This window comes from Pelobates fuscus, chromosome 6 (genome assembly GCF_036172605.1).
Source record: "Pelobates fuscus isolate aPelFus1 chromosome 6, aPelFus1.pri, whole genome shotgun sequence".
NCBI classification, from domain to species: Eukaryota; Metazoa; Chordata; class Amphibia; order Anura; family Pelobatidae; genus Pelobates; species Pelobates fuscus.
Window position 1 is genome coordinate 283,922,713 of NC_086322.1, and position 288,358 is coordinate 284,211,070.

A 288,358-nucleotide genomic window follows, 5' to 3' on the forward strand; every position below is an offset into this window, starting at 1 on the left:
CTTCATCTGGAAGGAGCTATAACACTACGGGAAAGGGAATCCTTGGCGGCAATATTACGGTGGTCCGTCAACTGAAAGTAAATTTAGACCAACGCAGATCCAATCCTCTGATACTGTGCAGAGTTCCACAGGGACTGGGTGGGAGTTCCTGATCCACTGAAATGATGGCTTTTTCTGTCGGTACATGGAACTCCCTCAAGTGCTTGGTATTGGTAGATGCCTCACCACAATCTCGATCACTCCTCCAAATCATCTGACAAGTGACTCTGGGACTGAGAGCACCCTCAACAATGTTTTACCGGACTGCAGCATCCTCTGCGATCTTCAGTTCCAGATGGTTTTTGAGTTGCTCCTGGTCACCATGCCTCTGAGTTTCCTGCCAGTCTGTGATGAATCCTGGGCTGCTGGGCTTGGAGGCACGGGCTGGAGAGGTAGATGTGGTGACTATAGTCTTTTTTTTAGAGGAGGTGATGGCTGGGAGACATGTATCAGTCCTGGGTGAGCGGGTGGCCTTACACAACCATTCCCAACAGGGGGTCATTGTGAAAAACAAAACAATACACAATCTGAGCGCCTTGGTGTCTGGGACATAGCTGGCTCAGGACAAGATAATTGTATTACCAGACAGCAGGGCCCCTATCATTAATAACACCAAAACCAAATGTCCCCCCACAGTTCCCCCAAACTTTATTTATCCCCAGATAGCATTGTTAAAGGAGTGCAAACAATGTAAAAGGTGCTCAGATATGAGTTGACCAGCTCGAGTGATCATGGGATCAGAGTTTCAGGTCTCAAGTCCTTGATGTCACCAGATGCCTCATTACCTTCCAAATAGCGCCCTGTTTGGTGCTCCTGGGGCCGAGAGCTACTTCTATGAATCTTGACTTATTTATGGTACTCCCACGATCCGAGTCACGGTTCTAGGTATCTACTGCTTGGGCATGTGGTACCTGAGAGAGCCTTTTGCGAATCTCCGAGAGTCTTGGGGTGGGTGCTTTGGCTCTCAAGCTGGGAAGTACACATGGAACGGGTTGGTACCATGAAAAATAGCTCTTTTGGTGCACACATGGAGATGCATAGACATACTCAATCAAACACGGATACAGACACACACTGACATGCATGGAGCTACACAGATACAAACACACATACAGATTCAGAGCCACCCTCCTGTTTCCTAACTTTTGGGTGCAAGAGGGTGGTTTCTGCTGGCTCTAGCTCTCCCAATCCATGCCCCCCCCTCCGTCTTCTACATCATGTGCGGTTGTGTTAGCTAGAAAGAAGTGACTGGCTCAAACTTCCTCTCAGGCTGCCGATGTTAGGTGGGCCTGGTCGCACTGTTACAGGGCTTTAGCACACAACCGGGACCCTGAAGACACATGCCCGTTGGGTGATCCTAAGTAATTGGGTCACTTGATGGGCCCCCTCAGTGTGCAGGCCCTGGTGCAGCCACCAGTAACTCTGCCACTGGTTGCGCTTGTTTTTTACTCATCCCTAGCTTTCCTGTGCCTCATTCTGATGTCATTTATGGATCCCTTATATTTGTCTCCTTTTATACTGCCAGTCTATGTGGGGCTTTTTGATGATGTATACACACTTATGACATCACAGCCCTTGGTAACCAATTTTAACCCAGTACAAGGTATATATACTTTCTTGTCCTTGTTTCCTTGCCCTGTCGTCGTTTTTGATCACCTGAGAGTGTTTTTCTATGTTATTGACTTTCTGGTATCTGACCCTGGTTCCTTTGACATTTCCTGTATTCTGTTATCCTGACCTTGACTTGTATTCTCGCTATCCTGATTCTCTGATAACCTTTGACCTTAGTTTGGCTACGTTTATTCCTAGTTTGCTTGCAGACATATTCTCTCTCTGTCACCAGTGCCATCCCAACCTCTCTCAAGGACCGGTGTGAAATTCTGACCTGTTCACACCTGGGTTTGCCAGATTGGGAGTAGGTCAGTCCTGGCAGTGGTAGTATTTAACAGAAGCACTGTGTGCACCATTTTGACATGTTTTTTATCCATTTATTTATTTTTTACACTTTGACCAACGCATTTAACAGAAGATCCTCCTTCAATACTGCCCTCTGGAACGCACGCTCTGTTTGCAACATAACTAAATCCACTGCTGTCCATGACTTCTTTATCTCTCGTTCAATAGATTTACTAGCCTTAACAGAAACCTGGCTCTCCCCCTCTGACACTGCCACCCCTGCATCTTTGTCCTTCGGTGGTCTCCAACTTACCCACAACCCAAGAAACTCTGAATGTAAAGGTGGTGGTGTTGGGTTTCTCCTCTCCCCTCACTGCTCTTTCAAACCTCTTCCCACCCCCCCTTCCCTCTCTTTACCGTCATTTGAAATACACTCAATTCGCCTTTTCAATCCCTTCTCCGCTAACATTGCTGTTATTTACCGTCCCCCTGGTTCCCCTCTTCTCTTCCTTGACCACTTTGCTGCCTGGCTACCCTATTTCCTCTCTTCTAACATTCCATCCCTAATTCTTGGGGACTTCAATATTCCTATAAACCCACCTTTGACCTCTGCAGCCACTAAACTACTTTCAATGACTTCCTCCCTCGGGCTATCGCAGTGGGCAAATTCTCCCACCCATGTAGCTGGCAATACCCTTGACCTAATCTTCACTTATGCATGTACAGTAACTAATATCTGCAACACTCCATATCCACTCTCTGATCACCACCTCTTATCATTTGCTCTTGCGTACCCCCTCACCCAACAACCACAGCCTAACCCCCCTCAACTCAGGAGGGACCTTAATTCTCTGCATCTCCGACAGTTGTCAGCTGACATTGATTCACAACTGCTGTCCATCCCTTCCCTCTCCTGTCCTTCACTGGCCATCTCCATATATAACTCTACTCTTACATCTGCCTTGAACACTGCAGCGCCACTCCAAACAAGCACCTCAAGGAGGACCCGCCCCCAACCATGGCATACTAAATCAACGCGCTACCTGCAAAGATGCTCCCGTTGTGCTGAACGCTCCTGGAGGAAGTCTCGTACCCAATCAGACTTTCTCCATTATAGATTCATATTGTGTTCATACAGTGCAGCCCTTGCCCTTGCCAAACAGTCCTATTTTTCCTCTCTCATTAGTTCATGCTCCCGCAACCCCAGGCGTCTCTTTGACACCTTTAATTCTCTTCTTCGCCCTGCTGTGGCCACCCCCAAAACTAACCTTACTTCTGATAACTTTGCATGTTACTTCACTGACAAGATTGAACAGCTAAGGAAATAATTCTCCCCTCTTTGCCTTTCTGTTTCTCAATCACACATAGATCACGCCTTTCCTACCCTTCAGACATTCTCCCCAGCTACTGACCAAGAGGTGGCTGTTCTTTTTTGCTCCTCTCGCCCCACCACTTGCCCGCTCGATCCTGTCCCATCTCACCTTATCAGATCTCTCTCCACTTGTCTCGTGCCTTCTCTAACACACATCTTCAACTGCTAAGTTGTTATGGTACTTTTTCAGTAAACCAAAATGTTTAAGTGTCTATCTGTTCCTGTCCAAATTAAAGAGAATTGAATTGCGTATATACGCTGAAGTAATTCAGTCTGACACACGGAGTTCAGGTTAAAATAACTTCGAGGAAATTTATTGGCAAGTGCAGAATCAGCGGGCGCGCAGGCCCTTTTAAGAGACATTTTCGTCATCATTGATTATCAAGATATCAGTGAATAAACATCATTAATTGGATTAATTGTTAAGTGTCTGGGTTAGTGTCCACCTATCAATATAATTAATTGGATCAAAGGCTAAGTGGTTAGTTCCGTGTCCACCCACCAAGAGGTGGTACTTTTCCGGACACGGGTGGGGGACAAGGGGTCTTGAGCGTCATTTTACTCGGTCGGTGATGTCAAATCTCGTGGTTAGGTGCAAGGTCTCTTATGAATAGAACATTTCATTACTACTGTGTTCTCATGGCCTTTAAATTATATTATGTTGCGAGTTAGGGGAAATTCAACAGTTCCTGGGTTAGTCATATCCTTATGGAGAATACTGTCCTTGTCTATTGTATTAGATGTGCTGAGAAATACTGTCATGTAATGTAATTTTAAAATGAATAAGTCAGGTTAGGAGGACAAAATGGAGGATTGTCACAGTATAAGGTTAAAATGGAGTTAGTGCAATAATTGAATACAAGTACAATAAGGTTTTTTAATAATTCTACATCAGTCCCCCCTATGAAATGTTAGATTCTAAGAGATAAAACTTTATTAAGTTAGTACCAGGAAGACGTGTTAACCCAAAGGCACAGAAACCCTGTGGCCGCTAGCTAGGTGTTAATGCAAAGTGCAAGGCTGTCCCTAGTTCTGACCCTGATAGGCTAACTCATCCGTCAGTATGGCTCTCGAACACTTCACACCCATGGGTATCCCATGGCAGCTAATCCACCACTTCTCCAACACGGGGTCTTTACCATTCACTGACAGATGCTGTCCCTAAGTTAGTCCCTTCCTAGAATTCCTGCACTTTATCATCAAAAGGGATGGATTGCAGCGGCAAACAGGGTGAGTTGAGATCCTGGAAATCTTGGTCATAAACATCAAGTAGTGTGAAAGTGGGTGCCGCTTGGTCAACAGTCTTCGTGAGAGCTTTCCTTAGGCAGGGGAAGACACAACAAAAGAGAAGAGCAAAGATAAAAAAAGAAATTAGTATTGCCATACCAATATACATTAAAGCCTTTTTCCAACCTGTCATCCAACTAAACCATCTGTCCCAGGGATCTTTTATCCCAGAATTCCTTTTTAATTCTTCTGAGAGGTCATTTAATTTTGCTATGGCTAATGTAACTTTACCATTAGGACCTGTGTTTTCTGGGATGTAGGTACAACATGTCATGGTGTCGGGCAAAATTTTACATACCCCTCCTTTTTCGGCTAGGATCATATCCAGGGCTATTCTATTTTGGAAGGCCATTTGGGATGTTGCCTGCAATTGTTCGGCTAATCCCTGGAGGGCATCTCTGGTGTAATTAACAAAACGCTGTTGATTGTAATAAATGTAGTTTATCCAATTTAAGTTCTTGTTTGCAGTAACTATGGTAAAAATTGATTCAAATCCTGCAGCAACTTCATCTCTTGCTTTAAATTCATTGGGTACCCCCCTAGGCACCCCAATGGCATCAATGTAAATGTGAGGGTCAAAACTTCCTTTTACTGGGGCTTCACGCTTGGCCTTAGTGTGGCTGGACTCATGGGTGTTGGTGTGTGTGTCAGAAATAATGTGTATAGGCATAATGACCTTAGCCAATGTACACTCCCCCCACCACTCTGTGTCCATTCTGGATCTTAACTGTAAATCCCCACACAACCAGTAAATATCTCCCAGTGACCTAGTGTGCTGCTGCAGCAAACGTACAGGAACAGTTCTATATGTACTACAATAACCTGCGCGAAAGTTACCCACAAATTTACCAATCCCATCATGTTTGGCATAGCAAGTGTAATTACCTTTATATACAGTAACACCATGAGGAGGTCTTACATTTTTGGCTATAAGAGGATACTCCGTTGTCCATGCTTGACATTGAGACCTGTTGAAATTATATTGGTAGGCAAAAAGACTTAAAATGCATTTTTCATCATCTACTGGCAGGGTTAAGGGTACAGTGCCCAGATGAGGCCGGGCACCACCACACACATAGCATGCGGTTCGGTTATGTTTGTTGGCATTATATTTCATCCATTCTAACCATAGGTTAACATCATTAAAACCTGTTTCAGCGGCCATAGTATCTTCAAAGGTGGGGTTAGCAATGGCCATCATGTCCTTAAAGGACTGGATGTGTGGTTTTAATGGGTTTGTGACCATATGAGTAGCTCCTCGCCACTCAGGGGAATTGCACATATCTTTAAGGTAGAAATGCCCTAATTTAGTATAGGAACCCTTTTTCCAGTACATTCCCAATACATACTGGTCTGCATCTGTTGGGCTTGGATGCTCAACATTAAGAATTAATTTCATTGGTGTGCCTCCTCCAGGCTTTCTCAGAGTCATTCTTTGAAGGAGGGACCTACCATGATCATCTACTTTAGATAAGGCACTTTTTGGCTTGTAGCCCCAGGAAGGCCCGGCATTCCATCCCGCCGCCCCCCAATGGCCACAATCATGTCCCCATTGTTTGTCAACTACACAAACATATGGATCTTTTGCATGAGGGATATCTCTATAGATATTCTGGATCTGTGTTGTAGTGAATGGGCATTCTACGATGTCACAATAATCAAAGGTATAGGTAGCCACACGGGTACATGATGAATTATACCAGAAGGTGTACCCACTAGCATCTTTAGTGATGGCTACTTGCTGGGCCTTAATTAAACTAATTAAGGAGACAATGTACCAGAGGTACATGGTTGTGCGGTATCTGCTTCCTCTGGGGCAGGAGACTTCTTGCAGTGGGAAGCGTGGATCCAATGTGGCCTGCCGGCCAATTTGACGGAAGTTGCGGTGATCAGGAGAACTTGGAATGGCCCGTCAAATCTTGGTTCCAGGGAGCTTTTCCGCACGAACTTCTTAACCAGAACCCAATCTCCGGGAAGCAGGTTATGGGTACCTGTGTTCAAATCAGGATCTGGAATTGAAGAGAAAACTTGGGCATGTATTTTGTTCAAGGCACTTGCAAGTTCAGTTACATAGTCTACTAAAACATCTGATTGAAGCTGTAACTGCTGTGGATAATAACAACCTAGCCTGGGTGCTGTCCCAAATAGAATTTCATATGGGGATAATGAGTGTTTCCCTCTAGGTGTGTGCCTAACGCTGAACAAAGCTATTGACAGACTTTCTGGCCAGGGCATTTTTGTTTCTTGTGACATTTTTAACATTCTGGCTTTTAGAGTGCCATTCATGCGCTCTACTTTACCACTACTTTGTGGGTGGTAAGGGGTGTGGAAGGCTAGGGTCACTCCCAGAGCAGTCCAAATTTCTTTAGTCACTGTTGCTGTAAAGGCTGGGCCTTGATCACTTTCAATGACTTCTGGAAGTCCAAATCTACATACAATGTCTGTAAGTAGGCGTCTTGCGGTTGTTTTTGCAGTGATATTGGCTACAGGGTAGGCTTCTGGCCAGCCTGAGAACATATCCACCATTACTAGTGCATATTCATGAGACCCACTCTTGGGCATTTGGATATGATCAATTTGAATTCTCTGGAATGGGTACATGGGTTTTGCTAGGTGCTTTGCAGGCACCTTGATTGGTCTTCCTGGATTACATTTTGCACAAATGACACAGGCCCTGCAGAAGCTGTTGATCAGGGTTGTGATTCCAGGTGCTTCATAATATTTTTGAATGAGGGCGGCCATTAGGTCTTTTGACAGATGTGCAGGCCCATGGGCCCATTGGACAACTGCTGGGTACAAGCTTCTTGGAAGGCAAAATTTAGAATTGTTGTAGTAAATTCCGTCCTTTAGGACAGCTCCTTTCTTCTTCCATTTCTGGATTTCTTCAGGGGTAATTGTAGCTTGTTGTTCTCGTAGAATTCTTAGGTCAGTAGGAAGAGTTTGTAAGGTAAAGATAGGAACTTCTTCTTCTTGACCGGACACTTCTTCGTCCACTTCCTGCAAATCTCTGGCTGCTTGCTTAGCAGCCTGATCAGCCAAATGGTTGCCCTTTGCTTCATCTGAATCCAATTTCCCATGTGCCTTTACTTTCAAAACGGCCACTTCTTCAGGGAGTAGGAGGGCATCCATTAGTTCCTTGATTGCAGAGCTGTGTTTGACTGGTGTACCGGCAGTGGTAAGAAATCCTCTTGTCTTCCAAATGAGGCCGAAGTCATGTGCCACACCCAGAGCATATCTTGAATCTGTATAGATGTTGGCACGCTTTCCCTTGGAAATCTTGCATGCTGACGTCAGGGCTTGCAATTCAGCTTCTTGCGCAGACATTGCTGGCGGTAGAGGTGATGACTTGAGAACTTCCCCTGTTGTGGTTACGGCATATCCTGTATGGTATTTTCCTTCTTCATCAGCATATCTTGAACCGTCCACAAACAGAGTAAAATCCGGATCCGGTAATGGATTCTCATGCACAGTTGGTAAGTGTACTGTTTCCATTTTCATCTGTTCGAAACAGTCATGAGGAGTTTCTGGGTCATAGTCATTTGTTATAACTAGGTCTTTAAATTCTTTTTCTAGGAAGTGACGTGGCCATGCTTCCAGAAGGTCAGTTGTTGGGTATTTGACAATACCATTTTCCTGTAGCTGTTCTTCATCCATGGTGGCCCATAACTTTGCCATGGGCCCAAGATCATTCCATGACTTTGTCTTCAATTTGGTAACAGGAATATGTGGGATAGCAGTATCCCAATGGCGGTAAAGGTAGTTAAGTTGTTGAGGTAATTGGACCAAGACCATGCTATTGCCTTCAGAGTCACAATAGAAATCTTGAGCAGTGAGCTTAACATCAGTCCAATGGTAGAGCTCATCTTCATAGCAAGGCTCGGGAGTAATGTCTGGTTTGTACCACATGGTACAGAAGGCGTAATCTGGGCCTTCACAGAGAGGCTTTTCATCTTCATAAAATGTCAAATGTGGATGCATGACTTTCTTGATACATCCACAAAGCAGGTAAATGTAGGTTTCATCTGTGATAAATCCATAATAGATACCCCCCTCAGGGAGTGGAAGAAGAGTGGATGGGTTAAGAACTTGACATCTTTGGATGGAAATGTTGTCAGGTAGAAGAAGATGGCACTGCAGGCGTAGGTGTCTGGCTGGAGACACGTGCTTGAGCTGGACTTGGTTGATGATGGCAGAAATGTCATGAGGGGCCAAAACAACCAGGGGGTGGCCAAGGACCAGGTCTGAGGTTCTTTCTATGAGCTCTCTTGCAGCAAAAACAGCCCTGAGACAGGAAGGGGTCCCTCTGGCCACAATGTCCAGTTGACATGAGAAATATCCAATAGGCCTCTGGCGGCCTCTTAAGTCATTAGTTTGGGTGAGAACTCCTGTTGCGTGGCCTTGTCTTTCAGAGACAAATAATTTGAAAGGTTTGGAGTAATCAGGTAGGCCCAAGGCAGGAGCAGAAGCAATGGCACGCTTAAGAGATTTGAAATTTTCCAGAGCTTCGTTGGTCAGGCCGAATGGATCTGACTTGAGTGCATCGTAGAGAGGTTGCATAAGCAGAGAGGCCTCTGGGATCCATGCTCTGCAGTAGGAAATGAGGCCTAAGAAGGCATGAAGAGATTTTGAAGTCCTTGGGGGTTGAATGTCCAGAATTGTTCTGATTCGGTCCCGAGTGAGATGTCTGGTACCTTGAGATAGGCAATGTCCAAGGAAAATCACAGAAGGTTGACAGAATTGCAGCTTGAGAAGTGAAGCTTTGCATCCTTGTTCTGCCAAATAGCGAAGGAGACTAATTGAACACTTTTCAGTAGTGGGTATATCATCTCCACAGAGCAACAAATCATCCACATACTGGAGTAAAACAACTTCTGGATGTTCAGCTTGCCATGGGTCAAGAATAGTACACATGGCTTTGGCAAATTGACTTGGAGAATTTTGTGCCCCTTGGGGCATGACAGTCCATGTATATTGTTGCATTTCATGGGTGAAAGCGAACAGGTATTGACAGGATGGATCTAGAGGAACACTGAAAAAGGCATTAGCTAGATCAATGACTGTGAAGTATTTTGCAGAAGGTGGGACGCCAGAGAGCAGGGTATGGGGGTTTGGTACAAGAGGAGTGTCCAGGACAGTGGCTTCATTGACTGCACGGAGATCCTGAACCATCCTGTACTTTACTGGCTCACCTTTTAGAGTCTTTTTCTTCACAGGAAATAATGGAGTATTACATTCTGATTTACACTCCACTAAAGCACCCTTTTCCAGGAGCGCTTTGATGTGAATAGAAATGGCTGCAGCCTGTGCTGGTTTTAGAGGATATTGTGGTTTCCTTGGTAACTTAGCTCCTGGGATAAGCTTAACCACCACAGGTGGGACATTTAGATGACCTATATCCTCTGGGCCTGAGGACCATAACTTAGCAGGCACCTGAGTTTTTAACTCATCTGGGAAATTGGACCTAGGTTCTGCTGCTTGCTCATTGGATATATCTAATTGCAGCATCAAAGGTATGGAGCACAGGGCTGAAGTGTCAGAAACAGATAGAGGTGTAGACATTTCTACCTGTCCATCTGGAGTGAAGGTTATAGACGCCTGTAGGCGTGAAAGGACATCAGCGCCTAACAGGTTAATTGGGCATGTGGAGGAAACTACAAAACGAGCAAGTAAGCTTGTGCCAACCCGCAGAGGGGTTGTTAGAGGACTGTGTCTCGGTTGGCCATCCACTCCAACACAGGAGACATCAATACTTGACAAGAAAGATGGGTCTGGCAGGTCTTGTTCTCTGAGAACACTTCGGGCTGCGCCTGTGTCAATAAGAAATGTGGTAGGTTGGCCTTCAATGGGTAAAGTTACTGTGGCAAGTGGCCCCCCTCCCTTATCCCCTGTAAACACTGCCATGACAGGGGTTAATGACACAGGTTTGCCAATTTCCTAGTCATCATCTGGTTCCTCAACAATTGGAACCGTTTTCATGGTCTTAGGGGCCGGGGCAGGCTTGGGAAACTTTTTGGGCTCCCCTGTAGGAAACTTTTTGGGCTCCCCCGGTTCCCTTTTGGGTTCTGGACAGTCACTTCTGTAGTGTCCCTTAGCCCCACAATTAAAACATGATACGTCCTCTAACTTGACACCCTTGGTGCCAGGGGTGATGGGGGTGGCACGGGCCACCATGAGAGGAGCTGAATTGGGTCTTCTGGGGGTTTGGGCAGATTCCAAACCTCTAGCAACTAGGAGTAACGTATCTAGGGGAACAACCTTGTATTCAGGGCGTGCAGCAATGATTCCCTTGCGTATGGAATCTTTAACACCTTGGACAAACGCACCTGATAGCATTTGTGAATGAATTTTGTCAGTGAGATCAAATCCCAAATCTGTAAACATTTGATATAATCTTGCATGAAACCTTTCCACTGATTCTCCTTTTTCTTGCATAACATCAGTAAGGCCAGCAGCTTGATCTGCAAGTTTATCCTTAGCCCAATCTCTCAATTGATTGCAAAAGGTTACTCCGGAGGGATAATCAACATCACTTGTAAGCAGATCTGTACTGAGGTGGCGGGCCATGCTGGGCCAATATGCATCCCCTGCTTTAATAGCACAAATGCTCAGTAGGTCACGCCAGGCGGCGGAATAAGTCTTTTGTATCTGAACTATCCCTCGGTAAAAAGGCATAGGCTGTTTCTCTGGGTCAGGGAGAGATTTCATTAAAGCACTAGCTTGTGTGGGGTTAAAAGCGACATATTTAGGAGGGGCCTGTTCTCCCCGACCCTGATGGCCGAAGGGATCTTCAATAGAACGGTGGGCTCTCGCAGCCTCCATTGAAACCTGGGACAGCCTGTCATCCTCTCCCTCATCTAGCTCTATTATCTGGGACCTTCTGCGTGAGGGGATCACCTGAGGAGACAGGGCCGGGGGATAGGAGGGAGCTCCGGAGGCGGGAGTTGCCATTGGGTCATAATCTTGGGACCGGTAATCACCGGGAAGCACCGGCATCAGGGGTGCTGAATGGCTGGGGGCCGCCATATTGGAGGCGGGGAAGGAAGTTGCATTGGGGTTAAGGGAAGACGTGGCGGCCATGTTGGATGTGGGCACATCCGGGGCAGACTGAACCGGACTGGGCATGACCGGAACTTGGGGAGTGGCTTGGGGAAAGGGGTATGGCCAGTGAGGATAGGGGTATGGGAAGGGGTATGGCCAGGCCATTTGGGTGGGAGTTGGGGCGGAACCTGGAGTGGGCAGTGAGGTTGGGGAGGGATTAGCAGAGGGGGTGGGAACCTGGGCTGTGGTCGGGGCGGGCGAGGGAGAGGGTGGAGAAGAGTCAGTAGAGGCGGGTGAAGAAGGAGGAGCCGGAGTGGGATCAGCAAGATTGACAGTGGCAGGAGAGGAGGGGTTAGTGAACTGGGCAGATGCAGATGGGAGGGTAGGATTATCTACGGAGACAAAGTGTGAGGAAGGAATGGCAGATAAGATGTTAGCATTAGACTCAGAAGGTGGCTTGGGGATGGATGAGGATGATGGGAATGTTAGGGAGGGAGAAGGGGAAAAGTAGGATCCATCAGAATTTAGGACCGGGCAAACGGGAGAGGTGACGGGATGGGGATTGGGAGGATTGGGAGTGGGATACATAGTCAGCTGGCAATCTCCCATTGCTGACTGGACCTTTGGGATAGACATCCCCCGGGCGCCATTTTGGGGCGCTGGCTGAGGAAGAGCCCCAGCAACACAATTATTATGGTACACAAACAATTTCACACCCTTGTGAATTATTTCTTCCTCAACCCAACCTTCTTGCTGAATAGCCTTTGCTACTCTGTACCATGCTTCAGCTGTTTTTAATAAATTATAATTTGCAAGCTTGCCTTTCTTTTCCATCAACAATCTACGCCAACTTTCTGGTTGTAATCTACCACATGTCGGCACAGCAATTTTACAAACTTTTGCAATCTTTTCAACACCTTTAACCATCTCCTCACCCTCTCTGTCATCAACTAAATCACATGCTAACCAGCCCTTACTGGGCTTACCTAAATCCTGCCCCATAATCCCTTCTCCCCTACACCAGCGTCCCAGATATAGGGAAAGATAAGGAAAATTGAACCAGAACGTCTACAATGCTCGACTGCCACCTGAGAATCGTGGGTCTTTCTCAAGTGCGTCTTCCCAAAACGTAGACTAGTCACTGAATCCGCCTACCCGGGGTGGTAGACACGGATTGGAGCGAGGTGAGAAGTGTGTGACCAATCACTTCTCTATTAAGAGGAATGGGAGTGGATAGTACAATAGTACAGGAAGTGTAGAAAAGGTAAAGAGTAAGGGAAGAAAAATCCTTAGAGACAGATACAGGAGTTTAAATGACTCCACATTAAACAAACAAGACAACAATACAATTGAAATACAGTGCATGCATCACAGTTCAAATGAAATCAACAGTAATCCCTTTCCTTCTACATGTGCTTACTCCAAAGTCACCTTTCTCAACCTCGTAGTGTCCCCGCTCGGAGAATGACTTCCTCAAGTCTCACTACCAGCGGCCAAGGATAACAGCTAACACCGGTCCGAAATCCTTTCTAGCCTCCCTCGTTACAGCAGTCCACTTAAAGTGGCCACGCCACCCTCACTCCCGTAGTGCCCTTATAAAACCCACTCTATAAGTCTCACTACCACGTGATGCGGAAAACAAGCAATGCCTGCCTGAATCCCCCCAGGAAACTGAGTCCCCTGCCACAAGGCTAAGTCTCCTATCACAGTTAAAATAATCAGTGGACCTTTCAACTCAACTAGAGCCGAAGGGTCCGGGTCAGGACGTCCCCAACTCAACTAGAGCTGGATGGTCCGGGTCAGGACGTCCCCAACTCAACTAGAGCTGGATGGTCCGAAAGCGCACAGTGAAGCTAGCTAGGCTATCAAAGTGACACAAAATTGGATCACAGGAAACTATGATTCTACACAGATCCCACAATTCCACAAACTCCTTTTTCCTTACAGCCACAGCCACGAGGCTCCTAAAAGAAGTAAACAGGCAAAGAAGACCCCCAGGAACACATCCACAGGTCAACCCCCCTTTTTCCCTACAGCCACAAACACGTGGCTCCTAAAAGGAGTAAAACAGGCAACAGGACCCCAGGCAAATCCCCCGGGTCCACCCCCCCTTTATCCCAAAAAGGGGAAACAAATAAACATTCAGCCCGGGCAACCAAACTAGACACACCCAGGCAACAGATAGACTAAATGCAGGTAACAAATGGGTAATAAGACTCCGGGCAAGATATTACCTGTCTTTGATGTCCTCCCGGGAAGCAGTCACAGACACGTGGACGGGTCAATCAAAGGGGCCGGAACGTACCGGTGGCTCTGCAGAAGTCTCTACCGTGTAACTGGAGGTGATCAGTCTCCCTTTCCTTCCCCCTGGATTCCTCCGTCCACCCTTGTCTTCCTTAGGACGGCTCACCGGCCAGACATAGCCCGGAGTCCCTGTTCGGGCGCCAAAGTTGTTATGGTACTTTTTCAGTAAACCAAAATGTTTAAGTGTCTATCTGTTCCTGTCCAAATTAAAGAGAATTGAATTGCGTATATACGCTGAAGTAATTCAGTCTGACACACGGAGTTCAGGTTAAAATAACTTCGAGGAAATTTATTGGCAAGTGCAGAATCAGCGGGCGCGCAGGCCCTTTTAAGAGACATTTTCGTCATCATTGATTATCAAGATATCAGTGAATAAACATCATTAATTGGATTAATTGTTAAGTGTCTGGGTTAGTGTCCACCTATCAATATAATTAATTGGATCAAAGGCTAAGTGGTTAGTTCCGTGTCCACCCACCAAGAGGTGGTACTTTTCCGGACACGGGTGGGGGACAAGGGGTCTTGAGCGTCATTTTACTCGGTCGGTGATGTCAAATCTCGTGGTTAGGTGCAAGGTCTCTTATGAATAGAACATTTCATTACTACTGTGTTCTCATGGCCTTTAAATTATATTATGTTGCGAGTTAGGGGAAATTCAACAGTTCCTGGGTTAGTCATATCCTTATGGAGAATACTGTCCTTGTCTATTGTATTAGATGTGCTGAGAAATACTGTCATGTAATGTAATTTTAAAATGAATAAGTCAGGTTAGGAGGACAAAATGGAGGATTGTCACAGTATAAGGTTAAAATGGAGTTAGTGCAATAATTGAATACAAGTACAATAAGGTTTTTTAATAATTCTACATCACACTCTCTTCTGGCATCGTCCCTGCTGACCTTAAACATGCCACTGTAGTACCTATACTAAAAAAACCATCCCTCGACTCATCCACCCTCTCTAACTACCGTCCCATATCCCTGCTCCCTTTTTCCTCAAAGCTTCTGGAAAGGCTTGTCTTTACCCGTGTGTCTCATTTCCTCAATTCCAACTCTCTCCTTGACCCCCTTCAGTCTGGCTTCCGCCCTCTCCACTCTACAGAGACTGCCCTTATCAAAGTCACTAACGACCTAATCGCAGCTAAATACAAAGGCCACTACTCCATACTAATTCTTCTTGACCTCTCAGCGGCCTTTGACACCGTTGATCATGCTCTCCTTCTTCAAACTCTTCAATCGCTTGGTCTCTGTGACTCTGTCCTCTCGTGGTTTTCCTCTTATCTCTCCCAACGCTCATTCAGTGTCTCCTTTTCTAATGATACCTCCTCCCCTCGCCCTGTCTCGGTTGGAGTCCCCCAAGGCTCCGTCCTTGGTCCCCTTCTATTTTCTCTTTATACTGCCTCTCTTGGCAAACTTATTACCTCTTTTGGATTCCACTACCACCTGTACGCTGATGACACCCAGCTATATCTCTCCTCCCCGGACCTCTCCCCTGCCGTCCTGCAACGTGTCACTGCTTGCCTTTCTTCCATCTCTGACTGGATGTCCTCCCGCTTTCTGGAACTCAATCTCTCAAAAACTGAGCTCCTTGTCTTTCCTCCTCCTAATACTGATCCTCCTCTTTCACTCTCCCTTCAAGTTTGTGGTACCAACATCAGTCCATCCTTGCAAGCACGCTGTCTTGGCATCATACTTGACTCTGGTCTCACCTTTGAGCCTCACATCCAGCATGTTGCCAAATCCTGTAGATTCCATCTTAAAAACATAGCCCACATCCGCCCCTTTCTTGCACCAGATACTACCAAGGAGCTTGTCCATGCTCTAGTAATTTCCCGCATGGATTACTGTAACCCTCTCCTGATTGGTCTTCCCAAAAGCCGTACTGCACCCCTACAGTCCGTAATGAACACTGTTGCTAGACTGATTTTCCTCTCTAGTCGTTTCTCTCACACCTCACCCCTCTGCCAGTCCTTACATTGGCTTCCTGTATGCTATAGGAGTCAATTCAAGGTACTAACTCACACCTATAAAGCACTGAACAACTCTAGCCCCTCTTATATCTCCTCACAGATCCATAGATATGTCCCTTCTCGGTCTCTCCTCTCTGCCCGTGACCACCTCCTGTCCGTTGTCCGCACTCGTACGGCCAACTCGCGCTTGCAGGACTTCTCGCGGGCGGCTCCCTTCCTATGGAATAGCCTGCCTACCGCCATCAGACTCTCCCCTAGTCTTGCATCTTTTAAGAAGTGCCTTAAAACCCATCTCTTTAGGAAAGCGTATGGCCTCCAAGACTAACCCTTACCTCACATACCTGTCTCTTGCCCTCTCCTAAAGGGCAGTCCACCTTATTTGATTGCAAATTCCTGTCCTAATGTGTTTTACACCCCACCTCCTATAGAATGTAAGCTCGATCGAGCAGGGTCCTGTTCAACCTATTGTTTCCTGTAAGTTTATTTGTAATTGTCCTATTTATAGTTAAATCCCCTCTCATAATATTGTAAAGCGCCACGGAATCTGTTGGCGCTATATAAATTGCAATAATAATAATAATAATATCTTATTATTATTATTATTATTATTGTTATTTAAATAGCGCCATCCAATTCCGCAGCACTTTACAGTGGGTGGACGAACAGACATGTAGTTGTAACCAGACAAGTTGGACACACAGGAACAGAGGGGTTGTGAGGGCCCTGCTCAATGAGCTTACATGCTAGAGGCAGTGGGGTAAAATGACACAAAAAGTTAAGGATAGTATTAGACTAATGACAGTTGTAGAAGAGGAATCAGTCAGGAGCTATTAACAGTTTAATTGATACGCTTTTATGAAGAAGTGTTTTTTTAACAATTTTTTGAAGGAGTGGAGACTGGGTGAGCATCTAACGGAGGAGGGAAGCGAGTTCCACATGAACTCTTATAATCTTTTCCTTTTCTTCTAATACATGGTATAACCCCTGTACAGAAAGTTTACATGACATAAAACACAAAGAATCAGCAATGCAAAATGTCATAGTAGCACATATAATAATCTACTATTTTCATCCCACTCCCCTATGTTTTTGATATTTTCTCGTTTCGTAATTGATGCTTATAGAATTTGTAGCCTGCAAGATTCCTTTGATTTGAAATTAATTTAGTCTTATACTACATGCAAGTGTCCCTATGGAAAAAAACCAAACACATTGTTGCTACCAAGATATAAAAAAGAAATATACTGTATTATATCCCAAAAGAACCAAAGAGCAATGCTAAAACACCCAAAAGTGTACCTCACATACACCAATATAATATAACAAAGGGGGAAATCTGTACTACACCAACAAGTGACAGTACAGATTAAAGGGGTAGCAGAGCAAATATCATACAAATACAACCTGTGTATAGAATAACACAAAAATCTCCAGGATATCTAGAATGTATAAAAAAAAATCACACAATGGTGAAGTATGTACAAAAGTGTGTGGTTCAAACCCGGAGGTAGAGAACTTACAAGATCATACTGGAGATCTGCGCCTGTCTCTCTTCCAAAGGGTATATATACAGAACGGCGTCTCCTTCAGGATGGGTATGCAATGTGGTATAGCAGCATATATAAAGACATCCAATCCTCAAAGGAAAAGAGATATATAGAGCAGTATTGTAGCAAGAAGAGAATTTATTAATACAAAATGCACTTACATCAATGAAAGGTAAAAACAGCTTGTCTCCACTAACAAGTGGTACCCAGGAGAAACGGAATCCCTCTGTGGTAAAATGAACAATAAGAACAAAAGAAAAGCCAAAAACATAAAAAGTCTCTAGCTGGTATCCAACGCGTTTCGTCTTCTAGACTTCTTCAGGAATATGCTATAACGTTCACATAGTCCTTTCTATATAGGGCTCCAAGATCTTTAATTTTGCCGCGAAAGGGAGATCATACTTCCGGGTTTTCGTCTTTACCGGTTGTTGATTGGCCGGACGTGATGACGTGTCCGGCCGTCTGTGTAAAGGAGGGCTGTTTCCGCGTTCCACTATGAAACGCTTGCCGTCCTATCACTTGAAACTAAAAACGCTTCCGCGTTCCATCGTGGAAGCGTTTTTAGTTTCAAGTGATAGGACGGCAAGCGTTTCATAGACGAAACCGGCAAAGACGAAAACCCGGAAGTATGATCTCCCTTTCGCGGCAAAATTAAAGATCTTGGAGCCCTATATAGAAAGGACTATGTGAACGTTATAGCATATCCCTGAAGAAGTCTAGAAGACGAAACGCGTTGGATACCAGCTAGAGACTTTTTATGTTTTTGGCTTTTCTTTTGTTCTTATTGTTCATTTTACCACAGAGGGATTCCGTTTCTCCTGGGTACCACTTGTTAGTGGAGACAAGCTGTTTTTACCTTTCATTGATGTAAGTGCATTTTGTACTAATAAATTCTCTTTTTGCTTCAATACTGCTCTATATATCTCTTTTCCTTTGAGGATTGGATGTCTTTATATATGCTGCTATACCACATCGCATACCCATCCTGAAGGAGACGCTGTTCTGTATATATACCCTTTGGAAGGGAGACAGGCGCAGACAGGGCCGGACTGGGACAAAAATTCAGCCCGGGCAATTAAAGGCAGAGCAGCCCACTATTGGGGGCGGGGCCAGAAAGGGGGCATGTCATGTCACCACCATTGACACGCACACCCCCTTCCCCCCCCCACCAAATGAGTATGTTAATGTGACTGCTCCAGAGCATCCAGTGCTCCTGGCTAAAATAAATGCCAGGATTTTTTTTGGGGGGGAAGGGTGGGGGTTGAGTTTGTGCTGCGTTTGCTGGCGATTTGTCTCTGGTGTCCTCAATAGTGGGATACCAGAGATCAAAACAGGAACCGGACTGTTAAAGAGTGTTGTGCATGTGTGGGGATGTTCCTTGTGTTGTTGTAAATGTTTGGACGTTGCATGTGTGTAGAGCAATTGTGTGTGTGAAGAGGTCTGTTTGTGGCGTACTACATGTGGCTAGTGGCTGTAGTGTGTGTGTCTCTGGGTTGTAAAGTATGTGTGTTTGTGTGTGTGTATTTATATAGGGCCTGTGGAGTGTGTGCATGTAAGGAGCTGTACTGTGTGTTTGTGAGTGTATCTAGGGTCTCTAGTGTGTGTATGCATATGGGAGCTGTAGAGCACATGTGTATAGGGGGGATAATGTATGCATAGGTGGTGTAGTGTGTACAAGGGGTGCAGAATATGTATTTATAGGGGATATAAATTAGTGTGGGTGCATGCAGGGGGTGTGATGTGTGTGTTTATAGGGGTATAACGTATGAGAGTGCAGGGAGTGTAGTGTAGGTTTATGGGGTATAGAGTGTGTTTAGTGTGTGTATGTGAGTGTCAGGGGAATAGTGTATATATAAGGGGTATAGAGTGTGTGTAGTGTGTTTGTGTGTAAGTGCAGGAGGTGCAGTGTGGATATAGGGGTATAGAGTGTATATTGTGTGTTAATGCAGGGGCTGTAGTGTGTATGTAGGGGTATAGAGTGTATGCAGTGTGTTAATGCAGGGGGTGTAGTGTGTTTGTGTGTTAGTGCAGGGGGTGCTGTGTGTGTAGTGTGTTAGTGCAGGGGAGCAGTATGTTTGTGTGTTAGTGTGTTAGTGCAGTGCGTGTTAGTGCAGTGCGTGTTAGTGCAGTGCGTGTTAGTGCAGTGCGTGTTAGTGCAGTGTGTGTTTGTGTGTTACTGCATTGTGTGTTAGTGCAGTGTGTGTTAGTGCAGGGGAGCAGTATGTTTGTGAGTTAGTGCAGTGTGTTTTAGTGCAGTGTGTGTTTGTGTGTTACTGCAGTGTGTGTTTGTGTGTTACTGCAGTGCGTGTTAGTGCAGTGTGTGTTACTGCAGTGTGTATTAGTGCAGTGTGTGTTTGTGTGTTACTGCAGTGTGTGTTAGTGCAGTGTGTGTTAGTGCAGGGGAGCAGAATGTGTGTGTGTGTTAGTGGTGCAGTGAGTGTTACTGCAGTGTGTGTTTGTGTTTTACTGCAGTGTGTGTATTAGTGCAGTGTGTGTTTGTGTGTTACTGCAGTGAGCGTTAGTGCAGTGTGTGTTAGTGCAGTGTGTGTTAATGCAGGGGAGCAGAATGTGTGTGTGTTAGTGGTGCAGTGAGTGTTTGTGTGTTAATGCAGGGGAGCAGAATGTGTGTGTGTTAGTGGTGCAGTGAGTGTTAGTGCAGTGTGTGTTTGTGTGTTAGTGCAGTGTGTGTTTGTGTGTTAATGCAGGGGAGCAGAGTGTGTGTGTGTTAGTGGTGCAGTGAGTGTTAGTGCAGGGGTGCAGTGTGTGTGTAGTGTGTTTGTATGTGTGTAATGTGTTTGTGTGTGTATATGGCCTTAAATTATTATTATTATTAAAAAGTAAAAAAAAAAAAAAAAATCAATTTATTCCCCCTTTTAACTTTTATGTGGGGGAGGGAACATTCACATACCTGGTGGTCCAGTGAGGGGGGGGGGGGGGCTACGCCACACACACATCCCTGGCGGTCCAGCGGCAGGTAATTCAGTCTGTACCCCGCAGGGTACAGACCATCTCTCTCTCTCTCCCTCTCGCGAGCGCCGTTTTTTCAGAGCGTTGCCGCGGGTTACCATGGCAACGCTCTGATAATCTCGGAGCTCGCGAGAAGAAGAGAACGGAAGCTGCTCGCGTGCGCGGAGGGAGACCGGCTCCCTTCCCGATCTCCCCATCGGCCCATGATGGGATAGAACTCCATCTTGGGGCCGGTGCTGCTGCGCATGGGCCGGCAGGGGAGATCTCTTGATCTTTCCTGCCGGCCTCGGCCCATGGCCATCGCGGCCCACCGGGCATTTGCCCGGTTTGCCCGATGGCCAGTCCGGGCCTGGGCGCAGATCTCCAGTATGATCTTGTAAGTTCTCTACCTCCGGGTTTGAACCACACACTTTTGTACATACTTCACCATTGTGTGATTTTTTTTTATACATTCTAGATATCCTGGAGATTTTTGTGTTATTCTATACACAGGTTGTATTTTTATGATATTTGCTCTGCTACCCCTTTAATCTGTACTGTCACTTGTTGGTGTAGTACAGATTTTCCCCTTTGTTACATTGTTGCTACAATTTTATCAATCCAAATTTTAAGCAAACTCCAGTTTTTATCTAGAAAACAAATTTTAGAGGGACACTATTGTCACCAAAACAGCTTTAGCATAATGAAGCAGTTTTGGTGAAGAGATCATGCCCCCTCAGTCGCACTGCTCAATACTCTGCCATTTAGGTGTTAAATCACGTTGTTTATGCAGCTATAGTCACACCTCTCCTGCATGTGATTTACACAGCCTTCCTAAACACTTCCTGTAAAGTTAGATCTAATGTTTAAACTTTCCCTATTTCACAGTCTGTTTAATTTAGAACTTATGATCTCCTAGATCTTCCAGGAGTCTCCTGTATGTGAAAGTTAAAATTTCAAAACAGAATACAAACACATCTAAAGTGAGTAAACATCTGATTGAAAATGAAACTTTTTTTTTTCATGCAGGCTGTGTCAGTCACCGCCAGTGGAGAAGTGACTATAGTGTCCCTCCAGTGCTTGGTTTTGTCTAGAAGACACATTTTATGGTGGGAATAAACAAATACCCTGACCATCAAAGAAACTTCATTTTTGCATATACCTGTTCCCTGAGAATCCTACGGCCACTGGCTAAATTAAAAAACTTTTCACTTGTCAGAACATCACTTATCAGTTGCTTGGAGGCTGCCGGACCGCAAATGGGTTGTCATAGAAACAGTTTATACCATTATGTTTGTTAGAATCTCACAATGCAGAGCATTAAGGCTTAATAAATAAGAGAGCTTTTTAATCTTCTGTTATTTTTTCAGATTTTTAATGGATTTTCAGTATATACAGGTTATCCAGGCAAGAGAATTGTAAGTGGCAAATGCCCTACTTTTTGATTTGACATAGCTTTTTGCAGTATGTTTGGCCTTGTATTTTTTTTTTTTCATTTTCTCTTCATAAAAGTTTCTTGGAGTTTAATAAATCCAATGAATTTATTCTTGTACTATGCCTAATAAAATAATATCCTGTTTTCCTGCAAAGTAAAGACTAGCTTCTAATGCTTTGTGGCCCTATTTGTACACCCCTTATCTCCTGCTGACTGGATTTAGAAGTCTTGACTTGTGAACATTAACCCCTTAGTAACCGCGGACGTACAGGAAACGTCAGACAAAAAAAACAGTTGTTAACAGCCGCTGACGTACCCTGTACGTCCGCAGCAAATATGAGCGCTGGAAGTAATCATAATCACTTCCAGACGCTCTAAGGGTATTGCAACAATGCCTTGATGTCGAGGCATCCTGCAATACCCCCTTGACTGCCGGGCCGCCGGGTGATCGCTCCCCTGGAGCGATCACTTCCGGGTTGCTCCATGTGGCTCCTGGGAGTGAGACAGAGCATCGGAAGCCATCAGGGGTCGAGGCACTCAGTAAAATTAATAATATTTTTAAAAAAAATGAAAATATATAACTAATAATCCCTCCCAGGACCTTTGACGTACCTAGTACGTCTGAGGTATTCCTAAATTACTTACCCGATCGCCGCCGTTCCCCTGGCAGCGATCCGTCTTCCTCTCCGTCTGGGGGGACTGTCTGACAGCCCAGACAGTCCCCCCTCGGCTAAATAGGACCCTATGGGCTATGTGATCGCTCTGAAAGAGCGATCACATGGTCGCAATAGGTGTCCATAGTGTTGCCTACAGGGGGACTGCCTGAACTGACAAGCAGTCCCCCTGCTGGTAAAAAAAAGTTTTTTAAAAGTTTTAAAATAAAAAAACAAAGTTAATAAATTAAATAAATAAATATATAAATGTGTATATACACTGCGTGCAGAATTATTAGGCAAATGAGTATTTTGACCACATCATCCTCTTTATGCATGTTGTCTTACTCCAAGCTGTATAGGCTCGAAAGCCTACTACCAATTAAGCATATTAGGTGATGTGCATCTCTGTAATGAGAAGGGGTGTGGTCTAGTGACATCAACACCCTATATCAGGTGTGCATAATTATTAGGCAACTTCCTTTCCTTTGGCAAAATGGGTCAAAAGAAGGACTTGACAGGCTCAGAAAAGTCAAAAATAGTGAGATATCTTGCAGAGGGATGCAGCACTCTTAAAATTGCAAAGCTTCTGAAGCGTGATCATCGAACAATCAAGCGTTTCATTCAAAATAGTCAACAGGGTCGCAAGAAGCGTGTGGAGAAACCAAGGTGCAAAATAACTGCCCATGAACTGAGAAAAGTCAAGCGTGCAGCTGCCAAGATGCCACTTGCCACCAGTTTGGCCATATTTCAGAGCTGCAACATCACTGGAGTGCCCGAAAGCACAAGGTGTGCAATACTCAGAGACATGGCCAAGGTAAGAAAGGCTGAAAGACGACCACCACTGAACAAGACACACAAGCTGAAACGTCAAGACTGGGCCAAGAAATATCTCAAGACTGATTTTTCTAAGGTTTTATGGACTGATGAAATGAGAGTGAGTCTTGATGGGCCAGATGGATGGGCCAGATGGATGGATTGGTAAAGGGCAGAGAGCTCCAGTCCGACTCAGACGCCAGCAAGGTGGAGGTGGAGTACTGGTTTGGGCTGGTATCATCAAAGATGAGCTTGTGGGGCCTTTTCGGGTTGAGGATGGAGTCAAGCTCAACTCCCAGTTTCTGGAAGACACCTTCTTCAAGCAGTGGTACAGGAAGAAGTCTGCATCCTTCAAGAAAAACATGATTTTCATGCAGGACAATGCTCCATCACACGCGTCCAAGTACTCCACAGCGTGGCTGGCAAGAAAGGGTATAAAAGAAGAAAATCTAATGACATGGCCTCCTTGTTCACCTGATCTGAACCCCATTGAGAACCTGTGGTCCATCATCAAATGTGAGATTTACAAGGAGGGAAAACAGTACAGCTCTCTGAACAGTGTCTGGGAGGCTGTGGTTGCTGCTGCACGCAATGTTGATGGTGAACAGATCAAAACACTGACAGAATCCATGGATGGCAGGCTTTTGAGTGCCCTTGCAAAGAAAGGTGGCTATATTGGTCACTGATTTGTTTTTGTTATGTTTTTGAATGTCAGAAATGTATATTTGTGAATGTTGAGATGTTATATTGGTTTCACTGGTAAAAATAAATAATTGAAATGGGTATATATTTGTTTTTTGTTAAGTTGCCTAATAATTATGCACAGTAATAGTCACCTGCACACACAGATATCCCCCTAAAATAGCTATAACTAAAAACAAACTAAAAACTACTTCCAAAAATATTCAGCTTTGATATTAATGATTTTTTTGGGTTCATTGAGAACATGGTTGTTGTTCAATAATAAAATTAATCCTCAAAAATACAACTTGCCTAATAATTCTGCACTCCCTGTATAAGATATACAGATATACATATATTATATCTATTTATAATATGGATATATATATATATATATATATATATAAAGTCATACGAAGTGTATTTTGTATTAATATATACATATAATGCAGAGTGTTTTGTGTGAATGCAGTGTGTGTGTGTATATGATGCAGAGTGTGTGTGTATTTGTGTAGTGTGTGTAAACTGGTTGGGAGGAGGGCATTTTTATTATTTTAATATTTTTATAATTTGATTTTAATATTTTTTATTATTTTGTTATTTTAATATTTAATTGTTTATTTTTATTTTTTTGTTCCCCCTCCCTGCTTAATACCTGGCCAGGGAGGGCGGCTATGTTATTCCCTGGTGGTCCAGTGGCATGTACTGAGCAGTGGGGGGGGGGGGCGGCAGCAAGCTGTTACTTACCTTTGCAGCAGCTCCGTCTCCCCAGTGTAAATCTTGCGGTCTGCGTGCCGCGCAGAGCGTTGCCACGGTAACACGTGGCAATGCTCTGACGGCCGCGGGTCTAGCGAGATTTACACTGGGAGATGAACGGAGCTGCTGCAAATTGGAGTAACAGCTTGCTGCCGGCCCCCAACGGACCGCCGGGCTTGTTATGAGCCCGGCGGTCCTGGTCTGTATTATGGCAATGTAAGTTGTCATAATACAGACACTGACTCGAGTATAAGCCGAGGGGGGCTTTTTCAGCACAAAAAATGTGCTGAAAAACTCGGCTTATACTCGAGTATATATGGTATATATCTATGTGTATATGTATATATATATATGTATATGTAAATAAAAATAATACGAAATATACACATGTCAATATACATAATTAGATAAATAAATATACACGTAGACTTCAAATATATAAATATGTCTATATTTAAATTCTACGTGCATATTTATGTAATATTTTTACATAATTAAGTAATTTTATTGATTGCAATTTGGGGAACTTGCCTGACAACCCAGGCCAAAAGTCCAGAGAATTTAATTTGCTAGCACTGTATTTAACCCTGTAACTTTCCAAGACACCCTAAAACCTGTACATGGGGGGGTACTGTTTTACTTGCTAGACTTCGCTGAACACAAATATTAGTGTTTCAAAACACTAAGGGACACTGGGTGCGTCAGTGGCCCACCCTTTTACCCCGTCCATTGACTGCTTGCTTCACTGGACACTGCTGTTGGGGTGGAGGAATGGATTTACTTGAAAGATGAAAGCATAAATTAGAGAGAGAGATTAGCATAAAGTTTATGTTTTCTCATAGCTGCATCCCATGAGTTTCCCTTCAGCAACACGTCCGGCAGATACATGACGATTGGGAGGTATGACAGGTTTTATATTATTTTTCAAAGTTACAGGGTCAAATATAAGACTTGATTTTCTGTTTTTTCACATTGAAATTTGCCAGATTGGTTATCTTGCCTTTGAGATGGTATGGTAGCCCAGGAATGAGAATTAAGCCCATGATGGCATACCATTTGCAAAAGAGGACAACCCAAGGTATTGCAAATGGGGTATGTTCAGTCTTTTTATCGGTTTGTACTGAACTTACTGAACTGTAAGTTATCGGTTTGTACTGTATACAAAGGACTCCCAAGATACTTTTCAGTAACACATTTATGGGGAGTTGCAACCCCTGGCAAAGTAACATGACGACTTTTAAAATAATAAAGCATAAATCAAAAGAAGAACTGTGAACTAATAATGCATATGGAACTAGCAATACATATGGATTAGTACCTAAACCTGTGCGGTGGGGTGATTTCTTTGTACCCTCATATCAGGTGTGCCGATCTTGTGCCTACCTGTCTACATACAGAAAATGGATCCATGGACCCCACGTGTTGACGCATAGTCCATAAGTCCGTGTCAAAGAATAATGGGTTTCTTCCATAAAACTGATGTATTCGACTTTGTGAATCCATTCCCTAACTTTAGGGGCTCTTGGTTGTTTCCAGAGCGTTGGGATAAGCGTGTCAGCAAGTGTGTGATCAACGATTTCGTAAGTTTGGAGATTGGTTTTGGGCAATGGAAGAAAAGCACCATTTCAAGTGAGGTAGGCAGTTTGATATTTGTTGCCAAATTAATCACTTTGAGCATTTTAGACCAGTATTCACTGATGATCATGCAAAGTCCACCAGATATGACCCGGTGTACCTTTGGGGAACTTGAATCTCCAACAAGATTCTGATGCATTATGGAAAATGTTATGTATTTTAGATGGCATGAGGTGCCACCTGGACAGTATTTTGAAGTTACCTTCTTGAGTGTGTTTACTAACACAGGTCTTGTGAAGGTTGATGCATATGTGGTTCCAGTCTGTATGCGTCATTTGAAGGTTGAGTTCAGATTCTCAAGAGCTCATGTATTTGGGTAGGGAGGGAGAGTTTTCGTTCATTAATAGTTTACACATGGCGGATAAATGTTTAGTTTTTTTATGTTGCTGGAAGCACAGTGATTTTCAAATGTGGTAAGTTGTCTATTTCCTTTGAGTAAGTCGGGAGTGGAAGAAAGAAAATGTGCAAGCTGGTAATGTCGTAATCGTTGTAATGCCGACTGAGGTACTCCAGCCTCCTTAGTATTTGCTAGATTAATACTTTGGGTTTGTAACACTGTGCACAGTGTTAAGTAGTGTGTGAATTGGTATGATGCAAATTAAGATTGGTGGGTGCCTGGTGGAAAGTGTGGATTATGTGTGATTGGGTACAGAGGGGACGGGTGTGGGGCTATACTCGGTGAGTGTCTAATTTTCGTCCAAATCTTAAGTGTTGGTATGTGTTTTTTGCATTTTTAACACAAACAAATGTAAATGCTAACTTTGGCAAGTGTTTGTGACTAAGTGGCTACTAAAAAAGACCGGGCATACCCCATATTGAATACCCTGGGTTATCTACTTTAAAAAAAATATGTGCGGTGTGATTCAGAGATTTATGACCGATAACAGTGTTAAAATATGCAATGTCAATCTGCAGTTGCTAAGGCCAGTAAAGTTTTGTATGTATAAATAGGGGCATACATTCTCGGGATGAAAACAAAATTTTGCCTCTTTATAAATCGCTGGTAAGACCACACATTGAATATGCTGTGCAATTTTGGGCACCTGTTCTAAAGAAGGATATCATGGGCACTAGAAAAAGTGCAGAGACAAGCTGCAACATTGGTAAATCTCTTTTGTTTGGAAAAACGGCACCTCAGAGGGGATATGATAACATTACACAAATATATTTGGGGCCAGTACAAACCATTATCTGGAAATCTATTCATAAACAGGGCTATACATAGAACACAAGGTCACACATTTAGGCTGGAAGAAAGGAGATTTCATCAAAGGCAAAGGAAAGGGTTTTTTTTACAGTAAAAACTATAAGGATATGGAATTCTCTGCCTGAAGATGTGGTTTTATCAGAGTCCATACAGATGTTTAAACTGCAATTGGACAAATACTTGCAAAAACATAACATACAAGGATATAATTTCTAATTAGTGGGGTAATAGCTACTTGATCCAAGAAGACATCTGACTGCTATTTTGGGAGTAATTTTTTCCTAGTTTGTTGCAAAATTGGAAGCGCTTCGGACTAGGTATTTTTGCCTTCTTTTCGATAAACAGCAAAAACATATGTGAGGAAGGCTGAACTTGATGGACACAAGTCTCTTTTAAGCTATGTAACTATGTAATGTCACTATTGATAAATTTTAGAAATATATATTTTGAAACAGCAATGTCCTGCTTGTACTTATAGCCCTATAACTTTCCAAAAAAAGCTAAGAACATGTTAACTAGACGTTCGTTAACTAGAATTTGTTTCGTTGCAAATGTCAATTTGGACAAATTTCGGGCAATTCGGATACTTCTGAATGTCCGAATAGCTGAATTGCCGAAGTTCCGAAGTTGCCAAAGTTCCGAAGTGTCAAAGTCCCGAATTTCGGAATGCCGAAGCGAAACGAATAATTTCCCCATGCACATCCCTAATGTTAACATTGGGTATTTCTAAACTCAGGACAAAATTTTGAAACTATTTAGCACAGGTGTTTTTTGGCAGTTGTAGATGCGTAACAGATTTTGGGGGTCAAAGTAAGAAAAGGTGTGTTTTTTTAAAACATTTTCATCTCATTTTATAATTAGTTTTATAGTAAATTATATGATATGAGTAAAATAACGGTATCTTTAGAAAGACCATTTAATGGCGAGAGAAACTGTATATAATATGTGTGGGTACAGTAAATGAGTGAGAGGAAAATTACAGCTAAACACAAACACCGCAGAAATGTAAAAACAGCCCTGGTCCTTAATGGTAAGAAAATTGAAAATCGATCTGGTCACTAAGGGGTTAAAAAGCATAATAAAGTAGATTACATGAAGTATTGTGTTTGTCTTTATAATGTTTTTGTTCTCTTGTGTTATTTTTCTGGTGTTTATGCAATACTCCCCTGTATGCAAAAATCTGAGTAAATCTAACAGAATAAAAAATAGTAAATATATTTGTCTTTGCATGAATAATCACTTTTGTTTTTACTCTTTTGTTGCCATTTTGAGGAGTGGGTTGTCATTTTATATTTATATGCCCTTTTAACTCATTAACCCTGTTAGGGCGTGCTATGCTGTCGTGCAGGAGGCGGGCTTAAATGACGTTAAATGTCCTAACGATTTAGCCCTCTCTCCAGTCCGCCTCTCTTGTCTCCTTCTCGCCAATGATGGCGATCTGCAGCACGTGATCATGGTGACAGTCTGTCACTGTAATCACAGCAGCAATGTTTCAGCCAATGATTTGTAACACTGGCTGAGACATTCTCGGCCCTTCTCTTCGCCTCAAAATATTTTTTTTTTAATCCTTTTAGACAGTGCTGATCATAGCCTTAACCTTGTGAGCAGTCTGATTAGGGTGATTAGTACCTTGGTACTATTAATATTGAAAAAAATATTTTTATGGTAAAACTTTTTTTTTACTCTTTTTGCCAGCTGCAGCAGTTTTCTTTTCTTTTTTTTTTTTTTTAACACCTTCCTGTCACATTACAGCAGAAAAAAAAAAAAAACATGCCTAAAATATTTTAGGCACTAATTTGGTACAGTAAAAATTTGCTAAGTAAAAATATTGAGGCTTTATTACACTAGCGCACACCAGGATTATGAACTGTCCTGTGAAAATGGAATTTGTAACCACTAAATGAGGCCTACATTTGTGATCAAGAATACACTGGGTTGTCTACTTTTGAAAATTGCATGTCATAATGGTGGAAATGTTATTACACAGGCGGCCATGCCCTCTCAAAGGTGGCATAGGCGCAGAAAATCATTCTGTCAAATTTCCATGTGTGAAGACTGAAATGGGCAAGCCTTATATTTGACCCTGTTACTTTCCAAAACCCCATAAAACCTGTTTACAGGGTGTACTCAGGGCCGGCCTTAGGGGTGTGCGAGCTGTGCGGCTGCACAGGCCGCCATGGAGCAGGGGGCGCCCTGCGGCCGCACAGCTCACACATGGCCGGCTGGATAAAAAAAAAAACGTGGGGGGGTGGGGGGGGCTTACCGTGCGGCGGGGGCGGAGCTAAAATGCCGTCTAACTGCTGCAGGGGAACTACTGCCTGTCTGTCTCCACAAGGAACAGAGGTAAATATGTGATTGTCTGCTTGTGTGTGTTTGTGTGTTTGTCTGCCTGTGTGTGTGGCTGTCTGCCTGTGTGTGTGACTGTGTGTGTGTGTGTGTGTGTGACTGTCTGCCTGTGTGTGTGTGACTGTCTGCCTGTGTGTGTGTGACTGTCTGCCTGTGTGTGTGACTGTCTGCCTGTCTGTGTGTGGCTGTCTGCCTGTCTGTGTGTGGCTGTCTGCCTGTCTGTGTGTGGCTGTCTGCCAGTGTGTGTTTGACTGTCTGTGTGTGTTTGACTGTGTGTGTGTGTGTGTGTGACTGCCTGTGTGTGTGTGGCTGTTTGCCTCTGTGTTGTTGGCTGTCTGCCTGTGTGGTGTTGGCTGTCTGCCTGTGTGTTTGTGTGTGGCTGTCTGTGTGTGACTGCCTGCTTGTGTGTGTGGCTGTCTGCCTGTGTGTTTGTGTGTGTGTGCGTGTGGCTGTCTGCCTGTGTGTGTGTGTGTCTGCCTATGTGTGACTGTCTGGGCAGACTAGATGGGCCGAATGGTTCTTTTCTGCCGTCACATTCTATGTCTGTGTGTGTGTGGCTGTCTGTTTGTGACTGCCTGCGTGTGTTTGTGTGTGTGTGTATGGCTGTCTGCCTGTGTGTGTGTGTGTGTGTGTGTGTATGGCTGTCTGCCTGTGTGTGTGACAGGGTGTGTGGGAAAGGGTAAGGGGGGAGGGGGAGGGGAGGAGTGGGAGAGGGGGGGACGGGAAGGGGGGTAGCTGTGAAGATTTTTCGCACAGGGCGCCCTAAGGCCGGCCCTGGGTGTACTGTTGTACTCGTGAGATATAACTGAATACAAATATGGAGGGTGTAGTGATGATCATCAGTGCTAGTGAAGTTTTTGTGTTTAAAATGCAAAAAAAACCTAATATGAACACTAACTTTGGCCAGGGTTTATGTGATTACTAGAAATAACTGAGCATAACCCATTTTGAATTCCCTGGGGTGTCTACATTTGCAATGGTACACCATGATGGGGGTAATTTTTCTTCCTGGGCTGCCATAAGGTCTCAAAGGTTTTGAAACTTGTACATAGGGGGTACCATTGTGACATTGCCAAACACAGATATGGAGTGTTTTAGAGTAGGTAAACGTATAGTGATATAAATCGGTGAAAGTGCAGTTTTTGTGTTTAAAATGCAAATAACAAATATGAACATTAAATTTGTCCAAAGTTTACTACTAAGTGGCTACTAAAAATGCATACCCTGTAACTTTCCAAAACCCAATAAAACAAGGGGCATCGTTGGACTCGTGGGACAACACAACATACAAATGTATGTGTTTTACTGCAGTAACGGCTAACAGAATTATGATATCCACAGTTAAAATGGCATGCAGAACTTGGAAAACAACATTTCTTATGTTCTTACATTTTTATTTAATTTTATTCATTTTAAATTACCGTATGTTTCATAAATAAATATTTGATGTGAAATGAAAACACCTGTTTCTCCTGAACAAAAAACAACAACAAAAAAAACTTAATTATGTAAAGTATGAAAGAAGTAAATTATGGTTGAACAAACATATAGATCAAATTCTAGGTTTTGTTCTGGTCCAGAACTTGTACAATTGCATCTGTCCTTAAAGGACCACTATGGGCACCCAGACCACTTCAGCTCAATGAAGTGGTCTGGGTGCCAGGTCTATCTAGGATTAACCCTGCCTGCTGTAAACATAGCAGTTTCAGAGAATCTGCTATGTTTACACTAGGGTTAATCCAGCCTCTAGTGGCTGTCTCACTGACAGCCGCTAGAGGCGGTTCTGCGATTCTTACTGTGAAAATCACAGTGAGAAGACGCTGGACGTCTCTATAGGAAAACTTTGAGAAATGCTTTCCTATGAACTGTTTGAATGCGCGCGTGGCTCTTGCCGCACATGCGCTTTTGGCGCTGACGTCGGAAGAGGGAGGAGAGTTCCCCAGCGCAGAGGGAGCCCGGCGCTGGAGAATGGTAAGTGTTTAACCCCTTCAGCCCCCTTCAGCCCAGCAGGAGTTAAACCCTGAGGGTGGGGAGGGGGGGGGGGGGGGGGAGAGACACACCTAAATTTCCTGGAACCTTAGTGGTCCTTTAAGGGGTTAACTTGTACAATTGGCACTGCCTCAATTATCCGCCTTTGGTTCCTATTTGGTAAACACTGTATTATTTACAATCTTCCAACTTTTGGTTGTTTATTATCTAAACATTCAACTGAGGGGAACTAACAGTAGCATTGCGAAACCAAGGTCAGGTAGTGGAGCATAGAAAAAAAACAAAAAACACTGCTTAATTTTTCAAGGATGACAAATTGGCCTAAATGTTTCAATCCCCTTGTTAGTTCACTGCAGTTTACTGTTTAATGAAGAAACTCCTACATCTTTTGCGAGATACAGTTAGTTAGAGTATGTATCATTAATCAACCCTGTGCATAATGGTAAATCAGGTTTTTCAACAGAAAACTATTGTTTCAAATTCTGTTTCAAATTCTGTTTGATAAACATTCCTAGATTGAAAGATAATCTTTTAACAAGCCGAGACAGGTTTTAACTCCTTAAGGACACATGACATGATGCCATGATTCCCTTTTATTCCAGAAGTTTGGTCCTTAAGGGGTTAAACTGGACAAAGAGTTTACTTTTAGTTCGAATTGTATATTGTTGAATTTTTTCACAGGGCTTTTCAGTTCAAATGCATTCTGGATGAGCAAAATATGGTTTATAGAAACATAGAATGTGACGGCAGATAAGAACCATTCGGCCCATCTAGTCTGCCCAATTTTCTGAATACTTTCATTAGTCCCTGGCCTTATCTTATAGTTAGGATAGCCTTATGCCTATCCCATGCATGCTTAACCCCTTAAGGACACATGACATGTGTGACATGGCATGATTCCCTTTTATTCCAGAAGTTTGGTCCTTAAGGGGTTAAACTCCTTTACCATGTTAACCTCTACCACTTCAGCTGGAAGGCTATTCCATGCATCCACTACCCTCTCAGTAAAGTAATACTTCCTGATATTATTTTTAAACCTTTGTCCCTCTAATTTAAGACTATGTCCTCTTGTTGTGGTAGTTTTTCTTATTTTAAATATAGTCTCCTCCTTTACTGTGTTGATTCCCTTTATGTATTTAAATGTTTCTATCATATCCCCCCGTCTCGTCTTTCCTCCAAGCTATACATGTTAAATTTGCTGCTTACCAGTTATTGTGCTGCAAGGAGCACTGGAAATTTTGGAGCAAATAGGTGTAAAGGATATTTTTCTTTTTTTTTTTTTTAGCGTTTTCAAGCAGGTACTCTAATTTTATACAGTTATTGTCTATATCTATATTTTATAAATCTTTTCTGAAACTCCCACCCTTTCCCCTGCACGCACTGCCATTTTGAGTTGTCTTGGGTCAAAATCAGTCATTTATCGGACCCAAGTTCCCCTTTACCCCTTCAACTGATCAAAACCAAAGACAGGCAGATTTCACAGCAGTTGATGCATACCCACCTCTGCCCAGGCCATGGTATTTTGCGGCCTTACAGCTCTACTAACAAATGCTGGTGATCAGTAGTCTCATCATTCAGATTTAATTTCAGCTAAATTAAAAACCATTTTATATGTGACAAAATTGCCTTCAATGTGCCTACTTCTCCACTAGGTGGCAGCTCAGATCTCATGATGAATTTTTATGTTGATTCTAGAATTACATGGCATCTGAGATGTGTTCTGATTGCTTTAGTTGACAATGCAGATTGGTGTGCACACCACAGTTGAGTTTAGGAATCTATGTACAGGGCCACCATCAGAAATGCTGATGCCCGCTACAAATGTATAGTACTGCCCATCCCTACATGTCCACGATTTTCACTAACTAGGCCTGTGACATTTCCCTATTACTCCATCTTGTCCTTTTACAGCTAATCTTGCAACTTTGTCTTTTATTTCAAAGTATACAGACAATAGAAAACAGGTTTTTGGTGAAAATTTTGTTCGAGTGTGCTCACAGCCCCCGTCATCAGCTATATAAGATAAATTCCAAGGTACACATAATATATATGCCAAAGCGAATATCTGCTATGTATCTATTGTTTTATAAGCAAAAAATCATTATTATTATCGCCATTTATATTTTGTAAATATTGTACAGTGGGACCTCGGTTTACAAACGCCTCAGTTAACAGAATTTTCGGTTTACAAATGAAAATCCATTGAAAATAATGCCTCGGTTTACACATTTGTTTCGCAATACAAAGCAAGTTTCCCCAGGATGCATTGCACCTGGGAGGTTTATAGCACCGCCCCCTGCATGCTGGGGCCTGTGGGTAGCACGTGGCGTCGAGTGTGGAGGTGTTGGAGCGGCTTTTGCATCGAGTTTTGGAGCCAATCTGGAAATTGTTTGCAGTTGTTTGGGGATTTTTTTGTGCATTTCTTAAGCTGTGGAAAGGTAGGGAGCTGAGCTTCGTCGTTTTTTGCATGCCTTTTATTCTGTGTTCTGCATTGTGGGTTGGTTTCCATGCCAGCTCATTTTAACTTTTTTCTGACCTCCGGAACGGATTAATTGGTTTTCAATGCATTCCTAAGGGAAACCACCTTTCGTTTTACAAATGTTTCGCAATAAGAAACGTCCCAGAGCAGAGGCGGCTCTAGACTTTATGAGGCCTTAGGCGAAATGCAAACATGAGGCCCCACTAACAAAAAAGTGTCACATATACACATTGATGCACTGTCTACCTGTGTATGTGCCTGAGAGTGTGTCTGACAGAGAGTATCCTTGTGTGTGCGAATGTATGTCTCTGTGAGCATGTTTGCGTTTTTGTCTGAGACCCTATGTGTATGGGGTAGCTGCTTGAAGTGTGTTGTGTGTATGGGGGGGGTGATGGTGAGAGGCGGGTGATGGTGAGAGGCGGGTGATGGTGAAAGGGGGGTGATGGTGAAAGGGGGGTGTGAAGGTGAGAGGGAGCGGGGGGTGTGAAGGTGAGAGGGAGCGGGGGGTGTGAAGGTGAGAGGGAGCGGGGGGTGTGAAGGTGAGAGGGAGCGGGGGGGTGTGAAGGTGAGAGAGAGCGGGGGGGTGAAGGTGAGAGGGAGCGGGGGGGTGATGGTGAGGGTGGTGGGGGGGAGTGATGCTGAGGGTGGTGGGGGGTGGTGGTGATGATGAGGGTGGTGGGGCTGAGGGTGGTGGGGGGTGAAGCTGAGGGTGGTGGGGGTGAGGCTGAGGGTGGTGGGGGTGAAGCTGAGGGTGGTGGGGGTGAAGCTGACGGTGGTGGGGGGTGATGGTGGTGGGGGGTGATGGTGGTGGGGGATGATGGTGGTGGGGGGTGAGGCTGAGAGTGGTGGGGGTGATGGTGAGGGTGGGGAGGGGTGATGGTGGTGGGGGGTGAGGCTGAGGGTGGTGGGGGGTGATGGTGAGAGTGGTGGGGGGTGATGGTGAGGAGGGGTGGTGGGCGGTGAGGCTGAGGGTGGTGGGGGTGAGGCTGAGGGTGGTGGGGGTGATGGTGAGGGTGGGGAGGGGGAGGGGTGATGGTGGTGGGGGTGAGGCTGAGGGTGGTGGGGGGTGATGGTGAGTGTGGGGAGGGGTGATGGTGGTGGGGGGTGAGGCTGAGGGTGGTGGGGGTGATGGTGAGGGTGGGGAGGGGTGATGGTGGGGGGGGTGAGGCTGAGGGTGGTGGGGGGTTATGGTGGTGGGGGTGAGGCTGAGGGTGGTGGGAGGTGAAGCTGAGGGTGGTGGGGGGTGAAGCTGAGGGTGGTGGGGGTGATGGTGGGGGTGGTGATGGTGAGGTTGGGGAGGGGTGATGGTGGTAGGGGGTGAGGCTGAGGGTGGTGGGGGGTTATGGTGGTGGGGGTGAGTCTGAGGGTGGTGGGAGGTGAAGCTGAGGGTGGTGGGAACTGAAGCTGAGGGTGGTGGGGGTGAGGCTGAGGATGGTGGGGGGTGAAGCTGAGGGTGGTGGGGGGTGAAGCTGAGGGTGGTGGGGGGTGATGGTGGTGGGGGTGATGGTGAGGGTGGGGAGGGGTGATGGTGGGGGGGTGAGGCTGAGGGTGGTGGGGGGTGATGGTGGTGGGGGGTGAGGCTGAGGGTCGTGGGGGTGATGGTGAGGGTGGGGAGGGGTGATGGTGGTGGGGGTGAGGCTGAGGGTGGTGGGGGGGTGATGGTGAGAGTGGTGGGGGGTGAGGGTGGGGAGGGGTGATGGTGGGGGGGTGAGGCTGAGGGTGGTGGGGGGTGATGGTGAGGGTGGGGAGGGGTGGGGGGTGAGGCTGAGGGTGGTGGGGGTTGAGGCTGAGGGTGGTGGGGGTGAGGCTGAGGGTGGTGATGGTGGTGGGGGGTGAGGGTGAGGGTGGGGAGGGGTGATGGTGGTGGGGGGTGAGGCTGAGGGTAGTGGGGGGTGATGGTGGTGGGGGGTGAGGGTGGGGAGGGGTGATGGTGGTGGGGGGTGAGGCTGAGGGTAGTGGGGGGTGATGGTGGTGGGGGTTGAGGCTGAGGGTGGTGGGGGTGAGGCTGAGGGTGGTGATGGTGGTGGGGGGTGAGGGTGGTGGGGATGGGGAGGGAGAGCCTACCTTTCCCTGGTGGTCCAGTGGGTTCCCTGGTGGTCCGGTGGCCACTGCTTCCGGTCTGCAGCTCCGCATAGCTGCAGACCATGTAATCTCGCGAGATTTCAGAGCGTTGCCGTGGTAACCCGCGGCAACGCTCTGATTGGCCAAATCTCGCGAGTCACATGGTCTGCAGCTCTGCACACTGCGGAGCTGCAGACCAGTGTCTGCGATGGTGGCCGGCCTGGCAGCCAGGAGGGGCCTCGCACCCGGCGGCATACCGGGCAAGCCGCCGGGCCCCCTCCTGGTGTCAGGTCCTCGGTCACTGACCGAGGACCTGACACACTCTGCCCACAGGCGGTTTAGGCGGCCGCGAGGCCCCAGCCAGCGCGAGGCCTTAGGCGGCCGCCTAAACCGCCTAATTAGAGAGCCGCCTCTGTCCCAGAGAACGCATTAAATTCGTAAACCGAGGTCCCACTGTATATAAATTATCCCACCCATGCCGGTACTTTATTTTGTCTAGTGTGTTTAATTTTATTAGGTCAATCACTATAATATCCTACATATGTGTTCTGTACAGTGGGGTAGTCCAGCAAAGTAACACAAGCCATTTAGGACCTTGCTGTTTTATATTTATGTCTGTAGACAGTGCTGTTTTAGCAAATGTTCTAAGTCTTATTGTATCCTTATCGGTGCCTCTTCTTGGAAGCTTGTTTTTTTTTTTCTTCTACTGTGTGTTGGCCTCCCCACACTGTCTGTGTTAGCTTTCTTGCAACATGCTGGACATAATCACATTTTTCTTTATAACATTTTATTTTAGGTCCTGAAGTAAGCTAGCCTCATCTTCTTCTTGTGAATATGCTTCCTGAATCTCAGCTCCACCATCCGTATCAGATTATTGTCTTTTCTATATAAAGCAACCTACCTCTCCCTGCATCAATTCCTCTTTACCCCTTTATATAATAAATTCCTTTAGATATAAGCTCACACTCTCTATATGAACTTGCTGATCATGGTTTAAATTTATTACCCCTTCCCTTTAGAGTTACTAGCTAAGTGTCCAGTAAAGGGGACATATTAGGCTGCCTGGCAGGGTACCAATCAGGGTTGCCAATATGATGAGGACTGGTATCTATTAAATAGTTACATACATAGCCGAAAAAGAGACATGCGTCCATCAAGTTCAGACTTTCTCGCATTTCTTTTTGCTGTTGATCCAAAAGAAGGCAAAAACCCCAGTTGAAGCCCTTCCAATTTTGCAAAAAAATAGGGAAAAACCCTTCTTGATCCCAGAATAGAAGTCAGAACTCTCGTTGGATCAATAAGCTATTACCCAACAAATAAAAAATGATATCTCTGAATATTATGTTTTTGCAATTTAAACATTTGATAAAACCACCTCTTCAGGCAGAGAATTCCACATCCGTATTGTTCTTATTGTAATAAGCCCATCTCCCATCCATATTTACATGACCCAACTTGAGAAGTGAAATTAAGAAGTGAATCTTGAACCCACTGTAAAGAGATTTATATCAGATACATATCTCATTATACAGATATTATTTAACACCTTCTGTATACCAAGAAGTCTATTTAAGAACCACAATTATATTTATTTTGTTATCAAAATGGTACAAAGTTAAATTTGATCTCAGATTTTTTTTTACTTAATATACAAAGTATTTAAAAAAAATAATATATCTCATATGTAAGCAGGGCATGGTGAATTTATAAATCAGTGTATTTTAATCATCTTCTTACTGTGCACTGAACTCCCACTGTAAGAGTTAAGCATAAAAAGTAAAATTGTACCCCAATCCATTTATTACCTCTACAATGTGAACCTATCAAAGCTCATATGTGTATCCTGCCTGATCGCAAATGAATTACGGTAGTTGTTTCCTGTCCAGTCACAGATGAAATGGCCTAGTTGACATACGGAGGAAGGTTCATAAAAATGTCACTAGTAGAAAAATAGGTCAGAGTTCTAGAAGTGCACCAGCCACAGGTTTCCGTGGCAATTGCTCCACTTTGAGAACATTGACCTACCTTTCTACTAGTGAAATGTTTACGTACTCCCACTCCCTCATTTTGGTGGCAATTAGTTGGAGAAGTTTGAGATTCTAACTTCGTTTTAGTGAGGGAAAAATACTGAGAACTCAATCAATTTTAATTTGGCTATTCACATGATAACTTGATACACTGATAGCAATATAGTGGTATTGAATGAGCAAGCATGGTGTATAATTGAAGGAAAGCAGGTTAGGGCCACGTAGTATAGATCAGTGTTCTCCAGCCCAGTTCTTATGGACCACCAACAGTCCAGGTTTTAGCAGTATCTCCATAGGAATAAAACTGGGATATACATAAATCCTGGATTCTTGGTGGTCCACGAGGACTGGGTTGGAGAACACTGGCATAGATGGTTTTGAGACATTTGTGGGACACAGTTTGCATCAAATGTCAGTGGATATTTATAGGGTTATTTACTAAAAAGTGAAATCGAAGTGGATTTCTAATTTAAGGCCAGAGAAGATGAACTGGAATAGAGGACTTAGAGAATGTTTCTATTTAGGCTATTTTGACCAACATTTCACTTTTAATTCACTTTGAATTCTTATTTTAGTGAATAACTCTCACAAACCCGAGTATGGTGAATTTTTCACTGGAGGTAAAGTGTAGCAGTGTAGAATTTGTTAGGTAACTAAATGTATTTAAAGTGCAACCTTTTGTAGACCACTCAATCATCCATTTGGACTAGTGTGAGTTTATACAGAGCCCTACAGGCTCATATAAGGAAATTATATAAAGACGAGATTTGAGTGCTCTAGAAGGCTTGCACATTACATCTACTTAGTGGACAAAGTAAAACAGTAGAGTCATGATCCATTTCATAGATGATAGAATATAAATCAATACACCCTTACAGTACTTAGCAGAATATAGACATGTGGCATAAATGATTCTACAAACTAGCTTTCTCTTGGGTATTGTTTATATCTGTGGGGGATTTTGAGGGCCCAGTGGCATTCAAACATTGAATATCTCAGGACCACATATTACTTTAGTCAGTGTGAAGACACTTATGGACTCACAAGAAAGATGTTAAAGAGACCCGACTGATCCAGACACTCTCCAACTACTGTAGACAGGTCCATGATAACTTGTGACTCTTCTGAGTCTTTGAGTTCTTGAGCTGGTGGCGGCATCACTATTTTTTTTTCTTTTCTCCAATCCAAATCTCTTATATCACAATTATTTACACAATCCTACTAATACTGTAACCAAGAAAAGAGATACTTATAGCCATATTTGAATGAGCAAAGAACAATGTGGATTTTGCAGTCACACGGCTAATAATACAAATAAATATGCTGAGTATAATGATCTTTTGTTTTTTTTGCAGGATTAATCATGTGCGTTTCAATAAGATGTGCTTCTTTCATTAAAATGTCAGGCTCTTATTCATTTGATATTACGCTTTTGACGATGACATTTTTATACCACAACTAGATATATGCACATTTACGTTTTTTTGTTTTTTTTAAAGCCCTTTAAAAATATCCAGGAGATGTTTGGCAGATATCCAAATAATACATGGGAGACCGTCAATACAAGTTGATGGTGCACCCTGCAGTTGCATTGAATCAAGCATTTCAGGCCGTAGCCTGGGACCTCTGGCACATGGTGGATGTCAGTCTCCTGTCCGTCTCATTATTATTTAAAGGGTAGTCTGGCAGAAGAAGCAATGTTGTGACGTATTTCACGAGCACACAGCAGAATGGGCATCTAAGAATTCCTTTCGCATAGACGCCCTTTGGTATTGTAGGCAAAGCATTAGTCATTTTATACACATCAGATCTTCTATTCTTAACTTCCATCTCTCCCACCCCTCGAGCCAGATGCATAGTGTGAAATGTCAAAAGGTCCAGCGGGATAGTTGATTTGCTGGTTTTACACACACACACACACACACAGGCTCTCACACATTTACATCTGTGGTGTTTACTGGCTGTCCATTCTGTCTTTTTCCACTTCGTCGACCTACATCGGTCCTTCGATACGGCTTTTTCTGTAAGTCTAACATAAAGAAAAAAAAATGTTAAATTGGATAAATGCAAATATAATATGAAATAAAAAAAATAATAAAAAATACAAAAAAACAACAACACCTAAAAGAAAAGATCATTTTTATATTTGTTATACCTTGAATGCAAAGTGGATCTGTCATCTGAAAGAGTTTCTACCGAAATGAGTCTTCATAAAAAAACAATAAAGCCAATATATATAGTTTAACCACTCACATAGCTTGTGAGCACAACATAGAGGCTTAAAGTGAGTTTAAAATTTTTTTTAATTTCTACTCTATACCAACTAATAAGACTATAATCATTTATTTTATTAACAGTCTACCATATACACTGTTTGTGCTGTTAATTGTTTTACAAGTGAATACAAAATATTGCATCCATTCCATATTGTATGCTACCACTATTCCAGTGCTTAGGGCATTGGTTCACACACCAAAGCAGGCATGGACTGGCCATTGGGCATCGACAAACTATGGAATGTCAGGCTGGAGAACCATTTAATGATGCCATATCACGTCCTGTCTAGTACCACATCTTATATTGCTCCAAGCAGGTTGCTTGACTTCTACTTTTGAAGTTCTCGCAGATGTAGTAAATGAAAACCATGGAAGATAATCCCACAAAACTAAACCCAAGGCAAGGAGAGGAGAACATGTCATTATTATTGGTTGCAAACAAGTCCATACACTGAGTATAATAGTCACCCACCTGTTATTATATCATCTATTGCCCAGTTCTCTTCATATAATCGTGGCTCTTTCTTCTGCAACTTCTTGTTTAATTCAGCCATCAAATTGACCGATGGCATGGGGGATTTCAGGGCTGGTGACTGAAGATATAAATTAAAGCATTGATTACCTTCCCTCCTTAAGTGGTTCACAACCAATCAAGCCCAATATCAAAATAACCTGGCTAGCATTGTTAACACACCTGTGGCAGTTTTCCAGGGCTATCTGTCTTTTCTTCGGTTTCTGAGGTCTCCTCTTTCTTCCAGAGCTCAAGGTCTTTCTCCGCTTTCTGGGTACCATGGAGACAGAATGATTACATACCACATATTGCATGTCTTAATCTCTAACATCAATACAGGGTGTGTATGTTCTCTGATCATTAATACTGTGTGTAACCATGTGTCTAACTATCATTGTGCATGTTCACACTATGAGTGTGTATGTGGTTCCAGCAGGGGATTGTGGGATAAGTAGTTTATCTGTTCCATACATTACATAGGGTGATTGGAACGGCTCAATAAACTGATAGCAGCCATATTGTGCAAGCTAACAGTTTATAGACAAGACTTTATTTTACTATCAGGAAAGCTGCATAGACCTCTCGTGTACTCCTTGGCTCGGAACTCTCATAGTAGAGGAGAGAGAACCCTCTTTACTGTGTATCTGGATTACAAAGTCACACAGACAACAAAGATGGACTTGACAATGGATTGCTGAAACTCAGTGTTCCAAGCTGCCTGGATTATAGTCCTAGTGGTGGTCTCATAGCTGCAGTGATTATTACAAATCATTGCTATTATAACCCACTCTCAGATGTGATAGAAGTCCTAGGGTGCTCTAGGCACTATGCAGTTTCCTATAATGCAAATTGTTAATGGTGCGTAGACTAAACATTTAGTATCCCTATTCTGATTTATTTGAAAATTATAGACCTAATTACAAAGTTAAGAAGTGTTTGGCTTTTAACTGATATGTGTATGTTTGTATCAGGGACAAGTTCTCAAGTCAGATCCTTCCATTGGTAAGTACACAATACATTTCAATCATATGTTTCCTTTACTCAGACTCAACACGGCACTCAGGGCACAAGCTCTTAAATGCATGCTGGGTACTACGGTAACGAGCAGACATTCACTATACTACCATAACTTATTCCGACAGATTCTACACGCCAAGCTTAGACATAGAGACATAGAATGTGACGGCAGATAAGAACCATTAGGCCCATCTAGTCTGCCAATTTTCTAAATACTTTCAGTAGTCCCTGACCTTATCTTAAAGTTAGGATAGCCTTATGCCTATCCCACGCATGCTTGCACTCCATTACTGTGTTAACCTCTACCACTTCAGCTGGAAGGCTATTCCATGCACCCACCAACCCTAGACAGACTTGGCTCATCAGAACCTATAGTATATGTGATATACCAGAACAATTATTACGTCATACAAGGTATTTGTAGGTGACCATAGTGTAAGCAACATTATGATCGTAGAGGATTTTTCAGCAGCGACATGTCAGTACAAACTCATAGGTACCCATTGCCTTCCAGTCTCATCCATTATCTGGTTTAGGCCTCCCCCTTAGCGGTATCTCAGACTACTGCAGAACAACGAGCATACATTGTTCATACAGGTACGTTGCTCCGGTTCCTTAAACACTGTTTTAGTATAAAGATTTAATTCCTTTGAGGCAAGTTGGATGGCCACCTAGGTATTTCTCCCAGGCAGGGGCGGACTGACAGTGTCCTGGGCCCCCGGGCAAAATTAGGACCTGGGCCCCCTGCAGATATAGATATATATAGAGAGAGATATTTAATACAATATTAAACAAAAATCTGCACACGAGTAAAGCCATAAGAATTGCTTTTCCCACAGAAATCACAAATCTGCAGTGATGTTACTACCGCAAAGGATTCTGGGTGGGCAAAAGCAAGACTTATGGCTTGACTGGTGTGCAGATTTTTGTTTAATATTGTATTAAATATCTCTCTCTCTCTCTCTCTCTCTCTATATATATATATATATAGTGCCTGGAAGCCCCTATAGTCTCCCTTTAAGTAGATAAAAATATACCACAGTCAAAACTGGGGGTGGGGGGGTGGGGGGGGGGCTGTAGTGGGTGCAGGGGACATGGGGGTGGCAGTGGGGTAAAGGCTGAAGTGGGTACTGGGGGCATATGAACATAGGTTAGAAGGGCTGCTGGGGTTAGAGGGGCTGTAGTGGGTAGGGGGATATAGGGGCTACTGGAGGAAGAGGAATATAGGAGCGGTAGTAGGTAGAGGGGTTGTAGTGGGTAGGGGGATATAGGGGCTGCTGGGGCAGAGGGGCTGTAGTGTGTGTAGGGGGAAGTAGGTGCTGCTGGGGGTAGAGGAATATAGGGGCTGTAATGGGTATAAGGTAGAGTGGCTGTAGTGAGTAGGGGGGTACAGGATCTGCTGGGGGTAGAGGGGCTGTAGTGGGTGGGGACTATAGGTGCTTCTGGGGGGTAAAGGGATATGGGGCTGTAGTGGGTAGAGGGGTTGTAGTGGGTAGGGGGGCTGTAGTGGGTAGGGGGATATATGTGCTGCTGGGGGTAGAGGGATAGAGGAGATGTAGTGGGTAGGGGGATATAGTGGCTGTACTGGGTGGAAGGTATAGGGGGTCCTGCTGGGGGTAGAGGGGCTGTAGTGGGTAGGGGGATATAGTGGCTACTGTGGTATAGGAATATAGAGGCTGTAGTGGGTAGAGGGGCTGCTGTGGATAGGGGTATATAGGGGCTACTGTGGTATAGGAATAGAGGGGCTGTAGTGGGTAGGGAATATATGGACTGCTGGGGGTAAAGGGATATAGAGGCTGTAGTGGGTAGAGGGGCTGTAGTGGGTAAAGGGAACTAGGGGCTGTAGAGGATAGAAGGTATAGGGGCTTGCTGTTGGTAGAGGGGCTGTAGTGGGTAGGGGGATATAGGGGCTGCTGGGTGTAGAGGGGCTGTAGTTGGTAGAGGGATATAGGGGCTGCTGGGGGTAGAGGGGCTGTAGTAGGCTGCTGGGGGTAGAGGGGCTGTAGTGGGTAGAGGGGCGGTAGGGGGATATAGGGGCAGCTGGGGATATAGGGGCTGCTGGGGGTAGAGGGGCTGTAGTGGGTGGGTAGGGGGATATAGGGGCTGCTGGGGGTAGATGGGCTGTAGTGGGTGGGTATGGGGAAATAGGGGCTGCTGGGGGTAGAGGGGCTGTAGTGGGTAGGGGGATATAGGGGCTGCTGGGGGTGGAGGGGCTGTAGTGGGTAGGGGAATATAGGGGCTGCTGGGGGTAGAGGGGCTGTAGTGGGTAGGGGAATATAGGGGCTGCTGGGGGTAGAGGGATATAGGGTATGTAGAAGGTAGAGCTGAGCCTTACCTTTAGCCAAAGAAGTGCTGCCTCTAACACAGATCAGGCAGCTCCGCACAGCTCCCTGAACTTTTGACACATGATGTCATTTCCTTTCTAACGAGCTGCACGGAGCTGCCTGATCTGTTGCAGACAGCGCTCCTGCTCTGCTCACCAGTCAGGCACAGTGAGAGACAGCATAGTGGGTCTTTAGGAGGGCCCTTTAGCTGTCTCTCACTGTGCCCGGCCGAACAAGGGGGAAATGTGCCGTGCGGGCCCTGACTGACTGGGGAGATTGTTTAACTCCCCAGCCAGCTGTTCCTTTCCTGCTTAGCGGGCGGGCCCCCAAGAGCCTTGGGCCCTCGGTCCATGACCGATTTGCCCGAGTGCTCAGTCCGCCCCTGCTCCCAGGCACCTCATGCCTTAGAGATAGAGGTCCTGCGAGGCCAACACCCATCCTCCACGAAAGAGGTAATAACTCCCACGGGCCAAATCATAGCTAGATGCCTCGCATGTTGCATAGCAAGGGAATCACTTGTCACACCCCCTCCATATATCAAAGACTCATCCCTTGTAAGCCCACATTCAGCAGATCACCCCCTCGCGCCAACCATAGATATAGCCGACCCAGCCACTTGGCAACTAGTAGGGACTCACCTGTCACCAGTCTAATGAATTGTTTCGCTACTTCGGCACTAGTTAAAGCAACTGTATACATCCTCAAGAGGAACTCAGGATTCCTACATGTATTTCAGTACGTTCCTAGTTCAAGAAGAAGGAGATGACATTGCCATCTCAAGTACCCCAACTCGGACTGCCAACCCTACAACAAGGAGATTCCGGCAGGCCATATTCTAGTAGATCGTGGACCATCCCACAAATTACGCAAGGCAACATAACCTTTACACCTACTACCCGCAAAACAGAATTATGCAGGCTAATGCAAACCAATACTAACAAATCAGACACGGGGGCAAGCACAAGTGGCACGAACAATGCCAACCGGTATACCAGGATCATCTCTATAGTAACATCCATGAGGCAGATGACGATAGACTACAGAGACTGGAAGCCCGTAGCGGTCCAGTCATGACACCAGAAACCACTCGCACTGATATTCCGGGTTGGGAATGGCCCAGTAATTCCAACATGCCAATCTTCTTAGGCCCTCAAATCATTACCCCTACCATGTGGTGCCGGCAAACCAAAAAAGGACATCCTGGAGGGCAAGGACATTAATCACGTATCGCTTATTGCCTCCCAGGATGTCACAGTACACCGCCCATACACCTAGGGCGACATCCCAGTGGTTATTGCAGGCCAGAGACACAAGACTGGAAAGATTATTCATCTGTATGGTTTTGGCCTTCCTGGTCTTGTGTCAGTACAGACACTACTGTATGCCACATCTCTCAGCCTATATTCCGGGCAAATTGCGTCAAGTACGTCTACCCTCAGGTCAGTTGACTCAGCAAGTATATAGTATATTTAGTCATGGCATTGCGGCACCTCTATCATGTTCCCCATGTAGCCCCTACAACGATCATATGTTACGCTGGGGGTTGCTGTTGATGTCAGTGTGGCCATATTTCAATTATGGCTACGCTGTCATGGCCAGTAATTTTCAACTGATCTACAACTTACAATAAACCACCAACCCCACCCCATTAAATTCCACTCAGACTTACGTTACCTCCCAGTACCACTGGAACTACATTGGGCCTCTCTCAACTTCTTAGGCATAGTCCTCACACAAAGCCATCTATGGGCCTTTTGGCAACATTATTCAGGTAACCTTAGGGGACAAATACGTCTTATTTGCAACCCCTCATTTGGGCACCAAGTTCACATATCAGCTGGAGAGGAATGTATGCATAAAGTGCAGCTACCTCACAGCTTCTACCTGTAAATCAGCACGTCTTATAGGAGTATACTTCTGCTATATCTGGCACTGTCCACATACAGCCACACAGTAGCTCTCCTCACGACCCTATCTACACGGCCTACTTCTGGCCAAAAGCACAGAAGGTAATAATTCCCTCATTACAAACGTTCTCCTTACCTATCATTGTACTATGTCAGTCTAGCATATTGTCCATTTGCGACGTATGCTACATGCCACATCCATTATGATTCATCCTGAGTTATCATGTGGGTCAAGTAAGTTTCCTGGGGTCATCCTTAGTAGCCAGCCACCATTGGACTTACATAGTCAATTCCAGACTGGACTATTCCCACATCACCGCTGCGTATTAGACCAGTTCATACACATCATTTTATACTATCCTTCCCGCTTCCCTGGCTATTGGACTGCATGGGCAACCTTGGTACAAGTTGCCACATTAGCTATGCTGTACGGCCTTACCCAGCATCTAGGCTTTTAAGTAATTCCAGCTTACAAGGGCAACCATGACCGTAGCATACCATGGCCAAATTTATTCACAACCACGCTCTTCAGACGTTGCAAACGACCCATCAAAGGGCTATCCACTATAGCATACTGGCAGCCCCTCATTTGGGCTAGTACATACGGCATAGGAGTTACAATATTGACATAAGTTTGCAATTTGTCACAACCTACCACAGCAGGCCTCTACACGTGGCCCTCACTAGGCCATGTTACGTACGACCCACTCTCATGTTACGTACGACCCACTATGAGCAATCCACTACGATGCAATTCTCACCCACAGGGGGGCAATTACATACGACCATGGTCACGTTAGACCATGCAAATCCTCCCTATATGGCCTTTCTCGGCATTTACAACTACAGTCACAGACACTTACGTAATCTCCAATATTAGTTCCCGCTGGTTAAGTAGAAATGTCCCACATACTTCAAACATATTTCAGGTTCTTCTAGCGGAAGGATACCCAGCGGGAACTCACCAGGCACAATATACTTAGGTGTCTCTTCCCTATACATATATATATATATATATATATATATATATATATATATATATATATATATATATATATATATATAATCTTTAACTAGGGTCATCTACATATGTAATCACCACGATGCAGCAGCTTACACAGGGCTTGCTGCAAGCTCAGGGGACAGTTGACTATGGGGTAGGTGGCCAGAGAAGTAAGCAGATCGAAGGTTCCTTTAAGAACTCTGCACGACTATCCATCATAGCCGCAGCAGCAACATGGGGTCAATTATGGACAAGCAGACCAGTTCAAGGTCTCTGACAATTTGTCAATTGGCCACGTCATAAACAAGGCCGGTTTTGTATCCCTTATGAATTCATCAGACGACTAACGTAGGGGAAGCCTGTCACCAATTTTACCTGGTATGTTACCACGTACCAGTCATTTACAATACAGCTGCTGACCAGTTATCTAGCGTTCAGGAGGCCCCTAACAACTACCTTACCGATAGCCACGATTGCCCCACCAGCTCCACGCATACCTACGGAATAGAACAGTTGCTGAGTCACAGCAGGAATTCACACAGTTGGCCCTCAAAGAATACGCACACTGCTATGACAGAGCTTACTGCATATATCGAAGTTCATGTCCGATCACCACCTTACAAAATGGTTCAAGAGTACACTGTGGCTTTTCGACACTTTTTGCCACATCAATAAATGTCACACAACACTATTAAGTTATATCTCCCGGGCACTCAACACCACAGGTTCTCAGTTACAAACACCATTCTCAAAGCTGCCATGTACTTTGCTTTTATGGTTCCCGCGACCAGAGAATTTACCATCACAGGGCAACATGATTCCAAGCTTTGCCTACGATATTCTAACCTGTACAAATACAGGGTCACTACGTATTGACTTACCATCAACTAAGACCAGCCAGAGGGGTCACGAGGTACTTATTCAGTACTATCCCACCAACAACGCATACCTCAGCCGACACAGGAATTAAGGAATGCATTTGTGAAATGTCATCGTAGTAAGCTAACTCCATGTCTTGTGTTTTCGTAATAACATCTTTGATTACACTATATGGGTATTACTTTTGCCCACTTATTTACAGGCCTACCACACACGTCGGTTTCAGCACACCTCTACCGGCTTTTTATTATTATTGTGATAAGTATACTCACTAGCTATTTCATACTATACTGGAATGGCCCCGACTACAAATTGGAAGGCAGGGCCTGAAGTTGTGTGAGGGGCTATGACCCTTTAAAAGGGACTCCCCCTCCTACCTAACTTACCTGCTGGTCCAGTCGTACTTTTGGCCCACCCTCCTCTCCCTCTATTCAATACTATTTAAGGTAGGCCCACTTATTTACAGGCCTACCACACACGTCGGTTTCGGCACACCTCTACCGTTTTTTTTATTATTATTGTGATAAGTATACTCACTAGCTATTTCATACTATACTGGAATGGCCCTGACTACAAATGAGTAAATGCTCAGCCAGTCACATTTACCTTGTAACCTCTCACAAAACGCACAAAATAGGGGAAGAAGTTGGATGGAGGGGTGTTTTTGCAATTCTCTCCAAAATATTCCACAACAGTAGCATAGGCCTCCTGAAAGAGAGAATGTTAGTATAATTTCAGAATACATTAAAACAAAATATCAACTATAGGTGGATTTAACCCTGCAATATAAACACTTCAGTTTCTTAAAAACTCTTTTCATTGCCGGGTAAAGAGCACATGGTCACTGCACTGACCAACAGACCTGCTGGTTCCATTATTTAAAGAAAGCATACTGGGAAATTTGGTCACAAAATAGCCGAACTGGAAGATTTCTCTATGCTATACTTCCAGTTCGGCAACCGTAGCCTAAAATTTGAAAGTCCCTGTAAATTCTGTAAATTCTCATTTTAATGAATAACCTTGAGTGTTTCTGTTTCTCCTCCAATCCAATGTGAGCCGCGGCTATTCTTGGCCTTAAATGGGTTCTGACCTCAATTGCTAAATCATATATAAAACAGTGCACAATATAGGTGATATTCAGGTTTGTATTGTTGGGTAATTCCCAGAGATGTGGTGGTTCCTCTTGAAGGCCAATGTGATTTGGCTAGAAGAAATTACATTATCTGATTTATTTCCAATGAAACAAATCGGACCCATGACAATTTTCCTTATCTACCCAAACCCCATCCCTCACCTGTGCAGTCTTGGCATCTCCTGTAAGCTTTGACATGACATCCATGTTGGTTTTTATGAAGTTCTTAAGAGCCGGGCTGTCATCTTGCTTTGTAAATTCCTTTTGGACTTGTTCCATCCCAGCCTGGAGGGACCGCACTTCCACCATTATGGATTCCAGAGGCACTGAGATAGTGGGGAAAAACAACATCTCTACAATCAGTGAAGCACTACTAGAGATGCAGTAACTATTGACCAACTTGGGACACTGCCTAGGTAAATTAAATATGGGGTGTACTATATTGAGCCCCAACAAGATTGTATAGAGGTTACAACTACAAATATTACTTTTTTCGACCTCTTATGGCGTACGTATCCAAGTGCCAACTCTGGGCACTTGTACAAGATACTACTTGGCTAACATATGACAGGGGCTTCTAATTACTGTCTTACCACTATGGTTAGTGCTATTTGTAGTTGGTTGTATGATTTTAATGTATGTGGAAATAGTGACTCTTGCTGCAGATCTTCATTTTGTTGTATAATTATTATTAGGAATTTTCATGTAAATTACACAATGTGGTGAAAAGGAACAGAATAAAGTCACGATAAAGAAAAAAATCACCCAGAATAAATATCCAGAAGAATAAAGAAATTGATAGCTATCCAATATTTTCAATAAAATAAAAATCAATGATTATCAATGATATAACTAATTTGGAGTTCTTGCTCCATAATATGTGTAAAAATAGGAATACAATTCGTTATAAAAGCATTCCACCCATCCCAAAGAGCAAGAAGACCTTTGTGACGGTAGCCACCATCACCAGGAGTCACAACCTTATTTGGTCTTGGATTGAGAATTTATCCAGGGAGACCAGAGGGCCTGTAATTCAAGTAGGTATGAGTCGAATTGGTGGTAATGTGTTCCATTATGATGAAAAGCCATAGTTTATTTTGACTATCTGGAATAGTTGGACCACCAGTGTTTAGCAATACCGATGCAAGTAGGACCAACTCTCTAATAACTCTCTCTCAAAAGACCAGCCCAGGGGTCTGGAGCAATTGTGACTTTTAGAATGTCAACAATGATTTGGAAAGTCCAAGTCTAAATTGGTCTTATGGCTTTGTAAATTGGAACGTCCACGATATCCGCATCTGTATTTTCCTTTCACCACAATTTCTAGTGCATAGGGGAGTAGACAAAAGGGTAAATGTGGCGTGTTGTTCGGTATAAGTACAATCCGGAAAGAACCTTGTAATAATTCTCTCTGATATTATAGCAAGTGGTAATGTGAAAGTTACAGATCTATCTCCATTTTAAATTTAATACAAGTTACATTAGTTGAATTTTATCTCATGAAGTGTGGTTTTTTTTTCCTGATTACTTATACCCCAAAAAATGGTTAATCTTACCTAATGCAGCCTTTTCCAAAAAATTAAGGTCACAATGGAAGTTAGACAAATGAGAATACTTCTCGAGGATCACACGCACCAGATAATGTAACAACGTCTGCTTTCGGTCTGTAGATTTGGTCTCCAGGAGCTGCAAATAGAGATAAAAGTATAGACCTCCGATGGTATGCAGCAAGGCATTATCAGTATTAACCATGTACGTCTTTCCAAAACTGCCGATAAACTTAAAGTAATACTCCAAGCACCATAACTACTAAATAGTTGTGTAGTGGCTATGGTGCCATGAGTGCCCTCGTCCCCCCATGTTAGTAGTCAAACCATTGTTACTAAAGTTTTCACTTCGTATCTGGGGTCCACCATGCAATGGTCCCTACCTCTCTTCCGGTACTTATAGCTGAAAGACCCTACTAGGAGCTTCTGTTAGTTCTACCGACCCGAGATAAGTCCTGCAAAGCACGGTCAGCACATTGGTGGAGAGCATTACCTGTACAGCTGGGATTAGCTTAGGCAGAGAGGCAGGGATTGGAACCTGCATTATACAGGAAAGAAATAGATCTGCTAGCAAACGGTTTGACTAGATACAATGGGAATGGACACTCCTGGCACCATAATCACTACAATACAATGTAGTGATTATGGTGCTTGAGTGTTTCTTTAATTAATTAATTTAGTTTATTTTATTAAAGGGACCACACCACAGTCCAAATTCCCAAAATAAATAAATAAATATCACTATATAGTAGATATACCCTCAATGAGAACATATTTCACTGCGGGTGTATCTTAAAATCAGTTTGCAAAAGCTGCAGATCTGCAGCCTTTGCCAATCCTTTCCTTCTTTCCAAGCCCTCCCCTTCTAACTTCGCCCAGACTTTCTGTGGCTGTCCAATCACTGACTATCCAATCCAGCTCAATGAAAGTCTTTGTAAGTCAGGTGCTCTGGACTATTGCTGCCTCTTGAGTTTAGCTCCACTGAGCTAAACAGACCAGGAAGTAACAAGACTGGTTGTCTGATTGAAAGCCAGGGGGGTGTAACAAGGTTAATTTATAAAAGTGTAAATTTCTATTGAAATCTGCATTTCGATGCATTTCGATTTAGATGTTTGGAGTATTTCTTCAACATGACTCCCAACCGCCCCGATTTCAGTGCTACAGTCCTGATTTTAAGATCCTGTCCCTCCGTCCCGACTATTGGGGACACCAGGGAAGTGTTCCTAAATGCACCCGCGCTACGTTCAGACCACTGGTATCCTGCAGGGAGCACTTGAACAGGACTCCCTCCATGGTCTGCCCTCTGGCAGGCATTGGCTTGCAAGTATTCACACTAGGCTGACCTGCCAGTACTTTGGGTAGGCCCGTCCGCTTTCTGGGCTTATCCACCTCTTTATGCGGAGCCATCGCATCACTGTCCCACCCTCTTTATTTCCCTCTGAAAAGAAATCTCGATTCTTTGAACGCCGGAGTTGAGAGGTATGCTTTAAAAACATTCTTCTTGGGTACCATATTCATGGAGGATCTTGATTTGGATTTAAAATGTTGTTACGTAAGTAAATCTAGTAATGTATCTTCTTGTGTCCTCTTTAGCTAGTTTAGACATATTTTTATATAGGCTTGGCTAAAAGTAAGCCGTAAAGCTTTTCTCTTATTTATTAGATCACAGAAATTAAAGTTTACCCCTAAAGAGGAACTGTTACTCCTTGTTTTTTTCCCTGGGGTGGGATGTGCTGTATAGACAATATAAAACATACTTTTATCTCCATTGCACATCAATGTTACTGCCACCTCCATCTTATCATGATGCTCTACACATGCATCTTCTCCCATAATTTTGTGCGCATGGCTTTTTAAGAGGCATTTTGAATTTGCATTGGATGCCAAGATGTGCCTGCACAGCAATATACTCAAAACAAATGCAATCTTTCAGATACGGATTTTTCCCATGACGCTTCACCGTCTTCCTGTCACGTTAAATGGAACTAGGAGCCAGGAGCTAGATTTTTGCCATACTTACCACATCCAGAGACTGCAGCCGGAATCCATAGGCCGCCCCTCTCTTACTGCTATTCATGTAATTCCCAAATGCCAGAACCAGCTGTAGACAAAGTAGGAGAGTTAAAAAGAGGCAATGTTTAGGGAGTAAGATGTAGATCAGGGATAGGCAACCTTCGGCACTCCAGATGTTGTGGACTATATCCCCCATAATGCTCTTACACCCATATTGCTGGCAAAGCATCATGGGAAGCGTAGTCCAAAACATCTGGAGTGCCAAAGGTTGCCTATGCCTGATGTAGATTAACCCCTTAAGGACACATGACATGTGTGACATGTCATGATTCCCTTATTCCAGAAGTTTGGTCCTTAAGGGGTTAAAGGGACACTGTAGGCCAGAGGTGTCAAACTTATTTGGAGGGTCAAATGCATAAACTGTATATAAACATGTCATGAATGTAAATGTATTACTTTCTTGCAACACTAAAAAGGTGTATTTGTATGTACTGCATTTTAATGCAGGGATATATTTGAATGCAGGACTGTGTTTGCATGTTGCAATGCAGGGATGTGTTTGTGTGCATTGTTGGTGTATGAATGCAGGGATGGACACTCTGCCACACACACAGATACACCCACTGTAGGTAGTGGTACTATAATTTTACAACATGACAGGAGGCTTCATATTTTGCATAACTTTCTTTACTTATGCCTCCAGCAGCACAAGTCAATCATAAAACTTAAACCAATCAAAACAAGTTACACATTCCATGTAAAGCCCTGACAGTCATAGCTCCTCCTCTTTCTTTGCTGCTTCAGCCAGGCACAGGTCAGAGTATTTTGTTCTGAGCATATTTTATTCCATTTGTTGTATTTTACTTTGATTTAATTTGCTGAGTTACTATATATACCCGTTTGCCCTCCTGCTCCCTCTCCTGTCCTACCCCCTTTATTCCTGTCCTATTTGATGCTTGTTTATCCTGCTTTCTACTACCCGGAGCCTACTCTACCTCACTGAGAGCCTGAGCATTAGCTATGCTTGCCTTTCAATCACTCCCATTCACTCGTGCACTGTGGCTTTTTGCCCTTTCTGCTCCTTCGAGTGGTTCTGGGGATAGCCTGGGGGGTACTGCGGGCCGGGTGAGCCGCACACTAAAGACCTTCAATCTATGATAAATACTGCTGTTGCAACATCAGTGGAAAAAGATATCCCCAAGAGGCTGGGTCAGGGTCTTCCAAAGATGGTGGGCCATGGTGTCCAACCTGCCAATGAACTTATGGGCTACAAGACCCCTAAAGACTACACATCCGTATCCGAACGACCCTGGAAGGGTACCAAAACGAGCCCTCAAAAAACTGAAGGCAAGCCCCTATAATGGATCCCCGATATATCCAAAAGATTTTTTTAAATGGCCTACCACCCTTTTATAAGGAGAACTCCCGCAAGTCCGTGGACAAAGGATAGGACGCCCGCAAATCTGCGGACAAAGGGGGGGACACTATTTCCCGACACCCACGGTGCTCATATGTTTGACCCCCACATGATCAGAATAACGAAGACATCTTCAAAATGGGGGCTGCCTAACCATATGACACAATTCATACACTTCTGGTTCTGAAGCCTAGGGAAAAGTGGACGTGTTCGACTCTGAGACGAACGACGTCACCCACTTCTCCATGATAACGTAGCACAACACTACTAAATTCGGCATCACAGGGGTGACCGCTAAGTCGGGACCCCAAGAAGAGGAGTGAAAAAAGGGTTAATAGCCCTAGATAACTACTCGACTTGCTCGACCTACTGATTATGATACTATATTATGCAGACTTGGCACTCTCACAGAGCACTCCAATGGAGGCCAATAACACGAGAACTGGCACAATGAGCTATACACATCCTGGGCACTCCATACATGGCTTAGGGGCCGAACACAGCAAGGCGACCCTTTGCAAACTGGACACCAAATTCCTACAGTTGGGGAAAAGGAATTGGGTTCATGGCTAATGGTCTCCTGTTCAGGGAGCAGTTCCTAATGTTACCGGAGACACATGTAGATTTGTTAATATCATGAAGGCATATGTCATAGAATTCCTTTATATTCCCGTACAGAACAACCCAGTGTGACACACACACACACACAGCGGGCTAAAACTTCATCAGGAATCTTTTCAACCCTTGGGGGTCACAGGTTCAATTTCTCATAAACACCTCCCCTGTGGGTATCGGAGGACCACAAAACTTCATAGATGAGGAGTTTTACACCTTCAACTGAAGCACTGGGCAGTTCACTCCAGACGACACTGGTTACCTCAACTATATCTTGTCAAAGTAGTCGGGAGACTATCAACCTGTCATCATCCTCAGCCTACCCAATGGAATTGTGGTGTATCTTCACTGCAAGATGGATGGTATCCATCTTCTGCGAGATCTCCTTCGCACCAACAGGGGTTCACTCATTTGAATTTGAGGGACACATACCTGTCCATGCTAATCACATCTGGGAGTCATCCATTCTGTTGGTTTCATTGACGGGACCGACTGTATCAACTCATGTGTCTACCATTATGGGTTCAGCCCATGGTACTTCAAGAAACCCCTGAAGCCAGTCATGGCACACCTTTAAATTTTAATAATGACAGGAGGCGAGTATTTCCCCTCCCTTGGTTTCCCTCCTTTTTGATGGCTATTTGACTTCAGTCTGGTTTATTAGTTTTTTTCTTATTAGTTTTATCCAGTTAGTGATGACGTAATTCTAGATACGCTGATTTGCCTTGTGGTAGTACAGGATTGTTGAGTTGCCTAATACGGGCTATGGATATGTAGTACATCTCGTATACAATGTGCTATATGATATGTTGAATTATAATATGCTAATATTGAATTACAAATTGTTTGTCTCTGTTATGTGGACATCCGTTTATTACCACTGTCTTTCACTTGTTTCTGTTATTTTCAGTGTGACCTTTATCTACGGTTTCGAGATTGGATAGACTGGAAGTGTCCGTTCTTCAATTCTACCTACTGTTATCAAGTTTCTTCAAAGTTATTGTTATATTTCCTGACTTTATACTAGACTGTCAATTCACATCAAATAAAGAGGGGGAGCTATGCCTGTCAGGGCTTTATATGGAATGCGTTACTTGTTTCTGATTGGTTTAAGTTTTATGATTGACTTGTGCTGCTGGAGGCATAAGTAAAGAAAGATTATGCAAAATACTCGCCTCCTGTAATTATTAAAATTAAGATTATAGGTACACTACGTTAGCATAATCTACAATTATTACAATTCCGAAAGTACTTCCACTTTGAATTCTATTGTTTTTCATATCAGGACATAATAACAATCATCTGTTCCTTAGCAGGTCTGACAATTAGCTAAATAAAACCACAGATAAACAGCAACACATGACATATTACACATTGTCATGATATATTTAACAAAAATAAAGTAAAAACATAAAATAAAGCCTCACGTCTCCCCCCATGCACTGTGTACTCCTCGTGTCTCCCCTAAGACACTTCTCACCTCTAGGACTCCTTTCAGCTTCTCCGAAGATTTGATTGACATGGAGGCAGCAATCAATGCATTAAGTTGCTGAAATGTGACGAAAAAAATATCAAATATTGTACACATCGATCTTTGTTCATTTTGCCACGTTCCAGTATTTAAACAGAATAAAAATAATTACTGCCAGCAGCTCCTAATTACATTTCTCACACTCCATGTAGAACTTTTACATTTGCAGTAAACTTATTTTTCTGTACTCCAAAGCAGATACATTAATATTTTAATGTACAGAAGAGTCATTCATGTATCTTGATTGCCCTTAAGTGAATACTGCATTGTTAACGTTAACAAAATAAAGTGTAAACATTTGCACAATCCATTACCTCTTCTACAACATAAACACATGTAAACAGAGGCCCCAAACTAACCTTATTTAGTTCATTATAAGTAACTCGAATTCTAACATATTGTAATTTTTAAAAAATTATTATGAGTATTATATGAAGTATTTAAACATTTTACAGCCTGGTCATCATCACAAATGTCATGGAATTATATTATGAGCTTCTTTGGTAGCATGTGATAAAATGAGGCACCCAAGAACCTCATGAAGATTTTAATTTAGGGTGTTATATTATTTAACTCAACATGAGTAAGCTTAACAAAACTTGATCTAAAAAAATACAACTTTATAGTTTGTAAAGGAACTATAACTAAGTGGTAAAGGAACCCTAGAACATAGGGGCTATTTATCAAAGTATTCTGAAACGTGACGGCAAATGATGTTTCTATTGTGATGGTGTTTATTAAAGTGATCTAAAAAGTGATGACTTTCTTAAATCCATTTCGAATGTCAGACAAATTTAAATTGGTGGAAAAAACGAGAAATTAAATATAACAACTTTCTGTTGGAAAACGTGGTGGAATGAGTGATATCATCAAACTGTATATTGGGTGGAAAATGGTTAGGGTGCAATAGAAACAACAGATGGAAAAACCTTAAAGATTGAATAAGTTGTCCCAAATATTTGCCCGTAATTAGTTTTAGTGACACTAGGTAAATATCCCTGGATATTCCATAGTCATCCATATCAACTCTTACATTGTAGTCCAGGGGTTCCCAAACAGATCTTTATGCAAACCAACGAGTATTGGTTTTACATATATCTCCAGAGTGTGTGAACAAGGAATGGGTTCAAAACCCCTGCTTTAGAGGCAACAATGCTAATGACAACCTAGTTGACCCCCTTTCCACAGCTGTTTTCTACATGTACATCTTTAATATAGAATTTTTTTTTTACCGGTGTCAGACGAGCTGTAGTATCGGGAAAGCTGGAAATGAAAGTCATGGTGTTAACCCTCTCAGACAGCCTAGGAATGGAACAGAGGTGGACCATGAATCTGTCTTCTGAACCGAGGTCATCCAAGGGTTTCTGATCTTTCAAATATCGTGAAATCTGCTGTCGCTCATAGTCTGATGGCAGAAATCGAGCCAGAAGCTCCAGAAAATCCAAGTTGATGGCCTGCATATCATAGCTGGGGAAAGATGCAACACCATTAATTACTTGGGGTACTGATGGTAGATGTTCAGGTGGAGATGAACACAGAGCATTCCATCTGGATGATGTGTCAAACCATAAAATTTAACTATTAAAAAGGCACTCCAGCCACAGGTTAGGTGCAATTTGTCAGGTTATGTTACAATTAATTGTTCTCTTTTTTCATTTTTTCTGTTGTTGTAAATAATTGTTTGCTTTATTCCACCCTACATATTTCCATTTTAGCTGCAAAAAGATTGTTGTATACGATGTCATGATTTAAGTTTCTGGGTATTCTAATTCAGATAGAAAATGAAACTGCAAAGCCCTGAACCACCTGCTGTGCCCTTTTATGCATGGCTTATGGAATAAGCTCACCACTGTTATAGAAATTTAAAGGGACACCATAGGCACTACAACTATTTAATCTTATTGGATCGGTCGTAGTACCTGGAGTTCCTGTCACGGCACTCCTTAGTTAATATGCCCTCGTGCAGTACTCACACTCACCACTGTTTCTGTTTGGCACTGTTTCTCATTTATTTTCGTTAAGCACTACACCTGGCCCTTGTTTAGCACCTATATATTCTGGTTTCTCCCCTCACTCCCGGTCAGATCATTATCCTTCATCCTTTATCCTGTACCTGCTGTTTCCTGGTTCCCGTGATTCTGACTCCTTGCTCCTGTGTCTTGTATCCTGTGTATCCTGATCCTGTGATCCTGTTCCGATGTCCTTTTCTTTAATACATATTTTCTTGATTGCTCCATTCATCATGTCCTTGCATTATTTCTCTGCTAAGTTGGTTCCCACATTTAAAGGGACAGTGCTGTCAAGGGCAGCACCCCTTCATGTCCTTACAGTTCCCTGGCTCTGTCCATCCATTCAATGTTAAACCATTTGCGAGGTGTGTAACACTAACCATACCAAGTCATACCGGCCATGGGTGCCGTGATAGGCTGGCACTCTCAATCTAGCACAGCTACCTATTGCTGCTCAAGATAATACTTCCGCATTAACCAAGGCAACGCAGAGGGGAGAGGCTGTTAGAGAATTACTTAGCATTAAAACATTAAAAAAAGGTAAATACTGAAAGGACATCACCGGGGGATTCCCTATATAATGGCCCTTTCAATGAGATGAAGTAGTTACAGTGCCTACAGCTTCTCTTTAAGTGAGCATTTTGATTGGCCTAGTCACTGCTTGGCAAGAGCTTATTATGAATAAACATTTATATAATCAATCAGCAAAGTACGGCAGAGGATTATGGGAGTTGCAGAGAATGACATCAGCTAGTTAGCAATGGCCATCAATGCCCCTCTTTCCATGTGCTCTCATGGGATCCCATGACATACTCACTTCTTGATGGCTGTGGTAATAGCTTCGGGAGCGAGGCCTCCCTTCTTCAAGGTTATTGCAAGATTCTTGGCACGATTTGGGTCAATCAGCGTCACCTTGCTTGGCTTTTTCTGAGCCGCTTTTATTCTCTGGGAAAAATTAGTTTCACTGGGACCTTGGGCCTTGGTCTTAAATTGCTCTTCAAAGTCACTCATGTCAAGTTCCTTCAAGAGTAAAAGATTACAGGTCAAATAAAATGCACTGTTTGACACATATTGTGTTATAAAACAGATGGAAACTGTCCACCTTAAATTACCTGGAGCACTTTCTCATCATCCAGCTGTGTAAAAACTGTCCCATTGATTTGTGTTGGTTTCAGTGGCATCCAGTTAAGGACTTGCATCCGTAGCTTAGTCTGGACTGGTCTCTTTATACTCATGCCTATCAAGTGGACAATATTAATGGAAGATAATATGGTATTTATATTTATGTTTATGGTATGATTACCAGTTCAGGTGACATCATTTAATGTTTGAAAAAAATAATAATATTAAAATAAAAATATTAAAAAGACAAACAGCTTATGCATAAATCAGACAGGTAAGATTTTACATAAAATTAGTGCATGTGTTTATTTTTGAGTTATTTGCAAGAGGATGACTTTTTTTTAATGTAAAAGGCAATATCAAGACAATAAAAAATGCTTATCTTACCTGTTCCTAAAGAGGCTGGTGGTTGACCTGTTAATGGAGGTGGAGGGGCAGATCCAAAGACAGGAGGTGGTGGAGGAGGGGGAGGTCCTCCGGAACCTAAAGGAGGAGGTGGTGGTGGTGGAGGAGGTCCACCAGAACCTGAAGAAGGAGGAGGTGGTGGTGGGGGTGGTGGAGGTCCTGTAGAGATTGAAGGAGGAGGTGGAGGTGTGGGAGGTCCAGTAACTGTTCCAGGAAGGGGTGGAGGAGGAGGAGGAGAGTCAATCTCTCTCCCAATTTCTGGAACTGCAGGGATGTTGGTGTCATCTAACCCTGGCAGTGGAGGGGGTACAGGAATATTTGTAATCACTGATACCTCAGACCCAGGATCAGGTGAGCAAGCAGGGATAGTGTTAATCTCAGACTCTGGTAAAGGAGGAGGAGAAGGAATACTTATGGGCTCTGATAATGATGAAGACATGGCTAAAGTAATTATGGATTCAGAGGCTGAAGATGAAAAAGAAGGATGGCATACAGAGTCTTTAGTAGTATCTAGACTTTCCAGTGTTGCACCTGTAGACAGAAGACACTGTGTTAATTTTATCTTGACACCAAGATCTGAAACACATCATTTAATTTCTATAGTAAATTGTAACAAGTAACTCTGCTGTGCTCACCTGAGATCGAGACAGATGAGGATACTGTGCTGATCCTGAAAGTATGTGATGAATCTGATGCATTGATGCGGGCTGATGGTGACCTCGGTGAGACATTAACTGTTGGAGAGTCTTCTGTACAGGTATCTCCAGCAGGTTCCACCCACAGTACTCCCCTATCACCTGTCTCTCTCCTATGCACAACATGTTGAATGACCGGCAAAGAATTGGATGTCTTCTGCTCCTGGTAGCACAGGTATAATATCAAAAATGGAGATTAATATATGTAACCTGAAAAATGCTGGTTAAATCTGGTGAATTTGTAATATTGTAATTGTGATAATTTTTAAAATGTTGTTTTAATCCTACAGTTTGTCTCACGTGCAGACTTGACTTCATGAATTAACCACTGGAAGGCAATCGTTTATCTGGAACAATAAGGTTCCCATAGGGATAGGTTTTCCTATAAATGGGATTTTCCTAACGGGGGGTGGGGGGGTGGGGGGGTGGTTCCTTACTGCTCTACAGAGGATGCAACAGGGAGCATGGTATATTTTAAACCAATGGATTTGATATTACTTTAGTAGACATACTTTCAAGTTATTATCTACACATCTGGCATCCCAAATGCTATCTCTCTTACTGTACCTATAGGGATTGTATGGAGGTTTACTGGAACTGGACTTTAACCCCTTAAGGACCAAACTTCTGGAATAAAAGGGAATCATGACATGTCACACACGTCATGTGTCCTTAAGGGGTTAAGGGTCCTGGAGCATCTAAGCTCCCCATTCTTTCATACAGTCCTCATACAGCCTTCAGCTAGAAGTGGATTGCATTTATAAACAAAAAAACTGAGAGAACTTACTCTTGCAGAAGACAACTCCTTGCGAGTTTGGTCAAGCTGTTTTTCTAGCTCAGCCACCGTCCTCATATATTCATTCTCTGTACTCTGAAGCTTCTCTGTGAGCTGGAAGAGGGAAGGAAATAAAATGAAACCACCGAGCACTGCACCCAGTCTGTTGTGCAGTGTAGAATATAATCACCCAATCTTACTTGGACATACCAAGTACCAATGAATTCTCTGCTATTGAAAATCTGCTAGAAGAAAATATTAATTATCGTAATACGCTTGTAACAAACTGTGTCTAAAAAGACTGTTAATCACTGTCAAAAACTGCCATTCCATCTTTCTCCACTCCTCTCTGTGCTCCCTAATCTGAAAAAGACTGCACTATGATGCTGGCTGCATGGAACTGTCTCCAATAAGGGTTTCCTGGACCTCTAGCGGGAGTACTCTAAAGTCCAAGGTATCCTCCGATACCTCCCTGACCTCTCCTTCAAATGTTATATTTGGAGGTCAGGGGACCAGCGGTATCCACTAAAATATTGACCGGACTTTGTCTCACTCCCAATCAGAGGAACAGTTTCAGAATGTTTCAGGATGTCACCCAGTCAGGTGCTTGATGTGTATAACAATTCCAGGCAATCCCCAGAGGACTCCAAGTCAAACTGGAAAGCACAGTAAACGACTGAGGCCCCAATGCCCCTCCCTACATTGGGAGCAGGCCCTATTTACTGGGCAGATGGCTGGCTTTCAAGCCTCTCCAAATATCTGTGGCATAGGAGCTTCTGTCACATGAACCTAATGCAATACAAATCACTTCAGGTGGTTATTATCTGATTTTGATGTGCTGTTTACCCTTTAATGTGATTAAAAACAGTTAGTCTCCATAACCTACAACATCAACACCTGTCTTGTGATTTTTCATAATTTATTTTCATGAATTTATATTCTTGGATTAATGAAAAAAACAAACAAACAAAAAACATAATTACACAATGTGGCACACTAATGATTAAAGCATTTAATTTGGCTGGTATTATCAAGACCTGAGTTTAAATGAAGATTAAGTATGGAGTGAAATGTATTAATTAAGAAAGTGGAACATGATTATACACTTACTATAAGCTTGGCCAGGTTGCATTGTTGGGCACACCTCTCAGCTACGGGAATTGCTTCAGCTGCCCCACTCCCTTTTACTTACCAATCTCAGTTTTTTAAGCCAGCCCACTAATGACAGAAACAGGGCTTCATTGAGTAACAGCAAGCCATAGAAACCCAACCCATGAATCACATTGATCAGACTCCATCTCTTCTTTTTCTGTCAGGATGTAGCAAGGCGAAGAGATCTTCAAACTGCAAACGTGTGACTCTTTCAGCCACACCCAATGCACTTTTGCAGCATTCCTAGGGATAGGACACTGATTGATTAGATCAGTGTCCCTCCTTGAGTGAGTATGGAAATCATGAGAAATAAGCAGGTAATTATGGGAAAAAAAACATATTTTCCTCCTTTTTCCCCCCTGCAGAGTAAGGCGACTGCCTCATTCAAAACTAAAGCTTTAGAATGAGACAGTTCTCTAAAAGTGATGCATTCCTCTTTAATCTGCACTGTATGAAGAGTTTCATTTTTTTGTGTGGTACATACGTGAGCCAAATGCCCCTGCAGGTCTTCAACATGGTCCAGCATCTCATGCTTGGTATCTGAGTCCTCCAAGAGGTTATTCACATCGAAGATATTATCCAGATAGGCCTGTATCTGTACCTGCAGACGTTCACTTTCTGTACTTTTTAGGGTCTAAACACCAGGGAGAACATGAAATACAAATATAAATATGAGTTCTTGATACAAAACCTGTCATGCAAAACTTATTCCTCTACAATATGTCATATATAATTTCACTGCAATTATAGTAAAGTAATAAACACAGTAGTGTTGCTCTTTAGCCCTGGATCGCTACAGTTGATGGAGTTTTTTTTATTTTACAAATTAATCAGCCAAATATTATAAAAATAAAGATCAGTGGTATAGTGCTCATCAGCCTACTTGGGAAGAGAGGTTGTTCCCCCAAACTGACTGTGTTAGGGAACCAAATCCAACTGAGCACATCTCTACCAGGTAGCATGTTCATGGGATGTGACATATCTACCGAGTGTACCTGGTCTAAGCTCCGCATCGGCCACGTCTTGAAGAGTAGTGACGCCGGCCACTGCACAAGGTCTCATCCATAATTCTCCCACAAATGTGCGTGTGACGTCATGCTGAGATCACACATGCACGTCCCATCGTCACTTGACCATTAATACCCAATCGGAATAGTTATTAAGGTATTTAACCCCTTAAGGACACATGACGTGTGTGACACGTCATGATTCCCTTTTATTCCAGAAGTTTGGTCCTTAAGGGGTTAAACTCATTGCGATTTAATTTCAGTGCCCTGTTGTGGTTTCCAGCTTAGTTATCTAAGAGTGCGTTATTTTTTATTGATTCTTGTGTATTTGACCGTTGCTTGTTCTTTGACTATTCTGACTTCTGTATCACTTGAACTTTGGCTTGTCAATCGTTTATGTACCTTCTGTTTCCCTGACCTTGGCTTGCCCTGTACCTTTCTATATTAACGCTAAATCCGGTCATTCTAATGTCTGGCAATACATTTTAGGGTTTCTGATTTATTTTAGATTTGTTAACTTAAGTTCTGTGTATTGGGTATTAGACTATCTGGACAAACTCTCTGTTAGTGTAGGTATCATTGAGTTTTCCTTTGGACTATAGGCCCAGGTGTTTCTAGAACCAAGCAACGTCCCTGATAATATACCAACCTCCAGATACTCATCCAGCCCTAGGAGGGAGAACTCATATTGAAGGAAGACTCGAAAATTCATGTTTTTCACAGAATGAACCACTATATTGATGAACTGCATGCAGGCCACCTATAGGAAAATATAGAAACAATGGACTTACATACCTGAAGTTATTAAAAATGCATAGACATATGTTTAAACCCAATAAAAAAGTTAATAATACACATTAGGAATACATACACATTAGGAGTACATACACATGTGCAGTTGAAGAGATCTTCCTACTGCACATGTGTGACTCTGTCAGGCATGCCCAATGCACTTTTTCAGCATTCCTAGGGATAGGACACTGATTGGTTAGATAGGACACTGACTGGTTTATCCTTTTTTCTGGCATCACATTCTCTTTCATGCCCCACATGCATGTATGTATATATTCACATAGACTCACATACTGCCGTTCTTACCATAAAGTCAATGTTTGAATCTTCTGTTCGGAAATATTCCATGAGCTTCTCAAATCGCGATTTTTCACCACAGACCTGCACAGATCACAATCATTAGAAGGCAATAGACTGTTAATTTGGTCTAGTTTTTATGAAATATGGGATAATTAGCTAACATGTACACATAGGAAAAAACTGATGTGTTGATTTTCAACGGTATAAAAAAATTGTAGTTAGCGTGTATCAATTTAATGTACGGTATGTGTTTATCATTTACAGAAATTTGGGGGGATAAAATGTATTATTATTCCATACTTTAACTTTTCATGCGAATCTTGAAATAATAATATAGAAACATACAAGAGGTGTGACAACTATATAGAGCATATCTGATTGTAAGTGTCATGCCATGCTTTGCTACGAGAGCATTTATAATCAGTTTAGGTGTAAATACAGCATGTTCAATGCAGCTGAGCAGAGAGGTCTAATGTTGAGTCTCTGTTTATTTCAAAACCACTTTCGGTTTGACAAATAATGCAGGATGGCACCAACTAACTCTTTGCACCATAACCACTGCTCCGTGCTGTGCATAGAGTGTCGCTTTAAGGTTAAGGGAGTTATAGTTAGGATAGATTCTTTGGAAAGTGACCACTATTATTCACAGCCAGACTGTACCTTGCTCTATATGATGTCAGTAGTTTTGGTTGATGCAAAACTCTGTAATGGGTACAGTGAGACACAAAGGTACAACTCATACCACTATGCAGGCTTACTCAACGAGAACTTGCCCGAGTGGCACAAGCCTGCATTACGTTTATAGTGATAAAACAACATTATAGGATTATAATATTAAACAATTCTAATTACGGTAATCATTTTTCAAGGCAAAAAGAATATTATTCTGGGTGCAAAGTGCTAAATGTTGAGAGACATTCTGTTTGTTTCCATGGTGATTGCTATTTATTTGGCCCTTTGTCCCAAAATAGCACCTGTTTTGCCTTAATAGAAGCCAACCAATGCCATGTTCAATTATAAAATAGGGGGTAACTATGCCATTGTCCATCCCCTCAAATAATAGCATGATCTCCCTCCCCTGGTGGCTATGCATCCTTAACCCCCTTCGTGTAACACCCATGTCCTGGCCATCCTCTGCTCCACCTCTGTTCTTCTTTGATTTGCCCTGCTTGGGACGCATCCCCAAGCAGGGCAAATCTTGTCAGTTGCCGGCGTCCGAACAGAGCGATGTCACGTCAATCCATGCCTATATCAGCTCCGGCTAGGAAGTTTCCATAGCAACCACAGCACATGCACTATGGTTACTATCAGAGGAGAGTACAGGGACATTTTATAGGAGATCCTTTCTGCTCTGCCTGGTCAGTCTATGCCTCAGCACCTAGACTTAGTTTTTTCTCCTAATCTGTACATTTACTAACAACACTGTTAGCACCATAGATACAATCTTATGCTCAGTCTGATGAGCATAAATTGTTTGGGGCATGACAATTGACCTTTAAGCAGTTTTTCACTGTCCCTGCAAGACTGTAATTTATAGCAAGTAGGGGGGCTGCCAAGTATCCTTGTGTTACTATTTTCTGGTCACTGACCATCATTGGAATTCCAGTCATATTTTGAGTCGCCAAAGAACCAATCAGCAGTCATATGATTTCAATTGAGACAGTCAGTTGTGTTTTTGTCTCCCCTCTCTCTCAGCGTCGCCTCTCTACATAATGCTGAGCTTATAGCGGTGAAATCCGTGAGAAGCAAATACCAGCATTTACTTACGTGTTTGAACTTGTTTGGGTGTGTTTTATTGTAGCTGCTTGCATGCTACTATATTTAAACGTTATGTTAGATGATTCCAATACATGAAGAGTGTGGTAGGAAGCATGTGGCTTTGGAGGAAACTGCACTATTTAAGTACAGTCACAAGAAATTGACTGTACCCAAAAACAGAAAATATGTTTTTTTTCCTCATAAAACATTCTAGGCAGTTAGCTATAGTGACTTTAAAGTGGCACTGTCATGCCGCACTTACCTTTAATCAATTCCTCTTCTCTCCCTCTCTCAGGATCTGTTCTTCATTTCTTCCTATCTGCTCTAGTTTTCTTTAAAACATAAGACAAAGTAGGGACTACTTTTTCTTATGGAGGTTCCCTACGCTTGACCAGCCTTGACCAGCGGAGAAACAGAGTGTGCTCCGTTTCCTGTGGTCAAAGCAATTTTCCCACAATTCCCACCTTTCCTCCATGATCTCACGATGCTTCCTGTCAGTTTTCCCGAACTTCCTGTCACTGGCAAAACTACCGAATTTCGTCCTAACAGAATGAGAACAGTTTGTTCATTCATGTTAGGACGCATTTTGGGACTTTGTTTTGCTCGGAATTTCATTTGGATGAATGAAACTCCGATCCTATTCCTATTCGTGCCACGGTATTAGGGAGCTATCTACCAAAAGGCTGAAAGACCTAAATTGGTCTTTCAGCCAAATTTACTAATACTAATTAAAGATTACTTAGTATTAGTAAATTCTGCCCCTACTCACTATATAGCGAGTAGGGGCAGCCTGTGGCTGCTCACTGTTAAAAAAAACAAAAAACAAACCATAGTATACCCTCTCCCGAGCCGCCACCTGTGCCGCGCGAGTGGGGGCTCTCAAACTGAATAGGGTATCTATTGCTCCCCCGGCCCCTTTGGGGTGGGGCCCTCAGTGAAAATGGGGGGGTAGATCTAGTGTCCTCGTCTGGCCCCAACCACTCAGCGGCAGGTGGGGGCCCTAAATAACAATAAGGGGAGACGTATTGTCCTCCCCACAGCCCTTAAATTACGGGGCCATTAAATTACAATAGAGGGGGGACCTATTGTCCTCCCCCCCGGCCCCCACCACTGAGCGGCAGGTGGGGGCCTTAAATAACAATAAGGGGGGACATATTGTCCTCCCCACAGCCCCCACCCATGGGCAACCGGTAGGGGCTAAGCGTAAATACCCCCCTAGGTGACTAAGGGGCCCCTAGTCACCCACCACCCAAATTTTTTTTAATCAAGACCTACCTACCCCCTAACCCTAAAAATTGTGAGGGAGGAACAAGAAAACGAAATCCATGTAAATAAAAAATAACTTACCATTTGATGTCTTCTTTTTTCTAAAATCTTCTTTTTTTAGCCCCAAAAAGGCCAAATAAAAATCCATAATACCCGTTGAACATTAAAAATAAAATAAAAAACCAGAGCATAAAAAAATCAGACGAAAAAAAACCCCTGACGCTAAAAAAGTAATGCATGACTGAGCTCTGCAGGGTGGAGAAAGGCTTATAAAGTTTTCCCACGCCCTGCAATTAGGCTCAGAGCGCTCTAATTGGTTGGTTTAAGCCAACCAATCAGAGTGCTCTGACAGGTAAATGAACAGACTGACAGGTAAGTCTCTACATTTACCTGTTACAGCACTCTGATTGGTGTGCTTGAAATACAAACAATCAGAGTGCTCTGTGTCATTTTACACAGCGTGGGCAAGTTCTTTGGAATTTTCCCATGCTGTGTAATTTGACTCATAGCAACACTCTGATTGGTTGCTTTCAATCAACCAATCACAGTGTTATGCAAAATAGGTAATATAGGGGGCCTAAGGCCATTTGGAGATGACTAGGGAGACAATTAGATGTAGTGGATTCGAGAGGGGGGTTAAAAAAATGGGATTCGGCCATGACAGTACCTCTTTAAAGGATCATTCTAGTTCTAAGGCTCAATACAGTGATGATGGTGCTTTGAAGCAGTTCATGAAGAACTGGGGCTCTCCATGGCACCTATATCCATAGAGAATGAGGAAATTACAGTTATACATTATCAAGTGCAATTCCATCCAAACTAGGACAACAATGATAGGCAAAGGGTGTTGGGCTAACCTGCTCCAATGATTTCTCTCCCAAGCGTACTACCATTGTAAATTTTTAAGTTTTATTTGTGTTCTCACCTCCTTGAAATAGTTGAAAGCTGAGAGAATTAGTTCATGTCCACCTCGAACCAGACAAACAGCTGCAAGAAGTTCCAAGACAAGGGCTTTTGTCCTGATTGAGACCAAGAAAAAGAAGGGTGGAGAATGAGACGGTGAGAGGTAATGTGTGGAGTTAGGGAGAGATGCAAGATGAAGAGTGTTTGAGAAACAGAGAAGATCAAGGGGGAGAGAGAGATGAAAGTAAGCATTATTGCACGAATTATGTAGAGAGATGAAAAAAGAAAGTCAACATAAGTGGAAGATTAACGAGAATGAAGAAAAGAGGAGAAGCAACCAAAAGACAGCTTTAGCATGATGGCGGGAAGAAATGGTGAAAATGAGAGAGATTGCACATTAATTGTTTGTCCTTTCTGCGTATGCACAGAGTCACCTATCAATCTCACTAGATTTCCCATATCTGAAATACTTTATCACTCACCGGGCGTTTTTAATGCTGAGGCTCAGGGTGATTTGGTTAACACAGGCGGGATGAGACATGACCATGCTGAATCCCGACTGCAAAGAAAGAAAAAGAAAGAACACTGAAATAATCTACCTATTCTCAAAACAATTGTACTGAGCCCTGTGTGTCAGGAGAGGCAAAGAGAAAAAATGCTGAAAACTTCCATGTTCTCTATAAAATAGGTTGTGTATTGAACAGAACATGGCAGTAGGGAGAGGCAGACAGAAAGGTCATGTGGATTGACCAAAGAAAATTCCACTAGCTGAAGAACAGAAGTGATTGGTGTTGGCTCAACACTGATTTGAAGATGAGTTAGGGATAGACCAATTACATTTTCCACTGGCTGTAGAACACTAAGTGATCAACAGGCTTAAACTGACATCTGAATATAAGGAAAAATATATTTAAATAAGTTCACCACCTCCAAACAAGTAAAGCATCACACAGAATTACAGCTTTTAGAAGATAAATTAGAAGACAACACTTAATACTTCAGTAAATTGATATATAATTATTTAAATTGTAGACTACTAATTTATGACTAATACTTCCAGGCAAACACAGTACACATTATATTTAGAGCTACTTTTGCCACATACCTGGTAGTTCATGATTGCCCGGAGACACATGATACAAATGTGGACATCGTCCTTTGCGTTATAATGTTTGGAGTTCTTCAGTGTTGCCCGGCCATGTACGAATCTATTAAGGCATAAAGTCAGTGACCTCTATGATTGTATGTACTTAAGATGTAGCTATATTAGTGTGTCTGCTCAGGATAAATACAATGGAATAGGAGCCTATAGTACTGGGTTGGACCAAGCATTGTAGTTTTGAAAACAAAAGTCTAGTAGCGAATAAGATTTCTTGCTTGGGAAATCCAGTAATGGGTGGCATATGAGGGTCTGATATTACCAAGTCTAGGTAATGCATGGAATACAGTACTGCTAACAGGGTATCTGTAACAAATCATCAGCTTATTGGTAGACACATTTACCTGGTGGTCAGGTTCCGTAAACGGGAGGGGGTACTTGAGGGACTTGAAGAGGCAGAAGACTTGCGGATGTCCTCCAAGGATCTATGCAAAACTTTTTTTCTCTCAACTGTTCCATTCTCCGAGCCTTCTGCATCATTCCTAGAACAGAAATACGCATAGATGGTGGAAGGATGTTGGAAGAGAAGCAAGCAGTGGATAGAAAATCACGGAGAACAAGGATACTAAGGAGGAAGAAAGAAGTAGACAATGACAGATGGAGGAAAATGCAGATATTGGGATGGGAGACTTTTTGAGAGTGTCAGAGACAAGACAAGGTTGCACGAATGATGATCGTATAAAAAGGACAATGTAGTTTAAAATTATAGGATTTTTTTGTTCTTGTTATGGTCACCAGAACCACTGAAACCTAATGGTTCTGGTGCCTATAACATGTAAATGGAGGCTCAGCAATGTAAATGCTGCATTTTGTGAGAAAAGGCTGTGTTTATATTACTGCCTAGTAACAATATAACCCAGATGCTTCCTGGTTTATGTCCTGTAATGTTTGCAGGACCTACTTCAGCATCTCTACTCTCTGCATGGAGGCGCTGAATGCTACTCATAGACATGCATTGCAAGAACCCACGTCTAGGAGGAGATGCAGATTAGTACAGAGTGGCATTTGGCCGTGCATGCGCACTAGCCTGCCAATGCGTTCATATAGGAAAGCATAGGATTGGCTGAAATTTTCAAGACTGGTAATGTCAGCCAAGCAGGAAGGACTGGTCCACAGACAGAAGTGCATCGCGGGATATAACTTAAGTAAAAGGCTATTTTTAACCTTTGCAGGGGGGCCAATAATCTAAATAGTTAGAAGGAACCTATAGTGTTTGTATTCCTAACGCGATAGTTTTCCTTTAAATAATGCATGTTAAGAAGCTCTACAAATAGCTCCAGTTGTTATGTGGATGCACCACCCACAAACATCCCTTACAGTACACTTAAAGTGAAACTATGCCTAAAATAACAGCACTTCATGTATGTTAAAACCATTGCCATTTCCTCTTTTATCTCAACAGCTTCTACCTTATTTTCAGCAGCTTTCTGACTCAGATAGTCTTCTTGAGGGGAAATGATAGATAAATATCAGTCGCTCTTGGTGTGAAGCTAGTTACAAAGCACAGACTTTCAGGAAGGTAAAGGGGTAATAAAATAAATAAAATAAATAAAATATTACAAGAGGAGGTTACAAACTCCATATATGTCGTAGCCTTAGTCATAGGCTCTTTGTACATTTTATGTTAGAGTGTATTTAGTTACAGGTTCATTCACATGTTGTGCTGTATACTTGTCTCTTCTGCTTGTTGAGTTCGTAATTACTCAGTTATTTTGTGTCTTTATACCTATATCGAGCAGCTTTATAATTTTTCCCTTTTAGGGGAAGCGTGAAAAGAGATGTCTCAAAGCCATAGTGGAAAGGGTCAGTGCCCTAAGATAAATATATATGTACAGATAACACAATAACCTGGGCAATACTTGCGTGAAGGAACATTGTGCAAAGGCAAGATAATCCACCAGCACATCAAGGCCACCGACTTCCTTGCTCAGAAACTCCTCCACCCACCTTTAATATGAAAGTATTATAGGGAAACATGTGTTAAAAAACAACAACCAACTTATCAGATCTACTTTAGACAAAATATCAGTACAGCCAACCCCTGACCACACCCCGACTCACACCACTAAATTAAAATGCCCCTCTTTGACCATTTGTAATATTGGGAGGTATGTTCCACAGCAGCCATTTTTTGTCACCATGTCACATGTTGAAGTTGGTAGATGGATGCTATATCCCTGAGCAGCCATTTTACTTTAACTTTGTTATTCTGAACCTGACTGGACAAGTGGAGCAATTATGTTTCAGAGTGACCTTCTGTGTGTTGATGCTTTAACGCGAGTTGAAAAGGGCATACTTAATGATACACGTAATTTAATGGCAGCCTTACCCGATATGATTTGTCCGAAGTGAGGTCTCCAGCTCTCGAAGGACCTGAGTGGACTCTTGCGTATGTCTCTTGAACTAAAATGAACAATAACTCAGCATTAGCAGATGACATATTCACCACTTCACGGCCAGTTCAAGTTGAAAGAGGTGAGTTCCGTCACCCAGTGATGTATGTCGATGTAACTCCACTACTCGTCATTCATATCTCTCCCAATACAAAACCAAAGAAGGTTTATAAACAGTTTATGCCATTTTTTTTATGTATGTGCTTGCGTGTGATCAGTGTAAGTCTATGCAAATTATGTAGTTTACATAGAACCATTGTCAGCACAATAATTCCTATAATAGAAGAGTATGATATAATAGAGAAAACAGCCCAGGGATTCCTTTTATTTTGCTACAATCAGGTGGGTTATATATTAGCAATCTATGAAGGGTTGAGAATGTTTGGAGTTGAAGTCAACGATCCTTAGAGAGTCAGAGGTTGCCTACCTCTGCGTGAATACTTTTATATTGTTGGATAGTAAAATAGTCTGTTTAAGTTTTCCCTCTGCATGGAAAAAGGTGGCCTACGGTAAAATACATTGGCACTGACATTTTTTTTTTCATTACTGTGAAACATATATGTGGCAGCCCACCTGGTACCCCGACTGGGTACCTCCACCAAACGCGCTTCCTAGTAGTCGCTGAGTACCATAATCACCGTACCGGATACCATAAGCACTGTAGCCCCCCCTTAGCCGCTGCAGCTTAGCTGGGGTCTCGCCATCCTTTCCACCCTGGACCAACACCTGGATCCAGCTCCCAGTGGGAAGACCTCTCCTCCAAGAGAGTATAGCAGGTATAGCAGTGATTTTGGCAGTATAGCTGTTTGCCCCAACACATGAGTCGATGCTTAATGCTGGGAGTAGACTGGTTTATTGGAGGCCACACATGGCCTTTTATGCAAAAGCCCCTGCAAGGGGTTTCCAATACAAAATTACAGGGAAATCCCTCCCAGGATCCTCTGTGCCTGAAGACATAATTACCTGAGCAAACACATAATTGAATTATCTCTCAGGGACAGAAAATATAACAATTTATAAAACACCCCAAAATACACATAAAATACACGAAAACCCCACAAAAGTCACATCCACTGATAGCCCCGATCTGGGTGACCAACGTATCCAAAAATCACCCAGATCGGTTCAGGGGTTCGGGTTTTCCATGGAAGCCCTGTTTTTGACTGACTTCACATGTGGCATAAGCCCAAAATAGTTCCATGAAATCAGTGCTAGCGGTCGATCAACTTCGGTAACATAAAAACTAATAAACTACCGAACATAATCCATAATTACAATGTGTAGCTTGTTCACCTCATCCATGAGAACAAATCCACCGAACAGTGCCCCTCCAGGTTGTATAGAAACGAACGCAGGCGATGATGGAAGTCCAGCGGTGTTCGGGTGTTTCAGTGTCCGATTTTAGTTCCATGAACTCGATGTCTGCGTTCGCGGGAACAAGATGGCCGACACCTCCTGGTCGTTCATACCAACTGCGGCCACCCAGACGAACAATTAGAACAATGAGGTGGAAATCATTACCAGGTGTCAATTGGGCTTAACAAGCACACGGGTCGTCTCTGGTTCGTGCGGTTGTTCGGTTCACGAACGGCATAGGGAAATTACACGAACCAAGCCTTTTAAACTGTCTTTTACAGGTTTCCCTGCAGGGCCTATAGTCTGTGGGCAGGAGGTTGGCAGGTCATGTTATTCCAAATATATTGCCACCACCTGAACGTGTCTCAAGTCATGGAATTGGAGAGGTTTCTCTTAGAACCTCGGTTCAGTTTTTAAGCATGAACTCTATAGACACTTGTAGATTCAACTAGAATGTAAGCTCGTTTGAGCTGTGCGTCCAATTCATCTTGTTGCAATTACATGTCTATTAGTCCACCTATTGCACAGCTCTATGAAATTTGTTGGCACTTTATAAATAACAATACTGACTGGTTTCTGGCCTACTGCTTGTGTTACACTTGTGAGTTATCTAAAAATATTGTTTAGTGTTTCAGTCGTCTGTTAGTGACATGCAAGGCTACCCACTAAAATGTGAATTGTGGGTAATTCACAGTAAATTTAACTTAAATTTTAAACATTAGGCTAAAATGACCTTCTAGAAAAAGCTGGATTTGTGGAATTTTTCCAGTTTGGCTATGATGGACTAACATTTGAAATTCAAAACAACACACATTGAAATGTATACCCTTGACATGTATTGTAGCAGGAGTTTTTGTGAATATGTATACTTATGTATACAGGGAATTACCTTTCGACTGATCCCTCCTGTATCTACGTAGGTCCTCAACTTCTGTATATATGTTTCTGGCGGGTTTTTAACTTGAAATCGCTCCTAGGAAGAATAAAGGTTTGAGGTGTCACATTTTTACACAGAGGAATCATAGATGTACAGTGGGCTAACTCTATCCTAAGCCTAACAAGTTTCACTTATAATTTTATTATGTGACAGATTATTGCACCAATGATTAGCAATGGTTTGAATTAGAGCCATGGCGTATAGCTGTGGAAAAGACATGCTAAAAGATTGACTGGACTCTGAGATAAATATCATATAATTACACTGGAATGTAGAATGTAGCCTCCCCTATGCTTGTTCACACTCTCCGTGTCCCACTCAAGCCGCCCAGTCTTGCCAACCTACTTACTACCCACCACATATTTAAATTCCACTACCCAACTTATTATCATGTTAAAGAGCTCAGGGTAGATTTATTAAGGGGGAAGCAGGTCCTATCCTGGGTCAAAGAGCTAAATAAGGATCAATCGTCATGTAAACCAATAAAATGTGTCTATAACATTTCCACCATGGGTGGTAGTGGATTGGACAACAAGTGAGATAGCAGATCACAGGAGTTCCTTTGAGAGTCTAAAGCGTGGTTGTTTAAGTAAATCAATATTCATTGCCTTTTTGGGGGGAAGCAAGAGCATAACTTGTTTTTTTATCCTCAAGGTGTGTTATAATTTGCCAAATAGATTATTGTCTCCTGAATGGGGGTTCCTAGTGAAAATAATTTCACCAAAGATATACAAAAGGCAAAGGGGGAGCAGGAGAAAGTAGGATTATGATAAAATATCCTGAAGATTTGGTTTCCCTACTAGTTTCGGAGAAGGGAAAATAAACCGAAAAAGGGGGGGGGTGGGGGGGGAAAGTGTATAACAAAACAAGTGCAACCTCAATAAATGAATTAAAACTTAACTTTTAATAGAAACATATATAAATTAGGTGAAAAAAACCTTGGAGACGAAAAGTTAAAAATATGCGTGGGTGGAGGGAGCCACCCACCAAGTCTGTCTGAGACTAGTAACAAGATAGCCTAATTGACTATCAGATGGTTAACTGTCTAGACTGTGCATATTTTTAAAACAGTTTTAAACACTCAACCGCTGCTACGTGAGAACGCTCAGGTTATAGCAGCGTGTTCACACAATGTTATGTGACAGAGGTTTCAAACCCGCTCATCCAGGCTGATGGAGGCTGGTGACCTAGCCTGGAGCGAGTAGCAATAGGTGTGTTCCCAAGATGAGCCAGAGCGGCGAAACGCTCCTCAGGGGAACACACCGGCGCTATCCACATGTCACTGCACCAACAGTGACTTATATATGCTTGAATCTTAGCAATCTAATTAACTATTTCTAATCGCTCCAGGCCAGGTCACCAGCCGACACAGCAATAATCCTACTTTCTCCTGCTCCCCTATTGCCTTTTGTATAATTTTTAAATATAATAAATTATAACACTAATTTAATACAACCTCATGTTTAGAAATGATGTGTATGTCCCTGATAAAAGACACCTTAACTTGACCAACCTCTCTATAAGAAAATGTCCCAATTCATCACTCTGCAGTAGGTTCTTACCTGATCACACACCAGTTCCCATTTCTTGTCTTGGTCGTACTGACGAAGAACATTTATCTTATCTGGAGGAAGGTTCATGGTTTTCTAAAAGAAAGTTGAATAAAGGGTTGAGAAACAGTTGCAGGACAGAACTAAATGACACATTAGATGTACAATATTAGAGATGTCACATACGAGAAGAAAAAAGTAACCTGGGTGGTGCCATAGGGTCTGTGTAGCCAAGTGACACTCTAAGCAACAGAAACACTACAGCTGAATATAGTGGTCCTGGTGCAATGGGCTCATCCCTGCATCCCAATAATTGTAAACACTGTATTTTATGAGAAAAGGCACTGTTTACATTTGTCCATAAGAACAATTATAGTGGCTGTCTCAGGACCAATGTTCGGTGTCTTCTACTTGAATTTGAATCTAGCGTTGGGAAAACATATTTGATAGTAAAAAAAAATTACCATGTAAACTTTACTTACTTTTAAAAAGCTACACTTAAAAAATGAAGTTCAAACCATAATTAAGATTATTGTAAACTTTTATCCCCTATTCTGATATGCTGTAAGAAACGGACTCACCTACAACGTTGCTTTTTTTTCTTCCGTTTTTCTATATATTGTTATAAATTATATGTAGATCAAAATTGGAATAGAAATTGTTGAACCTACTGTTAATTACTGAGTCTGGATCATATACCCATGACTTATCTGTATCTTGTATCCTGCTTCTAAAAAAAAGCATTAGAATGGTCTTGTTTTATCCCCACAAGCTCGATGTATACAAAGATAGCCAGTATTTTTTTACTTAAAAACCATGCTAACCAAAGCTCATTCAAAAGAACCCACAGAGACCTAAAGAGGGGCACAGGGAGGACGATTTGACATGCCCATCAGACAAACTTTGTGCAGACAGAAATAAAGGCTCTCGAGGGCTGGAAGACAAAGAGTTGAATTTCTAGGTTAAAATACAACTGTGATATCAGCTAGGCATTGATAGTAATCTGAAATTTCTACAGAGCACACAATTAACTCTTTTGATCGGTTAATACAAAAGTTATTTTTTACAATAAACAACAAGTTGACAGGACCCGGATATCTATATTATATATAATTCTCCAAGACCTCTGATAAGATTGCAACATCTTTTGTGTTCTTATCATAGACAGCATGATGTGATCTGTGTGTGTGCACACTTTTGCGAAAGATATGGAGTAATCAGACGAAAAGGAAGTGACTGGTGTGAATTCAACTGTCCCTGTTTTGACACCACGAAGTCTGCCTGTTTAGCTGATATTTCGCATTGTAGTGAATTTGTCATCGATTTTGAAATAAACACAATAGCCTACAATAAAATGAACTAAAGTAGTATAAACATTTTTTTTTCCTATTTAAATGTTGATTACTTCTGCATATTATTATTGTCTTTGAACATTGTACAGCGCTACAGAATTTGCTGGGGCTATATAAATAATAAAATAATAATAACTGAAAGTCAGTGACGTACACTGGACCTCTGCATTTTTAGATGTATGACGATTTTGATGGAGAAATATACGAACCTCCACTGGAAAGTTTTATTTAGTTTTTTTTTAAAGAAATGTGGGTATATTCCATTTTAACTAAAAAAGTATTTTAAAAGCATATCAAAACAAATCTAAACTATCACTTTTTAAGAGTTACCTATTGTCAAGCTTGTCATTCCCCCCCAGCTGTCACCGATGACGTCTGTAGAAAAAAAAAAAAGGAGCATTTTCTATGGAGGATCCCGAAGGCCTTGTGGGATCCTCTTTAGACGCGCATGCACGAACGCTGAAGCTCCAGGAGCTGAAGAGAACCAGACAGAAGAGGATGATGGCGCACACAACGGACAGATTCAGCTAAGTACAAACTTCCTTCGCCTGCCACCCATGACCTTCGAATCCCAAGTGGAGATGTCAACATTGAAGGTGTTCGTAAATTATGTAAAGATCCCAAACGATAACAGAGCAACTTTAACATGAACAAAGAGGTAAATCGTATACGGCACAACATGTCAAGGTAGGGATAACAAAAGTACGGGAGAACGAATAAACTAGCCAATCAGCCTCAGGCCCCACAATTGACCCCAGGGAAGCCACCCTCCAGCAAAAGGTAGGAAACTGGAGGGTGGGTTTTAAAATGTTTTTACGTGTGTGTAAGTATGTCTGTGTGTGTGTGTGTCAGTGTATATGCCTGTCTGTGGGTGTCAGTATGCCTGTCAGTGTATGTGCCTGTGTGTGTCAGTATGTCTGACAGTGTTTGTGTCAGTATGTCTATCAGTGTATGTATCTGTGTGCGTTAGTATGTCTGTCAATGTATGTATTTGTGTGTCAGTATGTCAGTCAGTTTGTGTGTCTGTGCATCTGTAAGTTAGTGTATCTGTGTGTGTCAGTATGTCTGTCGGTGTATGTGCCTGTGTGTCAGTATGTCTGTCAGTATGTCTGTCGGTGTTTGTGTCAGTATGTCTATCAGTGATGGGTCTGTGTGTGTCAGTGTATGTATCGGTATGCGTCAGTATGTCTGTCTGTATATGTGTGTGTGCGTCAGTATGCCTGTCAGTTTGTGTGTCAGTATGCCTGTCAATGTATGTATTTGTGTGTGTCAGTATGTGTCTGTATCTGTAAGTAGTCAGTGTGTGTATCTGTGTATTTGCATGTGTGTCAGAGCACCAAAATTATTTATAAACACACATTCAAAAAACAACACTACACATAAATGCACGCTTGCATCCAAACTCTAACACCACATACAAACACATTCAGACAAACATACTTCATACAAAAACATGCTTACATTCAAACAGTGTAAAATACAAGCATGGGTAGAACCCTACCTGTCAATGCATTGTTGGAGTTGCACAACAGATAGGGTTCTACCTTTTGTCCAACCTTGCAATTGGGGGGGCAAATAAAATTCTTGCACCAGGGATCTTTATACTTTAGTTCCGCCACTGCGTTGGGGTGGAGGGTGGAATTCATGTAAGGGAGTGGAGGGGCACGGTCCAAGGGGGCCCTAGCAAATGCTTGCCCAGGATCCAATCATTATTAAAGACGGCCCTGCATACATGCTACAGATCAGCGGTGCCCAAAAGGTAGATCCCCAGATGTTTTCAAACTACAGCTTCCATGATGCTTTCCCATTCTAAAGGCGGGCAAAGAATCATGGGAGTTGTAGTTTGAAAACATCTGGGCATATACCTATTGGGCACCCTTGCTATAGATCATCACTATACTACAGTGTATTCTTCTGATCCTGTTGGCTTACAGGACAAATTCAAATAAAGTGTACCACTGTACTGATCCATGTGACTGACAGTTCAGAATTCAATATCACAAATTGTAACTAAGAAATGTGAACAATTATAATTGATAAACTCTCCACCACATATTGGGTGAAAGGAATTTGAAAAACATATGCTTTGAACAATATATTTTTTTCTTCCTTGTATGAATAAAGGTTAGAAGACGTATATCACTTTTGCATTCTAACATTTTTGTAATACTTTTTCTTGAGAGTATCTCAGTAAGGTTTATTAAAACACAGTCCATGAGTCAACGTGAATGTGAGCTGATGTCTATAAATTATGATGTGGCCTCCTTGTGATTTGTGACTTGTGATGTAAACAAAGAGTTGGGAAATCACTGGCTATGCGGTAATACACCAAGAATGCGATGTAACAAAATGATACAAAGAGAAAGGATTACACAAAAATATGAAAAAAAAAATTAAGAAATAAAAAAATGTGTAAAAAAGGAAAAACCCAAGCTTATTCTTGCAATAAGTAACAAGATATTAACAATATTGTTCATCTCACAGCGTAATAAAAAAAAAACGATTCTCTACTCTATATAAACTCTTTCAATATAATCCTCAAAGGGACCTGTCGAAAATCAGGAGCTTGTGGCATAGGCACATTTGCCACACTGAATATTTAAGCACTTGTAACCCGTGGATCTTTTTCCTTTAACCTCAGTCACCCACATGCCATCTTCACCCGGACATCCCGTGCCAAATTATAGCTTTTTATGTGCTTGTTTTAATGTATGGAGACCCCAGGCAGCAACTTCAGGTCCTTATTTGTTTACACGGTTACACCCCCTATGGTATCCCTTACATATTACCTTGTCTTTGCTAAGACCCCTGGAATACCATTGGGCTCTACTTCATGTATCACATATATATGCATTGATATCGTGATGTCTCCAATTGTCTGTTTCTCCGCAGGGGCACAATATGTAAAAACAATGATCTCGAAATTGCGACTGGGAAGACACTGCAATTCTTGTATTTTTGATCTCTTGTATATTCAGCAATGGTTAATTCTTGCCATGGCAATACTACTCTACAATGAAATGTCATCTTGGAGCGCCTATTCAAACAATGTATGTGATTGCTTCTTTTGAACAATACATTTTTATTTCATTAAATTTTTTTAAAGAAATTTATGTAAAATAAGTCCATTAACTCCTCATAAAATATATAATGTAGATGGCTAACAAGGGTCAATAAAAGGAGAGATCCCAATTTTTGTAGTGAATTTAATTATGCAAATGTCTCATCTACTAGTCGACTGATTTGATCATGCCAGTTTGTAGCCCATGGAACAGTGCAGCTAAGTGGAATGGGCCTTGACATGGCTAAGAGACAGGCATAGGAGGTGTTACTGTGGGGGTTTGGCTATAGAAAGTGGGGGTGGGGTTTTAGATTATTGGAATATATATAAGAGCCATTTTAGATTAAGGGCCATCTTAATTACTCGTCGCTTACCTGTTTTGTCCCACCCTCCCTCCCTTTACACAGGTTCTCGATCCCGTTTGGTCACAGCAGCGGAGGATGGATAAACAAGTTTGGTTGTAGGATGTTTGTCCAGATGTAACATAGTTTAGTTTGCTTAGAACTGTTAGGTTTGGATAGAATTTGGTTGGTTCAAGCTCGTCGGTAGCTCCGAACCTGGTGTGTGTAGGGTGTATCTTGGTATACCCCTACATGGTGGAACATGGTAAATCATGCCCTCGGTGGCAATGGTTTAAGTGGTTAGATGTTATTTATGTTAATATTGTTTGTTATGGGGGTCATTGTCAGTGTCAAATTGTTAAAAGAGTTGGGGCTGAGATGTTATGTAAAATATGTTGACAATGACCTTTAATAATTTAACAATTTTTAATAATTTATATATTTTTATTTATTAATAAAGCTGTGATAATTTTCCCAAACATAAGGTGTCTGAGTATCCTTTGTTTTTTTTGTTTAATACCGCATATGCCGGAAAGGCGACTATGCATATGTCATGGCTTTTTGGACAATTTAAAGTTGCTATGAATTCATTACAAATTCCCAATAATTAAAGACTTAAGTGAATGATGTTGACAATAAAAACACAGCAATTCATAATCTTAGATTATTGTAATCAGCCACAAGGGTCCAGCTGTGGACCTTACAGTGTTACCTAGACTCCAGTGATCATTATCTGCATTCATTGCAAAACCACAACTGTGTATTTGTATCAAAAGACTTTGCAAAAGTGCATGCGGACAGGGTTGTTGGTATTTTGTTTGTTGGGGGCAAGATGCAACATTAACAATATTTCCTCAATGATAAAATTAGTTTTGTCCTCTACTCTTAGAAAATTCACCTCCACTCACGGTTTGGCAGCTTATGCCACAATGATGTCACTAAGCATCACTTATTCTACAGCTATCCAAAGCAAACGTCTATAAACAAATATTTTTTTTATTTTTTTTACAAATACAGATGTAATTACATATGTCCAGCATATACAGCTCATTGGCAATTTTATTAGCAATCATAAGAATTTATAAGGTCATAATAATAGGCCATTTAATCTATCCTTATGTGTATCTATCTGGTAGTATGCAATGTCCTGTGTACATTTTATAATGTACCTATAGACTGTAAGCTTGTTAGAGCAGGGTCCTCTTCAACCTATCGTTCCTGTAAGTTTTCTTGTAATTGTCCTATTTATAGCTAAATCCCCCCTCTCATAATATGGTAAAGCGCTACGGAATCTGTTGGAGCTATATAAATGGCAATAATAATAATACACATTTGTATGCATACTGTATCTAAAGTATGTATTAAAGTATTCTCTTGGGGAAAATTCCTGGGGCAAAGGGGGATAGCTACCCAGAACACAAACTCACCAAATGCCCTGTTTGTCCACAGAAATAAAATCAATACCTATCAATAACTATTTGCAAACTGGTTTATGTCACCGGATTTGCTCTGTGAAGCCTGAGACTTCTAAATAATATAACTTTGAATATACAGTAATGGACTGTAATGCTACCAGGAGAAATCGTCTAAGTTATATTTTAGAAGGTGTGGCAGATTGACACCCAGTTTACATGTCTTCTTTTTCTTCCTGTGTGCTGTTGTAGACCTTGAAAACAAGTGTGCTTTTCTTGGACGGTAGGATTTAAAAAAACTTTTGCTGTAGGTAGATAGGAACAGCATCTCTCTACATTGAGCTAAGCCTGAAGGTACAGACAGGGCCGCCATCAGAAATTTTGGGGCCCCTAACTCAGCTCAGGGTCTGGGCCCCCTGGGGCCCGCCTCCAATCCCGCCCACAGGAGTACACACACAGACACAAAAACACACACTGATACAAAAGGACCCAGATACACACACACACACAGATACATACTAACCGACACACATACTGAAACAGACATACACGCATATAGGCATACATACTGACACACACATACTGAGACATACACACATATACAGACACACAGGCGCACATAGTGACAGACAGACACATACTAACATACATACAGACACACATGCATGAGGACATACACATACATACACCGACATACATACATACATACACACAGACATACATTCATTCATACTGGCATACATACAGCAACTAACATCCATACACACATACATACATACACAGACATACATTCATAATAGCATACATTCATACTGGCATACATGCATATATACAGGCATACTGACAGACATGCATACTGACATCCATACACACATACACACAGACATACGTTCATAATGACATGCAGACATACATTCATACTGACATACTGACATACATGCATACATACAGACATACATTCATAATGACATACATACATACATACATAATGACGGGGTCCTTGAACTTTTTAAACAGGGGGCCAGTTCACGGTCCCTCAGACACTGTTGGGCGCCGGACAATAAACAATATTTCTATTCCTATGCACACTGCACACACACGCATAAGGACATAAATACACACACACACATACTGACACACATACATATATAAACAGACAGACATATACATACATATTGAAATACATACAGATGCATACACACAGACAGACATGCATACATACACATACTGACTTACACACACAGACAGACAGACATACATACTGACACATACATACACACATACATACTGACATACATACACACATACGTGCTGACATACATACTGACAGACACACACACATACATACATACACACATATATACACACACACATCATACTGACATACATACACACATACACACATACTAACATACATACATACTGACACACATACATAGATACATAGATACATACATACTTTCCCCAGACTGAACAGAACAAATGCTGCATCACTGGCCCCAACTCCATCAGGACAGCCCACCCGTCCCTATGCTCCAATGATGATTGTTGGGAGGCATACCGTAACCATTACAAAGCACTATAGTGGTTGTGGTGATTTGAGTTTTCCTTTAATCCTTGTTTGTTGAGGTAGTAAGGTTAGAGATCAAAAAGTGAAAGAGGGGTTGAACGAACTTCTGTAAGCATTTTCATTGTATTGCTTTGGCCTGTGAATAGACATTTCTAAATTATATCAGGTTACTAGATCAAGGAGTATTTGACCACGTGAACAAGACACCTCACACTTGTACTTTGTTTCAATGTTTCAAGAATGGTATCTCCCATGAAACATGTCATTGTTGTGGAAAAACCTTGCTGCTAGGAAGGCCTGGGGTTTTTAATCGTTGCAGACATTTTAACTTGTTCTGTTAGCTCTACGATGATCTGCAGGTGTCTGTTGGTACTTCCCCTCCCTGTGGGTTTCCTGCTTCTGTTTTTAAGCTTGCTCTTGCAGCAGAGAATACGTTTAGTGGGGTGGGGCGTGGTGGCGAAAGAGGAGCACTACAAGTAGACAGGAAGAAGACGAAGAACTTTGATTGTGGGACGTAGATATAGGAAACGGTGGAAGATATAATGGACAGACACACACTTGTGCACATGTATGTCCACAGGACCAGGCTCAGAACAGACATTATGTTGGATGACATCACAAATTTCCTGTCCTTACTTTGCACTGGTCATACAGGGTGACGTGCTCCCATGATGCATTGCTAATCAGTGTCCCTCTCTCTAGCCTAAACGGTCTTTGGAAGCACTTGCTGAAACATCATAGGGCATAGAAACATAGAATGGGACGGCAGATAAGAATCATTCGGCCCATCTAGTCTGCCCAATTTTCTAAATACTTTCATTAGTCCCTGGCATTATCTTATAGTTAGGATAACCTTATGCCTATCCCACGCATGCCTAAACTCCTTCACTGTGTTAACCTCTACCACTTCAGCTGGAAGGCTATTCCATGCATCCACTACCCTCTCAGTAAAGTAATACTTCCTGATATTATTTTTAAACCTTTGTCCCTCTAATTTAAGACTATGTCCTCTTGTTGTGGTAGTTTTTCTTCTTTTAAATAAAGTCTCCTCATTTACTGTGTTGATTCCCTTTATGATATCTATACATTGGTACTCCAGAGGTTGTGTGCTTAGTATGTGATGAGTCAACAAAACTGGAAATCTCAAAGCGAGCCATTACAGATAGATGGGCCACTTTATATTTTTTGAAAAGGCAACATGGGAGTAGAGCAATGAAGACCACTAAAATGTATGTAACTTATAGGAACACTCCACTTTAATTTATAAAAGTGCCAATATCTGTTGAAAACTGCACTTTTTGTAAAAGGAAAAAGAAAGGACAAACTTTTCACTCAAAACATTACAGCAAGCTAAAGTACTTAGGGGTCCGGATTGTCCCTTTAAATACCGGGTATGGTTTATTCATGCATGCATTGAAACTACTGGCATGACTATTCTTTAAAAAAACAAAACAAAAAAACAAACAAACTATACTTCCCTTCCGGTTTCTTAGATTCAAGAACTCATCAGCACAACAAGCAAGTTGGTCTCCACAAACACACTCCATGAATATAGTTCACTACAGTTTCACCAACAATGACTTCACCACCATCAGGCAGATCATCATACACAAACAGACCTCATTCTCCTAACCACAACCCATCTGCATACTTCTACAGAGACATCAAATCCGTTGTTTGAATGTCGAAATCTGATTGTATCAGAAATGTTTTTTATTCACAATCACATGCAATCTGCAAAGTTGAAGAAAGTCAGCAGGAACATTCAGTTGGTTTCTATAGCAAATGTTCCACCTTTAGAATATTGGCCAAGGATGACATTATATACACCCCACTATGTCCATGTCAGGATCGGTGTGTACAGTGGTGTATTCTGGTTTCGTGCTGCCCTAGGAATGACAAAACTCAGCTTGGCGGGCAGTCGGAAGGTCTGGCAGACAGGTTAACGGTGGAGGCGGGTGGCGAGGAAGTTCTGATCCAGCTTTATTCAGCATGATTCTAGTTTTTAATATTGTTTATCATACTTAATTTGACTATGTAATCACGGTGGTAGAGAAAAATAAAAGCAAAAAATGCCCCACCACATGAATAATGTAGAAAATATTAGAATGTATAGAATCTTTGTGTAAACAGGATCATCAAATTTTACTCCTCACATAAAGGCGGTGCCAAAGCTTTCATTACCCAGTTAAGCCGTGCAGGATACATTTTGTTTTATAGTAATCCCTAGACTTGTGCATTTGGTTTTGGCCGATTTGCAATTCGTCCGAATTTTGGAGATCTGGGGGTCATCTGAATTCCGTAACTCCAAATTGGCACAAAAAAAATAAAAATACACCCACACAAAGGACAACAGTTTTGTTTGTGTCAGATTTCCACCGGTCAAAAGGGGACTGTACTGCCAATTGTGGGACAAAATATGACAAATAATATTTTGTTAAAATTATGAAAATATTATAAATATTAAAATATTATTTAATATGAATATTAATATGAACATTAATATGACAATATTAATTATTATAAAACCCTGCCCACAATTTTAAATTAAAGAGATAGGAATGGAGAAGAAGCTTTTTGTGGGGTGGAGGGTGGGCAAATAAGCAACTAAGCTGGACATGACAGACAAGAGGTCGGTATCTCTTGTCCAATCTAGTGGTAGAAAAACAATTGGGGCACAGCCACTAATTGTTTATTTCATTCACAGATCAATCAAAGTGACCAACAGAGGGGTAATAAAACACTACAGCAGGTCTCTTCTAGACACTTTGATTTCAACTACAGAGAGGGAGTCAGAAAGGGTTTGCCTCGTTTTACCATTGCTCTGCCTTATAGGCCAGGAAAAAAAAAGAAACCAATACAATTCGGTTCCACTTGCCCTGCCACTGCCACTTACATCAACTTTGATTCCTTGATTTAGAATAGTTTTACTGATTTGTGATTTTCTTTTTTTGTTATTGCTATTGAGAGACAGATTATTTGTTTTGTATTGTGCTTCAGAGCCACTGCTTGTGTTTTGCAAATTGCAAGCTTCTCCCCTTAGTAATGTACAGTGTGGCAGTTTACTACACAGGTAAACCCTGTCTGCACTGAGTGTGAAAGGCATTCTTTTAATTTGTTGGGGGAAAAAAAAATAGTATTCTAAAATGTGGTGATGTCGGTTGTAGTGATTTTTTATTGTAGTGATTTTGCACTTCCAGTCTTCCAGATGTCTGCTACCTCTGCAGATGAGATTGGTGGACGTTGAGAGGGCACTGTTCTTTCTCTAAACTGAAGGACGGTCACTCACGTTACAGACTGGATGTGTGGGAAAGGTTTGTTCTTCTCAGGGTGGAAGAGTTGAGTGGTCCCACGTATCCGATCTGTATCATGAGTGACCATTCTTCAGTGTTGGGGAAAAAACAGTTCCCTTGCAGCTTCTACGAACTGCGTGTGTGGAGGTAGCAGGTGTAGTCACACCACAAGACTCAGCCAGGCAAGATGAAAGCACTACAATGAAAGAGGGTGCAACAGCAGGAATAATTTAATTTGAAAAAAAGGGTAATTTACAGAAAATGAAAGGGGAAGTCAGTGGACCCAGTAACACATTCCACCCTTTAATTTTTTTGTAAAATACCTTTTTACCCTTTTTTAAAAATTATATACCTCCTGTTGCTTCTACAATGTTTTTTTCCCCCTCAATAGCCGAAGGACTGTCAGTGCCGCTACAAACGTGATATGTGGGAAATCTTTGAAAATATCTCCTGCTGCTACCCATTTTTCATTAATGCAAGATCGCAAAAGGAAAAATAATCATTATAAAACTGCTCTCTCAAATTTTGTTTTACAGAGATAATATAATTATAACAACTCACAATTAGCATTGGAAAAATGCTTGATATTGCCTAGCCATCAGGCTAGCAATATTGTAGCAGTTTTGCATTGCAGCACACTAATTGGTGCTTTTTCCTCGTGCCTTTGGCTCATCTGATTCTTTTCTCCCACTATTTTGTATGGACGATACTCGGAAAAGTTGAACTGCCACTTCTGTAGTGTGTGTTTATCTCACCTATGTGCGCCACTGACCCAACATCATGTATATGCATCAAACATTCCTACACATGGGTCACGCACACGCTATAACGTTGCCAGGCCATCGATGGTAAGAAGACCTCTAAATATTAAGTGATGGGTCTTATAGAGCTCCATCTGTTGGAAGCAAGCGTACGTGGACTCACCGATGACATGTTAGCTTTATTCTACAATCAATACACCTCTCTCACAAACACTGCTCATTCAGACACACATACATACACACACACACACACACACAAACGTCTCTCGGATAACAGCAGGTGAATGAGATCCTAAATAATACACTAGTTATTTCTACGTGACCTTCTTCTAACCTCCATATCCAGTGTCAGCAAACAGAACGAGTGTCCATAGTGATTAGTTTAAACGCTCCAGACACACAGTTCCAATACAGTGTGACCCAATACACGTGGTCATGGATGTAATTAATATACGTAGGGCTGGGTCCCTTCTGGCAATCTTCCTCTGTTGCATTAATTATTCGTAAGTCGAAAAGAAAAAGTGATCTGCACACTATTATCGCTTTTCTCTCAAATATAAAAAAACGAATAATCTAAAGAGGGCATAGAGCCATCCCCTTTTCAAAACTGTACATTGGCATTTAGGATGGGGAGCAGGTAATGTTTGCTTTGTTTATGTATTGGTGTTTAATACAATAATCTATGTAGGTGTCTTAGGAGTGACGGGAGTTTTTTTTTTTTTTTTTTTTAAATTTGTATTTTATTGGCATTAAGGCATACAAATCGGGCGTGTGTGGGCCCGTTACGGAGGGTCTAAGGGGGAGACCAGGAGTTTTATAAGTGGTCTCTGCGAAGTCTTATTAGGTGTGGCATACGGTGGAGTATGGTAAGATACATGTTAATGTGTAAGGCAGTACAGTTGAGTATAAGGCAATAATATTAGGTATGTGCCATACACAACATATAGTATAGCTAACTTGTATATTATCACATAAGTAGGCATCGACAGATTTGTATGTAGTGCGTTCTACACCAATTCGCCTCTAAGTTACAGCTAGCACAGAATACAAAACAATTAACTGAGGGATATTCAGTAGCGCAGAGGCAAGTGGATATTCACTGGTTGGGAGCTAATATGCGGTCCATATGCTTTATGGCTGTATTTGCCGTATACTTATTATGAGTTCACAGTTATGGACTGTGTAGTGCTGGGCAGGTATTATGTCCCGACGTCAAGTAGTTGGCAGATCTAGAGGATCGCTGCGGGCAATGTGTATCTACAATAGACGTGGTATAGCCAGGGGTCGAGCTCTCGGGTTTAACGGTTGGAGTCTGGTAAGTCCTTGTGTACCTATCTTTGGCTTCTGGGTCTTCGCAGGTAGTTTCGAGGTAGCTTTCAGTCGTTGGAAGAAGGTTTCTTTTCCCTCGGGTGATGAGAGGGTAAGTATGTCGGTCCCCTGTGTTACTAGTAGAGAGCCGTCCGCTCCCCATCGGTATCTAATCTGCTCGTCTCTCAGTTGTCTTGCCACCGGTAACAGCTGTCTCTTGACTGCGAGGACGGCAAAAGGGAGGTCTCTGCATATGGCTATCTCGCATCCTTCAATTTGAAAGGAGCCCAGCTCTCTCGATTTAGCCATGATTGTGGAATGGGTAATAATGTCTCTAGTCGCGGCAATTACGTCTCGTGGGGCGTCCGCAGGGGCTGCTGCCGCTTTACGGACCCGGAACGCTGATGTCAATGTTTCTGTGTTCGTATTGCTTCCTATGCCTAGCGAGGCCATGAAGCGTCGGAGGAAAAGCATTACCGCCTCTCCCTCAATACTCTCCGGAATGCCGCGGAGGCGGATGTTCCTCCTTCTGTGTCTAGACTCCATCGCTACCATCGACCTGGTAAGTTTCTGTACTTGGTCTGTTAGTGCTTGCAGATTGTTGTGGGACTCTTGCACACTCTGGGTTGTATTTGATTCCTTAGTTTCGAGTGCTGCGACCCGCTGTTTGAGGGCCCCTATTTCCGTACGGGTGTCTAGGAGGTCAGCCTTCCACACCCGCCGCATATCCAGCAGGAGATTTTTAATATCCCTCTTTGTAGCCGGTGAGGAGTCCTCCTCTGATTCCGACTCGTTATAGGGGGTCTCCTCCGATTGTGTGGTCTGGGCGTCTTCCTCCTCTTGGAAGTTATCCGAGGCCTCCTCTTCACTAGGTGGGTCGGGTGCCATTTTGGCTTGGGCCCGCGGTGCAGGCCTCTCAAAGGATAATCATATATCTTGCGATTTTGGAGCCTCTGGATGGCGAGGTTTTTTGTTTTTTCGCCCCATAGTACCTTCCGTGCGGGGGTAGGTGGCTTTCTGCTTATTTAGGTTTTTAATTTCGGAGTTTAAAGCGACTTTTTCTTCTATTTGGACAGAGCTCTGTGAAAACACGTCTTCTCTGCTGCTTGGCTGGCCACGCCCCCCCGAGTGACGGGAGTTTGAGCACAGAGCTAATATAAATGTTTAACCCCTTAAGGACCAAACTTCTGGAATAAAAGGGAATCATGACATCTCACACATGTCATGTGTCCTTAAGGGGTTAAAAGGACACTATAGTCACCAGAACAACTACAGCTTATTATATTTGTTATGGTGAGTAGAATCATTACCTTCAGTCTTTTTGCAGTAAACACGGTCTTTTCAGAGAGAAGGCAGTGTTTACATTACAGCCCAGAGATACTTCCACTGACCACTCCTAAATATGGAGACACTGAACTTTCCTGATAGAGGTGCATTGATTCAATGCATCTCTATGAAGAGATGCTGATTGGCCAGGGCTGTGTTTGGTTTGTGCCAACTCTGCCCCTGATCTGTGATCTGCTCCCTCGACAGTCTCAGCCAATCTGATGCTTTCCTATGGGAAAGCATTGTGATTGGCTTAGATCACCACTTCTGATGATATCAGCCAAGCAGGCAGGTCAAGGGCAGAGCCAGCAGCAGCCTCGAATAAAACTAAGATTGTATTATATTTAGGGGTGCAAAGGGTAGCCAGAAGGGCTACATGGTGTTTTTATTAGTATAGGGTCAGGAATACATGTTTGTGATCCTTACCCTATAGTGTTCCTTTATTTATTTGTAAAAGTTGTTAGATTTGTACAGAGATGCACAACTTGGCTAATTAGCCCCCTAAGCTATATATTGAACATGTAGTCCATCTAGGGCTGCCATTAGCGCAGGGCAAAAGAGGAAACTGCCCTGGGCGCCATAATTTACAGGGGCCCACAGTAGCTGCCCTTTGCTCCCTGGGGCAGAGTGACCAAAGAGAGGGCATGACAGGGCCTCTGTGTGCAGGGCAGCCACCAAACTTGCTTGCTAAAGATTGCTATCGCACATTGCAGCAGACATCTTTAACCCCTTAAGGACCGGACTGTTTTTGCGATGTTGTGTTTTTGCGACCAGGCATCGTTTTACACTTTTGTGGTGTTTGTGTTTAGTTGTAATTTTCCGCTCTCTCATTTACTGTTCCCATACAAATTATATATAGTTTTTTTCAGGACAAAAGGGGCTTTCTTTACATACCATTATTTATATAATCTCATGTAATTTAATTTTTTAAAAATGAAAAAAATATGATGAAAAATTGAAAAAAATACATGTTTTTTGACTTTTATGTGAAAAATCTTTTACTCATCTACAAAAGCGAATGAAAAAAACTGCTAAATAGATTAAAAATTTTGTCCTGAGTTTAAAAATACCCAGTGTTTACATGCTTTTTGCTATTTTTTTGCATGTTATAGGGCTATAAGTACAAGTAGGATATTGCGGTTTAAAAACATACATTTTTGAAATGTATCAATAGTGACATTGTAACACTATTATCTGTCATAAATCGCTGAATAACACCCCACATGTACATATTTTTTTTAAAGTAGACAACCCAGGGTATTCAATATGGGGTATGTCCAGACTTTTTTAGTAGCCAGTTAGTCGCAAACACTGGCCAAAGTTAGCGTTCATATTTGTTTGTGTGTGAAAAAAGTAAAAAACTAAATTGAACGCTAATTTTGGCCAGTGTTTGTGACTAAGTGGTTACTAAAAAAGACTGGACATACCCCATTTGCAATACCTTGGGTTGTCTTCTTTTGCAAATGGTATGCCATCATGGGGGTAATTCTCATTCCTGGGCTACCATACGCTCTCAAAGGCAACGTAACCAACCTGGCCATTTTCAATGTAAAAATATTTGACCCATATATTTGACCCTGTAACTTTCAAAAACGCTATAAAACCTGTACATGGGGGGTCCTGTTCTACTCAGGAGACTTTGCTGAACACAAATATTAGTGTTTCAAAACTGGAAAATGTATCACAACAATTATATCATCAGTAAAAGTGCTGTTTGTGTGTGAAAAATGCAAAAAAAGTCACTTTCACTGACAATATCATCGCTGTGATATGTTTTACTGTTTTGAATCACTAATATTTGTGTTCAGCGAAGTCTCCCGAGTAAAACAGTCTTTTTCTCCGATATCTATATATTTACAAAACAATAAATTGGCAATTCAATTGCACAAATTTATGCCAAACTGGCATGGTTCGAAAAATTCTCACACTCAGCTATTTGTCCAGCTTTTATTCCTTTAAATGTTTCGCTTTGCAGCCAACTCAGCACAGCTAAGACAGAAACCTCAGCATTCAGCAAGAACTACATGTACAAAGATACACTGCTGATGTATATAATACAACGTGACGTGGGCTATCAAAATGGACTTTAAACCTCCTACCACAACTTGCCTAATAGCGGATTGGCCCATCTGACTCTGAAAGAGACCAGTGTACAAACACCAGGGTTATTTGCTAGAAGTGTGAATTGTCACTAATTCAGTGTGAATTTAAAATTTAGGCCACGATAGACAAATAAAAAAATAAAAAAAAACTTTACAAAGTTGGCTGTTTTCATTTCGGGAATTGTGAATTGTGAATTTGGGGAATTAACCTGGTTTATGTTTGAGTTGTAAAATCAATGCAGGAACAATTCAGTTACCATCCTGTTTCCATCAGGTTCTGGTCCTAGGTGAAGGGTTTGGCTACACAGACGGAGATGCATTTTTCCATCTTTCCCCCTCCCCATTCCCTTTGGGTGTTTATTTCTGCTCTCCATTTTCTTTGGGTGTCTCTTCCTCCGTTTCACACCTCCATTCCACTTTGGTGTATTTTTCTCCCCTCCATTCCCTTTGGGTGTATCTTTCTGTGGCCCTCCCACCCCCATATTCTCATGGGGTGTCTTTCTCTCCCTACCTTCATACCTGCTTACCTCTTGTTGTAGTGTAGCCTCACAGACTGTGGTAGAGGTCCTATTTATTCTCTACTCAGTCTGACAGGACTCCAGTGAGCAACTTTCTGTCAGAGCAGGTAGAAAAATAATTAAGTCCTCTACCTTGGTCAAGGAAGCCATTCTACATGGAGTGACTGGCAGTAAGGGGATTTCTCCCACCCTGTTGGTCACCTGGACATAGGCCTCCCGGGTTGGTGCACGCCTGTTGGTTGGTGCTGCAGTATGGTAGTGCCTGCCTTGGCTGCACAACCACCCTTCCATGTATGCAGAACATTTGTAATGGACAACCCACTCTGTAACAGATGCCTCTGGTCCTAAGAATTGTGGAAGGGTTTGGAGGCTAGCCTCCTCCCCCCAGACTATGGACCCTGTCTCTGAACCCTTTGAAAGTGCACAAAATGGCTATTGTCAATGTAGGGAGGGGGTAAACAGGGGCCCTCATTATACATTCCAGCTAGAGCTGGATGAATTCTGGGGATCGCTTGATCCCAGTCTCACACAGAGCACCTGACTGGGAAATAACCTGAATCGCCATGGAACTATTCACCGGAACAGAACTGTACCACTATCCGGTGAATCTTTGACCAGGTGTCGCTCGGTCACACAAATCACAGTGCTCTTTGAATAGAATGTTGGGGAGGTGAAGAGGCATTTAGGGATACTCATGATCGAGGGTGCTACCTTCATCAAGACTCCAGGAACCCCTCGAAACAAGACCTAAAGCTACTACGAAACTAACTCTGCACTGGATAGGAGGGTAGTCACGACCTGGTGGAACTTTAAAGTATTGGCACTTAGGCTGAGTACCTCCGATCTGGGCACTCTTTGGACAGTTGATAGCTGATATTGCGAGCTATATGGGGATACATAACGTTTGGGGGTTACAGGTTCGGAAAAGAGACTTTCAGGGCTCAGAATCATTAACTCTGAACTGATCTAATTAAATGGGCACTTAGGACGCCATAACAAGTTCATAATAAAGTTATGGTGCCAGGACCAGGAGGCCCGTGGGCGCTCTCTTACCTCAAGGGCTTAAACCGCTCTCAAACGGTTTAACTGCAAAATTGCCTCCAGCAAAACTCTCAACTTCACCAGGTGAAATCTTATAAAGAGTGTTCTAAGCAATAAAGCAGGTCAGATACAGACAGCAACCTGCTGTGCACAGATCAGAGGAAGGAGTATAATTTCCTATCAGAATCTTTGAAGATATTCCTGGTCTTATGGAGCCACCAAAACATTGTTTCCAGGAAAAAACTTTAAGAAAGTTAGTCAATCTAACGATTGTATTGCTTCCAGTGTTAAGAGATTAGTATATCAGATAATCAATTTAGCTATTTATGTCAATGAGGGGTACTGCTATTCTGTTACGAGCATTAGTGTGTTAACTGAAATCAGAGGAATTAGAGAGTTCTAGGTGTTGCTTTGGCCTCCTATCATGTTCCTCAAACCATTCCTGAACATTTTTTGCAGTGTGGCAGGATGCATTATCCTGCTGAAAGTAGCCACTTCCATCAGGGAACATGTGCCATGAAGGAATGTACATGGTTTGCAGCAGTCTCTAGGTAGGTGGTAGGTGTCAAAGTAACATCCACATGAATGCCAGGACCCAAGGTTTTCCAACAAAACATTGCCCTGAGCATAAAACTGCCTCCACCAGCCTGCCTTCATCCCACAGTGCATCCTGCGGTCATCTCTCCCCCAGGTAAACAACACAAGCATCCGGCTATCCACCTGATCTAAAAGAAAACATGATTTATTTTAGATCAGGCAACCATCTTCCATTGCTCCATGGTCCAGTTCTGATATCCACGTTTCCACTGAAGGCACTTTTTGTCAGTGTATAGGAGTCATCATGGCACTATGCAGCCCCATACAAAGCAAACTGAGATGCACGGTGTGTTGGACACCTTTTAGTCATAATCAGCATTACGTTTTTCAGCAATTTGGGCTACAGTAGCTTTTTTCGTTGTGATCAGAGCAGATGGGCTAGCCTTTGCTCCCCACATGACTCAATGAGCCTTGGGCACCCATGACCCCTAATGTTGGTTCATAGTTGTCCTTCCTTGCACCACTTTTGGCATGTACTAGCCACAGTACACCATGGCCACTCCACAAGACTCGTTTTGGAGATTCTCTGACCCAGTTGTGTAGCCATAAATATTTGGTCCTTGTCGAAGTCACTCACATCTTTTGCCTTCCCCATTTTTCTTTCGTCTAACACATGGAATTCAAGAACAGACTGTTCACTTGCTGCCCAATATATCCCACCCCTTGACAAGTACTATCGTAATGATATAATTAATGTTATTCTTCATATCAGTCGTTTTAACATTGTATCTGGTCAGTGTACAGATATCAGCACCGCAACCACTCCCTCCCTGAAGCTTCCCAAACAGACCTCTTTTAAAGCAGGACAGTAACTTCTCTGAAATTTACACCATTGAATAATAAAATAAATTTCCTATGAATCGGGTTAATCTTTTTCATGATTCTCAGTTTTTCTAAAATGTATTTTAAAACTTTAGCAAATTGCATCATAATTCAATCCAGACAGGACAACCTTTGCTAATGAAATAGAAACATTTTTTTTCGTTACCCTCTTTTCTCCATGTAGACTCTCCGAGGGGACAAAGGACAGAGCTTATAACAATGATTGACAAGGGAAGTAAGGTGGAGGTGCACTGTTGCAGGATACAGAGGTGTGGCTTTCTAAATTAAATTTTAATAACTCACAAAAACATTTATTTAATATGGTGATAAGTAAAGAATATTAAATATCGAGGTAATTTACCGCCCACTCTTAATGGTCACCTTTATGAAGGATAAGAAATGGGAAGTTACACAATCATTTTAGTGTTTGCTCGCTTTCACACTTGTTGTCAGCAAGTCCTTTAGTGTAATTTGAGTGCTGACTGGTATTAACTTTTCACACAATAGCTGCAATGTTAATAAAAGCACATGTTCGTGACGGTGAGGATGACCGGCTCTTGTGAGAACCTCCAGTGGTATTAGTACTTTCTTCTCGATCATGGACACCCTTGTAGCGGTTTGCCCTGAGCTCCTATGTTCAAACTCATTTCAAGCGTAATATTTTAGTTTTTGTAAGTCTGCCTACTGGAATAATGTTTTAAAAGAAAGCTTACAAATCAGATGTCTGAAACCTCGGCCACAGATTGGACTAATCTAGAAATCTCCATACGTGGTTAATTTAAGATTAGCAGAAATAAACACACATTTGATATATGCAGATACATACGGCCAACTGCATATGGCTGAAATGCCTGACAACAAGTGTAATTACGACATGTGTTTGCAACCACTGGTATCATAGCCATGACTCAAATAATTGGGTAACAGATAATCCATTCCTTAATTTAATGTTTGAAGGAAAGGTCTTCATAGAGATCAAACTATTGAAGTTAGAAGACCGAATACAATGGACTAAAGCACAAAACAATCAGTTTGCAGAAGGGGTAGTAGGTTCCAGAAGTTGCCTTCCAGTGGAAATGTCAGCTGTCAAAGTAATTAAAGTCATGAAGACAAGCATACAGCTTTCTTGTAGATCGAATGAGTAACAGGAGTATAAGGGCTAACTAGATGGGTCAATTGCTTCTTGCATACCTTTTAAATCTACATTTCTGTTTTATCTCTTTATGCCCCCCACACACGGTCCTCTAATTTCTTTCCAAACATATCTGGATAGCTTTACATTTTTGAATCTTAACTTAAAAAACAAAAACAAGGGGTTTGCGTGGGATAGGCATAAGGTTATCCTAGCTATAAAATAAAGCCTGGGACTAATTAGAGTATTTAGAAAATTGGTTATTTATAATGGTTCTTATCTGCTGTCACATTCTATGGTTTTATGTAAAACAAAACAAAAAAACAAACAAATGTTTTACAATTGCACCAGACTTCTTTGGCTTGAACTCAATTTGAAAAGATCACAACAACCGAGCTTTATGCCACTTGTTCATAAACATCCTTAATATCTTTACAATGCATTGTCTAATGTACAACATGTTTGCATATTGCAGTGAGTCTAAAACCAGAAGTAGCAATTTTGGTACAAACTTCAAGCCCATGTCACATTCGATCGGAACACTAGAAATTCCTGAGATATCTAATTAAAGTATGTCTGTAAGTCTTTTAAACAGTGTGATTTTTGCTCAAGTCACGTTTTGAAGTCTACTTACCAAAACCACGTTGAATTTCTCTTCCAGCTCCACCGAATTTGGTCTTGGCATTTTTTGAGGTGTTGTCTCTTTTTGTTTTTGAGGGGGTGTCCCAGACCCCGGCTGTGTCTTTGTATCTCGGGGCTGCAACATATCCATGCTCCCTGCGGCATTCCCCATGATCCGGGCAGTTCCACGTTTCCACGCACTCAGATCCAGGCTGAAAGCTCCAAAAGGACTATGGGTGGTAGAATTGAAAGGGCTAAAAAGTAATGTGAGCAAAGTCAGAGTTGGTGTAATGTATCAGGGCAGTTAGTAGGTGACACACCCAACGCCTGATTTCTTCTTAACAACCAACACTTGCCACCTCAAAAGATAGTTACACACAATTAGTAGACAGGATATGACAACATAAAAAAAATGCCAGATTAAAAAAAAAACACAAAAAAAATAAATAAAAAGTATCTCTTAGATGGTTTGGAAAAAAAATATTTCTGGCTTTTTTCGTAGTGAAAGGGGCCCATCCCCAAAAAATAAAATAGACAAACTATTGCACCATCATTCTCCAATCAGCTTCTTCTCAAGCAATGAAATGGTCTTTTAGCTATGTCAGTGTATCCTTTTGAATCTCAAAAGTAACAGAAAGAAGGAAGTTGGATTTCAAAATCAGATGGGGGGGAGGAAGCAGGGGGGTCCGGAAGCTACTCTGGATTTTGTGTGCAAGGTCTATGATATTCTAACTTGGCAAAAAGGTGTATTTCCCATATGCAGGAGAGGAACGGGTGCTGTGTTAATTTTGCGTGGGCACCCAGGGGTGGAGGGCATAGCAACGGTGAGTAGAAGGATGGGAAGCGTTGATGCATATATTGAAATAGTATCCAGCAGCCTTGTTATAAGATCCACAGCCCTGAATGTTGCAGGATCTTTTAACCCTTAAAGTACAGAATTCTACAAATTATAAAAAAAGAGTTTCATGGGCTAATTAGGTGGAGCTTGTTACAGACAGGATACCACTGAGGTTTCAAACAGGAAAGAGAAAGCATAAAACGTAAGCGACACCATGAAATACAAAGATATAATATAGTCACCAAAATGACGGTTCAAAACAACACGTTACTGTGTAGCACAATTAAACAGAGAATGTAAAAACACAATAAAAGATCTACGAAGGAGATATAAAAAAGACAGGTTGTAGACACAGAAGCATTGTGAAGGTTCTATAGATATGCGAGTTGCACATAGGTAAACTTGTATATCAATAGACAGAATACTCCATGCAGGACATTGCCAGTAGCTTGAGATAAGTGACTGTGAAAAGTACCTGCGGGATCATGCAACAATGACGCAAAGAAGACGCAGACACTGGAGAAGAACAATAGGGATATCAATTCCAGAAATATGTGACATTAAAATGCATCAATGAGAATGATCACCTTTGGCATCACTCTAGCATAACATATTATGAATAAAAAAAATATATTTATAACCAATACAACATTTTAATGACTTTATTTTACTTAGAAAAAAATGCAAAAATTGTACAAAGATAGAAAAAGTCCTTTCACCAAAATAGCACATTTAGCACATGTCTTCACATAGAAAATAACATAAATCTGACAGTCAACCCATGTCATTGTTCCAAAATTAAGGATGGAATGCTTGAAACAGAATGCAGTCACGAGCCTACTCAAATCCATATTTGAAAAACTTGCCAGCTCTGTGCCGTAGCCTCCAGGTTTGGAAGCAAATTGCCCGGTTTGATAGATGAAATTGGTGTTTAACTCTACTTCAACCCCTGATTCGACTGTCCTCAACCCCTTGGTAGATACCCCAAACCACCATTCTCCCCCCCCCCCCATTTTTAAACTAAGGTTTATACCAATGGTCTATGCCTTTATTTCTGCTTTGCATACGTCATTGTATGTTTAGTTAATGTCTTGCATGTGGTTAAAGACAATTTAGGAACTCTTGCCTTTTCAATCATTGCAATTTTGACTGTGTGAGATTGACTCTGGCAAAGTCACGTGGATCTTCTTAAATGGTTGGCTAAGTTGCATGATGTCACAGCTGCAAAGGATATTGGCCAAGTGTGGTGAAACTGGGGAACTTTGTTTATGCTTTCCTTTGAGTGATGTAAAGTTCCAGTTCTTGTGTTATCGGCCATTTTTAAGCAGTGTATTCAGGACATACTCACTTTATATATAACCACTGAAAATAATAAAAGTGATCTTCAGAAATCTCTCATGCCTTGACTTTCCTTTGTCGTCAACGTATCATTCCTTCTAATTATTAAAACAACCACTACGGGTACCATAACAACTTCACCACAATTAGATTGTTATGAAGCGAGAAGGTCTAGTTTAATAGTTTAACTCTAAAGTCTGCAAGCCATCGCCAGATCACTCAGTCTTTGCATTTCCACTCAATGTGTAAGGTTTCGATCAGAAAGTCTTGGACTCGGATTCTCCCATAAAAAAAAAAAAAAAAAAAAAAAAGTTACGTCACTGTAATTGACTTGCAGATTTTGGAGTTAAACCACTCATTAACAGTCACCTTCAGGTAATATGGCTCTCAGGACCTCCTCGCACCATAACTCCGTTGAAATTAAGTAGCTATGGTGCTCTGAGGGACACTTTTAAAACAATAGGGACTTTAGACAAACAACAACCTCAATTTAATATTTCTGGGTAAGCTTTTCAAATTATTTAATATTTCTGGATAAACTTTTAAAAATGACTAATATTTTATTAAATATTTTAGGAATTTGCCAATTTAATATATTTTGTTTTACATATTGTCTTTTTTTTTAATTTTCATATTTCGAATAAAACATTTGAAAGGTTTATCCAAAAATATTAAACTTGAGGACCAAGTTGGGAGCCTTTAAGATTTTAGCAGTTTGTATAATGGTTTAAGAACACAATGAAAGTCAAAAGAAGTGACGGAATAGTCACCGTTTACATCTAATTTAGATGTTTAATGCACCTCATGATGGGTAGCGGATGTAGGAATTTGACACTTTAGTTTAGAAAATGCTTCCAGAAGCACTTTGGCTAAAAAATAATATGGTTAGAATATACTTATCTCCATTAGTGCGTTCCATTCAATAAGACTCATTCTACTTGGTTTGAGTTTTGGCATTGGTATATTTTGAAGACACTGTGTTCCTTACGGGAAAAGCGGTTTTGTGTGATTTCTCTATAACTTTCAATATCTATTTCACATGAAGGAACACATGCGTATCTCCCGAAAATATGGTCTCATATCAGAAAGTGCAAGCAAAGATATTGCCAATTGTCGCCAAATATGAACTGAAGCTAATCAAGAAAATTGCTTGTGGCCAACAATGAATGGAAGACAAGAATTACATTATGCGACCCATTTTTAACATTTGTGATCATCAAAAGAGGATTTATGTACTCCTGTAACTGGTTTCTTCACTTTGACATAGACGGTTTCCTAAAAAGCCCTAACTTTGGCACCCAACTTTGAATTTTATAATTGATAACATTTTTTAGGAAACGGGAAAAACAATTCAGTTGGGAAAAACAATTCAGTAAAACTTTACAATCTGATAGGAGTGAATGGTTTGGTCAAGCAAAATAAGAGGTGAGTCATCCCTAAGATAGTCTCCAGTATTTGGAAATAGAATACTGGAAGCTTATTGCAGTAAAGTCCTTGTGCTAACTAGAGCAATGACTCCATGTTATCAGCCTGTTGTAGAAGCCTGGTCAGTGCTCGCTCTCCTCGGACGTTCTGCATGCAAGGTATGGACAGTCAGTTTAGCAGAGCACTCTGCTTCCCCATGTGAGTTCAATGCCCGACATGTATAGATTCCTGAATCTGATGGAGACACGTTCGATATGACAAGGGAGCAACTTCCTGTATCTTCATAATCAATCTGGAAGCGACTGGACTCCTGGACTGGAGAATCATCATGAAACCAGAGGACTTCAGGATCTGGAAAGCCTGTCAAGCAATAAAAAATAAAAATAAATACATGGAAATTAAAAATAAATAAAACATTCTTTCAAAAAAAATAAAATAAACCCACACTGTGGCAGTATATTGAAGTTTGAGCCCAACAACAACAGTATGCATTCCAATTCTTGAATTTAAGTTCCTTATGTTATAATATGGTTTCACCACCCTTACGTTCAAACTGACTAATGGGCTCACAGCCAAGCCAGTCCAGGCGAAGAAAGGGAGAGGAGATGGATTATTGGTTTTGCCCATGTTTTCTTTGGAAGAACAGCTTATGGCCAGCTTCACCTTGTTTTTATGGGCAGATACATTCATGTGGATTATTCCGATTTAGATCCCTTCTTAAGGAACACACAAGATAAATACCCAATATGTCCTTTGTATGGTCTTCGTTTCTTTACCTCTACTCTCGAATTTTGTCATAGATTGCAGCCTCAAAACGGATACATGTTTCATGTTATTATTTTATTTGACCCTGACAATTGTGTAACATATGGCATGGCTTCTAAAACAAGAATATTAAAATGCAGACTTTTTTTTTATAGGAGTAATTAAAAGGACATAAAAAGTGGTCAAAGGAAAATGCTAAACACACAACATTTAGAAGAAAGTCATATATGGATCAGTAAGAGTGAGTTGGGATGGAAGGAGGAAGACAGGAAAGAAGGGTAGATAAGGACAACATTTAAAAAAAAAATTCTTATGTTTTTTTTTGTAATAGTTTAATAGATTTACCAAGATTTCACTTTCTGGAGAAAATCTCCATACATTGCAAAGTGTTTGCAGTTGATAGGCACATTCTTCTGGTTTCACAGTGTCTGATTCTACTTTAGTACTTTTCATACAGAATTTCTATAGTTCTGCTTTTATAAAAATATCTACTTGTCTGGAACAGTATATTAACAGACCTTAACACGATATTTAAAAAAATAAAAAAAATTCATCCAAACTGCAATCGTGCTTACCAGAGCAATTCACTGTGGAATTTGTCCCTGAACAATATCTATAGGCAGGATAGAGAGAGACACTTTCCAATATGCACAAGGGAATTAATCTTCACCTTTCCTGGTTACACATAGGATAAACCTAGCTGTACTCCATTAATATTCATTGATTCACTGTGCTCACATAAACCACGGAGAATTAGCACAAGTTCGAGACTTCTCTGGGGTTTTACGCATCACAATCAGTGTTCAGTTAGATTCTTTTTGGAATCTGGATTTCTAAGAACATTTATAGAGATTACCAAACACAATCACTCGCACGTGTGTTTTCCCTTGTCCCTGTTTGCCCCTTAACAGGCTCATGCTACAGATGGTATTGCAGATCAACTCAGGCGCAGATAAACTTGGTAGCTAGCTAAACGTTCAACACTCTTGATATCTGTTCCTGCAGCAGCAGCCTAGCACATTTCCGGATGTGTATTTTGTGTCACAAAGCCCGAAAGAGTTAAACTGATGATGAGACAACTTCCTATTTTGATTGACTGTGTAACAATTCACTTCTCAGAAAGAGGACCTAAAGGCTCCATTGCATGTCAAATGTTTATTAGGTATTCGGCATACCGTACCGTAGCCTTTATGTTAAATGCTCACCTTCAATGTTACACTGGAGGCAAGCGCTACTGCCCACAACCTCTGCTTGGTCCTTCAAAGGGAGAGAGAAGATAGGAGGCCTCTGGAGTTGTTCTTGCAGGAGATTAAAGACGTCTTGACTATCACTTACACCTGAAATTGGGGGGAGGGAAAAAAAACACCAAATGTTTATCAAGACCAAAGTGAACAGTCTTCCCAAACAGAAAAAAAAACAAAAAAGAACAAAAAAACAGGTAGTGGAGAGGTGTTTCTCCAAGGCATGGCCCTCATTAAACTTCTCTTTTATACTGTAAACACAATGCACATATTAAATCACACATTTTCAACACACAAAAACACAAACATTTAGTTTTAAGAAACAAAAATTATTTTCGGTGTTCAGTCTCAGGCGATCACAGGCGAGGCATGGTAGTGTTATTACGCATTTAGCCAGGGGTAATAGAATTGTAAAAGCTGCGGTATCTTCTCACAAAGGGACCTAGTGCCCTATAAACTTACAAATATCCCTCCAAATATCCCTAAGGATAGCAAGTATAATTTGCTTATAAATCCTTTAATAAAGGACCACTATAGTGCCAGGAAAACACACTCTTTTTCCTGGCACTACAGTGCCCTGAGGGTGCTCCCACCCTCAGGGTCCCCCTCCTGCCGGGGTCTAGGGGGAGGAAGGGGTTAAACTTACCTCTTTCTCCAGCGCCGGGCGGGGAACTCTCCTCCTCTTCAGCGCGCACATTCAGCCAGTCTCATAGGAAAGCATTTAAAATGCGTTCCTATGGACGCTGGCGTCTTCTCACTGATTTTCACAGTGAGAAGCACGCAAGCGCCTCTAGCGGCTGTCAATGAGACAGCCACTAGAGGCTGGATTAACCCTAATATAAACATAGCAGTTTCTCTGAAAAAAGGGTTAACCCTAGCTGGACCTGGCACCCAGACCACTTCATTAAGCTGAAGTGGTCTGGGTGCCTATAGTGGTCCTTTAAATACACCCAAAAAAAAAATAAGAAAAAAAGGCACATGTACAAATATATTTACGACCAGTAAACAAGCCTCATGGGACAGAACATGGGTCACCAATCCCCCCCCCCCCCCCCCAACATTTTGGCTACACTCCTGCTGCCTCCTTGATAAATTGATTATATTTGTACATGTGCCTTTGTTTTTTAATCGCTTTATTTATTGTAAGTTTGTTTTTTTTTTCTTTTTTTTTTGTGTATTTAATAAAGGATTTATAAGTAAATTATACTTGCTAGTATATTTGTGTATATATATATATATATATATATATATTTTTTTTTTTGTTTTTTTGGGGGGGGGGGGGGGGCATTTAAGTGAATGCCTTATGAGGTTTTGCACCTAAGTATATAAACTGTTATTTCTGTTTTTTTCTTCCGTGTGATTAGGATATGGGATTATATAAGTATATATCATTCACTTCCCATTATGTTATGTAACTCAGATGCATGGTACTCCCTTTGCCACACTTCCAGGGATGCAAACTTGCTGTGATCTGACAAGTTACAACTGGACAACCCGGCAGAGGGTGATTATTTCAATTTCTATTAAGTTATACAAAATACGGAGAGATTTTTGCAAAGTGGTTTATATTATATTTGCCAGAAATGAAAGCTAATTTCCCACATAAGTTTGCTATACCTTCTGTGCAGGACGGAGATGCACTTGTGTCGGACTTCGAGCTGAGATGTGCCATCCGTTTTAGAGCCAGTACAGCTTTACCAGTTTTCTGTTCAGGAGTGACAGAGAGAGAAAGATCTGGATCAGATTGTGGTGATTAACTACAGTACCATGGTAAGGAAAGAGGATATTATGAGAAAAGTGATGACTGTTGAACCCACCACAAACACTGCTCTAAAAGGCAGAAGTTTGATGAAAATGTTACCTTATTGCTAACAGAGGTGATGAACATGTATTACTCTAATTAAGGATGTGAAGTGGTGTTTACATCAAGTTATGGTTCACCCCACTGAAACTTCATTCAGTGTTAATTCCTCAAAAAGGATTCAACCTTGAATGGAAGAATGGCACCCGGGGACTCTAGACACTATAACCAATTCAATGAGACTAAACGGTTATAGTACCTATTGTGTCCCTTTAAATGTGTGACACAAAGGATTACCGGAAGAAAGCAGTATGGCCAAAACATTGTGTTCAGTTGAATCCCGAAAGGATGTAGGTCGTTCACTAGAGCAGCTAAAGGTCCCAGGGTTTTGCAACAAATACTCCACCTCACCACAAACTCAGTTAGAGAATTCCACTAACAAGGACTCCATTTTTGGGACATTGGCATTATTTTGAGTAACTTGGCAAATTGGGAATTCCAAAGATGCCCACAGTCCAATCTACGCCAAATTACAAAACATAGGTTCCCAAGTCTGTTTAATACATTTTCCAGGGAGATTTGCTTAGACAGACCTGCCATTTTTGTCTTGCCAGGAACTTTTTCATACGTTCCTTTGACAACTTTGTGGTGTTGGAAACATCTTGGTCCTTGAGCCAGGGATGATCCAGTGCCTGGTCAACGGTGAGACGAGACCTATTGAGTAAGAGTGATTTAGAGGAACAGTTTTCCTTTGAAAATATAAACAAAAAACCTTCTCCGGTTTTCTCAACCTCCCAAAGTCTACTTTGCTCACCTCATATTTTTCTTTAGCAGTCGCCTGATAAAGTCTTTTGCCGAGTCAGACAGGACAGCATCTGTTTCGTCATCGAAATCCCAACAGGCAGACGTAACATTCTGCAAAGTCTCTGTGTCATTGGAACCCTGAAATGGTGAGTCCCCACTTACTCTGTGGAGTGAGAGAGAAAATATGAGAGTTTAAAACATGGAATAAAGAAGCACGTAAAATAAAAGGCGTAAAAAACCAAAACAAAATAAAACAAAAATAACACTTCCATATCACTGTGTGGGTATTATGCCAATGGTGTGGTGTCTGGTTGCAGGAGAATGGTCTGAAATATGTACTTACAGCATATTTACACTAGTGTAAGTTCCTGACAGCAATACCAAGAAGAAAAGTAAGAGGAGCATCGTACTGAAAAAATACGGCAAACAAACTATATCATACGCTCAATACTTTAGCTATTCATCCAAAAACAGCTTGTTATCGGATTTAAAGAACACCTTAAAGAGCACCTGGACCTGCCAAGATCTACAGAATTTTGCTTCACTTCCACCTTCTGTTTGCCAGAGCTATTCCCATGAATTGCCATACCCATTAGAACTTGCATAAACGTCAATGTGAACACTCCTTGTGAGTGCTACCCTGCATGCCTCTGTGCTTTGCATAGGAAACATGCATATGTGTGAATCAGTGCGATATAATTTGCACATTTGTTTGAAAGAATTCAGTACCAAAAGGATGCAGACAGGGAGGATAGTGGCGTATAGAGCTGAAATAATTACATATACATATACCTGTAGCCAACACATGTCCTCAGAACCTTGGCTTAAGGATTTTAAAAACTATAGCTTTTATAAACTCTGGAATACTTATTCAAAATTTACTACTTAATGTACTACTTATTATTTCCCTTCATTTCTTCATTTAAAAATTGTGCTCTATTCCACCCCTCCCTATATTCTTACTACTTAATTGATAACCATTATATCTTCCATCCTGATCTTCTGTTTTTTAAAGTTGGTGCATTTATAGTCTTGTTATTTTATGCTCATTCTTTATGATTTTGTCAATTGTTTGTTTTGCTATGGTTACTTCTTTCACTGATAGTCTTGTAAATTTACGTTCAGTGTTTATGACTTTCACCTATCGGATCCTTCATATCTTTTTATCACAAATGTTATCTCCTCTGGTTTTTCATCTCTAATTACCTCAATATCTCCACAACCCAAGACACTCTGAATGTAAAGGTGGTGGTGTAGGGTCACTCCTCTCACTTCACTGTTCCTTCAAACCGCTACTTCCCCCTCCCCCCTCTTTCCCATCATTTGAAATTCATTCAATTTGCCTCTTCAAACCCTTCTCTGCTAACATTGCAGTTATTTATTGCCCCCTAGTTCCCGTCTCCTCTTCCTTGACAACTTTGCTGCCTGGCTACCCTACTTCCTCTCCTCTAATATTCCATCCCTAATTCTCGGGGACTTCAATATTCCTATTGACCTCAACAGCCTCTAGACTACTTCCAATTACTTCCTCCCTCGAGCTATCCCAGTGGGCTAGTTCTCCCACCCATGTAGCTGGCAATACCCTCGACCTCATTTTCTCTTATGCATGTACCATATCTAATATCTGCAACACTCCCTTTCCTCTCTCTAATCACCACCTCTTATCGTTTGCTCCCAAGTACTCCCTTACCCAACAATCTCAGCCTAACCCCCCTTAACGCATGAGGAACCTTAATTCTATTGACCTCCAGCAGCTGTGAGCTGATATTGATTCACAATTGCTATCCATACCTTCCCTCTCCTGTCCCTCACTGGCCATCTCTGCATATAACACTACCCTCATTTCAGCCTTGAACGCTGCAGCCCTGCTCGAAACATGCACTTCGAGGAGGACACGCCCTGAACTGTGGCATACTAAATAGACACACTACATGCAAAGATGCTCTCGTTGTGCTGAACGCTCATGGAGGAAGTCTCGCACTCAGTCAGACTTTCTCCATTATAGATTCATATTGTGTTCATACAGCGCAGCCCTTGCCCTCACCAAACAGTCATACGTTTCCTCTCTCATTAGCTCATGCTCCCAAAATCCCAGGCTTCTCTTTGACACCTTTAACTCTCTTCTTCGCCCTGCTGTGGCCACCCCCCAAACTGACATTACAGCCGATAGCTTTGCATGCTACTTTACCAACAAGATTGAACAGCTAAGGAAAGAATTCACCCCACCTTGCCATTCTCTTTCTCAACCACACGTTGATCATGCCTTTCCTACCCTTCAGACTTTCTCCCCACCTCTTGCCCGCTCGATCCTGTCCTATCTCACCTTATCAGATCGCTCTCCCCCTGTCTTGTGCCTTCCTTAACACACATCTTCAACTGCTCTCTCTCTTCTGGCATTGTCCCTGCTGACCCTAAACATGCCACTATAGTGCCTATCCTGAAAAAAAAGCTTCTGGAAAGACTTGTCTTTACCCGTATGTCTCACTTTCTCAATTCCAACTCTCACTTTGACCCTCTTTAATCTGGCTTCCGCCCTCTCCACTCTACTAAGACTCCTCTTATCAAAGTTACTAACGACCTAATTGCAGCTAAATCCATACTCATTCTTCTTGACCTCTGTGCTGCCTTTGAAACCGTTGATCATGCTCTCCTTCTTCAAACTCTTCAATCACTCTGTCTCTGTGACTCTGTCCTCTCGTGGTTTTCCTCTTATCTCTCCCAACGCTCATTCAGTGACTCCTTGATACTCTAATGATACCTCCTCCCCTTGTCCTGTCTCTGTTAGAGTCCCCCAAGGCTCTGTACTTGGACCCCTTCTATTTTCTCTTTATACTGCCTCTTTTGGAAAACGTATTACCTCATTTGGATTCCACAACCACCTGTACGCTGAAAACACCCAGATATAAATCTCCTCCCTGGACCTCTCCCCTGCCGTCCTGCAATGTGTCACTGCTTGCCTTTCTTCCATCTCTGACTGGATGTTCTCCCGCATTCTGAAACTAAATCGCTCTAAAACTGAGCTCCTTGTCTTTCCTCCTCCTAACACTGATCCTCCTCTTTCACTCTCCCTTCAAGTTGGTGGTATTCACAGGAGTCCATCCTTGCAAGTGTGCTGTCTTGGCCACATACCCAGTATGTTGCCAAATCCTGTAGATTCCTTCTTAAAAACATAGCCCGCATCCGTCCCTTTCTTACACAAGTTGCTACCAAGGAGCTTGTCCATGCTCTAGTAATTTCTCGCATTGATTATTGTAACCCTCTCCTAATTGGTCTTCCCAAAAGCCGTATTGCCCAGTCCGTAATGAATGCTACCGCCAGACTGATTTTCCTCCCTAGTTGGTCCTCTCACATCTCACCCCTCTGTCAGTCCTTACATTGGCTCCCTGTATCCTATAGGAGTTAATTCAAAGTGCTAACCCATACCTATAAAGCACTAAACAATTCTAGCCCCTCATATCTCTTCACAGATCCATAGGTATGCCCCTTCGCGGTCTCGCCGCTCTGCCCGTGACCTTCTCCTGTCCGCTGCTCGCACCCGTACGCCCAACTCATGTTTGCAGGACTTCTCGTGGACGGCTCCCTTCCTACCGCCATCAGACTCTCACATAGTCTTCAATCATTTAAGAAGTGCCTCAAAACCCATCGCTTTAGGAAAGCTGATGGCCTCCCAGAGTAACCTCTACCTCACATACCTGTCTCTTGCTCTCTCCTAAAGGGCAACACTTTACTCTCTCCTCCAACTCTGCTTCACTCCCACCTTATTTGATGGCTATTTCCTGTCCTAATGGGTTTTATTCCCCACCTCCTACAGACTGTAAGCTCGTTTGAGCAGGGTCTCCTCTTCAACCCATCGTTCCTGTAAGTTTTCTTGTAATTGTCCTATTTATAGTTAAATCCCCCCTCTCATAATATTGTAAAGCGCTACGGAATCGGTTGGCGCTATATAAAAAGGCAATAATAATAATAAACAGCTAATAAATTTACTGGTTTGAGATCTCACGTACAGGATGTAGCAGATAACTCCCAGGCTCCATATGTCAGTAGTGAACCCCACAGGTTCAAAGGCGATAACCTCCGGGGCCACAAACTCAGGGGTGCCATATAATACAGTCAAGGGAATGCCAGGGGCTAAGGTGGAAAGGAAAACAAAGATTATTTCTGAGCATATTGAAGTTTCAATGTGAATAGGCAGCATAAATACCCTAAAAAAACCAACAACAAAAAAACAAACAAAAAAAAAAAAACAACGAAACAAAACAACATGCTTGCTTTTGGAAAAAAATGTGCAAAGATTCCTATGTAAAGGAACTATCTAATGTTAGAAATGCAATCACGCATTTCTAATGTCAGAGTGTGAGATATGACCAGTAAGATTACGGGTCCCTCCAAGAAGTAAGAAAATAAGGTTTATAGCTTACCTTTAGTCCCCTGGTGTAGCAGTCTTGTTACACCAGGGGACTAAAGCTGTCAGCTGTCACTCCTCCTCTGGTTGAGATCATTGTTACTGATGATCTCACCCAATCCAATACTTTGCCATAAGGAATTGCATATGTACAGCAATAGCCGTACTTTGCCACTCAGTATCTCCTCAGAGATGCATTGACTCACTGCAGCTCTATGGAAAGCACTCTGTCTCCAAGCATAGCAGAATGTAAGAATTGGCTGTTTGAGTTCTAGCCACTGGAGTTGGTGTTAGGCAGCAATGCAAACACTGCCTATTCTCAAAAAAGGCAGTGTTTGTCCCGGCAAGCTCAGTAGTGTAGACTCTTTGCCATAAAACCGCTACATTAAAGGACCACTATAGGCACCCAGACCACTTCAGCTCAATGAAGTGGTCTGGGTGCCAGGTCCCTCTAGTTTTAACCCTGCAGCTGAAAACATAGCAGTTTCAGAGAAATTGCTATGTTTCACTGAGGGTTAATCCAGCCTCTAGTGGCTGTCTCATTGACAGCCACTAGAGGCCGCTTCCCCGATTCTCACTGTGAAAATCACAGTGAGAAGACGCTGAATCTCGATAGGAAAGCATTGAGTAATGCTTTCCTATGGGCGGTTTGAATGCGCACGCCTCTTGCCGCGCATGCACATTCGGATCTGACGTTGGCAGGGAGAGGAGATGTCACCAGCGCCGAGGGAGCCAGGCGCTGGAGACAGGTAAGTGGCCGAAGGGGTTTTCACCCCTTCAGCCCAGCGGGAGGGGGGCCCTGACAGTGGGGAGGACCTAATGACCCTATAGTGCCAGGAAAACGAGTTTCTTTTCCTGACACTATAGTGGTCCTTTAAGCGGTTGTGTTTCTGGTGCCTAGAGTATTCCTTTAAGAAACTCAACTTATTGCCCACACTTGGGATAGACTTTATGAACTAAGATAGAACGTGAAGGTTCCAAATCAACTAGCACTCATCTTTATAGAATGTTCAATCTGTGCTACAAAGGTTAACTTGGACCTGCAACTTGTTTAGCATTAAAGCCTACCTTTTGAATTTTCCATGAATGCACAGTATAAATACTGCATATGATTAGAATACTGCGTTTTCTAATGTTACTATAGACAGGCACCTCTCTTGATTGATACCGAGGGATGTGGCATGGTTAGCTCTCTATGATATAGATCAGTCTTGGTTTGATAACCATTTTTTGATACTGGATAACATATTGGAATGATATGCAGACCTATCTGTCTCCAGCGAGAATGTACAGCTTTTTTTTTTATTTATCCCAGCAAGGACAATAAAATGATTTGGAAGAAATACTTTGCTTTTGTCTAACCTAGTTCCTTTGCCAGGCCGAAGTCTATGATCTTCACTCTAGTGCTGGATTTGTTGACACAGACTATGTTTTCGGGTTTGAGATCCAAGTGGACTATGCTCTGCTTGTGCATGTACCCCACTCCGGATAGAATCTGGGACATGTACTGAACACACATGACCTCTGTGTGCTCAAAATCATCTGCAACAATCCGCTCAAACAGCTCTCCTCCTGCGATACTACGAAGACAAGTCAACAGAGAGAAATTCATTTAGAAACTATAGCAGTAAAAAAAAAAAAAAAAATAGAAATAAAATCAGAGGCAAGGTTGATGGGAACGTGTTGACATTACGAAGATAACGGAGAATTTAGAGAAAGAATGAAGTGTGCAGTTTGGAAAAGTATATGGGTAAAAAACAAAACAAAGATAAAAGACCGAAAAACAGCAAAAGAGAAAAGAAACAACGGAATGATGTAAAGAAGGCAGAGACATAAGAGATTAAATGGAGGAGCAAAGTCGAGGCAATAGGTGGAGCACAAAAAAAGCAGGAATATGGGAAACTGGAATTATAATGAAAACAAAGTTTAGCTACAGAATGTAGGGAGCAGTAATAGATCCAAACTACAAAAAAAAAAAAAAAAAACAGAGGAAACAGATGGAGAACCCGACTACAGAAAAGTAGGAATAAAAATATAGTCCAGCTATGGAATGGAAAACGAGCAGGGGAAAGATACAGTAGAAAAAGAATATAAGGATATAATTGTTAAAGGATATAGCAAGCAAAAAGGAAATGAAGAGAACAGGAGACAGATGGAAGCAGGTGGAAAATCAAGGGTTACCCACAGAATGTATTTGTAGGTATAGTGTGAGTGAACACGGGATGAGTGAGCATAGGTATATCGTTTGAACTGGAAACACTCACAATTCCATCACCATGACCACACGACCAGGCTCCAAGAATGCATCCACGCAGTGCACCAAACGGGGGTGATGGAGCTTGTTCATCAGCTCTACTTCTGCTTTAGCATTCTCCAAGTCTTTCTTTGACCGTGTCTTGTAGAATTTTCCAGCCAGTATTTTACCAGTAGCCTTCTCCTGTAGCTTATATACCTGTCCAAACTTACCCCTGTGAGAAAATGGAACATAGATCGGAAATGGAGAAAGAAGCACAGATCAGGCTTTGTTCTAATCCCCAAGGCTTATAAAATAAAAAAATACAAAAAAAAAAAAAAAAAAAAAAAAATCACATTTCATTAAAATAAAGAAAGAAAGAAAAAAAGTTACAAAAAAAACTCAAAAAAAAAAAAAAAAAAAAAAGAATTACAGGGTGAGGTTGAAGTGACCCAAAAAGGAATCCGGGAGATGCAGGGAAAAGCATACAATATTGACAAAAACAGGGGAGAATGTTAAGAAAAGGGGGGGGAAACAAATGAGAGATATGAATATATATATTAAGGTTAAACTTTTCTGATTTTTAGTTTAGATCAGCTAAATACATGCGTGTCTCTTGCACAGGCCAGTAAGGACTCCTGTTCTTTCAATGCTTTTTATAGATTTCTCAAAATTTACAGCTTTACCTATTCTCCCCAACTGCATTACAATATCTTGGCGGCGTTTTATAAATTTTTGTTTTTATAAGGAAATTTTGTCACTTTAAAGTACGAGACAACGGATCTATGGACATGCCACATGGTGGCAGTATACAATATCTCAAAACAAAGTGAACACATTTCTTGTATTCTATAGCACGGTTTCTAAAACTATTAAGGAGAAGTATATCTGCAGGACAAAAATAAATAAATAAATAAAAAATTAAATTAAATAAAATGAAAATTAAAAAATCCCCAAGTACCCCTGCTTTGAAAAAGTAATTTCATGATTTGATTTAAATTCCAAATGAAATGCGTATACACTGAAATTTACCGTATATACTCGAGTATAAGCCGAGTTTTTTAGCACATTTTTTGTGCTAAAAAACCCCAACTCGGCTTATACTCGAGTCAATAGTCTGTATTATGGCAATTTGCATTGCCATAATACAGACTGGGGGCTGCAGAGATGTTACTTACCTCTCCTGCAGCTCCTGTCAGCTCTCTCCTCCTCTGCGCCGTCCGTTCAGCACCTCGGTCAGCTCCCACTGCAAGTGGCTCTCGCGAGACTTACACTGTGAGCTGACAGAGGGAGCTGCACGGACGGCGCGGAGGAGGAGAGAGCTGACAGGAGCTGCAGGACAGGTAAGTTACAGCTCTGCCAGCCCCCCCTTCCCCCCACTGAACTGCCAATGACACTGGACCACCAGGGAAGGAGCCCCCCTCCCTGCCATGTATCAAGCAGGGAGGGGGGACGAAAAAAAAATAATGAATAATAATAATAAAAAAAAAAATTAAATAATAATACAATAATAATAATAAATAAATAAAAATAATAATAAAAAAAATTAAATAATAAAAATTTAAATAAAAAAAAAACACCCACCCCCCACCAAGGCTCTGCAACTCTCACACACTCACGCTGCACTCATACACACACGCTGCACTCATACACACACGCTGCACTCATACACACACGCTGCACTCATACACACACACTGCACTCATACACACACACTGCACTCATACACACACACTGCACTCATACACACACACTGCACTCATACACACACACTGCACTCACACACACACTGCACTCACACACACACTGCACTCACACACACACTGCACTCATACACACACTGCACTCATACACACTGCACTCATACACACACACTGCACTCATACACACACACTGCACTCATACACACACACTGCACTCATACACTCACACTGCACTCATACACTCACACTGCACTCATACACTCACACTGCACTCATACACTCACACTGCACTCATACACTCACACTGCACTCATACACTCACACTGCACTCATACACTCACACTGCACTCATACACTCACACTGCACTCATACACTCACACTGCACTCATACACTCACACTGCACTCATACACTCACACTGCACTCATACACTCACACTGCACTCATACACTCACACTGCACTCATACACTCACACTGCATTCATACACACACTGCATTCATACACTCACACTGCATTCATTATACACACACTGTAAATAAATATTAAATTAATTTATTTTTTTAGGATCTAATTTTATTTAGAAATTTACCAGTAGCTGCTGCATTTCTCACCCTAGTCTTATACTCGAGTCAATAAGTTTTCCCAGTTTTTTTGGGTAAAATTAGGGGCCTCGGCTTATATTCGGGTCGGCTTATACTCTAGTATATACGGTAAGTTAATTTCATATGGGAGAACAGGCCTGATTAAAAGGTAGTAAAGAATATTTAAAAAAAAATAAATATATATGACAAATGTGAATATTATGTATATAAGGACAAGTGTATGAACTATTAATCTGAAGTATAAAAGTAAAAAAAAGAAAATAACACAATAGTTACACACACACACACACACACACACACACAGAAAACTGACACACACACAGAAAACTGACACACACACACACACACACACACACAGAAAACTGACACACACACACACACACAGAAAACTGACACACACACACACACACAGAAAACTGACACACACACACACACAGAAAACTGACACACACACACACACAGAAAACTGACACACACACACACACACAGAAAACTGACACACACACACTCCCCCCTCTGGACACAGCACAGAAGGCACCTGCTATTCACTCAGAAATTGCAAAGCTGTGACTGTAAACAAGTTGAATTTGTGCAAGATATTTTTGCCTAAATGTTTCAATTTGTTTGAACAAGGCATCCGAATATTTACATAGAAGAGGTTTATTAACCCTTGCTAGTGCATTCTCTGAACTGAAGGGCAGTGTGTGTGCTTCATTGCAGTAACTTCGCTGGGCACTAGCAATCTCTAGATGGATATTGACCCCAGATATAAACCGAACGTTTTCTGTAACACTAGGGGGCAGGAAGCTATATGACAGTCAAAACTCCCAACGGTTTCTAACTTCATTCCGTACATTCCAATGTTACAAAAGAATGAACAGAGCAATAGTTGGCAAGGTATGGCAATGCCATTAAAAAATAAAGAAAAAATACAAATAATGATGGGTTTATAGTTAACAATTGTTGACCATAACCACGACATCTAACTGTATGGATATAGTACACAGAGTCTGTATATGAAATACCCCCAGTCTCCAGTGTATTTACCGCAAGGCTGACAAGGCATTTGCCTTGGGCGACACTTTCAGGTGGGCGTCAAAAGAAGCCGCCCCCAATCGCCCTGGCAAATGCCTTGCCAGCCTCTTGTCCTGGGGGGCCCAGGATGGCTGGCTGGTCACCTCAGGGCCCCCCCCCAGGCTGGCATGCACTGATGTGGTGGGCAGCGAGGGAGCACTCTCTCCTGAGCTCTTCCCTGCTCAGCTCCCTCGCACGCACAGCAGTGATGCTGGACCAGGAATATGACGTCACTCCGGCATCACTAACAGGCACGTGAGGGAGCTGAGCAGAGGATCAGAGCTCCCTCGTCGCCCGCCTCCACCGCTCACCTGTCCGCCAGACTGCCTGCTCGCCAAGCTGCAGCCAGCCCCACTGGACCACAAAAGTAGGAGCCTGTGTGGATTGAAACTTAATTTTCTTTTCTTTTTTTTGCTGGTGAGTGTGTGTCACTGAGAGTGTATACGTGTGTCAGTGAGTGTGTAACTGTCTGTCGGTGAATGCATATCTGTCAGTGTATATGTGTGTGTCGGTGAATGGGGGGGTAACCTGAGTTTTGTCATGCCTAGGGCAGTACAAAACCAGAATACACCACTGCCCCTAGTTCGTGTCAACAGCCCAGCCAGTTTGCTTTGACTCCGCTAATGTGGAGTTTTCCTCGAGGGTTGCCCAAAGTTGAACATGTGTACATTCATTGCTACATTATTGGGGCCCAGCAGTTTTTGTCAAACTGCTCTTAACCCCTTAAGGACACATGACATGTGTGGCATGTCATGATTCCCTTTTATTCCAGAAGTTTGGTCCTTAAGGGGTTAAACAACGTCATCCAAATCAAAAGGCACTGCACCTTCAGACTGAATTATAAAATGTAGTCATTATGGTGTTTAATACATATATCAGCAATACTGTAAGATGTCTATGGTCATTCATTGCGGGATCACTCTCACTAACAGACCCAGAACTTAATTCATCACAAATTAGTAAACCCAGAACACCCAGCTTGAGAGATCACTCACACTCCCAGCTTCTCCAGCTGACTGTAGAAATCGCTCACACGGTCTGTGGAGTTAATGGAGACTTTAGTGTACTTTATGGGTTCCTCATAATCGGACTCTACATCTGTGAAAGGAAAATGGACAAGAAGTCACACATACTGAACACAAAATGGGCCACTCCCTGGTGTTTATTTATTGTTATTTTCCATAAGGTTCTCGATCACTCAACCCCCTTTCTGGCAAGTTTTGACCATGATGTGGACTGCATCATGAAAATTGCAGTCCACAAACATTATGCAGTGCAACAATCAGCCATCCTTGGCCTAGTCAATACAAAATATCATCTCCTTTATATCTTTAAATCCCTTTTAAACCGTTAAATCCAAATATCACTTTATCTGAAATTCAAAACACATTTTAGAACCCTCAGTTTGATATAAACTTCATGAGTTAACCTCCATTGCAGGCCATGGTGACCACGTCAGATTCTTCTCCTTCCTTGCTCACTCCGTAGATATTTGCAGCCCGTACACGGAACTTATATTGAATGCCAGACTCCAGTCCCTTAGTGACTTGATAGGTGGTGTCCACACAATGGTCTGCAAGAACTTGCCAATCTTCCGCCTTCAGTCCAATAGGTTTCACTTCAACCCAGTAATTCAGCACTGCACTGCCACCATCATAACATGGTCCTGACCACGATAGTGTAAGGGAGGTGGAATTTAGAGCTGAAATTATCGGCTTCCCCAATGGAGGTGAGGGTGGCTCTGCGAGCAAGCAAGAAAATGCTTAGTTAAAATAAAATTTCAGAAATTATTATATTCAAGTCAACAAGGTAATAATATTAAAGCAGAATAATAGCAAAGTGCCTAAATGTAACAGTGAGTAAAAATGCCTTGGTTTACATGACAACTGTTTGAAATTCATGACTATTTCCACAGAAATACTAAAGTTTTGCCTCGATCAAGAAGGCTGCTTATAACAAGAACATTTTTGACCAAGAGTTACTGAGAACTGGTATTGTGGTTTTAAAGGACAACTGTCACCTCAAAATTATTTTTAATATAACAATCGTTTCATCAGGTATTGGAAGGAAATGTGAATAGATTTATTTTTTAATGAAGTATAAAAATAAATAAGAAAAATCCTTCTTGCTTTTAGTATAGGACAGGATGCTTCAGCCATATACATACACCTTTGGTCAGACAGTGTTTGAAAATGGTTAGTCTCTATGGTTTTCCCAGCTTCACTTCCTGCACAGAAATGGGGAAGACCATAGAGACTAACTGTTGGTTTGTATACACAGTCTGACCAAAGATGCATGTATATGGCTGAAGGATCCTGTCATACTGGTATATAAGGTAGGCATGACTTTTCTCTATTTTTTTTTTACATATACGGTACTTAAATTTTTTTTAAAAAAATCTATATTTACACACTTCTTTTCAAACCTGATTATTACCCTAAAAACAAAAATTGAGGTTACAGTGGTTCTTTAACATTTTGAAATGATATGTACAGGAGTAGATATAGTAAACTCTTGCACATTTTATCTTAAAGACAAAAAAAATAAAAAAACAGTATATAAAGTCACAGTTGCAGGTACATATGTAAAGTTTACATAGATAAAAAAAAAAAAAAAAAGTAAATTAAAAACTTGGAGAAATGCCTCAACGTTTGAAGCTGAAAAAGAAGACCAAATTATCTGTATTATACTACGGTCACGATATCTAGTCACCCAACACGCAGTGTTTATATGATAACAGATGTGACAACGCATACTGGTCCTTAGAGTGTCCGGGTTTAACATTGTTAGATAGAGAATGGTCAGGGGCAAGTAAATTCAGGGAAACCAAAAATCAGGTAGGCCAAAAAAATAAAATAATCAACAGCCAAGTAACAGTACTACAGAACGGAGAAAATTCAGAATAGCCGAGATTAATATACCAGAAACACAGAGCACTATTGGGCACCAAAACTAGAACCACAACAGGGCAATGATACTTGCTCTATGGTGTCTTTATATAGTCGGTAACTTTAATTCTATAGCCATGCTCCCAAAATTCTAAAGTTTTGGCAGACCGTGACAACATTTGCATCATAATGTCAGCGTGCCGCATCATAAAAGGTGGGCAGAGCGACAGCGTCTGAACCACTGAGAAGAGGAGAGGGACTGTGGAAGTATCCCTCTCCACCATATGGGCGTTACCGGGCTATGTAATAACGTGGGCAAAAAAAGGTACTGTGACAACTCCATATAAAAAAGACATATGTTATGCCAAGGCTTGAAAAGCTATATTAAATAAATGTTAAAAAAAAAACCCCCATTAAGTTATGGTTTTCCTCCACATATAGAACGGACAGATTTCACACGTATATTCAGTAGCGATAGCAATTCTGGTAATAAGATCATGCAATAGACCATGATTGCCATTAATAGATTTCTTGTTAAGATCCCTCCTGTAGACACCGAAATTTAAAATCACAAGTTTACATGAAACCAAAAATAGGAAAAAGTATAAGTTGTGTGCGTTAGGAAAGGTAAGAAAGAAGGATATGAAAGAAGATGGTACTATATTTGTGAAGGAGAAGTCCAATTTCATGAAGTGCTAAAAAGGTTACATCCACGTATAAAACTATTAAGGTTGCCGACCTAATAATAGAAGCCAGAATATGCAAAGGTCTATATGGGTCAAGAGGCGATCCTCCATTCAAATGGCTTTTATACTTGTTTTAAAGAGTTTACTCCAAGCACCAGGAACACTTCATTGATTTGAAGTGGTCATGGTGCCTGGAGTCCGTATGTGCAGCATATAACCAGCCCTTAAACTTCAGGGTTAGCTATTATGCATCTGGCACCAGAGCATGCCCTCCTTTCCCTCAAACCTCCCTAATGATCCTTGGCTGAGTGACGTCGGTTAAGGGGGAATCAGGCTGCAGAGAAACTTGAACTAGGCAATAAAAAGGCGGTACATTTTTATTTTACATTTGATGGCTATGGACCACCTCAGAAATGGTTATTCTAACCAAAACCAGTAATTTATAAAAACACTTTTTTTGGTTGGAGTAATCATATAAGGGAGAGCACGGAGATCTTATCATTGCTACTCAAAACACCTCAGTAACCAATCAAGTCCTACTGGCACTGTAACTGGTTTTTCAGTAGGTACCCTATACCCACATTAAAAAAAAAAGTGGGTAAGTCTCCCTCCCAAGACTAGATCTCTAGAGATGGAGTAAGGTGGTGTGGTGCCACTGATGCCATTGGAATGGAATGGGATTCATATGTCCTTTAAATGGCAAGATAACAAGCATCTATATCCATGGGATTGCTAAAGCACTCTTGCATGGGCTGGAATGTTCAGGAGAAGCCTCTCCTGAAGAAGCAAGTAGCAACAGAGTATAGTGACTTCATCTCCCTCTGCCTGTTCATATCATTACCAGTCCATTGCAGTGCTTATAGTTAAGTGGTGAAGACAACTCCATCCACCTGCTGTGTACTGGTTTTACGAGCACTATGTTCCTCAAGAGTATCGTGTCTATGCCCGTTGCCCTCCTGATCTCCATTTAATTTGCTTAGGACATTAGATACGTTTTACATATTACATGACAAAGATTTGGGGCCACTATAGAGTCTCTCCGCTCTTCTCTCTATCCAATATTATTAGTCCCTATTCAGAAAGAATTGAATATTGCTGCAATTAAGCTTCTGTTCCCGCAGCTAGAGGCTCTAGGCAACTTGACGTTCTTTGTGGTTTTGCCCAAGTTCTTTTCTTTAACTTTTACAGATGGGTGTTTTATTTATGCTATATCTACCTTGGATGTTAATACTTGTTACCCTATTTGTTTAGACACATCCTTTATTGCCAAACATGGTAAAATCCTGAAAACTCCAAAGATATTTAAATACTATATTACATTACTTTTTGGAACTTTTTGCTCTATTTTAAGTTCTCCTGTACACCAGTTCCCTCCACACAGGCACATTTTATGATTGGCTACGCATATACAGGCTCCAAAATGTTTATTATTATTATTTTTTTTTTTATTAAACCATGTATGGCAGCCCCAGCCCCCAACTTCTGCCAGTGGTTTAGATCAAGAACACATCAAATAATAATAGCAATAGAAAATACTGTTGTCCAATGACATAAAACATACCACGCCAGCACAAACGGTAAAAGGTAATCAAACAAAAGGCAAAATGTTACAAGATTTAGAAGCTATTCAGATAGAATGTGGAGTCAATTGTATTTTCTTAGATGACAAGAAACATGTAAACCCATAGACCTATACAAAACACACAAAAGCTTAAATGGAAACTACGCACCAAAACATTTTGTTAAGCTTAATAAAGCATTGTATAGCTCATGCACTAACAGACTTACTGTTGAAATCTCATAACAGAGTTAAATAACTGTTTTTTTGTGTAGCCCTAGCTACACCATCCAGGGCTGTTACACTGCCTCCATGAAAAACTAAATGGTTACATTTTCAAGCAGATCTTACAGAACAGTGTGTTTACTATAGAAATGCTTATCCCTTGCCATGTTAATTGACCTTAAAGTGTACAGCAGTTTCCTGTGCATGATCAAAACAGCCAATTAACAGCCCTAAATTAAACACACAGTGCAATAAGGGAAGATAAAAAATTTAGACTATTTTTCAGGAGGTGTGTAGGGAGACTGTGTGAGTCTCTGCCTAGGGAGGTATGACTAAGGCTGCATAAACCAAGGTCCTAAATGGTGGAGAATAGGACATTGAGACTCCAATCTACACACAAAAGAGTCACTTTATTAACCTAACATTGTTTTGGTGCATAGTGTCTCTCTTTAAGATGTTTTTGTAAAGCGCACAGGACAGCGGTGTCTATATTCCAAATAGATGTATTAGATTAGTCACGTTTCACCCTGCTTACCTACAACAGCCAGGCTTGTTTGATGCTGTATGCTTCCAGCCTGGTCTTGCACACACAAAGTATAATAGCCAGCATCTTCTTCACACACTTTCTGAATCACAAGGCGACTCTCTGTATCTGATGTGTGGACAGATATCCGGGGTCCATTCACTACCTGCGTGATAATACAAACACCAAAAAAAAGTTGTAAAACTAAAATTAAAAAAAGTAATGCTACTCCGGTGTTCTTAATGATTGAAGGAGATATTCAGATTTTTTTTAAATTACTCAAAATAAAAGATCACATTCAACAATCACAGTAAAAAACCAAAACAAACAAAAAAACAAGTAGCAAGAGAGGTGAGAACGGACAACAGCTCAATTAGCTTACCCTTCAGATCTCAAGCTGGGTTTAGCTCATCTTGTGCCATTACAGAGAGAAGATATCTGAAGCATATCAGACTGGTCCTACCCGTACGGGTAGTCCAGATCCGTAATGCCAGCAAGTTCCCTCTGCACGAGAGATATGGCAACCCCAGATGATTGGTTCAACCTTGTAAGGTATCATCAGTGTGGTATAACCAATATCTCTCTTTCACCATGACCAAGGGGTCCACGTCTGGATTGCCCTTTAAACTTAAGGAGAGAAAAAACAAGTAGCAAGAGAGGTGAGAACTGATCTGGACTGCCTGTACGGGTGGGACCAGCTCAATAGAGCTTGGTTGCTTCATCTAAGTGTTGCTTCTAAGTGTCTGTGGTTGGAGATATTCTGGAGAGTTTTACAGAAGCTTCAACTGTCTAAGAGTTGTGCTAAGAGTTTTATTTTTTACTGTTACAGGTAAGATTCATCTGTAGGAAAAGGTTACTGATTGCACAAGGTTTGATTTCCTGTTGGTAATTATAAGGCATTTGATTGGATTAGTTAGCTACTTGCTATTGATTGCTGTGTAAATTAGCTATTGTTTGCTAATAAGCAGAGGCCTACCCAGGTGTTAAACATTCCTAGTGGGAGGTGATTTTAGGAGTATATAAGGGCTGTTGTCATTAGCTTGGCTAATAGAGCTTGGTTGCTTCATCTAAGTGTTGCTTCTAAGTGTCTGTGGTTGGAGATATTCTGGAGAGTGTTGCTTCTAAGTGTCTGTGGTTGGAGATATTCTGGAGAGTGTTGCTTCTAAGTGTCTGTGGTTGGAGATATTCTGGAGAGTGTTGCTTCTAAGTGTCTGTGGTTGGAGATATTCTGGAGAGTGTTGCTTCTAAGTGTCTGTGGTTGGAGATATTCTGGAGGTAATCTGAGGTATTCAGGAGGATAAATAAAAAGTTAAGATTCGTTTGATTTAAATAATTGATCTCATTGGAATGGCAGACTTAGTTCAGTGTAATAGTTGCTATGCATTTGTTTCGCGTTCCACTTTTTGGAGGTTTGGTTGTTGTCTAATCTGTAGACAGTTCTCTATCTTGCGGCAGGATATTGTATTTTTGAAGTCTGAGATTTGTAAATTATCTGGTAAACAAACTCAGGCTGGAACTGCTGCAAAGCCACTGCCGCAGAGATGTACTAGGAATGGCAGATGGATCACTGTAGGATCTGGTAGACTTAGAGTTGTGGATAAAAGGCATATTGCACAGTCTGTTGTTCTACATAATTCATTTTCTGCACTTTCAGAGTGTAATGGTGTTGTGCAGAGAGCCACTGAGGCTAGTGGTGTTGTGCAGAGAGCCACTGAGGCTAGTGGTGTTGTGCAGAGAGCCACTGAGGCTAGTGGTGTTGTGCAGAGAGCCACTGAGGCTAGTGGTGTTGTGCAGAGAGCCACTGAGGCTAGTGGTGTTGTGCAGAGAGCCACTGAGGCTAGTGGTGTTGTGCAGAGAGCCACTGAGGCTAGTGGTGTTGTGCAGAGAGCCACTGAGGCTAGTGGTGTTGTGCAGAGAGCCACTGAGGCTAGTGGTGTTGTGCAGAGAGCCACTGAGGCTAGTGGTGTTGTGCAGAGAGCCACTGAGGCTAGTGGTGTTGTGCAGAGAGCCACTGAGGCTAGTGGTGTTGTGCAGAGAGCCACTGAGGCTAGTGGTGTTGTGCAGAGAGCCACTGAGGCTAGTGGTGTTGTGCAGAGAGCCACTGAGGCTAGTGGTGTTGTGCAGAGAGCCACTGAGGCTAGTGGTGTTGTGCAGAGAGCCACTGAGGCTAGTGGTGTTGTGCAGAGAGCCACTGAGGCTAGTGGTGTTGTGCAGAGAGCCACTGAGGCTAGTGGTGTTGTGCAGAGAGCCACTGAGGCTAGTGGTGTTGTGCAGAGAGCCACTGAGGCTAGTGGTGTTGTGCAGAGAGCCACTGAGGCTAGTGGTGTTGTGCAGAGAGCCACTGAGGCTAGTGGTGTTGTGCAGAGAGCCACTGAGGCTAGTGGTGTTGTGCAGAGAGCCACTGAAGCTAGTGGTGTTGTGCAGAGAGCCACTGAGGCTAGTGGTGTTGTGCAGAGAGCCACTGAGGCTAGTGGTGTTGTGCAGAGAGCCACTGAGGCTAGTGGTGTTGTGCAGAGAGCCACTGAGGCTAGTGGTGTTGTGCAGAGAGGCACTGAGGCTAGTGGTGTTGTGCAGAGAGGCACTGAGGCTAGTGGTGTTGTGCAGAGAGGCACTGAGGCTAGTGGTGTTGTGCAGAGAGGCACTGAGGCTAGTGGTGTTGTGCAGAGAGGCACTGAGGCTAGTGGTGTTGTGCAGAGAGGCACTGAGGCTAGTGGTGTTGTGCAGAGAGGCACTGAGGCTAGTGGTGTTGTGCAGAGAGGCACTGAGGCTAGTGGTGTTGTGCAGAGAGGCACTGAGGCTAGTGGTGTTGTGCAGAGAGGCACTGAGGCTAGTGGTGTTGTGCAGAGAGGCACTGAGGCTAGTGGTGTTGTGCAGAGAGGCACTGAGGCTAGTGGTGTTGTGCAGAGAGGCACTGAGGCTAGTGGTGTTGTGCAGAGAGGCACTGAGGCTAGTGGTGTTGTGCAGAGAGGCACTGAGGCTAGTGGTGTTGTGCAGAGAGGCACTGAGGCTAGTGGTGTTGTGCAGAGAGGCACTGAGGCTAGTGGTGTTGTGCAGAGAGGCACTGAGGCTAGTGGTGTTGTGCAGAGAGGCACTGAGGCTAGTGGTGTTGTGCAGAGAGGCACTGAGGCTAGTGGTGTTGTGCAGAGAGGCACTGAGGCTAGTGGTGTTGTGCAGAGAGGCACTGAGGCTAGTGGTGTTGTGCAGAGAGGCACTGAGGCTAGTGGTGTTGTGCAGAGAGGCACTGAGGCTAGTGGTGTTGTGCAGAGAGGCACTGAGGCTAGTGGTGTTGTGCAGAGAGGCACTGAGGCTAGTGGTGTTGTGCAGAGAGGCACTGAGGCTAGTGGTGTTGTGCAGAGAGGCACTGAGGCTAGTGGTGTTGTGCAGAGAGGCACTGAGGCTAGTGGTGTTGTGCAGAGAGGCACTGAGGCTAGTGGTGTTGTGCAGAGAGGCACTGAGGCTAGTGGTGTTGTGCAGAGAGGCACTGAGGCTAGTGGTGTTGTGCAGAGAGGCACTGAGGCTAGTGGTGTTGTGCAGAGAGGCACTGAGGCTAGTGGTGTTGTGCAGAGAGGCACTGAGGCTAGAGGTGTTGCGGAGAGAGGCACTGAGGCTAGTGCTGTTGTGGAGAGAGGCACTGAGGCCAGTGGTGTTGTGCAGAGAGGCACTGAGGCTAGTGGTGTTGTGCAGAGAGGCTTGAAGACTATGGTGAGGCCTAATAGAAAGCAGTTGTTGTTGGGGGATTCCATCATAAGAGGTGTGGAGATGGACAATGGTGGTCTTGTGAGGTGTCTTCCCGGAGCTACTGCTCACAGAGACAGGAGACGTATCTGTAATATTGTTAAGCAAGCAAAGCAGGAAGGGGAATTGGATGTACTTGTCCATTTAGGGACAAATGACTTGGCTTGCAATGAGGTTTCAGAGGTTAAGGAAGTTTTTAGTGTTTTTGCCAATGATATACGGCAGGTTGCTTCCACACTGTCATTCTCTGAAGTTCTGCCTGTGCATAACACTCAGAATGACAGGCGGATGCGTATTAGGGACTTTAACTTGTGGCTTGGTGAATGGTGTCGGGAGCAAGGATTTGGCTTTATTACTCATGGTAGCTCTGTTTGGAATGGAAATAAACTGTACAAAAAAGATGGTTTGCATCTTTCTCAAAAGGGAACAAATGTTCTCAGTGAGCAGTTCAGATGTTTTGCTAAGATGTATTTAAACTAGGAGGGGGGGCAAAAGGGTGATAAAACATCAATCCAATTGTCCCCCAAAACAAGGACAGAAGGTGCCTGTAGCAAGTGTGTTAAAAAATGATAAGCTTAGAGTCATGTCTACAAATGCTCGCAGTTTAGGGAATAAGATCCATGAACTTGTGGCAATAATGGAAACTGATAGTGTAGATTTAGTCGCTGTTACTGAGACATGGTAGAATGAGAAAAATGACTGGGACATAGCAATACCAGGGTACTCTTTATATAGAAAAGACAGGGAAGGCAAGAAAGGGGGAGGGGTGGCCCTGTATGTGAAGGATAGCATAAAATCTAGCCTAATAAAGGTTAGTGAGACGAACATAGAGTCCATTTGGGTTACGTTAGAATTTGGTAATCACACAGTAATTCGTGTAGGTGTGATTTATAGGCCCCCAGGACAAATTGAAGAGTTAGATAATCTACTAGTTGAAGAAATAGCTAAAATGACAATGAAGGGGGAAGTTATCACCATGGGTGACTTTAATCTTCCTGATGTGAATTGGAAAACAAAAATAGCTACTTGTGCCAGAAGCACACATATTCTAAACTCCCTACTGGGATTGTCTCTAAAACAAGTCGTTGAGGAGCCAACTCTTAAAGAGGCCATACTAGATTTAGTGTTAACAAATGGAGATTTGGTATCAGATATTACTGTAGGTGAAAGTTTAGGATCCAGTGATCATCAGTCAGTGTGGTTTAATATAAGAACAGTGACTGAGTCACACCACACAAAAACAAAAGTTTTAGACTTTAGAAAAACAGACTTTTCTAAAATTAGAATATGTGTAAAGGAGTCATTATCAGACTGCAGCAACTTAAATGGAGTCCAAAAGAAATGGGATTATTTAAAAGCTGCACTACTGAAGGCAACAGAAAATTGCATTAGGCTTGTCAGTAAAAGCAAAAAATTCAAGAAACCACTGTGGTACTCCGCAGATGTGGCCAAAATAGTAAAAAACAAAAAGTTAGCATTTAGTAATTATAAAAAAACCCAGAGTGAGGAAGACAGAATGACCTATAAGATTAGGCAGAAAGAGGCTAAGCAAGTTATAAGAGCTTCCAAATCACACACAGAAGAGAAAATAGCACAGTCAGTAAAAAAGGGGGACAAAACTTTTTTTAGATACATAAATGAGAAAAGAAAAGTAAAACAAGGATTAGTTAGATTAAAAACAAAAGAAGGAAGGTATGTAGATGAGGATAAAGGTCTAGCTGACTGCCTCAATGAATATTTTTGTTCGGTATTTACAGCTGAAAATGAAGGAAAGGGACCTCTGTTAAAAAAAAGGATAAATGAGTCATTTATTACACGTGAGTTTACAGAGGAAGAGGTTCTATTTCAACTGTGAAAAGTAAAGACAAATAAGTCAATGGGACCTGATGGAATACACCCAAAGCTATTAAAAGAGCTTAGTGGTGTACTAGCAAAACCATTACAGATTTATTTAACCAATCATTGTTAACAGGAGTAGTCCCAGAAGATTGGAAGTTAACGAATGTTGTGCCCATTCACAAGAAAGGTAATAGGGAGGAGTCGGGCAACTATAGGCCAGTAAGCCTTACTTCAGTAGTGGGGAAAGTGATGGAAACCATGTTAAAGGATAGGATTGTTGAACATCTAAAAACACATGGATTTCAAGATCAGAGACAACATGGGTTTACTTCAGGGAGATCATGCCAAACTAATCTTATTGATTTTTTTGATTGGGTAACTAAAATTATAGATCAGGGTGGTGCAGTAGACATTGCTTACCTAGATTTCAGTAAGGCTTTTGACACTGTTGCACATAGAAGGCTTATCAATAAACTGCAATCTTTGAGTTTGGATTCCAATATTGTTGAATGGATAAGGCAGTGGCTGAGTGACAGGCAACAGAGGGTTGTAGTCAATGGAGTATATTCGAAGCTTGGGCTTGTCACCAGTGGGGTACCTCAGGGATCTGTACTTGGACCCATTCTCTTTAATATTTTTATTATTGATATTGCAGAAGGTCTTGGTAAGGTGTGTCTTTTTGCAGATGATACGAAGATATGTAACAGGGTTGATGTTCCAGGAGGGATAAGCCAAATGGCAAATGATTTAGGTAAACTAGAAAAATGGTCAGAGTTGTGGCAGCTGACATTTAATGTGGATAAGTGCAAGATAATGCATCTTGGACGTAAAAACCCAAGGGCAGAGTACAGAATATTTGATAGAGTCCTAACCTCAACATCTGAGGAAAGGGATTTAGGGGTGATTATTTCTGAGGACTTAAAGGTAGGCAGACAATGTTATAGAGCAGCAGGAAATGCTAGCAGAATGCTTGGTTGTATAGGGAGAGGTATTAGCAGTAGAAAGAGGGAAGTGATCATGCCATTGTACAGAACACTGGTAAGACCTCACTTGGAGACCATATCTTCAGAAGGATATTGATACCTTAGAGAGAGTTCAAAGAAGGGCTACTAAACTGGTTCATGGATTGCAGGATAAAACTTACCAGGAAAGGTTAAAGGATCTTAACATGTATAGCTTGGTGGAAAGACGAGACAGGGGGGATATGATAGAAACATTTAAATACATAAAGGGAATCAACACAGTAAAGGAGGAGACTATATTTAAAAGAAGAAAAACTACCACAACCAGAGGGCATAGTCTAAAATTAGAGGGACAAAGGTTTAAAAATAATATCAGGAAGTATTACTTTACTGAGAGGGTAGTGGATGCATGGAATAGCCTTCCAGCTGAAGTGGTAGAGGTTAACACAGTTAAGGAGTTTAAGCATGCGTGGGATAGGCATAAGGCTATCCTAACTATAAGATAATGCCAGGGACTAATGAAAGTATTTAGAAAACTGGGCAGACTAGATGGGCCGAATGGTTCTTATCTGCCGTCACATTCTATGTTTCTATGTTTCTATATGCTTCAGATATGTTCTCTCTGTAATGGCACAAGATGAGCTAAAACCAGCTTGAGATCTGAACGAGGACCCACCGAAGGGCAGGCTATTTCAGCTGCTGTCCGTTCTCACCCTTTCACCTTGTTTTTTGCTTGGACAGTGTTCTTAGCACATAAGTGGTTTTACCTTGCTAAAAAATGCTCCTGTTATGGAACAAGGGTAATCCAAAAATAGCACTAAAAAGAGTTTTTAAACTTATACACATTAATTACAGAATAATGTACACTGAGGCTATATTATGTATATTTTCAGTAAGACATCCATAAGACAACTTTATTAGCAAGGTACTTTCCAAAACATGTACTGGTCAGAAACTCCATATCATTCAGAGTGTTTAGGGTTGGAATGGACTTTCCCCTCTGAAAGAGTTTGTAAGGGTAAGATAAAAAAAACACAAAAAAAAAACAAACAAAAAAACAAGAAAATAAATATGCTAGCTGCGTCATCTCACTAGTTCATCTATGCTAAAGACAATATAGTGTGAACACGTTTTGTGGCATAGCAGAATCTAGTTATGAAACAATGCATATAAACAGTATGCTAGGAGTATATGGGCTATGAGGCATCGTATAACGCATAACAGTGCTAAAGCTTGCCTATATTATAGAGTAACATCACTAATCTCTCTGTACAGGATTGCCCTGTTGCACAACGGAGTATTACTAAGTGCTAAACTGCTAGGAACAAGTGTAGCCATTGAGATCATGTTGATCACAGATAAATGGTATGGGTTTATAGTCTGCGTGGGGTATGCATGAGGCATCTGGGTCCGGGTGCTTCGTTATTTAAGAGGGCTCGGAGCAGTCCAGGTTAAGGATGCCTGTGTAGGGCGGCATAATGGGTGCCTCAGCCTAAACCTAGTGCTGGTAAGTCCCGGATATTGTCCCTCTCTGTCTCACCATTGTCGTCCCTTGGCTTGCTGGTGCCGCTTCTGGAGCCGGGTCCAGCATTATCTTCTGGAGTATGTTGCCTCGCGGTCTGTGGTGTTGCATTTTTTTTGCGTATAGTCGGTTCTTGCTGCGCTGGATGCCGAGGTGTTGGACAGGTGAGGTATTGGTTTGCGTCATTTGCTTTGTAATCCCGGGTGTTTTGATTTGCAGGTGGGAGCGTGCGCCCAATATGCCTGCCGCCATTTTCCATCACTGGTACCTGTATTGTCGGACAGCCATTTTGGATGCTCGTGGTGTCTGCTTATAATAGCTGCGTCGTGCTGCAGGCCGTATCCACTTGGTTACCAGTGACTCTGCTTGGCGGTAGGTCGCTCCTCTGCTCAGCAGGGTATCCTTGAAGCTTGTGCATAGGCTGTTGAATGTCTCCATAGGGGACCTGGGTGGCTGGATGGTCTGCGCTTTGTGTGTGTGCTGGGCAGCCATCTTGGCTTTGCCCCACGGGTCAGATGCCCCAATATGGCTTGTGGCTAGGTCTCCTACCTGGCCATTGTGTCTAGCTCTGACCGGGGGGGTGGGGGGGGGGTAGCTCGGAGGGTAGTCGCTTAAGGGCTCTCGTGCAGAGGAGAGCGGCCGCCTCTCCCCGGCTTCAGCCGCAGTAGACCGCATTTGTGACTGTGTTCCCAGCCTCGACGGACTCCGGGGTGGCAGCGTTGGGTTCCGAAGGGTACCCCCGACGTGGGTGATGTACCCCTGAGTAGCTTTGGGTTGGGCAGACACTGCTTTTGCCCCGGTTTGTGCACTCTCGGCGGGAGCTCGTGGCAGACGTGTCCGCACAGCTCGCAGGTCAGGCTCCGCCCCCCCATTTCCCTTTTTAATTCTAAAACATTGGGGATTCATTTATCTCCTTGTGGTATCCATGTTCAAAGTTCACTATTTCTTGGTCAAGAACTCCGATGAGATTAACTTCGTCATGTGAGCTGGCACTCAGTCTACAAAGTACATGTTGTGATGGAGCTTCAGTACTCAGACTGTCTACCTCCTTCAAAGTTCAATTCAATTAACTGGTAATGTTTTTAATCATTTACAGACAACAGGGCGCCTTAAACAGCAATTCCAAAAACATTTCTTCAACAGTATATTGACAAATTATACATCCCTGGACAGAACCAAATTCCCATGTGCAGATGTCCAAAAGTGCAGTGTTCCAGGCTGCTACCGGCTAAGGACTGGACCCTGAAAAAGAGGCCTCCTTACTATGAAAAAAAAGGGGGGCTTCCACTGGTTCTCGGTGCATGTCGACTGCTCTTGATCTTCATCTCCCCTCCAATTAGTGCTCTCCTGGGGGACTGGGTAACAGAGCGGCAATAGTTGTATATTGTTCTGAGCAGTCAACTTGCACCTGTAAAAACCTAGAGCTCAAGGCAATTAATGACCATTACCTCTGAAGAAGTTGCGGTTGCCCCAGTCCCGCAGATGGCAATTAGAGAACTCCGCTGCATGAGTGTGGATGGAACAGGGGGAAAAGCCAGGGAGAGTGATAAAGCTCTTTTAAGGGGGAGTTATACTGAGTCCTGCAACAGTTAAAGCGTGATCTGTGCAGGCTCGGTCACAAATGCGAAAATCCATTCTTAATTTTTAACAAACTTTAATAAAAAGGGAAAACACCAGTAAAACAGAACATTTGAAAAAGGTTCAAAGTGCTCCATAAGTGGCAGGGTTGCATTACAGGATTTAAGATATTTCATGTAGATAAGTAATTCTTTAAAAACAATGTATTTTACCTTTCACTATGCATGTTAAACATTTAAAAGATGTTTGCATTGCCTCCATCAAGGTTCTATGGAGCAATGGTTCCAGATGGTTGGTTTACAAAAGACGTAGGGACGGTCAAAAGATGTGACATTCGCACAACACATGAATTACACACAGCTGTTTCTTTCAGGAAAATACGCAGATTTTTCCTACACTTGTTTGTGCCGACTATCCATTTGCTATATTGCGAAATTTGTTTAGGGTTACCTACTCATGCTTTTACTGGTTGCAGTGCCTTATATATTGAAACAAAAAATAATTAAAATGTATCAAGACAAAATAGGAACGATTTTGTCTTAAGCAGAACTTTTTTGGGGGGGCAAGACAAGTAGGTATTCTACTGCCATATCTTTCGGTTTCCCATCATACGTCACCCTCTGTAGCATTGTCTATGACTTCCCATTGCACATGCTCAAGATCATCTGTGATGGATCCTGCTGTTTTGTGAGGGCTTCCGGAGAGCCAGTTTTGTAAAAGTGACAGGACTACTGGCAAATGAACACGTCAGGAGCATGAAGAAGATGGCTGATCAGCGGATAAGGAAGCTCAGGTAGATTTAGCTATTTTGCTCCTATCTCCCTGGATGCGGTCATATAAACAAAACCTCTAAAATCACATTTACACTGTGTGACAGACCACCCATTCACCAGGGACTAATACAAGCCTCCCAGCCACCACATAAGGAACTTTAACCACTCGACTGAACTCCTTCCTATCATGCCTCCAGGCTACAAAAGCCCAAAAATCTACCAGAGAGTCCCAAGGACAAGCGGGAGACTCTCATAACCATAGTGTGGCAGACTAGGAGCTACCCAAGAATCTCCTGGAACTATTGATTGGATTGCCGATGTCCAGTCAAACTTCATCCATGTTGCGCTCGGTTCCAGAACCATCAAACAGGTCTCTAATTGGAGGGGTGTTTGAGGAGGTGGTCGGGCATCTAAAGACACCTAGGACTTGAGGAAGCTCCATGTACCAGCTTTGTCAGACAGTCCTCAAATGTGACCAGAAACTTCCTCCCAGCGCTCTACGCCAGATCAGATTTGCAGCCCAGTTAAACTTTTCCCTGACACTACTCGGGCTTGACACCTCCGATCCAGGAGCTCTTTGGGCTTACTCTCAGAGGTGAGCTTTCCGTGCGTGACAAATGTTCGGGGATATTGGCAAGGTGTAACTGAGCTCCTGTACTCTGACTGAGCATCTCCGCCCAATCTGTTGGGAAGAGAGCCTGGAACACTTTAGCGTGAGTTGGAAGTTCTAATGTTGTCTCCTTGGAACTCTTTCACCTTGATCAGACTCTTTTTCCAGGCAGGTAGCATCCCCTCTACAACTTTGCTTATAGTAATTGCTCTTGTCTTTACAAAGATATTTGCAGCACTCAGGCTTAGCTCTCTTGATTTGCCGCTAGGCTAGATGGATCATACAGCCAGGCAACAGGTCCAAAGACTGTCACTGGGATCCCTAAAAAATTACCCTTACATCAAGCCTCGGCTCAGGATTAGGTGGGAGCTATAATCACCCTGTGGCTTTCATGGAGGGGAAAAGGGAATCACTGGCAGCGATACTCCGACTATTTAGAAGAGGTCCGCCACACACTGTAAATGGATTTATTTTCTTTTCCGCATTTGATTGCACATGGTACTAAATTAGTGGAAAATATTTTTCGTGGAACCAAATAGGTAACTGCCGATGCAGTGGACACTTATTATGAAGGACTTTTTCCTGTGTATGAAGTGAAAAGATGTAAAAGAGTAATGCAGTGTGCCTTTCCACAAAAAAAAAAACTTTCTATTCTTCCCAATAACCTCATATGAAGAAACGCACAGTTCTCCCATTAGTAGTAAGCAGCCAATGAAGCAAGTTTTACAATACAATTCCTATAGTGCTTTGTCTTACTGTTGATATGTTATAGGTTACCAATGCTGCTACACATCACCGATAAGCAAATGTTAATAGGTTTAAATGCTTATGGTTTATTACAGCAGTTATTTCATGTGAATACTATTTATAAGTCAATATTTCGTGCCATTCCAAATTACGCCTAAGATTTGAAGGAACAAGTTTTCTATTCTATTTTTTATTTATTTATTTTTTTTATTCACGACATAGTTTAATGGTGATCTTGAAAGTGAATAGTTATTTTTGAGAAAATACTACGAGGAGCTACTTCCACTTTAAATGTATATACATGCGCACAATGTAAATGCTCACACACAGCTTGTAAAGAGGAGAGCCATGATATAATGCAGATGAACAGTCTCATGGTTTGTGAGAGATGAGCCTACAATGTCTGCTACACCTGGTGTAGAGATTACTTTTTGCCATTTTCTTGTATATGTTCAACTAAATAGATCGGTCTGATCCCTTATAGTAGTAATTCACAAACGAAGGATACCGCACTCACACTTGGGAATCCAGGTGCTTATCAGGACCAGGGTTGGCAAATCCCAGTTTAGTACATAAAATAAATTAATAACAAATCTGTATTGCTGCAGGAAGGCAGATATTTTTGGAACAAAAAGTGCAATGTTTCGGCTTGATAAAGGCCTCGGTGTAGGCCGAAACGTTGCACTTTTTGTTCCAATAAACCTGCCTTCCTGCAGCAATCCTGAGTGCCTGGGCCTAATTTATTTGACCCCTTATAGTGACATTTTAACTTATTTGGTTATTTATTTAATATTCAACATTTGCCATGTGTTAAAGTATTTGAGCAATATTTCTAGCTATACCATGTCCTTTATAGGCTTAAATGTGCCACTGCATTGTAGTCATTGGGCATCGTGCATTGAATTTGTTAAGAGTAATCTGGCATTTTGGCCACTAGTGTTGCCAAAGTGGTTTTTTTTTACCTTGCACCTCCTCCTCAAGAGATCAAGAACTGTTGCCAAATTTAAAGTGAGTTATTACATTTAATAAGTGTACGCTTCCCACTCTACTTACCGGCTTTTTGGATTTCACCCAAGAGGCAGCCAGAGGAGGTGTACCACGAATCCCACAACGCAGTTCCACCTTTTCTCCTTTCTTCGCCTCCACGTGAGATACACAGTCAAAGAGCTTCAAGGTATCACCTGCAAACATCAGTAGGATATTGACCAGATTAGAATGGTGATCTAGAAAGAAACAGGACTAAATCCTTTCTTATGAACAGGGTGCATGTCCTTAAATCGCAGATTTTTTTTGCCCCTTAATTCAGATGGCATAGAGTGGCATAGAGTGGCATAGAGGAAAATCAATTTTATCCAAGTGCTTGTTAGCAATGCAAATGACAATATATGGGCATTACTTCCTCAGCTTCAGAGAATGTTGAGTATGTTGAATACCCTCATACGGAAGCTTGCCCTTCCCTTTTGGACATGTTGAGTGGACAGTTTACAGCGAAGTGCGCACTCCACATGCCCAGGTGCCATTACAATTTACAACAGTGGAACAATCAAGACACTGTCTGTGGCAGCAGACCAGATTAATTAAGTCAGGGCAGTTAAATATGAAAGGATGAACCATGAAAGTAAGCAAGACATGCAGGATGGGCATTGTAACAGGTGCTTTCCCACCCTTCAGGTGCTTATCAGCTGGATTAAAATGGTGGGGATTTTCTTTGTTGTGTACTTAGTATTAAATCGAATATATTGATTGTTCAGGTACGTACAGTCAGGTCCATAAATATTGGGGCATCGACAATTCTAGTCTTTTTGGCTCTATACACCACCACAATGGATTTGAAATATAATGAACAAGATGTGCTTTAACTGCAGACTTTCAGCATTAGTTTGAGGGTATTTACATCCAAATCAGGTGAACGGTGTAGGAATTACAACAGGGTATTGTGGTGGTGTATAGAGCCAAAAATATTAGAATTGTGTCGATGTCCCAATATTTATGGACCTGACTGTATGTGTCTCCTCCCAGCATTGTGACATCATAGGGGGCTCTTAAAGCGCCGCAGCGATGATCGGGCCCCCGAAAATACATTTTCATCGGGTGGCCCTTAGATCATGGGCCCCCTCAACGTGTGGCCCGCGGTGGTAGTTCCACATGGGCTGCACGCATCACGGCGGCCAGCAGTCTGAATGGACAGCTGCTTTGGGCCCCCTAGGATGACAGGGCTTAAGTCTGTGTGTATATATATATATATATATATATATATATATATTATATACAATATATACAAGGTCTGGCACTCTACCTTTAAATTAGTTCAGAAGAAAAGCCTTGGTGCTGCAGAGCGTAAATAGATATGTAGGCAGTGAGGAGAGCACTCCAGAGGACTTGTTGAGATCATTTATTCAGTGCAGAGGGAAAAAAAAATAAAAAAAAAATTGACGTTTCGACCCTCAGGTCTTTATCAAGATACTAAAACAGTGTGCATCAGTGACATTTTATACCCTAAGTAATTGAGGAGTAATCACTTACCCTGGAATAGCTGTGCACCCCCAAGCCATGTGTGAACGCTAATATGTGATTGCAGAAAATGCCGTACAGGTCCCGTAGGTGAGTGATGACGTCAAAGATAGTGCGACCGGAAGAGGTCGTGAACATGCGTCTGGTAACCAAGGGAACTTGTTGTGAACGGACTTACGTGATAGATGTGGAATAACGTGTATTAAAGGAATATGTATGTTAAGTGGAACTACTGATGGCATTTAATACTGATGTGGGCATGTACTGTTACATAGAGCGAAAATCCTCGGGTTAATAAACTATTCGAAGAGTGCATAATGTATGAAAAAAAGGTTTACTGGCCACAATGAGCCTGTATAAAGATAGTGGTGAACAGAGTGTAAAGTAGGTATATCATAGTTAGAAGGTGGCGAGAAAACATAGTGTGGTGGAATCTCGGTAAAAATAAATTTAGTAGGCCGAGATTACCACGTGGCATGTGTACGTGCATATGCTGACGTATCGATCAGTTGGTTGCACGAGGCAAGATACGATCAGTAGTGTACGGAGCATGTGCAAGAATACAGGATATAGTATTCCCCTCCTCCATTGTGCTGGACAAGCCATGCGGTCAAACAGGAAGTTAATTCTTATTTGTGTTGATTGGTTAAGAGAATGTGCGGGTGGAGCTTAATATGGGAGGAGTTATATGCCTATATAAGGAGCCTGCACTATTGTCCGGGGCTCAGAATTTGCTGTATTTTGGTGACGCTAGTCCCTCTGAGTCCCGATCGGTGATCCAATAAAGAATCTCTTCCTTCCTGAAGAAACCTGTGTCCATCTCTCTGTGCTTGGCTTCCGTCAGTTTCTCCGGTATCATTTGGTGCATTGGCCGGGAAACTCATCGTTCAACGGTAGCTGAGAGGCAGAGGCGTGAGACGGTCTATCTTTGCCCACGTTCTCTACGGCTGCACCCCTGAACTTCTGCGTGGACCTCCCTTCGTCTCGGTGCCACTGGTCTGTTGTCCAGGAGATCATCGGCCTCTACGTGAGAAGTGCTGGGGTGTCCCCGTCGATGAGTGTGAACTCAGGTTCAGGAACGAGGAGGTAAGACAACTGCTGTTTTAGACGGCAGGACCCACTAGGGGTATACCGATTGTGCGGTAGGCCCAAAGGGGTTTGAATCTGTGTATCTGCCCCCTCTGTCGGAGGGAAGGAGCGAAGGCGCACCGCTCGATCGAACGCTCTTTAGTCAGACCGTTTGATTTGGTTAGTCAGGCGGGGTCCTGGTGTAAATAGCCCTAGCCGGACACCGGTGTCTTGTCTAGACTAGCGTTCTAGGGTGTATATTACGTTCGCTAGGTCGGAGGGACCGGGAGACTAAGCGGCGCCTGTGTAAATTCGGTTCGCTAGTTCTCATCCTATCTGGGCTAAGTGGGAAGGCGTGTAAATTTGGAACCCACTAGACTTTTGATAGGGCGACTAAGAGGCGCCTGTGTAAATTCGGTTCTCTAGCTCGCTATATATGTGGTGATTGGGCAGTGTGGCTAACCAAAACGGGTGTATATAGTTTTAGGTAGTCCATTCAAGGTACTGGCCAATAGTTTAGTTGGGAATTGTAAATGTGTTAACGATTGTTTAGTAAAGTGTATATCTTGTTAGATAGCGCGAGCTCAGCCGTCTAGCGAGAGTGTTAATAGTGTGTTGCTGTATTATAGTGCACGGTACCATAACCCTGTATATTTACAGACACTGTATATAAGTACTAATCATTGTTGTCCATTGCATGTTTAACACCATAACCACTAATAATTGTATTGTGACCTTAACTTGTGCTTTGACCTATGCTAACCGTACTGTAACCGCTAATTGTAAAAGACGATGTTACTGGGGTGTGTTATAGACGGGTAATTCGTATATAGAGAATTATAGCGTGGGTGACTGTATAGTTACGCCAAAGGGCATAATATTGATTATATAGTGACTGGTGTAACAGCTGTGTGTGTACGGGAATTCCCTGAGTGTTTATTGTTATTGTGTACGTTTCACTTGGTAACCGTACCACGTGGTGCTGTTGCCAGAGGAAACGGGTGTGACTGTTGAATAGTACGCGTGTATAGTATTCGTTGTCGACGACGTTCCATTGTTAAGTATGGGTGCGTCGCAGTCAACGATTCCGGATCCCTTAGGTTGTATGGTGAAGAATTTTAAAAAGGGATTCAAAACTTGTGATTTTGGGGTTAAAATGTCTCCTGTACGTTTGGTCACTTTGTGTACTAGGGAGTGGCCTACTTTGGTTGCGGCATGGCCGCCACGTGGCAGTTTGGATCTAACTCTGGTACAGCGCTTACACGTGGCTGTATCAGGTAGGCCTGAACTTTACGGCCAGTTTCCTTATATTGACTGTTGGAGACAGGCCGTAAATGACTCGCCAAAATGGCTCCAGACATGCCACGAGGAGCAGTGTCGCCTCATGGTAGCTAGGACTTGTTCGTCCACTAGGACTGGTGTTAGGCCCATTTTGGACACGCCCCCTGAGTCCGAGATCCCTTTGCCGCCCCCTTACTTTCCGTTAAGAGGAAGTGACGCAAACGCAGGAAGTCCTGCAGCCCTCCCCTCATTACCCCCATCCACTTCCGCTTCCTCCTCCAATACAGGATCCACCCCACCTCGTACTAAATCTCCCCTTCCGGAACCAGAACCCACCCCCATTAGAAACGAATATCCTGATTTGGCGCCACTTCAGACTTCCGGTCAAGCTTCATCTAGCTCGGCTCGAAGTGTTTTATTTACGACCTTTTCCCAAAACCAACCTCCCACATCCCCATACCCTATCTCTCCCCGACCGGAACCCATGACTGACGCCTCTCTACGTAGCCCCATCCAAACCCGACAGTTGACTGGTGCCCAACAATTAAAGCACTATCAGATGCCTCTTCGTCTGAATCCCGGGTCAGCTTATATCGATGCCGCAGGTCAAATGGCACACGCTGACCCAGTTTTCGTATATGTCCCATTTACCACAACCGATCTTTTAAACTGGAAGACCCATAATTCCTCGTATACTGAGAAACCACAAGCTATGACTGATCTGTTCACCTCAATAGTACAGACGCATAATCCGACATGGGCTGATTGCCAGCAGTTACTAATGACTTTATTTAACAATGAGGAAAGGACAAGAATAAATCAAGCAGCCATAAAAGCACTAGAGGATAGAGCCCGTGTTTTGAACCAAGCTAATCCAGCAGCATGGGCCGCAACACATTATCCCAACACTGATCCCGATTGGAACGTAAATGGTGCTGATATGGTTCAACTCAGAGCCTATAGAGACGCTATAATTGCTGGCATGAAAGCAGGAGGAAAGAAAGCCATTAACATGTCGAAGACAGTTGAGGTGATCCAGAAAAGCGATGAAGCGCCCAGTGTCTTTTATGACCGATTATTGGAGGCATACCGCTTGTATACCCCCTTTAATCCGGAAGACGCAGACAATTCCCGAATGGTTAACTCCGCCTTTGTCAGCCAAGCATACGGAGATATTAAGCGCAAGCTACAAAAGTTAGAAGGGTTTGCAGGTATGTCCATCACCCAACTAATGGAGGTAGCAAATAAGGTCTATATGAACAGGGATACAGAAAGTAAGAAAGAGGAAGAGCGCAAGATGCGTAAAAAGGCTGATATGCTAGCGGTAGCGATCGCAGGCGTAGATAAACGGGGCCCAGATAGAGGCAATAATAGATGGAGTAGAGAGCCTTTGAGTAGGGATCAATGCGCGTATTGCAAGGAAGAAGGGCATTGGAGGAACGAATGTCCGCAAAGAGAGCAGTACGAGAGAGACCAACCCAGGGCAGGCTACGGAAACTTTAGAGGCAGAGCGAGAGGTAGAGGAGGCCCCGGAGGGAGTAATGGTTATAGAGGGAGTAATGGAAACAGAGGAAGTGTTAGGGAAGACAGGTATATTCCAGCAGCGCAAAGGTCCCGCGATAGAGAAGGTAGGGACTTTGTAGGATTGGCTGACACGGTCATGGAGGACTATTGATACCGACCGGGCTCCATCCCCCTTGGTCGAGCGGAGCCTATGGTCGATGTATCAATAGGGGGAAAAAGGAGTGCGTTCATGATCGACACTGATGCTGAACATTCAGTGGTGACTAATCTAGTTGCTCCTCCATCTGGAAGGACTATTACTGTGATAGGAGCAACTGGAAGAAGTGCTGAAAAACCGGTTCTTAAAAGTCGACTCTGTACATTGGGAGGCCACGTAGTAAAACACCAATTCCTTTATATGCCTGAATGTCCAGTCCAATTGCTGGGACGTGATATGCTATCAAAATTACAAGCGCAGATTACGTTCCTACCAAATGGAACAACATCCTTAAAGTTTAATGGACCTTCAGGTATTATGACTTTATCCGTACCAAAGGAAGAAGAGTGGCGACTTTATACAGTGTTGACTAGCCAAAACCCTAGGAGTGATGAGACATTGTTTAACATACCAGGAGTTTGGGCAGAGAACAACCCACCAGGACTGGCCCGCAATATTCCACCTATAAAAATTGAACTGAAACTTGGGGTTTATCCAGTAAGCCTAAGACAATACCACATCCCACAGAAGGCTAAGAAGAACATCCAATCCTATCTGGATAAGTTCATACGGTATGGTATCCTAAAATTCTGTACTTCCCCCTGGAACACCCCATTGCTGCCTGTTCAAAAGCCCGGTACAGATGAGTATCGACCTGTGCAGGACTTGAGAGCAGTCAATGATGCGGTTGTTAGTATACATCCAGTTGTACCCAATCCATATAACCTGCTTGCTTTAATTCCGGGCGGGGCTACTTACTTCACAGTCTTAGATCTCAAAGATGCCTTCTTTTGCCTCCGAATTGCCGCAGAAAGTCAATGTATTTTCGCTTTCCAATGGGAGAACGCTGTAACGGGCTCAAAACGCCAAATGACTTGGACAAGACTGCCCCAAGGGTTTAAAAATTCACCTACCCTATTTGGTTCAGCTCTAAGTCAAGATCTACTGGATTTCGAGTCTATCCCAGGAGAATGTGTATTGTTACAATATGTAGATGACTTGTTGATAGCAGCAGTTACAAAAGAAAAATGTCAGCAAGCAACGCACAATCTACTACATATTCTCTGGAAGGCAGGATACAAGGTGTCCAGGAAGAAGGCTCAGTTGTGTTTGCCAACTGTCAAGTATCTGGGATTCCATATCTCTGAAGGTCAAAGGATTATGGGGCCAGAGAGAAAAGAAGCTGTCTGCCAAATACCAATACCCAAGAATAGAAGACAAGTGCGAGAATTCTTGGGGGCAGCAGGCTTCTGTAGGATATGGATTCCCAGCTATGCGATACTGGCAAAACCTCTGTACGCAGCTATCAAAGGTACAGAGCACGACCCCTTCTTATGGACCCAAGAACAGCAAACGGCATTTGAAGATGTGAAGAAGGCTTTGATGAGTGCCCCAGCATTAGGTCTACCTGATCACACACGACCATTCTACTTATATGTACATGAGCAAAGAAGAATGGCTGTGGGAGTATTGACACAGTACTTGGGATCATGGCAAAGACCTGTTGCCTATATGTCTAAGCAATTGGATGCAGTGGCCAGCGGACTTCCACCTTGTCTAAGAGCCGTAGCTGCAGCCGCCCTGCTAGTAGCTGAAGCCGATAAACTCACTCTGGGTCAAGAACTTTATGTACGAGTCCCACATGCAGTACAGACGTTGTTGGATTACAAAGGAAATCATTGGTTTAGTAACAGCCGTATGACCAAGTATCAAGCAATGTTGTGTGAAAACCCAAGAGTGCATTTAGAGACTGTAAACACCTTAAATCCAGCTACCCTTTTGCCACAACCTACTGAAAGTCAACATGATTGTTTGGAAGTAATGGATGAAGTATTTTCAAGTAGACCAGATCTTCGTGATTTTCCCATCCAGAACCCCGATGTTCAATATTATACCGACGGCAGTAGTTATGTGAAAGAAGGGATCCGCTATGCAGGATATGCAGTAACAACAATAGACAAGGTGATAGAAGCTCGGCCACTGGCGAAAGGAACATCAGCACAAAAGGCAGAATTAATAGCACTAACACGAGCGTTACAATTGGCTGAAGGTTTAAGAGTGAATATCTATACGGACTCTAAGTATGCGTTTTTAACCACTCATGCCCACGGAGCTTTGTATAAAGAAAGAGGACTACTGAATTCAGAAGGCAAAGAAATCAAATACGCAGCCGAAATCCTACAACTATTGGAAGCAGTGTGGGAGCCGAAAGAAGTCGGTATCATACATTGTCGAGCGCATCTGAGAGGAGATGGTGATGTAACCAAGGGAAATCGGATGGCAGATAGTGCAGCTAAGCGTGCTGCTGAATCAGGAAGACAGGAGTATGTGGGGCATATAGCTGCTCTTATACCAACTCCACTGTCCCAATGGACTCCAGTTTATACAGCTCAAGAAGAGGAGTGGTTAAAGACTGAACCGGGAAAGTATTTGGAGAACAAGTGGTATCAGCTAGAAGATGGAAGAATAGTTATACCAGCATCACTAGCGGTAGAAATTGTCCAAAATTATCACAACGGGACACATTCTGGGAGAGACAGTACTGAAGAATCTCTCAGGAAACATTTCTACATACCAAGATTGTCCAACTTGACTCAGGCCATTGTACGCAGATGTGTAACGTGTGCTAAGAATAATGCAAGACAAGGACCAGTAAAGCCACCAGGAGTCCAGTTTATGGGGGGACTCCCCATGTCCGATCTACAAATAGACTTTACAGTGATGCCTAAATCGGGTGGACATCGTTACCTGTTGGTAATTGTGTGCACCTATTCAGGCTGGGTAGAAGCATGTCCTACTCGTACAGAGAAAGCAGGAGAAGTTGTAAGATTCCTGCTACGAGAAATAATACCCCGATATGGACTACCCTGTTCTATAGGATCGGACAATGGTCCAGCTTTTGTTCACCAGTGCCTACAACAACTGACTCATATGCTTGGTATAAAGTGGAGGCTTCATACTGCATATAGACCCCAGAGTTCTGGTAAGGTAGAGAGAATGAATAGAACTATTAAGAACCAGTTGGCTAAAATGTGTCAGGAAACCCAACTTAAGTGGAACGTTCTCTTACCCATAGCTCTATTGCGAATCCGCAGTACCCCTACCAGAAGGATGGGCCTCTCTCCTTTTGAAATCATGTATGGGCGACCACCTCCCGTACTTGGTAACTTAAGGGGGGATTTGAGTCAGTTGGGAGAAGGAATTACCCGGCAGCAGGTTGTAGAGTTGGGTAAGACTATGGAGGAGGTACAGAAATGGGTACAAGATAGATTACCTGTGAATATTTATCCCCCTGTTCATAGTTATCATCCAGGAGACCAAGTGTGGATTAAAGAGTGGAATAATGTACCGTTAGGGCCCAAGTGGAGAGGTCCTTATGTTGTTCTTTTGTCTACCCCTACAGCGATAAAAGTAGCCGAAGTAACTCCGTGGATACATCACTCCAGGGTTAAACCAGCAGCAGTCGATTCTTGGCAAGTTACAGCAGATCCAGAGAATCCCTGCAAGATCCGGTTGAAACGCACTACTCAGTCGGAGTAACGAGGAATTATTGTGGATTACAAATTTTATTGTTACAGGTGTGAGTGAGAAGGCCATAATAAAGCCTGTCCGCTTACCAACACATAGTGTATAAGCCAGGAAAGTCTCGAAGGGACACCTGTGAAGACGAGCAGAACTCCATTCCCTGCAGCCCTCACATCCTGGAAGCTGAGGTTCCATCGCACGGACGAAGACTGAGGATGACGGCGAAAGATGTGCTTTTGATTGTGTTTATTTATATGTGTTTTTATATTCAGGAAGGTAGAGGTACCGACACTCCTAGCTGTGAGGTATGCATTAAGACTACGAGAACAGGTAACCATATTTCCCAAACCCTAATTTGGCATTCACAATACGAATGTAAAGGAGAGGTATCAAGATGTAGATACCTAAATATAGACTATAGTGTGTGCCATTTAGGAGTAGGAGAACCTAAGTGCTTCAGTCCAGAGTATCAACCTCGTACAATTTGGTTGACTCTCAGGAATGGAGATCCTCAGGGGACCCTAATTAATAAGACGGTGTTAGAATCCGTATATTCTTCGGGTGTTCTGCTATTTGATGCGTGTAAAGCGATATCAAGTGGTAGAAAGCCGTGGAATGTATGTGGGGATCTTATATGGGAGAAGACGTATGGGTCTAATGATAAATATATTTGTCCCAGTAGTAAAAATAAGTATGTAAGTCCTAGATGCCCAAATAAAGACTATAACTTTTGCCCATATTGGTCTTGTGTGGGGTGGGCGACTTGGGGACAGACAGTAGATAAAGACATGATAGTGACTAAGTTGCCGACTAGCCCTTATTGTAAGTCTATGGAATGCAACCCAGTCCATATACTTATTAATAACCCCGACAAGTTCCTAGATAAGTATGGAAATTTATTTGGGTTTCAGATATACGGGACGGGTTTAGATCCTGGGACATTATTGTTTATAGGAATAGAGACTGATACGGTATCCTCCCAGACTCATCAAGTATACCATTCCTTTTATGAAGAGATGAGTATAGATAATAAGATCCCCCATAACGCTAAAAACCTGTTCATTGACCTAGCTGAAAGTATTGCCGGTAGTCTTAATGTTACCAACTGCTATGTGTGTGGAGGTACTAACATGGGAGACCAATGGCCTTGGGAAGCAAAGGAGGTAATGTCCGGTTCTGAGGCAGTTGACCAACTAATATCTACACAAGCCGATTATCATTTGAGTGTTAGAGGTAAATCTGAGTGGAGATTAAAGACCTCCATCATAGGTTATGTTTGCATAGCAAGGAAAGGAATAATGTATAATACTTCTGTAGGAGAATTAACTTGTCTAGGGCAAAAAGCTTATGATGATGATACAAAGAATACAACTTGGTGGTCGGCTTCAAATGTCTCAGAACCATCTAACCCGTTTGCCAGATATGCCAGTTTAAAGGATGTGTGGTTTGATTTATCCATCACATCTACCTGGAGAGCCCCAGCAAATTTGTACTGGATCTGTGGTAAGAAAGCCTATTCGGAGTTGCCACAGGACTGGGAAGGGGCATGTGTGTTGGGTATGCTCAAACCATCCTTCTTCTTGTTACCGATTGAAACAGGTGAGACTTTAGGTGTTAAGGTGTATGATGTGAATCATAGGAAGAAAAGGGGACCCATAGAGATAGGCGCCTGGGAAGATAATGAATGGCCTCCCCAGCGTATCATAGATTATTATGGGCCAGCCACGTGGGCAGAAGATGGTACCTTTGGTTATAGAACCCCTATTTATATGCTCAACCGCATTATAAGATTACAGGCGGTGGTTGAGATTATCACCAACGAGACGTCACAAGCGCTCAATCTTCTAGCGAAGCATAACACCAGGATGAGGACGGCAGTCTACCAAAATAGATTAGCCTTGGATTACCTTTTGGCAGTAGAGGGAGGTGTATGTGGGAAGTTTAACCTAAGCAATTGCTGTCTTCAAATAGATGACGAAGGGCAAGCAATAGCTGAGCTTACTAGCCATATGGTTAAACTAGCGCATGTGCCTACTCAGGTATGGAAAGGGTACAATCCAAGTAGTTGGTTTGGTAGCTGGTATGAGTGGTTTGGAGGGCTTAAGGCAGTGGTAGGTGGAGTCCTACTGATTTTACTGTTGTGTCTACTCCTACCGTGTCTTATACCCTTAGTAGTTAGGTATGTGCAAAGCCTGATAGGAAGTATAGCAGAGAGGAAGGCTGCTGCACAGATAATGGCGATATATAAGTATAAGGCTCTAGATCAAGGAGAACCAATGCAGGAAGATGAGTGTTAAAAGATTCACATCATAAGATAAGTCTGGTCTGGTTCAAGGTAACTTGCGGTGTAAGCAAAACTAAGGTTATGTGATGCCTCAAGTAATTGTAAAATATCAAGAGGCATCAAAGGGGGGAATGTGGTGGAATCTCGGTAAAAATAAATTTAGTAGGCCGAGATTACCACGTGGCATGTGTACGTGCATATGCTGACGTATCGATCAGTTGGTTGCACGAGGCAAGATACGATCAGTAGTGTACGGAGCATGTGCAAGAATACAGGATATAGTATTCCCCTCCTCCATTGTGCTGGACAAGCCATGCGGTCAAACAGGAAGTTAATTCTTATTTGTGTTGATTGGTTAAGAGAATGTGCGGGTGGAGCTTAATATGGGAGGAGTTATATGCCTATATAAGGAGCCTGCACTATTGTCCGGGGCTCAGAATTTGCTGTATTTTGGTGACGCTAGTCCCTCTGAGTCCCGATCGGTGATCCAATAAAGAATCTCTTCCTTCCTGAAGAAACCTGTGTCCATCTCTCTGTGCTTGGCTTCCGTCAGTTTCTCCGGTATCAATAGGAGAAGGGAAATGTATACTAGTGAACAGACATATGTAGAATAGTAAATAATGCTATCCACACAAGTAAAGAGAAATCAAAGCGAGCCTAATCACCGGGGGATTGTGTGTGTGCTGTGACCAAAATAATACATTCCTATGTTTACCCTTCAGCAAGTTTCGACTGATGTTTGGGTGGGCGGCTATATCATTAAAAACTCTGCATGAAAAATGAAAATCTTGGAGGAAGATACTCTGGTTGAGTATTGGAGCTCCCACACATTCTGTTGCTTTTATTTTGAAAGACGCAGTGAAGTTGGTCACCATCACTGGGGGCTGAAGACAGACACTTTATATAGGTCCCCCATTACTCTTATTATGTATGAATCGCCCTGTGCCCATTATAGATGCAGGGTTCGTATAATGTATTTGTTAGTTATTTTCCTCCCCCCCTTTCCGTGGTGATAATAGTCCTTATAGCCCATGTCCTTTCCATAGGGATATTAGTCATTTTTAGTCCTATGTTGGAATGGGGTTCTGTGACAGAAGCCAACGAGAATAACGTAGCAGGTGTAACATCCAATGATATATGAAAACATTGTCAAGATTTGGACACAACACAAAAACAAGTGCAAAACATAAAGCCTCAAATTACAACAACACTCTAAATAATAAAAAATAAATACAATTTAAAGATGCAGAAATTACTTAAAAAAAAAAAAAAAAAAAATTAGGGTGCACGTAAAGTTGCATATCTTTTTTTTTTTTTTTTTAGATGAGAATGTTTAACTCTTAGATGGATGAATGTGATATATTTTCAAAGAAAAAAAAAATGTATGTTAATAATCAAAACGTATATTTAAAATACAAAGTGAACTTACCAGATCTGTGAGGTTTCCTCTTAGGTGAAACTGATTCTAAAAGAAGAGATAAAAATCAGACTCTCAGGGTGTAATGGACCTGTGCAGTGAAAGGAGGAGCGGCAGAGCTATGCTGTACAGACATTTCCGAAGAGATTGGGTTACAAAGCACAAAGTCTACACACACCTGCCACATATGACCCGAGAGTTTGTTTACGGAAATCTTTATAACCTAGCAGCTATTCGATACAAAGCGGATACATATTTATGGGCCAATCCACCAGGTTTGCCTGGTAGATCCAGCAAGGGATATGTTAGCTTCAGAGTTTTAAAATCACAGCTGAGTGTTCGCTAACGGAGGTGAGTACATTATACACCTTGCGCAAAATAAGCGTAAACTTAAAAAGCACTATTCATCACGTGTTATCTTGATTATTTCTAATTTTATTTCTGCTCTTTGGTATTTATGTTTAATACGGGAAAGAAAAAAAACTAATTTATAAAAAAAAAAAAAGTTGTTATTCGTGGGCACCATTGGAATACAGAACCAGGGAGTTCAAAGACGCAATTCTATGTAATGTGGAATACTGGAAGCGATTCGGCTTAACAGCAAACATCAGATTCGTATTGGCTGTGGATGCCACCTGCTCTCTGCATTCTTTTTGCCCACCAGTTAGTGGCATAAAGAATCGATAGTTGGCATCCACCACAGTCAGATTTATGTCATAGAGAGTCTTAGAGAGGCATAACGAGCAAGAGATGAAAGAATTAGAGAAGCCTCTGTGTGGGTTTGGTAACGAATCCTGGCAAGTATCACTGGGGAATGCCACAAGCTGAATGCATGTGGGAATAGTGACAACTACCCCCAAATAGAGATTGCATACAATCATTGCCTGCTAAATCCAATAACAACTGCAGGACGCAGAATATAGATGAGCTCGGAAAAACAGTTGTTACTTAAATAACAAAAACAAAATCCTAGATTCTAAATCCCACTACAAAAATGTATAGTGAATTCAACTCAAGCCTCCGATCGTTGAGGCTAGTCAGAAAACAGGCTCAGTAGTGCAGCAGAGTAGGGACCCACTAAGCTCACCTCCTCCCAGTAAGTCCACCACAATGCCAACAGCAGGATCCAAGCATTACTGCAGCACCACACCTCAGATGAGCCACTAAACTAGTGCTGGCAGGGAACAGCCTCAAGGCCACCAGTCCCCTAAACTCCTCCAAGCTCTACAGGGAAGATTACTCCAAACCCCCTTTCAAAGCCAAAACCCAGCAGCAGCATGGTCAGCCAAAATAACCAACAATGATCGCAAGTTGACATGGAATTCAAGATGGCCACTGCCAACCAATGACATACAATATGCGGGTCAAATGCATAAAATATATGTTTTTGGAAATAAATAAAAATTGTCCCCCACACTAATGCGACAAATTACTTCCATATTTTATATGCAGCAGCTAACCATTTACCTTTGAATTTTGGTAAAGTTTCAAGACTTGTAAAAATATAGAAGAGGGTTTATGACCTTAGGCCCTCTATTTGTAGCGGTACTTACCCTTTCCAGGGGCCGGCCGGGGTCCTCTGTTCAAGCCGCACGCGGTCCTGCTGCTGCACGAGCCGCATGCGGCTCATCCGACGGCAAGCAGTGACCGCGAGAAGCGGTCACGTGTCCCGCCTGACTCCAAGAGCGCGCCGTGGGTTTCGGGCACGCTCTTAAAGGGACAGTGGGAGCCTAAATTGGCAAAGGCCTCCCATTGGTCCCTGTCATGCCACACTCCCCATACACTTACCTTTTGGGGGCGTGGATGTGACAGAGGCCAATAAAAATAGATGTTAAGGTATATATACTCATCTTTTTCCCTTAGTTCCTTGCCCTATCGTGGTTTCTGTTACAATTCCCTTTATCGCTTGGTGTGTTTAGTTGTTTATCTTTCGTACTTGACCTTGGCTTTGTTTCCGACTAAGTTCTATCTTTATCCTTATCTGTCCTGTTTGCCGGCTTGCTGTTTACTGTGTACCAGACCCCGGCTAGTCCTAGTTTACGCTGTCTCTTTGTGCCCTTGACCTCGGATCGCTCCAGACTCTGTACTCCTCTCATATACGTCAAGTCCAGCCATTCTAAGGTCCGGTAGACGTATCTCCCCTCTGTGTTGTCTTCTGTTGAGTTGAATCCTGCGTGTTTGGGTATATTTTCGTTATACTATTACCTTTGATACTTATAGTGTTGAGTAATCATATGTTTAACAAATTCCGGTTATTATTCAGTGAAAAAAATGCACATTTTTTAAAAAAAACACCTGCTCTGAAACCTCTTATGCACTAGAGGCAAAGCGCTGTTTGAAGAGCATGTTAAGACCTGTATTGAGATTTCTTTAACTTTTTTGAGAAATCAGCAAGTCATGTCGTTGGGCAGCCATTTTGAAAGGTTTAAAAACAGTACTGTATATTTAGGCATATGTCTTCAAAATCAAAACTGCTAAACAAACTTTTAGTCATGTGGTTTGGCAGCCACCTTGTGCAATATATTCTTCCTCACATTGCGGTCTCTGCACCCAGCGGCCGTGCGTCTGCATGACTGACACTTGCAGCATGCTAATGGACGCCTGCCGCTGTGGATCCACGGCAAATTAAACTCCCACGTCCGCTCACGTGATTGACGACATCGGCATGCACATTTTGGGGGTCAGAGATAGATCTTGGCCAATCAGAAAGGTAAAGCAGGTATTTAAACCCCAAATTACCATTCCTCATTGCCCTGTCATGGTTTCCCTAGTGGTTGTCCGAGAGTGCATTCCTGATTCAAGTATTTTCTGTTTTTTGACTTTGGCTTTGTTTTGACTTCCCTGTATTCTGGTATCCCTTATCGTTGTCTCTTTCTGTATCACCTGACCTCGGCAAGTATCCTGACTACTCTTTGGTATGTTAAGTCCAGCCATCCTAAGGCCCGGTAATAAGTTACCTATTAGTCATAAGTGTTACACAATTCTACGTGCTGGATCAACTAGTAATCCTGACACCTTGTCACAGATGTGTAAATTAACTCGTTAATGCTGAAACATTTTATTAAGTGCTCTCGATGATGTAGCGTGAATAAAGATTTAGCCCTGCCTTATTCCCCTTAAGCAGGGAGATGAAAGCTCAGAACATGTGTTACTGTTCCTCTGTCATTACCCTTTAAAATGCAGTAGGCAACAAAACTCTTTAAAATGTATTAGATGATAAATGCCTATGCTGGTTTTCTGCTATATTCAATGTGAAGCCCATATGTCATGCAGTCAGCCAGTAATTTTGGACACATGATCAATTTTTGAAAAATATATGCTGCAATGAAGTGTGAGTGGGGTTAAAGCCCTACTTACAGCAGAGAGACCCAGGTATAAATAGATACCTGGGGCTCCCCTCTGTCCCCTAGGGCCATGTTTTACTAGCCCCAGATTCACTCACTAAGAGATGTATGCAGCGCTTAAGGTAAGTGCTGCATACAGCCCTTTAACCCCTTAAGGACACATGACATGTGTGACATGTCATGATTCCCTTTTATTCCAGAAGTTTGGTCCTTAAGGGGTTAAATCATCACACATTGCACGATTCAACAAGTTGCCAACAAAAAGCGTATTAACTTGTCTCTTTCGGAGGTATTTGAAATCATGCAAGTGTAAGTCATGCTGATTCTCTAAAGAACCATATTCATTGAAGTGTTTTGCCAGTGGAACAAGCTAGTGGGTATACTCCAATAGCCAGATCATGCAACCACAGCATATCAGGGATAGGCAACCTTCGGCACTCCAGATGTTTTGGACTACATCCCCCATAATGCTCTTACACCCATAATGCTGGCAAAGCATCATGAGAGGTGTAGTCCAAAACATGTGAAGTGCCGAAGGTTGCCAATGCCTGTCCTAGGTTGTGAGTCAGTCTGCTACCAAGCAAACGTAACCTTGGGGCTTTGTTGAGCAGTTAGCAGTGCAGGTTAGGCGAAGAAACCCAAGGACGAGAGCAGACTTAATGCCAGAGATACCAGGGCCATATCGTCACAATTAGGAAGACATGTTTGTATTCCTAACGCTATAGCGTTCCTTTAACTTACGGCAGGTTCCCTTACTCCAATTTTAACAACTCATAAAAAGGGACAACTTGTAAAAAATAAATAAATAAAAAACACAAAGATCATTAACAGTTGTGTCATATCTTCCCACCATTGTGAAAATGCGATATCAAGACAGAGACACGATTAATTATGAACACTTCGACATGCACCTAGCATAAGTTTCAATTGATATGATTGTTTTAAATTAGAGGTTCTTAACGCATTCTTTACGTTCAAAACCAATTTAGAATCAAATTCTTTAACTGTAATAAAAACATATTAGAATTACTGCGACAACCCTTAATTGTACTTTGTATCAAAGCACAGTAAACAACTTATTGAGGGCAGTTACCTGGAACGTGATAATATGTGCCTGTTCCTACCAATGGGTACCAATTTAAATAACAGAATGGATAACCATTTCCTGGCCACAATCCCGTAGTTAAGAAAATTTGGATTACTAGACTATGCAGTACTTCACGGTAAACCGTAGTGGACTGAAAAATTTAATTAAATTCAAACTTCAGGCTTACAAATTAAAGACTGTTCTCAGCTGGTTTGGAGTGAGTTTTGCAATTCAATTTTCAATTAAATGAACCACAACATCGCTGTTTACAGTGTTTATTGTTCTTTCTGAAGTGGAAGACTACCAGGTATAATTACCTACTATAAAAATAAATATTCTGTAATTAAATGAAAACAGGTGTCCATGACAGCGCCTATACATGTAACATACAGCCGCAGGCAGAATAAATGTTTATTAAAACAGATTGTGTGGATGAAAGGTGGGAATGATTATTTCTTAATAGCTTCTATCATAGTAGAAATCCTGCCTAAGCCGTACAGTAAGGAAACAGTGCAACAAATGCTAATGCCGGTCGTGTATGCACTCGCACCGCAAACCCACCTTAATATGTTATATATAATTCGTTCTGCCGCTTTGTGCTAGAATGTAATTACTTTACCCACCACTGTGACATGCTAAAAGAACTAAACTGGCTATCAACGGAATCCCCACGCACTATTCATCTTTCCATCCTTGTGCATTAGAGCATTTCTGGGAAGCGCCCACCCACCCTACCTGAGTAGAATGCCCTCCCCGGCTGTTCCCACCTCCTATAACCTCCGATCTAGTGCTAGCACGATATTTAGCATACCGCAATACAAAAATAAAGTGGCTCGATCCTCCTTTTCCTACAGAGCACCGCAATTATGGAATAACCTCAGGGACACAGACAAATCTTCATTCAATCTAAAGTCATTTAAGAGATCTATAGCAACATACCTCAGCACAGCATGCACCTGTCATGATTAAATATAATTATTACCTGTTATGCATTACATTTATATATGTGTGTAAATGTATAGCTTGTATATTGTATCTTTGTAAGATTGCATCCTATTGTAACAATGAAATGTTTTGTGGTCCCAGGTAGTGATGTCGCGAACATGAAATTTTCCGTTCGCGAACGGCGAACGCGAACTTCCGCAAATGTTCGAACGGGCGAACCTGGCGAACTGCCATAGGACTTCAATAGGCAGGTGAATTTTAAAACCTACAGGGACTCTTTCTGGCCACAATAGTGATGGAAAAGTTGTTTCAAGGGGACTAACACCTGGACTGTGGCATGCCAGAGGGGGATCCATGGCAAAACTCCCATGTAAAATTACACAGTTGATGCAGAGTCTGGTTTTAATCCATAAAGGGCAGAAATCACCTAACATTCCTAAATTGTTTGGAATAACTTTCTTTAAAACATCAGGTATGATGTTGTATCGATCAGGTAGTGTAAGGGTTACGCCCGCTTCACAGTGACAGACCAAACTCCCCGTTTAACGCACCACAAACAACCGCAAACAGTCCATTTGCACAACCGCAAACCATTTGCACAAGGTTGGATACCAAGCTAGCCATGTCCCGTTCCTTGTCCTCACTGATGTCATTGAAGGTCTCTTCCTCCACCCAGCCACGTACAACACCAAGGGTCCCCGAAAGGTGACAACAAGCCCCCTGTATTTTTTTATTTTTTTTTAAATGTACACTACTGTTACACCAGATATGAGTTGCACTGGTGTGACACTGTGCCCTGGCAGGCCCTGAAACGCACACGTGTGAAGGAAACTGACTGCTATTATATTACAGTCAAAAAAGTTTAGTTTTTTTTTTTTTTTTTTAAATGCAAGCTATTGACACCAGATATGAGTGGTGGCACTGGGACTACCTTAAAAATTGGAGATCGCTAAAAATCATGATCACTGTAACGGACCGTTTCAGCAGACAAGGGGTTAAAATCCGTTTAGGCGATATTCCCCTTTCAGATATAAAGGCAGCTTCAGTAAAAACACCAAACTCACGAATTGAATACAAGTGAATGCACCAAACTCCTGAACTGCATACAAGGGAATAAGGTAGCACTCCAAACTCCCGTACCGGAACCTCACGAATAGCTGCTAGCAGACGAACAGGAAAAGCTCCCAAGCGGCTTACACTACTGGCAATCAGTCTCTACCAGCATACAGTGAATCTTCCCAAAGACGAGACAAGGCTCCGTGTTGAGGGTCAAGCAGTGGTCTGGTTTATTATGGGCTACCCGCCCAGTATTTATGCAGGTCTCCCACTTGTTGGACACTCCCCTAGGGGACCAAATGGGAGACTGTAACAAAAGACAGACAGGTATCAATTTAGGACATACAGTCACAATACTTTCCCACAATGCATCCTTGCTTCCTCTCCTCTGCCCTGGAGATAATTGAGAAGTAATTCAATTATCTCCCAGGACAAAGGCAAATCGCCATTATGCACATGGTGAGCACAAAAACATAAAAACACTTTTAAAACCGAATAGATACGAGAAGCCAGACACACACTCATGACAGAGCACCCCTATCTCACTATGAACGCCTGACAGACCCTACACATGCATTACTGTGCGGAACTACCCCATATATCCTGCAACTTTACAGCCCGCATACCAGCACTTCAAGCCAGGTCCCTCGGATCACTACTCACCCATATGACTATACAACTCACGTAAGCTACACCCTGACTGACCTTGATAGACTACTCTCGGATAACACCACACATAAAATGGTGCGGACAAACTACCTAAAACCACAAGAACCGTAGTTACAAAATATTGTATAGTACCGATATTTGATGCAGACAACTGTTTTTGTCAATTATACATGCACTGCAAAAATAAAGAATTAAAAAAATAAAATAAAAAATAACTACTCTCAGATACTATTCACACAGTTCAATTGCCATGGAACCAAAGTCTTTAATTACACGAATAGGCTCCATGGCATAGCTATCTGGTTTAACACATTCACATAACAAAAGTACCGGATGAACATGTATTCGTTAGATCTGTACGAATAAGAACCAGGCGGCGGACGGCTCAGCGGTGTTCGTGCAAATAAGTGTCCGTTTTTAGATCCATGGTGTAAGCGCTGAACACCGCTGGCCGCTCGGGACTTTTAAAATGGCCGCCGCCACGTGTTCGGTAAACGAACAAAGACCACCCTGTATTCGTCAATTAAGCTGCGGTTAACTGCAGCTTCAGGGAGGTAAATTGGCGGCACACTCCAGCTCCCAGGTGGTCGCTCCTTCGGCAGTTTGCACGAATAAGCCTTTCTGCAGGGAAAACAAGTCTTTTAAAGTCTGGTCCATAGTCCAAAGGCAGCAGGCGGGCAACCAGGCTTCTCCAATGCAATGTGGCGAGATTGCTCTCGTCACAATCACTATATACTTTCTCTACAAACCTCTAAAACGAACCAAACTACTCATCCATCCGCTATACCACTTTATCCCACCTAGAACTAGTGCCCAGTTAAAAATAAACATTTTCCACCCAGCCTCCCTACCTGGAGAGCTGGTGTGGATGATGGATCATTCCCTGTGGTCCAGTGGGGCTGCTGGGCAGCGTGCGGCAGTGCTGTGATCAGGCGCGGCGAGGGAGCTCTAATGTCACCGCTCTGCTCCCTCGCGGGCTGTCTGCTGATACCGCGGGAGCCGGAATATGACGTCATATTCCGGCTCCTGCGGCATCAGCAGACAGCGCGCGAGGGAGCAGAGCGGTGAGATTAGAGCTCCCTCGCCGCGCCTTATCACATCACAGCACTGCCACGCCGGGGTCCAGATGGTGGCCGGCAGGAGGGAGAGCTTCCCTCCTGCCGGCCACTGAAATATTGCGCCCCCAGAGCCCGTGCGCCCTAAGGCGGCCGCCTGTGCCGCCTTATGGACGCGCCGGCCCTGGGTCCAACGATAAATGACTATGGGGGATAATGTATAATAAACACAGGTTACTGGCTATGGGGGGGATAATGTATAATAAACACGTTACTGGCTATGGGGGGGATAATGTATAATAAACACAAAAAAAATGAATGCAGCTTCAGAATTAATCTAAATTGTATGCTGTCTAGGAGGTGGGAGGGTCTGGGAGGGAGGGTCTGCTGCTGATTGGCTGGAATGTGTCTGCTGACTGTGAGGTACAGGGTCAAAGTTTACTCAATGATGACGAATAGGGGGCGGACCGAACATCGCATATGTTCGGCATCCGTGGCGAACGCGAACACGCTATGTTCGCCAGCGAACCGTTCAGGACATCACTAGTCCCAGGACATACTTGAAAACGAGAGATATCTCAGTGAATCCATCCTGGTAAAATATTTATATATATAATAAAGTTAAAAATAACACCTTCTGATGTTTCAGTGGTTCAGTTTCTCTGTTGTTGCTTTCTCTCTATAGAGTGTCTGCCTTTAAAACTAATATTAAAGGACCACTAAAGTCACCCAGATCACGTCATCTCAATGAAGTCGCCTGGATGCAGTGGTCCTGTCATTTTAACCCTTCAATGTAAAACATTGCCATTTGGAAAAACTGCATGTTTATGTTGAAAGGTAAATGCACCTGTAGTGATTTTATAGAAACATATAGAATGTGTCGGCAAATCAGAGTCATTTGGCCAATCTAGTCTGCTCAATTTTCTAAATACCGTATTTATCGGCGTATAACACGCCCCGGCGTATAACACGCACCTCATTTCCAGAAGGAAATTCCAGGAAATTTCCACCGCTCCCATAGTATTCCCCCCCCTCATCCCATAGTGTTCCCCCCCCTTTCCATAGTAATCCCCCCCCTCCCATAGTATTCTCTCCCCCCTCCCATAGTGTCCCCCCCCCTTTCCATAGTATTCTTCCCCCCCTCCCATACTATTCTCCACCCCCCATAGTGTGTCCCCCCCCCCTCCCATAGTGTCCCCTAGTGCACTTTCCCTCTGTCCCATATTTACTTACCTGTATTGAAGCGTGGGCCGGCTTCACAGCGTGCACCGCGGAACTGGAACTTAAATTTCAGGTTCCGGTTTCCGGCGGGACTGAAAGGAAGTGTGCACACAATAGTGTGCACACTTCCTTTCAGTCCCGCCGGAAACCGGAACCTGAAATTTAAGTTCCAGTACCGGCGGGACTGAAAGGAAGTGTGCACACAATAGTGTGCACACTTCCTTTCAGTCCCGCCGGAAACTGGAACCTGAAATTTAAGTTCCAGTTCCGCGGTGCGCGCTGTGAAGCCGGCCCACGCTTCAAGACAGGTAAGTAAATGTGGGATATCGGCGTATAACACGCACCCATGATTTTCTCCCTATTTTCAGGGAGAAAAAGTGCGTGTTATACGCCGATAAATACGGTACTTGCATTAGTCTCATGGTCTGTAGGATAGCCTTATGCCTATCCCACGCATGCTTAAACTCCCTCACTGTGTTAACCTCTACCACTTCAGCTGGAAGGCTATTCCATGCATCCACTACCCTCTCAGTAAAGTAATACTTTCTGATATTTTTAAATCTTTGCCCCTCTGGGGTAGGTAGCTGCACCTCTGTACCCTCAGACTGATAACTTTTATAATGATCTACTGTCCTAAGAATTGTGGGAGTGTAATTCATCAATAAATGGAAAGCTGCATTGCTTAACTAGGCTTATACAGAGCAACAGGAGAAAATTACACCTTAATCTTACAAAGTTAGATTAAACACTTAATAAAACCAAAGGCAGAGTAAAGCCTAGAGTTTAAGCGTGATCTATATACAGATAGCTTTACCATATATAACCTCACCCCACATAACCCCTCCAATTACTCCATGACACCTTCCACTGTACCGGTTATTGGTCAGTATAAAGTCCCCCTGTAAGAGTTATACATTTAGTGCTTACCCGGCTTGAGATAGGCAGTGCCAGGCCAAGTACTGGAAGAGGGGCTTCTGTGCTGTACAGTGGGGCTTTCTTTTTGCAGTGTTCCCAGTGGAGCAGGAATGTCAGAATATTCTCCCTCCTGGCCCCTCTCCTCCCTGTAGGGTGGCTTTGTTTCACAGACTGCAAAAGAAATAGGAAACGGTCATTTCCTATAAGATAATTTTTCAGATCCTGAAGTAAACCAAGCCTCTGGTGACTTGGACCTCATCCCCTCTCCCATACGCTCCAGCGCATGCTGCCTTTTCATGTAAAGAATAGAACGTATCCACATTGATCGCCTGAAATAGCAGGACACAACACCGACACATTTAAACCTGCATGGAAAAGTTGTAAGACTTGTCTGTTGGAATGTTCCTGCCACACGAAACTCTGCATTTCCGATAACACAGATAATGACAGATTGAGTAAATGAAAGAACAAGAAAATCATAAGTAAGAGCATCTTACGATTGTCATTCTGTCTGTATTCGGATTCACTGCTTGGTGTTTTTAGAAAATGTTGGTGAATGGTCTGAAAACACGCACACTAATACACACGGACAAAGTATTGTCATTTATCGAGAGACTATAAAATATAATGTTATACGTTTTAAGAAAAGGTCAGCAAAAAAAATAAAATAATTACACTCTAAGCACCATAACAACTGCAGCTTATTGTATGGGTTATGATGCAAGTAGTCTGAACGTAGCCCCTCTGGTTTCTGTCCAACAGTTTGCCTGAACCAAGTTTGGTCTTGTGTGCTCACAACTCATCAGTGATGTTGTCAATTTTACAGCAGTAGAGGTGTTGGTCTTGGACATCTGGCCGAATTCAGTTTTTTCGTTTCTAAATGTTGCAAAGCTAAAGAACTAGGCTTAATTAAGAAGCATTAGCCTGTAGACATTCATTTTATACAAGAAATGTCCCTATAAAGTTGCATAAACGTGGGCGTAAAAAGTTTGGGAGGTGGGATTATTCTGCGTGGTGGTGGTGAGTAAGTGTTATCTGCCTGATCCAGACGCAAAAACAGTTTTCAATTCACAATAATTCAGCGTTGAGTGTGTGGTAGGAAGAGGAAGAGAAACTCTGTGCAACAGCAGAACAACCAACAGTGCATCTGGTGAAACCATTCCATGGCCCACAAGTGTGGTGGGTATCCATTAGGTGGCCCTCATACTTGGGGCCACCTGATGGGAAATTCTGCTCTGGGGCCCGGTTCGGCTTCGCAACCCTTGAGAAATTCATATCAACCTGCTCCACATTCATACTGGTTATTAAGAAGGCTTAATGAGTCTTCTTAGATGTGTCACGGTAATTTATAAACCTTTCATAACAATGGTGCATCGAATCTCCTCACTATTACCAAGATCATTTAAAGCACCGACTGGACCCCTAGACTTTGACTTTACACTCTTTGCTTATCTTCTATCTCTATGTATTTCCACCCTTGTGTTCAGGTACGGTGCGTATATTGGATCAGATGCACACAATCCGATATATAAACTGAAGGAGTAAAAATAACGCGTTTATATGAGAATGTAAGGAGTGCTGCAGATATAGCAATACAATGGAAACTGTATACATTTTTACTAGTAATATAGCACAAAAACATGAATAATTTTCTATTAAAATCCATCATTGATTCTCTAACAGAGGAAGTAACCCCTATTACAATGTTGTGGATAGAATGGAATGTAGAGGTGGGGGTTTAATAATCAAATACTAAATGTAACCCTTTAAGGACACATGACTGAGATGTTCCGTCATACTGGCCTTTTACTTCTGAAGCTGTGTCCTTAAGGGGATTAGCAATACAAATTCCAAAATTGTCAACTTTTTATATATTTTCACTTTACACTGAAAGAGGCTGGGGTTGCCTTTGATATGACCAGCATACACCTCCCCCCTCCCCAAGGCAGTGTTTTGCGGTCAGAATGATGCAGGCTTCGTGTAAAGTGAAAAACAAGAAGTGGATGAGCACACGCGATTCTTCATTTGCTGCTGTACGATTTTAAAAGTAACAGTGCTCTGTACGAATGCTCCATTAAGGAGTGTAGGAACTCTGTACCCTCTGCAAATACAGTCCTCAGTTTAATATTTGTAGACACGATTTACTAATTATTTAACATTTTTGGAATAAACTTTTAAATAAATGTATCCAAACATATTAGATCATTTGTAAATATCTTATACAAACATATTACATCAAGGCCATTATGTGAATAAAAGCAAGCAGAGCGAAATGGTGCGCATGAAAATCCAAGATAAAAAAATGTGCATGTATATAAGAGAATGTCACAAGACATTTTTATTTTAACAATCCTAAATTCCTCTCTATGATAAATATATATATATATATATAAACCTCACCCCATATACAAACAACAAATACTGCAGTGTTCAATAGCACTTCGAATGCTACATAAACCCAAGCAATGACTTGCTGAAAAATGTTAGTATTAGGGTCATAATATGCAGTGCCTCAAGATTAAATATATGAAAATAATTCAAAATAAATATGACATTATTTATTACGAAGGATTAGGTTTCTATTCAAAGGGTCTTTTAATCCAATCCATGCCAACGTTGTGGTTCTTAACCCTGATGTTGAGGAACACAATTAGGTCCACGTGTGATTACAGTCTTCTTGTTTGAAAATGCCACATTGGTGCATATGAATTGTCAGGCCACGGGCAACAGCCTACAATAAATAGTTTTAATGGAGAATCCCTTTATATATAGTGAAGAATCGAATAAAAACCATTTTGTGTGTGAGCCTGTTTGCAGGCAAGTAAATTACCTCTTTCTGGAGAGGTGGGCACGTGTTGTGTAATGTCTACATCAACCTGTGAGATGGTGCTTTCAAGATGTTGGGATTCCAAAAGGGCCAGGAGAGGTCCATCCTGTGGTTGCCGTTTGTTTGCTGCAGGGCAAAATTTGGTGAAAGATTTAGTGAAAAACATGGACAACTTAAAACATAGAAATAAGGACCTGTGATCAACGGGTTATCTCAGTTGTACGATAATTTCCAATTTGAGAAAAACTCTCCAGGACTCTTACGTGTGCAAGTTAAATATACATCCCCAGGGTGAAAATTCTCTGGTGGGGGAAGGGTACAAGTGTAAAACTGGATTCTTACGTTTGCAACTGGAGTAAAAAAAAAATGAACATTTAATAGGAGACTGACTAATGTGGGTGGGAAAGCCACTTTGGTATATATAATGTTTTACTGGGGTAATAAACAGTTACACTTCTTTTCTGTAGAAGTAAGGAATGCACTTGACTTGTCATGGCATGGAATGTTTTTGTAAGGCAGTCATTAAAACAAACTTTTTCTTAGTTGCGGACCCTATAATAAATACGTTTCTATTTAAAAAAAATAAATAAAAAAAATAATAATTAAAAAAAAAAAAAAGTTTTTTTTTTTTTTAAAAACAACTTAGAATAACAAACGGCTAAAAGGTCTAAAGAGACTCACTTCGGAGATTCTCTTAAACACAGAATCTTTATGAAAAACTAAATTAATAGTTAAAAGTCATGTAAAGGTCAATCTTTTGGGGAAAAGTAGAGTTTCTGCCACTGGTGTTGATGCCTGATGTGAATAGGCATCACCTAACAAAATGCATAAATAGATGCTCATAGCACTTTCTTGCGCATGCATGAGATCCTCCCGAGACCCCGTTTACGCTCATGCATGTGCAACTTGCATTGCAGACAATGGATCCTAACAGATGAAGCAGTCAGAAATTAAATAAGTATGGCAAAGGATATGATGGCATGAGGAAGACCAGCATAGGGTACGGAGAATTACACCCACCATCACAACTTTCTCTGTATGGATTTTCAGAGAAAAATAGCAAATTCTGAAAAGAGCAAATTCTCAGTACCGTGTTTGCATGGTACTAATGTAACAATTTTCACATTAGGATATTATGGTTTTATAGTCTCCCTACTGTAATTTACGAAACGGCTGATTTTTATATATATATTATTTAGTGATTTTTGAATTGACAAAGAATGCAGATTTTTGCTCATTTACTCTCAGCTTAATGAATCTTTCTGTGGGTTTCTATCTTATACATTCTTGGGTGTCTGCAGAAGATTTATCAGGCTTATGGTGCAAATGCTTGTACTAGTAATAGAGCAGTGATTGTTTAAATCAGCAAGCATTGACCTTTTAAAAAGTAAAGGGACACTTTAGGCATTGTAGTGGCTTCTTTCATTGAAGTGGTTATAGTGTCCGGCGTCCCCCGTACCATCTTTGCATTCAGTATTAAACTATTTAAAAAAAAAATGTATCAAAAGTTTTAATGCTAAACAAGAGTCCCCAGCAGCCCATCCCCTCTGTGCTGCTTGGGGTTATGAAAAAGCATTAGCCTGAACTGCAGTTGGCAGCTGTGATTGGCTGGGAATGACAGCTCACATTGCTGGTATGAATTGGTATAGCTAGAGGGAAGTAATCTCTGCCTGAGCCATAACTCCTAGCTAGGCTGTCAGTAGCCAGGTACCACATTCAGAGTCACACTGCTCAAAAACGGTTTAACATTCAACGGAGGAACAGTTAGGAGACTTCAGGCACTATAACCATTTCAATGAGCTAAATTGGTTATGCTGCCTACAGTGTATCTTTAATTAGAGAGGCAGTCCATCATAACACTATAGCTTATTGCAGTGGTTATGGTTTTAGTAGAAGTTTTAAAACTGTTCAGTGCCGTAACACCACCCACTGGCTTCTAATCTTTTACAATATATTTGCATCTACATATAAATATATGTACACACATATTTAGAGCAGTACCTGCTAAAAATAATTTGGGGGTAAAACCCACATTACATAGATGGGGAGTTTTATAATAAAAATGTTTTTTCTAGTACATACAATCCTTTAATTTTTTTATGGTAATGTCTTAAGAAAACATTACAATGAGCCAGTTTTACTTAATGATCTGTGAAGATAAATTAAAAAGTTAAATTTACACCTGGCTTTACATTATCGAGTCTGGCACTTACCAGCTTGCACAATGTTTAAGCGGTGCACTGGAGATTTCACTTTGTGCACACATATCCCACCTCCACTGTGTTGACACAGCTCAAGGATCACAGTCATAACACGATCCGAGGTTTTCACGGCTTTGCTGAGGCTCCTTGATATTTCGTCCAAATCGGATTCTTGGAGACAATGGAGAGAAAATTAGATTTTTCAAGAACAACAACTATTTGCTGTCCCAGACTAAACTTTCCCTCATAAAAGGGACATTAAAGGATCACTATAGTGTCAGGAAAACAAACCCGTTTTCCTGACACTGTAGTGCCCTAAGGGTGCCCCCCACCCTCAAGGTCCCCCTCCCGTGGTGCTTAATCCAGCGCCGGGCTCCCGCAGCGCTGGTGACCTCTCCTCCCCTGCCGACGTCAGCTCCCGAGGGGAACAGAATGCGCATGCGCGGAATGCGCATTCAAACAGTCCACAGGAACGCTTTTCTCAATGCTTTCCTATGGGCGTTCTGCACTCTGGATGCAAGTTTCACATCCAGTGTCGCAGATGCGCCTCTAGTGGCTGTCAGGAAGACAGCCACTAGAGGTCGGATTAACCCTGCTATGTAAACATAGCAGTTTCTCTGAAGATGGGGAAGATGTAAAAAGTAAATAAATGTGTTTGGCTTTTTAACGTATCCACCAATGCAACACTTCAAGTACCATTGTGGTGGAATCTCGGTGAAAATAAATTTAGTAGGCCGAGATTACCACGTGGCATGTGTACGTGCATATGCTGACGTATCGATCAGTTGGTTGCACGAGGCAAGATACGATCAGTAGTGTACGGAGCATGTGCAAGAATACAGGATATAGTATTCCCCATCTCCATTGTGCTGGACAAGCCATGCGGTCAAACAGGAAGTTAATTCTTATTTGTGTTGATTGGTTAAGAGAATGTGCGGGTGGAGCTTAATATGGGAGGAGTTATGTGCCTATATAAGGAGCCTGCACTATTGTCCGGGGCTCTGAATTTGCTGTATTTTGGTGACATTAGTCCCTCTGAGTCCCGATCGGTGATCCAATAAAGAATCTCTTCCTTCCTGAAGAAACCTGTGTCCATCTCTCTGTGCTTGGCTTCCGTCAGTTTCTCCGGTATCATTTGGTGCATTGGCCGGGAAGCTCATCGTTCAACGGTAGCTGAGAGGCAGAGGCGTGAGACGGTCTATCTTTGCCCACGTTCTCTACGGCTGCACCCCTGAACTTCTGCGTGGACCTCGCTTCGTCTCGGCGCCACTGGTCTGTTGTCCAGGAGATCATCGGCCTCTACGTGAGAAGTGCTGGGGTGTCCCCGTCGATGAGTGTGAACTCAGGTTCAGGAACGAGGAGGTAAGACAACTGCTGTTTTAGACGGCAGGACCCACTAGGGGTATACCGATTGTGCGGTAGGCCCAAAGGGGTTTTGAATCTGTGTATCTGCCCCCTCTGTCGGAGGGAAGGAGCGAAGGCGCACCGCTCGATCGAACGCTCTTTAGTCAGACCGTTTGATTCTGTTAGTCAGGCGGGGCTCTGGTGTAAATAGCCCTAGCCGGACACTGGTGTCTTGTCTAGACTAGCGTTCTAGGGTGTATATTTTGTTCGCTAGGTCGGAGGGACCGGGAGACTAAGCGGCGCCTGTGTAAATTCGGTTCGCTAGTTCTCATCCTATCTGGGCTAAGTGGGAAGGCGTGTAAATTTGGAACCCACTAGACTTTTGATAGTGCGACTAAGAGGCGTCTGTGTAAATTCGGTCCTCTAGCTCGCTATATATGTGGTGATTGGGCAGTGTGGCTAACCAAAACGTATGTAGATTGTTTTTAGGTAGTCCATTCAAGGTACTGGCCAATAGTTTAGTTGGGAATTGTAAATGTGATAAAGATTGTTTAGTAAACTGTATATCTTGTTAGATAGCGCGAGCTCAGCCGTCTAGCGAGAGTGTTAATAGTGTGTTGCTGTATCATAGTGCACGGTACCATAACCCTGTATATTTACTGACACTGTATATAAGTACTAATCATTGTCGTCTATTGCATGTTTAACACCATAACCACTAATAATTGTATTGTGACCTTAACTTGTGCTTTGACCTATGCTAACCGTACTGTAACCGCTATTTGTAAAAGACGATGTTACTGGGGTGTGTTATAGACGGGTAATTCGTATATAGAGAACTATAGCGTGGGTGACTGTATAGTTACGCCAAAGGGCATAATATTGATTATATAGTGACTGGTGTAACAGCTGTGTGTGTACGGGAATTCCCTGAGTGTTTATTGTTATTGTGTACGTTTCACTTGGTAACCGTACCACGTGGTGCTGTTGCCAGAGGAAACGGGTGTGACTGTTGAATAGTACGCGTGTATAGTATTCGTTGTCGACGACGTTCCATTGTTAAGTATGGGTGCGTCGCAGTCAACGATTCCGGATCCCTTAGGTTGTATGGTGAAGAATTTTAAAAAGGGATTCAAAACTTGTGATTTTGGGGTTAAGATGTCTCCTGTACGTTTGGTCACTTTGTGTACTAGGGAGTGGCCTACTTTGGTTGCGGCATGGCCGCCACGTGGCAGTTTGGATCCAACTCTGGTACAGCGCTTACACGTGGCTGTATCAGGTAGGCCTGAACTTTACGGCCAGTTTCCTTATATTGACTGTTGGAGACAGGCCGTAAATGACTCGCCAAAATGGCTTCAGACGTGCCACGAGGAGCAGTGTCGCCTCATGGTAGCTAGGACTTGTTCGTCCACTAGGACTGGTGTTAGGCCCATTTTGGACACGCCCCCTGAGTCCGAGATCCCTTTGCCGCCCCCTTACTTTCCGTTAAGAGGAATTGACGCAAATGCAGGAAGTCCTGCAACCCTCCCCTCATTACCCCCATCCACTTCCGCTTCCTCCTCCAGTACAGACTCCACCCCCCCTCGTACTAAATCTCCCCTTCCGGAATCAGAACCAACCCCCATTAAATCCGAATATCCTGATTTGGCGCCACTTCAGACTTCCGGTCAAGCTTCATCTAGCTCGACTCGAAGTGTTTTATTTACAACCTTTTCCCAAAACCAAGCTCCCACATCCCCATACCCTATTTCTCCCCGACTGGAACCCATGACTGACGCCCCTCCACGTAGCCCCATACAGACCCGACAACTGACCGGTACCCAACAATTAAAACACTATCAGATGCCTCTTCGTCTGAATCCCGGGTCAGCTTATATCGATGCCGCAGGTCAAATGGCACACGCTGACCCGGTCTTCGTATATGTCCCATTCACTACAACCGATCTTTTAAACTGGAAGACCCACAATTCCTCGTATACCGAGAAACCACAAGCTATGACTGATCTGTTCACCTCAGTAGTACAGACACATAACCCGACATGGGCTGATTGCCAGCAGTTATTAATGACTTTGTTTAACAATGAGGAAAGGACAAGAATTAATCAAGCAGCCATTAAAGCGCTAGAGGATAAAGCCCGTACTTTGAACCAAGCCAATCCAGCAGCATGGGCCGCAACACATTATCCCAATACCGATCCCGACTGGAATGTAAACGGTGCTGATATGGTCCAACTCAGAGCCTATAGAGACGCTATAATTGCTGGCATGAAAGCCGGAGGAAAGAAAGCCATTAATATGTCGAAGACAGTTGAGGTGATTCAGAAAAGCGATGAAGCGCCCAGTGTCTTTTATGACCGATTATTGGAGGCATACCGCTTGTATACCCCCTTTAATCCGGAAGACGCAGATAATTCCCGAATGGTGAACTCCGCCTTTGTCAGCCAAGCTTACGGAGATATTAAGCGCAAGCTACAAAAGTTAGAAGGGTTTGCAGGTATGTCAATCACCCAACTAATGGAGGTAGCGAATAAGGTTTATATGAATAGGGAAACAGAAAGCAAGAAAGAGGAAGAGCGCAAGATGCGTAGAAAGGCTGATATGCTAGCGGTAGCGATCTCAGGCGTAGATAGACAGGGCCCAGATAGAGGCGATAGTAAGTGGAATGAGGAACCTCTAAGTAGAAATCAGTGCGCTTACTGTAAGGAAGAAGGGCATTGGAGAAATGAGTGTCCGCGAAGAGAACAGTCTGAGAGAGACAGACCTAGGACAGGTTATGGAAACTTTAGAGGCAGAGCGAGAGGTAGAGGAGGCCCCGGAGGGAGTAATGGTAATAGAGGGAGTAATGGGAACAGAGGAAGTGTTAGGGAAGACAGGTATTTTCCAGCAGCGCAAAGGTCCCGCGATAGAGAAGGTAGGGACTTTGTAGGATTGGCTGACACGGTCATGGAGGACTATTGATACCGACCGGGCTCCATCCCCCTTGGTCGAGCGGAGCCTATGGTCGATGTATCAATAGGGGGAAAAAGGAGTGCGTTCATGATCGACACTGGTGCTGAACATTCAGTGGTGACTAATCTAGTTGCTCCTCCATCTGGAAGGACTATTACTGTGATAGGAGCAACTGGAAGAAGTGCTGAAAAACCGGTTCTTAAAAGTCGACTCTGTACATTGGGAGGCCACATAGTAAAACATCAATTCCTTTATATGCCTGAATGTCCAGTCCAATTGCTGGGACGTGATATGCTAAGTTACAAGCGCAGATTACGTTCCTACCAAATGGAACAACATCCTTAAAGTTTAATGGACCTTCAGGTATTATGACTTTATCCGTACCAAAGGAAGAAGAGTGGCGACTTTATACAGCGTTGACTATCCAAAACCCTAGGAGTGATGAATCCTTATTCAACATACCAGGAGTTTGGGCAGAGAACAACCCACCAGGACTGGCCCGCAATATTCCACCTATTAAAATCGAACTAAAACTTGGGGTTTATCCAGTGAGCCTAAGACAATATCACATCCCGCAGAAGGCTAAGAAGAACATACAATCTTATCTGGATAAGTTCATACGGTATGGTATCCTAAAATTCTGTACTTCCCCCTGGAACACCCCATTGCTGCCTGTTCAAAAGCCCGGTACAGATGAGTATCGACCTGTGCAGGACTTGAGAGCAGTCAATGATGCGGTTGTTAGTATACATCCAGTCGTGCCCAATCCATATAACCTGCTTGCTTTAATTCCGGGCGGGGCTACTTACTTCACAGTCTTAGATCTCAAAGATGCCTTCTTTTGCCTCCGAATTGCCGCAGAAAGTCAATGTATTTTCGCTTTCCAATGGGAGAACGCTGTAACGGGCTCGAAACGCCAAATGACCTGGACAAGACTGCCCCAAGGGTTTAAAAATTCACCTACCCTATTTGGTTCAGCTCTAAGCCAAGATCTACTGGATTTCGAGTCCATCCCAGGAGAGTGTGTATTGTTACAATATGTAGATGACTTGTTGATAGCAGCAGTTACAAAAGAAATATGTCAGCAAGCGACGCACGATCTACTACACATTCTCTGGAAGGCAGGATACAAGGTGTCTAGAAAGAAGGCTCAGTTGTGTTTGCCAACTGTCAAATATCTGGGATTCCATATCTCTGAAGGTCAAAGAATTATGGGGCCAGAGAGAAAAGAAGCTGTCTGCCAAATACCAATACCCAAGAATAGAAGACAAGTGCGAGAATTCTTGGGGGCAGCAGGCTTCTGTAGGATATGGATTCCCAACTACGCGATACTGGCAAAACCTCTGTATGCAGCTATCAAAGGTACAGAGCACGACCCCTTCTTATGGACTCAAGAACAACAAACGGCATTTGAAGATGTGAAGAAGGCTTTGATGAGTGCCCCAGCATTAGGTCTACCTGATCACACACGACCATTCTACCTGTACGTACATGAGCAAAGAAGAATGGCTGTGGGAGTATTGACACAGTACTTGGGATCATGGCAAAGACCTGTTGCCTACATGTCAAAGCAATTGGATGCAGTGGCCAGCGGACTTCCACCTTGTCTAAGAGCCGTAGCTGCAGCCGCCCTGCTAGTAGCTGAAGCCGATAAACTCACTCTGGGTCAAGAACTTTATGTACGAGTCCCACATGCAGTACAGACGTTGTTGGATTACAAAGGAAATCATTGGTTCAGTAACAGCCGTATGACCAAGTATCAAGCAATGTTGTGTGAAAACCCAAGAGTGCATTTAGAGACTGTAAATACCTTAAATCCAGCTACCCTTTTGCCACAACCTACTGAAAGTCAACATGATTGTTTGGAAGTAATGGATGAAGTATTTTCGAGTAGACCAGATCTTCGTGATTTTCCCATCCAGAACCCCGATGTTCAATATTACACCGACGGCAGTAGTTATGTGAAAGAAGGGATCCGCTATGCAGGATATGCAGTAACAACAATAGACAAGGTGATAGAAGCTCGGCCACTGGCGAAAGGAACATCAGCACAAAAGGCAGAATTAATAGCACTAACACGAGCGTTACAATTGGCTGAAGGTTTAAGAGTGAACATCTATACGGACTCTAAGTATGCGTTTTTAACCAGTCATGCCCACGGAGCTTTGTATAAAGAAAGAGGACTACTGAATTCAGAAGGCAAAGAAATCAAATACGCAGCCGAAATCCTACAACTATTGGAAGCAGTGTGGGAGCCGAAAGAAGTCGGTATCATACATTGTCGAGCGCATCTGAGAGGAGATGGTGATGTGACCAAGGGAAATCGGATGGCAGACAGTTCAGCTAAGCGTGCCGCTGAATCAGGAAGACAGGAGTATGTGGGGCATATAGCTGCTCTTATACCAACTCCACTGTCTCAATGGACTCCAGTTTATACAGCTCAAGAAGAGGAGTGGTTAAAGACTGAACCGGGAAAGTATTTGGAGAACAAGTGGTATCAGCTAGACGATGGAAGAATAGTCATACCAGCATCACTAGCGGTAGAAATTGTCCAAAATTATCACAACGGGACACATTCTGGGAGAGACAGTACAGAAGAATCTCTCAGGAAACATTTCTACATACCAAGATTGTCCAACTTGACTCAGGCCATTGTACGCAGATGTGTAACGTGTGCTAAAAATAATGCAAGACAAGGACCAGTAAAGCCACCAGGAGTCCAGTTTATGGGGGGACTCCCCATGTCCGATCTACAAATAGACTTTACAGTGATGCCTAAAATCGGGTGGACATCGTTACCTGCTGGTAATTGTGTGCACCTATTCAGGCTGGGTAGAAGCATGTCCTACTCGTACAGAGAAAGCAGGAGAAGTTGTGAGATTCCTGCTACGAGAAATAATACCCCGATATGGACTACCCTGTTCTATAGGATCGGACAATGGTCCAGCTTTTGTTCACCAGTGCCTACAGCAACTGACTCATATGCTTGGTATAAAGTGGAGGCTTCATACTGCATATAGACCCCAGAGTTCTGGTAAGGTAGAGAGAATGAATAGAACTATTAAGAACCAGTTGGCTAAAATGTGTCAGGAAACCCAACTTAAGTGGAACGTTCTCTTACCCATAGCTCTATTGCGAATCCGCAGTACCCCTACCAGAAGGATGGGCCTCTCTCCTTTTGAAATCATGTATGGGCGACCACCTCCCGTAATTGGTAACTTAAGGGGGGATTTGAGTCAGTTGGGAGAAGGAATTACCCGGCAGCAGGTTGTAGAGTTGGGTAAGACTATGGAGGAGGTACAGAAATGGGTACAAGATAGATTACCTGTGAATATTTATCCCCCTGTTCATAGTTATCATCCAGGAGATCAAGTGTGGATTAAAGAGTGGAATAATGTACCGTTAGGGCCCAAGTGGAGAGGTCCTTATGTTGTTCTTTTGTCTACCCCTACAGCGATAAAAGTAGCCGAAGTGACTCCGTGGATACATCACTCCAGGGTTAAACCAGCAGCAGTCGATTCTTGGCAAGTTACAGCAGATCCAGAGAATCCCTGCAAGATCCGGTTAAGACGCACTACTCAGTCGGAGTAACGAGGAATCGTGTGGATTACAAATTTTATTGTTACAGGGATTTGGTGAAGTGAGTGTTTTAGACGGCCATAATAAAGCCTGTCCGCTTACCAGCACATAGTATATAAGCCAGGAAAGTCTCGAAGGGACACCTGTGAAGACGAGCAGAACTCCATTCCCTGCAGCCCTTACATCCTGGAAGCTAAGGTGCCTTCGCACGGACGAAGACTGAGGATGACGGCGAAAGATGTGCTTTTGATAGTGTTTATTTATATGTGTTTTTATATTCAGGAAGGTAGAGGTACCGACACTCCTAGCTGTGAGGTATGCATTAAGACTACGAGAACAGGTAACCATATTTCCCAAACCCTAATTTGGCATTCACAATACGAGTGTAAAGGAGATGTATCGAGATGTAGATACCTAAATATAGACTATAGTGTGTGCCATTTAGGAGTAGGAGAACCTAAGTGCTTCAGTCCGGAGTATCAACCTCGTACAATTTGGTTGACTCTCAGGAATGGAGATCCTCAGGGGACCCTAATTAATAAGACTGTGTTAGAATCCGTACATTCTTCGGGTGTTCTGCTATTTGATGCATGTAAGGCGATATCAAGTGGTAGAAAGCCGTGGAATGTATGTGGGGATCTTAGATGGGAGAGGACGTATGGGTCTAATGATAAATATATTTGTCCCAGTAATAAAAATAAATATGTGAGTCCTAGATGCCCAAATAGAGAGTATAACTTTTGCCCATATTGGTCTTGTGTGGGGTGGGCAACTTGGGGACAGACGGTAGATAAGGACATGATAGTGACTAAGTTGCCGACTAGCCCATATTGTAAGTCTATGGAATGCAACCCAGTCCATATACTTATAAATAACCCCGACAAGTTCTTAGACAAGTATGGAAATTTATTTGGGTTTTAAATATACGGGACGGGTTTAGATCCTGGGACAGTATTATTTATAGGGATAGAGACTGATACGGTATCCTCCCAAACTCATCAAGTATATCATTCCTTTTACGAAGAGATGAGTATAGATAATAAGATCCCCCATAACGCTAAAAACCTGTTCATAGATTTAGCCGAAAGTATTGCCGGTAGTCTTAATGTTACCAACTGCTATGTGTGTGGAGGTACTAACATGGGAGACCAATGGCCTTGGGAAGCAAAGGAGGTAATGTCCGGTTCTGAGGCAGTTGACCAACTAATATCTACACAAGCCGATTATCATATGAGTGTTAGAGGTAAATCTGAGTGGAGATTAAAGACCTCCATCATAGGTTATGTTTGCATAGCAAGGAAAGGAATAATGTATAATACTTCTGTAGGAGAATTAACTTGTCTAGGGCAAAAAGCTTATGATGATGATACTAAAAATACAACTTGGTGGTCGGCTTCAAATGTCTCAGAACCATCTAACCCGTTTGCTAGATACGCCAATTTAAAGGATGTGTGGTTTGATCTATCCATCACATCTACCTGGAGAGCCCCAGCAAATTTGTACTGGATCTGTGGTAAGAAAGCCTATTCGGAGTTGCCACAGGACTGGGAAGGGGCATGTGTGTTGGGTATGCTCAAACCATCCTTCTTCTTGTTACCTATTGAAACAGGTGAGACTTTAGGTGTTAAAGTGTATGATGTGAATCATAGGAAGAAAAGGGGACCCATAGAGATAGGCGCCTGGGAAGATAATGAATGGCCTCCCCAGCGTATTATAGATTATTATGGGCCAGCCACGTGGGCAGAAGATGGTACCTTTGGTTATAGAACCCCTATTTATATGCTCAACCGCATTATAAGATTACAGGCGGTGGTTGAGATTATTACTAACGAAACATCACAAGCGCTCAATCTTCTAGCAAAGCATAATACCAGGATGAGGACAGCAGTCTACCAGAATAGATTAGCCTTGGATTACCTTTTGGCAGTAGAGGGAGGTGTATGTGGGAAGTTTAACCTGAGCAATTGTTGTCTTCAAATAGATGACGAAGGGCAAGCAATAGCTGAGCTTACTAGCCATATGGTTAAACTAGCGCATGTGCCTACTCAGGTATGGAAAGGGTACAATCCAAGTAGTTGGTTTGGTAGCTGGTATGAGTGGTTTGGAGGGCTTAAGGCAGTGGTAGGTGGAGTCCTACTGATTTTAATGTTGTGTCTACTCCTACCGTGTCTTATACCCTTAGTAGTTAGATCTGTGCAAAGTCTGATAGAAAATATAGCAGAGAGGAAGGCTGCTGCACAGATAATGGCAATATATAAATATAAGGCTCTAGATCAGGGAGAACCAATGCAGGAAGATGAATGTTGAAGATTCACATCATAAGATAAGTCTGGTCTGGTTCATGGTAACTTGCGGTGTATGCAAACCAAGGTTAAGTGATGCCTCAAGTAATTGTAAAATATCAAGAGGCATCAAAGGGGGGAATGTGGTGGAATCTCGGTAAAAATAAATTTAGTAGGCCGAGATTACCACGTGGCATGTGTACGTGCATATGCTGACGTATCGATCAGTTGGTTGCACGAGGCAAGATACGATCAGTAGTGTACGGAGCATGTGCAAGAATACAGGATGTAGTATTCCCCCTCCTCCATTGTGCTGGACAAGCCATGCGGTCAAACAGGAAGTTAATTCTTATTTGTGTTGATTGGTTAAGAGAATGTGCGGGTGGAGCTTAATATGGGAGGAGTTATGTGCCTATATAAGGAGCCTGCACTATTGTCCGGGGCTCAGAATTTGCTGTATTTTGGTGACATTAGTCCCTCTGAGTCCCGATCGGTGATCCAATAAAGAATCTCTTCCTTCCTGAAGAAACCTGTGTCCATCTCTCTGTGCTTGGCTTCCGTCAGTTTCTCCGGTATCACCATAACCACTACAGCTTGTTGGGGCCAGAAGTGCCCAGGAGCCTTACCATTGTAAGTAGTCAAAACATTTTTGAACTATTTGACTTCTTATCTGGAGTCCGCCGCACTGTATGCCCGGTAATGCCGGATCTTCTTAAGGAGGAACTACCATAAGCTCTCTTGTGCTAAAAACTGCAATGCAGGTTTTAACCCATTGGCTGATAACCATCAGCATTTGCCATCAGCCAATGAGCTAAGCCCTGCCTTACAGGGCATAGCTCAGGAGAGATAATGAACATCCCTGCTTAGGAACTTCCGTCTCTCTGGCATTGACAGAGTTTTTAGGTTTTCGTTTCGGAGTGAGTGGATTGTACGAAGAGATCTATGGAATGGGTTTTTAAAAAACTTTGCAACGTAGATATACTAGCTACATGTTTAAAACCTTCACTTTCCTTGCTGTTCAACAAAGAGCATCACATGTGTGTTGGAGAATGGTCCAAGGTAATAGTGCAAAAGACGGTTAATGCTCCGAGGGCATATTATGCATCTTTGCAGAATCATATAATTAACAAGTTACAATGGCTAGTGCAATACTCAACGTACACATAGAATAAGTTACAATACCAGTCAGACATGTTCACATAAAGAGCACACTATTCAAATCATAAGCCTTCAGCTTCTGAGGGTCACTGTCTTATGATAGCTGATGATTCCCACAAATATACATGATTAAAAAGGGGTACACCAGAACCACTACAATTTAATATAGCCAACGGAGGAGTGGTGTCTATGGCAAAACCAGCACTGTGGGAGAAAGGAGATTTGATTTTTTTTTTTTTTTTTTGGTCATAAAGAGGGACCCAATATAAAAAACAACAACACAATAGGCATAAACTCTGTTAGAAATATGGGTTTGTACTACCAACGTTGAGTTTGTTGCAAAGGAACATATTATTCTAAATCTTTTTATCTAAACATTTAAATTATGATGAAAACCAAAGCCAGTTTTATAAATGCCATGTGCACCCCCATTAGTGGAATCTTTTCATAGTGTGATACCCATCAATGAACAAATTGGTACAATATGTCATCTTAAATTTGACCTCTAGATCAATAAAACCTATATTCCCCAGATTCCAGAAATCAACCCCCTTACCTTCCTCCTCTGCATCAATTATACAGCCACCTCCATTCTTCATCGGACATCCGTAGATGCCTTCGACCTTTGGAGATTCATTATTGACTGTCAAATTCTCTTCCACCTTGTTAGAGGTTTTAACTGTAAATGCAATAAAAATACAAATATTGCTATAGTGATACCAACCATCAAATTAGAATCTGGTATGGAGTTGTTACAAAGACATTGGCCTGACGAAAACACTGACATTTGGAAGCCAAGTGGAGCTCAACAGTGTGTTCTTTTGAGTTTTATTGATGGCTTTATTAAAGGGCCACTCAACATAACAGCTTTGCGTGATAATGGGAAAGAGAGTACTCAGCACCTAAATCTCATCTCTGACCCTCAAGAATGCTGAAAGAAAAAAGATGTGTTTAAAATGACATGGGGACCCTGGCCACCCAGTTAGCTCCTCAGCAACAGATAATTTTATAGAGAGGGGAGGTAGCTGACCTTCCTCTGCAGCAGCAGAATGAGCTTCAAGGAGAGGAGGTTGTTTGCTTCCTTGTCACAAGCTCCTGGAGACTGGCCTCCTGCCTACCAATTATGGGCCAGGTCCGGAGACCCTGTTCTGGCCCTAATCGACACGGCTTCCCCAAGAGAACTGTTCACTATCCCTTGTTCTGTACCATCCCTTCTCCAGAACGCTCCTGTTGCCTGGCAGGTATTCGCACTCAAAGTACCGAAAGGTCTCCAGCGGCACTTGGCTGCAAGCCACCTGGAACTATAACTCTGCCACTTCACCTCGTAGTACCAGTCACTTTGGCTCACTGTTTTGCCCCACTTCCCGACCTGACAAGAAAGGGGTATTTAGAGGGAAGGTACTACAGATCCTAGAGTAAAATCAGAGAGCCACCGAGAAATCCCCCCTTTTTTTTTTTTATAGCTGCAGGAGCTCCCGGTATTCAACCGGCAAATGCCACTTTCACCATGGAACGCTGGAGCGGATCGCAGCTCCACCGCTACACGCTGAAGCTTCAAACAGAGCGCTTCCGGTCCCAGTACCACCTACCAGGGCGCTCTTTGGAGGGGAGCTAGAGAAGGTGGCGAGGCCTTATAATACAGAGCTTGGTATGAATACCTCTTTCCAATCAAGGGCGTTGTCCACAGTGGGCCCGGGTACCTGGGTAAGCCGTGGCACTGGATGAAAGCTATGGGAGTTGAGAGGGTGCCCGGTTCTTGGACATATGAACTAGACAGAGGGAAGAGTTGCTGGTATCCCAGAGGTCTGGTTGAGGAATAAAGGATGAAGGTGGCGTGCAGAGAGCACTAGGGAGAGAATGTAGTCGGCCTCTCTCCTCAGTGGAAGAGCCAGGGAGAGAATGAGGGCTGCATCTCTCCCCATCAGCAGAGTAGCTCCAATGGAGAAAATGTAGCAAACTTGTCTCCCCAGCAGTGGTTTGAAAGTGAAGCAGTGGAGAGCCAAGTTCTCTCCCTAGTGGCAGAAGGAGTTCCTGGGAGTGGAGGTAGATGCCTCAGCAGCAGAGTCAAGGACAGAATGCAGACGGCATCCCTCCCTCGTGGCAGAAGGCGCTACAGAGAGAGACAGCAGTCGGCCCCTCTCCCCAGCAGGCAATTGGGATTCAGGCAAAGATTGTAGGTGGCATCTTTCCCTAGTGGCAGTGCCAGAGCCAAGGAAAGGAGTCGTCAACCCCTTTCCCGAAAGGCAGAGGCAGACTCTGGGAGAGGATGCAGACGGCATCCCTACCCAGCAGCTGTGAACAAGTTGTCAGCCTCTTCTCCCAGTGGCCAATTAGAATCCAGGGAGAGAATGGAAGTGGTATACCTCCCTAGCAGCAAAAAGAACTCCAGAGAAAGACTGTAGTCAACCTCTCTCCAGACCAGCAGAGGGACTGGCTTAGAGCGACATCCAAACTGGCATGGAACAAGGAGACCTAACTGGAGCTATTTTCCTTGATTTTGCTAAGGCCTTTGACACAGTAGACCACGACATTCTACTGCACAAACTCAAAAACTCAGGTATTGGTGATCATTCGCTAAACTGGTTTCGATCGTATGTATCGGAACGCTCACAATATGTGTCAATTTCTGACAGCGACTCCCTCCCTCTCCCAGTCACGTGTGGTGTTCCCCAAGGTTCCATTCTCGGCCCCCTACTATTTTCATTATTTATAAATGATCTGCCTAATGTCTGCAAATCCTCAAATGTACACATGTACGCAGATGACACAGTAATCTATGCGAGCAGTTCTGATCTACCGCAGCTTGAGTCTGTGCTCCAAGACCAGTTTACAGAGGTAGAAAAGTGGATCGCAAAAAACAAACTGTTCCTGAACACTGACAAAACTGTCACAATGATCTTTGGAACAGTACCTAAATTACACAAATTACACAATTCTCACCTATCCATCAAAACAATTTCAAATGGCACACTGACCGCAGTCCACTCTTTCAAATACTTGGGTATGATGTTAGACCCCAATCTATCTTTTGGCCTGCACATAGAAAACCTTGCATCTAAACTTTATCCAAAACTAGGTGCCCTGTACAGAAACAAATCCTGCCTAAGCCCTTCAGTAAAGGAAAAGATTGTACAGCAAATGCTGATGCCAATCATTGATTATGGGGATGTAGTATATGCATCTGCATCGCAATCCCACATTAATAAACTCAACACATTGTATAACTCGTTCTGCCGATTTGTGCTACAATGTAATTACAGGACCCACCATTGTGACATGCTAAAAGAACTAAACTGGCTGTCGCTGGAATCCAGACGCACCCTTCATCTTTCCAGCCTTGTGTTTAAGAGCTTTTCTGGAAAACTCCCACCCTACCTGAACGCAATGCTTTCCCCAGCTGTTCCCACTTCCTACAACCTCCGATCCAGTACCAACACTTTACTTAGTCTACCTCAATATAAAAAGAAAGCAGCCCGATCCTCCTCCTCCTACAGAGCACTGCATTTGTGGAACGACCTCCCGCACAAATTAAAATCTTCCCTAAGCTTAAAGTCCTTTAAGAGATCCCTCTCTACATACCTCAAAACAGAATGTACCTGTCATGGTTGATTATATATTTCCTACCTGTTCTATGTTAAATGTTGTATATTTTGTATTTTATTGTACACTAACTAACAATGCAATGATTTGTGGACCCAGGACATACTTGAAAACGAGAGAAATGTATCTTTCCTGGTAAAATATTTTATAAATAAAATAATAAAATAAATAATAAGATAATGCCCCTTTTCGACAGTGTTGTGTGGCTCCTGGAGACCTTGAGGATAGCCACTCGCTCGGGAGGTATGCTGCGGACACTGTGACACCCTTGTCTGCTGCAGGAGGAACTGCAATATTTGAGTATAGCGGTCAAGGGGTGCTATGTGCTACTGACTGGTAACATAAAAACAAACCACTTCCCGACTAACTCAGCACAGATGACTGGTACCCAGTTAGTCGACTGCATGCGGGAGGAGCGGGGGAGGGACTGTTACAGATACCTTAATTTCTGGGACTCGTAGTGAAACATGGAACTTTGAGGCAGCCTACTGCTCACAAACTATGGACCCTGCCCTGAAGCCTTTAAATTACCCAGATGGTTATTCTCACTGTGGGGATGGACGGCCCCTGATTTTTTTCCTGCCCTCCAGCTGGAGCTGAATGAACTCTTGGGATCGCCTGAATCCATTCTCGCACCAAGTGCCTGACCGGGAGATACCCAAAATCGCTACTGAACTACTGGATCGGAACTGTGCCATGATCTGGTGAATCTTTGATCAGGAGTCGCACGGTCCTCCAACCACCAATAAAGGTGATATTTGGAGAGGATGTTGGGGAGGTGATAAGTATCCAGGAATAACTAGGACATGAGGGCACTCCTCTCCCCAGGACCCCAAACCAGGACTAACCAGCCACACGCCTGGAATTCTGAGCTGGATCTCTATACTCTGCACTTACAAGTATACGAATGGCATATCATTTGCAGGAAGTAATGGAGAGGACAATGACTTTTGAGGTATCACAGCTTTTATATGAAAACACACCATGATGGCCCCTATTACTTCTAAGGAGGCCCCAGAGTTAGTTTATGAAATGTAAGGCAAAACTGCAAGACACAGATATTACAGACTAACCACAGATACATAAAAGTCAAACATAACATGGAAACTAACAAAAATAAAATAACTATAGAGACATTTCTTCCCCTTTGTGCCAATGTTTGTTTTTCCCCCCAATGAAACTTTTATTAAGGGGATTCTTTAGCACCATTCTGTGAACAACAAAAAGTCAAAGTCCCAGATGCGAGTGAGATGCTGACAATGAGCAAATTGACCTTTCAGCCGATGTAGGAGTGCTTGGATATTTTGGCAGGACAGTCCTGATTTCAGGGTCCACTCCTACCATCCCAGGTTTTCTCCCTGGTGCTTTCCCAGAGAGCTATCCCCAGGAAGCACTACATGCTCTCACATTACGATCATGCAGAGAACGTAACAGCACTCTCTGCTATGGTCTGCCCTACATGGGGGTGACCTGTGTGAATGGCACTTGGTCGGACGGGCCTGCTCCGTTTCCACTCCCTTTGGTTGGCACCAGTGATGCGGTTCACGTTATTTGCCCACCCTTCTTTACCCCATGATTACGGCACTTGGAGTGGACAATGCCCAACGCCATCCATGTTTTTTTTATAGTGTTCTCTGAATTAAGTTTGGCTATTATCTCAAACGTTTGGCAATTCTAAAACAATTTGGAAGACCCACAAAAGTTTTAGAGTTTCCTTCTCCTACTGTAAAATTCTAACTGCACTTCCATGTAAACAAAGACAAACTGATATGTTAACAAGAAAAGTGTCAATAAAGGTAAATTCTCCATAAACCAGTGGGAATTCTTCTAATCCCTCCCCCATAATGCATTCCCAATAACCCTGGGGTCCTCTAACAATCACTCATCACTGGATACAGAATTCTGATTTTTTTTTTTTTGTTAAATGCCTCTCAAAAAAAAGTGGTGCATATGGCAGCATGTAACAGACTGGATGTTTTTACATAGTTTAATAGAAATGTTAACTTATGATTACTTGAATAAACCCTGAATGAAGTCACACGTATTAAAAGTACGAATATACACTGGTAAACAAAAGGCACTAGAGTTGCTTCCTAGCATACTGTGCAGCACTGGCGATCAGCGCCTCCTCCATAGGAAATGCCATTTGGCACAGCGCAGCGGATTGCCGCATATGTACAATAGCTTCCCAGTGCCGCTCTTTTTTTTTTATGTGAAAGCATTGGATTGGCTGAGATCATCAAGATTGATGATGTCAGCTATGAATGGGACCAGTGGTAACAAGACTGGCGCAGAGTGAGAAAAATGTGAGTATGTTCACTTTTCCCATGAAAAGTGAGTGGGGGCTGCCGGGACGGTCATCTAAATAGTTAAACAATTTAATGTCAGGAATACATTTGTATTCCTGACATTAGTGATGTTACTTCGAATGAAAATTGCAGGGAATACAAGTGAATTTCAAATTTAAGATCAAAACCACCAAACTACAATTAGAATAAACTTGGAGAATAATACATTTTCTAATCTGGCTATTTTGACATTTGTAGATTCACTCAAATTCTCACCTTAGCGAATAACCCTTTCAGACTCACCTCCACACACAACACTCTCATACTCAGCCAACACTCACCCTCCCAACAAACACATACTCAGACACCACACATACGACACTCGGCCTCCCCCTTTCACAGAACAGAGCCCAGGGCTCTCCTTAATGGATTTGCTTCCTGTAACATCTCAAATCTAATTACTACGGGGCAACACTTTTGGGGGGCTGCCCATCTTTACACCGAATGACGTGTCCACGAATGCCTGGGAGTTTTGGCAAAACTTAAATGGAATGTGTGAGAAAATAAGCCTCACTTAGTAAATAACTCCCATTTTAGCAGCTAGGGTCTAATGGGTTTCATCTGTGACTCTTTGTAAATCTTTCTATTGGGGACAAAAATAAATTTTAAGGTTATTCATTAATCTCTTAACTGAACTCTGGATTGCAAAATTCAACAAAGACAGACAAACTGTGACTAAGTTGGAGAATATTTCTAAATTAACCGTTTTAGACGGCATTTTACAGTTTGGATTTCAGTTAGTTACAGTATGGGTTTTAGTGAATAATTTGTTAAATGTGACATATCGGGAATGGTCAGTCTATGTCATATGCTAGGCTAATATTGCGAAATTAAATAAATAGCGAACGTGAAGAATTTTTCTAATTAGGCTATTTTACTAAAATTTAAATTTCACTTTAGGGTTTATACGTGAAATATCAAATTGTAATCGAACTGTAATATTTAGGCAAAACCTGTGTTGGGGAATTCTCCTTCCCCCCCCCCCCTAATCCGCTATTTGCGAAATTCAGTTTTCATTGAAATCTCATTTGACATTGCATTCCTGACAATCACATGTTCGTAATTAACCTTGGGTGTGTGTAACAGAATGTACGCTAGTCGATTTTAGAATCAGCATTTCTTTAACAAGCGATATCCTTTTGTTATTGTTTTGCCATGCTAACAGAAAAGCACGCAGTTAACTGCATATTAAATTTTATTTGAAAAACACACCATGCGCAATGAGCAATGTGGGAAATAGCTGGAATAATTCTGCAAGTCAGATAGGATTCCAGTTTGGCTATTTCAGCCTGAAATTGTAAAATTCACTGTGACTTCCTGGCAATTCACACATTACAAAAAAAACAAACAAACAAACAAAAAACACAAAATTTTGTATATATATATATATATATATATATATATATATACACACACAGAGTCTATCAGCATCTTCTTGTGAGTTAGAGAGATGATATTCATACATAGTTACAGATAGGGGAGACAAAAGTGCAATTTTAAAAGCCCTCTGTAACTAAGTACAGGTGACCATGACTACTTTAATAACAATCCTACTGGTATTAAGGCATCTTCATAATCAGATGTACTTGTCTCGGTTCATTAGCACACAAGGAAGAAACCTCTGGTTTGCAGGTTCAAATCCTGGCATGGTTAATGAAGCTTAAAATAAAAAACACACTTTGTGCCATTGAGTTTAAAAAGATATATTATAACACAAAAAGAAGAACTCTCAATGTAATCTTCCTGTTAACAAAAAAAAAACAACAACTACTGATGTTTATCACATAAACCTATTTCAAAAGTCAATAGTCAGTCCATCTCATTAAATGAATAAGCCATAAACAGTTTAATGGTCTTTGGGAGTCTCTTATCTGAAAATAGCCATTTATTTTCACTACCTGCAAACGGTAAACATGCTAAACTTTCCCTTAGTAAATATTGCCCCTGGGTACCTACCACTGTGATGAGTCTTCTCACACCCATTCTCAATAATACCCCAGGATTTCTCCCCTCCTGGTTCCCTCTGTAGAGGCTTCCCCACATGGACTTTGAGAGTTGACGTGAAGCTCATTGCATGGGTCTCTGGTTTCTGAATACAAGCAGTAACAAAAGGGGGAGGGAGGGTGTTACTTAGTGTCTTGCTAAATCTCACTGGGGAGTTTACACACCAGTTGTCTGCATCCTATACCCACAGGAGCTTGTTATCGTTACACAGCTTTTTGAGCTAATTACTAGGAAGGGATGTTAAAGGGTTAAACTTCAGCAGACTCAGTCAATTGCTGTGTTCCCTGAGGCCAGCTGCCTTGCCATTATACATGTTTTGAAAGTATTGGGTCACACAGACAGGGTTATTCACTAAGGTGAAAATTCAAAAGTGAATTTCAAATTTAAGGGCAGAAAAGGTAAACTGGAAGCGTAGCTGATTTTGAGAATTTTTCCAGTTAGTCTATTTTGTCCTTAAAGGGACACTCCAGGCACCCAGACCACTTCTGCTCATTGGAGTGGTCTGGGTGCCATCTCCCACTACTCCTAACCCTGCAACTGTAATTATTGCAGTTTTTTTATAAACTGCAATAATTACCTTGCAGGGTTAACTCCACCTCTAGTGGCTGTCTATTAGACAGGGAACTGTGTGAGGACCTCCAGCGTCGCTCATTTCCCCATAGGAAAGCATTGAAAATCCTTTTCAATGCTTTCCTATGGGGAGCGCTAATGCGCATGCGCGGCATTGCCGGTGGGCGGGATCAGTCTCCTGGGAGGAGCGGCGCGGAGGAGGAGACAGCGACGAGGGACATCGCCGCTGCCTCAGGTAAGTGACTGGGGATTGGTGGGTGGGAGGGAGAGGGATCCTCCAGTGCCAGGAAAACAGATCGTTTTCCTGGCACTGGAGATCCCCTTTAAATTCGACATTCACTTTGAATTCTCATTTTAGTGGATAACCCTGAGAGTGTCTTATAAACCTAAATTTTCTATATCTTTTCCGTAGAGGTCCCTACGTAATTAATTAACCTTACAAATAATGAATTAACTTAATATGCAATCTATCAAGCATGTGTTCATAACAAATAAATTGTTAGCAGCAACCTTATGTGGCGCAAAGACCCAATAAAGCACCCTCTATTTCAGGGCCGCCCAAAAGGTGCAAATAAGGTGCCCTATGCCTTAAAATACTGGCATTATTATTGTCATTGCCATTTATATGCCGCCAACAGATTCCGTATCGCTTTACAATATTAGAAGGGGGAGGGAATTTAACTATAAATATTACAATTACAAGAAAACATACAGGAATGATAGGTTGAAGAGCACCCTGCTCAAACGAGTTTACAGTCTATAGGAGGTAATGTATTGAATAAAAACTAATATATAATAGACATGTGCAATTTGTTTCGCTCCAAATGTACATTCATACGAATTTCATGCCGTTCGGACATTCTGATGCTTACAAATGTCCGAAGTGCCGAAGCGCCGAAGTGATTCGGATTTCTGAAAAGTAGCAAAACGAAAGAGGGAGGGAAAATTACGTGAATGATGACAGGAATCTTGACCAATAAGCTAATTCCTTTTGCTCGCCCAATCCGGTTTGACTATTCCCTGTCCAATGAAATTAGCTCATTTTTGTGATTGATGTTAAAAAAGTGTGAAGGAATGTGTATACATATAAAAATATTTAGTTGATAAACCCCTATGTGCAAATACAAGCAAAGGTGAAACAATATAAAGTGAAATTTATTTATTTATAACAGTCTACATCAGAATCAAATATTAACTGATGTTTTGTGAAGTAAACATAATTATTCCCCTTCTTCCATGAGGCATAGCATTTGTCTTGCCTATTCTCTACCAGTAACTTATCAGGAGTGTATTCAATAAATAGTGAATTGTGAAGCACTAATAAAGAAATTTCACATTTTAAAGGAAACTCGTATTAAAAAATACCCCTTCGACAGGATTAATTATTATAGTTTTAATTGTCAGAAATTTAAAGCAGAACTGAAAAGAATACAGTTTGGCATAAAATTAGAAATTTCTTTAAATTTGACCTTTGTTGGTTTCAAATCCATTAGAGCAAAGACTGCTAGACTTTGAGATAACATATTAGTTATGGCACGCCCTAATGTAGCCATAGGTGGGCCGACCTTTTATTTAGTTTATTGTATTTTAATTCATTTAGATCTCATGTAATGCATCCATCTTTCTTACCTCTCCCCCCATGGATCAGTATTGTTACAATCTGTGTTGGGACTCACATGTAATGGACTTGGGACTCACATGTAATGGAGCTTAGACATTATTTCTTGTTAGACATGAGATGTTGGGCTGAGGAACTGAGGAGGTGCTCAGAATGTAGGATCTGAAAAGACTGCTGGCATCCTGGCAAGTTCAAGTGAATCACTTAATTAGTTACATAGCTGAAAAGAGACTTGCATCCATCAAGTTCAGCCTTCCTCACATATGTTTTTGTTGTTGATCCAAAAGAAGGCAAAAAACCTAATCTGAATTGCTTCCAATTTTGCCACAAACTAGGAAAAAAATTCCTTGAGCCCAAAATAGTAGTTAGATCTCTCCTTGGATCAAGCAGCTATTACCCCACTAATTAGAAATTATATCCCTGTATGTTATGTTTTTGTAAGTATTTATCCAATTGCAGTTTAACCCCTTAAGGACACATGACATGTGTGACATGTCATGATTCCCTTTTATTCCAGAAGTTTGGTCCTTAAGGGGTTAAACCTCTGTAGTGACTCTGACAAAACCACCTCTTCAGGCAGAGAATTCCATATCCTTATTGCTCTTACTGTAAAAAAAACCTTTTCTTTGCCTTAGATGAAATCTCCTTTCTTCCAGCCTAAATGTGTGACCTCGTGTCCTATGTATATGGACCTCGTGTCCTATGTCCTATGTATATGGACCTCGTGTCCTATGTCCTGTTTATGAATAGATTTCCAGATAATGGTTTGTACTGGCCCCGAATATATTTGTATAAAGTTATCATATCCCCTCTCAGGCGCCGTTTTTCCAAACTAAACAGATGAAATTTTTTAACCTTTCTTCATAACTAAAGTGCCCCATTCCTTTTATCAATTTTGTAGCTCGTCTCTGGACTTTTTCTAGTGCCATGATACCTTTCTTTAGAACAGGCGCCCAAAATTGCACAGCATATTCAAGGTGTGGTCTTACCAGAGATTTATAAAGAGGCACTTGAAGCGATTGTTACTGCATGTGGCACAGATGACTCCCTGAAATTATGCATGTCAGTCACTACCGGAGCACTGCCCAAAGAAGGAGCTTGACTGAAGGGGAGATCACAAAGCTTATTCATCAGCCATGCCACCCTAATGTCATGCTTAGCATTCCCCAGTCCCTGCCCCTTATTAGGGGGAGAGAGGCAATACATTTTTTTTATAGCAAACTTTTTAACAAACAAGTTTCCCAAAATGTTGAATCCGGTGCCAGTTACCTCTGCACATCTCCATTTTTTTCTCAGTCCATTTTGTGAATGGGGAGCTACTAATTGACCAATCAGCGGAGCCCCTGTACGAGTTTTCTTGACTCAAGAAATGGACAGAAGGAAAAGGAGATGGGCAGCGCTAACTGGTGCCGGATTGAACACTTTGGGCTTAAACCTTTCATTAATGGTTAATCCATTGAGGTAAGCTGGCACCAGGGTCCTGCTGACACCATAAAAACTCCATTGGTTTAAGAAACTTAAAGGGACACTATAGTCACCTGAACAACTACAGCTGCATGAGGTTGTTAAGGTGAGATCTATAGCTCCCTGCAGGCAATCTAAAGTAAACACTGTATTTTCAGAGAAAATGCAGTGTTTTCAGAGAAAATACAGTGTTTACATTGATTGATAGGAATACCTCCAGTGGCCATCACTCAGACGGCCACCAGAGGGACTTCCTATCATGTATGGCCCTAAAAAGGCCATGTACACGTCAGACGTATTAAAATACGTCTGACGTGTGCAGGAGAGAGAAGGCACTGTGTGCGCGCCTTCTCTCTCCTGCCTGTCAGCAGAGGAGAGGAGGCGGGCAAAGATTGCAAGCTGAGCTGTCAGTCAGCTCGCAGCCGCGCGCATGCACGGTAGTGAGCACAGGACTTCATAGGGCGGCATGAATGCCGCCCTATGAAGTATGTGCGCATGTGCGGCGAAGCCGCGCATTACCACAAGGGAGCACAAGGGAGCAAATGGAAGCAAATGGAAGCGTCTAATTGCTCCCTGCTATGGGGCGCAGCTTCACGAGACTCCCGGCGCTGGAACAAGGTGAGTAAAAAGGGCTGCCTGGAGTGTCCCTTTAAATATTTTCTCAAACTGTTTTTTGTTAATAGGGAGCTACTTATTGACTTAGAGCCATGACAGCCATTGGATGGAAATCATCTCGCAGATAGGCCTCTCACTAATATAAGTGTACCTTGAGTGGGACCCCTCTCTCAGTGGAATGCGCATGATGGTGCTGCAGAGATATCTTCTTTTTTACCATCTTCTTGCAATTATAGTACCTGTAAATAGAGCATTATTATTTATTGGGTGGCCGTTGCCCTCCTGCACTCTCCTCAGAGGATGGCCTCTTACATCCTAGCTGGTGCCTGTTCTTTCTTTATTCCTTGAGGAGATGAGTCATTCCCTCCTGGATAGCTCATCCCTATTTTTCATCCATTTTCCCAGGTCCTATATGATGGAGTGATGGAGAAGACTTTAACGTCACTGTCAACCACAATATGGTTGTGCAAAGCAAATGCAGTGGCAAATGCAAAACACAACTATGCCATCATTTTACAAACTGTAGGTAATATTACCAAAACAACCTTTCTTGCTGATGCAAAAATAAAAGTATGTGGTCTTACCCATGAACCCTTTTCTACAGATGGTGGTTGAAGTCAGTAAGACTCTTCCGGCTATAGACAGACTATAGAGCCTATAAAGTAGGCACCTGTCTACAGGCGCATGTCCTGTCGTGAGGCTATTTTAAGCACTTATAATGTGCTTGTGTAACTCTATGGCTGCAATGAGAATTACATTTCCTTGAATGCTTTCAATCAATATATACTGATAGGGCACAAATCTGTGGGAAGATTGCTATATTGATACCCACACAATAAGAAGAGAAAAACATCCTCTCGCATTGATGATGCATTTGGGTCCCAACATTAATTTCATACAATTGAGGAGGAAGAAAGAAAGAACAAGTTCATACTGCTCAGTTATAGACTCACTGATTGCAGATTTTGACCAGCAATTTGATCAGAAGACCTGTCGACTTGTTACTGTAATGGGAAAACATTGGTTTGATACATTTGAAAGGATGATATGTAAACCATTAGTAAAACATTTAAATTGTCCTTGGATGAGTTGGAAGGTGAAATTGGATTGCGATGGTGTCATGAAGTCCTTTTTCAAAAGGTAGCACCACAAACACCAGCAAAGAGTGGTTTGATTGGTTTAAGGAATTGGATTGGTCTTCAATATTCCAGATCTATTAGAAATCTGCTCAGTGATTTGCAGTCTTACCTGTTAGAAGCTTCTCGTGGGAAATAACTTTTTTTCAAAACAATCACATGTAAAAACTAGAGCCTTGACTCACTACCCATGATTTTGTAAATTGAATGAGAATTGGCTTCCTCGGTTAGTTACAATGAGTGCGTTGAGGAATTTAAGTCAGTGAGAGGCGTCTCTCTGGAGGCGTCTCTCTTCATTCTTTAATGAAGATGAGGTCATATTTTAAACTTTAATAACTGCTGTAGTTCTGAGTTATCTGTTTAAAGATCACAAATATAAAAAAATGTTTTATGTAACCCTTCTTGCATTGAGTATAAAATAATTATATTGTGTATGCGAGATTGACAGACTTCCTCGAATCAAACTCTCTGCTTGACCCGTTTCAGTCTGGCTTACGTGCTCGTCACTCTGTTGGAACAGATGTGACCAAAGTATCCAACGATTTAATCGCTGCCATCACTCTATGCTAATTCTCCTTAATCGTTCTGCTGCCTTTGACATGGTTGATCATCAACAGCTTCTTCTCATTCTCCGTAATCTCGGTCTACGGGATACTCCTCTCTCGTGGTGCTCCTCCTACATCTCCCAGCGTTTTTTCAGTGTTTTTGTTTTTCTTTGGCTCTACCTCTTCTCCCTAACCCCTCTCTGTTGGCGTTCCCCAAGGTTCTGTCCTTGGTTCCCTACTGTTCTCTATCTATACTGGCTCCCTTGGTAAACTTATCAGCTCTTTTTGCTTCCATTATCATTAATATGCAGATGACACACAAATCTACCTGTCCTCTCCTGATCTCTCTCTGCCCATCTTGACATCGCGGATGGCTGCTCACTTCCTTAAACTAAACCTGTCCAAAACAGAACTTCTGGTCTTTCCTCCCTCAAGAGTTACTACTCATGTGTCTTTCTCCCTCCTAGTCAACGGCGCCACCGTTACCTCTACCTCACAGGCTCGCTGCCTAGGTGTTCTCTTTGACTCCGACATCTCCTTCCTCATGTCTAGTTGATCACCAAATCCTTCCGCTTTCATCTCAAAAACATAACTCGCATCTGCCCCTATTTAACACCAGACGCATCTGAGGTGCTGGTCCATGCTGTTGTTCTCTCTCGCCTTGACTACTGCAATCCCCATCTCAGTGGTCTTACGTGTTCCCATATTGCACCACGGCAATCTATAATTAATGCAGTGGCGAGGCTCATTTTCCTGTCCGCCCGCACCTCCCATGCCTCCCCCTCTGTAGGTCCCTACATTGGCTTCTAGTTAGATCTAGGGAACAATTTAAGATTCTGGTGCTTGCTTACAAGTCCCTACATTATGCTGATCCAACCTACCTGTTCTCCCTAATACACAAGTATCTCCCATCGAGGCCCCTGCGCTCTGTCCGTACTCCCACATCTGATGCTCGCTTTCAAGACTTCTCCAGGGCTGCACCTTTTCTGTGGAACTCCCGTCCCTTCTCCGTTAGACTTTCACCCAGTCTCCACTCCATCAAAAGATCTTTGAAAACACACTTCTTCAGGAAAGCGTATCAATGAAACTGTTTTCATCCCCCCCCCCCATATCTCCTCTACTGCAACTGCAAAAATAACCTACTAAGTTCTCAGTGAATACATTTCTAGCAACCTATTTAATTATCCCTTCTTATACCCTTTGTGTCACTATACCCCATTCCTTCTAGCATGTAAGCTCATTGAGCAGGGCCCTCAACCCCTCTGTTCCTGTGCATCCACTTGTCTGGCTACAATTACGTGTCTGTCATCCCACCCATTGTACAGCGCTATGGAATTTGCTGGCACTATATAAATAATAAAATAATAATAATATTTTGTGTCAGCAGTTTATATTTGATAAAGGGGAACCTTCAGTTTTCTGGAATTTATACCTGTAATGGTAACCCCAGGGTAGTGGGTCCCTGGCTTGGGATCCAGACAAAGACCGTTACACTGTTCGTCTCTTGCCCATCTGTAGAACCATCAGGAGCTAAAACTACAAACAGCACTACCCGAATAGTAGTATTAGAAATTGCTATAGAGTTACTCAAGAATAGCATTGCATTTCTTTCAAGACCCCACAGCCGTCAGTCAGAGACTTGAGGCGTGGGAAGGAAAAAAAGCTTTATTGGGAAAACTTATGATATTAATACACATATTTGTTCAAACCATAAACACATAACATACATCCCTCAGTCGTCCTCTAGTGATCGCACAGTTTGATAGATTATTGTGAGTATATTGTGCTTTCTGATTGGCACTCCCAGCATCCCCTATAATGTAATTTTGTCTTATGACCACCCGTCAATTTTCTGTAATAACTCAAGTCATCAAGGTGTCGTTTTGATACTTCTCGTTGTGTTGCCAGCTTGGTAGAAGTTTGGTGCATTACGGTCACCAGGAGCGGGAGCAACAAGTGTTATAGTGTTTACTTAAGTTGCCGTGATAACGCTAGCAGCAAAAGGTGGGAGTGTAATGACTACAATAAGACATTGTCCAGGCAGATGGAAAGTACATAGGGATGGGCGCTCTTTGTAGGGAGAGTTAAGGACAAATTCTGGGGAAAAAAACAGAATTGTTAGACACAGCAATACAACAGAGGGGAAACACATTATTCTAGGAGGAAAACTGATAACAGGAAGGGGTTAATAGGTGGTGGACTGCCAAGAAGTGGGCCTGCTGTAACAATACCATTGCATAAAATATTGAAAATCGCCCATAATTTGCATTAACCTTTTTTTTATGAGATTTTTTTTTTCTTTTAAATTGATATTAAAGATTTAGAAAATTAAATCATAAACCAGTTCAGACAAGGCAATGCCAGCGCAAACATTACAAATAAACAGAAGTATTAGAAAAATGATTGTTTCATTTCTCCTCTCCTCCCTATGCTAACACACAAAGCTTATAAATAAGCTCGGATGGAGGTTGCTAAGATGGAGGTACGCTTTGCAGGATAAATAAATGTTTATACAGTTAATGTTATTTTTCCAAATACCGAGACCTGACATCCCCTCACTAAGCAAAGTTGTTCAGTTTGAAACTGTGTTTAGTTTTTTTAATTTCTTTAGTTTGGGGTTTTTCAGCAGAAATGCCCTGCAAACGTTTTTTATTTTATTTTTTTAATTCTTTATTTTGTAGTGCAATTAGGATCGAACATTCACATGGTATCATATCAAGGTTAACAGGCAGTATTATTTTAGGCATGATGGTGTAGTTTCGTAACGCTGACCAAAATTGCACAAGTTTTTTTTTTTTTTTTTAAAGTAGTGTTAAAACAATAGGTACAAGTGTGACAACATAGTGTGGGCTCCCTATGTGGGCACTCAAGCAGAGTTTAGCTATCATGTGTAGTGGTACAGTGCCTGTCAAGGGAGTCACCCCTCCACCCGGCGACTATGTGGTGTCAGCTTTGCTACATTCAGGGTAATGGTGCCAGAGAGAATGGTGCCAGAGAGGGCTGGGGGGGGGGGGGGGGGGGGGGAGACAGGGAAGTGTACAAGACTGTTCAGGTATGAGCGGAGTCAGCAAGTGTGTAGTTGTGTATAACCAATAGATTAACTATAAAGGGTTAAATGGAAGGAGAAACAAGAACAAAGTATAACAGATACTTGGTGGTTAGGCAAACGTCCATTATTAAGAAGTTTCGGTGTGTCCATGACAATTAAGTGAGGAGTTCCCATCTGGTCTGGCTACTCGCTTCACGGCACGGCTGCTTCTGCCAGTGATCTGTCAGGCCCGGGAATCCTGAACGCACGGAGGGTGAACTCCGAGATATCTACGGGATCTAGCCTTGACAGGCCTGCCTTCACCGGTGCAGGGTTCTCCAGGAGGTGTAGGGTACGCAGGTATGCCTCCAGTTCTTGTGAGCTCTGGTCTTTCTATGTGGATCCGCCGTAGGTGAAAAGGAGCACTCAGGGGTTCCCCCATTTGTAGGAAATGTCCGCATTGCGGAAGGCTTGCAACAGTTCGCCAGGAGAGTGTACCCTTCGTGATGTCTGGAAATATCTTTATAGTGGCGCCTTCAAAGCTTAGTGGGGTCTTCCCTCAGAGAACAGTTATCAGCGAGGTCTTGTCTTGAAGGGACTGGAAACGGAGGATTAGGTCGGCGGTTGCCAGCGTTGGAGCTTTCGCCGGTTTTGGCAGTCTGAACATCCCATCCAATCGGATATCTTTCACCTGTTTCGGTGGTAGCAGGACCGCAAAGAGGTAACGGATAAAGTGGGGTAAGTCTGTGAGGGCCACAGATTCCGGAACCCCCCTCACTTTGAGATTATATCTCCATCTCTGATCCTCCAGAGCATCCATTCTCTCTGTGGTGGCAAGTTGTTATCTCCGCAGGCCGGCCTCTTTTTGTTCCACTGCGGTGAGCCTGGCTTCGTGGGTGGTGGAGGAGGCTTCAAGCTGGGTGAGCTTGGTCGTGGCACCATCCAGGGCCGTTTTGTAGTAGGCCATATCGGCTGCTATGTTCTTTCGTAGGTCAGCCAGCATACTTTGGAGCAGCACCGCCATGACCAGGTCCCCAGTGGTCGATGGTTTGGGGTTGCGTTCTTTTGGTAGGGTAAATGAGGCTTCCTCTCCCGGTTCAGTAAGTGCTTCCTCCGAGGAGTAGGAAGACAGTTCGTTGCCCAGCGCCATCTTGGCCCATGCGCCCTGTTGGGAGCTCCGCAGCAGATCCCCGATATCTCTGCTTGTGGGGCCTCTGTCGGTTCTGGTTTTTTTTTATTTTCTGCCCATTTTCCCTCTTGTATATTTGGCATTTATTGGTGGCGTTTATGGCCGGGGTTCCACCGGTAAATCACAGTTAATGCCTATTTTTGCAAAAATATTTTTTTTTAAATATCGATGATGTCACTCAGCTTGGTTCTCATTGGCTCCCCTTACCAGGGCCGCCATCAGGGGGTGACAACCCGATGGGCCCTATATCTTCAGGGGCCCGGTCAGCGCTGCGGCCGGGTAATTGCGCGACCGGGCCCCTTTAAAAAAAAAAATTGCGGCTACACCGCAAGGGCTGCTGGGAGGAAGTGACGGCCGGTCTCTTCCTCCCAGCTTACTGCGCGCGGGAGGAGACCGGAGGGAGAGCAGAGGAGAGGCATCCGCTCACTCCCATTATCCCCAGCCACCCTCCTGCAACTTAAAGGTAAGAGGAGGGTGGCTGATAAATGAGTTTTGTGTGTGTGTGTATGTATGACAGTGTGTCAGTCAGTGCCTGTCAGTCAGTCTGTGTGTGTGTGCCTGTCAGTCAGTCTGTCTGTGTGTGCCTGTCAGTCAGTCTGTGTGTGCCTGTCAGTCAGTCAGTCTGTGTGTGCCTGTCAGTCTGTCTGTGTGTGCCTGTCAGTCAGTCAGTCTGTGTGTGCCTGTCAGTCAGTCAGTCTGTGTGTGCCTGTCAGTCAGTCTGTGTGTGCCTGTCAGTCAGTCTGTCTGTGTGTGCCTGTCAGTCAGTCAGTCTGTGTGTGCCTGTCAGTCAGTCTGTGTGTGCCTGTCAGTCAGTCTGTCTGTGTGTGCCAGTCAGTCTGTCTGTGTGTGCCTGTCAGTCAGTCAGTCTGTGTGTGCCTGTCAGTCAGTCAGTCTGTGTGTGCCTGTCAGTCAGTCAGTCTGTGTGTGCCTGTCAGTCAGTCAGTCTGTGTGTGCCTGTCAGTCAGTCTGTGTGTGCCTGTCAGTCAGTCAGTGTGTGCCTGTCAGTCAGTCAGTGTGTGCCTGTCAGTCAGTCTGTGTGTGCCTGTCAGTCAGTCTGAGTGTGTCAGTATGCCTGTCTGTGTGTATGTGTCAGTATGTCTGTCTGTGTGTGTGTGTCAGTATGTCTGTGTGTGTGTGTCAGTATGTCTGTGTGTGTGTGTGTCAGTATGTCTGTGTGTGTGTCAGTATGTCTGTGTGTGTGTGTGTCAGTATGTCTCTGTGTGTATGTCTGTATATATCTGTCAGTATGCATGTATGTCTGTGTGTGTGTCAGTATGTCTGAGTGTGTATGTCAGTATGTCTGTATGTATCTGTGTATGTATATATCTATCTGTGTGTGTGTGTGTGTGTGTATGTCTGTATATCAGTATGTATGTATGTCTGTTTGTATATCTGTATGTTAGTTTGTATGTATGTCTGTTTGTCAGTATGTATGTACGTCGGTGTGTGTGTGTGTGTGTATCTGTGTCTATATGTGTGTGTGTCTGTTAGTATGTGTGTGTGTTTCTGTGTCTGTGTCCTTTTGTGTCTGTGTGTGTGTGTGTGTATTCCTGTGGGCGGGATTTGGAGGCGGGCACACGGGGGCCCAGACCTTGAGCTGTGTTAGGGGCCCCACAATTTGTGATGGCAGCCCTGCCCCTTACAATTAACTGTTAGCTCTGCACACTACTATAGGCTGTGCTTTCTACCAATCAGAAACACCCTTGGGAAAACCAGTGGGCTAGCCTTGCATTTATCTGTTATCTCTGCACACTGCTATTGGTTGTACTTTACACCAATCAGAAACACTCTGGAAAAAAAACAACAAATAAATAAATAGATGACAACATCACTCAGCTTTATGATGTCACCAGCAGTAACCTATATAAGAACCCTTTACCATTTATTCATACGGATTGCTGTTAATCGGTACTGACCAGACTCATTAGCAGGAATGATTATGGATATTATAAAGGGTGATATGCCAAATGTTGGCATGCAAATATATAAAATTCCTCTGGACGATTTGGTGATGAAAGTACAAAGAAGAAAAATGCTAAACATTATTGGCAATATGGAGATATGGAGATATTGGCAATATGGCAATAAGATCTGCGTGAGATGGAAAATATACTTGAGGAATCTGAGGAAAAACGTACCGAATGGGAAACGAAAAAGGCAGAGACAATAGGTGTTGAATATTTACCATTAAAGATAGAATGTCTACCAAAAGTTAATAATCAACAACATCCACTAAACCAACCTACCATGGAGCAGGTCATGACAAATCTTAGAAAACATATAAGTGTTTTGGACAAAATGTATAGTAAGACATGTTTGGTAGTTGTCAGTTGTTAGTATAATAAATTAGAATAAAAAAAAGAAATTGTCTTGGTCTTTTTTCGCGAGATTATTTTTTCCCCTTCTTCTAAAGATTGTATTAAAGATTTAGCAAATTATATCATAATGCAGTTGAGATAAGGCAAAGCCAAAGGTTGCAAATAAACAGAAGTAATATAAACATTGATTCATGTCTCCTCTTATAACAATGATTGACAGACAGCTATGATGGAGGTAATGTTTTACAGGATAAAGAGGTGCGGATTTGTACAATTAATCTTACCTTTCAAAATACTGAGACTTGATATTCCTTCATAAGGAAAGGTGTCCATTTAAAACTGTGTTTAATCGTTTAATTTTCTTTATAAAACTATCCTGTGTTCTTTCACATTTAATAAATCGTTGCCTTTTAAAAATAGGACGAAATCCCTGGGTGCACAGCCTAATGACATGGCCGGTGTTTGTAAGGCCTGCTCTTCCAATTACCTGTTGGCCAAGTAAATAGCAGTGAAATTCACACAGTTTTCTGTTAGTCTATGCTGGAAAACCAAATATCAGAAATGACTAAGAATACAGAGATAATGCCAGATATCCAAAATACTGACCTGCATATATATATATATATATAATCCCCTGAAAGTATAAATCATAAAAGTTCATAGAAGATGAACGATGCACGGCATTGAAAATATGAAGAAGCATGTGGGTGATATGAAACAGGTACCTGTGGAATCTGAGGAAAAATTTACTGAGTGAGACAGGATTAAATCAGAGGCAATGAACGTTGAATATTTACTGCTAAAGATGGAATTTGTACAAGAATTACTTATCAACGGCAAGCAAAAGCAACCACCAATGAATCAGTTTATGTCACATGTGAGACAATATACGTGTGATTTGGACAAGATATATTGGTAGAGAAGGACCACAACCACTCAATTGTTGTTAGCTGTTGTCAGTTCTTAATATTATTGTTAGTGCAATAAACTTAAATATTTTATTTTTGCATTTATTCTTGCATTTATTGTATTTATTCTCTGCTATTTTTCTGTCTGTCTGTCTATCTATCTATCTATCTGTCTGTCTGTCTGTCTGTCTATCTACATGTTTGCATATTATTCTGTGGGTTTGTATATCAATGTATGTGTGTGAATGTAAATGTGTATATTCTGTGTGTGTGTGTGTGTGTGCGCGTGTATGTCCAAGTAAGTTGGGAGATGCTTAATAAGACACACAAAAAAAATCCTACAGTTCATGGGGGGCAAAATACATTACAGTTCCGAGTGCCGTATAACCTAGGTACATCCCTGCCACTATATACTGGTTTTACATGAAGACGCGTTCCACTCATTTTGATAGGCAGTAATGGACTGACAGTGTCACTGACTATATCAGCCTGCATTGAAGGAAATCGAGTAAAGAAATGTAAAAGTACATGTTAATTTTCAAACCATTTTGAGTGATTAAAAGAAAAAGCAGAAACACTGTATTTGACGTGTACAGTAGTAATATATGATGAGATTTAGAAATGATATATAGTGAAACCACCTCCCTATTAACTATGCCTATTTGGATGCTGCTCATTTGAAGCCAATCTTTTTGGAATTCTGAACAGGTGAAATTATTCAATTAGTCCTAATTGCCTTTCATACTGTCTTGAAAACACATGATATCATCGTAAATATTTTTATTACTTGCACAACACTGTACCACCAAAAAAGAATAACAAAGCCTCATTATGTATCTTCCAAAATCTACATCCATAATTTAATTAAAAATGAGGACAATATATATATATATATTTTCTTAATCACCTGATTAACTCTTTGGATGCCAATGCCACAAATATCATCAAAATGTTGTAAAATATCGCCAAGTTTTTTGAGAGTTGCCAATGTTATTACTAAGAGTCTAAGACCCAGTTTGTCGACCTCTTGGCATGCATACCTCTCTGTATTCAGAGGTTTTCGATCAGGACGGAGGAGGTGGGAGCAAAGCGTAAGATGTCGGTGATATTATCAATATTATTAATATTTATAAAGAGCGCACAAATTCCGCAGCGCTGTACAATGGTTGGACTTACAGACAAGTATTTGCAACTAGACAAGTTGGACGCCCAGGAACTGATGAGGTTGAGGGCCCTGGTCAAATGAGCTTACATTCTATAGGGAATGGTATCCTGGCACCAGGGGCGGGTACTTGCTCATTAATTTGGTTCCCCCTATGTCACTTATCACTTTCCCATTAGGTCCATGCGCAGTTATACTTGATTCTCCGAATTGTATTATTCAGTAAATGAGTTGTCTTGTCCTTTCACTACTGTTGGACTTGTGTTTGTGTATGAGGTTAGGAGAATTATTGATCACTCCGTCCAGTGGTTGGCTGATGACTATATGATAACACGAACAAAATCCAGGCTTTGGGACGACTTGTGCTGAAATACCTGGTCATCGCAGTCAACATATATCCTAACCATCCCCAGTGCCAACTAAACAAAATAATTTAAAACCTATTTGCCCCCTAATGCCTTCAAATATGTCTTGACGTTGGGTATGTATTAGCAAACATTTCATCTGAAAAAAAAATAAAAAAAAAAAAAATTTTCAATCTTCCATATCTAAAAAACAAAATACAAATCTGTTCACGTATGCTCATCTTTTGTCCTTTCAAAAATACATTTATTGAAAGTAATACAGCCTTAAAGGGAATCTCCAGTGCCAGGAAAACAATCAGTTTTCCTGGCACTGCAGGATTCCTCTCCCTCCCACCCCCCAACCCCCAGTTGCTGAAGTGGTGAAAACCCCTTCAGTGACTTACCTGAGGCAGCGACATGTCCCACGTCGCTGCCTGCTCCTCCCCTGCCGCTCCACCTTCTGCCTACGTCGGCCGGTGGGCGAGACTGATCCCGCCCACCGGCCGAGGAGACCTAATGCGCATGCGCGGCAATGCCGCGCATGCGCATTAGCGCACCCCATAGGAAAGCATTGAACGCGATTTTCAATGCTTTCCTATGGGGAATTGAGCGACGCTGGAGGTCCTCACACAGCGTGAGGACGTCCAGCGACGCTCTAGCACAGAAAACCTGTGCTATAGAGCAGGAAGTTCCCTCTAGTGGCTGTCTAACAGACAGCCACTAGGGGAGGACTTAACCCTGAAAGGTAATTATTGCAGTTTATAAAAAACTGCAATAATTACACTTGCAGGGTTAAAGGTAGTGGGAGTTGGCACCCAGACCACTCCAATGGGCAGAAGTGGTCTGGGTGCCTACAGTGTCCCTTTAAAATACATGATTAAACACCAGAACAACTACAGCTTATTGAATTTGTTCTGGTCAGGTGAATCATTACCTTCAGGCGTTTTGCTGTAAACACTGTCTTTTCAGCCAATCCTAGGTGGAACCATTGTGATTGGACCAGGCTGCCACTTCTGATGATGTCAGCTGACTGCTTGTTTTTCTGAGGCAAACAGCATGCAGAGTTACAGCTTCAGGCTTGAATACAGTAAGATGTTGCTCTATTTATGGAGGCATGAGGGGCCCAGGGGGGCTAGATGGTGGTTTTAACACTATAGGGTCAGGAATACATGTTTGTGTTCCTTACCCTAAAGTGATCCTTTAACTTTAAAGAAAATCAGATGAAAGCTAACGCTAACGCAACTGGCTGGGATGTGTCATCAATAAGAATTGCTCCCTTCATTTCCTATCCATGAGTGGTAAGATATTATGGATGCCCACATATATTCAGGGTTCTGAGTGGGAAATATTTATTATTTCTTTTACTAGGCAAATTCACTTCGAAATCTCACCTTACCTGTAACTGCATCCACCTTCCAGCATTAGGGAGAAGAAGCCTTTAATTCGGGGTGCTGGGGACCATGCACAGGCTTTTATTTGTCTTCAGTTATATATTTTTTAACCATTTGAACACCACATTTTTATGTTCATTTGGGGCAGAATAAAAAGTTTTTAAAAATAGGTCAATTGAAATACAGAATCCAGTTTGAATGCATCGCGGTATTTATATTCGTCGTATGGAATTTGGAAATGTTAGGATTTCATTTTTTCAGACACTAAATTATTCCAAGTATTAGCAAATACTCAGATAAATAGTTTAATATCAGATAAAATTTTAGAATATTAATAAAATATAGCAAGCGATGGAACTGTGTAAATCTCAGCTAAAAGCAGGAAGCGCTCCTCTTTTCACACTAATTGCAAGTTTGTATGTTTTCTAAGAGCCAACGCATCCTGCTGATTCACGAAAAAGACCTTTCATGTTTTTGTCTGGGGGCACAAACAAGGAAATACCATAAAACGGCTAATGATATATGCTTGTTTAAGTGATAACAGAAATGTCCCATTTTCTTTTTCATTTATATATTTCCTCCCCTGGAAACACACACACACAAAAAAAAAGGAATTTTAAGGGCTCCAAAAATATTGTGACAATGTTGACTATGTCCCATTCATTCTTCAACACATAAAGAAATGTTCTCATGAAACCACAAAAAGAGAAAATATAATGTATGTAATGTATACTGTATTACACTTGATTTTGTCTTTTTTTTAAAACTTTTTTTGAGTTTCTGAGAACATACCTTTATATGTAGAGTGCTTACTTTACTTTATCATCTAAAACAGGAGCGTTCCACTCTATGTTGCAGTAGTTTAGGCCATTTTCAATTATACTTTTATTTACACTCAATTTTGGTATGGTATTTTGGGAAGGACCCACACAGGAGTGGTAGCAGCTGTTACGGTTTACATTTATACATTTTAAGCCCTTTTAATCAGGAATCGCCTTTTTGATTATGCCTCATGTTTTGTGATTTTTTTGTTTTTTAGAACAGTATTAAGTCCCTATATTTTGTGAGTCTCATTATATGATTCAGATAAAAGGTGTATCCATGTAGGCCAATTTTCCTTAAATACTCTTTTCATTTAAAGGTGTCGGCGAGGGGGAGAGAGCTCATGGAGAAAGGTCGAAATACTTCACATCTTATTTTATCAACATAGTCATTAAAGGACCACTATAGTGCCAGGAAAACAAACTCTTTTTCCTGGCACTATAGGTTCTTTAGGTTCGCCGCCCACCCTAAGGGTCCCACTCCCGCCAGGCTCAAGAGGAGATAATGGGTTAATCACTTACCTTTATCCAGCGCCGGGTTCCCTCGGCGCTGGGGTCTCTCCTCCCTCTTCTGACGAATGTACATGCCCAGCAAGAGCCGCACGCGCATTCAATCAGTCCATAGGAAAGCATTACTCAATGCTTTCCTATAGACGTCAGCGTCTTCTCCCTGTGAAAATCACAGTGAGAAGCGCGGAAGCTCCTCTAGCGGCTGTCAATGAGACAGCCACTAGAGGCTGGAGTAACCCATATGTAAACATAGCAGTTTCTCTGAAACTGCTGTTTACAGCAGGCAGGGTTAACCCTAGATGGACCTGGCACCCAGACCACTTCATTAAGCTGAAGTGGTCTGGGTGCCTCTAGTGCTCCTTTAATGTCATTTGTAAAACTGTTAGGCATGCTGTAGTGAAGGGAAGAACGTGATTGGTGAATTACATTTTTGAGATGTCCCTGGACAGCAGCCTGCTCATAGCATTGTTGTTTTATATTTATTTTATGTTCTAGCTGTGCTCTATGTTTGAAGCATATTTTAAACATCACATTCTATGATATTGGGTAACGAACTATCAGAAAATTGCCCTGGTTTCCCCTGATTTTGGAAACAACGCTTGGCTCTTTACATTTCTCACGATCTTTCCCCCATCATTCAATAGAACTCCTTTCTGGGTTGAATATACACCATTCTGTATTATGTTGACTTGTGAATGCACACAATTTCAAAGTCAGATACTTGTCACAGGATATCCTCGTCACCGGAGCACAAGAAAACCAGTAACTCGCTGAGTCATTTTAAGAAATGCTTCTGTTCGAAAGAGAAAATATCAAGAATAAAACCATGAGAACCAACCACTAGCTGGTGTTTGTGAGTGGCGACCATTTTGTTCTAGAGCTCTTAGCACACAACGTCCAGGATACCATTTTAGACATTTTCTTTTTCTTAATTACTAATAACCAAAGCAAATATCACGAACGATACATTATTATTAATATTATTGGCATTTATATCGCCATTCCGTAGCACTTTACAATATTATAGGAGTGGGAGATTTAACAATAAATGAGACAATTACAAAAACATACAGGAACAATAGATTGAAGAATTTGTTACTGTATACATTATAGCTAATTTCTTTAACAGCTTTAGAACCAGCTGATGTTTTATTTACTTCCAACTTCCCAGTCCCGAAGAAAGTACTTAAAGGGACACTATAGTCACCGGAAACACTACAGCATAATGTAGTGGTTCTGGTGTCTATAGCCTGTTCCTGCTGACTGAGCACTTTAAATGCTGTCTTTTAAGAGAAAAAGCATTGTTTACATTGCGTGCCTGAGAACACCTTTAGCCTCTAGCATGCGCCTCCCAATGTTTTCCTGTGTCAGGGCTAGCCGTGGTGGGACACGTTGTGAGAGGTGAGTAAAATTATCTTTCGATGAGATCTAAGAGGGACTTAAATAGTTAGTTTAACACTGTAGTGTTAGGAATGCATGTTTGAATTTCTGACACTATAGCTGTCCTTTAAAGGTACACTCCATACCCCTACAGCACTTCAGCTTGCTGAAATGCTTTATGTGTGAATAGTGTGTCCTCTTTTTTTAATTTTATCAAAAGTGTAGATTTTAAGAAACATTTGAACTTTTATATATTAACCTGGTTACACCCCTCTGGCTGTCAGTCAGACGACCGGTCCAGTTACTTCCTGGTTGTTTAGTTCAGTGGAGCTAAACACAAGAGGCAGCAATTGCTCAGAGAGAGGCCTTGCATACACTTATGGCTCCTAATGCTCTCTGACATGCCTCCAGGATGACATGAGCCAAGGTGGATGCTGAAAAGTAAGGATGGACTTCAAAACTGTAATGTTAGGAATACAGATATGTATTCCTAACGCTACGGTGTCCGTTTAATGAGACTATGGGCCTTTTGCAAGCACAGCTGACAGAGAGACCCAAGACTATGTGGTATTCTATCAAGACATTTGTGAGGTATAGATTCATTCATAGAACACAAATGCCAATCGTGTGAAGTTTTGAAAGCTCAAAAAAACTAATAAACAAACATTGTTGACATTTGCCTGCAGTGTGTTACACCACAAGGATGTAGAAAAACAAACATGTTTGAAAGTATCCATTTCATTCCCAAACATAACCGCCAAACAAAACATGCATGCTAAAATAATAATAGTACTAATAAAGAAACTGCTTTGATGCTATAGCTATAGTAGGAGTTACTGGGATGCTTCCCCTTTAATTTATACATCTCTGAGGCAGGTGTAGTAATTTACCACTGGCAAAGCATCATGGGAGATGTAATTAAACAAATGTTGTACCTGTTGACCTCACCCACCCTGCACAACAAGGGTGAGTTCTCAGTGCCTGCCATAGCCTGTTGTTATTACCAATGGCCAGTAGAGATTTGCACTTGCAAAATGAAGATAGGTTTCCAATGTTCACCCCTGCCTTTAAAGGGACACTGTAGGCACCCAGACCACTTCTGCCCATTGGAGTGGTCTGGGTGCCAACTCCCACTACCCTTAACCCTGCAAGTGTAATTATTGCAGTTTTTATATTATTAATAATTATTAATAATAATAATAATTACCTTGCCGGGTTAAGTCCTCCCCTAGTGGCTGTCTATTAGACAGCCACTAGAGGGAACTTCCTGCTCTATAGCACAGGTTTGTGCTAGAGCGTCGCTGGACGTCCAGCGTCGCTCAATTCCCCATAGGAAAGCATTGAAAATAGTTTTCAATGCTTTCCTATGGGGTGCGCTAATGCGCATGCGCGACATTGCCGCGCATGCGCATTAGGTCTCCTCGGCCGGTGGGCGGGATCAGTCTCGCCCACCAGCCGACGTAGGCAGAAGGTGGAGCGGCGGGGGAGGAGCAGGCAGCGACGTGGGACATGTCGCTGCCTCAGGTAAGTCACTGAAGGGGTTTTCACCCCTTCAGCAACTGGGGATTGGGGGTGGGAGGGAGAGGAATCCTGCAGTGCCAGGAAAATGGATTGTTTTCCTGGCACTGGAGATTCCCTTTAACTTCTGCATGCTACTTGTGTCTTCTGCAACTGACCACCGTACAGAGCTTCCTGTTTTGCAAATTGTAAAAATGGTGTAGCAATGCTAGTATCAGGACAACATTCAGTGCCACAGCAGAGAGAGAGAACATAAAAAAACAATAATTGGGGGTCACCCAAGGCCCCAATAATACTTAGTAGGTCCTGAAGAGTAGATTTCACTCCATGGGCTGTGGGCAGTAAAAGAGTAATTTATTGAAAGTCAGAAATGGCCAGTATATTGGCTCCTTAAATGGCTTATCTGATCAACTTTAGTGTGACGAACCGCCTGTACCCAGAGTGGTACGTTCGTCTGAAGATCTCCCCAATTCCCGCAAGGCTCCTGTGAATATAGCGCTCTCTCTATCGCATACCCAAACATACGCCGAGACTTGATGTATTGTACAAAGACTGTTTTTTTTTAGAACCAGTCGCCTGTTTATATACACGATTCCCAGCACGGGATCCATATTCATACTGTATTAAACCCGCCCAGACGTCTCTGTGTCTAGAAGATAAGTGAGTTAGATTTTGCTTAAACTAATTATCTCCAAGGCACTCAAGGTACACGTGGCCTAAGCCCAAAATAGTTACAGGGAAAATGTCCTTGCGGTCGGTCAATTATCAGGAATTCCCGAGGACAAACAAATACAAGCCTCCCCTGGATCTCAGGGAGCGATTGGTCACCATAGTCCAGAGAGTCTACCTTCCAATTGCCGCTCTCCTGGCAGGTCGGGAAAGGGGAGAAAACAGGGGACAGGGGAAAGGAGGATGGAGTGACCGAAAAGAGTTCCGGAGGTTTTGTGGCCACATGCCTCTAGTAACGTTTGGCAGTAACAAAATGGCTGCCAAATGCCAGTTAGAAAGTGTTCGGCAGAATTAAAGTACCGAACCAAGGGAAGCATAGTGCGTTCAGCTTAAACGGGAAAGCTAACTAAGCAAGTTCTTCACACTCAGCAAATGGCCATGTCTTGGCCCTTTAAATGACCCAAGGGGTTAACCCCATTCATGTCAAAGGGACTAAGAGATACCAAGTCTCCAGGCTTTTTTTATTTATTTATTTGAATATCATTCTGTCTTCCCCTTTAATATTAAATGATCATGATAGGGGGTGGGTAGGGGCATATTTTGGGTGGGTGGCTAATTATTGTAAATGAAGTTGCCTGGTTCCCTTGACATTAACAGAGAAAACCCTCTTATAGAGAGTTAGACTATTTAAAGGGCTAAGAGACTGTGCATTTCCCGGATCCCTTGACATTTAAGAGGTTAACCCCTCCCCTACAGCCATTAACACCTTGGGTCATTTAATGTAAGTTACCACAGGACTTGGCGTGACAAATGGGTTAGGGATCACTTGATAAATTCCTATGTGATATAAATGACATCCAGATAATCCCATTGCTTATTCATTTATTTACTTGGTTAATTATTGAGAACTGAGCCTTCATTGTATTCTAAATAGAGATTTAGCTGTTGTTAAGATGGCTTTTGTGATTTACACCAAATTGAGGCATGTTTTCAAGTTGAGATATTAGCAGCTGGTAAACTTTAACAGCTACCATGGAAACTAGTCAATAACTAGTTTTTATCGTCTCCTTATATTCTCTATGGTAGATTCTAAAAGTCGTGACAGACAACAATTATGAGACGGCAGTAAAAGGGGTTTTTGTAATTTGGAAACAGCCATTTCTCACTAACAATAGTGACAGCCACCTTAGCAAGTAACGGCTTGTCTGTAAAACCTACAAAAAGCACTGGAAATAATCATTGCCTGTAAGACTGAGACCAGGGGCCACGGACGTTTTAGCCGCGAGGCTAACAAGGCATTTGCCTTGGGCGGCATTTTCCAGGGGGTGGCAAAAAACGCCGCCCCCGAATGCCCAGGGCAAATGCCTTGTTAGCCTTGGGGCTAACTGACAATCCGGGTAGGCTGCTGGTCGGGCGGCGCTGGCGAGGGAGCACTTCCCCTGAGCTCTCTGCTCAGCTCCCTCGCGCGCCGCCTGCATCCGGCTCCCGGTATCACTCTGCAGGCGGCGCGCGAGGGAGCTGAGCAGAGAGCTCAGGGGAAGTGCTCCCTCGCCAGCGCCGCCCGCCCAACCAGCAGCCACTGGACCCTCAGGGAAAAGGAGACCCCCCCCCCGGCATTCCCAAAGGTAAGGAGGCTGGGGGGGGGGGGGTTGAATTTTTAAAAGAAAAAATGTGTGTATGTTAGTGAGTGTGTGTATGTTAGTGAGTGTCAGTGTGTGTGTATGTTAGTGAGTGCCAGTGTGTGTGTCTGTTAGTGAGTGTGTGTGTCTGTTAGTGTGTGTGTGTATGTTAGTGAGTGTCAGTGTGAATGTATGTTAGTGAGTGTCAGTGTGTGTATGTTAGTGAGTGTGTGTGTCTGTTAGTGTGTGTGTCTGTATGTCTGTTAGTGTGAGTGTGTGTCTGTTAGTGTGTGTGTATCAGTGTGTGTGTATGTTAGTGTGAGTGTGTGTATGTTAGTGTGAGTGTGTGTCTGTTAGTGTGAGTGTATGTTAGTGTGAGTGTGTATCTGTTAGTGTGTCGTTTAGTGTGTGTGAGTGTGTGTGTGTGTGTGTCTGTTAGTGTGTGTGTGTCAGTGTGTGTCTGTTAATATGTGTGTGTATGTTAGTGTGAGTGTGTGTCTGTTAGTTTGTGTGTATGTTAGTGTCAGTGTGTGTCTGTTAGTGTTAGTGTATGTTAGTGTGAGTGTGTGTCTGTGTCTGTTAGTGTGTCGTTTAGTGTGTGCGTGTGTGTGTCTGTTAGTGTGTGTGTGTCAGTTTGAGTGTGTGTCTGTGTGTGTCAGTGTGTGTCTGTTAGTGTGAGTGTATGTTAGTGTGAGTGTGTGTCTGTATGTCTGTTAGTGTGAGTGTGTGTCTATTAGTGCGTCTGTGTGTGTGTGTGTGTGTGTCTGTGAGTGAGTGTGTGTTTGTCTGTTAGTGTGTGTCTGTTAGTGAGTGAGTGTGTGTCTGTTAGTGACAGTGTATGCGTAACTGTCAGTGAATGTCTGTATTTGGAAGGCGGGGAGGAGGTTCGGTGGTGGGGGGGGGTCTGAGTTTTGTCCTGCCTAGGGCAGGTGACCTTCGGTTCGACAGATATTGTGGACTACATCTCCCATAATGCTCTTACATCAGGGGAGATGTAGTCCACAATATCTGGAGTTGCGAAGGTTTCCTACTAATGACCTAGAGTAAGCATTGGAAGTAAGCATTGCCTGTAAAACCTAGAGAGAGCATTGGAAATAATTCTTAAGAAGGAGAAAAGTTCTCTTTTTCCAAAAGTATTCCTTTAAACGTAAAATTAATCTCAAAATAGATTATTATAATGGTTACAGACAGAGGCGTAAATAGAAACCACGGGGCCCTGGTACAAAAATTGCCCTGCCCCCCCATACTTCTACTCCTCACCCCATACATCCCCGAACTCCCACGTCCCCACCTCCCCACAGACAAACAGATACACACGCAGACACACACACAGATACGCATACATGTAGACACACACATACACACATACAGACCTTGACGTGGCAGGTGAGCTTATGGCCATTGAAATGAAGCTAAAGAGCCTCCATTTTGTTTAAATGTACATAGGGATTTGGGCCAGAGTGCAGGTAACGTTCTCTTTGTTTTTACTATGTATTTTGAGCTGTTAGACACTAAGCCACTGCTGCTGTAAGTGCGGTGCTTTATTTTGTGTTTGTAAATGCATATTAATTGCCTCTAATTACTAGCAGGTTGGTTTGCCCTAAGGAGCCTTGTGGGTTTATCAACCAATTGCACCATCCTCTTGTGGATGGACAACGTTGCAGTGGTTTGTTACATCTACCATCTCGGGGGTACGAAGTCAACAGTATTCACAGATCTGGCAAATTGAATTCTGGCAATTCTGCCTGGATCGCAATATCTCGGTACAAGCAGAATACATCCCGGGAACGTCCAATATGGTGGCCGATTGGAACTCCAGACACTTACGGCGATTGGAGACTGGACCCTTAAGTCTTCCTCAGTTTACAGTAACTTTAGGGCCTCCTACTGGGCCCCAATGGGAAACTCACATCTCCTTCTACTTCAGGGACATTTCATTTCTAATCTTTTTGGCTCTATACACCAACACAATGAATTTGAAATGAGACAAACAAGATGTGCTTTAACTGCAGACTTTCCGCTTTAATTTGAGGCTATTTACATCCAAATCAGGTGAACGGTGTAGGAATTACAACAGTTTTTATATGTGCCTCCCACTTTTCAAGGGACCAAAAGTAATGGGACAATTGGCTGCTCAGCTGTTCCATGGCCAGGTGTGTGTTATTCCCTCATTATCCCATTTACAAGGAGCAGATAAAAGGTTCAGAGTTCATTTCAAGTGTGCTATTTGCATTTGGAATCTGTTGCTGGTAACTCTCAATATGACAGAGCTGTCACTATCAGTGAAGTAAGCCATCATTAGGCTTAAAAAACAAAACAAACCCTTAAAAAGAAAGAACGCATCGGTGAGCTCAGCAATACCAAAAGACCCGGAAGACCACGGAAAACAACTGTGGTGGATGACCGAAGAATTCTTTCCCTGGTGAAGAAAGCACCCTTCACAACAGTTGGCCAGATCAAGAACACTCTCCAGGAGGAAGGTGTATGTGTGTCAAAGTCAACAATCAAGAGAAGACTTCACCAGAGTGAATACAGAGGGTTCACCACAAGATGTAAACCATTGGTGAGCCTCAAAAACAGGAAGGCCAGATTAGAGTTTGCCAAACAACATCTAAAAAAGCCTTCACAGTTCTGGAACAACATCCTGTGGACAGATGAGACCAAGATCAACTTGTGCCAGAGTGATGGGAAGAGGAGAGTATGGAGAAGGAAAGGAACTGCTCATGATCCAAAGCATACCACCTCATCAGTGAAGCATGGTGGTGGTAGTGTCATGGCGTGGGCATGTATGGCTGCCAATGGAACTGGTTCTCTTGTATTTATTAATGATGTGACTGCTGACAAAGGCAGCAGGATGAATTCTGAAGTGTTTTGGGCAATATTATCTGCTCATATTCAGCCAAGTGCTTCAGAACTCATTGGACGGCGCTTCACAGTGCAGAAGGACAATGACCCGAAGCATACTGCAAAAGCAACCAAAAAGTTTTTTAAGGGAAAGAAGTGGAATGTTATGCAATGGCCAAGTCAATCACCTGACCTGAATCAGATTGAGCATGCATTTCACTTGATGAAGACAAAACTGAAGGGAAAATGCCCCAAGAACAAGCAAGAACTGAAGACATTTGCAGTAGAGGCCTGGCAGAGCATCACCAGTGATGAAACCCAGTGTCTAGTGATGTCTATGCGTTCCAGACTTCAGGCTGTAATTGACTGCAAAGGATTTGCAACCATGTATTAAAAAGTGAAAGTTTGATTTATGACTGTTAATCTGTCCCATTACTTTTGGTCCCTTAAAAAGTGGGAGGCACATATACAAACTGTTGTAATTCCTACACCGTTCACCTGATTTGGATGTAAATACTATCAAATTAAAGCTGAAAGTCTGCAGTTAAAGCACATCGTGTTTGTTTCATTTCAAATTCATTGTGTTGGTGTATAGAGCCAAAAAGATTAGAATTGTGTCGATGTCCCAATATTTATGGACCTGACTGTAGATCCGCCATATCAGCAGGTCACCAAGGTTGGAACGGATTCCCATCAGGTAAACATACCTTAGTATGTCGACTCCTTTGTGGCATCAGATTTGCGCGCCCACAACGCCCTAGGTACTCTTCCTTATGGGACGTGAATCTGGTTCTCTGACTTTTTGAAAATTGGCCTCAGAATAAAGAGCTTTCACTCAAACAGCTTACAGCAAAATTAGTTATGTTGTTCTTTCTCATCTCCTGTAAACGTGTCTCGGATGTTCGTGCTCTGGATATTACGGCACGTTCATTAACTCCAACGGGCGTTTCATTTGAAATTTCAAGACATACTTCAGTCTTTTATCCAGCTTTGCCACATAACATCAGCCTATGCCCAGTGGCCTGCCTCAAGGAATATGAAGAGAGGACTGTTTCAATACGTGATCCCATGTATCTGGATTTGTTTCTAGAACTTGGACGTCCACATCAACCTGTTTTTACAGTCACCTTATCTCGTTGGGTTAAATGGATCATGACATTGTCGGACATTGATACTCCCGCATACGGAGCACACTTTGTTAGAGGCGCTATGGCATCTAAAGCCTTCTCCTTAGGATGTAGACTGGAAGACCTCCTCCATCTTGATTGGTCCCGGGAGTCTACGTTTTGGGAGTTTTATTTTCGTATAATATGAGCCTCTGTGATTTTACTAATTTCATGACGTAAAGTCATGATTTTATTAATTACACGGAGGCGAGTATTATCCCACCCGACACAGGTATGTTACACGCTCCCTGGGGTATAGGTATATAATATCACAAGAAATATACAGTCATCATAATAATGTGGTTATTCACCAAATTATTTCTGTTGATGTTAATGTTGAAGAACTGGATATACTGCTCTGTTACTAGATGCACTGCAGATAGGATTTAATATCCAAAGACATATTTTACCACTTATTTATTTGTCTTTACAGCCTCCTAATTGGTTTTCACATCAGTCCACATCGATCCCTCACACTCTCGAACGGATGTGTGCAAGTTTTATTCCAAGTTCCATCGTTGGATTATCCCGGAGTTGCTGTTCTTCACATCTAGTTGGTCATCTACTTCAATCTTGTTTGAATGTTCGTCGACACCAGTACGAAAGAGGAGTATTATGGTAAACCCTCTAGGAAACATGTATTTTTTATTTTTATATTTGCAATATCCTTTCTTTGCTGCTGTGGATTAAAGAAAGATAACAAGCATAATACTCGCCTCCATGTCCTTAATAAAATCATGACTTTACATCATGAAATTAGCCAAATCTGGTAATTCTTCATCTCATGGTTCTTTTACCCGGTAACCCTGGTCAGTGTGGTCGACCACAAGTGCACCTTTCCCTTTTCTTTTGTTGCTCCTTAGCATTTACATAGGGACTTTTAACCATTTGCTAAGCTTAGCACTGACACATTGGTACCAGGGGTGTTTATGTGCCCGGCACTCTGATTGGTTCTCACTGTGACACTGCAGTCTCCCACCAGGTCCTCACATTGCTTTACGTGTTTGTCACATTGTTATGTAACACCTTTTACTGTATAAATACACTGCCTGTTGTTCAGTAAACCAGAATGTTCTTGTCTAGTGCTTGGGAACTAGGTGGGAAGAGCTGTTCATCACGTTATCCAGTACCTGGTTGATGGTTGGGCGATATCACTGAAGAAGCTCAGGATACTAGGCGAGTAGCCATAAGGTACCAGGTTGCTGTGGTAGCTCCTGGAGGTCCGTAGTGGACCCAAAGTCATGGACCAGGCATCCTGTTTCTGTTACAATAAATAACTGATCTGTGTATATTCTTATAACGGTAGGCTGCATGATACATTATAACAAAAAGGAGAAAAAAAGGGGTCATATTACAAACCCTTCTTCTGTCCTTTCTGGTTACTCTTTGTTCTTTCTACTATTATTTTTAGTTATTAATTATTTAATTGGTGCTGGAATGGGACATTTCTCTTTGCCAACTGTAAACCATGTCCCTCCCCTGTAGTCTATATATTCACGGGTCAGTCACAAGTTTGACACCAAAGCATTGCCTCAGGTCTTGTAACACATTTGAAAGTGAGAAAATAATAAATTTTGGGTACTGGGCTGAGTACACATAATTATGACGGCTGGCACTGTACACAATAATTCAGGACATTTGCTGATACTTTATGGTTTGGAGACCTGGCCTGATTTTTAATTAAAGAAGCAAATGCATGAATCTCATGTTACTACGGACAAATTATTGGTGAACTGCCCCTCCTAAGATTAGTAGATAAAATTGTGGAATGCAAGGCTTGTTCTCTGTGTCTGTCAACCTGTCATCCTACGCAAAGCTTAATGCTCACACTGGTTGCAGGAGGGGGGGTTAAGTGTGTTAAATTATCCCTTTCATCAGCCTAAGTAATCATTTCAAAGGGATCTGCAGATTATTCTGAGTCATCTAGGTCTTCATACAGAGAGAGATCCTGGGGAGGAAAAACAGTCTTCTGGAATGCAGGCTGGAGGAAGGGACAGAAACCTAGAGATTCCAGACAACATGATGCCTGATTGTTGGTCATTTACAAACCATCATTCATATTCCCTGATCACACAGATTACATAACTGAGACATCACTGAAAAATGCAAAATAGCAGTCCTGAATAGCTCTCATAAATATTCTACAATATGTTTCTAACCTCCGACCTGCCTAGGACCAAACAGTCAAGAGTCAAAGCAACAACAAAAAAATCTACTCTGCCTAATACTGTGTAGGAATGTATACTCTATCGGTTTGAATGCCAAAACTTGCTTGCTCTAATTGGACCATAATTCCCAACATTTCAAAAAAAAAAAAAATTAAGCCAACTTTAATTATAGGGGTGTGAGTTTAAGCGTTTGTAAATGTGCATGTGTGTCAGTGTAAGTATCTGTGCATGTATATCAGTTTGTGTATTTGTACATGTGTGTTTGTGTGCCAGTATACCTGCTGATGTGTGTCAAACCGTGTTTGACAATGTGTATCTTTTGTGTATATGTGTATGTGTGCATCTATCTGTGGCAGTGTATGTGCATGCATCTTTGTGCGGCAATGTCTGTGTTTTTCTGTGTGTGTTAATGTGCGTCTGTATATGTGGACATGCGCCTGCATGCAAACACCAACATCACAAACAAACACACCCCTGCATTCAAACTCTAGCACTACACACAAACACAACATTGCAGTTAAACACTGATACTACAATAAACACACCTGTGTGTTCAAATGACAACACTGTACACAAAAACAGTTTTGGGTGCAAACACCAACAGTACACACAACAACCATAACCCTGAATTCAAACACTACACAAAAACACACCCTTGCATTCTAACACCAGTTGTACACAAATACACAAACCTTCATACACTCATACTCCGTACAAAAACATGCCTACATTCACACACAGGTACTGCACAAACATACAGCCCTGCAAGGATGGGCAAATGGCAGATCTACGGTTGGATAAGCGTCGTCAGAGTTGTACAACAATTGAGATATACCCTTTTGGCCACCCCTGCTCTATAGGCAAACCTTTTTTTATTGCACCAGGGCCCTCTCTACACTTGTCCAACTTGCGACCAAACCTGTCCGTTACCCCACCACACAGCTCTCCCTTTCTTAATTCTATATTAACAGTAGTATTCACTAAAGGGTGCATTGCTGGGAAAACAATGTGATTTTCACATTTCAGTCCAAAAAAGTCAGGCTGGAAAAAAAATTCAAGACAGCTATGTTTTTTATTCAGTTATTTTGGCCTTAAGGTTTCAATTCAGTTTGAATTCCAAGCAATTTACCCTTTAGTAGATGAACCTGTGTATGTTTTATACTAAAAAAGCAAGATAATAACTAATACAAATAAATAGTTACATGATGTAACATTCTTCTGGCAGAACAAAACTACCAATTTGTATATTTTATGTGCTAGTCTTATCGGACACTACCCTGAGTATTAAAGGGGCACTATAGTCACCTGAACAACTTTAGCTTAATGAAGCAGTTTTGGTGTATAGAACATGCCCCTGCAGCCTCACTGCTCAATCCTCTGTTATTTAGGAGTTAAATCCCTTTGTTTATGAACCCTAGTCACACCTCCCTGCATGTGACTTGCACAGCCTTCCATAAACACTTCCTGTAAAGAGAGCCCTATTTAGGCTTTCTTTATTGCAAGTTCTGTTTAATTAAGATTTTCTTATCTCCTGCTATGTTAATAGCTTGCTAGACCCTGCAAGAGCCTCCTGTATGTGATTAAAGTTCAATTTAGAGATTGAGATACAATTATTTAAGGTAAATTACATCTGTTTGAAAGTGAAACCAGTTTTTTTTTCATGCAGGCTCTGTCAATCATCGCCAGGGGAGGTGTGGCTAGGGCTGCATAAACAGAAACAACGTGATTTAACTCCTAAATGGCAGTGAATTGAGCAGTGAAATTGCAGTGGAATGATCTATACACTAAAACTGCTTTATTTAGCTAAAGTAATTTAGGTGACTATAGTGTTCCTTTAAAGTCCAATAAAATCTGTTACACCAAAGACATTGGACAGCACTGCTCCAGCATATTATTGTTCTAAAATGACCTTTAAAGTTTAAACTTACACATTAATCATTTACTCAATTCATTTGGAATACGCCAATTGTAGCGAAACAAATGCTCTAGACAGCTTCACAAAGAGCTTAACAATAACAAATAGTCATTACGTGTTTTAACATTGTCATTTGTGTTGATGAACAAGTTCACTTCGAGAAACCCATTTAATTTTAAAATGCATGTTTACATTAAGGGTGTCTAAATGCACCTAATTATTGTTTTGAACATCATCTTAATTAATGTGACCATGCTGAAGTGTTTCCATTTAAAAGAGCAGACTATTGTTTTTAAATTTGAGAATGTGTCTTTTGAAAAAAACACGTTTCTTTCTGTTCTTACAAGTGAAAGACAGTCTCATATTCTCATCAATAAGTAAACAGAATTATATGTTTGTGGAAAAAGCATAATATTAATGGCTCATTACGATAACTGCATATCGTTTCTGTTGATGATCATTCAGTGTATCTTAAGTAATGCTTGACATGCTGGAATTGCTAATACTGTGTATAATTTAGTGTCTTGTTCCCAAATTGTACGGCACTGTGGATTTTGCTGGCACGTTATAAATGGCTATAATAATATTAATAATAATGGCCAATTATCTTACACAAGTTGTGTTTGCTTCCAACTTCACACTCTAGAACAGAATTGGCTTTGCCATCCATAATGCTGGCAGGGCAATGGGTGGCAAGGGTAATGGGTCAAGAGATCTCATTTAAATGGGGACAAATCATACAGTTATTATTATTAATTATACAGTTATAATTATTAATTATACAGTTTCCTGTGTGCAAAACAAACATACAGTAGCCAATCAAACATTACCCTCATCGTCCAGCCAACTTTACCCTCTGTTTTACACCACTTCCTGACCAGCCTCGTGAGCGCTAATTGGAGGGGATGTATAAAAAGACTTCCCTTCAACATAATGCACTCTACCTGATAAATGGCGCCATTTCGTTTCCCCTGAATGCTGCCAGCGGTACCTGGATGCAAACTCCCTGTAACTAGTTTCGCCCACTTCATTCTCACTTCCCCGGACACTTTTACCTCACGTATTCACCCCTTTCCCCACCAGCCAGGAGAGTGGTAATTGGAAGGAAAGAATCCCAGACTCTGATAAACAATCGCTCCTGGAAAACCAGGGGGAACCCGCATTTGTTGGACACTAGGAACTCCCGACAATTGACTGACCTCAAGGACAATTCCTGTGGAACTATTTCTGGCTTCGCCCTCGTGTTCAGTCGGTCAAAACTTCTCCCTGATGGCGATCCGGCTACATTGCATAGATCTGAGCACTATTTGGACAACTTGGGCGCTTAGATCGGTGGATATAACATTTGTGGGGGCTCCGACCTGTTTGAAGTGTTTTATGCATTGTTCCTCGTGTGTCTGGGAAATAATTAGCTTAAGCCAAAGCTAACTCACTTATCTCCCAGACACAGAGACGCCAGGGCGGGTTTACTGTTTTGTGAATAGCGACCCCATGCTGGGGATCATGTATATAAGTGGGCGACTTGGCCTAAATAAAAACAGTTATTTTGTACCATTCATCAAGTCTCGACTGATGTTTGGGTATGCGAGAGATAGAGCGCTATAATCACTGGAACCATGCGGGAATCTGGAGAACTTCCGACAAACGTACCCCTCTAGGTACAGGCGGTTCGTAACACATGGGCGCTGTTGGTTTTATTATGTTTTGGGGGTATTTTTGTGTTTTGCCCCCTGTATCCTGGAGATAATTAGTTTAGCGAAGGACAATTCAAATATCTCCCAGAAACAGAGGCACCAGGGCGGGATCATTGTGTGTTTAGGGGCCCCATGGTGGGGTTCCATGTATTTTTAATCAATAAAATCAGTTCTACAACCAGCTTTAAGCCTCGGGCAATGTATGGGGGGGAAGGCTATAACACAGCTATAAACACTACAGCTACTCTGAGGAGCTATAACACTGAAAGAAATGGAATCTCTGGTGGGATACAGAGATGGTCAGCCATAGTCCTCCAATAGTGCCTTTAGATAGTTCATCCTGCTCTTTGACAAAGTTCTCCAGGCTTTGTGTCTCTGCCATTATCTGGATTATCTGTATCTTTGCCATTAGAGTCAATCAGAGTATCAGACCCTTTGAAAATTAGTTTTTGGCTGGAATGTAACAATGTCTGGTCTCCCATACACCCAAAATGAAGTCCCTCTTTGCCCGTTGGAATTGTAGAGAGGTTTGTATTTACGTTTTTGTTGCATGAGATGCAATGTTTTCAAATTCATTTTTAGCATGGTTGTAAGATACTCAGTTCTTTGTAAGTGCATTTGATTGCCAGTCACTCGTGATGGAAATGTCCTCTCTACACGCTGACATACAGAGACGATTCAAAGCCTAATGAAAAGGAAAGCTAAAATTCATGAAAGGAAGTGAGGTTTTGGAACAGGAAGGAAAACAAAACATATCTACTTTGCATTCCAACTCTTTATTGATCTCTGGAACAGACTAACAGCAATATCGCACATACTTTGCCTCTTACCGATAAACACTCAGAAGCTTGTTTGTGGTAGCTAGCAGTCCTCTTGCAATAAACTGACAATGTCAAAAATAAACTGGGGCATGTTACATGTGCAGATATATGCGCTATGGGACTATGTACATTTTTACATCATGTGATGAAATACTATTGATTAGACTATGTTTTTTCCTGTAGGAGTACGTTGAATAAAGGCATCTGGAATTTTCATCGGGAATCGGTAATCTCACTGCAGATAACCAGCCATTGAATAGTGCGTTTTCAACATCTTTGTGTTATAACAGAAAAGAGGGCGGTGGTTGCGCACACAGTGAATGATATCCTTGGTCTTAAGTGTAGACCCTTAGGTTAATATTTAGAGCCTTTCTGAGTTGGCTCTAAACTTTAAAAGCAGTATGCTGAATCTGGTGCTGGTAATGCAGTCAGGGTCCCTTGGGAAAAACGCCAACCGCCTCCTTTGTGTTTAAATCAGGAACCAGGATCACCAAATAGATAATAAGTAAATACTTTAATTTAATACATAAAAATATATAAATAAAGCACAACGCGTTTCGACCTAGTCCAATAGGTCTTCCTCAGGTGCATAACACAAATGGACTGACAGTTTTCTTATATATCATGCCTAACACATACAATTACTAATCAAATTACTGTAAAATATCGGCAGCTGTGAAGTCCATCCTTAAAATCCATATAAGGAGTGTTTCCGGCGAGAGTTCTAATGCTTATGCCTCCTCCAAGATGGCCGCCGTCTGTTAATGTCCATAGGAGTGCGTGCGACCTTCCCAAGATGGCCGCGCGTCATTACCAAGACGATGTGTGAGTGCCCTTCCGGTTTCACTTTCCTCCGGTCACGTGATGCAGCTACCAATCACGTGATGCCGGAGAGGGGCGTGGATAAGCGATTAAGCTTACGTGCAAAAACAAAAGTGAGGAGGATAGGAAACCCCTATCACTCCAAGTCCGTGTTTAGAGTCCATATCACATAAAGGTATAAGGAGAGAGAGAGAATAATATTAGGTAGAGAGTTCATAAAACAGTAATATATCATGATAATTAAAATGAATCTTATAATCTTTAATTATCATGATGTCATTTAATGTAGATGCCATTACTTATATCAATGGGAGAAGATGAAGCTGAACTAGATTATATACATCTAGCAGGGGGATGAAAATTCAGTTTATTCAGCACCGATTAGGATCCAAGTAATGAGATGAAGCTCAGCTAGAGGGCGTCTCTTGTTAGCCATAAACATACTATCCATAAAACACTGTAACATGATTAGGTTAAATTAGATTAGGTCTTAGGTAAAAATACAAACTGCAGCACCACCGTGTGTTCTATAAAATACAAAACTTGAATCCACTAAAAAAAATATTTAAAAGCAAAAAGCTTACTGGTGCCAGTGGTTGTTGGCGATTCCTGCTATCTGGGGGGCACTGAGATCATCCCCCATTATTCCATATACAATGTTCCGCAAAATTAAATACACAAAGCTAAAAAAAAAATGCATATCTGCATTAAGTTACTCTGATGCTAGGCCCTGTTTCGCCATAAAGCCACGAAGGCCATAGCCTAAGGATGGTAAGAGGGATTGTCAGCTGCCATTTCTTTTTGCATCTATATGTCTGTTGTTTTTTTTAGTTTTTTTTAGTTTGGTGTCAATCGATTTGACCGGCACCTTGTGAATCAGCATGGACCCTGGACAGCCCGCTATAGATTACCCCTGTAGCAGAGGCACCACCCATGACGCAAAGACAATGGCGTCATGAATGCAAAGGTGGCGCTGGAAGCAGAAGAAATGGCAGGAACTTACACTGACTCACTACAGTGTTTACAAAGCTTGGATGGAGGGAGGGGATACATAAAGAACAATTAAGAAATATTAGGAAAAGTAGGGGGGGGGGTTTAGAGGACTCAAGTGTAGAAGTTAGAGAGATATCCGCTTCCTCTTGCAGGCGTGCTCTCAACCAAACCGTCTGCAAAATTGCAATCTGAATCTTCAAATCCACTTAGCATGAGAAGAGACCTTGTCTTTCTCACCAAATGATGTACAGGCCAAAATTCCTGGGTGGTCTAGGGGTCCCCAGATTTAATGCATATTTTAGAGCGGCCAAATTAGTTTCTATGACAAAGTGGATTACGAGGCTTGATAGGCTACGCAAGCTTGAACTAGAAGAGGACCTATATGCTAACTTACCATTTTCCTACTACCCTGGAACACTTTAGGGAGGGATAATTAAGGGGTTACCTGCAAGTAACTACTCAGTTTACACATTAATTCAGGAATGATAGGTGATATTGGGACTGGCAGCAGATTACCCAATCACGTGCTAGAGGTGCGGCTTTCCAATGCTTCTCAACGACCTGTAATAACTTAGGCTCATGGCGAAGAGCAGAAGGCGTTCCTGACACTTCTGTTAATTATGTTCTATTGGCTGAAAACACATAAAATGTTTTAAAACAAACAAAAAAAATTGTCAAATAAAAAAAAAAAAAAAAAAAAAAACCTCACAAAAAAAACTAACATTCTAATTACAAGTAGGTCAAAGACATTATCAAAGATAGTCACACTAAATATATGTACATACACAGTGTGATTTGGTAGACATTGTTACTATTAGTAGTATTCTTATCAACTTTAATAAAAATACTGTTCTACAGTATACTGTGGTAAAAATACTGTGCTATCAGTGCTACAAGGAAAAGAAAAAAAATGCTAGGATACAAAAAAAGAGGTTCTTGCTGGGATTGTCTCTAAAACAAGTCGTTGAGGAGCCAACTCGTAAAGAGGCCATACTAGATTTAGTGTTAACAAATGGAGATTTGGTATCAGATATTACTGTAGGTGAAAGTTTAGGACCCAGTGATCATCAGTCAGTGTGGTTTAATATAAGAACAGTGACTGAGTCACACCACACAAAAACAAAAGTTTTAGACTTTATAAAAACAGACTTTTCTAAAATTAGAATATGTGTAAAGGAGTCATTATCAGACTGGAGCAATTTAAATGGAATCCAAGAGAAATGGGATTATTTAAAAGTTGCACTACTGAAGGCAACATAAAATAGGCTTGTCAGTAAAAGCAAAAAATTCAAGAAACCACTTTGGTACTCCGCAGATGTGGCCAAAATAGTAAAAAACAAAAAGTTAGCATTTAGTAATTATAGAAAAACCCAGAGTGAGGAAGACAGAATGATCTATAAGATTAGGCAGAAAGAGGCTAAGCAAGTTATAAGAACTTCAAAATCACACACAGAAGAGAAAATAGCACAGTCAGTAAAAAGGGGGGACAAAACATTTTTTAGATACATAAATGAGAAAAGAAAAGTAAAACAAGGATTAGTTAGATTAAAAACAAAAGAAGGAAGGTATGTAGAAGAGGATAAAGATCTAGCTGACTGCCTCAATGAATATTTTTGTTCGGAATTTACAGATGAAAATGAAGGAAAGGGACCTCAGTTAAGAAAAATTATAAATTAGTCATTTATTACACGTGAGTTTACAGAGGAAGATGTTCTATTTCAACTGTCAAAAGTAAAGACAAATAAGTCAATGGGACCTGATGGAATACACCCAAAGCTATTAAAAGAGCTTAGTGGTGTACTAGCAAAACCATCAACAGATTTATTTAACCAATCATTGTTAACAGGAGTAGTCCCAGAAGATTGGAAGATAGCGGATGTTGTGCCCTTTCACAAGAAAGGTAATAGGGAGGAGTCAGGCAACTATAGGCCAGTAAGCCTTACTTCAGTAGTGGGGAAAGTGATGGAAACCATGTTAAAGGATAGGATTGTTGAACATCTAAAAACACATGGATTTCAAGATCAGAGACAACATGGGTTTACTTCAGGGAGATCATGCCAAACTAATCTTATTGATTTTTTTGATTGGGTAACTAAAATTATAGATCAGGGTGGTGCAGTAGACATTGCTTACCTAGATTTCAGTAAGGCTTTTGACACTGTTGCACATAGAAGGCTTATCAATAAACTGCAATCTTTAAGTTTGGATTCCAATATTGTTGAATGGGTAAGGCAGTGGTTGAGTGACAGGCAACAGAGGGTTGTAGTCAATGGAGTATATTCGAAGCTTGGGCTTGTCACCAGTGGGGTACCTCAGGGATCTGTACTTGGACCCATTCTCTTTAATATTTTTATTAGTGATATTGCAGAAGGTCTTGATGGTAAGGTATGTATTTTTGCTGATGATACTAAGATATGTAACAGGGTGGATGTTCCAGGAGGGATAAGCCAAATGGCAAATGATTTAGGTAAACTAGAAAAATGGTCAGAGTTGTGGCAACTGACATTTAATGTGGATAAGTCCAAGATAATGCATCTTGGACATAAAAACCCAAGGACAGAGTACAGAATATTTGATAGAGTCCTAACCTCAACATCTGAGGAAAGGGATTTAGGGGTGATTATTTCTGATGAGTTAAAGGTAGGCAGACAGTGTAATAGAGCAGCAGGAAATGCTAGCAGAATGCTTGGTTGTATAGGGAGAGGTATTAGCAGTAGAAAGAGGGAAGTGCTCATGCCATTGTACAGAACACTGGTGAGACCTCACTTGGAGTATTGTACGCAGTACTGGAGACCGTATCTTCAGAAGGATATTGATACCTTAGAGAGAGTTCAGAGAAGGGCTACTAAACTGGTTCATGGATTGCAGGATACAACTTACCAGGAAAGGTTAAAGGATCTTTGTATAGCATGTATAGCTTGGAGGAAAGACGAGACAGGGGGGATATGATAGAAACATTTAAATACATAAAGGAAATCAACACAGTAAAGGAGGAGATCATATTTAAAAGAAGAAAACCTACCACAACAAGAGGACATACCGTATATACTCGAGTATAAGCCGACCCGAATATAAGCCGAGGCCCCTAATTTTACCCCAAAAACTGGGAAAACTTATTGACTCGAGTATAAGACTAGGGTGGGAAATGCAGCAGCTACTGGTAAATTTCTAAATAAAAGTAGATCCTAAAAAAATTATATTAATTGAATATTTATTTACAGTGTGTGTATATAATGAATGCAGTGTGTGTGTATGAATGCAGTGTGTGCGTATGAGTGCAGTGCATGTATGAATGCAGTGTGTGTATGTGTGCAGTGTGTGTGTATGAGTGCAGTGTGTGTGTGTATGAGTGCAGTGTGTGTGTGTATGAGTGCAGTGTGTGTGTATGAGTGCAGTGTGAGTGCAGTGTGTGTGTATGAGTGCAGTGTGTGTATGAATGCAGTGTGTGTGTATGAGTGCAGTGTGTGTATGAATGCAGTGTGTGTGTATGAGTGCAGTGTGTGTATGAGTGCAGTGTGTGTATGAATGCAGTGTGTGTGTATGAATGCATTGTGTGTGTATGAATGCAGTGTGTGTGTATGAATGCAGTGTGTGTGTGAGTCAGTGGCGTACATACCAGGGTCGCAGGGGTCACGGCTGCGACCGGGCCCGGCCCACCAGGGGGCCCGGCCGCCCTGCGACCCAGGTATGTACCCACAGGGCCAGCCTCTTCTGCTGGGGGGCCCAGGAGCCGGCCACCTCCGGGCCCCCTGAGGCTGGCCCTGCTGTCACCCGGCTGGCTGGCGGGCGCGCGAGGGAGCACTGTCCCCTGGGTGCTCCCTCTTCAGCTCCCTCGCGCACCGCACTGAAACCGGAGCCGGAAGATGACGTCATCTTCCGGCTCCGGCATCAGTACGCGGCGCGCGAGGGAGCTGAAGAGGGAGCACCCAGGGGACAGTGCTCCCTCCCGTGCCCGCCAGCCAGCCGGGTGACAGCAGGGCCAGCAACACCACTGGACCCCAGGGAATCCCCCCCGCTCTCCCACAGGTAAGGAGGCTGGGGGGATTAAATAAAAAAAAACGTTTGAGTGTGTTAGTGTTAGTGAGTGTGTGTGTTAGTGAGTGTGTGTGTGTTAGTGTGTGTGTTAGTGAGTGTGTGTGTTAGTGAGTGTGTGTGTTAGTGTGTGTTAGTGAGTGTGTGTGTTAGTGAGTGTGTTAGGGTTAGTGAGTGTGTGTGTTAGTGAGTGTGTGTGTTAGTGAGTGTGTGTGTTAGTGAGTGTGTGTGTTAGTGTTAGTGAGTGTGTGTGTTAGTGTTAGAGTGTGTGTGTTAGTGAGTGTGTGTGTTAGTGAGTGTGTGTGTGTGTTAGTGAGTGTGTGTTAGTGAGTGTGTGTGTTAGTGTTAGTGAGTGTGTGTGTTAGTTAGTGAGTGTGTTAGTGTTAGTGAGTGTGTGTGTTAGAGTGTGTGTTAGTGTGTGTGTGTGTGTGTGTTATTGTGTGTGTTAGTGTTAGAGTGTGTGTGTTAGTGTGTGTGTCTGTTACTGAGTATGTTTGTGTGCGTCTGTCACTGAGTGTGTGTCTGTCAGTAAATGTGTGCGTCTGTTCATGAGAGTGTGTGTGTGTGTGTCTTAAGCACTTACCTTTCTCCAGCGCCGGACTCCCTTAACGCTGGGGATCTCTCCGTCCCCATCCGCCTCTCAGCTCCGAATGCACATGCGTGGCAAGAGCAACGCGCGCATTCAAACCGCCCATAGGAAAGCATTACTCAAAGCTTTTCTATGGACGTTCAGCGTCTTTTCACTGTGATTTTCACAGTGAGAATCGCAGAAAATCCTCTAGCGGCTGTCAATGAGACAGCCACTAGAGGCTGGATTAACCCTCAGTGAAACATAGCAGTTTCTCTGAAACTGCTATGTTTTCAGCTGCAGGGTTAAAACTAGAGAGACCTGGCACCCAGACCACTTCATTGAGCTGATGTGATCTGGGTGTCTGTAGTGGTCCTTTAAGTGTATGTGTTTATGCATGCATTGGACCAGGTGCCTGCCGCCATGTGTTGCGGCCCCAGCCTGCGCAGAGTAAGCGCTCGCGCGGGGGGAGGGGGGCGGCCCGGATCAGTTTTCGCACCGGGGCCCCATGGGTTGTGTGTACGCCACTGGTGTGAGTGCAGTGCGTGTGTGTGAGTGCAGTGTGTGTATATGAATGAAGTGTGAGTGTGTGTGATGCAGTGTGTGTTTGTGTATGTGTTGGTGGGTGTGGGCATTTTGATTACTGTTATTTTATTAATTATTATTTTAATAATTTTTTTTGTTCTATTGTTATTTTTTTTTATTATTATTATTTTTAATATTTTATTATTATATTTATTTTTTCCGTCCCCCCTCCCTGCTTGATACATGGCAGGGAGGGGGGCTCTCCTTCCCTGGTGGTCCAGTGGCATTGGCAGTTCAGTGGGGGGGAGGGGGCTGGCAGAGCTGTTACTTACCTCTCCTGCAGCTCCTGTCAGCTCCCTCCTCCTCTGCGCCGGTCCGGTCAGCAACCCTGTCAGCTCACACTGTAAGTCTCGCGAGAGCCGCACTATGACCCCGTGGCTCTCGCGAGACTTACACTGGGAGCCGAAAAACTCGGCTTATACTCGAGTATATACGGTAGTCTTAAATTAGAGGGAAAAAGGTTTAAAAATAATATCAGGAAGTATTACTTTACTGAGAGGGTAGTGGATGCATGGAATAGCCTTCCAGCTGAAGTGGTATTGGTTAACACAGTAAAGGAGTTTAAGCATGCGTGGGATAGGCATAAGGTTATCCTAACTATAAGATAAGGCCAGGGACTAATGAAAGTATTTATAAATCTGGGCAGACTAGATGGGCCGAATGGTTCTTATCTGCCGTCACATTCTATGTTTCTATGTTTCTATGCTGAGGTCTGTCTATCTAATCCATCATTGTTTGTACAACAATGTGAAGGTTTTTATATACTGTATTCAGTACTCAGTCTAAGGCACTAATTACTGCAGAATGGTTCTGTAATGTATAACAGGTACTCCTACTCCCTCTAGTGTTAGAAAGGGGAACTTCCACTTACCAAGGTTTTTTATATTATAAGTTTTATTCACTAATGCCATGCAGGGTTAATCACTAAAGTTAGAATTCAGAATGAATTTTAAATTTAAGGTCAAAGTAGCCAGATCTTTGTTTCTGAATTCTCACTTTAGCGATTAACCCTGATAATGTCCCCAGTGTGAAAAGGGGATGGCTGTCTGGATCTGTTCTGGAAAGCTCAGATTTTGCAAACCAGGTTCTGAATGAGCAAAAATATTGACACGATTTTATCCTGACCAAATGCCTGAAATCTGGAAAGTTATCTGTGTCCAGATTATGAAAACTTGGACCCATATTTTAAAAACCAACTTATTGCCAGTGTTATGTATGTTTCAACTGGCCAACACTTGTTCCCCATTTTAATGTAGGGAGGATTAAGTCATCACTAGGCATCAGGAGAGCGGTACTGATGTACCGTATATACTCGAGTATAAGCCGACCCGAATATAAGCCGAGGCCCCTAATTTTACCCCAAAAAACTGGGAAAACTTATTGACTCGAGTATAAGACTAGGGTGGGAAATGCAGCAGCTACTGGTAAATTTCTAAATAAAATTAGATCCTAAAAAAATTATATTAATTGAATATTTATTTACAGTGTGTGTATATAATGAATGCAGTGTGTGTATGAGAATGCAGTGTGTGTGTATGAGAATGCAGTGTGTGTGTATGAGAATGCAGTGTGTGCGTGTATGAGTGCAGTGTGTGTGTATTAGTGCAGTGTGTGTGTGTATGAGTGCAGTGTGTATGAATGCAGCGTGTGTGTGTGATGCAGAGCCTTGGTGGGGGGTTATTTTTTTAATTATTATTTTAATATTGTTTTTTTGTTTCATTAATATTTTTTGTTATTATTATTATTTTTATTTTAATATTTTTTTATTATTTTATTATTATTATTATTATTATTATTATTTATATATATTAATTTTTTCGTTCCCCCCTCCCTGCTTCCTAGCTGGTCGCTAATTACCAAGTCCCTCTTCTACAATGCACATTTATATCCAATAACAAGACAGATGGTAAAAATCAATCTTGTCATTCTTACATAACTCTAAATGGTAGACTGAGTAAACTCCAAGAACTCCCCTGCTCCAATGACACTGGGTTTTTTGCCCAGCACACAATCAATAGATGTTATATAACAAACCCACTGGCCTTCTAAAGATAATTTGGACAGTAGCAGAAAGATAACAAATGCAAACACATTCTACTAAACAAACATTTTAAAACCAGACCCAGAGGAATTATACAACCAAGGTTAGCAGTTTCCAGAACCAGGATCCAATACAGTAATTTACTGTAAATATTAGTCGGTGAATGACCATGTATGATCCTGCAGAAAATACTTTTTGATTAAGTTTCCCGACAATGCAGTGTTATATACATAGCCAGTTAGCCATTTTGTTAAGTGGTCCTTTCATGACAAGTTCACCAACATATGACAGCTCCCAAGGCAGTTCATATTGAGACTTTAACTGGTATTTCTATGCTTTGGAAGTTACCATTCTTCAATGTCTGTGGGTATTCCACTGTTATAAAACCCACCTTCCACTACTGTCTCACTCTGCTGTCACTAGCCCAGCTTGGGGACTCACGATAAGCAGAGCAAGCCTCCCTGATGACAACAACTTGCTGGCTTACCGCCAGTACATTGGGATGAGTTGCCCTCGATGTGTGAGAAACCTACTGGTGAAATAGCAGAGAGCAGTTGAACCACCTTTGGAAGGGTTCTCATTATCTCCCTGTCACTCAGTCTTAGGAATGTATATGCCAAGGTCCCCCCTCCCTACTTCCTAGCTTGCCAGGGATGGGGGCTCTCCTTCCCTGGGGGTCCAGTGGCATTGGTAGTTCAGTTTGGGGAAGAGGGGGGCTGGCAGGGAGCACTTACCTCTCCTGCAGCTCCTGTCAGCTCCCTTCACCTCCGCGCCGGTCCGGTCAGCTCCCCTGTCAGCTCACAGTGTAAGTCTCGCGAGAGCCGCACTATGACCCCGCAGCTCTCACGAGACTTACACTGAGAGCTGACAGAGGTGCTGAAAGGACCGGCGCGGAGGAGAAGGGAGCTGACAGGAGCTGCAGGAGAGGTAAGTGCTCGCTGCCAGCCCCCAGTCTGTATTATGGCAATGTAAATTGCCATAATACAGACATTGACTCGAGTATAAGCCGAGTTGGGGTTTTTCAGCACAAAAAATGTGCTGAAAAACTCGGCTTATACTCGAGTATATACGTTAATTGGACAGGGTTGGACATGAAAGATGAAACTTGCTTCTCATAAGAGGGCTCAGAATTATATTTAAAGGGTGGTAAGACCACTCTGGCCTCTTATGTGTATAGATAGAATTGCGTTTTTGCTTTTTTAGTAAGGCTTTTGTGCTTCGGGTCATTTTTTATTTTTTAGGTGATTGTTGGATTATGATTTTTTTTATTTGGTCTTTTGTGGGGTTAAAAAAAGAATAATTTAGAACAAATATATACAGTAAGGGAAAAAAGTATTTGATCCCCTGCTGATTTTGAACGTTTGCCCACTATCAAAGAAATGATCAGTCTATAATTTTAATGGTAAGTGTATTTTAACAGTGAGAGACAGAATAACATTTTAAAAATCCAGAAAAATGCATGTTTTCAATTGATTTGCATGTCAATTAGTGAAATAAGTATTTGACACCTTCGACTTAGTACTTGGTGGCAAAACCCATGTTTGCAATCACAGAGGTCAGACCTTTCTTGTAGTTGGCCACCAGGTTTGCACACATCTCAGGAGGGATTTTGTCCCACTCCTCTTTGCAGATCCAAGTCATTAAGGTTTCAAGGCTGACTTTGGCAACTCGAACCTTCAGCTCCCTCCACAGATTTTCTATGGGTTTAAGGTCTGGAGACTGGCTAGGCCACTCCAGACCTTAATGTGCTTCTTCTTGACCCACTGCTTTGTTGCTTTGGCTGTGTGTTTTGGGTCATTGTCATGCTGGACTACCCATCCACGACCCATTTTCAATGCCCTGGCTGAGGGAAGGAAGTTCTCATCCAAGATTTGATGGTACATGGGCCCGTCCATCGTCTTTTGATGCGGTGCAGTTGTCCTGTCCCCTTCCCATTGGCGGATCCAGGGGGGGGGCAACGGGGCAATTGCCCCCCCCGAGATTCTCCCCTGCCGGCTAGTGCAGGGCTGGCATTGCCCAAGTGCCAGCCCTGCATTGTGCCTGCGGACCGGGGAGGGAGATCAGTGATCTCCCTCCCCGGTCTGCAGGCACATTACTGACAGCCGACCGGCAGGGGAGGGAGAGAGGACCCGGGAGCTGTTACCAGCAGCTCCTCCGGGTCCTCCTCTCGCGAGATTTGGAGCGTTGCCGCGGTTACCACGGCAACGCTCCAAATCTCGCGAGAGTGAACTCTAGCCCTGGAGCGCGGGCTAGAGTTCACTCCTACCACTGGGACCACCAATGAACCCCACTGGGACCACCAGGGAAAGAAAGATGTCCCCCCTCCTCCCAGTAAAGGTAAGAAGGGAGGGGGGACATAAATATATTTTATTAAATACATTTTTTTTTTTTAAATTAAAAAGCCTCCCTTCCCTCCTCCCTTCCCCCCATACACACTGGCCCCATACACACTGCCCCCATACACACTGCCCCCATACACACTGCCCCCATACACACTGCCCCACATACACTGCCCCCATACACACTGCCCCACATACACTGCCCCACATACACTGCCCCACATACACTGCCCCACATACACACTGCCCCCATACACACTGCCCCCATACACACACTACACACACTGACCCCATGCACACACTGACCCCATACACACACTACACACACTGACCCCATACACACACTGACCCCATGCACACACTACACACACTGACCCCATACACACACTGACCCCATACACACACTGACCCCATGCACACACTGACCCCATACACACACTGACCCCATGCACACACTGACCCCATGCACACACTGACCCCATACACACACTACACACACTGACCCCATACACACACTGACCCCATGCACACACTGACCCCATGCACACACTGACCCCATACACACACTACACACACTGACCCCATACACACACTGACCCCATGCCCACACTGACCGCATACACACACTACACACACTGACCCCATGCACACACTAACCCCATGCACACACTGACCCCATACACACACTACACACACTGACCCCATACACACACTGACCCCATACACACACTACACACACTGACCCCATGCACACACTGACCCCATGCACACACTGACCCCATACACACACTACACACACTGACCCCATACACACACTGACCCCATACACACACTACACACACTGACCCCATACACACACTGACCCCATACACACACTACACACACTGACCCCATACACACACTACACACACTAACCCCATACACACACTGACCCCATACACACACTACACACACTGACCCCATACACACACTACACACACTACACACACTGACCCCATACACACACTACACACACTGACCCCATACACACACTGACCCCATACACACACTGACCCCATACACACACTGACCCCATACACACACTACACACACTGACCACACACTACACACACTGACCCCACACACACTGCCCCCATACACACAAACACTGCCCCCATACACAAAAACACTGCCCCCATACACACAAACACTGCCCCCATATACACACTGTCCCCATATACACACTGTCCCCATATACACACTGTCCCCATATACACACTGCCCCACACACACACTGCCCCACAAACACTGCCCCATACACACACTTCCCCCTTACACACTGACCCACAAACACTGCCCCACATACAAACACTACACACACTTACCCCATACACACACTGCCCCCATACACACACTGCCCCACAAACACTGTCCCCATACAACACTGTCCCCATACAACACTGTCCCACAAACACTGTCCCCATACAACACTGTCCCACAAACACTGTCCCCATACACACTGCCCCACACACATACTGCCCCGCACACACTGCACACCTATACACACACAGTGCCCTAGACACCCTGCTGCCCCCCCATACACACATTGCCCCAAACACACACACACGACCGACCATACACACAGTGCCCCCCATACACACACTGCCCCACACATACATACAGTGCCCCCCATACACACACTGCCCCACACAGACATACAGTGCCCCCATACACACACTGCCCCCTAACACACACACTGCCACCCTTACGCACTCACACTCACTTCACCGCTCACACACACACTGCACCTTTCACACACACTTCACACCTAACACACACCACTTCTCCTATGCCCTATATCCCAGCAGACCCCAGGTAAGTTGTCAAACTGTTCTTAAACGGTATGACTACTTACTCCGGGGTGGGATCCTGGCACTACTGGCACCATAACTACTACACTGAGCTGTAGTGGTTATTGTGCTAGGATTATTTTTTTTAAATAATCTACAAGTGCCCCTCCCGAGATCAGGCTCTGGATCCGCCACTGCCCCTTCCCATAGGTAAATTGTATTTTAGAGAACTCACCCATCCCCATGGGTGAAGGCTGGAGTCTGATGTTCCATATGTATTACTTTATAGCACCCACCTGTCGCCTGGGTCGTGGCTGGGTGGTGGGCAGTGCTATGTGCCCCCCCCCCCCATATTAAGTTACTGGTCCCGTATCAATGGTGAATATGTGAATCCTTTATTTTATATTGAATTTGCATGTGAAAATTGATTATTTATAACATGCATTTTGTTTTTCAAATTTAAATTTACTATAACTTTAAAAGGGGAGGCGTGTCAAGTGTAAGAAGGAAGCGGGTTGAGTCATACATTCCTAGCACCCACACAGAGGAACAAACACACAGCCATTCATGTACTTGCTTGATAAGCCGTTACACACTCTCACAGTTGGCAGCATTTGTAAAAAAAAAAAAAAATTACAGATAGCTTGAAGCAGAGCAATCAACCAGCCCTGACGCTTTGGCCGTTCGCCACTAATGCTATACTGTATTCATGGCATGTCATGGCACAGACTTAGAACCATGGGTGTAGTTGGTCAGCAACAGCTGTGCCTAGCTCCCAAGATTGGGAAGTATGACATTGGGATGAGGAGATTGGGCCTGTAAGGGGCATGCCTGTCATCGACTTGCATCACTAGTGACTCTTAAAGGGACAGGTCATAATGCACTTATACCATGTCCTAAAGACCAAACAGCAGGACACTCCTTAAAAGTGTAGGACTGGCCTACTAAACCTAGGACTGTTTGGAGGTATCATAATATATTCACCTTTTAGTTAGGTAGGTATATAGTTAAGATATACCTTGTGCTAGTGCAATTGTCACATATGTACAGATTACAAGGAATATTTATCTAAAAATTGCTTTCTAGTCTCTAAGATGGCCTCTGGAAACAGGGATGACAGTAATGCAAATGCATACTGGAGGGGTGGAATGCCAATGTATCCTTGGAGACGGGTACCAATGCAGATACATGCCAGGAGGCATGGGATGCCAATGCCATTGTAAACCTGCGCGGCGGTCCCATGTGTGACAAATTTCTTGTCCTTAGCACTATGCCAGATTAAGACGTTGAAAATAAAAAAGTAAGTATTTTAATAATGTTTGGTCTATGCATATGCTTGCGACTCAGCTTGCACTATATAAAGATTCTCAATTGTACAGCGCTGGGGAAATTGTTGGTGCTTTATAAATGTCAGTAATAAATAAATACATTCAATTGTATTTCCTATAAAGTGACATCAAGTCAAATTTGTAATGTCAAGGTACACTTTCCTTTTAACTCTGAGATAATTTGAAATCCTAGATAATGCCTGATAAATAGATGATAGATAGCCCTCTCAGTTAGGTAGATAAGGCATATTGTTGCCAATCAGACAGATATGTCTCTATTCTTTACTAGGGATGTGCATGGACAAAAAAATTTGGTTCGGTTTGCTAAATCGGGAAAGTAAAAAAAAATGTGTCTGCTTCGGCAATTCGGACCATTCCTGCATGTCTTGTTTTTTGTTGTTTTGTTGCTACAGTTTATTTGTTAGTCCATCTATTGTGCAGCTCTGCAGACCACGTTTGTGATTTATAAATAATTATTGAAAAAAAACTCTTTAGTCACTGAACATGAAAATGTTTAGCCACTGATTCAAGAATGGGCCACCCAGGCCCACCCAGGGTTAACTCAGCTACGAATAGCACTTTGTGGGACCAAGACACCCAACCCGCAACCTATCACTTGCGCTCTGTATAGTCGCTTAGCGATTACACCCGACCCCATCTTAACCACTGCTTGATAAACCACCCCTATCCCTTCAGGCATATCGAGTATGCATGTCTATACTGCGTCCACGTAGATATGATCAATGCTTTTTATACATGTTTCAAGCTTATTAACTATCTTGTCAGACTAGCCAGCCTGTTTATATAGCTATCAGTCAGCTACTGACTTAACGAATGCATGTTTATTCATAACCATAATCTATTCGGTAGCATAGCCTGGTTGTAGACCAGACTGTTTAACTCTTAATATCACATCTAGCCTGTCTTCTAACCATACCACACATAATTCACCTAGCCTGTATATCTGCTAGTTAGACCAGACTAGAACCTTCATAATTGTTAACCCTTGTTCATATTATTATAAAATTGTGTTTATATACAGCAATTTACTATTCCAATTGTACTGCAAAATGTCAAACCTGTGGATTGCTATTGGGGTACCTCAGGTCTGTATGTATTAACTTCATGCACAGCAAAAATACAAAAAAAGCAAAAAAAAAAAACATGAATGAAAATATAAGTGTTTAGTACACAGTAACACTTATGCTGCCATGTACTCAAGCATTTTTATCAAACAGACATACACGGACACACACGAAAAAAACAAACAGTTTAATGAGACTTGTTTAAAAATTTTAATGTGGAAAAGCTTGCAAAAAGTATAAAAAGTCCAATGACAATTTACAAATGTGCTGTTCCATCAGCTTAGCTGACAAGACAATCTCACAGTAAAATATATAATTGTATCATTATTTTAATGCCTGACTTCAGAATTAATTACAATTGATTACCTACAAATTACAGATGAAGTATCTTATTTAAAAAAAAAATTCAAAAAAATTCATAGGATCTTGTTAATGAATAATTATTGATTACATAGTTTGTGATCAGTCGGAAAATTAGGTCCTAAAGCCACTATGGCCATAGCAACACTAGAAGCATGTTAAACCTTTGCCTGTATTTCCTATAAAGTGACATCAAGTCAAATTTGTAATGTCAAGGTACACTTTCCTTTTAACTCTGAGATAATTTGAAATCCTAGATAATGCCTGATAAATAGATGATAGATAGCCCTCTCAGTTAGGTAGATAAGGCATATTGTTGCCAATCAGACAGATATGTCTCTATTCTTTACTAGGGATGTGCATGGACAAAAAAATTTGGTTCGGTTTGCTAAATCGGGAAAGTAAAAAAAAATGTGTCTGCTTCGGCAATTCGGACCATTCCTGCATGTCTTGTTTTTTGTTGTTTTGTTGCTACAGTTTATTTGTTAGTCCATCTATTGTGCAGCTCTGCAGACCACGTTTGTGATTTATAAATAATTATTGAAAAAAAACTCTTTAGTCACTGAACATGAAAATGTTTAGCCACTGATTCAAGAATGGGCTCGATGGATAACACAGGACATAACCCTGAATAAGTTTATCACAGTTACATTGTAATTAAGTTGTTGTATCAAAACATATCTAAATGTCCTTAAACTAACTCTAAATCACTTTCGAATCTATTATTATTATTATTATTATTATGTTATGCAATAAAGATGTTTTATTAGCAATGTCTAATAAACAATCATTCAACTTATGGTGGTAAAGTTTTAAGATATGGCCCCCCTTTTTGGTGAGATAATCTCTTATTTCCTTCTATGCTTTATAAATAATATTACAGCCCAGCATGTCAACTGTTTGGCCGTAACCTCTTTCTGTACAAAACCCATATTCTGTACACATAAAACATGAATGAAGGGCGGAGCCTGACTGTGGAGCTGAGCAGACATACTATCTGTGAGCTCCTGAGCCTGGGCCCGATTATCGACTGAAATCGTGGGCAAATCACCTAATCTTGAACCCCAACACACCACATCCTGCTTCACAGAAACTGGTAAACAGGGGGACACCTCGCATGCCCAAAATGCCCACTGAAATGCCCGAGCCGAGGCCTGCACACAGCAGAGCAGGGGAGAGACGGCTGCTCTCCCGGCCCATAAATGCACGCAGCATCCACAGTACTCAGCTACCCTTCCCCCTCAGGACCGGTGGGGGTTATCCCGGTCCCAATCATCCCAATCCGCATACCTCCGTGGACCCCAAACACGGCACAAGCCCCAACCGCACACCATGCTTGCAGGCCGCTAGCCACTCAAAAATGGCGGACGCGCAATCTAATGGAGTATATGTGCATCCGGAGTACAGCCTCAGCACAAACGAGCTACTGATCACCCGCTTGAACGATCTGTTTGATACCTTCTGGGCACGTATTGAGACCCGACATGCTGCTACACAGCCGCGGCTGCAGGAGAGCTGGCGCACGAAGGGACGACAGAGCGGCAGTGACCGGAGTGGGACTGGGCCACCCTCGGGCAAAACCTTGAAGAAGCAGTCCACAACTCTCCACACTAGCCCATCTGGGCCAAAGGCCACCAGGGGAACGACCTCAGCGCATCTACCACGCAGGCGGAGACCTACCCGCCGCAGGCGGTGCAACAACACCATGGCCTCCAGACCTGTCCCAACAGGGAAGGACCCGGTCTTCAGAAGCCCCCATGTCTGTGGCTGCGGGATGCCTGCCTTGCTACAGGCCTGGATCTGGAGGGCACAACCGGTTTGCTCCTGGCCGCTGGCACAGATCCCACCTGAAGGAATGGGGTGACTAACCAGCCTGGGGGTGGTCATCCCACATTCATAAAAGGACGCTGCCCAGACACGCATAGATGCCGCTGACTCCGTATGTCATAATGCTTAATGCTTATTTATGTTTCTTCTTTTTATTTTCACGCATATCTGTACCGACAGAGTTTGACCTTTATAACCCACTGCTCATGATACTGCTTAACCAGCCACCTTATGCCCTAGACCATGATGTATCTGTAACTGCTACCACCTATATGGCTGTCTTACACAGCATGAGCCACCCAGGGTTAACTCAGCTACGAATAGCACTTTGTGGGACCAAGACACCCAACCCGCAACCTATCACTTGCGCTCTGTATAGTCGCTTAGCGATTACACCCGACCCCATCTTAACCACTGCTTGATAAACCACCCCTATCCCTTCAGGCATATCGAGTATGCATGTCTATACTGCGTCCACGTAGATATGATCAATGCTTTTTATACATGTTTCAAGCTTATTAACTATCTTGTCAGACTAGCCAGCCTGTTTATATAGCTATCAGTCAGCTACTGACTTAACGAATGCATGTTTATTCATAACCATAATCTATTCGGTAGCATAGCCTGGTTGTAGACCAGACTGTTTAACTCTTAATATCACATCTAGCCTGTCTTCTAACCATACCACACATAATTCACCTAGCCTGTATATCTGCTAGTTAGACCAGACTAGAACCTTTATAATTGTTAACCCTTGTTCATATTATTATAAAATTGTGTTTATATACAGCAATTTACTATTCCAATTGTACTGCAAAATGTCAAACCTGTGGATTGCTGTTGGGGTACCTCAGGTCTGTATGTATTAACTTCATGCACAGCAAAAATACAAAAAAAGCAAAAAAAAAAAACATGAATGAAAATATAAGTGTTTAGTACACAGTAACACTTATGCTGCCATGTACTCAAGCATTTTTATCAAACAGACATACACGGACACACACGAAAAAAACAAACAGTTTAATGAGACTTGTTTAAAAATTTTAATGTGGAAAAGCTTGCAAAAAGTATAAAAAGTCCAATGACAATTTACAAATGTGCTGTTCCATCAGCTTAGCTGACAAGACAATCTCACAGTAAAATATATAATTGTATCATTATTTTAATGCCTGACTTCAGAATTAATTACAATTGATTACCTACAAATTACAGATGAAGTATCTTATTTAAAAAAAAAATTCAAAAAAATTCATAGGATCTTGTTAATGAATAATTATTGATTACATAGTTTGTGATCAGTCGGAAAATTAGGTCCTAAAGCCACTATGGCCATAGCAACACTAGAAGCATGTTAAACCTTTGCCTTTACCTCTAGGGAAGTGATGGCCTATGTTAGCACCGCAGATGTTTGGAGTGTATTCCCAAAATGCTTATATAGACTGGCTGTTCAAATCATGGGAATATGGTTCAGAAGCATTAGCCAAATTGGCTAATTATCAGTTTATAAAAGGAGCTCAGAAACTAGAGTTACTGTCAAGCTGGATGCTAAGCCAAGCTGCTGGGTTCAGACTCTGCTGTGTGTTGTGCTGGGTTTACATCAACAAATGTCAATAGTGGTATGGATCATATGGCTGCCCTCAGGGCTCACATTTTAATCCTGGGATAGATAAAGTGACAAGTGCAAGGTGTGCTGGGACATGGAAGGTTCTTCCCGGCATCTCTACCTTTTAAGACTTGCTATAATGCACACAGACAGTGTCCACCGAATCCAAGAAGGATTGGATTCTGTCTGTTGAAGGAGTTATTGTAACTGGGCTAGGCAGGATGCCAGATTATTAATGCTGGTGCCCACTGTTGGCCGTGTTCACTCATGTGAGTGTGACGCACTACCACATTACTGCCATGATTAAGTACAATGTAGGAAAATGTATCACGGATGTAACACTAGTCCATACGGGTTGGCACGCACTGGAAGCCTATTGTCCAACTATCATAACCATTTACATTGCTTGGATGATGCAGGGTTTGACTGTGAGTTCTAGGGCAGGTATAGGGAAAGTTCAGAACTCCAGATATTATCGACTACATCTCCCCTGATGCTTTGCCAGCATTATGGTTGTAAGAACATTACGGGATATGTGGTCCACAACATCTGGAGTGCTGAAGGTTACCTACTCCTTTTTCAAGGGTTTTGTTTTAATCTGATAAAAAAGAGTTGATTATCCAAATAACGCAATGCGAAGCTAGCTTCACATTCTACATGGATCTGATAACACGTGAACTATGTCATAGTCAAAATTCTAGCTCATATTATCGTGACTAAATTATATTCTTAAAAGTTCTCACAATTGAGATGTTTTCATTAAGAACCCCCAAAAAATGTCATGGTTGATTTTACCATTATGGTGGGTTTTAAACCAGTGGTGTTGCCAAACAATCTGTTGAGATCTTCCACAAGGAATTTTGTAAAAAAAAAAAAAAAACTAAAATACAATAATAATAATAATAATATATTGCTTTTTTTTCTTCTTTTATAGTTCAGTTAATTGGGACCCTCAAATACAGAACATTGTGCTTAACACAATGTATAATTGCCACCTTTGCCTTTCACAATCATTAAGAAAGTCCTGAGTCAATGGACCTCCATGGTTTATATACCTAGAAGGTTAAGCTTCTGTATAACTGGAGGAAGTACAAAGTTAAGCTTCAGACAGTAATCCACAATGACTGTGAATAACTGTCTACACATCTTTGCAGGTGCCAAGTGCCATATAGATATAGAATAGCAGAGATCAAAAGGTAGGGCAACAGCTGGGAAAGTTCCCCTTTTCCATCCTGGTTTGAAATATTGCTTAGTGAGAAACATAAGGCACATGAAGAGGTGAAAGACGATAATGTCCAATTATCTGCATCATCATGATGCTTTTCCCCAACAAACGTCAATCTTGTCTTCACAAAGATGTCCTATCCTATCCCGAAGGACCTTTCTCCAGCTCCCCTTGCTTTACCCTCCAAGTCCAGCCTCCACCGCTGTAGTCTAAGGCTAAGGAGCACTGGAGATTAGTTCCGCACTCGGAAATCTGTGTATCCCAAGGGATTGGTTTCCCGGTTGTAGTCACAATGGTGAAAGCGTTTACGGGGATCTGCAAGATATAAAAAGATTAGATTAAGAAGTCAATCTTAGCATCAAAACAGAGGAGGAGAATACTATCCACTCGAGTTTTACAGGCTCCTAAGTTCTGGTCCAGGATTCAAAGTCCAGAAGTTAAACTCAGTTATCTAAAGGAAGCATGTGGTCAACACTAATTCTTAACATATACACCTCTACCCATTTCTATGACCTACCCATATTGTCTTTTAATATGAATTGTTTCTTTTTGCTTGACAGAGTTATTCTCAATTTGTTTGCATATCTAGCATTCGAAATTAACAGAGTCTCTGTGAACCACCACAAACTAAATATGGGCACATTATTATTATGGTAGTGTTGTCGTTCCCTTAGTTCCTCACCTGACTGCTGATTCCAATGGCCAGATCTCCCAGCTGTTTCTGGCCGGATTCCAAGATGTACAAAGTCTCATCACTGAGTGTCTGTAGAGAAACTTTCACCCCTGAAGCAAGAAAGAGCCAAAATTGAGAATGTGTCAGAATGTGTGATCCGTTTTCATCTACCTTCCATTTCTGTAGGATTACAGTTTCATAAGAATGACCTATACAGGTAAATTAACTGCTGGATCTTTGAGAAAAGCTTATAGAAAAAACAACAACAAAAACCTTCTAAAACATGATGAAAACCCACTTTGATCAAAACATTGTCAAGTTAAGTTTGGTAGCTGTAACAAAAGGCCTCTGTGTGTAAGATTTAGCTTTGTGGAAGGTCAACATAATTGATGTGAAATCCAGCTTCAGGATGGCCTTATAACAGCCTTTAACTCCATCACAGCCTCTTCTGGAAAATTGTTTCCTCTTGTCCTCCTACTGGTTCACTATTTAACATTCCATTCTGTACCCAAGACACAGAGTTAATGGACACATCACCTTTGTGAGGAGAAGAATATATTGGTAACTCCTCTATTCATTGTTATCATGCGGTGGAAAATATATATATATTTTTTTATTTTTTTATTTTTAGAGAGTAACTTTGACACACAGCAACAAAACATTTCTAAGGCTGCACGAGAGATACACAAATAAGTAAAAAAAAAAAAAAAAGCAATATTCAATAATGAATTCTTTTATTTTAAGTAAAGTACTGAATGTCCACATTATGAAAGTTTTTAGAAAAAATGAAAAAATCTATAGTAAAATTCTCAATACATACCATTAAACCAACTGGGAGTAATTGTATTTCCTCCACTGAGTATAGAGCCGCTGTTACAACTCATTGTGTCCATTTGGCTTTTCCAAGAATCAAACCCAGAACTTCCTGTGTCACACGAGTTCTACAGATAAGGGAGTAAAAGAAACATAAGATGTGTATAGTTTGGAGTGTTTGGTTGGGACAGAACCTAAAAGCATAAAATGAACAGTAAAGATGTAGATCTTTGCAGATGGCAAAAGGGAAGGAGAGGTTGAAAGCAAAGGAACAAAAAGAGATGAGGCACTGTCAATAAAACCAGAAGATACTGAAATGTACGAATGGAACGTTTTGTGAAATAAAAAAGTATGAAAGAATGAAATTATGGACTTTGGAATACAATTTATTTTGCATGCGCGTAAAATAATTTATAAGATAGAGAAGGGTTAGGGGGTTCCGATAAAATAAAGTTGGCTACAGTGGTGTTTGGGGCATTACCGAGGACTACCAGATCGGTATATCTAAGCAATGTTACCCTCCATTTGATCTTTCTCACCTTGAGGCTGTGAATGGGCTCTAAGTTCTTCTCACTTCCCAACATTTGTTGTGGGTCCCTCAGATGGATTGTTTGACAGAAGCTGTCCCTTAAAAGACCTGAAACACAATGTCATGGGATATTGAAAATAGGGACTACTGAAGTGTCATTCAGAGCTGATACGTGTTCTCAAAAATAGCAAAACATTGGGTATCTTGGTATCTGCCAGAAACCGTGGGAATGTATCACTGAGACATGTGGCTGTTAATTTTCAGGGATACTAAACATATCACAATGTGAAAAGCCTAACCTCCCTCATTCCAGTTGTTGTGAAGTATAGCGTGATGATGCTATTCCAAACACTCATGAATCCTAGTCACTTTTTTTTTTTTTACTTCTACTTCAACAAAAGTATTTTTAAATGTATTTACTACTATTTATTAAACATTGCTGGAACTGACAAAAGTTATGACAGTGTAAGAGTTGATTCTCTCACCTTTCTCCAACTCTTGTATTTCCAGTTCAAAAGATGTTTCCTCGTGAGCCACATTTTTTCCCCCATACGGGAATGGAGTGTCTCCCATCAACTCTTTCTTGAAGGAATTTGGAATTATTCTGGATTTCTGTGTGGCCAGCTTTGGCTTTGGAAGCAGATTTTTTGATGATCCAGTTAGAGGGCATGGGAAGATTCGAGGGGTTTTGTATTCTGTTATCACTGGAGACTTCAGACCTCCCTCTGGATTAAGAAATTTCAGATAAAGAAAATAATTAGTGGTTACAGAGTAGACGTGATTACCTGCCACCCATAACAAATTTTAACTTGATTATTTACGGATCACTTCAGTTTGGTGATGACCTGTCAGATGTTTAACGTCTAATAGAATAATGAATACAACACATTCAAAAACAGTCTACTATTTATCTTTTCTAAGACATAAGTCTTCTAGAGTGTATGGATCACCACCATTGGGCTTCTTAATATAAGCAACTGCACAATTAGAGTGAGTTTTGTTCTGGATTATTCTGTAATGTTTTGACTTCATCTTTTTCACAGGACAATGGAAATACAATATCAATACAAGAACACAAGTAGCAACAATATGAACAGAAGTCTGTTTTTTGCAGTTTTTGTTTTAATTCACTACATTTGAATTTACTGTTTTGCAGAAAAATCCCTCAATACTGAGATCCTTACTTTTGCACAGTGTCTGTTTCACTTTTTCCTTGAGCTGAGTTGCAGTCATCCTTTGCATTGGGTCTTTCTCCAATGCTGCCACAATGACCTCCTGTGTAATTGGATCACAACTGGTAGGTATCTCCTGTAGAGGTGGGGACTCTTTGGCAATCTATAAAAAGAAAACAAAATGCTGGTCAGTAATTTGAAGACAGAAAGGCCTCTTCAATGTGCAAGTAAAAAAATATATATATATATATATATTTGTAACCATTATAATTAATAATAAAACATATTAAAGGATCACTATAGTGTCAGGAAAACAAACTCGTTTTCCTGACACTATATACTCCTTAGGATCCCCCCACCCTCAGGGTCCCCCTCCCGTGGTGCTGAAGGGGTTAAGAGACCTCGCCTCCCCCAGCATCCAGCGTCGCAGAAGCGCCTCTTGCGGCTGTCAGGAAGACAGCCACTAGAGGCTGGATTAACCCTGCAATGTAAACATAGCCGTTTCTTTGAAACGGCTATGTTTACATCTAAAGGGTTAAAACCTGGGGGACCTGGCACCCAGGCAACTTAATTGAGCTGAAGTGGTCTGGGTGACTATAGTGTCCCTTTAAGCAACCAAAATGCTGTACACTAGGGTAAACAAGACACCACAAAATAACATCAAACCAAATATGTGTAGCGAGCAAAAACAAATAAAATGACAAGATATTCTGTAACATGTACAGTAGACAATTAGAACATAATTAGCTGTGTTCATGGAACTGGGAATAATTGCAAATTGCCTAGAATTGACAATGGTTGGCCACAATAGCTGAGCTTGCCTTATATTGTCCTACATTTTAAATTTGTTGTTCAATTCCCACCAATTTCTAGCTTAGTGAATACCTTAAGAAGTATTAGTGTCAAAACAAATTTGGTATAGGTCGAAGGGCCTTGCTTACATAAGATTAGTCTACTCTTGATACTCTGTTATGATGACCACCAACTGACATTCTTCACCATTTAAATTTGTGTGCTGCAAAGTTATCAACCCCCCTGAAATTCTCAGTTTTGCATTTCATTAAACGGTTTTGAAAATGTCACTTTTGTAAACAGGCTGAGCAGTCATTTTGGGTCAGATTCTACTGTTATCTGACTAACTGCTGCTCAACCTAAAAGCTTGATACTGCAAGATTCACACACAGCAATTGCAGTAGAAGGCACGTTAGGTTGAGCAGAATTTGGTCAGATAACAGCTAAGCCAGGTAAAATCAAAAACAACAACAACAACAACAAAAATTATAAGACATCATTAAAAAAAAAAAAAATATTTATTTTTTAAATTAATAGACATTAAAAAAAATAATAATAATCATGACGTTTCATTAAATGTAATTAACGTTTTGGAGTTCTTTTGGTTTTTCCTCTTTTATCCCTACTTTTTTAGATTGTCCTATGTCTGGATGTTCTCACATGTTCTTCCATATTTCCTGTTACTGCCAGCTGGTATGCAAACTAACCTGCAGGCACAGGGGTGGTTTGTGCGTACGGGTCCATGGTTGCCAGCCATTCATCATGTGAAGCATCATGCAACCTGTGCTCCATATATCAATCTTTGTGTCACAGGGTTCTCCCCGCACGATCTCAGGGGCCATGTGTGTCTCCGTGCCCGGAACATAGTCAGCTGCAATGACACAGCAAGGAAATTACTGTATATTCTTGGTCAGACATGCTTATCAAATGAATGATATACACGTTGTGGCACAAGTTGTATTACATTGTTAAAGACAATGGAACGTTGGTGGATCTGTGGTCTAAAGTCTCCACTTCAGTTTTTCCCCACCACGTTCATTGTATTATTTTTATAATACTGTTAAAGACAGAAAGGACATCATTTGGGTAGAGGTTATGTTTAAGGAGGTACAGTAGGCTGTATAAATTGGCAGTGGAATGGGCGATATTACATGCTAACCAACATCTACTGTACCTTCCCTAGGAAAAGAACATGGGACCAGCGCTCATAGGTGAAGCTTCTACAACAAAGGATCATATTACATAAGGAGACATGGAAACAATAGTAGAATGTATTTGAGGCTGTAGAGTTTACAACTCAAGTGAAAGTATGGGAATATGAAAAAATCACCAGTAAGAGGTGTTTTTAGGTCAATTTTAAATTTCAATTTCTTTAGGAGCATATTGGTCATGTATTTTATACAGGATACACATACACACATACATATATGGAAAAAAACATTATTGAGAAAACAAATAAAAGTAGATGTTACTTGTGTGTACAATGTTACAGCTCTAGAAAAGCTGATGTTCTTAGCACATTACAAGAATATTTGAGTAAGGCATTATTTTTATTCAAACTTGGACATCACAGTCATCAGGTAAGGAGGAAAAAATCCAGCACTCTTAAATGCTCCTTTATATGATTTCTATGTTAAATAAACATGAAAATAAACATTAAAATGTTGGCCAGCTATCTCACACACCCGTCATCAGTGGTTTCTTCAATATTCCCGGTGAGAACTTGGAAGATTTTCCAAAATCACATAAGCAGGCTTCTTTGCCATCTTCAGACAGGAGTACATTATCAGCTGTACGGAGAGAGGGTGATACAATGATTAGATAAACAGTGTTTGTCCTTAAAAAAAATTGAGAACAGGACAACAATAAAAAACAGTTTCATATACTGGTGGGAACCATTACGGTAGGTACAAGATGGAAAAGTTGGCCATGACACTGAGAGGATACTGGATGGAAAAATAAAAGGAACGTGGTAAAAATTTCCAAATTACCTTTAATATCTCCATGTGCAATGTTTGCAGCATGAAGATGTTCCAGGCCACATAGTACTTGTTCCAGGTAGTATAGGGCCAAATCTTCCGGAAGGTAACCCATTTTTTTGATCTTCTGACCCAGAGATCCTCCTACAAAACAAGAATCACAAGGTGTAAGTCAACTGCCCACAGTTATCAGAAAGCTAACAGACCTGGCCAAGCCCGAACATACTCATGGCAGGTTGAGTAAGGTATAGGAGACAAGCTTTCTTACAGGTCACAAAAGACATATGGCACATGAAGGATGCAAATATATATAGAGAAAGCCAGGAAAATGTTGATGGAAAATAGTTTAACTTTTCAAGGACAATATTTATTTCTGGTAAAATTACCAAGAGTGGGAAGTACACATACTTCAAAATGTAGTTGGTATGTGCATGCATAAATTGTGATGGATTGTATGGTTTCATTTATTAATTTAGTAACACTATTAGCTCATTTTACTAGAGTACTAGAGCCTAATGCTCTTTTTTTGTGTGGGGGGGAGGGGGGGGTTTCTAGTTATGCCACAATTTGATATTTATTGATAGTGTAATAGTTTTTCAGTATAATAGTAGTGTAATTGATCTTTCAGTGAAAAGGTTACAGCACTCTAAAAAAAACCTTACCTTTCATTATTTTCATGAGTACTGTGATCCAACGTCCTTCACGGACTGCCCCGTACATTGGGACAAGCCTAGGAGATTTGACCTCAAGACAGCAAGTTATCTCTTCAGCTCGAAAATTGTCTACGCTTATCTGGAATATAATGACCGAGACTTTAGCCATAAACTAAAATATGTATATTGGGCATCTGAGGGGTGAACATAAACTAAAAGAAATGGCCAGTTTAGCGTTAAAACAGATAAACTAGGAATTCTGCTGAACAGATAAAGAAATTGCACAACTTAAGCTAAACCAGGAAAATCCTGATGTGGTTAATAAAATGCATTTTTGATAATAGCTAGCACCAATTTAAGAGTTTTACCAAGTGACAACGAGACCCAATATTGTGTATGTTCCGTCTTAAGCATTATTTAGAATATGTCTCTTCTGCTAGTATATTTTGAAATACAAGTCCTTCTTAAAATTAATTTTACCAGCAGACAATATACATATACCTACAGGTACATATACTCACGAACATAGATTTTCAGTTTTTCTCACCTTTTTGGCTGCAAAGAGAAATCCAGAGCTCTCATCTTTTGCTGGAACAACATCCCCAAACGAGCCAGATCCTAGCTTCTCTCCACATTGTTTCCAGTGAATGTTCTCTTTGTATTCATAGTCCACTGGCTTAATGTCCTAAAAATAAATAATAATAATAATAATTTTAATTGATGTCTAAAAGAGTTCTTGTTGTAGACTTCTATTGGTGGTAACATGCACACAGAGGTCTGCATTCTTGTAAGCATGTTTTATATTTAATAAAGTTCCAGCATTACTGTTCTTAAATTTGTACTTTGTTTCTCTGTATTCTGCATCTGCTGCCTGGCTTAAATAAGTAAGATATATGTAGATTTACAACTGCTTATCACAGAACAGGATGAAGAGAATGGTATCACTCTTCATATATTGCACAACAGTAACAATACTATTTACAATACAATACTACCAAGGTCTTAAATTCAAAAGTCAATTAAAATTCACTTTCGGTTTTCATTTTAGTAAATACCTCTGAGTGTCTCATTGACTTTTGCCACGGTCTTCCTTGGCCAACAGTAGGAAATTGTCTTATGTTGCAACATAATTTTTAGATTGTAGTTACATTACACACATGAATCCGTATTAAAAATGATTTCCAATCTGTTCCAAACCTTTCAAATTATTTATCTACATAAAGTCCCCATTAAGGTCAATGGGAAATTTTGGTTGTGTAAAATGCTTATCCAAAAATATTAAACAAGACCTTGCATGGTCTGTTATATCCAGTGCAGTTATATTTGCACGGGATATAACAGTAATTGCTTCTAGGATATACATGGTATAAATTATTATTTAACAAATTAACAGCAAAAGCTAAAAGTTTACAAGAAAATAATGAAAAACAAAAAACAAAAAACAAGATGAGTGAGAGAAAGATCGAAAATAAATTTTGAGAGATTGTTACAGAAAGCAGAGATAAGGTCATTAAGGAAGCTAGTTGATGTCAGAGGTCATTCAGACAAAAGGAAGAGAGAAAGACTACGATGAAGTCACGTTAGTTGCAAAGACTGAAAAAGATGAGGTCAATCATATAGACTTGTACCTTCGTTAGCAGAATGCCCTCATTGTCGTTGTCATTTTCATCATTTTTTTTCTTCGCCCAGTCTTTGGCTAGACCTTCTAGAAGTTCTATCTTGCCTTTGATCACACTTCCCCTCACAGCTTCTAGGTTACATTCTTCCACAGAATGGTTATGTGAGTCTACAAAGGGGTCTTCAAATTTGAAAGAGTCACTCTTTAAACTGTAGTCATGTCCCAATTTATCCATTCCTAGATCATGAATAATACCAAGGATTTTGGAGTCTGGGGAATACAAGGTTTGTGAAAGGTTGGCAGGGGGCAGCTTTCCTGCCCCCACATGGTATAAGAACTGGTCAGGACTGATGAGCTTCTGGTTCATCCATATGCCATCTTTTTTAAATGATGATAAGTCCTGAGATGGGCATTCAGTGGTTGTTCTGTTAAGCTGTTTGATAGAATCAAGATGTTTCTTCTCATCAGCCTTACATAACCCAGTAAACCTTGCATGTGACTGGGTTTCCTCATCCTGCAATAACAACAGAAGGTAAGCAAAGTGAAGGTTCATCCTAATATTATGGCAAGTACAAAGTAGAGACAGTTACATTGGACCTGACGTGTGAAATTTGGATGTTTGATCTGATTAAGAGAATAGTGGTGTGTGTGTGTGTGTGTGTTAGGCACCCTACTGTAATTCATGACTGATAAAGCACTTAATTGGAGGAACTCCTGTATTAGAAATAGAAATGATAATGATATTAAAAAAATAGAGAACATCAACCATGAGTAAATTGAAAGGTCGATTTCACATAACCTAAGGGCAGGCTTTGTTGAGGGTAATAATGGGAGGTTCATGTAAACGGAATCAATTGTAGTAAATTATTTAAGATGGGAAGATATTTAATTGTTTTTAAATATGTCATTTACCCTCAAAAAGGACAATGATGGCAGAAGTGATTCATGATGCAATGGACATGACCATCCAAAGGTGGCCCTGCAACGATGCGCGAAAGGTAGGCTTTTAAAATCTAACCAGATCAGCAGCCAAAACTGTCCTGTTCTTAAATATTTCACACAAACTGTTGTGGGTCTATAGGTGGAAGGAGTGACAGGGACAATCAAGGTTGGGCTACCCATTTGTGGGTAGATTCCATACTTGGTACAATGTTATTTTCCGATGTTAAAAGACCCTAGGGCTTGACGCCTACCTGTACAGGGATAGGGGCCCGCATTTCCTCCTCAGGTGAACACTGGCGTCGACGCTCAATCTTTCGTTCTCCATCCTTTCCACCTCTCTTTTTTTTTGCCTTTTTCCCTTTTCCCCTTGTACTCGATGCCTTTGGTGTCAGTCTGCTCTCTGTAGACTGGGCCACATTATTTGGGATGTGGTCAAAGCTCTCTGAACGACTGCAAATAAATGAAATTTAAAGTAACTCAATATTTTCCAATCACAGGTGAAAAATGCCTGGCTTCTGTAAGAGTGAACACATCCATCAATATTAATTGGTTTTAAAGAAATGTTTGTCCATTTACCTGTATTGATTATAGATCTGAGGTTTTTGGGAACTGGGACAAATCTCCTGATTATTCTCACCTAAAATATGCATAGAAAAAAATTATATATAACAATATGAGGAGTTACTGGGAATGGGTATATAGGGCTACAGAGATATTATAGAGCTAGATTATATAGCGTAATAAGTGGTGTTATATAGAGTAATAGGAGGAATTATAGAGAGAGTTTATATGGAGTAATAGGAGGAGTTCTAGAGAGAGGTTATATGGAGTAATAGGAGGAGTTATAGGGAGAGGCTATATGGAGTAATAGGAGGAGTTATAGGGAGAGGTTATATGGAGTAATAGGGGGAGTTATAGAGAGGTTATATGGAGTAATAGGAGGAGTTATAGGGAGAGGTTATATGGAATAATAGGAGGAGTTATAGGGAGAGGTTATATGGAGTAATAGGAGGAGTTATAGGGAGAGGCTATATGGAGTAATAGGAGGAGTTATAGGGAGAGGTTATATAGAGTAATAGGAAGAGTTATAGAGAGAGGTTATATGGAGTAATAGGAGGAGTTATAGGGAGAGGTTATATGGAATAATAGGAGGAGTTATAGGGAGAGGTTATATGGAGTAATAGGAGGAGTTATAGGGAGAGGCTATATGGAGTAATAGGAGGAGTTATAGGGAGAGGTTATATGGAGTAATAGGAGGAGTTATAGGGAGAGGTTATATAGAGTAATAGGAAGAGTTATAGAGAGAGGTTATATTGAGTAATAGGAGGAGTTATAGGGAGAGGTTATATGGAGTAATAGGAGGAGTTATAGGGAGAGGTTATATGGAGTAATATGAGGAGTAATATAGAGAGGTTATATGGAGTAATAGGAGGAGTTATAGAGAGAGGTTATATGGAGTAATATGAGGATTTATAGGGAGAGGTTATATGGAGTAATAGGAGGAGTTATAGGGAGAGGTTATATGGAGTAATAGGAGGAGTTATAGGGATGTTGTATGGAGTAAAAGGAGGAGTTATAGAGAGAGGTTATATGGAGTAATAGGAGGAGTTATAGGGAGAGGTTATATGGAGTAATAGGAGGAGTTATAGGGAGGTTGTATGGAGTAAAAGGAGGAGTTATAGAGAGAAGTTATATGGAGTAATAGGAGGAGTTATAGGGAGAGGTTATATGGAGTAATAAGAGGAGTTATAGGGAGAGGTTATCTGGAGTAATAGGGGGAGTTATAGAGAGAGGTTATATGGAGTAATAGGAGGAGCTATAGGGAGAGGCTATATGGAGTAATAGGGGGAGTTATAGAGAGAGGTTATATGGAGTAATAGGAGGAGTTATAGGGAGAGGTTATATGGAGTAATAGGGGGAGTTATAGAGAGAGGTTATATGGAGTAATAGGAGGAGATATAGGGAGAGGTTATATGGAGTAATAGGGGGAGTTATAGAGAGAGGTTATATGGAGTAATAGGAGGAGATATAGGGAGAGGTTATATGGAGTAATAGGGGGAGTTATAGAGAGAGGTTATATGGAGTAATAGGAGGAGATATAGGGAGAGGTTATATGGAGTAATAGGAGGAGTTATAGAGAGAGATTATATGGAGTAATAGGAGGAGTTATAGAGAGGTTGTATGGAGTAATAGGAAGGGTTATAATAAGATGTTGCATACAGTTTAGTAAATGGGCTTACACTCAGGCTGTGCAATGATGGAGAACCCGACAGACAAGCCCTCCTTCCTTTCTGTTGCAGAGCCCTGTGACATCATCTTAGCCCAGGGTCCATTGTCATGTGTTAGCAGATGCCCCTGCGTCCCAGCATCTCCTTTCTTGCTACCGCCCGTGCCTTCACACTGATACACCTTGAGTGGGTATTCCAGAGCCGGAATGGAGGCCTGCTCTTGATCTTCATGGCAATCTATGGCCATGGTCAGATTTTCCTAGAGCCTAGAAGAAATAACCATGAAACAATTATACTCATACATTACACTATATATATATATGCTATAAACCTACAGAACGTAAACGCCTTTCCATATAAAGAAAACAAGCAAACATATTATTTACTAAGAGAATTCTATGTGAATTTAAAACAAGGCCAGAGAAGCGGAAGTGAAAGCATCGCTGACTTACAAATGTTTTCCATTTCAGCTATTTTGACTTTAAAATTAAAATTTACTTTGAATTCACTTTTAATTGTCACTTTAGTAAATAAACCTGCAAGATGTAGTTGAACTTAAACTTAAAAACCTTAAATACCGTAACCCAGTTTGAGATAGTGATTTACCTACAGTTCCATAGATGGCCACTATGGGGCGTTAGAGATACAGTGTCCTTTATGTCTTTGCTGTCTATTATCATGCTGTACGCTTATGATGTAGCACCTATATTGCAAGATATTACCCATGAAAAGGGCAGCAGTAGTGGCTAAAAAGCCAGGACAATCTTTATTTTGTAAATAAAAGTCTACCTTTCCACCTACGTTGTTTTCTTATAATTATAGTTTTTTTTATTACGTAAAATTTCCCCTATCCAGGAATCGTGTGCCTCTAAGTTGGTTCCTTATTGATCATTGTTATAAGCCTTAACCTATGCATGTGTCTGTCTGCAGAGAAATGTTTCTATTTCTCCTCGTTTGCAATGTGTACCCTGGTTGTGCCTAGACCCAGCGGTGGAACTACCGCTGGTGCAGGTGATGCGGCTGCTATGGGGCCCGTAAGCTGGGGGGCCCATATGGTGATCCTGGGGTCATGTGTCACCCAATAGTACTGCTAAAAAGGGGCATTATCAGTTTATGTGTCAGTGTGTGCATCTGTGTGTATGTGTATGTATCTTGTATGAATGTGTTTATGTGTCTGTGTGTATGTGTCTGTGTGTGTATGTGTCTGTGTGTGTATGTGTCTGTGTGTGTATGTGTCTGTGTGTGTATGTGTCAATGTGTGTATGTGTCAGTGTGTGTATGTGTCTGTGTGTGTATGTGTAAATGTGTGTATGTGTCAGTGTGTGTATGTGTATGTGTTTGTGTCAATGTATGTATCTGTGTGTTAGTCTGATTATATGGGTGTGCCAGTGTGTGTGTGTGTGTGTGTGTGTGTGTGTCTGTTTAGGGATTTGTGTGTTTGTTTGTGTGTGTGTGTCAATGTGTGTATCTGTGTCAGTGTATGTGTGCGCATGTGTATATGTCAATGTATTTTTCTGTGTATTAGTCTGTTTATATGTGTGTGTGTATGTCTGTTCATGGATTTGTGTGTGCATCTGTGTGTGTGTGTGTCAATGTGTGTATCTATGTGTATGCAATGTGTATGTAAATCTGTGTAAGTATGCATGTGGCATTATATTTGTATATGTGCATACATCCAAGCATGCGAACACCTACTATCAAACACAAACATTACAAACAAACACCCCCTGTATAAAAATGCCAAAATTATATACAAACACCCCTTCATTTAAACACCAACACTACACACAAAAGTACACCTGCATGTAAAAGCTAACACTACATACACTATTCACTATTTACTCTAGTCTCTAGCTAAGTCTATAGACTATAACCATCTCTACCCCTCCACACCTGTTCACTGTGGTGACGGTGCACATTATTTTATTTTATCCATCCATATTTCTTCTTTTTGGGATCATTTTCTTTATGATGCCCGCAATAAAGTTATTTTAGTTTGTTACTTAAGGCAGAACTATATCTGCAGAACTACTCTCCAGTGCTCCTGTAGCCGTTATAACTTGGGATCACGCCTCTCTATTTTTTTTCCCCCTCTCATGAATACAGTTTTTTTTTCTCCCTCGGGAAGAATGTCTTAAAAAAGCCATAAAGGACAGCAACCATCTAAGCACAATTAAAGTTAGATTAAGTCTCTTCTTCATTTTGAAGTTGAGTGGAACAACAATGGAATTGTTTAAGTAGCTATGCATGAGATGTATACAATTATGTATCTACATAGTTTACATAGTTAGATAGCTGAAAAGAGACATGCGGCCATCAAGTTCAGCCTTTCTCACATTTGTTTTTGCTGTTGAGCCATTCAACAGCAAAAGCATATTCAACCTGATTAAGCTGGTATACATATTTGGATGTGAACTGAATGTTTGGTTGGTTTCTGCTTGTTGGTCAAGAGTTCCGTCTTTCAGACAAGATATCTGGTTAGGCTGGTTATGCTGGAAAAGATTTCGATTTCCTTACATCAGCAATCAGAAACTGCCATGCGAACTGTAATTTGAGACGGCTGAAATCTGCTTCCTTCTATTTCATAATCACAACAAAGGTAGGACTGGGAGCCATATGAGTAGCCACGTACAGTATATGCTGCAATTTGAGTATTGTATACTCTACATAAAGTATGCTGCTATGCGTGGGCCCTACAGCAAAGAAACTGAAAAAAATAGATGTGCAATGTGTCCCACATTTGTCCATCTAATGTTTAAATGAATGCCCAAGGCATTATAAGGCATATAATTTGTATTTGAGACAAATGCAATGACACATACAAAACAATGACCAGTTCTTAGTGATCCTCGGTGAATTCACTATTGGCCAAACCTCCTTGTGCTGTTTCAAATGAACCCCTGCTTATTTCAAGAGGAACCTGGCTGTTGCAATCATTCTAGATATTAAAGTTACACTTCAAGAACCTATACATTACAGTGCTGGTTATGGTGCTAGGAGTGTCCTAACATCCCCCCAGGGTAAGTAGTCAAAACATTCGAGAATGGTTTGACAACTTACCTGAGGTCTGCCTGGTTCCGGTCATCTCTTCCTGTGTCTGCGGAAGCTCCTGCACTGAGCTAGACCTGACAGTGCATGGTTTAGTTAATTGGCTGAGGGAGCTCATATGTTGCTCCCAGCCAAAGAACAGACCTTGCTTGGCTTGGCTTAGCTTAACTGAGCTAACATAAGGTTTGGAGAAGTTTCTGTCTCTATTTGAGGAGGTGCCTGGCAGAACCCAGCTATCCATTCTTAAGCGTTTTAAGTAGGAAGATGACCACTACAGTGGACAATAGTGTTTATGGTGCTTTGAGTGTTCATTTAGTGGGTCTCATTAAATTGAGCAACTTGAGAAAGCAGTCAAACCAAATGGGATACGAAGAGGTCTAACACAGTCAGCACTGACCAAGTTTACTGAATCCCATAAGATTTTCTAGATTTGAGCTATCAATTCAAGTTACAGCTTTGCAACCCTCGTTTTTCAAAAAGCACTGAATGTATTCCTTGACATTCACTTTATTATTATTATTCCTTTTGTACTCAAGAATCCAGACTTATGCCCCGCTAGCTGCTAAGCCACAAATATCTAGAACATAATATAGGTAACCCCCCGCACATTAATATGCTTATTCGGACTTATGAGTAATTTATGGACGTTTTTATACAATTACGGTCCTATCGTGGCTATATAGCTTGTACAAGAATGATACAATTCAGCATATTAGTTGACGGATTTAATTAAATTACCATAAGGAAACAAAACAACTCAATAATGTTTTGACTCATTTGGCTCAAGTCTTGACATCACCACTATATATCAAGTAAAGACTGTAAACCTTGATCAAAGGTAGACAACCTTCAATTCTCCAGATGTTGTGGACTACCCTGATCTTATGGGAGATGTAGTCTACAACATCTGGAGAGCCGAATGTTGCCTAACCCTCTTCAATCATGTTTTGGCCATTCGTTATTCTTTAGTCCAGCACTGGACATGAATTCTGGATCCAAAGTTCTTGTGTACCCATCTTTCATAAGAAGATGTGTTTATAAATCAGAGACAGAGAAACCTGTGAAACAGAAATTGGGGGAGATGTTTTTAAGGCAAACCATGTGCCGTACAGGGTGCAAAGTACTAAATGTTGAGACACATTCTATTGATTTTCATGGTGATTGGCCCTTATTTATCACTTTTTTCTAGAATAGCATGTGTTTTTATTTTGATAAACCTGTTGCCTGGTGAATATAAAATATCTGTCAAAACTGGAGGGACTCACTGAAATAGCATGCTGAACCAATTTGGGTTAAGAACTGCTGCTATAGGGTACCAACAGTTCCCCGGTACCACCAGATGCTTAATTACGAATCTACAACATATACATAGCAAGTGTTGGGTCAATGACTCCGTTATGTCCTACTGCTGCGTTTCCTGCCTACTGCTATAGGCCGTGGGTAAACCTATGTCCACCACCGTGCAAGGACAATTCTTTTAAAGGGCCTTGTGTTTGGAGACAGTTTCTCAGATTTCTTTGGAATGCAAAGGCGGATTAAGAATTAATTTGGCATTAGAGGGTTTATTCATTGCAGGATTATTCACTAAAATAAGTAATTTATAGTGAATGCAAAGTGAATTTCAAATTTAAGGAAAAAGTGGCTGAATGGGAATGCTCAAAAAAAAAAGGGTAAAATGGGCACTGCTAAAAAATATAATATATTCTATTCCTCAAACGTCAGCACTGTATACACCCCTCAAACACATGACATATATACACCTCATTGACAAATGATGTAAGACAGGTATATGTAATATTCAGGCTATGTTGAACCAGTTCTGCCACTCAGTGAGAATGCAAATAGTATTGATAATAAATAGGCCTGTGCTTTTGATTTGTTGTGTGATCTGATGTTGCTAGACAAGTTTTGATGTAACGTCATTTAAATATTGATTATGTTGTCAACTAGGAACATATATATGTGTGTGTGTTTTCTCTACAATATACAGTTCTCTTGTTTTACCTAATACGACTGGTCTTGTCCACTATTGGGGTATGCGGGGCAGTGCGCCCCCCACCCCCATTTTTACTTATTAAACAAAAAATGTATTTATTGGTATTGTGAGGATCACTAATATGTGTGTGTTAGAAAAAAAAAAAACATTTGTCAATCATGATTATTGTTATTCTATTCTCGTTGTTATTGATCACTGGAGAAGAAACTGGTTTTGAACTGTTCTTGCCATCTGTTCATGTGGTTAAATGGGAAGACCCCACCAAGTCAGGGGGGCCGCACCCCAACATTAAACATTCACCAGCCGCCACTGGTGTCAAGAAAATAGAGGAATAATTCAAACTTACGAAGACTTAGTGTTTGGTGCCCACTTTCGACATCATCTTACTGTATTCTCTACTCCAGTACTTATAACTGGCAAACTAAACATACAGCTGTATTTTGTGCAATCTAAGAGGAAATTGAGACGTATGCTTTAAGTGTATTGTATATATATAGAGGCATTTTTTAAAACATATCTAGCATATTTTGCATTTAAGACACAATATAACATAACAGCAGAACGATATAATGTGTAATATTCCCTAAAGGAAAGGAAAAAGTATCAGATATCGTATGGCATGCTAATATGCAACACAAATAAATATACAAAGTTGAGGAAACTTCACAAACACACACACACCCCCCTGCCCTATTCCCCCCAAATCCCCCATTGTGTCCAATACAAATACACAGTGCACTAATAGTGCAGTCACCATGGAAACCAGTGGAACGTTCATGCTGATTGTTCCATTTACAGAACTTCTCCCCACAAATACTCTTCAACCGCCATTATGGCAGCTATATACAAAGCACTAACTAAGCCACTAGCATAGATCACAGCTCTGCTGGAATAGCACATGACTTCCTTGTTATGTGTCCTGTGCGGTTAACCCTTTCCCTGCCTTCAGCTTTGCTAAAATACCAAATAAACGCCTGCAAGCCAATGTCAAAATAACAATTTGTTCTCTAGTACAATAATACCAGCTGACCTCCACTATGTTCCTGTATTTTAACCCTTTCTCTGAATGCTGCCGCAGCAAAAAGTAGTTTATATATACCCGTACACTATACACTATCTAAACATACATGTAATATATACGCACAGATACACACACACACACACATATACACATCAGCTAAATGGTGCTTTGGGTGTACTGACATTAGACAGCTAACAGTTAAAATACATCTCTGCCTCCAAAAAGCCTCGGTTGGCACCTGTTATTAACCCCTTCAACTGACGTACTGTCTACACCAGTATACAGTTAGTTCCAGACAGAGGTTTGCACGCATGCACTATACATTCACACACCATATCGTTTATAGCAGCTTCACACCCCACATTGCTAGATCACACGAGCAAGCCTGGAGTATAGCCACAGATACCGCAATATAAATATATAGAACGACTGACAGAGACAGAGCCTCACCTGCTCCCCAGACACGTCCACATTGCTCGCTGGCTTCGGCTCTCTGCTAGTGTCTGTGCATGGAGTCAGATACTCTGTGATTACTTTCGCTTTCACTAGGAAGTGCTCCAAGCTGTGTTAGTAAGTCACCTCCTTTTACTGAACCGCCCCATCCCTGTCCTCACCCCCTTTCTATCTGCTCCCTCTTTCCTGATGTCAGACTCCAGAGCTCCAATTCCCTGTCCTAGTCTCCCCCGAGTCTGTTCTGCCTGCTCCCCTTTCCCCTCTCCTCTTTCATCAGCCTCCTGATCTCCCTCTTCTATCCTGCTCTCCTCTTCTGTCTGTTTGCTCTCCTCCTGTCTTCACAATATCTGTACTGTATCCTACTTCCCCCCTTTCTTGCTATCCTCTCTTATCAGTCGTCTCATCTCCCTCTCCCTGTTCTGTCTTGCTACCCCCTATCTGACTGTTCCCCTTTTCTCCACTTTCCTCTATGTCAAGTTTATACAACCTTATAATCTATCAGTTCCTTTTCTGTCCTAATCATCCCTCCTTTCCTCCTATTATTTGCCCTTTCCATCACTCTTATTTCCTATCTATTACGTCATCTTATTATCTCTTTCCTTATATGCAGTCCTCTCTCTCTCTCTCTCTCAGATTCCTCTTATTTTTATTTCCTCTCTCTCTCTACCTTTCCTCGTGCTTCCCTTTACTTTTCCATTCGTCACCATTTACTCCTTGACTTTCCATAACAATATACTGTGCTGACCTCAATGTCTCCTCATTCACCTTTACCATTCGTCTACCATTCGTCTGCTTGCTGCTTTCCTTAAATCCTTAAATCCTTTCCCAATCCTAAATTCTCTCAGATTACCCTACCCTTGCTCACTGCTCCCCATTCTGCTCATAATTTCTCTGTTCTACTCATTTCTGTAATATGCTCCCACTCCCATGACTTTCCTGTTTTTTGATTGCCCAAGTCCTCTGACTTAAACCCTTTTTTCTATGTTATTGCTTCGTTTTCTCCGTGTTGTCCTTGAAATGCATTTAACAATCCCACCGCTGTCTGCATTATTATTTATAAAGCGCCAACAAATTCCGCAGAGCTGTACAATGGATCCACTCGGTTTTTCCACATTCTCGCAAATCCTTCTTTTTCATAGTTGCCCCCACTTTTTTATATTTTCTGCCCTGGTGCATTGCAGACTATCAGCTTCTAGAACGCCATTGCTAACTTGTCCTTTAAGGCTATTTAATTATCTTCTCTAATCTGTTACCCTTTTATCCTTCTGCGGGCTACGTTCTCATCTGCTCTCTTCTAACCTCTCCAGGCTTCCAGTTTTCCCTGACAAATCCGGACCCCCTACTGCCAAGACTTTGCACACAAAGGAAATCAGCAAACGTCATAAAAGCTACTAAAATAACTTTATGAAAGCGGAAAACATAAGAAGTTAATTAAACTAACATTTCCTCGCTGCTCTCCTCCCACTTCAAATTATGGACTTCTTGAGAAATGTTTTTAGTGATTCTTGAAACCATTGAAGAGACAAACAGGAAACAGGAGGATCGCTCTTTACTTACTGGCACCACTAACGGAATCCCTAGAGAGAAATGGTTAGTGTTAACGTGCAGACAGCTACAAAGTTTTACGACGAGCGTATTGATATCAAAACACTATTCGGCGAGGCGGTTTCGAAAAAAGCTAATAGTTTGTGTGAAATTCGGTCTCTTTGACTGTTGTATTCTTAGAATCAAGATCTCGTTATGAGTTACTTTGTAGTTTTGATCTTCATTAGCATATCTCAATGCCGTTTCACATCACCTAGTACTGCAAACAGTTTATGGCAGTGATATGAACGAGCAGACATGCACTGTACAAACAGAAACAAACTCACAGCAATACAAACATTCCTAGGCCCGTACACACATAAATACGCTCTCCCAGACACACATGGATACACACCCAAAGATACAATTTACTAGCAACACATGCATTCTCCATATGCAGACAAAGACACATACAAAATCATACTGTCAGACATACACGCAAATTTGTACAAATACACACTGCCACATACACCCAGATGCACACTGACACACACGACACAAACAGATACATAAACTGGCATAGACACATATACATACAAAGAGATACACCCACACAAATAAATATATCCATTCTGGCATAATTGCACTCTGCATAGAGTTACAAGCAACAACATTGTCCGTACATAACAAAAATGCACCCATTAAATGGGTTTGAGAATGACATCATTTTCAACACTGAAAATCAAAAGGCAACAAAGCAAATTGGGGTTTTATTTTGTGATCAGTGAATAAAAAAAAGTGTTTGGCATATTTTTTTAAAATGTTTCATTTATTTTCAAAATTATATATTTAATTGAGCTCACTAATGTAAAGTTGTTACGTTACGTGGGTGAAAAAAAAAATACAAATGACGAATAGTATTTACCATACGCAGCTTTAAAAAATACAGGAAGCAGTGAAGGTGTGAAATGTAACCTGGGCAAGTGGTTTCTAAATTATTTTAAGCACACGTTTGCTGAACTATCTCCCAGCATGCACTTGACATGAATGTTTGATTATTTTCTATGTGTTCAGTTTGGCAGCAAAACATTTTTCACACATTATTTAGATAGCACTTAAAAAAAATCCAAGTATTTGAAAAATTAAATAAATAGAAGTTTAAGAACATCTTGTAGACCAGGAAGAGGCCCCACCAACCAGTAACCTCTCATTATGGTCCTTGGAACCCACTGTCGGAACTAATGAACAGAATGCCCCAGTGCAACACTTTTTCTTGCCCCAACACACTTTTCTTTAACGCACCTTTATATACCTGACTTCTTGTCAGATATGCCCTTCTCCTCGATCACCTGCCAACATTAACCTGCCAAGTGCCTCTACTTCCCAATTTGCAAGCACCACAACCCCCTGAATAACACCCACCATATTAAATATAGCACCCCGCATTGTCCTGCAAATTCCCTTCTCTCCCCAATTGACATTCCCCCCTTCCATTCCCCCTGCCCATTGAGAATAAACCAACTCCAAGTCTTCCATTTAAATTTCTGTAAAAATAGATTCCCCTTCCTTCTGCCCTACACACATACAGACACAGTTATACAGAACATACAAATCATGACACCTGCATACAGAAACCGCACTCAGTCACAGAGATGCATCGATTCACAGATATACATAAACACACTCACAATCGTATGTTATCAGTATACATACACACAAAGCCTACAGACACACTCCCAGATTCACCATATATTTGGCAAATACACAGATGCAGAAACATTCACACAAACGTAGCTTTAGATAACATTACTGTCCAACATTCACGAAGACTTCTCCAGTCTACCCAGAACCTTCACTGCACTTACCACTTTGCCGCAGAGGAATGCTTTAAAAATTCGGAACATGGGCAAGAAATGATGACATTATTTACTGGCTGCAAACCTATGGATCCTGGTGCGGCTGTACCATTGGTAGACTCACCACTATTGGGGTTTAATTTTGCACATTGTCGATAAAATATACACGATCCCAAAACTGACAGTCGTGTTTTCACAATTGCTCTTCTGATAAGCTTTAAATAAATAAATAAAAGGCATTTATCTATTTATTTAAACGTACACCGGAATGACCACTGCGAACACATCACTGTAACTAGTAAATAATAGATAGTTAAGCACGGATTTCCTAATCCTATTGTTTTGTTTGTTCCTTCATGCCAATAAATTCACAGTACTATTATGCAAGATTTAAAAAAAAAATTAATTAGTGAATAAGTGCAATGGACCTGCAATAACACATCGTGATCTGTATACACCATAGCAAAGAATACCGGATTATGATTTGATTTAATGTATATGCCAATAATAAGCCAACTAAGCATGTGTGTCTCACTGATTTAGGCAAGGGCTTACGAGAAGAGATTGGGTGTACTTGATTCCAGGCTGTTTTATTTAAATATTTTTGGGGAAAGAATTAACAACTTTGGATTTTATAGGAACACTCCAAACATCATAAACCACTATAGCATGTTGCTGTGGTTAAGGTATTAGTAATGCCGGGGGGCGGAGCCTAGCAGCCAAGCGGACCAGACGTGCTCAGCATGAGCTCCCACGTCTGGGGACATAAACCGGGGTGTTCCAGCCCCAAAATTTGCTTACCGACCGCAACCTATATCACTCAACTCGGGAGAGGATGCTGCACCAGACGGTGCCTTTCCCGAGCCTCAACGCTGTTGGACCGAGGCTTGCGGACGCTCTCCGGGCTCACAACCAACAGCTGGACACCCTGGGAAGCACTTCCCTTTCCCCCCTTGGACCGGCGGGGGTCATCCTGGTCCACATCAGGCTACCCCACATACCTTGCAGCCAGCGGACGGCTAAACCCACGGGTGCCTGTCAACCAGTGACCCTTCACAAAATGGCGGACACTATCAGAGACACGCGGCAGACCAAGCCAGACGGGTGCGCCACGCTGGATCGCATGCTGCTGCGCCTTGACGAATTCTTCGCCCGTTTCTGGGAAATGCTGGAGGTACGTGTAGCAAAGACTACAGGGGAGCGCAAGAGCAAACAGGTGCTAGTAGGAGAGAGGGTGAAAGGGGCCCCAACAGGCATGACCTCCCGCCGAACACCCAACCCGCACACAACTAGCTCACCTGGGCAGAGAACCAAGAGAGAACATCTCCTAAAATCTCCCCCACAGAAGCAGATGTGCGGGACTTGCTCGAAACGTCAGACCACCGAGTCAGTGGACCGCTGGTGCAGGCCTTTATAACGACCTGGGGCTGGCAGACAGCCATCAAGTACCCGCATCCTGCTGCCCCCTTAACCGAAGGTGCCACCTAGCCCAGCAGGGGTATCGGCTGATTATTGACTCTCTGCCTCACAGACAGGACAGAAAATCCCCCAGCTGTGAGCCCTAGAAGACCCATGCCGCAACGTTTTATCTGACGCTATCCAGTGGGCTCCTACTAAGCGGAAACGCTCCCCATGTTACCTGTTAAATGTTAACTTTTTGCGTACTATACCTAATGTCTGACATGCCGGACACTTAATCTTGTCTATAAAGATTCCCTAAACGCAACACAATACCTATGCATTTACCCACAATCATGACACCTAGCAAGCCATATCATTACACATGGGCTAGAAGAAAGGTAGTTAAGACAACACCAGCCTACGTAAGACACTGATCTCTCTATGTTCACACAGTCAAGGCACGGCAGCTTCATATGTCTCTAAGCACTTAATTGTTCAATAGTTTAATTGCACAAGCATGTCTTAACAACTAGCATATTGCTTTCACACTAATCGTATTGCTCAAAAGCGTAGTTCCAGTATTATTTTATTAAATATACAATACAGTTCTGTGCATGCTATTAATCTACTTAATTAATATAAAAAGAGGCTGACAATTTTCAGAGATGATATATATTGTGCTGTACCAATCCCAACTTGTATGTATCTTTATCGTCTCCCCTTCTCCAATCTGTACCCTTGCAACTTTACGCCTCAATAAAAGAAAGATTGACAAAAAAAAAGGTATTAGTAATGCCATATCACCCCTCATGTATGCAGTCATACCATTTGCTAAACTTTTGATTAACTGGCGTCCTCCAGGTACCATCTCTCATTGAGCAACTCCCGGCCTCTTTGCTGCCCCGAAAACTCTCTTCCAAGAGGGTGAAAGGGTGTTCCACTGAGAGGGGCAGCAGAGAGTATGTTTTTGGATAAAAAAGACAGACGTGGGCATAAGGTGATCTATCATGGAATGGATAACACAGAGCTTTGGGCGTAGAAAGGAGGCTTTTAAAGATGATGTATTTCTGTTAGGGACGCCAAGAGAGAAACTTTCATAATGTAGCATAAATAAAGTGTGTTTTAGAGGAAAGGATTGGTATTATTTTGTCTGAATCAAGAATTGATTGAAGAAGATAAATATGGGAGTAAGGTGAACCAATGAATGAAGTGTTGCAGTAGTTTAGGTTGGAAATGATCCGTAAATGCAAGAAACTCATAGCTATAGCGTGATGTAAATGGAACAATGTTTTATAATGTTTTGAAGAAAGAAGTGAGAATTTGTGGATAGCCTTATGTTTCTATATGTAAGGTAATAGCTGAAATACACTTTATTTATTTATTTCTAAATAATGTTTGCATTTGGTAAAGAGCACAGACAAAAAAGGTAGGAGGAACTGGAACATGGCCAACGTGTTCTCCTAGGTAGAGGATTGCTGCTTAGAGTAAGTGAAACCATGGAGGCCAACAAAATCGAGGACTATAGCAATGACCAATGCAGCGGACAGATCAAGACTTACGAGATGGATTTAGTCACATTCTGGACATTACTTACGGTTAAGGTAAGAAAAATCACTGCTCTAGGACAACTGTGATATGAGCCATGCTTTAACTGATATGCACACTTCTCATGCTTACACCATGAAACCATGCAGACAACTTGGACGTAACTCAAAAACGTCCCGCTTATTATCCCAAAGTACCATCTCAGGACAGACACTCGTTCATCTCATCCTCAGAGAAATATGACAGAATGTGCAATTACACCATCGTTTTAATAGCTGGACCACAAGCATATATATCTCAAAGTCTCAAAAAAATGTATCTACCCAAAATAGCTAAGCTACTCAAAACTATTGTGTTTGGAAATAACTCCATGAATTTAAATAAATTTAAGGAACACTCACAACATTTATTGGTACCCTGACGTGTCGATAACATATTGAACAGTAGTTAAGGTGTACTTCTCAAATATTTATATATAACTCCCATTTTTTCAGCTTTGACGGCATTGGATGTAACCTTTAGAAATTGCTTAACTGAAGGCCAAACATATTGATGTATTATAATGACCCTGAGATAAACAATTTCATATCCCAATCCTGCTAAATAGAATCTTGTTTCTCATATCGGTTACAGCAAAGTGAAGGCATAATATTTGAAAATCTTAAGAGTAAGAGTTGGGAGATTTTGTACATAATCAAAAATTTTCCTGCAAAAATACACCTAAATTGGTTTAAAGTTACTGTATCATAAAAGTAAGTCATGCCACTACGATTTAAAGCTTATCTAAATGTTTGATATGGCAATAACCTGATTCTTTTTGAAACCATCAAAGGTCGAAGATGAAAAGAAAAAATCTCCATCTGTGTTATTGTTACAACTTTTACAACTATTTATGGCTTAAAAGTATGAGTTTAGTTGTAAATTAACCACAATTCACTGTCTGTTGAATCCGCTATTTGCAGAATGTGATTGAAATATTCCGATATGCATTTTTAAGAGAACCAAATGAGGTCTACAGGAAGCATTCATCTTACGTTTATTGCAGATCCATGAACGTTTGCTTTAACATCATTCCATTAGCAGCACTCAATCTACTTCAAAGGGACGTGTTATGCTTCAGGTAGACATGTAATAAAACAGGCAGTTAACGATAAACTCATTATTGCTCCATTAGTTAAAAAAAAAAAAAGACATGTTACCTGTAAACAATCTGGAGAAATACTTTAAAAGGCTCGTTTGTGCATGGTAGCATCAACGGACTGTACTGAGTAGAACAGACGGCACACTTAAAGGAACTCTTTTTAAAAATCACTATTTAGTAGATATACACCACAATGAAAACACGCATGCGTTTATGTATTTTTTAATTGGGGGTACATCTAAAAACAACTTGCAAAAGCTGCAGATCTCCGTTCTGCGGCCTTTGCAAGCCCTCTCCTTCTAACCCTGCCAAGATCTTGCGTGGCTGTCTAATCACAGACTTCCCAATGCAGCTCAATGAGAAGTCGTGTCAAGGCAGGTGCTCTGGGCAATTGCTGCCTCTTGAGTTTAGCTCAACTGAGCTAATCAAACCAGGAAGTAACAGGACCTGCTGTCTGATTGACAACCAGTGGGGTGTAACAAGGTTTATCTATAAAAAAAAACCCTGCCAGTTTCTATTGAAAAGTGCAGAGTTTTCTTGAAAATATGTATAGATATCGAGCGCCGTTTAAAGCGGCGTATGTCTTAAAATGTATATGCAATTTTTAAAAAATTATAATACGTACATTTTGCTTTAATTGGGACTTCTAGTAAAAATAAAAAAAAATCGTGAAATGATGTAATATTTTGGGATAAACTTTTAGAATGCATTTTAAACAGTTGGTGTATGTAGCGGCATAGCTACTCCACTTCACTTTATCCATTCAATTGTGTATTGCTGGGATTTATTTTCAGATTTGGCTATTTGATCCAAAACTTTGAAATTTCCTGTTTAGTTCTTGATTACTTACAGTTCACTTATTTAACCCCGAGAACTTTTTTTTAGACATGTAATTGTTTGAATAGACAATGGCATATATCTACTGCCTGAGCAGGAACCAACCTGGGTTGGGCTTTTACAGGCTTTTATCTGTGGCCATAAAGATATTTTTTTATATATGTAATTAAGCTTGTATTCAATTTCAACGTTGCATAGAGGAGTTTATAAAGGTAACTATAACAGAAAACACATTGTTTTTCTTGTTGGAGTATTGTATATTTACACAACTTGTAATCTCGCAACGGAAAAATGTTGGTCGCCTTTCATTTGCACAAGGAAAATCTGATATAAAAATTCCGCTGATAAAATAAAAAAAAACATCATCAGCGGTACGTGACAGATAGAGCAGAGTATTATGGCGCATGTTGGCAGTATCCATACTTCCACATATGGTGAATACTTTGTTGGAGGTTGGGATGTTCTAGGTAGTGTGGCTCATCTGGTTAATCTATGATATAAATGCAAAGATAGCACATGCCAGATAAATAACAGGGAAAAGAGGTGCTAAATGAATCCAGCACCGTTTTTTTTTTTTTTTATTATTATTGGCAAGCTGCTAAGCATCATGGGAAATATAGTACACAAAATTCTAATTGGCATCTTGGTTGTGATTTGCACTTGTAGGTGGGAGCAATCTAATATACAAAAATGTACAGGAGGAGATCCAGCGCCATTTAAATCCTCATAGGAAAGCAAGAAGAGAGCCTAATGTGCTTACTGTACGTGCGCACAGTAAGATCCCCTCTGTCGGAGGCATAGCACCGACCCAGCGCAGAGGGACATTGGTGGCACATGTAATTTAAAATGTATTGGAGATAAGCGTACAATAAACAAATTTATTAATCTTTTGTCTATTTGTCTCATAAATTTTTATTTTGGCGTGTTTGCATGTTATTGAGGCGTCCCTAAGTCTAAAATGTTATCAAGATGGGGACACCATTCTCATTTAGTCTAGAGGTTTATCAGCAATACCACACTGAAAAGGCCCAAAGAACATGTTTGAGAATTCAGTGATGACTAACCAAAGAACAATCTATTAAGTGTCCATTTTCAAGTGTTCTAATTAATTCATTTTCACAACATTCCTTGAGAGTGAGTCTGTAGAGCATGCTTAGAAATTCGGTCCGAAGCATCGGCAGTGCCAAAGTTATCATGGCTACTATACAGCTATACTACGAAAAAGGATATTTTACCAACATTAACACTTTTAAATGCAGTCCTACAGGACAACTTCAGTATAAAAAGCCGCCTAATAAAATAGTGAGTTAAAGAGATATCCAAAGATAAATCAACTCATTTTATTAACCCCTTAAGGACCAAATTTCTGGAATAAAAGGGAATCATGACATGTCACACATGTCATGTGTCCTTAAGAGGTTAAAGGGGAACTGCCACTTTTCTGGAGTGCACACCATTGAACAAAACACTGTATATCACTTATAACGTGTTAAATTGGAACTGTAAGTTCTCTGGAAATCACCCCATTCAACAAATCATTGAAAATCACCTTTAAGATGTGTTAACTTTATTTTACATGTATATTAAATATTTAACAAATTAAAAAACAATCCAGTTCAGACTAAGCAAAGCCAGTGCACACATTACAAATAAACAGAAGAAATATATATATATTTTTTTCATTTCTCCTCTTATCTGTATGTTTTTTCCATGTTGACTGCCAGGTGCAAAGTTAACAACAATTACAGACAATGACCTAAGATGGAGGTGCCCAGTTGCAGGATTGGAGATATGGACGTCTACATGAAATTGTATTTTTCACACCTCAAAAATACATATTTTGTGGGGGGGCGGAGCCTGACAGCGAGACGGGCTAGACGCCATTCCTGGGAGCTCCTTCCCGGCGTCTAAAATCACACGAATATCGCCCATAAAAAGACCCCATCCAACCCTGACTGCAGCAGGTACGGGTCCGTGGCATCCCGCGGCATCGACAGATGCCTTTCCAATACACCCCGAGGCAGACCAAGCCGAGACGAAAAACCGGGGCCTACCACGCGCCGACGCTCGCCGACCTCGAGGAACTCTTCTGCGGAACGGGCGCACACAAAGCAGGGGACATCCCCACTTACCCCCCTGCAACTGCTCACAGCCCCTTCCGAGCAATGGGGCGCCGCTCCCAGAGACCCCAATCCACCTCAGCAACGGATCAGCGTGATATCGGCACTCTCCTGCAGCGACAGGTACCATCCAAAATGGCGGCCGCCAGCGGCCCTGACACCCACACGACCCCTGACTCACCAAACCAGACACACAACGCAATCCCAGCAACACAAGGGGATCAAAACCCCATGACTGGGGATATCCCTGGAGGCACAGCCCCTGCCACTAAGCAGGATCTTCACAACATGCAGAACACACTGCTGGAAATACAGAAGCTCCTAACTGCAGACATGGCCTCCCTAAAATCTAATATGCAGCAGCTCAATGACAGGACAACACACAGTGAAGGGGACATTAGGAAACTTCACAATTAAGTAGCTGAACTGAAAACAGCAATGGTCCACTTAAAAACTACACAGCAGGCCATGTCACTTCAAATGGCTGCACAAGAAGATAGGCACCGCCGCAACCACCTTAAAATCCGCTGGGTCCCCCCTGAGATCTACACAGAGGAATTACCTCACTATATAAGACGGCTAATTGCCTCTCTATTACCACCAACGCTAGCCAAGAAATTCACTATAAATGGACTGTACCAACTGCCCACCATCACTAAAACGGCAGCCCCAATCACTGGCGATGTCATCCTCCGATGCTGTACACCACAAGATAAGGGCCAGATTATGGCAGCAGTGAGGGGAAAACCCCCATTACCATTCGAAGAATCACACCTAACCTTTTACCAAGATCTCACTAAAACTACACTTCAATGGCGTAAATCACTGCAGCCCCTCACCAGCCGCCTGCGTTCAGCGGGGATAACGTACCGATGGGGCACGCCAAGATCCCTACTAATCACACACAATGGGACGACCCACAAGCTCACAACTGAATCAGAAGCACCTGAAATACTCCACAAGCTGGGCCTTACAGAAGTGGCAACCACAACTTCTGCTCCCCAGGTCGAACACACCTGGGACCCCGAGTCAACGATCCCATTCGTACCGAGAGCCGCACCAACTACCGGACTGAACAAGAAGAGGGCGCAGCTACCTCACACTGAGGAACGAACTTTGACACATCACCAATGTTTTTGTTTTATACTATGCGCTATACTAACCTCTGTTCAGATCTCTCCCATCTCAATGGTTACCCTACTCTTACCCCTCATATACACCAACCGACCCACTACTACCCGTTCTACATACTAACAAACCCAGAGAGGGACAGTCCCAGACGCGTCTCGCATACACATATGAGATACACCCACAAGAGGTGTACAAACACCCCCCCCCCCCCGTTGCCCCCTTGGTTAGGGGTATCTACCCATTAGGGTAACCGAAACAAACCTCAGATTAACACCACTCCCACCTTGGCTACCCACACGCTTCCCTTATCAGCGCTCTCATGATCTAACGCACAACTACAACATAACCTACTGGTAACCTCATGTACGAATTCCAACCCACTCATGAATACCCAGTATACTAACACTTAGCCTCCACGAACCCTCTAAAACATAGTATACTTCCCTACCCGGACTAGAGGGAGGAAAACCTACACTAAGGAAACCATACATATCATCCCCTCCATCCCACCGGGAGCTAACACCTCACAAATAATAAAAAATGCGCGAAATGTTTATTATGATGCCTTGACTACTAACCAATATCTAACATTATTACCCTGCATTACTGATACAGTACCAGTCCTGGCTGTTGTGGCCGGACGTGTTTATGTTAAACTGAAAACGCACCAAAATAAAGAATTAAAAAAAAAAAAAAATACATATTTTGTAAAATATGGGGATAAGTAAGCAAAATATTAAAAATTCTAAGTTTTAATATAATTAAATTAAAGTAACAGTTCCCTTTAAGACAATTTATTCTCATTTGTGTTTTACGAATTACCAAACTTTTCTAAGATATCAACACTGTAACAAAACAACTGGACTTACTATAACATATTACAAACATCTCTAAAACGTCTAGTGGTGTAACTAGTACATTATTGGCAATGCTTACTACACTATATTAAGACCTTTATGAACCATTTTAATATTATGAACCCGTTATAATCTGGTTGGAATGACTTTTATTAAGAAATTCCGATGTCATCCTCAAGAGCATAATTTAAATCACATTGTTTTATACTGGCAAAAATGGTCAGAGTCACTGGGTAAACTGTAACTAGCGTTCGAAGTGCAATTGAACACTGTAATATTTTTGTGCATACCTCCCAAGTGTCCCTTTTTAGGAGGTATAGTCCCTATTTTGGTCTCAAATACACGTTTTACATTTGCATATTTTACCTGGAAGGTATGTTATTAGACATAAAAGCAGACCACAATATTTAGAAATTCTGTGCGTATTTGCGAATGACGCTGTACTCAACTCATATGCCAGATTAAACCAAAAAATCCCTACAAGATGTATTTGCTTTTTCTAAACAAACAAACTGCATATCTAATATTAACCTCCTTAAAGGAAATAATCAATGTTTGTTTTTATTATTTTTGAAAAGAAAAGATTGTATGCAAGCAAGGTATTATATTGCTACAGAGGGATTTAGATTTTGGGACTGGTCTCAAAAGGCAAGTTGGATTTAAAGCAGGCTTCCCCAAACTCCGGCCCTCCAGATGTTGCTGAACTACAACTCCCATGATTCTCAGCCTATCTATTTCATTCAGAGAATCATGGGAGTTGTAGTTCAGCAACATCTGGAGGGCCAGAGTTTGGGGAACTATGATTTAAAGTCTGAAGACGTGGTTTTATCAGCGTCTGTACAGATGTTTAAACAGCAACTAGACAAATACTTCCAAAAACACAATATTCAGGGATATAATTTGTAATATGCGTGTTAAGATCTTCTCAATGAAAGGTAAAGACATGACTACCATTCTAAGGTAGATTAAAAAAAAAATAAAATCATAGTTTGTTACAAAATTGAAAAAGTCTTTTTTCAGCCCGTGTAACATGTAATGTAACATTTTGCGTATGTTAGCGTAACGCATTTATTTAAGCAAATGCCTGTTTTCAGTTGTTCCCTTTGCCTACTCTTGCTTTGTGGGAGCTGCCATCTTTAAATCGTCTTTTGTCAGAGGCACCTCTTATCCGGCTGATGATCATGGTCAGCTTGGAATGGTGGAAACTGACACTGTTTATATCCCCTTTATATCTTGATTCAGGAAGACATAGTATCTCTTAGTTACCTGTATGGTGATTGGTTGGTTGGATAAGTTGTGCTTTTGCGCTAAGAGGATTAAAAATGGCTGCCCCCACTGAACAAATGTAAGGCAAGAGATGCAGAGAAAAGACACAATAACCTATAAAACCCTACCCCTAAGAATATATAACATTTTATTCTAAATAATGAGAAATGATGTCAGTTTTTCTTCCATAGTTCGTCTTCCAGACGGAACATTACAAGCATCAAACAGCCATTTACATGCATTCCTCTTCAATGTTATTTTAATTGAACACAGAAATGACTAATATTTTCACTGACTTTGCCGTTAAAGAGCAATATATTTTAAAGACATTCAAAAAGTCAGAAAACAGCATTACACTTTATTTTAACAACTTTTACCTTGCTTTCAATGACAACCATGAAACCACTTATTGTTAAGCATAGTAACATAGAATGTGACGGCAGATAAGAACCGTTCGGCCCATCTAGTCTGCCCAGTTTTCTAAATACTTTCATTAGTCCCTGGCCTTAACTTATAGCTAGGATAGCCTTATGCCTATCCCACGCATGCTTAAACTCCCTCTCTGTGTTAACCTCTACCACTTCAGCTGGAAGGCTATTCCATGCATCTACTACCCTCTCAGTAAAGTAATACTTCCTGATATTATGTTTAAACCTTTGTCCCTCTAATTTAAGACTGTCCTCTTGTTGTGGTAGTTTTTCTTCTTTTAAATATAGTCTCCTCCTTTACTGTGTTGATTCCCTTTATGTATTTAAATGTTTCTATCATATCCCCCCTGTCTCGTTAAGATCCTTTAACCTTTCCTGGTAAGTTTTATCCTGAAAAGTTTTTGAGAAACTGCAATTTTTACATTGCAGGACAAAGACTTCCTCTCGTGAGTGCGTACCAGACATCCACTAGAAGCACTTCTGAGAGTTTATGGGACTTTAGGTCGCCTAAATGACGCTGAATGTCCTCACGCTCGCCCTCTGCATCAGGGCATTTAGCTGCAAAGAAATACCCATAGGAAAGCATTGAGTCAATGCTCTTCTATGGGGACGGCCTATTGCACTCACAGCGTTTGCTGCGCATGTGCATTATATCCCTTTGTTGGTTGGCATTAAAGGAGGCAGAGTGCAGACCCAGTGCACAGGGACATTGATGATGATTAAAGCTTTTTTTAACCCTATATGTACCACAGGGGGCCGCGAGAAAGGGGGAGGGGGGCTGGATAGGGGAGCAAGGTTTATAGTGTTAGGAATACAGATTTGTATTTCTAACACTAAAGAATCTATTTAACTTTTGCAAAAAAAATTAATTTGATCATTTTTTAGCAATAATGGCTCCAAACCTCACAACAGTTGCATGTTGCGAGTACATGATCAGTGTTATAGCAGAGTAGGCACCTGCTGTCCCTATACTGCAGGTGCCTACTCTGCTTACCCAGCCGGGGAGGAGGTTCGCGAGGGAGCTCAGTGTACCAGCTCCTCATTGCTCCCTCTCGCGCGCGGACTGAAGTGAAGCCGGGCGCCGGAATATGACGTCATGCCCCCCATCGGCTCCATAAGGCAAGGAGCAATAATGAAAAGTATGTGTGTGTGAGTGTGTGTGTCTGTCTGTCAGTCAGTGAGTGTCTGTGTGTGTGTGTGTGTCTGTCTGTGTGTGTGTGTGTGTGTGTGTGTGTGTGTGTCTGTCAGTGAGTCTGTCAGCAAGTATGTGTGTGTCTGTCAGTGTGTGTTTGTCTGTCAGTGAGTATGTGTGTTTGTCAGTGTGTGTGTGTCTGTCAGCAAGTATGTGTGTGTTTGTCAGTAAGTATGTGTGTGTGTGTCTGTCTGTCTGTGCGTGCGTTTCTGTTTGTGTGTGTCTGTCAGTGAGTATGTGTGTGTCTGTCAGTGCATGTGTGTGTATCTGTCAGTGTGTCTGTCAGTGTGTGTCTGTCTGTGAGTATGTGTGTGTGTGTGTGTGTGTGTCTGTCAGTGTGTGTGTGTGTGTGGCCCACATAAACTTAAACCTTGTTTATGTGGTCCGTGCCACACTTTGAGTTTGACGTGCTTGGTGTACTCCATAGATAAGTCATGGCTTCCACTTACATGCACACATTTTACCCCATCATTTTTGTTCCAAAGTTTGCAATTCCAATGGGTTTTATTCACTTAACACCAAACTGGAGTGAATTAGAATTGAGAAATTATTAAAACTGAGGCTAAACTAGCCAAATTGTGACAATAACTCGGGCCTCGATTCAATTCTTATGAATCAGAAATGTTTTGATTCTGTTAGAATAACTTTTCAAATGATTTTTTTACATAAATTCATATACACTTTAATGATGATTTCTGTAGGTAAATCATTTGAAACATTGTTTTGTTTTTACTGGAATAGAACAATTTCTGATTCAAACAAAATAAATTAAGACCCTATTTTTTTCTCTTTTAGCCTAAATCTTGCAACTATGTTGTTTTTTAATCCACTCTACTTCATCCAGTGAATACACTTTGCAGAACTTGTACCGTAGCAAATAAAATCAAAGACTCAGAGTCAGGCACTGTCTTGAAGTGTACACTTGCTATCTGATTCACACTCTCACTAACGTGTACACCGAATGCAGAACCCTCAAATTGGGAATGTAAAGGTTTCCTGACCTTTGCCAAACGTCACATGTGCACATATTCCTCTTTTACAGCAGTACTGGCCCTTGGTATTGCGCGCACTCTTATAATCTTGCATATCGAACATAGGTGCTGCTTTGAGTAAACACAAAGCAATGCACACTTTATTTTACACCCACCACCAAGCATGCACACGCATTCTCTCAAAACGCTTCACCCTTCCTCGGAAACATTTGCATGTGTACGCCGAAGGTTCTTTGCAGGCACTCTTTTTCGTAGTGCTGAAAATTGAACGCACCACACAACCGCACACAGATACTTGATCGTTCGTATGTAGTTTTGCAACAAGATTTGCATGAAAACATAACCAAATTTATATCAGCCGAAGTTTCCTATTACACCGAACGAACCACAATAAAACACTCCTTACCAGCTCCTTCTGTTCTCCTTTTCTTCCTGGATGTCCTCCGTCCTCCCAACATCCACCTTCTTCGAGTTCACTTCGTTCAGTTACCCACACCCAGGTTTTCACACTAGCCTGCCTCCCCTGCCCTTTTTTTTCCCTTGCACTCTCTTCCTTTCCAAGTTTTCAGCTCTATCTTCTTTAGACTACAGCCGCATGCAGGTCACCCCTCCTACCCCCCCCCTCCCCACTCAGTGTGGTGATCTCACTCGCCCCCCCCTTCCCTCCCTGCACTTGAGCGTTCATGCTCTCCCTACCATTGGCTGCCTTGATCTTGGAATTTCCCAGCAGAGAAAACTAGCTTACAGGAAGACAGTAACAGCCAATTAGGTGTCAGCCCTCTGTACAATAATGCGTGGGTTAACTGTATTTTTTGCAAACAGCAGTTATCATCACTAAAGTTCCTCCGTATAGATAGCCCCGATCCTGTTTATAACACATTCACAAACAAAGCAACAAACGTACAGAACAGACTACAACACTGACAATGACAGGGTTGTTCAGTAAAGTGAGAATTCAAAGTAAATGCAAAACTCTAGATGAAAATAGCCAAACTTAGAGCTTTTCCAATTCAGCTACTTTAGTCTTACATTTGAAACTCATGTTGAATTATTGTTTTAATGAATAACCCTGTAAGTGTTTTTATGCTGAATATCTTCACGGAGGGGGCAGGGGGGGGAGGGAAGTCTGACTCAGTTCTTTAGGGCAAGATTCATCCTGCCAGAGCTTTTAATAGCTTACACGTATCAATATGTTTAACATTGTGCAGCACTGATGGAAGTGATTTTTTTTTAACCTGAATCCTAATTAACTACATTTAGCTTTAGCTTAACAAAACATTCATCAATTATCTTATAATATATACAAAAATATGGCATAACCTCTTCATTTAGTAAGCAATGCATTGTGGGCATTTTTTTGGAAGTCTGGTAAATATATTTGCTTGTTCTAACACCACGGGACCCAGTTTGGCTTCTGGTTAGCCAATAAGGTAAAATGCCAATTTCCTGATTAATGCAGTTCCTCTTTCTATCAACCCAGAAACGCTACTGAAACTTTGCTCGGGTGCAGTTGATTGCAGTTGTGGTAGTTATAAACAGACACCATTTTTCTGTGAAATGTAACACACTTGTATGTGCACATTACATATAAAAAAAAGGGGTCAAAGCACCTACATATAAACCAGTAACCAACCTCATGATGATGATTTGCATCAACAACGAAACAGCTGTCCATGAGTGGTTCACTGGCTTTGAATCTCTTCCTAAGTTGTGTTTCAAAGCTGTTGTATACAGCAAACACAAACTCTAAGGAATCCATGTGTAAAATGGAATAATGAGGCAAAATGTAATTCTTTGTTGAACTAATTTCATATGCCCTTCCAGGATCCTTTGCAGTAGTAACATCACACGGTCCCTCTCATGTCTCCAGCGTTTCCGACACCAGACGCTATAGATCTGCCCCTTTTTATGACACGGCGCATGCACGCCGATGCTATGATGCTGATGACATCACGGCCCACCAGAACGTTTGAATTCGAACATTTTGGGTGTGTGGCCATAAATGAAAGGCATAGAGTATAAAAGGAACACTCAGGGAATGTATCATTGCCTTGTTGTGGTTTCTGTTTTACAGTTCCCAAGAGTGCGTTATATTCTGTCTTTTCTGGTATTTTGATCTCGGCTTTATTCTGACTATTCTCTCCGTTCTGTTCTCCTGTGACTTGGCTGTTGTTTTTTTTCGCTTCCCTGACTCGGCTTGTCCATGACCATTCTTTTTCTAACAACGCATAACCCGACCATTCTAAGGTCTGGAAAACGTTGCCTAAACTATTATCATATGTACAATGCGTGTTGGGTCACTGGGTATCGTGACATTACAACAGGGCCAATGGACCCTGCAGGTATGAGCCCTCAAGGGGCTACATATGATGATAGTTTCGAAGAAATAGACCACCGCATAGACCAAATTGCCCTTGCCTTGCAAATATTGATGACACGTCCATCTACTTTGCCTATGGAAGGACAAAATCCACAAATTGCTCCTGTGTACACTGGGTTAGAGGTTACTCCTTATGGCGCCACTACTCATGTAACTTCACTGTTACGCTATCGTAGTGCTCCTGATGCTTGCCACGTTTTTTTAAACCAAGTAAGGATCTTGTTTGAGCTACAACCTAGAGCCTATCCCACAGATAGAGCTAAGATAGGATATATCATAACCTTACTGGTGGATAAGGCATTAACTTGGGCTAATCTCTTGTGGGAAAATGATAATCCTATAGTATATAACTACGCTGCGTTTCTCAAAGCCTTTAGGAGAACGTTTGATCCTCCAGGTAGAAAGGCTGATGCAACAAGGCTTTTACATCTGAAACAGGGGACTCGTTCTCTCGTTGAGTACGTACTTGAGTTCAGATCCCTATCTTCAGAGGTGGGTTGGAATAACTAGGCTTATGTGGATGTGTTCCTCAACGGTCTTTCCGATAGTCTTCTGGATGAAGTAGCTACCAGAGAGCTACCTACAAATCTAGAAGAATTTATCAATTACATGTCTCGTATAGATGAAAGGTTAAGACAACAAATTAATACCAGGGAGAGACTTAGAAGGGCAGCCATAAGGCTAGCACCCTTCTTTAATCCCCACTGATTCCATGGCGTCAGCAATACCTGCACCCATGCAACTAGGGGTAACTAGACTTTCAGAGGCTGAAAGGCAATACAGGAGAAGAGAAGGCAGTGCCGGTGCAAGGAATTCTGCTGCCCTAGGCAAAGGTCCATTTTGCCACCTCCTCCTGCGTTACAAGTTTATTCACTAAACACCAAACAGAACATTTCACAGTTTTTTGTTACTAACAATTTATTAAATACACCCATTAGATAATATGCTTTTATTTCTGCAGCATGTTTTTCTGCAAACCCCTAGTCCAGGGGTAGGCAACCTTTTAGCAGCACTGTGCCGATATAGGATTGTGATGTCCCGTAGCGTGCCGGTCCTATTTTTTTTTTAAATGAGGTGTTTATGCTGCCGTATCCTGCTTGTGTTATTTTTACTGTAATTGCTTTGTATCGTTGTATTTGTGCATATATGCAGGGCCGTCTTTAATATTGACTGGACCCTAGGCAAAGCATTTTTGGGGGGCCCCCTGGACCCTGTCCCCCCTCCCCAGGCGTGCAATCACATCCTCCACCTCAACGCATTGGCGGACCTAAAGTAGAGAGGTGCAAGAATTGTTTGGGGCCTCCCTGTTGCACGAGTGATTAAAAGGTAGATCCCCATCTGTCGTGCAACTCCAGTAATGCATTGACAGCTTGGGCTCTACCATTTACCCATGTTTCCAGGTCTTAGCACTAAGCGTTTTTTGTGTGTTCGAATGTAAACAGGTTTTTATATGGAATATGTTTGTATGTGGTGTTGGTGTGACTGCAAGCATGTATTTGTGTAGTGTTGGTTTTTGAATTCAGGGGTGTATTTACATATAATTTTGGTGTGTAACACAGACGTGTTTGTACGTAGTGTTGAAATTTGAATATAGGGGTGTATTTGTGTGTAGTGTTAGTGTGTGAATGCTGAGATGTATGCACATATACACGCACACAGAGATATATATACACACTGAAACACACACACAGACATACTGACATACTGACACACACACACACACACAGATATACTGACACAGATTTACTGACACACACACACACAGACATGCTGACACACACACACACACACACAGACATGCTGACACACACACACAGATATACTGACACACAAACATACTGACACACACACAGATATACTGACACACATATATACTGACACACACACAGACAGACATACTGACACAGACATGCTGACACACACACACACTGACATACTGACACACACAGATATAACGACACACACATACTGACACACACAGACATACTAAAACACACACTGACAGACATACTGACACAGACATACACACACACAGATATACTGACAGACACAAAAATTACACTTTTAAACCCACCCTCCAGTTTCCTACCTTTCCTGCTGGTGGCTGAAGGTGTTGGGAGTTGGGGTCTGGCTCTCTCGGCCAGCCCCCCTCCACTCTGCCTACTCTTCTTTCCCGCACGCTCCTCTCTTTGTGGGAGGAAGTGATGCACGGCCGTCACTTCCTCCCAGCCTGTTGCCAAAAAGCAAGGGGCCTGCTCGCGCTGTTAAAGCGCCTCACTGCGCCACTGGGACCCTGCTGACAGAAGCCTACCGGGTGGCCCTTTGTGCACGGGCCACCCGTTGGGCCTCCTTAGTGTGCAGATTACCAGCCGGGGGTTAGAAATAGTTGAGGCCAGCGGGGCTCACGGTGCAGCTGCCCAGTTTGACCCACGTTAAAGACGGCCCTGCGTATATTAGCTATTATATTGTATATGTTCATGAGTAGTTTATGGTATTGTGTATGATACATATGAATGTGAGTTGTGTATGGGGGCTGCTTGTGGAATTGTGTGAATGGATATGTCACATTGTGTGTTTGGTAGTGTGTGTGGGGGCTGTTTGAGGTATTGCATGTGAGAGACTGCATGTGGGGTTGTGTGCATGTATGTGGATTGTTAGTGGTGTGTGCAGATTATGTGTATGTTTGTGTGTGGGCTGTCCGTACTATGTGTATGAGGGATTCTGCACTCCTGTGTATATCTAGCAGTGTGGGTGGCTTCCCTGGGTTCCAGTGGGGACCAGACCAGCCAGATACATGTCAAGGACAGGAGCTGCAACAGCAACTGCGAGCTGCTCTACTACACTGTGGATTCCTATTCACAAGTGCTGTGAGGAAGTGATATGAGATCACTTCCTCTACGTACTGCAATGCATAAATTGAGGATTGTTCTTCACTACCTTTTCGGATTAGCAGATATCTGAAGTTTTACTGGGACTCCTGATAGGCCAGAGCCTATTTGTCTCTAGCAGCCTTGAGTGCCGTGCAAAGACACCTCGAGTGCCGTGCATGGCACTAGTGCCGTAGGTTGCCTACCTCTGCCCTAGTCTGTGCCAGGTAATAGTACAACCAGAGGCTTCTAATGGAGACAAAGCTTCTGTGCTGGATTTGGAAGTGCGTGCATGCACTGTTGATCATGGCTTTCCTATGTTTCCCATTGAGCGTTAGTTCAGCTCATTGAGAAAGGGAGAAGGCAGGCACCATAGGCGTGCGCAGCCTATTGCATTAGGGTGTGCACCCTAAAGCACAAGCACACGCGGCGTGTATATATATATATATATATGTATATGTATGTATGTATATATGTATATATATATATATACACATATATACACACACACAGACACAAAGCTGTGTGTGTGTGCTGTGTGAGGGTGCTGTTAGTGTGATGTGTGTGAGGGTGCTGGTAGTGTACTATGTGGGTGTTTGTGTGTGCGTGCTTGTGAGGGTGCTGTGAATGTACTGTGTGTCAGGGTGCTGTTTGTGTGTGTGTGTGTGTGCACTTGTGAGGGTGCTGTAAATGTACTGTGTGTGAGGGTGATGTTTGTGTGTGAGGGTACTGGTAGTGTGCTGTGTGTGTTTGTTAGGGTCCTGTTTGTGTGTGTGAGGGTACTGTTAGTGTGCTGTGTGAGTGTGAGAGTGCTGTGTGTTTGTGAGGGTGCTGTGTGTGTGGGTGCTGTGTATGTGTGTTGGTGCTGTGTGGGTGATGTGTATGTGTGTGGGTACTGTGTATGTCTGTGGGTGCTGTATGTCTGTGTGTGCTGTATGTCTGTGTGTGGGTGCTGTGTATGTCTGTGGGTGCTGTGTATGTCTGTGGGTGCTGTATGTGTGTGGGTGCTGTATGTCTGTGGGTGCTGTGTATGTCTGTGGGTGCTGTGTATGTCTGTGGGTGCTGTATGTGTGTGGGTGCTGTGTATGTGTGTGGGTGCTGTGTATGTGTGTGGGTGCTGTGTATGTGTGTGGGTGCTGTGTATGTCTGTGGGTGCTGTGTATGTCTGTGTGCACTGTGTATGTCTGTGTGTGCTGTGTATGTGTGTGTGTGTGCTGTGTATGTCTGTGGGTGCTGTGTATGTGTGTGTGTGCTGTGTATGTGTGTGTGTGCTGTGTATGTCTGTGGGTGCTGTGTATGTGTGTGTGTGCTGTGTATGTCTGTGGGTGCTGTGTATGTCTGTGGGTGCTGTGTATGTCTGTGGGTGCTGTGTATGTGTGCTGTATGTGTGTTGGTGCTGTGTATATGTGTGTGTGGGTGATTGTGGGGGGTGGAGGTACATTACTTAATATCCCCCCTCCCTTCTTACTTTATGTAGGGAGGGGGGATCTTTCCTTGCTGCTTTCCCTGGTGGTCCAGTGGAGGTGGGGGCAGATCAGTTATCCCCCCTCCCTTCTTACCTTATGCCTGGGAGGGGGGATCCTGCTGCTGCTGCCGCCATCCATCCCTGGTGGTCCAGTGGAGAGTGAACTCTAGCCCCGCAGGGCTAGAGTTCACTCACGCGAGATCTGAGCGTTGCCGCGGCAACGCTCAGATCTCGCGAGAGGAACCCTGCGGAGCTGCTGGCAATAGCTCCCCAGGTCCTCTCCTGCCTCCCTCACTGCCTGTGAGCCGGTGAGGGGAGGCTGAGAGCAGAGCCGGCGCTCGGATAGCGCTGGCTCTGCATGAGCCGGCAGGGGGGATCCTGAGATCTCCCCTGCCGGTCTCAATACATAGCGCGTGCCGCGGGGATTAGGGTGTGCCCAGGGCCGTCTTTAACATTAAATGGACCCTGGGCAAGCATTTGCTTGGGCCCCCTGGATCCTGCCTCCCCCCACACTTGCACCCTCAGGGCATGTAATCATGCCCTCCACCCCAACAGTGGTAGAACGAATGTAGAGAGGACTCTGGTGCAAGAAAGTTTTTGGGCCTCCGCTCTAGGGCAAGAGTGGAGAAAAGAATTCCCACAATGCAATGCCAGCTGGGGATCTACAATTTGGACATTCTAGCAGAGCTGTCTTTGAGAGCAGTGTTTGTGCATTTGAATGTGAGCATGTTTTTGTATAGAGTATGTGTGTGCATGTAGGGTGTAGTATTGGTGTTTGATTGAAGAGGTGTATTTTGATATACTTTTGAGTTTGAATTCAGGGGTGGCTTTGCATGTAATGTTTGTGTTTGCATGTTGTGTTTGATCGCTGGGATGTAAGCACATGCATTCTATACATTCACAGACATACATACACATTAGCACGCAGATACACACAAACAGACTGATACCTGAACACACCTAGACACATGCACATACTGACACAAACACACTGGCGTTTACACACACACTAGCGCATACACTAGGATACACACAGATACGGTCACATACATACACACACACTCAGATACACACACTTTGATACACACAGATATAAAAACACTGGCACACCCACATACAGAGATACACACATTCAGATACAAACAGACAGGTACACATACACAGAGGTACACATGCAGGGGTGTATTTGTGTGCAGTGTTGGCGTAGGAATGCTGGTATGTATGCATTGCCACACACTTACACAAACACTGAGATACATGCAGACACAGGAACACAGATACACATGCAGTGGTGTATTTGAGTGCAATGTTAGCGTTGGAATGTAGTAGTGTTTTTGTGTGCAGTATTGACACTGGAATGATGGGATGTATGCATTGCCGTATGCATAGATACACACACTGACACACATATAAACACACACAAGTACACATATACATACACAGGTTTACATACACATACACACTGACACACAGGTACACATGCACTGACACAAACACAGTCAGATACACACACTGACAAAAACAAAGCCAGATATACACACTGACAAAAACATAGCCAGGTACACACTCATAGTCAGATACATACACAGCCAGATACAGACATACACACACACTTACAAAAATACAGCCAGATACACACACTGACCCAGACCCAGGTACTATCAGTTTACATAGTTTAGCCACCCTCCTTTCTCCTTACCTTTACAGAAGGGTAGCTTCCCTGGGGTCCAGTTGGAGCTGGATGGCTGAGGTTGATGGTAGTCTGAGGAACCTGCTATCTCAGTCCCTCTCCTCCTCCTTTTCTTTCTACATTTGTGCCTCCTCCACCCCAGTGGCACTCTGTTACTTTTGAGGAAGTGGTCTGACATCACTTCCTCCCAGCAAGCAGGAAGACAGGGCCAGGTATGGAGCACACTTAAAGGGCCAGGGGCCCCTGATTACATCACCTGTTGCAGCCCACCGGAAAATTTCTTAGGATCCCAGTGGGCTGTCAGGTCCTGGTTGCAGGCAGGAGGCCCCCCAGGAAGCTGCTTTGGGGCCCCCAGGAGTAATTGGGCCCGGGGCAGCTGCCCCTTTTGCCCCTTGTTAAAGACGGCCCTGGGTGTGCCCAGGCACACCCGGCACACCCCGTGCGCACGCCTATGGCAGGCACATGCTAGTACAGCCAGTCTACCTCTTCTGTTAGCTCTGTCGAACTAAAGGAAGTGGAAGAAAGCCTTCCTGGCTGCCTGAGTGACAGACAGGGAGGTGTTTTTGCCCCCAATTATTAAAGGGACAATTTCAATTGAAATCGTCACTTTTAAAATCTGCCAAGAAACTGACAGACTTAAGACATATAAAGCATTTCAGCAAGCTGACATACTTTATGCATATGCATTATTCCCCTCTTTGAGAAAAACTAGTGTTTTTACACTCACTTTTGCTAAGAGACTCACACACAACTTTTCCTCAGTTTTTTTCTTTAGTTACGATCTCCTTCTCCGCTTACTCTTCTCTACTTCATTTTTCCAGTCTGTCGCTGCTTTTGTTTCTGCTTTTTAGTGTCTCTTACCTTTTTAACAGTGTTCCCTGAGTGTTCCCCCCCCCCCCCCCCCCCAAATGGGTCTAATTATTAAGTGGTGGGTTGAAAAGAGGCTAAAATACACAAGTTGGAAAAGTCTCTGTCAGGGACCAGGAACCAGACAGAGACAGAAGTAGATGCAAACACACCTTTATTAATAAATAACAAATAAATAACAAAAGCAAAGTCCAGGAATCAAGCAGGGGTCAGTCACCAGAGCGGGTAGTCCGACAAGCCAGGATCAGGAGCACGGAGAGCAGCGGAGTCAGGAACAAGGCCGGAGTCAGGAACCAGGAGCAAACAGGAAACACAGGAACAAGGAGACTTCTGGGGAACAGGAAACCACGCAAGGGCAAGGAGGTTCTGGGCTTAGCTGCTTAAATAGGCAGAACTGATTAGCAGCAGAGTTGATTACTACTCACAGGTGAGTAACCGTGGCAACAAGCAGAAGCAGCTCATAGTAATTGCAGCTGAAAACTCAATCACTGAAACAGAAAGGGTTGCTGTTTAAAACAGCAAAGAAACCCTGACAGTACCTCCCCCTCAACGACTCCCCCCATCTCTTCTGGTGGGTCCGGGTTTCATGGGGAAGCGGGCATGATAGGAACGAAGGAGGGATGGTGCATGGACATCAGAGGCTGGAACCCAGGAGCGTTCCTCTGGACCGTATCCTTTCCAGTGCACCAAGTATTGGATCTGTCCTCTGAAGACCCGTGAGTCAATGATGCTGCGTATTTCATATTCCTCATGATTGTCAATCAGAACAGGACGTGGACGTGGCACTGAGGTGGTGTAGCGATTACAAACCAACGGTTTCAAGAGGGAAACATGGAAAACATTTGAGATGCGCATGTTAGCAGGAAGGTCAAGTGCGTAAGCTACAGGGTTTGTGATGTAATTCCAGTAAAATACAAGTTTAGCAGGCTAAGATTGCCACAAGGCATATGTATGTATATGTGTTTGTAGTATCAGTTAGTTAATTACACGTAGCTAAGATACTGTTATCACTGTACTGACCAGGTGCAGGAATGTAAGAACTGGAATTACGCGTCCCTCTCCTTTGTATCAGATGAGCCACGTGGTTAGACCGGATGGATGAGTTTAGACTCTATTTATTAAATAGGTTAAGGGTATGTGTGGGTGTAGTTAATTGTGGGAGGAGCTACAGTGCTATATAAGGAATGTACTCTATGTATTCAGTACTCAGACTTTGCTGTATTTTGGTGACGCTAGTCCCTCTGAGTCCCGATCGGTGATCCAATAAAGAATCTCTTCCTTCCTGAAGAAACCTGTGTCCATCTCTCTGTGCTTGGCTTCCGTCAGTTTCTCCGGTATCATTTGGTGCATTGGCCGGGAAGCTCATCGTTCAACGGTAGCTGAGAGGCAGAGGCGTGAGACGGTCTATCTTTGCCCACGTTCTCTACGGCTGCACCCCTGAACTTCTGCGTGGACCTCCCTTCGTCTCGGCGCCACTGGTCTGTTGTCCAGGAGATCATCGGCCTCTACGTGAGAAGTGCTGGGGTGTCCCCGTCGATGAGTGTGAACTCAGGTTCAGGAACGAGGAGGTAAGACAACTGCTGTTTTAGACGGCAGGACCCACTAGGGGTATACCGATTGTGCGGTAGGCCCAAAGGGGTTTTGAATCTGTGTATCTGCCCCCTCTGTCGGAGGGAAGGAGCGAAGGCGCACCGCTCGATCGAACGCTCTTTAGTCAGACCGTTTGATTTGGTTAGTCAGGCGGGGTCCTGGTGTAAATAGCCCTAGCCGGACACCGGTGTCTTGTCTAGACTAGCGTTCTAGGGTGTATATTACGTTCGCTAGGTCGGAGGGACCGGGAGACTAAGCGGCGCCTGTGTAAATTCGGTTCGCTAGTTCTCATCCTATCTGGGCTAAGTGGGAAGGCGTGTAAATTTGGAACCCACTAGACTTTTGATAGTGCGACTAAGAGGCGCCTGTGTAAATTCGGTTCTCTAGCTCGCTATATATGTGGTGATTGGGCAGTGTGGCTAACCAAAACGGGTGTATATAGTTTTAGGTAGTCCATTCAAGGTACTGGCCAATAGTTTAGTTGGGAATTGTAAATGTGTTAACGATTGTTTTAGTAAAGTGTATATCTTGTTAGATAGCGCGAGCTCAGCCGTCTAGCGAGAGTGTTAATAGTGTGTTGCTGTATTATAGTGCACGGTACCATAACCCTGTATATTTACTGACATTATATAATAAGTACTAATCATTGTCGTCCATTGCATGTTTAACACCATAACCACTAATAATTGTATTGTGACCTTAACTTGTGCTTTGACCTATGCTAACCGTACTGTAACCGCTATTTGTAAAAGACGATGTTACTGGGGTGTGTTATAGACGGGTAATTCGTATATAGAGAATTATAGCGTGGGTGACTGTATAGTTACGCCAAAGGGCATAATATTGATTATATAGTGACTGGTGTAACAGCTGTGTGTGTACGGGAATTCCCTGAGTGTTTATTGTTATTGTGTACGTTTCACTTGGTAACCGTACCACGTGGTGCTGTTGCCAGAGGAAACGGGTGTGACTGTTGAATAGTACGCGTGTATAGTATTCGTTGTCGACGACGTTCCATTGTTAAGTATGGGTGCGTCGCAGTCAACGATTCCGGATCCCTTAGGATGTATGGTTAAGAATTTTAAAAAGGGATTCAAAGTTTGTGATTTTGGGGTAAAGATGTCTCCTGTACGTTTGGTCACTTTGTGTACTAGGGAGTGGCCTACTTTGGTTGCGGCATGGCCGCCACGTGGCAGTTTGGATCCAACTCTGGTACAGCGCTTACACGTGGCTGTATCGGGTAGGCCTGAACTTTACGGCCAGTTTCCTTATATTGACTGTTGGAGACAGGCCGTAAATGACTCGCCAAAATGGCTCCAGACATGCCACGAGGAGCAGTGTCGCCTCATGGTAGCTAGGACTTGCTCGTCCACTAGGACTGGTGTTAGGCCCATTTTGGACACGCCCCCTGAGTCCGAGATCCCTTTGCCGCCCCCTTACTTTCCGTTAAGAAGAAGTGACGCAAACGCAGGAAGTCCTGCACCCCTCCCCTCATTACCCTCATCCACTTCCGCTTCCTCCTCCAGTACAGGATCCACCCCCCCTCGTACTAAATCTCCCCTTCCGGAACCAGAATCCACCCCCATTAGAAACGAATATCCTGATTTGGCGCCACTTCAGACTTCCGGTCAAGCTTCATCTAGCTCGGCTCGAAGTGTTTTATTTACGACCTTTTCCCAAAACCGACCTCCCACATCCCCATACCCTATCTCTCCCCGACCGGAACCCATGACTGACGCCTCTCTACGTAGCCCCATCCAAACCCGACAGTTGACTGGTGCCCAACAATTAAAGCACTATCAGATGCCTCTTCGTCTGAATCCCGGGTCAGCTTATATCGATGCCGCAGGTCAAATGGCACACGCTGACCCAGTCTTCGTATATGTCCCATTTACCACAACCGATCTTTTAAACTGGAAGACCCATAATTCCTCGTATACTGAGAAACCACAAGCTATGACTGATCTGTTCACCTCAATAGTACAGACGCATAATCCGACATGGGCTGATTGCCAGCAGTTACTAATGACTTTATTTAACAATGAGGAAAGGACAAGAATAAATCAAGCAGCCATTAAAGCATTAGAGGATAGAGCCCGTGCTTTGAACCAAGCCAATCCAGCAGCATGGGCCGCGACACACTATCCCAACACCGATCCCGATTGGAACGTAAATGGTGCTGATATGGTTCAACTCAGAGCCTATAGAGACGCTATAATTGCTGGCATGAAAGCCGGAGGAAAGAAAGCCATTAACATGTCGAAGACAGTTGAGGTGATCCAGAAAAGCGATGAAGCGCCCAGTGTCTTTTATGACCGATTATTGGAGGCATACCGCTTGTATACCCCCTTTAATCCGGAAGACGCAGACAATTCCCGAATGGTTAACTCCGCCTTTGTCAGCCAAGCATACGGAGATATTAAGCGCAAGCTACAAAAGTTAGAAGGGTTTGCAGGTATGTCCATCACCCAACTAATGGAGGTAGCAAATAAGGTCTATATGAACAGGGATACAGAAAGTAAGAAAGAGGAAGAGCGCAAGATGCGTAAAAAGGCTGATATGCTAGCGGTAGCGATCGCAGGCGTAGATAAACGGGGCCCAGATAGAGGCAATAATAGATGGAGTAGGGAGCCTTTGAGTAGGGATCAATGCGCGTATTGCAAGGAAGAAGGGCATTGGAGGAACGAATGTCCGCAAAGAGAGCAGTACGAGAGAGACCAACCCAGGGCAGGCTACGGAAACTTTAGAGGTAGAGCGAGAGGTAGAGGAGGCCCCGGAGGGAGTAATGGTTATAGAGGGAGTAATGGGAACAGAGGAAGTGTTAGGGAAGACAGGTATATTCCAGCAGCGCAAAGGTCCCGCGATAGAGAAGGTAGGGACTTTGTAGGATTGGCTGACACTGTCATGGAGGACTATTGATACCGACCGGGCTCCTTCCCCCTTGGTCGAGCGGAGCCTATGGTCGATGTATCAATAGGGGGGAAAAGGAGTGCGTTCATGATCGACACTGGTGCTGAACATTCAGTGGTGACTAATCTAGTTGCTCCTCCATCTGGAAGGACTATTACTGTGATAGGAGCAACTGGAAGAAGTGCTGAAAAACCGGTTCTTAAAAGTCGACTCTGTACATTGGGAGGCCACGTAGTAAAACACCAATTCCTTTATATGCCTGAATGTCCAGTCCAATTGCTGGGACGTGATATGCTATCAAAATTACAAGCGCAGATTACGTTCCTACCAAATGGAACAACATCCTTAAAGTTTAATGGACCTTCAGGTATTATGACTTTATCCGTACCAAAGGAAGAAGAGTGGCGACTTTATACAGTGTTGACTAGCCAAAACCCTAGGAGTGATGAGACATTGTTTAACATACCAGGAGTTTGGGCAGAGAACAACCCACCAGGACTGGCCCGCAATATTCCACCAATAAAAATTGAACTGAAACATGGGGTTTATCCAGTGAGCCTAAGACAATATCACATTCCGCAGAAGGCTAAGAAGAACATCCAATCCTATCTGGATAAGTTCATACGGTATGGTATCCTAAAATTCTGTACTTCCCCCTGGAACACCCCATTGCTGCCTGTTCAAAAGCCCGGTACAGATGAGTATCGACCTGTACAGGACTTAAGAGCAGTCAATGATGCGGTTGTTAGCATACATCCAGTTGTACCCAATCCATATAACCTGCTTGCTTTAATTCCGGGCGGGGCTACTTACTTCACAGTCTTAGATCTCAAAGATGCCTTCTTTTGCCTCCGAATTGCCGCAGAAAGCCAATGTATTTTCGCTTTCCAATGGGAGAACGCTGTAACGGGCTCAAAACGCCAAATGACTTGGACAAGACTGCCCCAAGGGTTTAAAAATTCACCTACCCTATTTGGTTCAGCTCTAAGTCAAGATCTACTGGATTTCGAGTCTATCCCAGGAGAATGTGTATTGTTACAATATGTAGATGACTTGTTGATAGCAGCAGTTACAAAAGAAAAATGTCAGCAAGCAACGCACGATCTACTACATATTCTCTGGAAGGCAGGATACAAGGTGTCCAGGAAGAAGGCTCAGTTGTGTTTGCCAACTGTCAAGTATCTGGGATTCCATATCTCTGAAGGTCAAAGGATTATGGGGCCAGAGAGAAAAGAAGCTGTCTGCCAAATACCAATACCCAAGAATAGAAGACAAGTGCGAGAATTCTTGGGGGCAGCAGGCTTCTGTAGGATATGGATTCCCAGCTATGCGATACTGGCAAAACCTCTGTACGCAGCCATCAAAGGTACAGAGCACGACCCCTTCTTATGGACCCAAGAACAGCAAACGGCATTTGAAGATGTGAAGAAGGCTTTGATGAGTGCCCCAGCATTAGGTCTACCTGATCACACACGACCATTCTACTTATATGTACACGAGCAAAGAAGAATGGCTGTGGGAGTATTGACACAGTACTTGGGATCATGGCAAAGACCTGTTGCCTACATGTCTAAGCAACTGGATGCAGTGGCCAGCGGACTTCCACCTTGTCTAAGAGCCGTAGCTGCAGCCGCCCTGCTAGTAGCTGAAGCCGATAAACTCACTCTGGGTCAAGAACTTTATGTACGAGTCCCACATGCAGTACAGACGTTGTTGGATTACAAAGGAAATCATTGGTTTAGTAACAGCCGTATGACCAAGTATCAAGCAATGTTGTGTGAAAACCCAAGAGTGCATTTAGAGACTGTAAACACCTTAAATCCAGCTACCCTTTTGCCGCAACCTACTGAAAGTCAACATGATTGTTTGGAAGTAATGGATGAAGTATTTTCAAGTAGACCAGATCTTCGTGATTTTCCCATCCAGAACCCCGATGTTCAATATTACACCGACGGCAGTAGTTATGTGAAAGAAGGGATCCGCTATGCAGGATATGCAGTGACAACAATAGACAAGGTGATAGAAGCTCGGCCACTGGCGAAAGGAACATCAGCACAAAAGGCAGAATTAATAGCACTAACACGAGCGTTACAATTGGCTGAAGGTTTAAGAGTAAATATCTATACGGACTCTAAGTATGCGTTTTTAACCACTCATGCCCACGGAGCTTTGTATAAAGAAAGAGGACTACTGAATTCAGAAGGCAAAGAAATCAAGTACGCAGCTGAAATCCTACAACTATTGGAAGCAGTGTGGGAGCCGAAAGAAGTCGGTATCATACATTGTCGAGCGCATCTGAGAGGAGATGGTGATGTAACCAAGGGAAATCGGATGGCAGATAGTGCAGCTAAGCGTGCTGCTGAATCAGGAAGACAGGAGTATGTGGGGCATATAGCTGCTCTTATACCAACTCCACTGTCCCAATGGACTCCAGTTTATACAGCTCAAGAAGAGGAGTGGTTAAAGACTGAACCGGGAAAGTATTTGGAGAACAAGTGGTATCAGCTAGAAGATGGAAGAATAGTCATACCAGCATCACTAGCGGTAGAAATTGTCCAAAATTATCACAACGGGACACATTCTGGGAGAGACAGTACTGAAGAATCTCTCAGGAAACATTTCTACATACCAAGATTGTCCAACTTGACTCAGGCCATTGTACGCAGATGTGTAACGTGTGCTAAGAATAATGCAAGACAAGGACCAGTAAAGCCACCAGGAGTCCAGTTTATGGGGGGACTCCCCATGTCCGATCTACAAATAGACTTTACAGTAATGCCTAAATCGGGTGGACATCGTTACCTGTTGGTAATTGTGTGCACCTATTCAGGCTGGGTAGAAGCATGTCCTACTCGTACAGAGAAAGCAGGAGAAGTTGTAAGATTCCTGCTACGAGAAATAATACCCCGATATGGACTACCCTGTTCTATAGGATCGGACAATGGTCCAGCTTTTGTTCATCAGTGCCTACAACAACTGACTCATATGCTTGGTATAAAGTGGAGGCTTCATACTGCATATAGACCCCAGAGTTCTGGTAAGGTAGAGAGAATGAATAGAACTATAAAGAACCAGTTGGCTAAAATGTGTCAGGAAACCCAACTTAAGTGGAACGTTCTCTTACCCATAGCTTTATTGCGAATCCGCAGTACCCCTACCAGAAGGATGGGCCTCTCTCCTTTTGAAATCATGTATGGGCGACCACCTCCCGTACTTGGTAACTTAAGGGGGGACTTGAGTCAGTTGGGAGAAGGAATTACCCGGCAGCAGGTTGTAGAGTTGGGTAAGACTATGGAGGAGGTACAGAAATGGGTACAAGATAGATTACCTGTGAATATTTATCCCCCTGTTCATAGTTATCATCCAGGAGACCAAGTGTGGATTAAAGAGTGGAATAATGTACCGTTAGGGCCCAAGTGGAGAGGTCCTTATGTTGTTCTTTTGTCTACCCCTACAGCGATAAAAGTAGCCGAAGTAACTCCGTGGATACATCACTCCAGGGTTAAACCAGCAGCAGTCGATTCTTGGCAAATTACAGCAGATCCAGAGAATCCCTGCAAGATCCGGTTGAAACGCACTACTCAGTCGGAGTAACGAGGAATTATTGTGGATTACAAATTTTATTGTTACAGGTGTGAGTGAGAAGGCCATAATAAAGCCTGTCCGCTTACCAACACATAGTGTATAAGCCAGGAAAGTCTCGAAGGGACACCTGTGAAGACGAGCAGAACTCCATTCCCTGCAGCCCTCACATCCTGGAAGCTGAGGTTCCATCGCACGGACGAAGACTGAGGATGACGGCGAAAGATGTGCTTTTGATTGTGTTTATTTATATGTGTTTTTATATTCAGGAAGGTAGAGGTACCGACACTCCTAGCTGTGAGGTATGCATTAAGACTACGAGAACAGGTAACCATATTTCCCAAACCCTAATTTGGCATTCACAATACGAATGTAAAGGAGAGGTATCAAGATGTAGATACCTAAATATAGACTATAGTGTGTGCCATTTAGGAGTAGGAGAACCTAAGTGCTTCAGTCCAGAGTATCAACCTCGTACAATTTGGTTGACTCTCAGGAATGGAGATCCTCAGGGGACCCTAATTAATAAGACGGTTTTAGAATCCGTACATTCTTCGGGTGTTCTGCTATTTGATGCATGTAAGGCGATATCAAGTGGTAGAAAACCGTGGAATGTATGTGGGGATCTTAGATGGGAGAGGACGTATGGGTCTAATGATAAATATATTTGTCCCAGTAGTAAAAATAAATATGTGAGTCCTAGATGCCCAAATAAAGACTATAACTTTTGTCCATATTGGTCTTGTGTGGGGTGGGCGACTTGGGGACAGACAGTAGATAAAGACATGATAGTGACTAAGTTGCCGACTAGCCCTTATTGTAAGTCTATGGAATGCAACCCAGTCCATATACTTATTAATAACCCCGACAAGTTCCTAGATAAGTATGGAAATTTATTTGGGTTTCAGATATACGGGACGGGTTTAGATCCTGGGACATTATTGTTTATAGGAATAGAGACTGATACGGTATCCTCCCAGACTCATCAAGTATAC

The 288,358-nt window shown here is 42.2% G+C and overlaps 3 protein-coding genes across 4 annotated transcripts; all 3 read right to left on the reverse strand.

The window, feature by feature from the left end:
• Positions 1–38,094: 38,094 nt before the first annotated feature.
• Positions 38,095–98,057, reverse strand: FMNL1 (formin like 1). Its single transcript, XM_063459327.1, has 26 exons — positions 97,505–98,057; positions 76,247–76,330; positions 74,637–74,720; positions 72,328–72,401; positions 71,847–71,945; positions 70,343–70,480; positions 69,945–70,047; positions 69,322–69,398; positions 68,862–68,955; positions 64,919–64,993; positions 64,470–64,580; positions 63,298–63,447; positions 61,674–61,775; positions 60,827–61,049; positions 60,174–60,722; positions 59,777–59,901; positions 59,482–59,684; positions 57,888–58,122; positions 56,605–56,673; positions 53,100–53,180; positions 51,089–51,218; positions 49,695–49,858; positions 49,007–49,108; positions 41,454–41,540; positions 41,232–41,352; positions 38,095–40,512 (listed from the first exon to the last, which is right to left on the reverse strand). Exons 1-26 carry the CDS (start codon positions 97,661–97,663, stop codon positions 40,415–40,417), a joined length of 3,537 nt encoding a protein of 1,178 aa, XP_063315397.1. The 5' UTR covers positions 97,664–98,057; the 3' UTR covers positions 38,095–40,414.
• A 2,388-nt stretch (positions 98,058–100,445) lies between these two features.
• LOC134615002 (myosin light chain kinase, smooth muscle-like) lies at positions 100,446–181,872 on the reverse strand. Its single transcript, XM_063459328.1, has 18 exons — positions 181,708–181,872; positions 174,360–174,482; positions 162,504–162,662; positions 160,294–160,416; positions 157,476–157,634; positions 147,184–147,219; positions 134,419–134,546; positions 121,612–121,765; positions 117,149–117,460; positions 116,715–116,817; positions 112,370–112,573; positions 111,468–111,685; positions 109,708–109,831; positions 105,714–105,866; positions 105,493–105,613; positions 104,716–104,803; positions 103,063–103,194; positions 100,446–101,452 (listed from the first exon to the last, which is right to left on the reverse strand). The coding sequence occupies exons 1-18, from the start codon at positions 181,820–181,822 to the stop codon at positions 101,193–101,195; spliced, it is 2,712 nt and encodes a 903-aa protein (XP_063315398.1). The 5' UTR covers positions 181,823–181,872; the 3' UTR covers positions 100,446–101,192.
• A 53,622-nt stretch (positions 181,873–235,494) lies between these two features.
• Positions 235,495–270,541, reverse strand: MAP3K14 (mitogen-activated protein kinase kinase kinase 14). Of its 2 annotated transcripts, none has more exons than XM_063459330.1 (17): positions 270,419–270,541; positions 247,217–247,470; positions 245,553–245,613; positions 245,228–245,426; positions 244,045–244,548; positions 242,964–243,101; positions 242,426–242,555; positions 241,776–241,907; positions 241,470–241,574; positions 240,492–240,655; positions 239,005–239,155; positions 238,306–238,545; positions 237,831–237,928; positions 237,299–237,419; positions 236,488–236,588; positions 235,725–236,120; positions 235,495–235,575 (listed from the first exon to the last, which is right to left on the reverse strand). In XM_063459330.1, exons 2-16 carry the CDS (start codon positions 247,449–247,451, stop codon positions 235,947–235,949), a joined length of 2,553 nt encoding a protein of 850 aa, XP_063315400.1. In that variant the 5' UTR covers positions 247,452–247,470; positions 270,419–270,541; the 3' UTR covers positions 235,495–235,575; positions 235,725–235,946. The 2 variants fall into 2 exon arrangements, with proteins under 2 accessions (XP_063315400.1, XP_063315401.1); XM_063459331.1 differs by lacking the exon at positions 270,419–270,541 and adding an exon at positions 253,720–253,798.
• Between the last annotated feature and the right edge of the window lie 17,817 nt (positions 270,542–288,358).

Bases quoted from the DNA above. Each gene is read 5' to 3' on its own strand.
- FMNL1 (XM_063459327.1), bottom strand. From the start codon at position 97,663: ATGGGGAATGCCGCAGGGAGCATGGATATGTTGCAGCCCCGAGATACA. The intron at 41,353-41,453 runs GTGTGTTAACAA...TTATATCTTCAG, and splicing joins GCCCTGGAAAACTGCCACAG to TCACCAGCCCTGAAATCCCC. The intron at 40,513-41,231 runs GTGGGTGACTAT...TCTTTATGTTAG, and splicing joins AATAGATGATATAATAACAG to ACTTACAGAAAAAGCCGTAT.
- LOC134615002 (XM_063459328.1), bottom strand. From the start codon at position 181,822: ATGAGCTTCACGTCAACTCTCAAAGTCCATGTGGGGAAGCCTCTACAG. The intron at 162,663-174,359 runs GTAAGGGGGTTG...ATTGTCTCCAAG, and splicing joins AATTGATGCAGAGGAGGAAG to AATCCGATTTGGACGAAATA. The intron at 160,417-162,503 runs GTAAGTGCCAGA...TTTGCCCTGCAG, and splicing joins CTTAAACATTGTGCAAGCTG to CAAACAAACGGCAACCACAG.
- MAP3K14 (XM_063459330.1), bottom strand. From the start codon at position 247,451: ATGGCCATAGATTGCCATGAAGATCAAGAGCAGGCCTCCATTCCGGCT. The intron at 244,549-245,227 runs GTAGGCGTCAAG...TTGTTATTGCAG, and splicing joins GGGCCCCTATCCCTGTACAG to GATGAGGAAACCCAGTCACA. The intron at 236,589-237,298 runs GTATGTATTGAG...TTCTTGCTTCAG, and splicing joins TACTCCCAGTTGGTTTAATG to GGGTGAAAGTTTCTCTACAG.